This window comes from Manis javanica, chromosome 13 (genome assembly GCF_040802235.1).
Source record: "Manis javanica isolate MJ-LG chromosome 13, MJ_LKY, whole genome shotgun sequence".
NCBI lineage: Eukaryota > Metazoa > Chordata > Mammalia > Pholidota > Manidae > Manis > Manis javanica.
The window spans coordinates 55,434,336-55,684,465 of record NC_133168.1 but is presented as its reverse complement, the minus strand read 5'-3'; the positions used below and the strand labels follow the sequence as shown (position 1 = coordinate 55,684,465).

At 37.8% G+C, this 250,130-nt stretch overlaps 1 protein-coding gene across 4 annotated transcripts; it reads left to right on the top strand.

The window, feature by feature from the left end:
• Positions 1-31,722: 31,722 nt before the first annotated feature.
• MAP3K5 (mitogen-activated protein kinase kinase kinase 5) lies at positions 31,723-240,580 on the top strand. 4 transcript variants are annotated; one of them, XM_036994706.2, is made up of 30 exons: positions 31,723-32,602; positions 108,999-109,138; positions 121,791-121,814; positions 128,471-128,664; positions 129,420-129,588; positions 130,753-130,859; positions 132,991-133,161; positions 153,953-154,065; positions 159,016-159,175; positions 161,378-161,531; positions 167,532-167,639; positions 174,866-174,915; positions 177,150-177,245; positions 180,032-180,113; positions 196,053-196,186; positions 202,113-202,240; positions 203,234-203,370; positions 204,317-204,422; positions 209,124-209,281; positions 211,369-211,546; positions 212,272-212,292; positions 218,222-218,399; positions 218,488-218,656; positions 222,199-222,384; positions 225,334-225,439; positions 232,931-233,174; positions 236,611-236,723; positions 237,447-237,559; positions 239,122-239,198; positions 239,873-240,580. In XM_036994706.2, exons 1-30 carry the CDS (start codon positions 32,155-32,157, stop codon positions 239,931-239,933), a joined length of 4,125 nt encoding a protein of 1,374 aa, XP_036850601.1. In that variant the 5' UTR covers positions 31,723-32,154; the 3' UTR covers positions 239,934-240,580. The 4 variants fall into 4 exon arrangements, with proteins under 4 accessions (XP_036850601.1, XP_036850609.1, XP_036850603.1 ...); XM_036994708.2 differs by lacking the exon at positions 31,723-32,602 and adding an exon at positions 91,565-92,008; XM_036994714.2 differs by lacking the exon at positions 108,999-109,138 and having other exon boundaries at positions 32,450-32,602.
• Positions 240,581-250,130: the final 9,550 nt, after the last annotated feature.

Genomic DNA, 250,130 nt, shown 5'->3' with positions numbered 1-250,130 from the left:
TATATGAAAAATAGGAAGGAGTCAAAATGACTCCCAGATTTTTGACTTCAGCGTCTGGATGGGTGGACTGTTCACTGGAATAAAGATGGGAAAAGGAGAGGTTTGGGAAAGAAAATAAACTCTTGTTTTAGCTTGTTGAATGTGAATATCTTTTTTTCTGATATTTTTGTCCTTTTTTTTATATTAAGGTATTATTTATATACAATCTTATGAAGGTGTCACAGGAGCAACATTGTGTTTTCAACATTCACCCATATTATCAAGTCTCCGCACACACATACACCCTGCTGCAGTCACTATGAGCTTAGTAAGATGCTATAGAGTCATTACTTGTCTTCTTGCTGTACTGCCTTCCCTGTGACCTACATATAGTATGAGTGCTAATTATAATGCCCCTTAATCCCCTTCTCCCTCCCTCCCCACTCACCCTTGCCAACCCCTTCCCTTTGGTAACTGCTAGTCCCTTCTTGGAGTCTGTGAGTATGCTACTGTTTTGTTCCTTCAGTTTTGCTGTGTTGCTATACTCCACAAATGAGTGAAATCATTTGGTACTTGTCTTTCTCCACCTGCTTTATTTCACTGAGCATAATACCCTCTAGCTCCATCCATGTTGCTGCAAATGGTACAATTTGTTTTCTTTTTATGGCTGAATAATATTCCATTTTGTATACCACATCTTCTTTATCTATTCATCTATTGATGGAAACTTAGGTTGCTTCCATATCTTGGCTATTGTAAATAGTGCTGTGATAAACATAGGGGTGCTTGTATCTTTTTAAATCAGGAATCTTGTTTTCCTCAGGTAAATTCCTAGGAGTGGAATGACTGGGTCAAGTGGTATTTCTATTTTTAGTTTTTTGAGGAACCTCCATATTGCTTTTCACAATGGTTGAACTAATTTACACTCCCACAACAATGTAGGAGGGTTCGCCTTTCTCAGCATCTTTGCCAGCATTTGTTGTTTCTTGTCTTTTGGATGTTGACCATACTAACTGGTGTGAGGAAATGTGACTATCTTATGTGCTTTTGGACATACCAGTCAGGAGCTAAGGCAAGAGTTCTAATTTGCATACAGAAAATATGTAATGGGATTGCCCTGACTCAGGAAGCAGGTGGTATGGAAAGAGAAAAGGGCCAAAGGCAGAACCTATCTATATTTAAAAGTTAGCAAAGAAAGAGGAGCTAGAGAATGGTTATGGGGAGATACACAAGCTGGATCCTATTAATTCGTTAATCTGTTCGAAAACACTGGTCAAGTTGGAAGGATTTGCATTAACTACCCTCTTATGCATATTTAGTTGGACAGGTTGGGGAAGGGTACTATATGAGGAAAATAACTTGAAAGAATTCTTAAGAGCATTTAAGAAAATAAGATAAAACATCTATTACAGTGCCTGGCACATCAAAGGCATGAAAAAGAAGATGGCAACCATTACTACTGCAGCAGGCAAGAATTTGCTAGCACAAACTCAACTATGCAAAAAATGAAGCATTTCTTCATTTTCTTCAACCAACTTAAATATGCATCCCCCAGGCTGTTAGAAAATTCAAGGTCCTCATGTTTGGAGCTTCCTGGCACTCCCAAGAGTCACACCATAATCTCTGTGTGCAGATTCTGGGTACAGGCACTAGAATATACAAGTTCACAATGGTAGGAGCACTATTTTGTTAACCCAACTATCTCCACTGTCTAAACAACAATGCCTGGCAAGTGGTGAAGAGCCTCTAATTCTCTGTTAGAGTCACCGTGCAAGTCAGAATGAACATGTGAATGAGCATTTTCATGCCATTCTTGTACCCAGGCAGGGCCCAGGTATCATAATTGATACAGGCTCTCACTTACCTGCGGTTCCCATGAAACCGGTCCCACCAGAGAGAAGGGCCAGATTGCTGTCACTACTCCATGCTGGAGAATCTTCCCCCCTTTTCCCTGTAATCCTTCATTGCCATCATCATGTCATTTCCTGCCTTTCCCTTCTCAAAAACACATCACAACTCTGTTCAATAAGTTTAAAAAGATTGTGTGTAGCTTCTGTGCCAGTCCTTTTAAGTCCCCTGAAGCCAGGGATCACAAAGGGTCTGGCTGGCTAATCAGAATAAGAGAAGGAAAACACAACAAAACACAAATTAATACCCAATCAGTTGTCCTGCTATACTGTTAATGAGCAGAACTGAATGACATCAATCATTAATTTTAAAAATTGATAGTAACAACATGGATGTGTAGAAGTACACAGAATGGCACAGAACCTCCAAGACCACAAGCCCCAAATTCTTACCTCCCTGTATATGTGAGATGGCACATGAGTGCCTCTTCCTCTGGGCACTATTCCTCATGTTTCATATCTCTGCCTCCAAATCTCATTAAGTGATTCTTTTTTTTTTTTGAGAGGGCATCTCTCATATCTATTGATCAAATGGTTGTTAACAACAATAAAATTCTGTATAGGGGACTCAATGCACAGTCATTAATCAACCCCAAGCCTATATCTCAACAGTCTCCAATCTTCTGAAGCATAACAAACAAGTTCTTACATGGTGAACAAGGTCTTACATAGTGAATAAATTTTTATATGGTGAACAGTGCAAGGGCAGTCATATCACAGAAACTTTTGATTTTGATCACACATCATGAACTATAAACAATCAAGTCAGATATGATTATTCATTTGATTTTTATACTTGATTTATATGTGAATCCCACATTTCTCCCTTATTATTATTATTATTATTTCTTTTTAATAAAATGCTGAAGTGGTAGGTAGATGCAAGATAAAGGTAGAAAACATAATTTAGTGCTGTAAGAGGGCAAATGTAGATGATCAGGTCTGTGCCTATCGACTAAGTATTAATCCAAGCTAGACAAGGGCAATAAAACATCTATGGATGCAGAAGATTTCTCTCAAAACAGGGGGGTGAGGTTCTAAGCCTCCCCTCTGTTGGTCCCCAATTTCTCTCCTGATGGCCCCCATTTGACTGTGCCTGTCTTAGGTTGTTCCTCCCTTGATGAATCTTACCCGTCTCTGGCTAACCAGTCATCTTCCGGGGCCATACAGGGAAATGTAAAGTTGGTAAGTGAGAGAGAAGCAATATTTTTTGAAAAGGTTAGTTTTTTAGTACTTTTCAGATTTATGCCCTGTAGCTTCTATGCCCAGCATTTTTCTTGAGGTATCTTTACCACTTGGAAGAATTATGATACTTGGTAATTTTTGATATGAGGCACTAATTCTACTAAAGGGTTATAATTAGGAAGGAAGAAGAAAAGCTATAGAAGTAGCAGATGGAAGAAAACATGGGAAGATTGATTATTTCTTTGACATATCTTCTTGTAGAGTAACATAAGCATGTATAGGTTTTAAACTACTAATTAAATTGAGCACATACATTAACATAATAGAAATACAGCTACATAACAAAAGCAGACCTACAATTACCAGCCATATCCAGTGAAACCAAGAAAACCAGTTAGGTACCCTAGGCATTTGTGAAAACTTATCAGTGATATGATGGATATTGTCTAACTGAATTTGAATAGTTTGAGAAAAATCAGACAGATTAAAATAACACATTCCTGGGAACTGTTCACATCCCAGGTGTTCTTTTAATAGTAGATAGTCTATAGTTGCACGATTTTGGAGCACTGCAACTTGCACTTCTCCTAATTCTCGGTTGAGTTCCGACAGTATAGATCTAGTCAAATTTGTTGTTTTACTGTATGCAAAGGCCAGCTTAGATATCTCCTTCTTAATTCCAATGGCAAGTTCAGGAACTGGTGGGATGACTGCAGCTACAACTGCAGCAGCGCCAGGATCTTTGTTGAAGTTTTTTGATGTTTATCTTCTGGAATGACTCTTCCAGAGGATGTTGATGTTGGAAGTTCTTCTTCATATCATATCTTAATTCGTTTTCTGTGTAGCCAAATTAGGCTTTGATCCTCTGTTAGTCCATTCTTGGGTTCTGTGATTCTGCTGCTGTTCTGTTCCTTCAGTTTTTCCTTTGTTCTTATACTCCACAGATGAGTGAAATCATTTGATATTTCTCTTTCTCCACTTGACTTATTTCACTGAGCATAATACCCTCTAGCTCCATTCATGTTGTTGCAAATGGTAGGATTTGTTTTCTTCTTATGGCTGAATAATATTCCATTGTGTATATGTACCACATCTTCTTTATCCATTCATCTACTGATGGACACTTAGGTTGCTTCCAATTCTTGGCTATTGTAAATAGTATGTGATAAACATAGGGGTGCATCTGTCTTTTTGAAACTGGGCTGCTGCGTTCTTAGGGTAAATTCCTAGGAGTGGAATTCCTGGGTCAAATGGTAAGTCTATTTTGAGCATTTTGAGAAACTTCCATACTGCTTTCCACAATGGTTGAACTAATTTACATTCCCACCAGCAGTGTAGGAGGGTTCCCCTTTCTCCACAACCTCGCCAACATTTGTTGTTGTTTGTCTTTTGGATGGTAGCCATCCTTACTGGTGTGAGGTGATATCTCATTGTGGTTTTAATTTGCATTTCTCTGATGACTAGCAATGTGGAGCATCTTTTCATGTGTCTGTTGGCCATCTGAATTTCTTTTTTGGAGAACTTTCTGTTCAGTTCCTCTGCCCATTTTTTAATTGGATTATTTGTTTTTTGTTTGTTGAGGTGGGGGAGCTCTTTATATATTTTGGATGTCACGCCTTTATCAGATCTGTCATTTACAAATATATTCTCCCATACTGTAGGGTACCTTTTTGTTTTATTAATGGTGTCTTTTGCTGTAGAGAAGCTTTTCAGCTTAATATAGTCCCACTTGCTCATTTTTGCTTTTGTTTTCCTTGCCCGGGGAGATATGTTCAAGAAGAGGTCACTCATGTTTATGTCTAAGAGATTTTTTCCTATGTTTTTTTCTAAGAGTTTTATGGTTTCATGACTTACATTCAGGTCTTTGATCCATTTCGAATTTACTTTTGTGTATGGGGTTAAACAGTGGTCCAGTTTCATTCTCTTACATGTAGCTGTCCAGTTTTGCCAGCACCATCTGTTGAATAGACTGTCATTTCCCCACTGTATGTCCATGGCTCCTTTATCAAATATTAATTAACCATATATGTTTGGGTTAATGTCTGGAGTCTCTAATCTGTTTCACTGGTCTGTGGCTCTGTTCTTGTGCCAGTACCAAATTGTCTTGATTACTATGGCTTTGTCATAGAGCTTGAAGTTGGGGAGTGAGATCCCCCCCCACTTTATTCTTTCTTCTCAGGTTTGCTTTGGCTATTTGGGGTCTTTGGTGTTTCCATATGAATTTTTGAACTATTTGTTCCAGTTCATTGAAGAATGTTGCTGGTAATTTGATAGGGATTGCATCAAATCTGTATATTGCTTTGGGCAGGATGACCATTTTGACAATATTAATTCTTCCTAGCCAAGAGCATGGGATGAGTTTCCATTTGTTAGTGTCCCCTTTAATTTCTCTTAAGAGTGTCTTGTAGTTTTGAGAGTATAGGTCTTTCACTTCTTTGGTTAGGTTTATTCCTAGGTATTTTATTCTTTTTCATGCAATTGTGAATGGAGTTGCTTTCCTGATTTCTCTTTCTATTGGTTCATTGTTAGTGTATAGGAAAGCCACAGATTTCTGTGTGTTAATTTTGTATCCTGTAACTTTGCTGTATTCTGATATCAGTTCTAGTAGTTTTGGAGTGGAGTCTTTAGGGTTTTTTATGTACAATATCATGTCATCTGCAAATAGTGACAGTTTGACTTCTTCTTTACCAATCTGGATTCCTTGTATTTCTTTGTTTTGTCTAATCGCCATGGCTAGGACCTCCAGTACTCTGTTAAACAACAGTGGGGAGAGTGGGCATCCCTGTCTTGTTCCCGGTCTCAGAGGAAAAGCTTTCAGCTTCTCACTGTTCAGTATGATGTTGGCTGTAGGTGATTCTTATAATGTAGATTCTTATGGCACACCATGGACATATTCATTCAAAAGCCCAGGGGTCTGGAAATCTGCATTTTAACAAGCTCTTCTGGATGATTCTCATTTGTTGACTAAAGCACAGACAGGAGAAAAACACATCTGAGAAGTGCTCAGCACTGACAGGGACTTGTGCAATGGAAGCAAACACTGGTGGCTAGAGGGAAAGTTGGGGTTTTTAAGATGTTCAGTTATCATTTGTGCAACAGTGACACCTTATGTGGAGATGTGAGAATTGCACAGCATCCTCACACTTAGAGCACTCCAGGATCTCATTCAAAATCAACAAGTGTGATTCTGAACCCAGCCCAGAGGAGACCACCAGAACTGAGTTACTCACATAGTACAATGGTTACCAGCACAGGCACTGGAACCTGGCTTGTGTTTACTTTATCATGGGCTTTATAGATTATATCTGAGAACTGGATTTTAGTTATATGCTTCATTTTTATTAAAACATAAATATGCAGAATGCAAGACTTCAACCATCTCACGAGTTTTTATTTGAAGGGGACATTGTTTTCATGGTCTTTGCACCTGTGTAAACCTGCGATCCCAATGCAGTTGATGTCTCTGCACTCACACCCCCTATGTGCTGTATTTCCAAAGGCGGCACAAGATGGCTTGTAGGCCCCTGGCTCAGTGTCGACATGAAGGGTGCAGTCACTTAGTTTTTCAGACATAAACAACTTTAATGCCAATTTAAACTACATTATCCTGACAGAATAAACAGAGTGGGAACATTGACATTCTTTAAACTCAGTAACAGAGAAAGAGTGAAGATCCAAACAGCTAGCCCACCATGAGCATCTGCACCTGCAAATGAAAAGGAAACCAATAAACTGGTCCCCAAACTTTCCTTTAGGAGTAGCCACTACACATGGAAAGGCTTGGGGAGAATGCTTCCATTATGACCATTATATTTAGTGTTTTAAGCACAGTGAAATCTCCAACATTAGTTGGAATCAAATACTTATAAGCTTAAAAAGTTTTCACTTAGGAATGGTAACATGGAATAGCAGATCCTGGAATACCTTACTATGTCAGAAAGTAAGGAGTGCACAAAAATTACAAAGACTGTAAAAAGGGCATAGGAACCTGCTCGAGGGGGCTCTTTGACAATCGCCATAGTAGTAACTGTTTTAGGCAAGAATCCTCAATGCATGTTAAAACTAGTGGGAGGAAGTATAAAGTGAAACAGGATTGTCACATAGTCCCAAAGGGTCTCCCCACTAGATTCTTATTCTTTACAAAGGGTAAATCAGTAATTTTACAATGAAGAAACCTGGCAAACACTGCCTTCAAGTGATTCAACATCACCAGTAATGGCACAAATCAACATCATGTGCTTCCTGCTTATGATGCTCTGGGGAGAACACAACTCCACTTCTGAGATGTTACTGCCCAGACTGCATAACCTGAGGAGTGCGGATCATAGGGAAACATCAGACAAGCCCAAATGGAGCGACATTCTACAAAATAACAGCCTGTAACACTTCAAAATATCAAAAGTAATATGGCAAAGGCTGAACTGTTGCCCATTAAAGCACACTTAAAAGACTTTGCAACTGATGCAACATGTGATTCTGAACGAGATCCTGGACCAGCAAGATGTTTTTCTTTTGTGTAAAGGACATTAGAGGACAATTGGCTAAAATTGGAAAAAGTCTGTAAATTGGGTACTAGTTTTGTATCTGTGCTAGTTTTTTTAATTTGATCACTGTATTGTGTTTATAGAAGATGGTGTTCTTGGTATTAGGAAATATATACAATGTTTCAAGCACTTAAAACTTAGGTAGGTGAATAGATAGGTGAATGGATAAATCGATGGATGGATAGATTTTAAAAATGTGATAAAGTGTTCATATCTGGGAACCTGTATGAAGGGTATATTGCACTACCATGAATTATTTTTATAACCTCTCTGTAGGTTCCTACTTATTTAAAATAAAAAGGTGGGTTTTTTTAAATTGGAACTTCTGTTTTCTGGTTCTGCATGTAAAGAAATTAAAAGTCACCATTCTGTCCCAACAAGTGAAAAGCTAAGCAGACTAAAAACCAAGACTTTCTCAGGCAAACAAAAATTGAAGAAATTTGCCAGTAGCTTGCACAAAGTGTTGAAAGAATTTCTTTAGAGAGAAGGAAAATAATACAGGTAAGAAACTTGTATCTACATAAAGTAAGGAAGAGCATTGAAGAAGGTATGAGTGAAGGTAAACTTAAAAAGTTTTACTTCTTAATTGATAAAACAGATGGAAGTTTGCTCAAAATAATAATACCAACAATGAATTCCATTATGTATGGTCATGTATATATCCTGTATATGTGTGTGCTTATGTATGCTATGTATAAGTGAAAGGAATGACAGCAATGATACAAAGGGTGAGGAGGGAGGAAATAGGATTATTTTATTATTTCAAGGTGTCATACTACTCATGAAGTGCTATAGTGTTATTTGAAAGTGGACTTCGATCAGCTGTAAGTTCTAGAGCATTCTGGAGTGACGACTTCAAAAAATAAAACCTGTGTGTAAGAAAGGAGAGAAAATAGAATCATAATAAATGCTCAGTTAAAACCACAGAAGGCAGAAAAGTAGTGGAAGGTAAAAATAAGAACAAAGAACAAGAGCAACAGGTAGAAAACCATAACAAATATGGGAGCTATTAATCTAACTATATTAGTAATCACTTTGATCAGCAATGGTCTAAATGTACCAATTAAAAGACAGAGATTGTGCAAGTATATTAAAAAACAAGACCCAACTATATGTTGTCTACAAGAATTCCCTTTAAATATAAATACACATATAGATTAAAAGTAAATGGACAGAGAAAAATATGCCATGCTAACCCTAATCAAAAGAAAGCAGAGCAGCTATATAAATTTCAGAAAGAGCAGATTTCAAAGAAAAGGAGGTTATTAGAGATTAAGCAAAGGGCATTATACATAAGAAAGGGGTCAATTCTCCAAAAGGGCACAGTAATCCTTAACATGTATGTGCCTAACAATAGTGCATCCAACTGTATGAGACCAAAAGTAATAGAAATGCAAAGAAAAATAGATTAATGCACTCTCAGAGTTGGAGACTTCAATACTCTTCTGTCAGAAATGGACAGATCCAGGAGGCAGAAAATCAGTAAGAACATAGTTGAACTCAATAATGCCATCAAACTGGAAATAATTAACATCTCTAGACTACTTCATCCAACAGCAGTAGCATACACAGTCTTTTCAAGCTCACATGGAGTATTCACCAAGATCGAACCCATGCTGGGCCATAAGACACACCTTAACCAATTTGAAATAATACAAATTACACAATATCTGTTCTCAGACTTCAAAGGAATTAGCAGTCAGTAACAGATAACTGTTTCTCAAAATATGTTGAAATTAAACAACACTTCTAAGTAACATATGGGTCAATGAAGAAATCTCAAGAAATTAAAAGCTATCTTGAACTAAGTGAAAATGAGGATGTAGTAAAAGGGAACACTTGTGCGCTATTTGTAGAAATGTAAGTTGTTGGAGCCACTATGAAAAACAGTATCAAGGTTCCTTAAAAAAAGGATACCATATAATCTAGCTATTCCACTTCTGGGTATTTATCCAGGAAGAAAATTAAATCACTATTCCAAAAGGATATCTGTACCCCCATGTTTGTTGCAGTATTATTCACAATAACCAAGACCTGGAGACAACCTAAGTGTCCATCAACAAATGAATGGATTAAGAAAATGTGGCATATTTATACAATGGAATATTATTCAGCCATAAGAAAGAATGTAATCTTGCCATGTGCAACAACATGAATGGACTTTGAGGGCATTATTCAAAATAGAAAAAGTCAGAGAAAGATAAATTATGTTCTAACTTATATGTGAAATCTGAAACTAACTAACTCATAAAAGCAGAGAATGGATTGGTGGTTTCCAGAGACAGAAGGTGTGGGGTAGGTAAATGGGTGAAGGTGGTTAGTAGGTACAAACTTTCAGTTACAAGAAAAGTACAGCCTGGTGACTACATTTAAAAATACTGTATCCTATATTTGAAAGCGAGAGTAGACCTTAAAAGTTTTTATCACAAGGAAAAAAAATTGTGATGATATGTGGTGATGGGTGTTAACTACACTTATTGTGGTGAACATTTCATGGTATATACATATGTCAAACCATTATGTTTTATACCTTAAATTAATGCAATGTTATATATCAATCACATATCAATAAAAAATGTATAATATGGTACACACTCTGCTCAATAGTTTGTATTTCTCTCTTAAAAGCATAGTATGCACATACCTACAGATTAGTACATTTAGATGATACTTATTCTTTTAAGTAGTTACACTATTTTCTATCATACCTATATCAAAATATGTTTATTCCTCTAGATATGAACATTTAGGATGTTTCCAAGGTTTTGATTGTGTTTTGGTTTACTGTAATAAATACTGTACAACAAACTTCCTTGTGCACATATCCTTATGTTTATGTACTATTTTCCCAATAAGATATAGAAACAGCGATTAACTCAGGGACTATGAACATTTTTTAAATCAACAATATTATTGAGACACAGACCTTAAGTGTACAGTTCAGTCAGTTTTAGTTGAGTGCAAATACCCGTAGAACTGACATCCCTGTCAAGATATAGAATACTTCCATCATCCCAGAAAGTTCCCTTGTGCCCCTTCCTAGTCAAATCTGTCTCTACCCACCATTAACTATGGATCTGATGTTGCCTATTAAGGACTGCCTGAAATTCCAGTACTAGAAATTTATTCCCTGTGAGGATTTGATTGATTACTTGAAGATTCCTCTCTTAAATGCATTTAGGCTTTGGGCAAAGAATACTGAGTTTTCATCTCAATTAGCCATTTAATTCTTGGTTTTGTTTCTTTCTGAGTAAAGTGGAAAAGTTTTGACAAGATCAATCATATGTAGCCAGGAGGCCTTTAAGACTAACAGGACTAGATAAACTATTCTAAATATTTCAAAAGCCAAACAGGAATTGTACCTTTATAATTCAGCAGAGGCCAACTGGAATTCTAATTTTCCTTGTTATGAATGCGGTGTGGTTACTTACACTCATTCTCTGATGTTGATACTAATTACTGGTTGGCCACTAACAAAATCATAACATTTTGGGGGTTCATGGAGGAAAAATCTTTGAAAAGGTTTATAGGTATTAAAGAGTTTGATTTCTAAGATTCTTCAAGAGGACTTCACCAAGTAAAGAGGATTGAACCTAGAGCTGCTGTCAGTCTTGCACACTTTTTTGGGATAATTGAAAAATTATAGACGGTAGAGTATATAAAACTATTGCATCAATTTAAGTGTTCCAAATTTGATGACTGTACTGTGGTTACATTTTTTTAAATGCCCTTATTCTTAGAAAATACTTAGGAAGTAATAAGAGGTAAAGGGAAGTATAAAAGGATAACCCTTCAAATGGTCCAGAAAACTTAAAGAATGTAGACATATACAGATGGAATGATAAAACAAATGTAAAAATGTTAAAAATTTGAGAATCTGGGTAAAATATATATGGCAATTTCATGTATTATTCTTACAATTTTTCTGTACATTTGAAATTATTGTAGTTAAAAGGTGTTCTTAAGTGTACAATTAAAGATTTTACTAATTCAGATTGTTCTTTGCCTGATTAGTTTGAATTAGTAAGAAATGGCTCTAATATGTTAAGTAGACCCTGGGTTCCTGTTGAAAACTCCTATACTAGTGCCCACATAGTCGCTATGGGTAAATCACAGGCCAGAAACATCTGTCATGTGAACATATTGGGACTTCTAACTTGTAGAAATTTGAGGGACTACAATTGGAAAAAAAAGCAGAAGTTTTGTGCTATGTAACTTAGAATGCAACAGAATTTATCCACTTTATATCTCTGAACTAATCAAATGGAAATGTCGATGGGGAATTCCAGGACAACTGTAATTCCCTTGATGACTGTCATAAAGAGTCAATTCAGTGACCTAGAACTGACCTCAAGGAGAAATCAGTCAAATCATGATCTCTTATTTCTAGGATTCTTTGTAAGGTTGATTTAGCAAATCATAAATCTTACCATTTACAATAAACACACACCTAAGTCACTACATACATTTTTCTTGGATCAAATATGCAGTACAGAACCAAGCTATTTCTCAGGCATTTATATATGCTTAAGAAAATAAGTTCAGATAGATGAACACTCTACCAAGTATAAGGGAGTATGTATGATCATCTTAAATGTGAGTATCAGACATTAAAAATCTAGTATTCTCATTACCTACCCTGGATTTCTTAGCTATGGAAAAAAGCATATTTTTTAAAAGCTATCATTTCCATTAACTAAGAAATACAAACAATACTGATTTTCTTCAAACTTGTTCAATCCTTTTGGTAAAAAAGGAAGGCATTTTTTTATATCTTTCATTTGAAAAAATACAGAAATCTGTATTTCTGAATGTCTGGCATTCTCAGCATCCCTGCAATCCTTGATGTTTTCTAGTATGGCATTATTCACAGTAAAATAAACGTTGCTACATTGTGAGTCAATTCATCGCAAATAATGATAAATACAAATTTCAACTCAGATGTTGACTGTATGAGTTTGAGCTAGTAATTTATCTCTTTGAGCCTCAATTTCTTCATAAAATAGATCTCCCCAAGAAGGACAAGCAGAACAGTGAGGGAACTGGAAGCCATATGACATAAAAGAATTGTTAAGAGAACTGGGGTACCACCACACACCCATCAGAATGGCCAAAATCCAGTGCACTGACAATACCAGATGTATATAAAGATGCGGAGCAGTAAGAACTCTCCTAGACTGCTGAATTGTGAAATGTCACTGACACTTTGGAACAGAATTTGGTAGTTTCTTAGAAAACAAAACATACTCTTCCCATGTGATCCAGCAATTGTGCTTCTTGGTATTTTCCCACTGGAGCTTAAAACTTACGTCCATAGAAAAACCTTCACATGGATGTTGATAGTAGTTTTATTCATAACTTACTGGCAAATATTCATAACATATTGCCAAAACTGGAAGCAATCAAGATGTCCTTTTGTAAGTAAGTGATTGTCTAAATAAACCATGGTACATCCAGACAATGGATTATTACTCAGCGCTAAAAAGAAATAAGCTATCAAGCTGTGAAAAGACATGGAGGACCTTAAATGCATGTTACTAAGTGAAAGAATCCAATCTGAAAATGCTGTATGCTGTATGGTTCCAACTATATGACCTTCTAGAAGAAGCAAAATTAAGGAGACAATAAAATGATCAGTGGTTGCCAAGGTGTAGCAGGTATTTGCAAGGGATGAACAGACAGAGCACAGAGGATTTTTTAGGGCAGTGAAAATATTGTACATGATAACTATCATGATGGATACATGTCATCATACATTTGTCCAAAACCAGAGAATATATAACACCAGGAGTGAACCCTAATATGAACTATGGACTTCAGGTGATTATGATGTGTCAGTGTAGTTTCATCAGTCGTAACAAATAAATCACTGTGGTGGGGGTTGTTGATAATGAGGGAGGCTCTGCACATGTGAGGCAGGGGATGTATGGGAAATTGCTATGCTTTCCTCTCAGTTTTGCTGTGAACCTTAAAACTGCTGCAAAAAAATAGCCTTAATTTTTAAAAAGTCTGCTGCATTAAAAATAAGCCTTAGTAGCAATTACTGTTCTTAAGTAAATTGAAAAGTTTTAGAATTTTTATTCTCCACTACCCTTTAGAGAGAAAAATTTCTAGAAGCTAAAAAAAGAAAATGAAATCTCCCCTCCCCCATCTCACTATTATGGATTGCCTACATATTTCTTCTGAAAGATTCTTTGTTCCCTACACCCACTGGCTTTTCTGGGTGTTCCTTAATGCTGCTCCCTATGCAGGAAAAATCTTTGCCTTCTTATCCCACAAGCCAACTCTCTGTCCTCTTTCAAACTCTCCCTCAAAGTTGAATTCTTCCAGAAATTCTAACTCATGTCTAAAACTTAGCTTACAGATTTGAAAAGAGTATACATCTGATATGATTTGTAAGAATTGTAATTGTTTTTCTTATTTTCCCCCTTTTGCGGGATCATATCCTTTTTGTGACAAACTTAATAAATAAAATATTTATAAGGCAACAATTATTAAGGCTTTTTTTAAGAGAAAGAAGGGACTGAATGTCAAGGAGTCTCTACTTTGTGTTTTGGGACATATTGCTTTACCACTTGGGTACTGTTTTCTCAACTGTAAAATACGATAGATTCTGATCCTTTTTATCTCTTACTATCATGACTAAAATACTTGCTATAAAAAAGTTATTGTAATTAAAGGTTATTTTCATTCAAAATAAGACCACCAGGTGGTAGCCATGCTTTATCCCAAAATTTGGAGTCTATGTATTTCATAGAGAGCAAAATAATATTTCCTGTCAGTGGTGAATTGATTTTAGGTAGCATCACAATCCTAAGGCTTAATTCAGAATGTAAATGTTGCTGAAAATCATGATCCTCAAGAAGATGAAAGTTAATGGTGTCACAAAATTCAAAGAGAAGTGAAAGGACTTTGAATTAATTTTCTTTAAAATCTTACTACCTGCTCTTAAGATCTTTAACCAAATATTAATAATATGCACTTCTCTTTGCTGTGTTTTTTATATTGAAAAAATGCATATAGTTTAAATAAATTATTCAAAGAGTATACATTGAGAAATAAGTTTCCTTCTCACTTTGGACCCTTTAATTTTTAAGTCCCCCATCAAGAACAAGTATGCTGTTTCCTGAAAAACAGTGAAGTGCAGAACAGTGCATATAATAGGCCACTATTTGTGTTTCCCAAATGTGTGGATGTGGGTATATGTCCAGCTTATAAATTCATAGAATACTCTGGAAAGACACACAGGGAAGCAGGTAATACTAGTTACCACTGGCAAGAAAAGGAGACCCTAAGAGACACAATGCAGTCAAGACTTACTAGTCACTGTATACTTTTTTTACCTTTTAATTTTATATGCAATTAAAAAACCCCCAAAATATTACTTGGAGACCATGCCATATGCACACATAGTTCTGTCTCATGCTTCTTAATAATACAGATGGTTCTTAATCTACTTGAAATTACATATATTCAGTTTTACCCAAAATAATATTGCTGAGAAAAGGCTTTTGAACTCAGCAGATCTGGGTTGAAATCCAGGCTCCACTACTAACTATGAGTACAGATGTGGGCAAGTTACTTCACTTCAATTTGCTTATCTGCAAATGAAGTCTTACGGGATGTTTAGAGGATTCAATGAGCAGATTATACAAAGGATCTAGTAGTATGCTAGGCACTCAGTGACATTTAGATTTATTTCTGTCCAGGCTTTCTGGTTATTTGAAAATGTTGATTAAATGCCTAACACAAAAACAAAGCTGTTATTATTGTCCATATTAATTATTATTGCCTTATTATTTCTAGTAGACTTCTGCTCTGAATAAATAAATATTGAAAAGTAAGTGTTAAGTTAAATGGTATCTAAGATCATGTATCCTTGGAAAGGAAGCTTATCCTTTATTTTTCAGGCAATTATATGAGGGAAATGAGAGAGCATGGAGCAATGATCCAGGCTCCTTGTCAGCTAAGCTCTCCAATTTGAATAACTTAGGCCAAAAATGAGGATGCTTTTGAGACATTAAGCTAACATATAGCATATGTAGCTTATCATACTATGTTGCTAAAATTATCAAGACATGATTATAAAGTGCTGCTGTCTGTGTTACTATTCGTGATGGTTTGAATTGCGTCCCCCTCTCCAAATGAATATGTTGATGTCCCAACCCAGCATGTCTGTATTTGGAGAGAGAGCCTTTATGGAGGTAATTAAGGTTAAGTGAAGTCATAAGGGTAGCACCTTCATCTAATGGGATTGGAGTCCTTATAAGAAGAGGCACTAGAGCTCTCTCTCTCTCTCTCTCTCTCTCTCTCTGTGCATACACAGAAGAGAGGCCATGTGAGGACATCTGCAAGCCACAGAAAAAGACCTCTCACCAGAAACTGACTTTGTGGACTCCTAGTTCATGGACTTCTTGCCTCCAGAACTGTAAGAAAATAAATATCCATTGTTTAAGCCACCCAGTCTGTGCTATTTTGTTCGGACAACCTGAGTATATTATATGCTTTTGAAGGAATTTCCCATTTGTCAGGGCCACTGGAAAATGTGCCATTGCTTTTGTTGATATATATATGCCTGTCTTCAAATTAAAATTGTTTCCAAGACCAAAACAAAACAAAGATACAGCCAGTACAAATTCAGACACCTTTTAAGAAGTAATGATCACTCTAGCAGCTAAATAAACTGCTGTGACAGTAATCATTGAATTTAGTCTTTCACTTCACAAGTTAGGAAACTGAGGCCAAAAGAAAGGAGGTCCGTTTCTTTACGACTGAGTCAGAACTGGGCTTCATCCAGGTGCCCAAAGCTTTTAACCATTACATCCATTGCTCTAGAGCCACAGGTCCCATCTATTACTGGGGCTTTAGGGCATGGTAAGGAGGAGAGGAAGGGAGAAGGTGACTACACTCTCTCATCTCCCTGTCATATCGCTAAATGGCCAAGGATTGAGGGACATGTCATCTTCCCTGACCCAAAAGCAGGACCTCTCGGGGAAGTCCTTTTTCTATCTTATTTGGGAGATCAGTGGAGATCTTTTCAATTCATATTACAAATACATTTAGGACTTTGCAGATTATTTTAAGAGCCAAGAATAGTGGATTTCACTCAGTGAAATGAGTGACAGCCCATAACCCCCACTCCTTAAATAATAACTGTCTACATGGTATAATCAGCACTCTAAAAATTTAAAGATGGGTAAAAGTCTAATTTTTAAAGTTAGAGTCTATGTATATGAATTTTCTTAAAGAGCTCTTACAACACCCCCAAAAGTACTACCCATATGTGATGATTCCCCCAGGTGATGCTTTACAATTTATCCTTGTACATCTATCTACCTATACATAGATACATACCCCTGTGCGCACACACCTATCTTATTGAAGATTATGGTATCTGTGACAAGGATTGTTGCCCATACATTCTCCCCTTCTTCCCTGGTAACAAAACCCCTAAATTGTTGTTTGCATATATGTGCCTAGGTTTAAAGCTACAGTTGCCAAGCTCCAGACATATATCCCTTCTCTAAGTGGACATAGTTGGGTGAAGCTCCTAGGAAAGCTATTTTCAAAGAGCTGACTAGCATGCAGGCATGCCCTTTTGCCAGTGCTCCCTCCTTCCTGCTGCCTGGAATATGGACATAATGGCTGGTCTACAACAGCCATTTTCGGACCATGAGGTGACCCTAGGGATTAAACAATGAGACATTGATGAGAAAGAAGAAACAGTGAAGGAGTCAATATCTTTGGTGGCAATGGAGCTACTAATGGAGCCCTGGACTTATTAAATCTGGACTTAACATTACAAGACAGAAAAAATCATATCTTTCTGGAGCCTCAATTATTTTGGATTTTTACTGTATGTAGTAACTGGAGTATATGTTCCATGAAGGCAGGACCTTTGCCTTTTATGTTCACTGGTATATCCCAGGGACCTGACATAGGCATTCAGGGAATATTGTTGAGTGAATGTCGCTTAATACAAGCCCTAACTCTCACTATATATATATATATAGTAATTTCTGGAGTTTTTGCAATGCTAAAGAGAGGTTAATAAAATATTGAAGTGTGCAAACACAAGGCAGCTGGAACCTTGGCAAAGAATGGTGTGGGAAGATTTATCCAATCTAAGCTAAAAATAGCATGGTCTCTCTGGGAAGGACAGAGGCTGATTCCAGCTGGGGTAAACTGGTGATCCTGACCACGGGAAAAATTCCAAGGCATTCTGAGATATTAGCTGCTCCTTACTTTGCAAGGTAAGACTATAAATAAGCCACACCCCTCTACTGGATTTAGGGCCCTTTGAAGTAAAGTCCAGGTGTAATTTGCTTGTGTTACCAAACATCTGTAAGTGTTTGACAGCTTGAGTTGATTTGGAAAATTGAAATAGGAGACATTAAATATAAATTGAAATAGGAAACATTGAATATTTCTTCTCTTATCTCTCTCCTTCCCTCTCTCCACTCCAGTACTTTCCAAGTGGGCTCCAGGTTTGCTAGGGGTGTCAATAAAAATTAAGGACTGCCTGAAATTCCAGTACTAGAAATTTATTCCCTGTGAATTTTTTAATTGATTACTTAAGATTCCTCCTTTAAATGAAGCAGGCTATAGGACAAAGAATACTGAGTTTTAATCTTAATTTGCCCTTTACTTCTCAGGTCTTTTCCCTAGATTCTTGTTTCTTCCTAAATGGAAAAGTTTTGACGAGATTAATTATTTGTAGCAAGGAGGCCTTGAAGCCTTTAACAGGACAAGATAAACTATTTTAAATATTTCAAAAGCCAAACAGGAATTGTACCTTTATAAATCAGCCACAGAGGCCAGTCTAAATTTTAATTTTGTTTTTAGACTGAAATTTTATCAATGCACTGTGGTTTGCTCTCATTCTCCGACGTTGATATGAACTTTTGATTGACCACTTAAGAAATATTGACATATCTGAAGTTCACAGATGAAAAATCTTTGAAAAGGTTTATAGGTATCAAATGGGTTGATCTCTAAGATTCTGCACAGCAGAGAGGACTAAGGCATAGAATTGTAGTCTGCCAGTCGCACCTTATTATAACTCCTCCTTTCAGCTTTATTGGGATATAATTGATACATAGAAGTCATGCATATTTATACATGCTTTGATGTATGTACACATGTGAAATGATAACCACACATCAAGTTTGTTAACATCATACCTATTACCTTATATAGTTACTTTCTGTGTGTATGTGAGGTGAAAACACTAGAATCTACTCTCAGTGAATTTCAAGTATATAATATTGTTAACTACATTCACCATGCTTTACTTTAGATTTCCAGAATCTACTCATCTTGCATAACTGAAACTTAGTATCCTTTGACCAACATTTTTATTTCTGTGTCTGGCTAATTCCCCTAGCACAGTGTTGCAAATCATAAGATTTCCTTATTTTTTTAAGGCTCAATAATATTCCTTTACTGTGATTTTTAGCAGATGTCTTGAAGAAGAAGGAAGATGCTAGAGTATAACCAGCAGAGAGACCATTTCCAGCACTTAGAGCATTTAGAACATTAGCAGCACTTAGAAAGGACTCCTTTATTGTTGTAATATGCTTGTCTACTACCTGTCCTCCTCATCATTTGTGGGTATGTGGTTTTTTTTCTCAATAAGAAATCATTTTCAACTAAACATTTCATTAAACCTCAGGGTTGTGTAACTTCTAAACTTGGCCAATTCTGTGGAAGACTTGTTAACTAAAATGAGGTAGGTGGGCATGGCTAGATGTCAAGTCTCTGAAAGGCTTTACAATTATTTTTAAAGTGTTTTGTTTTTGTAATTGCTATGGTGATCTCATAAAGACTCTAATTGCAAGTATTTACCAACCCACATCATTTTTGACCCTAGTTTATCTTTCCCATAGAGATAGACAGGAAATAAAATAATTGAAATATATGGTCTTTCCACCAGGTGAATCATTATTCTAAGTAAATGAATAGGTTGCTATGTTGAAGGCTATGTGTGGTATTTACAGGAAAGAATTCCAGAAAAAGATGGGTAATATCTTTTACTGCTTTTAGTTTTGCCCAGCTTTGTGCTGGGCACATAGTAAGCTTTTAATCAGTGTTTTCTGGAGAAAATACACTCACCATCCAACACTTTAAGCATTATCTTCATATTTGATGGATATTTGAACTGATGTACTTTAAAGACCCTTCAAGCTCTACGAGTCTGTAATTGCAAGCTAATTGTCTACATCATGCATTTTATATCATTCATCGCTTATTATTTTAGTTATTTTGCCCTGTTAAAAGTTATAAAGTCTTGTGGGAACGTAAAATGGTGCAGCCGAATGTGGAAATAGTGTAGCAGTTCCTTAAAAAATGAAACACAGGATTACCATTTGATCCACCAATTCCAATGCTGGGTATGTACATGAAAGAACTGAAAGCAAGGATTCGAGGGGATGTTTGTAGCCCCGTGTTCATAGTTGCCCGATGGAATGTTTCCTTAAAAGTTTAAATAGCTGCAAATGATGTGATTTCAAGCTTATCGAAAAATAATGTAACTTTGGGGTCACATTTTTTTATCCAGAAAGGGTGACTATGAATGTATTTGTATGAAGCTAAAAGTCATGTAAATCAAGCTTTTTAAAATAACATTTTCCCCAAAATCAGTTGTAAACTCAAAAAATAAAAGTAAAAAAAGACATTTAATAGGCCACAGGGAAAGAATAGGAACTTCAAAGATAAGAAACAGGCAAACAACTTCAACAAGTAGTAAAGGAGCAAAAAAAATGGCAGTTTTAAATCTTGTCTAAGAGCAAAGTCTTTTTGGTTTTATAAAGATGTGAATTAAACGACTTTTGAGTTTCAGGGTTTTTAAAAACATTCCAAATTTGGTATTTTATATTTAAACATATTTAAGATACCTAAAGGGATAAAATATTCTACAGTGAGTCTGGGAAGTTAACATTTTTTATGTGAATTTTTAAAGAATATGCTTTTGTTTTTGTTTCTTTTTCCTCAGTAGTGGTAAGTACAGTTCCCAAAGATTACCATATTGGTAATTGGGACCTGGCATGATTGATTGCATGCATAAACTTGGATTTATATTTGAAAATTAAATAGTTAATATAAATATAATGAAAAACATGGGTTTCAGATTTAATGTATTGTGCTTAAACTATGTAAATACCTCTATATTTTGTGAATTAGTTCTAGCATGAGCTAGGAAAATGAAAATTTCCTAAATCTATAGAGAAGTTTCTGCTTTGAAATTCTGGGAAAAGTTTAAATGTTCAGCATTTCACACATTTTTAAATATGAGTGGTTATATCAGTCAGTGTGTGTGTGTGTGTGTGTGTGTGTGTGTGTGTGTGTGTGTGTGTGTGTGTGTGTGTGTGTGTTTGAAAGAGAGAGAGTCACAGAGCGAGAGAGAGAGATTTTAAGACCTGGCTCATGCAGTTTATAGGAGCTGGAAAATCTGAAACACTTGGGCAGGATTTCTATATTATTCTTCTGAGGCAGAATTCCTTTTCCAGAAAACCTCAACATTGCATTTAAAACTTTGAACAGATAGTCTGACCCATATTATGGAGGGTAATTCACTTTGCTTAAAGTCCGCTGTTGTAAAACGTTAGAAATACCTTCAAAGCAACATGTAGACTAGGGTTTGCTAAAATAACTGGGCACTATAGCCTATTCAAGAAAACACATAAAATTAACTACCATGGTGATCGATTTAAGTAAATGTTATCTAGATAAAGTGTGATTTAAAAAAATGTTCTTGGTTGGCTTTTGGAGGTTTTAATTCACAAGCCATTAAAACAAAAAAATATTTGTATTAATTCAAACAAAAGTTTCTTATAAATTGGAATTCTATACTAGAGATTATAATTATCTGTAATTATTATAAAGGTAGTAGAAACATATATGACATTCGGCCCATACATCAAAAGAGGATCTCAGATAATCTAATGGCAACCTATATTTACATGTATCAATTTTTGCTATTCATTTGGAATTCCAAGATATCAAGATAATCTTGGATCATCCTACTGGAAATGAAAGACTATAACATGGTATTGGGTCAAGATATTACTAACTGGGAGAATCATTTGGGTTTATACAAAGCATACTTTTTAATATAATAATGACACAAAACATGACATACAGTTGATAGGGGAATATCTTTTTAAAGAAGAAAAACTTATAGCTGAGAAAAGGAAACAAAGTATATTTAAAAGCTTTCACCTGAAGAATCTCCTTTAATATTTCTGACACACAAATTATGTGTGTTTTAGATCACTTGATAGTATCTCACAGATTGTTACACTTTACCAGTTTTAGTGTTTTCTTCTCTGTGCTTCATTTTGGATAAATTCTGTTTATGTAACTTCAAGTTCACTGATCTTTTCTTCTTTAGTGTCTAATCTGCTATGTAATCTCATCTAATCATTAATTTTAAATACTGTATTTCTTTTGCATCCTTGAGCATTTGTGCATATTTATAATATCTGTTTTAATGTCTTTTCCTGCTGATTGTATCATCTCTGTAATTTTTCTGAGTCTGTTAGTACAACTGATTTTTATCCTTGTTAAAAGTCACTTTTCTTTTCCTTTGGTAAGTTTTGATAGGATGCCTGATGTTTCATGTTTTACTCTATTGAATGTTATGTTTTTGTTATATTTCTTTAAAGTGTGTCAGGTTTTTATTTGGCAAGCAGTTATTACTTATGAGTGAACTTTCTTGTTTCTAAGCTCATTTAAGGTAGGCCTTTACTCTCGGGATGATCTAGCTCATTTCTAATTTGTGGATCCTCTAGGATCTCTTCTACATGCTCCATGTATTCAGTGAGTTCTCTTGCTCTGGCTGGAGGGAACCCAAATTATTCTCAGCTCTGTGTGAGCTCTGGGAATTGCTCATGTTAGAGTTCCCTGATACTTAGTCTTTCTTTAGGAGTTGTTCTTGCATAGCTTTATGAGGTTTTACCCTGTACATGCGCAGAAGGCATTGAGTCAAAGACTCGGAGAGTCTTCTATGTGGATTTCTGGAATTTTTTTTCTGCATAGCACCCTCCTATTGGATATCTATCCTTTACATTCTAACTCTCTCAGCCTTCTCAAATTCCAATCTTTTATCCTCATCCAAAGATATCTGGCCCCTGTTGGAGTTCTCTTCTTTCCTGTACCACTATCCAGAAATTGCTTCCTGACAGAAGGATGATCTCATTCATTTCTCAACTTTCAAGTTTCCCAGTTATGTTCTGTCTGTTGTCTAATATCAGAAAATACAAGGAACAGGAAATTGTACACAGTGTGTTGCCATTTTATTAAGAAAAACAAAATCCAGTGGAAATACAACACATTAAAGAAATAGTTACTTGTATTTCTAATGCCAGCCATGAAAGAGAAAAAAGACTTACAATTATCTTTCCAGTGTAAATAACTACAAAAAGTGGTTATATATATACTTATACTGTCAACATTATGTTTTATAGCTGTATAGTAATCCATTTAATAGATATATAATAGTTTATTAAACCTGTTCCTCACTGATGAAAAGTGATGAAATGTTTTGCTATTATAAATAGTCCCCAAATGAAACTTGTAAAAATATCTTTCATAATTTGGCATTGTATATTTGGGGTACATTTTTAGAAGTGGAATTGTTAAGTAAAAGGGTAAATGTATATATAATTTTGCTAGATATTGCCAAATTTCCTTCTGCAGTTATTTTATCACTTTTAAAAAATAATCTGGAAATGCATGAGTGCCCATTTTCTTATAGCCTCAGCAATAGTGTGTGTGTGTGTGTGTTGTCAAACTTCTGGATTTTGCCAACATATTAAGTGAAAAGTGGAGTACCAGTGCACTTTTAATTTGCATCTGTCTCATTATGGATGAGGTTGATCATCTTTTCATATGGGTAAAAGACACATGTATTCCATGTTTATGAATCGCTTATGGTTTTCTATAGCTCATATTTCTATAGGATTTTTTATCTCCTCTCTATTTTTAGAAGCTCAATTTTTGAGCTGTGATATCAATTGTAGACATTTTTCCCAGTTTGCTATTTGTCTATCTAGTTTCTTATGGGATCTTTTGCCGTGTGAAGATTTTTTATTTTTATGTTATCATGCTTATCTATTTGTTTGTTTTTTCCTTTTTTGGCTTCTGGATTTCAAGTCATAGTCCTGAAAGTTTTCCTTGCTCCAAATGCAAGAATACATTTATGGAGGACTCACATAATTTCGTTTTGTTACAATTAACTATCATATCCATTTGGAGGTTTTACTTGGTGTATGAGGAACAAGGAATCCAATTTTATCTTTCCCATATGGCTCTGCAGTTATTCCAATACCACTTTTTAAAAGTCCTTCTTTTCCAATAATCTAAAAGGCTGTTTTTATCTTATACTAAATTTTCATATGCAAGTGGATCTATTTCTGGATTTTCTGTTCTATCTCATTGGTTTGTCGCTTTATTCATGAACCACAACTATTAATTTTAGAGGGCTTATGTCTTTAACAACCGTAGTGTCAAAAAAAAAAGAGGGGGAGCTGAGACATCTATTTGGACAAAGGCACAGGCACTGTTCCTGTGGGGTGATCTCAGCTGTAGGTCTTAGCCTTTGTGGGCTCTTGGTCTCTGCCTTTTCTGAGCCTGGCCCCAGTCTTGCACTGATACCACAAACCCCAATACCTTTGCAAAAATTTCGTTCTTCAGTTTTGGTAGCTGGAGCTGGTTTTATTTCCTTACACAAAAACTCTTAGTGTAGCTCTGTGTATATATATTTTTCACAATTTATTTATCTAAATTAAAGGGATGCCTTTTATATTAAGAATTTTAGTCAAAGTGAGGAAGAAGAGGGAAATCCTTTGACAGTCTGGGAGATGCTGAATATGTGGGTGCAGCATGGGGCCACCTGGAGCAATAATAAATAGATGAGATTTTGGTCTTCATTTCATAAATCAGGGAGATAACCATTTCCCTGTATGAAAATTGCTTTAATTTACGAGGACAGAAAGAGAATTCAAAATGTTGGCAACCATGTTTTTAGAAGAAGCATATCAAAGATTCGATGAAAAGTCATTCCAGCTAGAAGAGAACATGAGATGCAACAAGATCATTGCTTCTTCTCTAGTACAGACTTGGAATATTCTAGAAGCTTCTTAATTTCCCTTTGGGCTTAGCTATAGGCCCAAATGTCTATGCCAGCCAGAGTTTTCTTTTTAAAAGATTGGATCATATGACTCCTCTGCTTAAAATTCTCAAATGTCTGCTTTTCTTAGAGGATGAAGTTAAATTTATTTTCCATCAAGATGCTTCAAAATCTGGCCTCAGCCTTGGTTTCCAGACTTGTTTGTTAACAACTACCATACCAAACATGCAGTTTAGTAAAGAGGTAGCTTTATAGTAATATGAATAGCAGTGGAGTGGTGGTACTAGAGGTGGTGGTGGTAGTACAACTATAAAACTATTATTACTGTGAAACTATCATGACTACTAATATTTTACATGCATTAGTGCTTGAAATAATTTCAATTTTGTGGAGTTCAACATGCCAACTTGTGTTTGTACATTTCTGCGTACTTTTGTGTTAGGCTAGAATTTCCTCCCATTCTTCTGGAATGACAGAGATCTGACTTCCACTCTTTTTGTATATATTTGATTGTAGCTCAATCTCTTTACATATCTCTCCAGATAGGAGTGAGCACAACTGGAATCATATTTAATACCTAAAAATATACTTATTAAATTAATTCATTTACTATAGTGCTATATGAAAGAACACAAATCCTTTGAACTTGGTGAATAGCTGTCTTTCTATCATGTACTATTCACTAGAATTTTCTGCAGTGATGGAAATGTCTTGTATCTGCATTGTCCAGTAGACCAGGCACTAGCCACACAGAACTATTAGTACTTGAAATGTGGCTACTAGGACTAAGAAACTAAATTTTAATTTTTTTAATGTAGTTAAATTTAAATAGCCACATATTTTCTTTTCTTCTTACTTTTACTTTAACCACTTTTTGAATCCACCTTGTCATTTATACTTGGGCTTAACCATTTGCTGGATCAAGGTGACTCAAAAGAAGAAAATATATGATAGGTTTGCAATGAAAAACCCAAGTGAAAATATTTTTTGTCTAAATATTTTAACAGATAAGATTGCATTATAGCTTTTACAGGGGTCATTCACTATTATACATATCTGATTCCATGAAGTCATTTATTCCTGATATGTTAAGTCTTTTTAAGTAATGCGTTATTTGAAAATGCTTTATAATAGAATTCAAGGTGAGCTTTAATGCTAAAAAATTGAGGGAGATCATTATCCAGTTATATGGCTTCTACAAGAGGAACAATAGGACAGATTTCTGTGCTTTTCTGAGAAGGATCATTTTACTCAACTTAGGGTTTATGACAATCTCTTAAAGAGATGAAAATCTTAGTACTTTTGTTAACTGAACTCCAGTAACTGTCCATTTTTAAGCATTAATTGAATTGCTTAAAGATGAGAGAATCCTAAGAATAAGATCTCTAGATAACAAAATTGCTTTATCAAATCCTAGAAATATATTGAGGAGTTCTGTTATTACACTTCTTTAAATCAAATTTCTGGGGTTGGGAATAGGTGTGGGACTCTCTAGTTTGTAAAATTCCTCATGTGAAGTTGATCTTCATCCATGACAAAGAATCACTGCCCCCAGGATTTTACTTATGTGGGCGAAGGGAGAATTTGAAGCTACTGTATATACAAAGCAACCAGGTTCATCTTCCAAGAACAGATTTTTCTTAGATGACTAAGAAATCCAAGATATGATTTTGTATTAAAACAAATTAACATAAATTATGAAATAAATGGCAAACTTCAAGACAAGACTTAGGCATCAACACGGAAACATTTACCTTTTTTGATTTTAGACTCAGATTGTTCCTTAGGGCTTAACTCTCCCTGGCTTCTATTGAAAGAGTTTAGAAACACAACTACTTTACACAGCTTCCAGAATAAGAAGTAACAGTGGTCTTTTGACATGATATTTTTAATTCCAAATTTGGCAAATAGACTCTATCTCAACTTCTTCTCACCCTTCTGTTAAACTCAATGCAGCTGTTCAGTGAACTGGTTGCATGTCCTCGCTCTAGAACAAAAATGCAGCCTGTTGGATATTTCTGATGCCATGATCTTATTCCTTAATCATGATAAGGAGCAGTGCGTAATAGCAAAAGCTCTGGACTGGAACCCTGGTCTTGTTGCTAACTCCTTGTCTGACGTTGGGTAACCTTTTTCCTCTGGGCTTCTCATTTAAAGAGATGGCAAATTTGAGATACGCCTATAAAGCAGTTAGCATGGTGATGGGCACTAGTTCTTCAACTGAAAAGGGTCCAGAGCACATTCGACCATATTATTTACTAGAAAATCAACATAGCAGCAGTTACAGTGGTAGTGATTTACGTGTGCAAGAAAACAAGCCATTTGTTTTGTAGAATTTCCCACACTCTATATTCTACTGTTGCTTTCTAGAGTATTTTAACCTGTTTTTTGGTCCTCTGTATTTCCTGGAATTAGTTGTTGAATCTCAGCCTTGGATTTTAGGGCTTTGATGAGATTCATGCCCACTTTTTGGTATGACTACCTCACAACTGGTGGTTGTTTTTCCATCAAGAGGGAGATGTCTGATTATCTTTCTTTTAGTGATGTTAGTGACTATTGATGATCCATACCTGGATCCAAATTCATTAAGAGTTGCAAAATGGTGATATTCTAACAACTTCAGACTTTTTATTTGTATTAGCTGAAGTATTTCTCTAAAGAGAGAGTTCGTCAGCTACTATTTTATTACCCAGTAGTATTTTCTTCCTTTACACATTTCAATTCAGGATGAGAACAACTGGTATCTCAACTGAATGCTTAAATAAATAAGAGCAAAAGATTTTCAATTTAATCTCATTCAATACTTTATTTTATGGGTGAAGAAATAGGACCAAAGAGGTTAAATTGGTTTTGTAATTACTAAGAGCTCTTCAGTAGTTATCAGTCCTAACAGGAAATAAGAATTTCAGGTGGCTTTATTTACAAAAATACTAATTCCAAAAGTGTGGAAGGGGTACAGAAGCTCCAAAGGATTGTGCAGCAAGCTGGGTAGCAGCTTCAGAGTGATCATCATTTCTAGATGTCAAAGGACAAGGTGAGGACAGTTATGAGACCATGTAAGAAAGTGAGTCCTGTAGGAAATGCCCCCTTGAAGAAAGCAATGACTTCCTGTTGAGGAACATAGCCAGCCTGAGGTGACTCACAGAGTCCCGGTGTCCTTCCTCCCTCAGATCCCCTGCCGGGACTCACCATTGACCAAACCCAGTTGGTAAACAGAAAGCAATGAAGCCCATTGACTTAATTCATGCAGATCAGCCTCCCAAGGCAGAGACTGTGGGGATATGGAGAGTATATTTGGAGAGGAAAACTCAGGGATACGCAGCAAAGTCAGGCTTTGATTCATATTCTTGCTCCTCCTCTACCATTCTACCATGTATTCAAATGTTTGTCTACATCCACACATTTTACATTTACAGAAATAATTCAGGGTGAGAATTTTGTTGGTCAAATGCCTGTAATTACCTTAAAGCAGTTTCAGGGTTTGAGACCCTCTTTCCGGGTTACTCAGATGTCTGGATATGTAAGGTTCATTTGCCTTCTAGATCATCCCTACTTCTAGACTCTGTCATCCCCACCTTTATCCTTCCAGGTGTTGTCAGAAATACAGTTCAGCCTCTTGGCTGCCTAATTCAGATCCACAAAAATTGCCAGGCCAGAGACAGCACTTTAGATAGCTATTTTCTTTTCCAGAATCTGGCTAGGTAGTTCCTCATTATCTCATTAGTTCTTTGACACCTTTATTTAAAGTATAAAGTTTTGTCCAGCATTCTTGGTCTTTAATGAGAGGGTTGACCAGAATTACCTAACCCACAATTATCAGAAGCAGAAATCTCTCCCTTATATTTCTGTAGCTCTTTATAAGGAAAAGCCTTTGTTCCACTGCAGGTATTCTCAAAGATGTCCCAATGGGCTCTGAGTGAGAATATAATTTTTATCAGTAACCTTTAGTTCTGCCACCATGCCTTTTTAAAGGGTAAAGAAGTCATAGAATCTTTATGATATTATAATTCTATCATTTGTTGACTGAGATTTAATCCTTGTCAGAAGCTTCTAGGGAAGCCTGCTATTTGTGGTAGGATCTAAGCAATATATTACCTGCCTTTTTCCTTGGATTCCTTTTCTCCTCCATGAAGAATGCCAAGCTATGAGCTTACAAGAAACAGAATCCCCTCAATTCCTCACATTTTTAAGGTAATATAATCAGAAAATATTGTATCTTATTTATGCAATTTTAGATTCCTCTGAAATGCCTTCATTGAATTAATATTTTATATTATGTTCTTGGCTTTTAAAAGTATTAAGTTTGAAGAACATATATGTATATATACATATATATATATTTTTACAAATCTATATTCAATTGCACTGTATTGCCCTATGTCTCCTATATCAGATTTTATGTAATAAAGTCTTTATAGAATTCAGTGCCGGGAAAAGACTTGACTCTTCATCTGAATATGTGTATTCTTACATGTTTTCTTTTTCTTTTCACAGCCAACACACACAGAGCTAAATTTAGCGATTGAATTATTACTTTATCCTGGGAGTTTGACAACCTCTTTTACTGGCTTCCTTATATTTACCTTGTTCTATATATACATCCTTAAATACTTTGTTGGATTAAGAGTATGTTGTTTTCCCACTTATTTGAGGATGTAGAAAAAGAGGCAAACTTGTCACCTAAAACAAAAGCTAGCTAGCTAGAAGACCCTTGCCCATTTCAGGCTTAAAATTCACCATTTTGCTTCTTCAAGAACAAGCCTGAAGGCCCAATGTATGTAATGATTTTTCCCTGTCCACCACCACTATATGTGTCCTTTTGGATTTGAAAAAGTTGCTCCTTCTGTACAGATAAACTGCAAAAAGCACAATTTCTGGGTAATCCATTTAGAAAAAGGCCTTTATTCCTCCAAAAGGACACCCTGAAGCCAGAGTTGGCCAGCTGAGGGCAGGTTGGATTTCATATCACACCTGCCCCCTCTGCCCACACATAGGCCCCAAATTTGAGTTGTAAGTTGAACCATCAGAATTTACTCATCTTTGACTTTTTTATCAGCTATAAAAATAGAAATTTCATATGGTTCAACTGAATACATGCCATGCACATTTAATTAACTAAACCATGCCATTTAAGTAATGAGAGAGCCTTACAATACCAACTAGAAGCAGTCTTTAGCATTGAATTGGGGTTTGGGTGCCAGTGATTGTAGCATCTTTGAAGTTATTAATTCAAAGTAAAACAAAAATAAAAATCGTGTAAGAAAAATGGCTCTGAAAAGATCTGGAAGACAAGCAAAGAGAAAGTGGTCTAAAAAGCTATGATTTTTAGAAAATAGCTTTATATATAAAAATCTTAGACCTTATTTGTGTAGTAAATGCTATTTGAGAATTTAGGTCTTTTAGTTTTCCAAACATGGTCCTAATGAATTTCCAGTGTTTATTATTTTTGGTCAGTATGGGGAGGAGGATTATCTACTTCTATAGAAGTCTGGAGGTTTGGCAAATTGTTGGAAATGTTAAAGAGGTATATATCTATTAGTTGACATTCAACATTTTGCTTCCAAATGATCACTGATTAACTAAATACTTACTTACCAAATGATATCAAGTAAAAGAAAATGTGGAAGACACAGATTCCAGTTGACATATAAAGTTCCTTTACTGTAAGTTACTTCTATCATTTTGCAAACCTTTAGATAAAGCTAACATCACTTTGTTTCACTGAGGATACAATTGGGTAGTTGGTGATATTTTTGCTCATTACTGTTTATTTCCTTCCTTCTCTTAACTCTACTACTCAACTGCTGTAACCTTCCTTCCTTTTTTTCCCAAGCTTGAATGTAATTTGCATTATTCTTCTACCTTTTTCAGAGAATTCCTTAATCTAGGTTCCCATATTAGAGATGCAAAGTCCAAGCCTGTTTACTTTATTTCACTGCAGCTTTCATTGGCTTTCCTAACAGCATTTTGGAAAAGTTCTTTGAGAAATTAGACATCTGTTTTGCTCCCCAAGAAAGTAAATACTTTTTGGTTGCTCTTAAGCAATCCAGGCACACACTCCCCGGTCCCCTGTGGTGCAATTAGAGAAAAAAGTCACTTGTCACCTTTCATGTGGTGGGTGGTGATTTGCCTAGTTGGGCATAGACCCCTTATTCTACTCAAGTAATTGTTCAGCGGTTGGAGCTAATGACTCATTAATGAACATAGAGCTATTGGAATTTTTAAAATGAAAAGCACCAGGGGCGGACCTGATAAATTACCCCTGCAACTTCCGCAGCGCGATTGTCACAAGTAAACCATTGTGCAGTTTAGGCCCAAGCGCCTCAGCGCTGCTCCAGATCCTTCCCCCTTGCGCCACGCGGGCCTCCGGGCGCTGCGTCTTTCCAGCGTCGCACGCCGTGCCAGCCCGAGGCCGGAAGGGGGCGCCGCGGCCGCGGGGAACGCCGCGAAGGTCTCGCGGACCAGCTCCATAGACCAGAGTATTCGCAAGAGAGACTTTTTTTTGGTCTGTCCTGTCGTCGCGTTGCGCTCCGAGCGTTTGCTTACTTCAGGTCTTCTTGGTGGGGGGCCTGGTTGGCGGCGGCGGAGCACTTGGCCCCACGCTGAGGTCCGGGAGCTGCCGCGCGGTCGGTACCGTCCCGGCCCGGGCTTCCCAGCAGCGCCCTCCCCCGGGGCGGGCCCTGACTCTCGGTGCCGCGACGAGTGGGCGGCAAGAAACCGGTGGCACGCCGGGCGAGCGGCTGCGAGAAACGGCGACTTTAGCGGCGAGGCTGGCTCTGGACGAGGCGGCCGCGGCGATCGGAAGAGAAACGGGGCCGGGGAGGAGGAGGAAATAGAGCCGATGAAGGGGAGCTGCCGCCGAGGAGGGAGGAGGATCCTTTCGGCTGCAGCGGCCGCCTTTCCGGGACGCAGCCCGGGGAGTCGGCCTGCCTGTGAGGTGCTCGCCAGGTAGCTCCCCGCCCAGAGAGCGCCCTCCCTGACGCCTCCCAGTGCCCAGACGGAAGGAGCCGCAGCCGCGCTCCCGGGGGTCAGGGCGCACCGCACCCCCAGAGCGGCGCCCTTGAGCTGCACCGCGGCGCAGGTCTGCGAGCCGACTAGTGCGCCCGCCAAGAAAAGGAAGCGCTGCCCCTTCCCGCTCAGCCTGGCTTCCCCACCCCTTGTACTCTGCACCCTGCAGCGGGCGAGCGGCGCGGCCACGGAGGCGCCGAGGAGGGGCGAGGTGCCGCCGGGCAGCGGCGTGCCTTCGGGGGAAAGGGCGTCCGAGAGGCGGCGGCGGCGCGGGGCCGAAGCCGCGACGCGCGATGGCAACTGCTTAGCCCGGCGCGCGCGGAGCAGCCCCGAGCTGTGGCTGGCCAAACGGGGCGGCTGGGCGGGGGACGCCGCCGTCGCCGCAGCCCGGCCGGGAGAGATGAGCGCGGAGGCCGGAGAGGGCATCACGTTCTCCGTGCCTCCCCTCGCCCCCTCGGGCCTCTGCGCGCTCGCCGAGGGCGGCAGCTGCCGGAGGGGAGGCGCGGCGGCCGCGGCCGAGCGCGAGGACACCCAGCGAGCCCCGCCGCCGCCGGGCAGCTTGTGGAACCTGGAGAGTGCCGCCGCTCCTGGCGCCGGGTTACCAGCTGCCTCCTCCGGGAGCAGCGCCACCCGGTGCCGGGGCATCTCCGGGGGCGGAGGCGGCCGACGCACCACGGTGGCTTACGTGATTAACGAAGAGAGCCAAGGGCAGCTGGTGATGGCCGAGAGCGAGGCTCTGCAGAGCCTGCGGGAGGCGTGCGAGACGGTGGGCGCCGCCTTGGAGACCCTGCATTTTGGTAAACTGGACTTCGGGGAAACCGCGGTGCTGGACCGTTTTTACAATGCAGGTGCGTGTGTAAGTAATCCCTTCCCCGTACTCCACGGTCAGGAGCCACGTTTTCCCTGGCCGCCACTGTGGGGGAAATGTTTTTCTGGGCAGCATGCGTGCTTCCCTCCTATTTACGTCTTGCCTCACCTTGGGGCAGCGAGAGGCGCTGCGTGACTGCTCCTGGCGCTCGCCGCCCCGGGGAAGAGTGGGTGCTGGTGCAAGAGCCTGTGTGTATTTGTGCCCGACCGACTGACTCAGCCACCGGCCCGCTCTGGAGCCCTGGGATCCGTGTGGTCCTAACTTCTGTTCTTCAGGAGCACGAGATACATGCCCCTATCGGTCCTTCTACATTCAGTGCCTTGGTTTCTCCTGTTGCCTATACCTGTGACTGTGTTAGAGGACGTTCTCACTTTTTCAGTGCAGTTTTGAGAGTACAGAAACCACGACTTAATGCCACGCAGCCACCTTCACACAGTGTATGTATGATTTTGCACGTCATGTCACAACTTTCCCCACTCATTTGACTTGAAAAAGTTTAGTGTGGCTTTCATTTCCCATCTCTTACCAATGGGAACTTTCAAGTAATTACTTCCAAAAATGATAGCATTGTGACTTACACTAAACTTGTGTGGTATCTTTGTTTTAGAGTTTTGCTGGAAGAACCAGGATCTGTTTTTTATTATCCAATCTATTATGATGGGCTGGAAAGTATACAATTTGACATGATTTGAAATGCTGATATGCTATTCTAATAACTAAGATTAGAGTGATGGCTAACATAATCCATAAAATAATAGTATCTTCTGAACCTCTCATATATTTCAGAAAGTAGCTTTGCAGTCATAGTGAGTAAAGCAGTTAGCTGTTAGCAAATGTTAGGAATAATAACACGTTATAGAAATTAACCTTTAGCACCCTGTACAACCACTGTTGAGGACATAGACATATGTTTGGACAGAAAATTTGATTTAATGATGAATTCAAGCAATAAGGTTCTTGCATTTGTGATCACATAAGAGGTTTTATATTTCATCTTGTTTCAGTTCTGAGTCTCTTCTATCCCTTCGGAACACGTGAAGTAGGCTTATGTCAGTTCTGGAATTCAGCCAAAGCTGAATATTTTAAAGAAAAAGAAGAACTTCATGTTAAGGAAGCCAGACCAAATATACTAGGACTTTCTAGTTCTGGCATTTTTTTTACAGTTATGGTCTTCATAACTGAACTTGAGTATACTATTTTATAGCTTAGTTCTTTGTGTGGCTTGCTATAAAAATTACACAAACATACTCTTCTAACAATTACGGCACTCCTACTTTGGGATTATAATTTGGAAGAAGCTTCAAAGACCTGAAAGATATGTGAGGAAAATACCCAACCAAATACTGAGCCTATTTTTGTTGCATTGATGGATTGGGTTCTTTTATAGGGCTCTAAAAATAAAAAATACTGAACTCTAAACTAATTTGAAAGGGTTTCCTAAGGAGGCTCTCTTATGGTTTATTGTCCAAATAGTGTCTGTGGGAAAGAGAGAAAGATTAGAAGGGACCTGACATTTGAACTGTATCTCAAACAAGCCTATGAAGGAAGTATTTACCGTCCTTCTTAGGTGAAAAAACCAAGGGGTGCCTAACTGGCCCTGGGACTCATAGGTGGTAACTGGTTAATGCAGGATTCCACTGGAGGTGGCTGACCCTAGAAGGCCGTGCTTTGCTCTGGCTGCCGCCATTTAGCTGCGGCTGATGTACTCTCATAGTCAAGGGAAGCTCCCTGTCTTGGAATCAGGTGATGGAGAGCAGGTGGGGACCTTATGAGCCATTAAGGTTCAGTTTTGGATAGTGGGAAGAACCTGCTCTAGGAAAGCCAGTGTTTACAGGCCAGCTCTGTTCCATCTCATTGCTTCATTCAACCTGGGCAGCTCCAGTTTAACCCCTGCCTATGTGAGTGCCATGAACTCTGAGCCCTCTCATTGAGCATGAAGATGTGACACAGTGAAGTTGGTATCAGTTTTGTCCAAACCCCCTGTTTTTCTAAACTAAGAGCTGCAGAGTTTGTGAGTACATTTCTGATTTCTAACAGAGTGCTTGCTCCTCCCCTACCAGGGCTGGGAAAATTTTTCCATAAAGGGCCAGATGGTCAATATTTTAGACTTTGTGGTTCTCTCCCACAACTGCTCACCTCCTCTGCAGTTGTTAGAATGGCAGCCATAAACAGTACCTAAACAAATGATGGTGGCTGTATTCCAGTCAAACTTTACTAATGGATCCTGAAATTTGAATTTCATATAATTCACTAAATATTATTATTTTGATTACTGTTCAACCATTTAAAAAAGGTGAAAACTATGCGTAGCTTGCAAGACTTACAGAAACAGGCTCGGCAGGATTTAACCAATGCGACATGTCAACCTTTGCTCTCTATCTTCTACCTCCACTTGAAAGTTGATCATTATGATATGGTGGGAAGAACACTGTCCCTCAAGTTAGATCTGAGGTTTTATCCTGGTTCTGCTCCGAATCATGTAATAGTGAGCAAGGCTCTTCATCTCCTCTAAAGGCTTATATAAAATTGACCAGGGATGGAAGTAGAGGGGGAAAGTGAACTAAATTTCTGAGATTTTTCTCATGTAATCTTATGAGTTTGCAAAGGCAAGGCAGCATTGTGTGCTGGCACAGAACATTAGAACAAGAGTTTCGAGATCTGGATTCTTGTCCTTGGTTTTTTAATTTGGAGCAAGTCATTTAAAACCCCAGAAAAGCAAAGAGTTGGATGAATTGGTCTCTGAGATTCCCTCCAGCTCTCAAATTCTGTACTTTAACAACATTGTTAATACAAAGTGAGTCATTTCAATCCATGGAAGTGAATGAACTGCCCTCAAGGAGTTCAGAGTTGGTGGGGAGGGGAGATGCAAAGCCTGATTGAGCAGGGCCTCTGTGGGGGCCACGCAGTATGCCTTGAGCTACCAGGAGGCAGATTCTAGAATCAGACTAGGGTGAGGCGGGTTCAGAGATAGCTTCTGAACTGAGACCTAAAGATTAGCAAGGACTACTGAAGGAGGACCACAACATTTAGAAGGGAATGTTGGTGATGTGATAGCACAACTTAATGGAATGAATAAGAACTGAAAGCTTAGTTACATTTTTACAAGCTACCCTTATCTATGTGTATTGGTGTCTTTCAAGAATAGAGTGCAGTGAAAAATTTTCAGTCATTCCCCTATTTGATTATTATTTAGCTATAATATAGTTTGTTCATTGAGTATCTACTCTCTTATTCCTGTTCTGAGGGGAAGCTAACATTCTATCAAAGCATTACAAAATGCTTCATATTTACATGTATAAGACTATCACTCAGAGATGGCAGATGCTAACAACACCCTTTCTCAGCCCCCCGAATTGTAGGCAGTAAATTTCTAAAACTGCTAGGAGATAGCAGTGAGCAGATGTTAGTGACATAGAACGCCACCAACTGAGGTAGACAGACCCCAAATGGCAGGGTCTCAAAAAAAAATTTTTTTTTAGTGAACATTAGTTCTGTGAAAAATAGCTAGAATATCCTTTATTCAGGTTAAATAAATGGTTTAACCATCAAGTTAAAAATGATGTAAGGCTGCTGCTTAGAACCAGGAGAACATTTTTGCTTAGAAACAGTAATGGAGAGGGTGGTTAGGTTCTGGAACTAGCCTCTAAGAAGCCTAGTTAAGCCTTGTGAACTCAGTGTACTTAAAGTATGAAACCTATCACCATATTTAAACATCCAGGAAAATTATGTTCTTGAAACTTAAAACTGGGACTTGGAATACACTTTTCTGTGCATTAGAATCAGTAACTTTTGCTGCCATCTAGCTTCTGGTGGCACCTGGCCAGATGTAGGAGCATCACTTTGGATTGGTGTTGATGAGAGGTGGGGGGACAAAGGAAGGATCAGGAGGCTGCAGGGGAAAGGATGGGGGCTGGGCAGAGGAGAGGAAGGTGCCCCTAGAAGGAGAGGGAGATGCCAGCAGGGGTCCGTTAACCTTTTCACTTCTTTCAACCTTCTTCCCCTCCTAACCTATTTACATCCCTCAACTTCCTGTTGGTGTAAGACCTGGGACCTTACTCTACTAAAGGCTACCTCACCCTCTTTCACTGGGCCCAGGTGTTGATCTGCACCCTTCCCCTTCCCTGCCAGCCATTACATCGGCCAGGCCTTTCCCTTAGCCAGGATCACTGCAGATTGCAATCTCTTACGCAGCCTTTCACCCTGTAGCAACAATGGGTAACAGGAAGGAAACATACTAGTTGAAATGTTAAGAACTTAGCTTTTATATTTTCATCAGTATTATGTTCCTGCTTTACTTAAGCTTGTAATGAAAGTCATCTATTTGAGCCATGTCACTGGAAAGACATCTGAACTTTCTGGCCTTTAGCTCCACTTGCTACCAGCATAAACCCTTAGCACTTCCATTCTTATATAACAAACAAACATAACCTTTGTCTCCTGCCTGTCCCAGACTGAAAAGTTTCTGAAAGTCTTTGAGCCCACTTCTGCATTTTCTACATTTAAATCCAGTGAGGCTTTTGTATATATTGTCTCATATACTTTAAGGGAGAGAGCGAAGTCTGTATTTCTTAAGTAGCGGTTCCCATGAACCAGTTTACAAAGTTGGAAGGTGGAGATGTGTTTGTCAACGTTTTGTTTTTCCAAGTAGGGATATTGTAAACAGAGAAAGAGGGGAAACTCAGCAACCAGCCGTCTACTGCCATGATTTCTTAAAAAGAAAAGACATGTTTATCTTAAATTAGGGAAGGTGTAACCTTAGATATAACCCCATTTCTCCGTGGATGAGTGAAAGCTTCATCATGCCCATCAATGGAGCAGTGTTTTGAGAACTTCTAATGTAAACCACCTTGTGGCCCTTTCCCACCTTTTTGTCACCACTTCTTCACATAAGAAACAAGCCTTAGCAAAATTATCAAAAGAGCAAACATAAAAAACTTACAAGGAAAACTCTGGTTAGGATGGGATGTTTAAACAATGCAGTGATGCTCCACACATGGTTTTTCTCTGAACTTTTTACTTTTTGCTGGTACAGCATTGGTGCAGTTGCTGCTTACCCCCTTTGAACCCAGAACAGTGTGCTTCCTTTTGTTTTTTGGATAACTGGTCACTTGAAGCAAAATAACAATTTTCCCAAAAAAGTTCTACTAGAAAATTCAAAAAAAGTGAAACTAAAAAGAAAACTCCAAAGCACTAAAATAAATTTGTTTTCAGAACACTCATGTCAAATGCAGATTGTCATGACTGGCTCTGTTTCTCGGTCTCCTTGGATACTGATTTCTTTCTTCAGCTTGGTCACCTTTGATTGATCTGCTGAGACAGTCATCAGTCAGTAGGAGACTGAGCCGGTTCTCTAGGTGAAGTCTAACTATTATGTGCACAGTGTGGCCTTGCCTAACCAGAGGTGTTGGCTGGTGCCAGCCTTTTGAGAGTTGTCTGCTCCAGTTCAGTTCCCCTCTGGTGCCTATAGGGACTGTCCCTTGCTTCCTGTTTCAGAGACCTGTTCAGGTCCTGTTGCTGCTTTGCAGGATAAAATTAGTTCACACCTTTGTGGAGCAGTGAGAGACTGACAAGCACAAAGCCCAGTGAATATGCAAAAGCCTTCACCAGCAGGTGCTGTTTCTGCTTTCCAAGTAGTTGCTCAAAGTGGTCCTTTCAAACACAGCTGCACTCCGCCTGGGGCAAGATGAGAGTTGAGAATGTGATTAATGAGGTAGGGTGGGCAGAGATGCAGGGACCCACTGCTCTGTGAATATTAGGAAGAAACTGGGAACCCACAGCCTTGGGAAATGTCTATCTTGAAAACAGCCTTCAAGTCCCATGATTTGGATATAGGCAAGTAGGGAAACTAGGTATATTTAAGAAAGATACCCTAATTTTCAGAGAATAAAATTAAGTTAGCAAGATTTATTAGTGGCATAAAAGAAAAAAAAAAGGAAGCAAAGCAAACGTATAAATCCTTTAAAAATCCACTGGGTGTTCTAATACATTGGTTTCAATAGTCACTTTAATATATTGGCTTCTCTCTCTGGCTTGAGATGTTGACTAAAGGAACTGATCAAAATACGTGCCAGGTTATTGGAAAAAGGAAAAGAGCTGATTTTTAAAGTCTCGTCCAATTGTTTCAAAAATTTAAGGAGCGAATACCTAATCTATGTGAGTTTTATTTTGTAGTTTGTTTTCCCAAAAGAAAAAAGCTGAAAGATACATAATATAGGCTTCACTGTGGTAATTTTCTTAGGGGAGACAGAAGGGAGAGAAAATTTAAATGTTAGCAGCATCTCCTTCTGAAAATCATAGCAAAGAAGATCTGTGTAACTTAAATGCCACGGAAATTGCACAAGGTAACAGTCAACATTCTATTACAAGCCAACTTCTTCTGTTACAGTCAGTAATCAACAATGAGGCGAGCAATTGCCTTTGGTATATGATTCATATATGAAGTGAGTTGTATTCCTTTGTAAAACAAGTCTCTAGAAATAGTTGTGACCAATTATACTAAAGTTTTCCAACACTGTTAGTCTCTCCTGAGAATTCTTTAGCATCGGGAACACTGGAAGCGCTTCCCTGGTGTGTATCAGTGAATGCTAAGCCATCTGTCCATTGACTCCAAACCATATAAAATCAAGTGTTTGCCAAAGCCAGAGAATTCATCCTACTCTGAAAATTTTAGTTACCGCTGTTTCGTATTTTAAAAAATCATTCAAGGAGAATAAGTAAACCCAGGCTATTACAAATACCTCTTAATGTCACATTCAGGTTTTCCATTATATGTTTAGTGACAAATATCAGGTCATGATATAGGCCATCAGAGCCAGGACTGATTCTTTTCTCCAGGAGCTATGGCATCTACCTCTAGCTAGCTGGTTCCACATTTTAGTTTGGTTATACTGGGGGCGGGTGACTTTATGTGACTAGATCAAAATGATAGTATAAATGTGTGTTGTTCTGTGAGATGTAGTCCTCTTTTGATCATCTTATTAGTTCCAAAAAATAAATAGATGTGGCCATGTAATTATCTCTACTTTACAGTTGAGGAAACTGCTCCTTGGAGAGAGTATGTGAATTGGCCAGAGTAAATCAAATAGTTGGGTAGGAATCGAGCTCAGATCTTCTGACTTCCAAATTGACTTGTTTTTTCCACTATACCACACTTCCCCTGTGCAGTGAAAAACATTTCAAAGCCTATTTGCTATTTAAGAGCATCAGTTCTAACATCTTGGCCCATGTTGGTAGCATTATGATGAGGAGGATCATAGTAGTGACAGTGATTTTCTGATCTCCTCTTGCTAACGAATTTCAGTGACTTCTTATTAACAATCTGGAAAAATGATCCATCAGAAAACTGACTTTGACATTTCTCTGCCAATACCAAAGAGGAGCCTGCATCCCGAGCTGAGTCCTTGTTGTTAGCTGCTTGGGCTGGCGCTATAAATTGGGCTTTCTTCAAGCAAGTCCTAGGCTATTTTCTGGAGGTGGTAGTTAGCTAGACTGCCAAGTGAGAAACCAAAACAAGGCTTTCATTAGATTGAGCCAGTGAACTGGGGTTATAGCACAGCCCAGGGACAGTTCCTTTCCGTAGTTCCCTGAGAAATTCTGCCTCCAGACTTTGAGTTGCTTTCCCCTAGTTTTATAGCATGTTTCCAGTAATGCAATTCCATAAGCATTCATTAATTGCCTCTGATGTGCCTTTTACTATGTAAATGTACTGAAGACTGATGAAAGAGAAGCAGGTACAAACATAGATCTGTTTCCAGGTAAAAAACTGATGTTGAGGAAGAAGTCAGGAGGAACTACCTGTACTCCCCATTCTCTTCCACCCAACAAATTCTTTTTTTTTAAATTTCAGACATAAATGTTTACTAGTGTCTACACACAGTGCTGATTATCACTCACTCTCAGAGCCAGATGCTGACTGTGCTGTTTTGTCACTGTGCTCACCCCATTTACATTGCATACCAACTAATTCTTTTTTAAGAACATTTAAAAAATTAAGTTACAAAACATTTCAGTCATAAATACATATGTAAAATAGTGTAAGACATTCATGCATTCGCTCCCTTAATATATATAATAGCTGCTGCATATTTTAACATTTCTTCACATCTCTTTTTCTTGTACAGAAATAAATCATTGTGGACAAAACTAAAATCTCCTTTCTACCACATCAGTTTCCTCTCCTGGGAAAGTGCTTCCTTCATTGGCAGGGCTAAACTGCAATTTTCAAAAATCTAAAATCATGGGTCTCTAGAAGTATAAACATATGTCAAGTATTAGCTCAGGTATGATGAGAAAACCAATAAGATTAAAGTCATTTCGAAGGACAATTTAAAGAGCAGATATTACACACACACACACACCCAGAGTCAGGAATGCTGCAGTGAATTTATAGATACAAAATTGGTTAATGTTCTATAAGGCAATTCTGTGAGTATAAATATTGGAGTCATCTTTTCCACAGGGTGGAAATTAATTGTGTCTTTACCAAACAATATTCATTGATATTGCTGTGGACAAGAATTATTTGCATTACTGTCAGTTTTACACAACTTCCGTTTATCCCAGAGTTGTAAAATATCGTCATCACTAGAAGGACAAAGGTACACATCCTTTTAAAATCATATTGTTCCCAGAAGACATGCTACACAAAGTCAGCCCTCCACTGAAAAATACCCAATAGTCTCTTTTGCCCATTTCCAAGTCTTTCACAACTTTTCTTCACAGAAGGTTGGCCATTCTCAGTGGGATCTCTGCTTGTCTTTTCCTTTAGTGCTTACCAAACCTGATTTAAGGGGCCTGTTGTTTTCTTTTCTCTGCCATCTGAAGGTATGATTGCCCTGAGATGGTCCCAGAATCCCTTTTTTAACCAGGGCTCCTAATCATTGTTGTTTTAGGTCAGGAAGCTTATAAAAATTGATATTAGGATATGGTTAGAGGTACAGACTGTGTAGCCAGAACCATGTCAAAAATACACCAGGATGATGCCTGTAATATCTGCAAACCAGCTTCATTCTTATATGAAGAAATAATTAACATTAATAATGGGAACATCAGCAGTCTAAACTGCTCCAGACAGGTTTATTTTTTGGAGAAAAAAATCCTTATAACATTTTAGAGGGTTAGCAAATTGCTGTAAAATTCCATGTGCCAGCTATATTGCTATGGTCTTGTAACTTCAGGCAAGTCATACCCAGATGAACAGCATGCATCGTCGTGGCCCAGGTTCTGTTCCAGTCACTCTACATGCCTGTTCAATCCTTGAAACAGCTTTATGAGGCAGATAGCATTTGTAGGTCAATTTTACATATAAGGAAACTGAGATCCTGCGAGGGTAATCAACTTTCCTAGTGTTACATGGCTACTAAGGGGCAGGGCCAATTTCTGAACCTAAGACTGATTCCAAAGTGATTCACATAAAACTCTGCTCTCCTGTCTCCCAGAATAATTTTCTAGGTGACAACATTTGAATTATTATTAATGCTGTAATTACAGTCTTCTCATCAGTAGACATTTGATGACTACTTAAAAAATCTGCAAGATATCTAAGGTCTGCACAAAATTACATTAAAAGAGTGTAATTTCTGCCTTTTGTGATCTTACAGTCTACCCATTGAAATCAACAGCTTAATAAATTATTGGGAGCCTACCATGTGCATGGTGATACTCTAAGTAGTGCATAAGTAAAAAAAAATCTAAGGGACTATTTTTTTTTTTTGAGAGGGCATCTCTCATATTTATTGATCAAATGGTTGTTAACAACAATAAAATTGTATATAGGGGGGTCAGTGCTCAATGCACAATCATTAATCCATCTCAAGCCTAATTCTCGTCAGTCTCCAATCTTCTGAAGCATAATGAACAAGTTCTTACATGGTGAACGAATTCTTACATAGTGAATAAGTTCTTACATGGTGAACAGTACAAGGGCATTCATCACAGAAACTTTCGGTTTTGATCATGCATTGTGAACTATAAACAATCAGGTCAAATATGAATATTCGTTTGATTTTTATACTTGATTTATATGTGGATACCACATTTCTCCCTTTATTATTATTATTATTATTTTTAATAAACTGCTGAAGTGGTAGGTAGATGCAAGATAAAGGTAGAAAACATAGTTTAGTGTTGTAAGAGAGCAATTGTAGATGATCAGGTGTGTGCCTGTAGACTATGTGTTAATCCAAGCTAGACAAGGGCAATAAAACATCCACGGATGCAGAAGATTTCTCTCAAAACGAGGGGGTGAGGTTCTAAGCTTCACCACTGTTGTCCCCCGATTTCTCACCTGATGGCCCCCCTGCGACTGTGCCTGTCTTAGGTTGTTCCTCCCTTGAGGAATCTTACCCGTCTCTGGCTAACCAGTCATCTTCCGGGGCCATACAGGGAGATATAAAGTTGGTAAGTGAGAGAGAAGCAATATTGTTTGAAAAGGTTAGCTTTTTACTTCTTTGTAGATTTATGCCCTGTGGCTTCTATGCCCAGCACTTGTCTCGATATCTTTACCACCTGGAGGAATTATGATGCTCGGTAAATTCGATATGAGGCACGAATTCTATTTAAGGGTTGTAATTAGGAAGGAAGAAGAAAAGCTATAGAGGTAGCATATGGAAGAAAACATGGGAGGACTGATTATTTCTTTGACATATCTTCTTGTAGAGTACCTTAAGCATGTATAGGTTTTAAACTACTAACTAACTTGCGCACACATATTAACATAATAGAAATATGGTGACATAAACTAAGCAAATCTATAATTACCAGCCATCTCCAGTGAAGCCAAGAAAACCAGTTAGGCACCCTAGGCATTTGTGAAAATTTGTCTATGATATGATGGATATTGTCCAACTGTATTTGAACAGTCTGAGAGAAATCAGACAAAGCAACCCATTTCTGGGGTCTGTTCACATCCCATATGTTCTTTTAACTGTAGATAGTCTATAGTCGTAAGATTTTGGAGCGCTACAACTTGCACCCCTCCCAACTCCTGGTTGAGTTCCAACAGTACAGATCCACTCAAATTCATTGTCTCACTGTATGCACATGCCAGCCTAGACATCTCCCTCCTCATTCCAGTGGCAGGTCCAGGAAACGGTGGGATGGACGCAGCCACAACCGCGGCATCGCCCGGATCCCTGTGGAGGCTTTTTGATGATCATCCCCGGCACGAGTCCTCCAGAGAGTGCTGATGCCGGAAACTCCTCCTCCTATCGTATCATAGTTCATTTTCTGGGTATCCAAGCTAGGCCTTGATCTTCTGCATAAAAACAAACATACCCTTTGCCCACACTTCGACATGCCCTCTATACCACTGTGTAGAACTCATTGGAGGTCAGCACACAGGAACTGCTTTATTTTTATTTTTATTTTTATTTTTATTAAGAGAAAGGAATATTATCAGAAAAGAGTACCTCCATAGCCGATCATCTGACCCCCTTTAAGTGATCAAAATTAAGGATATTTAAAGCATGCGTTAATCTTTGATTTACCAATAGTTTTATCCTATCAAGGAGTAATCCCCCTTTTCTTTCTTTCTTTTTTTTTTTAATCTTTAATCTACACTTACATGAAGAATACTATCTTTACTATGCTCTCCCCTGTACCAAGGCCCCCCTAAAAACCACATTACAGTCACTGTCCATCAGCATAGCAAAATGTAGAATCACTACTTGTCCTCTCTGTGTTGTGCAGCCCACCCTCCCCTTTCTCCCTCCCCCCTATGCATGCTAATCTTAATACCCCCTTTCTTCTCCCCCCCACTTATCCCTCCCTGCCCACCCATCCTCCCCAGTTCCTTTCCCTTTGGTACCTGTTAGTCCATTTTTGGATTCTGTAATTCCGCTGCTGTTTCACTGAGCATAATACTCTCCAGCTCCATTCATGTTGCTGCAAATGGTAGGATTTTCCCTCCTCTTATGGCTGAGTAGTATTCCATTGTGTATATGTACCACATCTTCTTTATCCATTCATCTACCAATGGACATTTAGGTTGCTTCCAATTCTTGGCTATTGTAAATAGTGCTGCGATAAACATAGGGGTGCATCTGTCTTTCTCAAACTTGATTGCTGCGTTCTTAGGGTAAATTCCTAGGAGTGGAATTCCTGGGTCAAATGGTAGGTCTGTTTTGAGCATTTTGATGTACCTCCATACTGCTTTCCACAATGGTTGAACTAATTTACATTCCCACCAGCAGTGTAGGAGGGTTCCCCTTTCTCCACAGCCTCGCCAACATTTGTTGTTGTTTGTCTTTTGGATGGCAGCTATCCTTACTGGTGTGAGGTGATACCTCATTGTAGTTTTAATTTGCATTTCTCTGATAATTAGCGATGTGGAGCATCTTTTCATGTGTCTCTTGGCCATCTGTATTTCTTTTTTAGAGAACTGTCTGTTCAGTTCCTCTGCCCATTTTTTAATTGGGTTATTTGTTTTTTGTTTGTTGAGGCGTGTGAGCTCTTTATATATTCTGGACGTCAAGCCTTTATCGGATCTGTCATTTTCAAATATATTCTCCCATACTGTAGGGTTCCTTTTTGTTCTATTGATGGTGTCTTTCGCTGTACGGAAGCTTTTCAGCTTAATGTAGTCCCTCTTGCTCATTTTTGCTGTTGTTTTCCTTGCCCGGGGAGATATGTTCAAGAAGAGGTCACTCATGTTTATGTCTAAGAGGTTTTTGCCTATGTTTTTTTCCAAGAGTTTAATGGTTTCATGACTTACATTCAGGTCTTTGATCCATTTTGAGTTTACCTTTGTATATGGGGTTAGACAATGGTCCAGTTTCATTCTCCTACATGTAGCTGTCCAGTTTTGCCAGCACCATCTGTTGAAGAGACTGTAATTTTGCCCTTGTATGTCCATGGCTCCTTTATCAAATATTAATTGACCATATATGTTGGGGTTAATTTCTGGAGTCTCTAATCTGTTCCACTGGTCTGTGGCTCTGTTCTTGTGCCAGTACCAAAATTGTCTTGATTACTATGGCTTTGTAGTAGAGCCTGAAGTTGGGGAGTGAGATCCCCCCTACTTTATTCTTCTTATTCAGGAATGCTTTGGCTATTCGGGGTCTTTGGTGTTTCCATATGAATTTTTGAATTATTTGTTCAAGTTCATTGAAGAATGTTGCTGGTAATTTGATAGGGATTGCATCAAATCTGTATATTGCTTTGGGCAGGATGGCCACTTTGACGATATTAATTCTTCCTAGCCATGAGCATGGGATGAGTTTCCATTTATTAGTGTCCCCTTTAATTTCTCTTAAGAGTGACTTGTAGTGTTCAGGGTATAGGTCATTCACTTCTTTGGTTAGGTTTATTCCTAGGTATTTTATTCTTTTTATGCAGTTGTGAATGGAATTGTTTTCCTGATTTCTCTTTCTATTGGTTCATTGTTAGTGTATAGGAAAGCTACAGATTTCTGTGTGTTAATTTTGTATCCTGCAACTTTGCTGTATTCCGATATCAGTTCTAGTAGTTTTGGAGTGGATCTTTAGGGTTTTTTATGTACAGTATCATATCATCTGCAAATAGTGACAGTTTAACTTCTTCTTTACCAATCTGGATTCCTTGTATTTCTTTGTTTTGTCTGATTGCCGTGGCTAGGACCTCCAGTACTATGTTAAATAACAGTGGGGAGAGTGGGCATCCCTGTCTTGTTCCCGATCTCAGAGGAAAAGCTTTCAGCTTCTCGCTGTTCAGTATAATGTTGGCTGTGGGTTTATCATATATGGCCTTTATTATGTTGAGATACTTGCCGTCTATACCCATTTTGCCAACAGTTTTTATCATGAATGGATGTTGAATTTTGTCAAATGCTTTTTCAGCATCTATGGAGATGATCATGTGGTTTTTGTGTTTCTTTTTGTTGATGTGGTGGATGATGTTGATGGATTTTCGAATGTTGTAACATCCTTGCATCCCTGGGATGAATCCCACTTGGTCATGGTGTATGATCCTTTTGATATACTGTTGAACTCTGTTTGCTAATATTTTATGGAGTATTTTTGTATCTACATTCATCAGAGATATTGGTCTGTAATTTTCTTTTTTGGTGGGGTCTTTGCCTGGTTTTGGTATTAGGGTGATGTTGGCTTCATAGACTGAGGTTGGGAGTATTCCCTCCTCTTCTATTTTTTGGAACACTTTAAGGAGAATGGGTATTATGTCTTCTCTGTGTGTCTGATAAAATTCCTAGGTAAATCCGTCTGGCCCCGGGGTTTTGTTCTTGGGTAGTTTTTTGATTACCGTTTCAATTTCTTTGCTTGTAATTGGTTTGTTTAACTTTTGTGTTTCTTCCTTGGTCAGTCTTGGGAGGTTGTATTTTTCTAGGATGTTGTCCATTTCTTCTAGGTTTTCCAGCTTGTTGGCATATAGGTTTTCATAGTAGTCTTTAATAATTCTTTGTATTTCTGTGGAGTCTGTCGTGATTATTCCGTTCTCATTTCTGATGCTGTTGATTTGTGTTGATTCTCTTTTTCTCTTAATAAGTTTGGCTAGAGGCTTATCTATTTTGTTTATTTTCTCAAAGATCCAGCTCTTGGTTTCATTGATTTTTGCTATTGTTTTATTTTCTCAATTTTGTTTATTTCTTCTCTGATCTTTATTATGTCCCTCCTTCTGCTGACTTTAGGCCTCATTTGTTCTTCTTTTTCCAGTTTTGATAATTGTGATGTTAGACTATTCATTTGGGATTGTTCTTCCTTCTTCAAGTGTGCCTGAATTGCTATATACTTTCCTCTTAAGACTGCTTTTGCTGCATCCCACAGAAGTTGGGGCTTAGTGTTGTTGTTGTCATTTGTTTCTATATATTCCTTGATCTCTATTTTGATTTGTTCATTGATCCATTGATTATTTAGAAGCATGTTGTTAAGCCTCCATGTGTTGTGAGCCTTTTTGTTTTCTTTGTAGAATTTATTTCTAGTTTTATACCTTTGTGGTCTGAAAAATTGGTTGGTAGAATTTCAATATTTCGGAATTTACTGAGGCTCTTTTTGTGAGCTAGTATGTGGTCTATTCTGGAGAATGTTCCATGTGTACTTGAGAAGAATGTATATCCTGTTGCTTTTGGATGTAGAGTTCTATAGATGTCTATTAGGTCCATCTGTTCTAGTGTGTTGTTCAGTGCCTGTGTGTCCTTACTTATTTTCTGCCGGGTGGATCTATCCTTTGGGGTGAGTGGTGTGTTGAAGTCTCCTAAAATGAATGCATTGCATTCTATTTCCCTCTTTAGTTCTGTTAGTATTTGTTTCACAAATGCTGGTGCTCCTGTGTTGGGTGCGTATATATTTAGAATGGTTATATCCTCTTGTTGGACTGAGCCCTTTATCATTATGTAGTGTCCTTCTTTATCTCTTGTTACTTTCTTTGTTTTGAAGTCTATTTTGTCCGATATTAGTACTGCAACCCCTGCTTTCTTTTCACTGTTGTTTGCCTGAAATATGTTTTTCCATCCTCTAAGGGACTATTTTTAACGACTATATAATATGGGTGATTTCATTGAACTGAGGACAATGTTAGCTATTGCTATAATAGATGTGAAAATGCAATGAAAATAAAAATCTTACACATCTGTAAACTATGCATTAGGCTTTCTATTTTTTATTTGAAATCAGTATCATATTGTAAACTATTAAATAAATTCCCAGACTTTATTAAAAACTTTTAACATCTTTTGATAAAATATCATTAAATTGATTTCCAAGGGGGGTGTTATAAGTCCTTAATGAGGAATAATTTTTCTTATACTTGCTCTAATGGAAGCAAGTGGAATGCTGCCTGAGATTTAGAATCCTTTTCCTTATATATTGTTTTACTAGAAGTGGAATTTGATCTCTATGTAAATTCTCCTGTATTAATCTCTTCAGTTTATTAAAAGGTCTAGGTATCCTTAGGCCTATATCAGTAATAAATTTTGTTAGTTACTTGTCAATGGTGCCAAGGGTGTATGGTCCTTGGTTGAAAGGTAATAGTCAACCTGAATGCCAAGTTATTGAATGGCTGGTCCAGAATGAGAAGTGTAAGTAAACAAAATTCCATTTAGATACTAAGGCAAACATATATTGGCTATAGTGTTGATGCAGAACTATGTCTGTATTATGGTGTTCGTAAAAGAATGACTAAGGTTGAAATCTGGGCTACCTTTGAAATTCTAAGAAACATTTATGGATTACATTTTATATAACATTTCTAATTATTTTTGAGTTACATACATAACAGTTGATATGTGTTAGCCCTACTAACATGACAATTCCTAGATTTTTAGGAATTGGTCTTGAGAAACTAGCTTTGGTTGGTCCAGTGAAAACTGAGATATTCAGACCTAGACAGCAGGATTTTAGTTTTTTAAGCTAACTACTGGTCATTTTCCCAGATACACTGGCCTTGTTTTTACAGTTTATATGTCTACGAAAAGGTTTGTAGACAATCTGTAGGGACAGGGAGTCTGGCTTTAAAACTTAATGTATGTGTGTGTGTGTATTTTATTAGTTGCAAAATATAGTTGGGGTACAAGCTGCTTGGCTTGACCTCGTGAAATTAGAGAGCAATGTTGTAGCCTGCACGTGAGTTATGACAAGAATAGTTGGCTTGACATTTCTTGTCGAGCAACTTAGTGCTGCCAATATTTTTTATGTGCATAACGTACACTTGGCAGTTGGTAAATCTGAAATAAAATTGGAAAGGAAATACTTAGATACTTAACTGAGTCCTAGACTACTCTTTCCCTTATAAAATCAGTTGGTGTAGAAAATTCGTTTACTCATTAAATATGACACATCAGTGGGTTACCCAAGCACTGATCCTGCTATTTGAATGTCCATCTGCAGATCTGCATTGTTTCCAAAGTCTGAAATGAAGGGTTGTCAGCATTATAAAATCTTTGCGTAGTCATTTAGGCTTTTCACTTAACATTTAATTTTTGAAATATTTGGTAGTGTTTACTAGGCCATTTAGCATATATTCAAATGAGTGGCACCCTTGTGCCATAAGTGTTAATTTTGATTAATTTGTGTCCCACTAAGGTTTAAGTGACAACAATTCATACTTATCATGAACATAGTATGTTTACAAAGTTACTACTTTTTTAAATTATTTTTTATTTTTTATTTTTAAAGTAGCATTTTCTCAATTAAATATATTCAAATTTTTTTATTTTTATTTTTATTTTTTTTGAGAGGGCATCTCTCATATTTATTGATCAAAACAAAGTTACTTTTTAAAAGTCTCTTTGAAGAAATGAGTTAGATGCAAAGATATACTTATTAAGAAGGCAAACTGCAGGAGCATTTAAAAGCTGCTAATGTGTTAATATTCCCCAGGGTTCATTAATGACAGGGTTATGGAATGCCTTCCCTGGATTTATGGGAAGTTTGAAAGTTCAGACAGAATCCTCCTATTCTTAATTCTTGCTTTAAGGCACCAGAAGGCAGAAAGAAAAGCAATTCTCAACAAGAATTTCTAGGTGACAGAGTTTAAATAACCTTTATGAAGTTTTATGGTTACATTTATAACTCTCTTTACCTATGGCTTATGCGGTGCCAATTTCTGAAAGCTTTGAGAAAGTAAAACCTTGATATCATAAGAGTGATTAGTCCTCTACCTCAGCCAAATCTCTTATACATTTGGAACTAAAATCAGATCTTGCTCTATCTCCCTGGTTTTCCTCCAACATTGGTATTTTGCTATTTGGTGAAATGTAGTAAGTAATAAGAAAGTGCTGCCTCACAATTTGCAAGCCTTATGAGCTCAGGACTCTGCATTAAGTCAGGTTTTATTAAGAAGCAGTTTCATCTTACTAAATATATAGTAAACATTCTTCTTGATGGATAATCTCTTGACTACCCAGGTTTGTAGCTCCTTCTCACTGTCTATTTCCACTCATTTTTAATCTGCAGTAGGCAGAGAGCATTAGATGCCATTTCAGCTGGTCCTGAAAGCAAGTTCCCAGTGTGTTGTGACACTGCTTGGGAATTTTGAAGCAAAATTGTGCTATAGAATTTATATGTTGTCATGCCTTAATTTTCCCAGACCACTGCTATGTTGGGCTTTCCTCTGAAAATATCCTTAGATATATTGGAATACGTTTTTAGAAGCAGATGTATGAAGCAATCATGATTTTTGTTTTCAAATTTCACTTCTCTTGGTTTGTTCTCCTTGGTTTGTTTGCCAGGGAAATAGAGTGTTACCTAAACAGAGTTCTGTGCCAGAGGATAAGCCACACTTAATATGAGATTTTCCAAGAGCATGAAATGAGAATGAGACTATGATTGGAGAATCCAACACCCTCATTTGCTTTTAGCTTTCAGTTACCTGTTCTATTTGCTGAAAGCTCAGTCTAAGATTTGGACTGGGTTACAAGCTGCTGACAATTTTATGTTTAGTCACCTTTTCAAGATTCGTAATTGTCCCCTTTAGCCACAGAAGAAAATATTGTCCACCTTGTGAGTCATAATATGTACCTAATGTGTGATCACTGGAGAAATTCCTTCCTGAATCCAGAATATTGCATAGATATTTATGAGCTGAAACGTAGCATTCTTCTTCATTTGAGCAAGGAAGAGTCATGGAACTTTCTTTTTTTATTTTTCCTCTCTCTTTAAGAGCCTAGTATTTTTTATTGCATGTTTATGTTAATAGCCACTATTTATTACTTCTTAATCTCTTAAAAGGTATTAAATAAATATTGATTTGTTTTAAGGTTCAGTATTCAATGCATACTAGATTCTTTGGGGGATATTAATAAAAGCTGTTGCTCCATATATCTTGCATCATATGTGAAATGAATAAGAAGGAACAACTGAAACAGTCCAGTCTAGTGTGTTAGGATAATGAGAAATCCTTTGCTGGAAAGGTCTATGTAGAAGGAGCACTCTCAGATACCTTAAAGGATCACTAAAATATGATTCTGTGTTTTTTTTCCTTGTCTGTCTGGTCTGTCCTGTATCTCTAGTATCTAATGTAGTATTTGCACTGATGGACTGAATTGAATGAATATTGCTCTTTCCCCTCCTGGTGTTTAGTTATGGTGTTAATGCCTGCCTTTCCTACGTAAGTGTGAGTTAAGCTCCTAGATGGCAAAGGTCATATTTTATGGATCTTGACATCCCCCAGCCTTTCTGTCTCCGTGCTTCATCTGTGGATCTAACTCTGCTTGATCATGAAGTGGCCACACTTACAGAATTCAGCTTTTCCTCATGCAGGAAACCAGCCTGTAAACATACAGTAGGTTGTGCTGATTGCTGTGCAGGAGGTTTGCATAAAGTGCTTTGAGAACACAAATGACAGAGGACTCTTCTGGGAAGGAGGGAGTGTGGAGGAGGTTGGCTAAGGCTTTGGACAGGAGGTGGCATTTGAATTGGGTTTTGTAAAATCACAGTGAAAGCATTGATTTTGTGCCAGGCATTTTAAATTATGAGAATAAGTGAATATCCTCATAAAAAAGAGGTAGCCTAAGAAGAGGGCCAATGATGGAACCAAGAAAACACCAGCACTTAAAGATGAACAGAGGAAGGCATCAACTAGTGAGAAAGAGAAGTGGTTAGGAGGTGGGACAATGGATGGGGCAAGTTCAGACAGAAGAGGGAGAGAAAGAACGAGCTACCTGAAAGTGATATGAAGAGGGCTGTCAGGAAAGTTGAATGCTTCAATGACTGGACTTGGAGATTAGAAAGCCCTTATGACTTCTGTGAGAGCAGTTTAGGAAAGTAAGTGGTGGTAGCTGTCCAGGGACAGCTGTTGCATGCTTGCTGGTAAACAATAGGAAGCCTGTAATGAAGAGTATCATTTAAAGAGATGTTTTGGTGAGAGAAGCAGAAAGAGAAGGCCATCACCGGCAGCTGTGCACCCTGCTCCCAGGATAAGGCACCTTGCCTGGTCCTGATAACATTCATGAGACAGATACAGAATGAGGTAAGTAAGCCTTTGGGGGCTCAGGTATTATTTAATATTGTTTCTGTGGGTCTGTGGAAGACAAATTCCTAACCACTTTCTTCCAGAAAGAACTTTTGGAGCATGACCCTTTGTAAATATACTTGTTTTCTTGCTAATTGGAATTAGCTGAAAATTGAATTGCTTTTCCTTAAGAGATTCTGTAATTTAGATAAATTTGAATTCACAGTGACACAGCTTAAGCTGAGGGTTCTTTACTGGTTGAACTCAGTTTACAGAAAAGAGAGTGATCCCTGAGAAAATGGTCTCTCAGGTTAGTAAGATTTTCATTCTTCTCCCAAGCCTGGGTTTCTTAGTCTTTTGAAATCTAAGAAATAAGAACTGGGACCAAAAGTGCTTTTATTACTTTCTCAGCCACTTGAAACACTTCATTGCTTATAACGCTAGCCACTTAGAAGTCAAAACTGTTAGTTTTTTAAGAGATCTTTTTGCTCAGTGTCATCTCACTTTGCAAATTTACAGGGAAAACACTTAAATGTGTTTTGGAAAACTCATTACTTTTCAGGCTTTCTTCACCTTAGGTTCCAAGCGCTCTGAGAGGAGGGTTGCTCTGACTAGATTACCAAAATAAACCCCAGATTAAATTGAAGGGCCTGTCACTACCTACCATACACACTCATTTATTTGTATTCTGGATTCTTCTTGATGGATAATCTCTTGACTACCCAAGTTTGTAGCTCCCTCCCCCTCCAAAAAGTGTTATCTGAATACTTACTATTACTGTTCTACCGGCTTATCTTGGAATGAGCTCCCTTCAGCCTTATCTTTTATACCTCTTGCCTACAAAGAAGAACACAATATTGACTGATGTTTTTGATGACATCCCCTTTCTCTGTAAGGATGTGTGCCACCCTTAGGAGAGGGAAGGAACACATTGGCTAAGAAAATTTTGTGTACCTAAGGATGATTTGATTTTCTTAAGAACCGAGGTCTCTCTCGCTTTTATCTTTTTCCTTTCTTTTTTTTTTTGGTTAATAGACCATTACAGAGCCAAATCTTTTGAAAACCTATCTTGACAATGAGTTCTCAGGGTGAAACTTGAATTTTCTCAAAGAGAATGTATTTTTAAATATTGGGTTGTTGAAATAGTACTGGATCTTCTTTGATAATCATAAAATAATAGTAATTATAATAATAATAAGATTAGGGTAGAAAGATTGGTTGTATAGTTTCCTAGCAGCAGGAGGGGAGATCAGCTAGGTAGGTTTCATTCCTTTTGTTAATGAACAAAATGCCCTTTTCGGTGTCAGATATCTCCCTAGCATGTCTTTCTAGACTCCCCAGAGCACTAGGTTTAGCCCTCTGCTGTACACTCCACACCTGCTTGCTGTCACACAGGCACTGCAAACTCATTTCCCTGCAGAAATTGGTCCCCTTCTCTCACTCCTAACATCTCATTAAATGACACCCAGTTTTTAAAACCAGAAACCTGCTCTAGATTTCTTTAAAATAATCATGAATTATATACATATTAAGAATGTCAATCCTTTATTTTTCCAAACTTATTACATGATTTCCTTAGTTTGAAATTTATTATAACATTTTATGTTAATTCTTAACACAGATTTTTATGTTAGTTAAAACTATTATCTTTTGTGAATTCTACTTTGATGTACAAAATACACAAACCTTTTTCTATATTTGTGAAATCTATTAGATTCTTCTAATCTACTACTTTGGAGATTCTTGCTTCATACATAAACCTGAGAATTAGTCATTTGTATTTTTTTCTAAAAGTCTAATGGATTTTCTTTTTACACTTGACTCCTTCCTGCATCTCAGATTTATTTTACTTTATGATATAAAGGGTTGTATCTATATTCCAATGTATCTATAGTCTATGATTGATAAAAGGAAACAACTTGTGAGCTAAGTGAAATTTATAAACATAGCATCTCATTTAATATTTGTTCATGGCATGATTTGAACTACATGTTATTTTTATAAGTGATTTTCTCCCTTGCTCTTAATAATGATTATACTAAAGATAGTAAGTTAAGCTTTTATACTTTGCTCAGAGTGGCTGTTATAAACATCACATGCAGTACTGTAAAACTGTAATATAATTTTGTGAGAAGGACTGAGCTCCTTTTATCTAATGCCCTGCCCATTTTTTGTCTTGTGTGAGGTGTAGGGTGGGGGTGGGGGGATAGCCCCCAGATGACCTCCCCTTTCCTTGGGGGAGGAGGCAAACTTAATAACGATTATTTATTTAATTCTTTCTTAGTTAGGAGCTACTTGCGTATGTAGAAACTAACTGCTCCAAATCTCCCTTCTTCCCTCATTCTTTCATGCATACGTTCATTCACTCAATAAACATTGGTTGGGTCTGCAACATCTGCTAGACATTGGGGATAGAAAATGGCTGGGCTATGGGCCCTGTCCACAGAATTCTCAGGTGACAGTCTCACCCTTTTACCTCCTTACTATTTGTTTTTCTGTTTACTGTTACCCCATCACACTTCTATATACTATTCTCTTCTATTTTTAAAATTGAGATGCAACTCACATATCATAAAATTCACCTTTTTAAAGTATATGATTCAGTGGTTTTTAGTAGATTCATAAAGTGTGCAGCCATCACCAGTATTTAATTCCAAACATTTTCATCACCTCAAACACTAAGCCCTGTGCTCCTCAGCAATCATTCCCTGTATTCTTCTCCTCCCAGCCTCTGGCAGCTACTGTTCTGCTTCTTTCTATGAATTTGCCTGCTCTAGATATTTCATGTAAGTAGAATAGTACAATATGTGGTGTTTTGACTGGTTTATTTCACTTACATAATGTTTTAAAGCTACATCTGAGTTGTAATAAGTGTCAAACTTTTCATTTCTTTCTCTAACTGAATACTTTTCCATTGTATGGGTGGATAACATGTTAATCCATTCCTCAGTTGATGGGCATTTGGGTTGTTTCCACTTTTTGGCTATCAGGAATAAAGCTACAAAGTACAAGTCATTATGATAAAAGCTGAATATACAAGTTTTGGGGTGGACATATGCTTCCACTTCTCTTGCTTGTATACATAAGAGTAGAATTGCTGGTTCATATGGTAACTCTTTGTTTAACTTTTTGAGGAACCACTAAACCATTTTCTAAAATGGTTCTACCATTTTCTGGTACCACCACCAATGTATGATGGTTCCAATTTATCCACATTTTTACTAATGCTTGTTAGTGTCTGTCTTTTGATTCCAGATAACCTGGTGTGAATGAAGTAGCGCCTCATTGTGGTTTTTATTTGCATTTCTCTAATTACTAATGATATTGAACATCCTTTCATGTGCTTATTTTCTGTATTGTGTATCTTCTTTGGACAACTGTCTATTAAGATCTTTTGCCCAGTAAAAACAATTTTAATTGTTGAGTTTTAATAGCTCTTTGTGTATTCTAGTTATAAGTCCCTCATCAAATACAAGATTTGCAAATATTTTCTTTTATTTTGTGTTTCTTTTTTTCCTTCACTTTCTGGAGTTTACTTGGAAGCACAAAAGGTTTCAATGTTGATAAAGTCCAATTTATCTATTTCTTCTTTTGTTGCTTGTACTTTTGGTGTCTTATATAAGAAACCATTGCCCAATCTGAAGTCATGAGGATTTACACCTTGTTTTCTTCTAAGAATTTTATAGTTTTTGCTCTTGCATATGGGGCATTGATCCATTTTGAGTTAATTTTTGTTTTTCATGTAATGTGGGGGTCTAGTTTCATTCTTTTGCATGTGGATATCCAGTTATATCAGCACCATTTGTTGAATACACTTAATGTTTTCATCATTGAATTTTCTTGGTTACCCATGTCAAAAATTAGTTGACTATAAATATATGAGTTTATTTTTCAGTTCTGTTCCATTGATCTGTATGTTTATCCTTACACCAGTACCATATAGTCTTGAGCTTTAGCTTTGTATTTAAGTTTTGAAAAGGAAGGAACTTTGAAATATGAGACCTCTAACTTTGTTCTTCTTTTTCAAGACCGTTTTGGCTATTTTGGTTCCTCTATATTTCCATATGAATTTTAGGCTTGTTAACTTCTGCAAAAAAGACAGTTGGGTCTTTCTGTTTATCACTGTCCCTAATATCATTTCTTTTCTCATTAAAACTGCTTCCCTGCTGTTTCTCTTGTGTTTTTGGCTTTCATGACAATGGGTCTCTACTTTTGCTTCTTATTTAGTGACTATTGAACTGATCAGTGAACCATGGATTGTAAAGTTTTCAGGTTTCTAACATTTATTGACATTTATCACTTCCTCTCTCTCTCCCTCCCTCCCTCCCACTCTTTTTCCTTCACTTCCTTCTTTCTCTCTCTTCTCCTTTCCTTCTTCCCTCCCTTCCTTCCTTTCTTTTCTCCTTCCTGTGTGTTTGGAACGTATCAGAATTGTGGATGTTAGTAGAGTCTGATGTCAGAACAAATGAGAACCTCTTACCATTGCTCATTACCTAAAACTTAAGTATTTAAATGTGAAAAGTAAAAATATTTCTTCAAAAGGTTATTACTGTGATAAACTTGTTCCTTGTGATTTGGTTTCTTGTACAAAATGTTAGAAATATGACTTCTGTGAGAAAAAATTTATTAAGAAGTTAATTTTCCTATAACATACTTATTAGTTCATGCTCTTTCTAAAAGTAATCCCAGTCTGTAAATATTTCCAGGGTGCATGGTTTAGTGCTGTCTTTTGCAAACTCAATATCTTTGTGTTAAGATGTGTGATAAAGAAATGGAGCTTACTATAGATTTAAATTGTTCGATATGCTTTCATGGTGGGCTAATTTAAACCTTTTCTGAAATGCTCCATTAACTGGGCCACACACTGACATGCTCTTTGCTCTGTAAATCTTTTAATGACCTCTGTCTCCAAAAACAAATTCTGACCTGTCCAGTTTTGCTAAGCCAGATAGCCTACTACCTAGTAACCTAAAACACAGTTGTTGGCTATGTCTGGTAATGTAGGGAATGAGTTAAAGCCCCAGATAATCTACCGGTCTGTCCACTACCATGGGGTTCAACAGACATGGAAGTGTGGAACAGTAAGGGCACAGCCTTGACCTACTCACTCAGGGGATCAGTGGTGCCCAGCTGTTTTTGTTTTTAAATTGTCAAACTATCCCAGAGGTCATCCTTATGGGGAATTTTTGCTGACTTACTGCTTGGCCCTGTTCTGGGAGGGAAACTAGAGCTTCAACTCAGGAATTCACCCTGTAGAACAGTTGGTACGAATTTGCAGGTGAGGTGCTCATGCAGCCAGTCTCTGATGCTCCCCCCAGGGTGCAGAGATGGGGGTGGGGCTTGGCTGCGATCCTGGCTTTCACCTGCAGCTTCTGTGGTTTCGTGCTCTACCAGGTAGATTCTTGCCTACATCATGACTGGTGGTGCAGCCGGGAGGGCTCTGTGGGGGTAGGGACTGTTTCTTGGAATGTGGGTAGTCTAAGCATGTTCACATTTGGGATTTACATCTCCACTGATCAGACGTCCAGAAAATAATTCCATCTTCCCAGTGAAGGAAAGGAAGCTGTATATTGTAATTAATGGTCAGAACACAGACCATGGATCTGACAGACCCCTATGTTTGCATTGTGGCCCTGCCACCTACTTGTTCTGTGCTCTTAACTTCTCTAAGCCTTAGTTTTCTCATCTATAAAATGGAGCTCAAAGCAGTCACTGCCTTATGGGCCAGTTGAGAGGGTTAGATATGTTCATGAATGTAAGGAGCTCTGCATAGTGCCTGGCAGGTCACAGACTGTTGGAATAAAAAGGACTGTAGAGGCCACTTAATCCAGCACTTTATCTGATGCATGAATCTACCAAAAGGCCTTTTATTTGTTTTATTATGTTTCCATATTGTCTCATAAATTTTATATTTTTGAGGGGAAAATCTAACACTAACTTCTGGCTTTTTGTTAAGATACTGTTCAAAATGTTCTCTACTGTCTGGGCATTTAATAGCAGGATGGTAGAGGGATGTGATCCTGGAAGCAGTTATGTGGCAATAGTGATACCCAAAGCGACTGACTCGCAGCGAGCTGAACGGTGACCCCACAGAGTTCACATGTCTCGGCTTCTGAGGTGTGGTGGGAATGCATGCTTTGGGGTCAGGAGGTGTTGTGTTTCAGTTCTGCATCACATATCCTCTCTGTACAGTAAGGAAAGCCTCCATATTTCCATTGTTTTGAAGATTAATCGAGAACATATATATGAAAGGAGCAGGAGCATGGTAGGTGCTTGGCCAACATTTATGTATTCACAGTGTTGATTTATTATTCTGGAAGGTTTGTGTCTCATTTTTCTGTTGCTGCATAACAAGCCATGTAAAATGCAGTAGCTTGAAGCAACAACCTTTTATTATCCCTCAAAAGTTTGTGGGGTGACTAGGTTCAGCAGGGTAGTTTTTCCATTTTCCACATGCAGTTGGTTGGGTCTTCAGTCACCTGCAGCTCGACGGGCTGGAATGGCCGGGAAGGCTCCTTCCCATCACTGGACGGTGGCGGGGGCTGCCTGTCAGTGGTTCCCCTGTGGCCTCTTCACACGGCCACATTGGACTTCTCACATGGTGTTTACATTCTGAGAGGGACCGTCTGTAAGCGAGCAGTCCAAGAAAAAGAAAGTGGAAGCTTCTGTCAGTTCTCTTATGTTGCAGTCTCAAAATACTCAGAACATTACTTTTGCTGCATTCTATTGGTCAAAGCGGTCACAGTGCTGACCCAGGCTCAGAGGAAGGGGACAAGTCAATGGGGAAGTGGGCACGTGCATACAGAGGGCTGCCGAATTGATGGTGGCTGTCTGAAAACATCTGCCACAGTCTAAATGTTCTTGCGTACTTCCGTACATCATATGGGTGTGCACGTGTGGAGGGGGCTGATCGGCAAGTCGGTAGCTCTCTGCCTGCTTCTCTTCCATCTGGGAGCTAACTCATGGAGAGACCCTGAGGCCTGGGCCTTGAGTAGAGGCATTAGATTTTGAGAAAAAAAGCAATTAAGACTTAAAATGGGAGTTAGAATAGATTCAGCAAGAATATGCTTTACATGGAAAACATTTTTGTCCTTTATAAATGTTCAGTTTCTACAGATAGGGCTGGTAGAAAATTTGCTGTCAAGTGGTCCTGAGACTTTTTGCTGTCTATCAGAACATCTGCCTGCAAGCTGGCCTGTTACATATTTGGGCCTACTGGAATGAGATGGTTAAACAGAGACTGAATAGCTTAAGATGAACTCTGGCTGGTGCTTGAAGTGCAGAACAATTTTGTGAAAATTCTGTTTATAGATCAAAGATGTCATCTTAAGACTAGTTATGCAAAAAAGTGACAATTGTTGCATTTTTAAAAAGCTATACAAATAAAATGTATCCAAGACTCGGTATCCCATCTCAGCCTTGAGAAAGGACAGAATTTGTCATTTTCCCCCCTTGAGCTGTGCAGAGGGCAAGGCAGTGAAGGAGTAGGTCCACAGAGCAGACTAGTTGGCAGCAATGGTAGTTCACCAGAAGTCCTCAGAAGTGGGAGGAAAGGAGAGAGACCTTCCCCAAGGGTCATGGGCTTCATAGACTAGTTCAGTCTGCAGGCAAGCTGCCCATCCATAAAGGAGTTTGCAGCCAACTCTGAAGTTTCCAGAGAGAGAAAGACAGAGGACAGGAGGTACTTTCTTTTACGGCATTCCCTGTGGCACTTCCCCCATGCCCCCTGTTTAATTCCACCTGGCTTTAGAAACTTAACTACAAGTTTACTTTACTTTTTAATTTTTCTTAATCTAAGCTCTCCTCCTGCCTTACCCCTGCACACTGTCGGATTTCTGGTGCTGTCTGGGGGTGGCTGAACCAATGAGAAGCATGAGCTGACTTTTCTCCCTAATCTGCTCACAGAACACCTGAGAGTCATGTGCAAACATAGGCAGATAGTTCTTGGCTGGGTATCCTATCCAATGTACTGTTTATATTTGGAAAAAGCATTGGTTCTGCTACTTGGCAAGCACAGTGTTTCCAGCATTGAGTCTACACAGTCAGGAGCTCTGTTCTGCGTGCTCATTCCCACACCCTCTCCCTTGCCCATATACTACTTTGTCTCTTTCTTCCAGCTTTTCTGTGGCAGGGCCATCAGAATAGCTTTTCCTTTCTTATTTTCATCCCTTGCTTCAAACTGCTGGTGCTGTCCTCTGATACAATTAGAAACCAAAAACATTTGCATGGCTTTCTTTAAAGTCACGATGTCAAATTTAAGTGGCTGAAGAGTTCATTTTTAAATTGTTTCCTTTCTCTAACATTTTATTGGTGAACGAGGACATTCTAGTAATGTTTAATTTTGGTAGAATTATTGACTGAGCCAGACTTCTCCAGATGCATTTGTTATCTCTGTCTTTGCTCTGAAGAGGGCCTTTGGGTGGCTCACCCTTCTTTCCTCCATCTCCATCACTTCGCCCTTGTGCTGAGTAGTTGCTAAGAAATGGCTTTCTAATCAGGGCAGTTTCCTGCTTAGGACCACTGACCAGCTACAGGAGGAAACTAAACTTGTTAACACAGTATGCAAAGTTGCCCCAGGGGCAGCCCCTTCTCCTAAGCCCTGTGAGAGACCCAGACTCAGGGCTGCTTCCCTAATAAATCAAGCTCAGGGCTCTCTCCTTTCTTACGTGCAAATGTTGTTCTATGTTTATGTTTCCATTTTCCCCTTTCAAGTTCTTAGTTTTACTGGAATGATAGTTGCTAGATCCAATGATTTGGGAAATGGGACCGATTCTTCTAGGCTTCTTCCTCCTTCCTGCCTGGAATTCACATTCCTCACTTCCTGGGGAACTCCTTTGCATCCCGTCTGTCAGCTCTGTGAACCTTCTCTCCTCAAGTCATCCCCATGCAGGCCATTAGGAACTCCCTCTTCTCACAGGGCCAAGCCACTTGCTTCTACTGCATTTTAATGTGTGGCCTCCCTGCTGAGACTGTTAGTTTTTTAGATTATGGTCTGTTTTCTTCATTTTTGTGTGCCTAGTGCTCACATGCATGCAATAGGTGCTTGATAAGTATTTCTTGAATAAATAACAAATAATGCCACTAATTAAAATCACTGGACATCTGTGAGTTAATGATTTGGCGATTTCAAAAGCAGTACCTCATGAAAGAGCTTTATTTAGAAAACTTTTTGCATTTTGTTCCAGTTCTTGTTTGTGGCAAACAATGAAAGCTACTCAATATGTAAAATGACATGTGCCTTGAAATTTAGTATAGGATTTACTAGTCTTAACAGCCTTTAAGTCTTTTATTACATTTGGGAGAAAAAGAAATCTAGAGTGAAGACAGTTATACTGTTGACCTCTGACTCTTCTTTGCTGCTTAGGTATGAGATGCATGTTTATGCCATCTTAGGGCAATTGAAATGTCCCAAACAGGTAAGTTTTTAAAAGTATTGTGTAACTCTTCCCCAAGATGACAGAGGCCTAATTGTATAGTCCCTTGAGCATTTTCTCCTGCTGTCCCTGGTGTTGGTCAGGACAGGAGTCAAAGGCAATGATCATAGCCCCCTCTCCTGGCTTATTGCATTTGCCTGCCACTTTTAGTTATATAAGATATGAGGAGAGACTTTAAAAACCCATTCCCTGCCTCACTAAAAATATGTGTAAACATGTTATTTTAGCTTATTTCCATTTTTCCCTTAAAGTTCTGTGGGCTTTTACCATGATAATAGTAGATAGAATTGTTCTTTGAAAATAGGGTACAGGATATACTCCATGCATATAATGTATACATAGATTTTTTTTTTACATCCCCCCAAATATCCTTTATGTACAGTTTTAATGTAAAGGCTATTTTAGGAAACTTTATTCTTTAAAGGTCTTCTCAGGACCATGTTATTCTTTGGTTACAATATGGATTTTTGTTACTGATTCCTGCCCATTATCAGCAGTGAGAAATACGGCACATTCATGCACCACCTTCTTACTCATCTTTGTCCCTATTGTTCAGCCTAGTGCTTAGTGTATAATACTTATTCAGTTATATTTATTGAATCAATGAGTAAATAAGGCTATAGAGAGAATAATTTGCCTTCAAAGACTATACTTAATAAAGGTTTGGCACACAGAAACATAGGCAAAAACAGGACTCCTACTGTGAATATAAGATGTGCAACAAGTCACAACATGTTTTATTTTCTCTGAGAGACTATCAGTTTTGGTCATGACAGAAAACATGTAAATGTAATAATTGATATTTATAAATTATTGAAGTATGTACAAAGTCTTAACTTATGAATTTGCTAATTATTTCCTGCTAGTCTCTCTTTATTTTATTGATTTGTCTGAAGCTCAGGTACAAGAGGGTAAAAGTGTTTTGCTTCTAAAATCTAAGGATCTGGACTGACTGACCAGACTACAAAAATTATTTGATATGACAGTTGAAAATGGTTGGGAGGGTGGGCAAAGCCATGGTTTTCTAAGATGGAAAATGAAAAGGTATTATTGTTACTATTATTAGCTTAGAGTCCTGAAAGAATGTCTCAGAGATCTATAAATGCAGGACAAATTTAGGGATTATTTTCATTTTGGTTCAGTTTTCATTGTATATGAAATTGTAAGACTTAAAAACATGAGAACATCATAAAGGATAAAAATTAATCAAAAAAAACAAATGTTTGAAAAATTACAAGGCTTTGTTATGTAATAATTTTTTGTAGTGCTCTAAAATATTATGTAAGAATAAAGTTTGCAGGGGAAAAGATTACTTTTAAAATGCATGAAGATTATTTAATTTTGTTTTAGTATGACATAATGTCACTAATTTACAGTGTATTTAAGTAACTAAGTAACTTTAAATAACTAAATTCCTAAATAACTAAGGAACCTAATATACTAAAATATATAAAGTCATAACTTGGATGCTTGCATTAAAATAGGGTTTAATTATTCACACAAAAACTATTATTTTAGTTTGAATACTTTTCTATAGCATTCATTACTGCTTTACCACTTTAAATGGCTTCATTTTATGTTCTCTATTTTATATCTAAAATATATTAATATATTTCAAGGTTTGAAGTCTCTACAATCTGTAAAATGAGCTTTCTAATATATCTAGTGAACTTATGATTTTTCTAATAGGTAACACGGTAGCAAAAGGGAATCTTTTTAAGAGTTAATATATGAGCATTTCACAAATCTGTTGTTCTAGATGACTGGACAGATGACTCTTGTATACATTCTTACTTTCCAATATTGGAACAGCTCCCTTGATCTTATTTCTTCACACACCTGGCCCTGATTCTCTTTCTTCCTGTAAAAGCTATGTTGAAATTGAGATGCTGTTACAGCTGTATTTGGCTGGGTTCCTAAGCAATAGCACAATTCTGCCCTGAAACTTAATTTCTTGAAAGGTCATAGAGGTAGGTATGGAGTCAGAAAATAATGCAAGGCAAAGAAAGGATCTCTAGAGTTTTAGATGAGGCCCTGGTCCCAGACCCCAGTATAAAACTCTAGTGAGTCAGGCTGGAGTCCTCAAAGATCTTCTCTGGCCTAGGTAGTAGTGGTCTAGAACCAAAGCAGGTCAGAGAGCTTCCCACCAATTTCTACCACAGCACTGACACTTTAGTCTCTTCAGGTCTCAACAAGGATTTGATGGAAAAACCCACAGATGGTGGAGAAACAGAAAGCTTTCCTTCAAGCCTAGAGTGGATCTGAAGACAAAGCCCATGAGAAAGAGTCTTTTGGGGGTCTTGGACCATCAGCTCCCTCAAGGCTGACATGTTCCCTGAGAAAATTCTATACAAAGTAGTCTCCATTCTGTGACTCCTGTTCTTCACCTACGTCTTAGAGTTGTCTTTTTTCCCATAACTTATTAGGAACTGTCTTCTGATGAATCAGCAGGAACTTCAAACATCAAATAATATGGTTTTTGATTTTCATTCTCCTTAACAGAAAAGCATATAGAGCTGATGACTCCCTTTTTCTTGAAGTATGTTCTCTCTTTATGTAGAGTACCTGGGATAAAAAGATGGTGCCTTAATCATTTGGTTGCTATAAACAGAAAACCAGAGACTGGGTGGCTTAAACAATAAACATTTATTACTCACAGTTCTGGAGGCTGGAAAATCCAAGATCAAGGTGTTGGAAGATTTGGTCTCTGGTGAGAGTAGGCTTTGAGGTTCATAGGTGACTGTCTTCTCATTCTGCCCTCACAGAGTGGAAGGGGTAGGGAAGATTTAGAGGTCTCTCTATAAGGGCACCAATCCCATTCATGAGGGCTCCATCCTATGACCTGATCACCTCCCAAAGGCCCACTTCCAAATACTATCACATCAGAGGTTAGTTATCAATATGTGAATTTTGGGGGAACACAAGTATTCAGCCTATAGCAAATGGGTACACCATGGGCAGTACCCTTAAGGAACTTACCGTCTAGTTGGAAAGGCAGACATTCCAAAAGATCATTTCAGTGTGCTCTAATTTAGCCATCTATCCAAGCCCAGCTCCACAAAAATGACTTTCAAGTATAGTATTTTCAGCCCATTCTTTCCTCCTTAGCTTCATTTCCATGTAGCCAACAACCTACCAAATGAACATTTCTTTCAACCTCAAATTTAACGTCATAATCTTTCCTGTGCACATTTGCTTATCAGTGGTTGTATTTGCTCTTCAGTTGCTAGAGTGGAAACCTCAGTGTCATCTTATATTCCTTGCTTCTTATTCATCCATTTGTGTAATGAGTGCCTAATGCTAGTCTCTATGGATACAGGAAGCCATACAGTCCCAGCTTTAAGGTGGGGGTTGGTGATGGGTGGGAGGGTTTATCCAAGGAGATGGTCACTAAAAAATAACTTTTTAACCATTTAATTATAAGTTAAGTGCCCAAAGGAAATTGTAAATGGTTATGAGAGAGGGCTGCCCTAGTCTGAGGATCCAGGTGTTGGGGCAAGCAGGTGTGTCTCACAGGATAGCTTTGAGGCCGAGAAAAGCAGAGCTGGGCATGAGGAAGCCAGGGTTGGAGAGGAGCGAGATGAGGCTGGTAAAGGAGGTAGGAGCAAAGATAGGCAGTGCATGAGACTAACGGGTCTTCAACCTTTCCCTAAGCCATTAAAGATCTTTTCCATGCAGGAGAATGCTGTTATCAGCCCAGCTGGTAATCAACCTGGCAAATGGAGCAGAGAAGGATGCATTAGGAGGCTGGATAGGTAGTATGGGTGGAGAGAAATGGATGGACTCAACAGGAAGTAGAATTGAAAGGACTTATGATGGAGTAGATTGAGGAGAAAAGGGGGATTTCAAGGATAATCCTCAGATCTGGCATGAGCAACTGAGGGAATGGAATAATGGTTTCCCCAGCACCCAGAGAACTCCAGGTCTTATAAATGGACCTCGGGCATATATCTCAAGCTTGTTCTCCCCTTTACATTTTTACTACTGCGTGAATCCATCTCTTTTATGCGGTTGGAGACCCTCTCTGAGGTTTCTCTACTCGTGAATTTATTCCCCTTCAGTCTGGTGCCTGGATATGCTTCCTGAAGCATATTACTCTGTTAGCGAAGTAACTTTGGTGGGTCCCCATTTTCTGCAGATTAAGCCTGGGTTGGTGGAGTGCTAAGATCCACCCTCAAACTGAATCTTCCTCCAAATTGATCCCCTTGCTGCTTCTGAAAAGCAGCTTACACTTCTCTGAATCTCTACCTCTACTTTCTCGGTTACACCTGCCTAAAATGCCCTCTCTACCACTCCTGGACCATGTTTTCCCTTTACTTCAAATCCCACTCTAACAGTCCTGATCTATACAGAAGGCCCATCTGCCCACAAATGCATTTTCTTTGTCATACTGTGGCATCTCGGACTTTTACGCAGGTTTCAACGTGACTGATTGATCCATTGATTGCCATCAGCATTCTGTATGATTATAAGCTACGTTATATATAAAAAAATCATCTTTACATTTCACTCAGACCTCTGCAGATGCCCAAGCAAGGTATGAGAGAGTTTTGTGGGAGAATGAATAAGCCTTCAGTGGGGACTTTTTCACTTTACCTGAGAATAATTAATTTTCAGGTAATTGTACATCATTATATAAAAGTGTGCTTTGCTTTTTATAGTGGTTTAACAAGATTATCAGAATATTTTTTAATACTTATAATTCAGGGGAAAAACAATCTGCGATGATATTTACTTGTCACAGAATTTCTCTTTCTAATAATTTATGACTTGTGGAGGCCAGCAGATATTCACACCCTGTCCTTATTGTCCTGCATAGGGTATCTACGGTGTTTTCACAAACAGGATGGTGACCCACCCTCCAGCGGTATTCTTGCTGCCTTACTCTGGGTTCCTATGATTTCATGGGAAGAGAAAGTTGGGAATTCAGTGTTCACTGGCCAAAAAGCAACAGAGGCCTCTATTATTGTTTTAATGAGCTAATGAATGACTCAGATTTATTTAAATACAGGCTCCCCACAATAAGAACAAATCTTTAAAATGCAGAAATAATTCTTTTGTACAGCATTATGAGACTTGCAGTGTGTTTTAGAAAAATGTCACTCAATAAACAAGAAGACAGATAAATAAATAATGACTCCCTGTTGGGATAAGTGCCATGATGAAAAAAAAAAAAAACATCATGGGGCAGAGGTGGGCTACAGCCAGGGACTGTAGATGGAGTGGCTAGAATTATGAGGTGGTGTTGAAACAGGGCCTGAATGATGGGAAGACACTTTGCAGAGATCTGAGAGGAACATGTTCCAGGCAGAGGGAGCAGGGCCCACCTTCTAAAGCCCTACATAGGAATTTGGATTCCAGATCCTGAAACCCTTGAACTCTAGCTTGACCTCTGCCTTCCCAGCTTCCGCACTGTCACAGCCACACTGAACTACCATCTCGCAGCTGTATGCATTTGCTTTATTTTCTCTAAGTGCCTTTCCTCTTCTTCCTTAGGTGAAATCATGTCTATGCGTGTGGCTGAAATGTCCTATATGAACCATCAACCCCCACTCCATCCCTTAGCCCTTCCTATTCCTTCATTTGGGAGGAGCTGTTCTCTCTCACCTTATTACTTCCTCTGCTCGGTCCCTTTTTTGGTTTTTTTTGTATCATTAATCTACAATTACATGAGGAACATTTGTTTACTAGACACCCCCATCACCAAGTCCCCCCCACATACCCCATTACAGTCACTGTCCATCAGCATAGTAAGACACTGTAGAATCACTACTTGTCTTCTCTGTGTTGCACATCCCTCCCCATGCCCCCTGCCACATTATACCTGATAAACATAATGCCCCCTTTCTCCCCTCCCCCTTATCCCTCCCTTCCCACCCACCCTCCCCAGTCCCTTTCCCTTTGGTGACTGTTAGTCCATTCTTGGGTTCTGTGAGTCCGCTGCTGTTTTGTTCTTCAGTTTTTGCTTTGTTGTTATACTCCACAGATAAGTGAAATCATTTGGTACTTGTCTTTCTCCGCCTGGCTTATTTCACTGAGCATTATACCCTCTAGTTCCATCCATGTTGTTGCAAATGGTAGGATTTTTTTTCTTCTTATGGCTGAATAATATTCCATTGTGTATATGTACCACATCTTCTTTATCCACTCATCTACAGATGGACTCTTAGGTTGCTTCCATTTCTTGGCTATTGTAAATAGTGCTGTGATAAACATAGGGGTGTATATGTCTTTTCCAAACTGGGCTCCTGCATTCTTAGGGTAAATTCCTAGGAATGGAATTCCTGGGTCAATTGGTATTTCTATTTTGAGCTTTTTGAGGAACCTCCATACTGCTTTCCACAATGGTTGAACTAATTTACACTCCCACCAGCAGTGTAGGAGGTTACCCTTTCTCCACAACCTCACCAACATTTGTTGTTGTTTGTTTTTTGGATGGTGGCCATCCTCACTGGTGTGAGGTGATATCTCATTGTGGTTTCAATTTGCATTTCTCTGATGACTAGCAATGTGGAGCATCTTTTTCATGTGTCTGTTGGCCATCTGAATTTCTTCTTGGAGAACTGTCTGTTCAGCTCCTCTGCCCATTTTTTAATTGGATTATTTGCTTTTTGTTTGTTGAGGTGTGTGAGCTCTTTATATATTTTGGATGTCAACCCTTTATTGGATCTGTCATTTATGAATATATTCTCCCATACTGTAGGATGCCTTTTTGTTCTATTGGTGGTGCCCTTTGCTGTACAGAAGCTTTTCAGCTTAATATAGTCTCACTTGTTCATTTTTGCTTTTGTTTCCCTTGCCCAGGGAGATATGTTCATGAAGAAGTTGCTCATGTTTATGTCCAAGAGAATTTTTCTTATGTTTTTTTCTAAGAGTTTTATCGTTTCATGACTTACATTTAGGTCTTTGATCCATTTCAAATTTACTTTTGTGTATGGGGTTAGACAGTGATCCAGTTTCATTCTCTTACATGTAGCTGTCCAGTTTTGCCAATACCAGCTGTTGAAGAGGCTGTCATTTTCCCCATTGTATGTCCATGGCTCCTTTATCATATATTAATTCACCATATATGTTTGGGTTAATATCTGGACTCTCTATCCTGTTCCACTGGTCTGTACATCTGTTCTTGTGCCAGTACCAAATTGTCTTAATTACTGTGGCTTTGTAGTAGAGCTTGAAGTTGGGAAGCAAGATTCCCCCTGCTTTGTTCTTCCTTCTCAGGGTTGCTTTGACAATTCAGGGTCTTTTGTGGTTCCATATGAATTTTAAAACTATTTGTTCCAGTTTGTTGAAGAATGCTGTTGGTATTTTGATAGGGATTGCATTGAATCCACAGATTGCTTTAGGCAGGATGGCCATTTTGACAATATTAATTCTTCCCAGCCAAGAGCATGGGATGAGTTTCCATTTGTTAGTGACCTCTTTAATTTCTCGTAAGGGTGTCTTGCAGTTTTCAGGGTATAGGTCTTTCACTTCCGTGGTTAGGTTTATTCCTAGGTATTTTATTCTTTTTGATGCAATTGTGGATGGAATTGTTTTCCTGATTTCTCTTTCTGCTAGTTCATCATTAGTGTATAGGAATGCAACAGATTTCTGTGTATTAATTTTGTATCCTGCAACTTTGCTGAATTCAGATATTTGTTCTAGTAGTTTTGGAGTGTAGTCTTTAGGGTTTTTTATGTACAATATCATGTCATCTGCAAATAGTGACTGTTTGACTTCTTTACCAATCCGAATGCCTTGTATTTCTTTGTGTTGTCTGATTGCCATGGCTAGGACCTCCAGTACTATGTTGAACAACAGTAGGGAGAGTGAGCATCCCTGTCTTGTTCCTGATATTAGATGAAAAGCTTTCAGTTTCTCACTGTTAAGTATGATGTTGGCTGTGGGTTTGTCATATATGGCCTTTATTATGTTGAGGAACTTGCCCTCTATACCCATTTTGTTGATGAATGGATGTTGAATTTTGTCAAATGCTTTTTCAACATCTGTGGAGATGATCATGTGATTTTTGTCCTTCTTTTTGTTGATGTGGTGGATGATGTTGGTGGATTTTTGAATGTTCTACCATCCTTGCAACCCTGAGATGAATCCCACTTGATCATGGTGTATGATCCTCTTGATGTATTTTTGAATTCGGTTTTCTAATATTTTGTTTAGGATTTTTGCATCTATGTTCATCAGGTTTATTGGTCTGTAATTTTTGTCTTTGGTGGTGTCTTTGCCAGGTTTTGGTGTTAGAGTGATGCTGACTTCATAGAATGAGTTTGGAAGTATTCCCTCCTCTTCTACTTTTTGGAAAACGTTAAGGAGAATGGGTATTATGTATTCTCTATATGTCTGATAAAATGCAGCGGTGAATCCATCTGGTCCAGGGCTTTTGTTCTTGGGAAGTTTTTTGATTAACGATTCAATTTTGTTGCTGGTAATTGGTCTGTTTAGATTTTCTGTTTCTTCCTTGGTCAGTCTTGGAAGGTTATACTTTTCTAGGAAGTAGTCCATTTCTTCTAACTTTTCCAGCTTGTTAGCATATAGATTCTCATAATATTGTCTAATAATTCTTTTTATTTCTGTGAGGTCCATCGTGATTTTTCCTTTCTCATTTCTGATTCTGTTGATTCTCTTTTTCTCTTAATAAGTCTGGCTAGGGGCTTATCTATTTTGTTTATTTTCTCAAAGAACCAGCTCTTGGTTTCATTGATTTTTTTCTATTGTTTTATTCTTCTCAATTTTATTTATTTCTCTGATCTTTATTATGTCTCTCCTTCTTCTGACTTTGGGCCTCATTTGTTCTTCTTTTTCCAATTTCAATAATTGTGACTTTAGACTATTCATTTGGGATTGTTCTTCCTTCTTTAAATGTGCCTGGATTGCTGTATACTTTCCTCTTAGAACGGCCTTTCCTGCATCCCATAGAAGTTGGGGCTTTGTGCTGTTACTGTCATTTATCTCCATATATTGCTTGATCTCTTATTTTAATTTGGTCATTGATCCATTGATTATTTAGGAGCATGTTGTTAAGCCTCCATGTGTTTGTGAGCCTTTTTGTTTTCTTTGTACAATTTATTTCTAGTTTTATACCTTTGTGGTCTGAGAAGTTGGTTGGAAGAATTTCAGCCTTTTTGAATTTACTGAGCCTCTTTTTATGGCCTGGTATGTGTTCTATTCTGAAAAATGTTCCATGTGCACTTGAGAAGAATTTGTATCCTGCTGCTTTTGGGTGTAGAGTTCTATAGATGTCTATTAGGTCCATCTGTTCTAGTGTGTTGTTCAGTGCCTCTTTGTCCTTACTTATTTTCTGTCTGGTGGATTTATCCTTTGGAATGACTGGTGTGTTGAAGTCTCCTAGAACGAATGCATTGCATTCTATTTACTCCTTTAGTTCTGTTAGTATTTTTTCACGTATGTTGGTGCTCCTGTGTTGGGTGCATATATATATTTAGAATGGTTATATCCTCTTGTTGGACTGAGCCCTTTATCATTATGTAGTGTCCTTCTTTATCTCTTGTTACTTTCTTTGTTATGAAGTATATTTTGTCTGATACAAGTACTGCAACACCTGCTTTTTTCTCCCTATTGTTTGCATGAAATGTCTTTTTCCATCCCTTCACTTTTAGTCTGTGTATGTCTTTGGGTTTGAGGTGAGTCTCTTGTAAGCAGCATATAGATGGGTCTTGCTTTTTTATCCATTCTTTTACTCTGTATCTTTTGTTTGGTGCATTCAGTCCATTTACATTTAGGGTGATTATTGTAAGATATGTACTTATTGCAATTGCAGGCTTTAGATTCGTGGTTAACAAAAGTTCAAGGGTAGCTTCTTTACATCTAACCGTCTAACTTAACTCGCTTATTAAGCTATTATAAACAGAGTCTGCTGATTCTTTATTTCTCTCCCTTCTTATTCCTCCTCCTCCATTCTTTATGTTAGGTGTTTTATTCTGTACTCTTGTGTTTCCTTTGACTGCTTTGATTTTATTTTTTGCCTTTATAGTATTTAGTTACTCTGCTTTCTTTGGTGTGATTTTATTTTCTCTGGTGACATCTATTTAGCCTTAGGAGTACTCCCATCTAGAGCAGTCCCTCTAAAATACCCTGTAGAGGTGGTTTGTGGGAGGCAAATTCCCTCAGTTTTTGCTTGTCTGGAAATTGTTTAATCCCTCCTTCATATTTAAATGATAATTGTGCTGGATACAGTATTCTTGGTTTTTAGAAGGTCCTTCTGTTTCATTGCATTAAATATATCATGCCATTCTCTTCTGGCCTGTGAAGTTTCTGTTGAGAAGTCTGATGATAGCCTGATGGGTTTTCCTTTGTAGGTGACATTTTTTCTCCCTCTGGCTGCCTTTAATTCTCTGTCCTTGTCTTTGATCTTTGCCTTTTTAATTATTATATGTCTTGGTATTGTCCTCCTTGGATCCCTTGTGGTGAGAGATCTGTGGTCTTCCATAGTCTGAGAGACTATTTCCTCCCCCAGTTCGGGGAAGTTTTCAGCAATTATTTCTTCAAAGACACTTTCTACCCCTTTTTCTCTCTCTTCTTCTTCTGGCACCCCTATAATGCAAATATTGTTCTATTTGGATTGGTCACACAGTTCTCTTAATGTTCTTTCATTCCTGGAGATCCTTTTATCTCTCTCTCTGCCTCAGCTTCTCTGTATTCCTGTTCTCTGATTTGTATTCCATTAATGGTCTCTTGCACCTCATCCAGTCTGCTCTTAAGTCCTTCCAGAGATTGTTTTATTTCTGTATTCTCCCTCCTAACTTCATCCTTTAGCTCTTGTATATTTCTCTGCAGGTCCATCACCATGGTTATGACCTTTATTTTGAATTCTTTTTCAGGAAGATTGGTTGTATCTGTCTTCCCAGGCCCTCTCGGGGATTGTCTGGGTAATTCTGGACTGGACCAAATTCTTCTGCCTTTTCATAGCGATAGAGGTAGTTGTATGCAGGTGGTACATGCGTCAGCTGGGAGAATAAAGTCCTTTCCTTCTTGCTGGTCACCGTGCCCTTCTCCGCTGCCTGTGTTGGTTACTTGCACACCGGAGCAGCCCTCGGGGTAGCCCAGAGCACTGCAGGGAGTGGCAGGCATGCCAGGTGTGCTCTCCTGCAAGAACAGCACCCCTTTGTGCCCTGCCCCGACTTCCTCTGCCTGTGCCAGTGAGCTGTGCACTGGCGGCAGCCCCTGTGTCTGGCCCCAGCGGCTGCGCGCCAGGTAGCAACTCTGGGTGGCCGCTGTGGGTGTGCCCGCTCTGTGGCTGCTCGGCCACTGTGGCCGGGCTGTGCAAGAGGGGGAATGAGTGTCAGGCTGTTTATCGCCATGAGGGGCTTCAGAGCTGCGCTACCTTCCAGGGAGCAGGGTGCCCGAAGCTCCTCAGATTTCCCAGCCTGCTGGGCTGAGTGTGCAGGGACGATTCCGCCAGCTGTGAAGCCCCTGTCCCTTTAAGACTTTCAAAAAGCACTCGCTTTTCTTTTGTCCCAGGGGAGCCAGCTGCGGGGACCTGCTCAACAGATTTCACTTTTCTGTTTCCCTAATATCCAGCACACCATGCAATGTGTGTCTGCACTCCTGGTGCAGATGACTAGGGCTGGTTATTTAGCAGTCCTGCGCTTCCACCCCCTCCCCACTCCGACTCCTTTCCTCCTGCCAGAGAGCTGGGGTGGGGAGAGCACTTGGGTCCCACCGGGCTGCGACTTGTGTCTTACCCCCTTCATGAGGTGCTGAGTTCTCACAGGTGTATATGTAGCTTGACTGTTGTCCTGTATCCTCTAGTCTCTCTTTTAAGTGTAGTTGTATTTGTTGTATTTTCAAAAATATATATGGTTTAGGAAGGAGATTTGCCCTGCCTTGGCTCCCTCTGTCCCTGTTTTTAACACAGCTGTTGACAATGTGAATGTTAATTGATTTGTTTAAAATCTTCCTTCACTTCTGGATAGTAAGCCTTTGAAAATACAGATGCTGGCTTAATCATCTCAGCATAAGCACCTAGAATAATGCCTGGGTCATGATAGATGCTAAATAATTGTGGAATACTTGAATGAATGTGGGAGAAAGGGAAGGGGAGGAGGGATAAAAGGAGTCAAGTAATGAATGTAAACATCTTTCTTTGAAGGCATGAGCACACTGAAAATGATGAACTAAAGATAAATGAAGATGACTTTAAAATAATGTCAGAACTGTTTTTCATAAATTTAGTAGAACCCAAGTAATTTTTTATTGGTATTGAAATTCCATCCAGGCATAATCAAACCAAAGGTTTACCTGTGTTTCTATGGTGGTAACTTTCCAAAAGTAGGAGTAGCTTAGCTTTTTTTCTTTTAAGTCAGTGTGTTTTTGATATTTGACTTGTTTGATGGGTTAGATTACAAGAATGCAAGCCGAAATCTACTTTCTGTATAACCACATCCCTTCTTTAGCAGCCTAGGATGGGAAATAATACTCTGTGCCAGAAAACAAGAAACTTAACAACTGCCTTCTTCTTGAGCAATGTTTGCAGCCTTTCTAGGCTGAGCTCACATTTTTAAACTCCCTAAAACATTGCTGTCTGATTGTCGAATGGGGTGGGGAAAGAGGGTTTATTTAGCACCTGCAGGCCAAAAATACCAGCAGATTTGTACATCAGAGGCATTTTGTTAGTTTTATGTTCATTGGATAGAAGAAAGAAACAAGCAGGTCTTTATCTACCAGTATGTTCCTTTGTGAGAATCATTACTATATTTGGGCCAAAGTTTTCATAACTATATTTAACATTCTGTTAGTGTTTACTTTTGTGTTTCCATAATGCTTGTAAACCCCACCTCTCATAATTCTTATGGGGTGTAGTAATGCAATCTGGAATTCAGTTCCTTTTACTAATCTGTGGTTTGAACTTCAGAAAGATATTGCTGTAATCCCCAAATATACACTTACCGTGTATGAGAAGACTCAGGATACCTTTTGGCGACTTAATGCAGAGTGAAGGTGGTCAAATCATAAGCCAAAGAGCATTCAGGGGCCAAGGAGAAGCAAAGATGATGAGCAAATTTCTACAGAGTACTTGAACTCGAGCAAAGGAACGCTGTTCTGGAAGGACTAAGCAGTGAAGACAGGGAGGAAAAAAAAATAGAAAAAGAATGAAATGCACTCACTGGGGTTAGAAGTCCTGAGAAAATTTGACCCAACAAGGGTCCCCAGAGTAGGGAGCAGATTCTCTGTTTCATTAGTCTGACAAACAAGAGTTGAAAAGTTACATCAGAAAATTCAGAACTTTTAACATCCCTAAGATATTAACTAAGAGGATTACTGGAAGGTTTTGCATTTAGTTGTTGATCCTTAGAAACAGGAGTCAATAGTGTAAACATTACAGGATAGGACTTAGAACTACTTTTTTTAGAAAGAGGAAAAAAATGAAATGTGTGAAAATGACAGATTTTGATGAGGCTTAGACTTTTCCCCCCATTAATTAAAGCCAAAGATAATTGAGGGAAAAAACTAATTTTTTAGTTTAGTTCAGAAATACCTTTATTAAAGAGTAACATGTTCTAAATCTATCTAAAGATGAAACGAGACTATGTTAAAGAGGTAATTTGATAAATAGTTTTTAGCAGGAAAAATATAGGCAGCATGAACTCTAACATTTCAGCCCCTTCATCCTTGACAACCATTAATCTTTTGCAGTTCTTCACAACACCCAATTGGCACCAATTTATTGTCTTTCAGAGGGTCTATAGAATTGTCTTTCAGAAGTCTCTATGAACCATTTTGTATTGGCTGATGAAAAACCGAAGGAAGGACAGTGGGCTGCAACTTTCCAGAGTCACCAGGGTATAGAGAGAAGGTGACCATACCTTATCCCTAATTTCTGCTTTATTGTGTATGTTGGGGCAGGGGCATTTGTGAAATGGCTGGTTGTTTGCATGCTTATAAATTGGAAAAAGATGAATTTGAAAGGAGCTCCAGGAGGTGGTTTACCAGCAAAGCCACTCATCAGAAACAGCATTAGGCAGGCAGCTGTTGAATAGAGGAGAGCTGCAAAGTGCATCCTGCTGGTGGGTCCTCCATTCCAGATCTCTGTCTTCCAGTATTATTCACTCTGTGATTCAATCACTCAGTAGACATTATGCAGACTTTTAAAGCACCAGTGAATTATACTCATTTTCTGCCCAAAAGCTCTCATCCCATTGGACAAGACTGATAAATAAATGACAGATTCTAAGTTCATGGTAATTGCAAACTAGACTTTGTCTCTGGGTGGCAGAAGATCTAATAGGAGGTAATGTTTAAGCTCAGCCTTTTTGAAGATGAGAATGTTCTGTAGGTGCTAAAGAGAGTCATCTAGCTGTGGGTATGACAATGGTCCTGAGACATTAAAGTCCTGATTCATTTTAAGAGAGTGGCACTTGCTATCCAGGTATCCTGGAGTGATCGTATTGCACTGGTGACCTTAACACATACCCTAAAGAGGCCCCCATAATTTTTGAGTCAATTTTAATGTTTTATAACTTTTTATCCATATTATGTAAGTTTTCTTACTGTTCCATTTTTATGTCTTAATGAAGATCAGTAATTTGCATATAACTGTTACGTGAAAGATATTAAGTAAATATGCAGTCCAAAAGCCTTAGTTGGTGTTGATTGATTTAAAACTGTCTTGAAGGATTCTATATCCTTTCCTTGGAAGTAGTTCTCCCATTTTTGACCAGTTTCTACAAAATACGTACTTCAACTTTTAGCTTCCTCAAATTTGCCTTCAATTTTTAATTCTTAATCTTAAAGGTATTTTTTACTGTACTATGCCAAATGTTAAATTCTGTAATTTCATTTCACCTTTATTCTTAAAAAAGATATAACAAATCTTATTGATACCATATAGTCTTTTATATATTTTCTGAGATTTTGTTTTCCTCATGCCTTTTTTTTGCATGTTTTGTAAAGAACTCCTCCCCATTTTTTTCAAACAAAAATTTCTTTCAATTTTTTTCTAAATACATATTTGTGTAAATGCACATAAATAGACATATTTGGGATTCACAATGAATAGTTACAAGGTCCAGATGTGGCTATAGAGTGGTAAATATTAACATTTTTCCAAATGCCTCCTTCATCTGAATAATTTTAGGAGGCTTGAGCACTAAGATTTTCCTGCCTGATGCAGAAAGATGGGATAAAGACAATTGGGTGAGAATGTGAGATGGACAACATTGCATTCACTGTGCCTACATGAAAGCGTTAACAGCTCTACACAGGACTCAAGGAATTCTGCTTTATTTAGGATTTCTCACTTTGGGATGGAGAATGGAAATGTGCTTCTTTCAGAGACTAGGCATTTTGAAATCTATCTCAGGTCTCGGCAATAGATATTATTGCCCCGAAAGAGCTATCATATATTTGATAGAGGTGGGCTTTTTTTAAATCAGCAATATTTGCCATGCAGGCTAAAGTTTGTCTTGTATGTTTAAACATTCCCTTTACCCTGTTTTTGGATTTATAATATGGCTGTTGCTTCTAAGTGTGGTGCCTGTTCAGCAGCCTGGGGGGACGGTCCCTGGGGTGCTGGTGAGAAAGGCCCTTTCAGTACTTCCTCATTCACACCAAATTAGAAGCTGCTTTGTACAGGACCTCCTGGTGAGTCATGTGCAGACTACATTTGAGAATACCGGTCTGCTCTCACTCAGTTTACATTGTAACTTCCCTCTTTTCCCTCCATTCGTTGTTTTTGATCTGCCAGGTCTACCAAAGACACTGATGGCCTATGAATAGCTCAACACACACTGCTTCACAGCCTTTGGTTATACAATTGCAGCACGTACCATCCTGATAGTTAATCAGTTCTGTAGCTATCTGTATCTGATAGTTAATCAGTTAGGGGTTACACTTTGATAAGTTCTTCTACCTTGTTTCACCCCAGAAAACCCTTTATTGGTCACTGGCTCCATACATAATCCTTGGCTAGAGCATAGCCAAAAAGCAAACGTGGTAATAGGTCTGGAAATCCTGTTGCCATGTGAAGGAACTAGGGCTGTGTAACCTGGAGAGAAACACCAGGGATGCCAAAATTGTTGTTCTAAAATCTCTAAAGCCTTTTAGAGGAAGAGAAATTTTTTTCCCAGCATAGCTTTAGGAAAGCAGATGTTGAAACAGTGAATGGAGTAGAAGTTAAAGGGAGACAGGTTTTGCACCTATATAAAGAAGGACTTTTTTTTTTTTTGAGAGGGCATCTCTCATATTTATTGATCAAATGGTTGTTAACAACAATAAAATTCTGTATAGGGGAGTCAATGCTCAATGCACAATCATTAATCCACCCCAAGCCTAATTCTCGTCACAGTCTCCAATCTTCTGAAGCATAACGAACAAGTTCTTACATGGTGAACAAATTCTTACATAGTGAATAAGTTCTTACACGGTGAACAGTACAAGGGCAGTCATCACAAAAACTTTCGGTTTTGATCATGCATTATGAACTATAAACAATCAGGTCAAATATGAATATTCATTTGATTTTTATACTTGATTTATATGTGAATCCCACATTTCTCCCTTTATTATTATTGTTATTATTATTATTATTATTATTTTTAATAAAATGCTGAAGTGGTAGGTAGATGCAAGATAAAGGTAGAAAACATAGTTTCGTGTTGTAAGAGAGCAAATGTAGATGATCAGGTGTGTGCCTGTAGACTGTGTTAATCCAAGCTAGACAAGGGCAATAAAACATCCACGGATGCAGGAGATTTCTCTCAAAACAGGGGGGTTGAGGTTCTAAGCCTCACCTCTGTTGATCCCCAGTTTCTCACCTGATGGCCCCCCTGCGACTGTGCCTGTCTTAGGTTGTTCCTCCCTTGAGGAATTAAAGAAGGACTTTTTAAAAAAGAATTTGATATCCCAAAAATAGAATGTAGCTCTTCCAACTGTATGTGGCAAGCTGACCATACTTGGAGCATAAATGGTGCTCCAGCCAAGGCCTCCGGGAATATTGAAGGGCACTGGCAAGAGAGAAAAGCAGGTGATTCCTGAAAATTCTTCTAATCTTCATTTTTTGTTGATGTTGCAAAAAAGAAAGATACTATTGTGCATTCTTAAATTATTTCTTTAGCTTTTCTTTTTTTCTGTCTTACACAATAATTATACAAAGATTTTGTGTCCTTTCTTGGGTATTAGAACCCTATATGTTTTTCTCAGTATGGATTGGCCACAGCTTTCTACTAGGATAGCTCTTAGGATGCGTACACTTTCAGTTTTATATCCAGTGTCTTTCTGTAATATTCAGTGCTTGCTAGCCATTTTATTCTAAGGAGACCAAATGGGCCAGTATCTTCAGGGAGCAGTACTTGGAAACCCCTACATCTTTAAGTTGTAACTAACATTGTAGCTAATAGCTTGTAGTCAAATATCTTACTATTGCAGTTTCGATTATCTTCTCCTATATGTAGCATTTTTCACAGACCTATGAATGAACTTATTTGTGTTTTTTCTACCCACTCAAAATTTTATGTTTTTGCATTTGATTCCCTTATGCCTAGTGTTTTATGACAAAGACCTTGTTAAGTTTAATGTTAGGCCATAAACCTGATGTACTTACCATGGCAAATAGTTATTTTAGCAGAGAAGTTAAGAATTTAGATATCAAATCTAAGTTTTATTGTGACACCAGTTGAGCTTTGGTGAAGGTGTTAAAAAATGCTTCCAGATGAGATTTTTCTGAAATTGATAACCTTTCACTATTATCTTCCTCTTTCTTACACAAAATTTTATTTGTATTTTATTGAGTATATATTTACAAGATTTAGAGTTTAAAAGGTACGAGAGTATATATGGTACAGAGTTACCCTCCTACCCTTGTCTCACTGCCACCTATTTATTCTCTCCAGATTCAACCAGTGGTACTTTCTTCTGTATCCTTCAGATAGATTTGTTAATGCATAAGCAAAGAAATGCATACTTTTTACAGTAAATGGTAGTATACGACCCCTTTCTGCATCCTGTTCTGTTTATTTGTTTACACAATGTATTTTGGAAATAGAAAATTAATTTAGATACAAAATTATTTTAAGTTTCTGATGCTCCTCCAAATGTATCAGGAACCTATTTCTGTCTTTCCAACATTGCTGCTACCTCCCTTGTTGAAACATCCTTATCTAACACCTGGACCTCCTGTCTATTTTTCTCCTTGGACCCAAGCCTCCTTCCAGGCTGTGCTCTGCACAGCAGTCAGTATGATCTTCTATAAACTTACGTGTCATACACAGACTTCCAAGAATCAATCCAGGTTTCAGCAAGATCAACCTAATTTTAGTTCTTTAGAATGTAACTACAAAACCACTGCATTATGCTGACTATCCTTGAAATTATCTTCATTAAATTATCTGCCATGGAGAAGGACAGATAATATATGCCTTTATTGAGCATATCATTGCAAAACAGCACACAGAGATTTGACCTCTTTCTCATGTGTGTTCGCCCTTTTTCTCCATGTATCTCTGGAAAGGATTGAGCAAACAGGCAATAAAAACATGCCGAATGCCTGCTGAAAGACAGAAGGAGGCACTGGCAGGAGCCAAGCTCATGAATGAAGAGATTTTATTTTCCAAGACCACCTTGTGATTTTCATAGTTAGGACTGCAGGTGTGCAGGGAGTCATGGCATCTCTGTGCACTCAGCTCAGAGTACAGGGAGAAAGACAGTCAGTGAGAAAGTTCCAGCATCCTCCCTTCCTCCTCACACCATCCAGAGCCAGAGAGCTGGCAGACCTTTCAGTTAAATCTTTGTGTACCTGGATAAAACCTCTGTGCTACGCCACACTGGTGTTATTTCATTACTGAAAAGTGTGTTCATGTGTCGAGGGTGGGAAGCTGAAAATGTTGGGGAACTAATTTTCTTCCCCCAAATTGGTTATTGGTGAAAGACATGATTATAATTGTGTTTATCTATTTTAAATAATTTGATATAGGAAAAGGGAAAAGTAGTCATCTATTCAGCCATTGAAAGTCACTTGAACTTTTCTAAACAGGATATCTAACAGATGCTAAGCCTACAATTACATTGCCCCCAAAATAAAAATATTTAATAACTGCCAAGTGTATGCCAGCTGCTGCCCTGTCAGCATTCTGAACAGGGAAAATTGGGTTCCATCCAGACTCTGCTTACCCTAGTCTTCATTATAATAGCCGCTTATTTTCATTATTATGCAAATGAGTATCTATTGCCAGAATTTCTAAGAAGCACAATAATGGTTCAAAATGCTGAAATAAGCAGTCTGTGCTTTGCTTCTGGACGAGCTGCGTGGTTGATGGATGAGTGAGCATCTTGAGATCAGCTACTAAGTTGGTGGTTCTCAGCCCTGTTGAAAATTAGAATCATCTTATTCTAAAAATCCTGATGCCCACGCCACACCCCAGACCAAGTGAATCAGCAACTCCAAGTGGGTTCTTAGGCTGTGTTCCTCAATGCTCCTAGGTAATCACAACCTACTGTCCAAGGCTGTGAATCATTCTTTAAATGACTAGGCCCTTTATTGAACCAGGACTCACATAGGTTGGTGAGGGCCATGGACATTGGGACAGTGGGTGGAAGGTGCCTGCTTTCTGCCACTGCAGTGAAGCTTCCAGGTTCCAAACTGTAGTGGCATGGACTGGGCACCTGCAGCCGGTACGTCCTCAGGATGTCTGTACAAGCTCCATGGCTTCTGCCAAAGGAGCCCTCTTTATAAACCCTGACATCATGAACACAGTCTTGTTTTATCCAGGATTCTTGGGGGTTTTTTCTTAATAGACTTAATTTTTAGAGCAGTTTTAGGTTCATAGAAAAATAGAGCAAGGAGGTATGTAAACCCCTCATTCCCACACAAGCACAGCCTCTTCTGCCATCAAAATCCCCCACCAGAGCAGTATGTGAATTGGCACACTGACACATCATCAAAGTCCATAGTTCACATTAGGGTTCCCTGTTAGTATTGCACATTCTGTGGGTTTTGAGAAAAGTATAATGACATGTATCTACCAGTATAGTACCATACAGGGTAGTTTTAGTGCTCTAAAAATCCTTTCTGCTCTGTCTATTCATGCGTCTTAACTCCCTCCAACCACTAATACTTTAACTCTCTCCAAAACTCGGCTTTTCCAGAATGTCGTATAGTTGGAATCATACAGTATGTAGCCTTTTCAAATTGGATTCTTTCACTAGAAATATGCATTTAAGGTTCCTCCATGTCTTTTCATTTTTGTTTATTTGTATTTATTTTTATTTTTGTTATTTTATCATTAATATACAATTACATGAGCAACATTGTGATTACTAGATTGCCCCCATTATCAAGTCCCCACCACATACCCCATTTCAGTCACTGTCCATCAACATAGTAAGATGCTGTAGAATCACTACTTGTCTTCTCTGTGCTATACTGCCTTCCCTGTGTCCCCCAACTACATTATGTCTGCTAATCATAATGCCCCTTATTCCTCTTCTCTTCCCTTCCCACCCACCTGCCCCAGTCCCTTTCCCTTTGGCAATGGTTAGTTCATTCTTGGGTTTTGTGAGTGTGCTTCTGTTTTGTTCCTTCAGTTTTTACTTTGTTCTTGTGCTCCACAGATGAGTGAAATCATTTGGTACTTGTCTTTCTCTGCCTGGTTTATTTCACTGAGCATAATACCCTCTGGCTCCATCCATGTTGTTGCAAATGGCAGGATTTGTTTTCTTCTTATGGCTGAGTACTATTCCATTGTGTATATGTACCACATCTTCTTTATCCATTCATCTACTGATTGACACTTAGGTTGCTTCCATTTCTTGGCTATTGTAAATAGTGATGCGATAAACATAGGGGTGCATATATCTTTTTCAAACTGGGCAGCTGCATTCTTAGGGTAAATTCCTAGGAGTGGAATTCCTGGGTCAAATGGTATTTCTATTTTTAGATTTTTTGAGGAATCTCCATACTGCTTTCCACAGTGGTTGAACTAGTTTACATTCCCACCAGCAGTGTAGGAGGGTTCCCCTTTCTCCACATCCTCACCAGCATTTGTTTTTCCTATTCTTTTCTATGTTGGCCATCCTAACTAGCATGTTGTGGTATCTCATTGTGGTTTTAATTTGCATTTCCTGATAATTAGTGATGTGGAGCATCTTTTCATGTGCTTGTTGGCCATTTGAATTTCTTCTTTGGAGAATTGTCTGTTCATATCCTCCACCCATTTTTAATAGGGTTATTTGTTTTTTGGGTGTTGAGGCCTATTAGTTCTTTAATGTTTTGGATGTTAACCCCTAGTCACATATGTCATTTGCAAATATATTCTCCCATACTGTAGGATGCCTTTTGGTCTGCTGATAGTGTCCCTTGTTGTACAGAAGCTTATTAGCATGATGTAGTCCCATTTGTTCATTTTTTATTTTGTTTCCTTTGCCTGAGGAGATATATTCAAGGAAAAGTTGCTCATGTTTATATTCAAGAGATTTTTGCCTATGTTTTTGTCTAAGAGTTTTATTGTTTCATGACTTACATTCAGGTCTTTGATCCATTTTGAGTTTGCTTTTGTGTATGGGGTTAGACAATAATCCAGTTTCATTCTCTTACATGTAGCTGTCCAGTTTTGCCAGCACCAGCTGTTGAAGAGGCTCCCCATTTCCCCATTGTATATCCATGGCTCCTTTATCATATATTAATTGATCATATATACTTGGGTTAATATCTGGACTCTCTATTCTGTTCCACTGGTCTATGGGTGTATTCTTGTGCCATTATCAAATTGTCTTGATTACTGTGGCTTTGTAGTATAGCTTGAAGTCAGGGAGCATAATTCCCCCCACTTTATTCTTCCTTCTCAGGATTGCTTTGACTATTCGGGGTCTTTTGTGGTTCCGTATGAATTTTAAAACTATTTGTTCCAGTTTGCTGAAGAATGCTGTTGGTATTTTGATAGGGATTGCATTGAATCTGTAGATTGCTTTAGGCAGGATGGCCATTCTGACAATATTAATTCTTCCTATCCATGAGCATGGGATGTGTTTCTGTTTATTGGTATTTTCTTTAATTTCTCTCATGAGTGTCTTGTAGTTTTCAGAGTACAACTCTTTCACTACCTTGGTTAGGTTTATTCCTAGGTATTTTATTCTTTTTGATGAAACTGTGAATGGAATTGTTTTCCTGATTTCTCTTTCTGCTAGTTCATCATTAGTGTATAGGAATGCAGCCCATTTCTGTGTGGTAATTTTGTATCCTGCAACTTTGCTGAATTCAGATATTAGATTTAGTAGTTTTGGAGTGGACTCTTTAGGTTTTGTTATGTACAATATCATGTCATCTGCAAACAGGGACAGTTTAACTTCTTCCTTGCCAATCTGGATGCCTTTTGTTTCTTTGTGTTGTCTAATTGCTGTGGCTAGGACCTCCAGTACTACGTTGAATAAAAGTGGGGAGAGTGGGCATCCTTGTTTTGTTCCCGATCTTAAAGGAAAAGATTTCAGTTTCTCACTGTTAAGTATAATGTTGGCTGTGGGTTTGTCATATATGGCCTTTGTTATGTTGAGGTTCTTGCCATCTATACCCATTTTGTTGAGAGTTTTTATCATGAATGGATGTTGAATTTTGTCAAATGCTTTTTCAGCATCTATGGAGATGATCATGTGGTTTTTGTCCTTCTTTTTGTTGATGTGGTGGATAATGTTGACAGATATCCGAATGTTGTTCTATCCTTACATCCCTGGGATGAATCCCACATGATGGATGATCTTTTTGATGTATTTTTGAATTTGGTTTGCTAATATTTTGTTGATTATTTTTGCATCTATGTTCATCAGGGATATTAGTCTGTAATTTTCTTTTTTTGTGGTGTCTTTGCCTGGTTTTGGTATTAGAGTGATGTTGGCCTCATAGAATGAGTATTCCCTCCTCTTCTACTATTTGGAAAACTTTAAGGAGGATGGGTATTAGGTCTTCACTAAGTGTTCTATAAAATTCAGCAGTGAAACCATCTAGTCCATGGGTTTTGTTCTTAGGTAGTTTTTTGATTACCAATTCAATTTCTTTCCTGGTAATTGGTCTATTCTGATTTCTGTTTCTTCCTGGGGCAGCCTTGGAAGAATGTATTTTTCTAGAAAGTTGTCCATTTCTCCTAGGTTATCCAGTTTGGTAGCATATAATTTTTCATAGTATTATCTCATAATTCTTTGTATTTCTGTGGTATCCATAGTGGTTTTTCCTTTCTCATTTCTAATTCTGTATATGTGTGTTGACTCTCTTTTTTTCTTGATATGTTTGGTTAGGGGTTTATCTATTTTGTTTATTTTCTCAAAGAACCAGCTCCTGCTTTCATTGATTCTTTCTATTGTTTTATTCTTCTCAATTTTATTCATTTCTGCTCTAAGGTTTATTATGTCCATCCTTCTACTGACTTTGGCCTCATTTGTTCTTCTTTTTCTATTTTCGTTAATTGTGAGTTTAGACTGTTCATTTGGGATTGTTCTTTCCTGAGGTAGGCCTGTATTGCAATATACTTCCCTCTTACCATGGCCTTTGCTGCATCCCACAGATTTGCAATGTTGAATTATAGTTGTCATTTGTCTCCATATATTGCTTGATCTCTGTTTTTATTTGGTCATTGATCCATTGATTATTTAGGAGCATGTTATTAAGCCTCCATGTGTTTGTGGGAGTTTCCTCCATGTCTTTTCAGAGCTTAATAACTCATTTTTTAATGCTGAATAATATTCCATGATCTGGATGTACCATAGTTTGTTTATCCATTCACCTCCTAATAGGCATCTTAGTTCCTTCCAAGTTTTGGAAGTTATGAATAAAGCTGCTATAAACATTGATGTACAGGTTTTGTGTGCACATAATTTTTTAGCTCCTTTGGGTAACTCCTAAGGAGCACGATTGCTGGATGGTATGGTAAGAGTATCTTTAGTTCTCTATGAAACTGCCAAACTTCTTCCAAAGTAGCTGTACCATTTTGTATTTCCATAAAAAATGAATGAGAGTTCCTGTTGCTCCATATTCTTACCAGCATTTGGTGTTGTCAGTGTTTTGAGTTATAGCCATTCTAGTGGGTATGTAATGGTATCTCCTTGTTTTACCTTGCAATTCCCTAATGACATATGTGTTGAGCATCTTTTCATATACTTACTAGCCATGTATGTATCTTCTTTGGTGAAATATCTATTCAATTTTCTTTGCCTGTTTAATCTGGCTATTCATTTTCTTTGTGCTTTTTGCATATTTGGGGTAACATTCCTTTATCAGATATGTCTTTTACAAATATTTTCTCCCAGTCTGTGTCTTGTCTTCTCATTCTCTTAACAGTGTCTTTCACAGAATAGAACTTTTTAATTTTAATGAAATCCAGCTTATCAATTATTTCTTTTATGGATCATATCATATCTAAGGTCATCTAGATTTTCTCCTATGTTATCTTCTAAGGGTTTATAGTTTTGCATTTTACATTTAGGTCTGTGATCCTTTTTTGAGTTAATTTTTGTTATGGTATAAAGTCTGTGTCTAGATTCATTTTTTGCATGTGAATGTCCAGTTGTTCCAGCACTATTTGTTGAAAAGTCTATTTGTTCCATTGCATTGCCTTTGCAATTTTGTTAAAGATCAGTTGACTATATTTATGTGGATCTATTTCTAGGTCCTATATTCTGATCATAGGTCAGATCAATAGATTCATTGATCTATTTATCTATTCTTTCACTAATATCATGTAGTTTTGTTTGCTATAGCTTTAGAGTAAATCTTAAAGTGAGGTGGTGTCAGTCTTCAACTTTGTTCTTTTTTTTCAGTATGGTGTTGGCTATTCTGGGTCTTTTTCCTTTTCATATAACCCTTAAGAGTCAGTTTATCTCCAGAAAAATAATTTTCCAGGATTTTGATAGGAATTTCATTGAATCTATTGATCAGAAAGAATTGACATCTTGAAAGTATTGAGTCCTCCTGTCCATGAACATTGACTATCTCTCTATTCATTTAATTATTCTTTTATTTTCATCAGTTTTGTAGTTGTCGTCATATAAATCTTATACATATTTTGTTATATTTATACCTGCATATTTCATTTTGGGGGCCTAATGTAGATTATATTGTATGTTAAATTTCAAATTCTAATTGTTACTGCTGGCATATAGGAAATTGATTAACTTTTGTGTATTAACCTTGAACCCTGTAACCTGACTATAATCACTTATAAGTTCCAGGAGGATTTTTTGTCAGTTCTTTCAGGTTTCTATGTAGACAGTCATGTCATCTGCAAACAAAGACAGTGTTATTTCTTCATTCCCAATGAGTATACCATTTATTTCCTTTTCTTATTACATTAGCTAGGACTTCTAGTGTAGTGTTGAAAAGGAGTGATGAGAGGGCATAGCTTTGCCTTGTTTCTGATATTAGCGGGAGTGCTTCCAGTTTCTCACCATTAAGTATGATGTTAGCTGTAGCTGTAGGTTTTTGTATGCTTGTACACTGATTTTTAATATCTTGATTCAACAATAAATTATGAATGCCATATTCAAGCTAACCCCAGATTTAAAGTTAAAAATTAGAAGTGGTTATCACTGGGATATTATATATGGAATAAGTGCAGTTTTGCCTCCATACTCTATAGATGTCTGCATGTATATATGATAATTGTATAGAGAAAAGCTTAGAAGGAAATAAAACAAAATACTAAGTATCCATGTGGTAACTTTTAATAATAGATCATTTAAATATATTAATAATCTACTTCTCTGATACTAAAGACTAGATATACTGTATTTTTGAGAGTCAGTAAAATTTAAATATTTCTTACTCAGCTGGATACAGTTTTATTGCTTCATAAATTTAGTGAAGAGGGTCGCACTACTGGGTTCATGTTAATAGTCCTTTAAGTTTTAACCAAGACAGCCTTATTTATAGAAAAACAAGTGTATATATTATAATTAGATGTGAAGAGATTTAGTTGGAAGTCAACATGAAGAAGTAAATAGTGGCTTCAGGAGTGAAAAACATTCACCATTTTAATTTAACTCTAATTTTTAAGAAAGGTAAAAAACATAGACTGTTTTTTCAGAGTGATAGGTTCCAAGTAAATGGCCAAAAATTGTTCCTTTGTTAATCAGCATTCAAGTCCTTTTCACAGGTCTGGTTTGTTTATGACAATAGGCATTAAAGGAAGACCTGGACAGTTTAAAAAAATGTTTTATATCATATTTTTTCTAGAAGCAAGCTAACATAAAAACCAATTCAAGAATCAGAGTAAAAATAACATTTGGATTCATAGTGGTAAGATTATGATTGGTGGAATTTTAGGTAATTTTTCTGTTCCTTTTTGTTTGTTTGTTTTCATTATTTCCATCTTGGTCTTAAAGAAATCACATGGGAGTAGAAATGGCTGGGGAGAATATAATCTTTCACAGTTGGTTGCCTGGTTTAAACCAGTTCCCAAGAGCAGTTGGACTTTTAGTCTGCGACTCAGGAGACAGACACATGGTCTGCTGTAAAACCAGCTCTGGCTTGTTCATGTCTAAAAGAAACTTGACCCTGGCATGGGTATTTTCAGGCAGAAATGGTAAGTAAACAGCAGAAACATGAGAGGACAAAGATAAGCCCTTGGTAGAGAATGTAGATTCCAAAAAAGGAAAACCAAGATTAAAGGTAAAAGAAGGGCAAGGTAAAAAGAGGGAAACACTCACACACACAGAGAAAATGTCTTAAAGAAAGGTGGAAAATCCCAGCAAAACGAAATACATTTCACTGGGAGGAGCAAGAGGCTAGAGTTCACAGGCTGTCTGATCCTACTCCATGCCATTTATAAAATTTCTCCATTTCCTTGGCTTGGGAGATTTGGAAAAAGCAGCTCATGTCTGAAAGTAATTTGAGGAATATCCAGGGCTGAGGTTTCATCTGGTGAAAGCCCTGAGGCTGAGCTTAATGGGGTGGTAGCAGCCAAGGGGGGTTCTCACTCAGGTATTTGGCAGCTAAGTCCCCCTGCTGCCACTGCCCTTGGAAGGTAACAACTCAGTGGAGCAGGAACGGCCCTGTTGCTCAGGGTGACAGAGTCAAGGGGACCTCTACTAGAAAAGGGATAGTAGGCATGATCTGGGACAATTTGAAGCAAACCAGGATTCAGCTGTTTTGTATACAGCTGACTTCCAGCACCTTCTGAGAGCCTTGCTGTTACCTCTCCTAGTCTGCCTCGCTCAAACCCCAAAACAGTAACTAGGTAGAGATTGTCTCCATATGGTCTAGGGCTTTTCTTGAGGATGTTAACTAGAGGTTTTGTCAAACAGCGAAAGGATCTGTTGAGAAGAGTGAAGCTCATTTTAGGGGTTTCATATCTGCTGTTTGTCAAGCCAAAGTATAGACAATTATCCATAAATTATTCACATGCTCTGTGGTGGGATAAGGTATGAAGGAACCTCCCAATCTGTGGCCCACTCTCTAGTGATGGCTCATACTTAGTAAGGACTCATTGCTGTTCAGTCCTTTCTGTGATAGGGACTACACTTATTCTCATTTGATGAATGAGGAAACAGGGCTGAGGGAAGGGAGGGTTTCTGGCCCAGGGCCCCAGTAATGTTCACTGCACGGCCACGTGCAGATTGCAGCCAGCTACACCTCGCTTGGTGGGAGGGACACCTGGGTTTGTGTGATGCTCAGGTAGTACTGACTCCAGATGGGCCCCACTTATTACAGTCACCCTTTATTTCTGTACCTCCTGCAGGTCTCATCATTTTATAAGGGGAGCCCTGTCAACTGATCAGTTCTCATGGTTGTGTCTTTCCTAAAGCCCTGCATTTTATCATCATTACACTTACCACAGATTGCATTTGTTTTTGTATGATTGTCTTGTTGTCCCCCCATAAGATCATAAGCATCCTGAGGGCAAGGACTCTGTGTGTCTCACCTTTGTGTCCCTGGGCCTGGCATGTAGTAGGGATTTAATTACTGAGTGAACTGATGGCCCCACTGGTCACTTGGTGCATTCAAGCTGATGTGACTACAGGTCACTGTGACTCCGACGGCAGCTTGCTCCAAGTACAGGTATACATGCTGCCTGAACTCTACTCACTGTAATTGTAGTCCTTTAGCTCTGTTGCTGACTGTTAATGTGTGTATAGAAATGAATGTTGAGAATTCAGGAGATATATAGCTCTCCTTGAATTGAGTTAATTTTATTAATGCCCTTGGCAAATGTACACTTTGTGCTCCTCACCACCTATGAATACTCTTTAGTGGCTGTGGTGATGTCTTGTAGACATATCTTTTGGACCCAGCACCACCTAGAAGACGCTCTTCTGTTATTCAGAACCCTTTTCCACCTGTTGGATTTGTGTCTGTCTGCCTGTCCTTCAGCACTGTGAATGAAAAGTTGTCTGTACCATCAAATGCCTCCTCTACAGAGTTTTCTATTCAACTGTTAGGCACCTTCTTATTTTAGTGCACAGACAAGCAGACTATAGCTGTAGGATTGTGAGGGGACATGGGAGGAGGCAGAGTTATAAAAGGATAGGGAGCTGAAACTCCCCTTGGACCAGGAGTGAGGGAGGTAGATAACATGGGTGTCCCAGTGACATGTCACAGAGGAGGATGCATTTAGTAATGCAACTTGGAATGTGTTAAGGCACATGCCAAGTGAAATCTGTCTCTTCCTAGTAAGAAAATAGTTTTTACTGGAAAGAGGTCCAAGAAAACCCCAATTGTTTTATTTATTTTGCTGCTAGTAAACTTCCTGCAGGAAGACCAGATAGACAAGAGTGATAACCTTTCCTCATTCAAAGGGAAATCGTGCACATGTCCATTTGTAGGTGGTGGAGCAATTTTTCTGGCAGAGAGAAACTCCTATGTTATGCAATCACAGAGCAGCCAGAAGTGCCCTTCTTTCTTAGCCTGTGTGTCCTGGAAGGTTACCAGTTCTTAGAGCTTGCTTTGAAGCTGTTGCTCTACAGTGCCCTCTTCGAGACCCTCATCAGAATTAATCACTCCGTGTTCTGTGCTTCCATGGAACATTTACATGTATTTCATTTGACCCTGGACTTCTGCAGCTCACATGCGCTTGAAGATTATAAGCTCATCAAAGGGCTGCTGCTGATTACTTTGACCCCTTCCAGTACCTTTCATAGAATAGATAATAAATGCTTGTTAAAATAAACAAGTGTGAGATCAGAGTACAGGAAGCTGTGATGCCTGGGCCTGAAGCAAGGTTAAGATTCCTGAGTCCCCAGTGTAGTGGTAAGAAGCTATTGAGAGGCTCTAAGGCAGGCATCACTTAGTAGGTAATGTATGGAAGGAGGTCACCATGTCCCTCCATCCTGGTCTATTGTGGGATCTACGGAACAGGCTCCTCCTATTTTCCTCATTGGAGACTGCTAAGGGGGTCTTTTCTCCCCTATCTTCAACCTAATGTGTCTGGCCTTTGAAATGTACTGATAGCCCTTTTTTTCTAAGTGATGTTTCAATAAACCACATTAATCTGTCACATTTAAACAAACCTTAACTTTCCAAGATAATTAAGTGAACTCTTTAAGGCTGACACTTAATTTTAGTTGGAAGAAAAAAAAAGGACCCAGACTATTTCAGTCAGTTAAGGTCAGCCACCTAAGTCTGTCAGCAATAAAAGGATTCTTTGACAATGAATAGTTTAAATTCTCCTCACTTTCTTAAAGGATCATCCTCAAGAAAGAAGTTTTAACCCTCCTCTCCTTTCCCCTGCAAAATGAATTGTTGAACTCAAATGGAATGTTGAACTCAACATCTGCTGTGGAATGAAATCATCACTGGCAGAAGCATATTGACACATCTGTTGTGTTAAACAGAATTACAGATATTCTTAAGGATGTAGAAATTTGAACAAAAAGAGTGCCCATTTTGACTAGATGCGGATTACTCATTAGGTGTTAGAAGTGACTTTGAGAGTGTACAAAGAAAGGAAAGGCAGGGCGTCTTTTAGGGACAAGTGGTAGTTGATGAATTCCGACTCCGAGGCATCCTTGTTGAAGAATCCTGGAGCGCTGTGGAGGTCCTGGGCACTCACCCACGCTTTGCAGATCCAAACGCGTTTATGAGTATAAGAAATGACGGTCATAAATTCGAGAAGGAAAATCCCTTTCAGACTGGCCTGCTCATTAGGGTGAGTAACTCTTTCTGCCAAACAAGTAGTATGCAAGCTGGGTTTCTTTCATTTTACTGCCTATATTCTTTCTAAGGCCAGGACAGTGTGGTCTTTATTGTTTGCAGTTAAATTGCTTATTGCATGAAGAATAACACTCTTTTATAAAGACTGTGTATTGTGTGGTGCCATACACTGGCTAGTTCACTTTTCCTCCTTTTTTTTTTTTGACATAGGATGTAATTACTGTGCTACATTTTTAATCTCTGAAAGATAAAGGTTCCTTCCACAGGCTCTTATCACACTTAAAATAATCTTATCATAAATTATTTTGTCACACAAAATTATCACACATGAAATAACACTTATTCATCAAAACTCCTGTCAGTTTTCAAGTTTTCTCGTGGATGTCATCATTTTTTAGTTTGTCTTTGTTAGAATCCAAATGAAGTCCATACATTGCAATTGACAGCATCCCATAGGTCTCTTTTAATATCTATTTTTTCCCATCATCTCTTCCCCGACCCCTATAATGTTCTGTTAGAAATCTAGGTCATTTTTCCTATTAGAATGTTCCATAGTCTGAATTTTGTTGGCTGTATCCCTGTGTTGCATTGTTATAATAAAACTATTATTGTTTATGTAGATATAACACACATACATTATAGCTGTTTCTCTAGGCAGAGTGAGAAAAACCTCCTCTTCACCAGAACTTCAAACATGAAATTGCCACAGCCATTTCTGCTACATGCCATTTGCCATCAGACCATACTCCAGTGTTAGCCGCTTTCTGCTGTCTCTGTGTGGATAAGCTGTAAAGATATAAAACAATTAGGGAAGAATATGTCACCCAGGATGCACATCTGTAAGAAACAATCAGATTTTCTTCGAAAATTATCACAAATCAATTCTTATAACCTTACACCACTAACTTAACACAAGTGCCAGTTAGGTGAGGCAGATTATCGGTTCCCGTTGGCAAGGAGGACACTTGTGTAAGATTCTTACAGATAAAAAAAGCTGCACTGTGTGCTTGGGAGCATCACTGAAGGAGAAGCACAGATGGCTTTGATGGTTTCATCAAAGTTAAATATGAGAGACCCGAAAAACCAGGCGGCATGCACCTGAACCCCAATAAACACTAGAGTAAAACTTTAAAAAAGCCCATTCAAAGTTTTCATGAGTAGCTCTTTCAGTATCTAATGAAAATTGATTACTTAAGGACAAAAATTTATTACATTAAAATGAGTTTATATAGAGATATAAATTAATGGTTACAGACTCTTAAACTCAGGATACTTTCAGGAAATATAATTCAGGGAGAAAAATAAGTTTGCAGTGGTGATATAGAAATTTTTACCATGAAAGCTGCCTCATATCCCATTTCTGCTTAATAATTAATAATAAATAAATAGATATTTCTGCTTAATAATAAACTTAAGTTAATTTTGACTTATACTTTTCTTATATTACATACTCTTTGTAGATCATTGACCAGGCCTATCATTATTGCCATAACATTACTCAATAAATTCTTAAGGTAAAAACTGGATTCCATTTGACCCAGCAATTCCACTTCTAGGTAATTTACCCTAAGAATGCAGCACTCCAGTTTGAAAAAGACAGATGCATCCCTATGTTTATCGCTGCACTATTTACAATAGCCAAGATATGGAAGCAACCTAAATGTCCATCAGTAGATGAATGGGTAAAGAAGATGTGGTACATATACACTATGGAATATTACTCAGCTATAAGAAAAAAACAGATCCTACCATTTACAACAACATGGATGGAGCTAGAGGGTATTATGCTCAGTGAAATAAGCCAGGTGGAGAAAAACAAGTACCAAATGATTTCACTCATATGTGGAGTATAAGAACAAAAGAAAACCGAAGGAACAAAACAGCAGCAGAATCACAGAACCCAAGAATGGACTAACAGTTACCAAAGGGAAAGGGACTGGGGAGGACGGGTGGGAAGGGAGGGATAAGGGCAGGAAAAAAGAAAGGGGGCATTACGAATAACATGTATAGTGTGGGGGGGCACAGGGAGGGCTGTGCAACACAGAGAAGACAAGTAGTGATTTTATAGCATCATACTATGTTGATGGACAGTGACTGTGAATGGGTATGTGGGGAGGACTTGGTGAAGGGGGGGGCCTAGTAAACATGTCCTTCATATAATTGTAGATTAATGATACCAAAATAAAACTAATAAAAAAAACTGGATTCTATTTTAACTTGGAAAGAGAATAATACTTTTTGATGTAGAACCTGTTTATATTTGTTCAGTAAGCAAAAGTATGTAAAGGGACCAGCGAAATGTGTGTGGCCTGGGAATTGTCACTTTATAAAGCACTTTCTATGCACCAAAGATATAAATTGTAATATATCTATTTCCTTGTGCCTTGATATGATGGACTCACTTGTAGACTGAATCTAGTTGAGAGTATTTACAGGGCTCCCTAATAACACTTAGCAAGCCACCATCAACATGCTGGGTGCTGGGAATTCTTCTCTAATAGGAGGGAAGTGTTGTTAGTTGTCCCGGTCTTCCTTGTGACCAATACTCATTGGTAAGATTGAGATTTTAATGTCTGGTTAAGGCTTTTGCCTATGGCCAGTAAGCTGACTTAAACTGAAATCTATTCTCTATCTTCCTTCTTTTCATCATATACTCCTTTACTTTCATCTTCAGCAGGTAGAAGTAAGGAAAAAGTAGAGTTTGTGGTTCTCCTAAGGCTTGGGTTCACATCTACTGTTGCTGTAAATAGCGTTCTTACAAACGCTAATATAAAATCCTTTTAATGAAAAAGTGTTCTGGGGGTCACACCTTCTGAGAGCAGAGGTAGTGCTGCCCACGGGCATGTTCCCAGGGATGTCCACAGGATGCAGGTTTGTCCCTGCTGCCGCTGGGCCAGGCTTTCCTCTCTGTTGGCCACCAGCGCCTAGCTCTGTCTGAAAAGGGTCTCCAACTAAATTGAAGGATCTCATTATTCTTCCTTCCACTTCATTAATTTCTTGGTCTTTGCTGTGTCTTACTTCCCTTCCTTTCACCATTAAATTATCCCGTCTTTTATCCAAGGTTGACTTTTCTCCTCCACCATCTATCCTTACCCATCTGTCTCATCTGAGAACATAGAGACTGGCTCCATTAATTTAGCCACCCACCCCTTTAAAATCTTAATCTTTCCATTAATACTCAAATACACCACCCTAAAAGTTAAGACCTTCAGATCTTTCTATACTGTTAAAGTATTGTCTGATCTTTCAGCTTCCTTCTTGAATGTAAAAATCCCTACTATGGATCATGGTAAATGTTATTCCTCTTCCTTGCTCTGCCAGTCTTCTAGGGAATCATCCGGGCTCATTACCTCCATTTCCTTACATTTTATTTGGCACCTTTAGCTCTGCGGCACTCACCTTCCTTATCATGTGACTTCTTTACAATCCCTGTGGTTGGCTGAAAAATGACCCTCAACTCCTGCTGCAATATCCATGTCAAAACCCTGGAACCTGTGAATGCTGCCTTATTTGATAAAAGGGTCTTTGCATGATATGATTAAATTAAAGATCTTGAGGTGATCCTGGATTATTTGGATGGCCCCTAAATGCTATCACAAGTGTATTTGTAAGAGAGAGGCAGAGGGCAAACACTACACTACAGGCAAACATATCACAAGCCAAGGAATGTAAAAACCTGCTAGACTGTGGAAAAACAGATTCTTCTCTAGTGCCTCTGGAGGTAGCACAGCCCTGACCCTGTTGACACCTTGATTTTGGACATGTGGCCTCCAAGACAGTGGGAGAATAAATTTCTGTTGCAAGGGACCAAGTAAGTATATGGTGCTTTGTTATAATGGCCACAGGAAAGTAAGCACAGTCCTCTCTTAATATTGTTGGTAAAACTGTTGGCCAGAGATGAGTTAATTGTTACAAAGTGAATGTGTCTGAGTAGCCAGCACTCAGATCAAGAAGTTGAGCCTTACAGCTGTCCAGACAACTCTGAGTTCAGCCATTTCCTCTCTCCACCAGAGTATCCACTATTTTGACTTTTTTTGAGCCTCATGGAAATGGAATCATGAAATACTCTTTTGTATCTGGATATTTTCTTTGAACAATCCATTTGTGAGATTCATCTCCATTGTTATATGTGGTTGTAGATTTTTATTCTCATTGCTGTATAGGATCTATTGTCTCTGTATTGAACACTTCACTTCATTTGCATGATGGTTTACAAATAGTTGTGTTATGAACATTCATTACTGATATTTTAGAGAACATATATCTGTGCTTCTACTGGATATATGAGGAAGGGATTTCCTGAGTCATAGATGCCTTCTCATTTCTTTATATACTAATCTAAGTTGATACTCTCATCTACACCCACTGCTTTAACTATCACAATCACTGGGGCTCTTAAATCTCTCTGGTTCTGATCTCTCTGCTGAGATGCAAAATAACAGCTGTCAGTTGGATACACACACACAAACATAAAATGTTTAGTGTGTCCCAATCCAAACTCAAGTTCCTACCAAAAAAAAAAAATAGTTCTTCCTCTTGTGTCACTTATTGCATTAATGGCAAGTTCTTAATTTTAATCATTTTGTTTTGAAACAGATTCATCTTTAATTCATTTTTTGATTATCCTGCATGCATCAAATCCCGAAAGCCATGTTGTCTCTAGGGACATGTCTTCAGGGGCATCCTCTCCCTTGAATGGCTCCTAACTGGTCTCCTAGCTTCTAGTCTGTTTAGTCTGTTATTCGTGCACAAAGTGTAGGTTTTTCTTCCCCAAACCTTGATCCTGCCACATCCTTTCTCAAAACTCATGGACATGATGGATCACCATTGATTCTAGAGTCAAGTCAAAAATCTTCATGTTGGCTTTCTATGCCTTCATTATTTGAATTCAACATCAGTTCTATGAGTAATTGAGATATATATTAGCATTGTCTTCAGTAACATTTTCATGATAAAGTACTCAATGGGCATCCTATGAACACTTCTTGTAATGGTTCCATATAATAACCATATATTGAGAGTTTGCTGTGCCTAGCACTCATGTAATCCATCCAACAGCTTTGTGTGATAAATCCCTGTGTTTTATCCCCAATTTACAGTTGAGGAAACCAAAGCTCAGAGAATTGAATGAATTGTCCAAGGTCATCCATCCAAAAACATAAGAAGGATTAAAACACTGGAGTCATAAAACAGCTTGTCTGTCGTGTGCATGTTTATCACCCCTCTCAAAGCCTCTGAAGATGAAGAGGTTTCCCTTCAGCTTTTCTCCCCTATGTGCTTTTCTAAGCCATCTCTTGGGAGAGCTGTGGTTCTGGCCATGCTGGATGGGCACCTCCTGTTGATGTGTGCTGTTTCTCCCTCACCTTCTCTAAAGCTGGAGCATAATAAACTGGACTCTTGGAGCTATTGCCTGAGCAAGGCAGCTTTAGTTTTTGTAACATCAATCTTGTTTCATTCTTTAGCTTCTTTCTCTTCCTGTTTCTCCTCCCCATTTTCCCCCTCCTCTCTTACCCATCTCTGGGCTTGTCCCTTTTCTCCTCCCCCTTGCCCCATCCTTTTGTAGGTGCAGTGGCTCTCAGCATTATTAAGGGCCATCTTCTGGAGGCACAAAATGTCCTTCTTTTCACTCATTTTTCAGGTTAAAAAAATTCAGCACCTCAGTGTAATCATCAAACAAGCAAATTAGAGCTGGAGTAGGGACATTATGTACATATTTACTTTAGCAATATAAGAATGATTCATGTTTGAATCACTATGTATACATTTACTGGAGGTCAGTGATGAGGTTATTATGGGCCAAAATGTACTGTTGATGAAAAGATGTATCATTATGCACAGTAGGGTTAACCAAATAACATACAAGAAAATAAAGTGATGCTGATGAACCTAAATGAGTGGTAATTCATAGTAGGAATTTCCAAGCCATGGCCGATTTAAGACAATAATGATGATTATTCTTCTGCCCTTCCTGAAAATATTAACAATTTTAACTCAATAATAGGATTTTTGCAATTTCCCAACATTATATACCTGCCAGACTTTAGAAAACTGACTTAGAGTCTTTGGGAGATTTTTACTAGAAAACTACGATGTCTTGAAACTAGTATTTGAGTACTTTACATATTATAATTACTTGTAAAGAGCCCTTATTCATGCATAATACAGGAAAATCAATGGAAATGCAGGTTATACTTTCCTTAAAAATTGAAGAAGGGATGAGCGTTTGAGGTTTTAGTGTCATTTTTGGGGGGGATCTCTCTTGGTTCACCCGTTGAGAATCCTACTGGGAATTGACTTAGTTTCCTACTGAGGTTTACTTCATTCTCTGACCAAGAGCCAGGCATCCTTTCTTTCCTTGCCTTCTCCAACACTGCCCTTGATGTGATAGGGCTTCTGTTTTTTTGTCTGCTCTTTGAGGAGGTCCACTTTCTTATTCCCCTGCCAGCTGATGCCTCATTCACACAGGCTTCATCATCCAACCCCCCAAAGCACCAGCCTCTCAGGTCTCTGAGTGTCACCAGCTGTACTTCCCTAGCACCAGCCACATTCTACCCTATATTAGTATCTGCCAACTCATGCTTCTGTCCCACAAGAGAAGGCAAAAACCATATCTAGTTATTTTTTTCTTTTAGCTTTAATAACATCAGATAAAACCTTTTATATAGTAAGCACTTGGGATATTAGTTGAATTAAACTGGCACTAATGGGTTGTCTTGGGGATTAATCCATCATGACTAAATGGGTAGTTCTGTGTGATAATACGGAAAGTTTACATTGATGATGAAATTGTGAATTATCTTTGGAGATGACAGTATAAGTGAGATCACTATTGGGCTCTTGCTTTGTCATCAGTGATCTGATACCTAAGGAAAACCATTGCATAGATAAAAAGTAACTGAATATTAGTGTTGGCCCTTCAACTCTGATTTTTATAAATAGCATCAGTTCATTGGAAATATGTAACCAGCAGATATGGTATTATTCAGGAAAAATGAAATAAAAATAAAAACACAGACCATGAACTACTTGCTACTTAAGTGACCAAAATGCAATTAGGCACAACAGTTTTCATATTATTGCCCTAAAAATTGATTATGCCTAAATAAACTACTGGTAAACCTAATTTTATGCTCTATTTAGCATTAACTCAGTTGGAACAGGGAAAGAAACTACAGCCTATGTAAAAATGTAAGAGATTTCCATGTCTATCTATATTCTTCAATGGACTGACTTAGTCTTAAAATTTGAAATGTGGCAGTTTCACTCACAATATTACCACAAAAACTCAGACAATTATTAGATGCATTTAGTTGTGAAATATATGACAGAAACATATGCTTTGGTCCCCAAATCTTTTTTTTGCCTCTTGTTTGTGTTCTGATCTTGGGACCTTCCATATCCTGTAAGCATGGGGTGTGGCACAGTTAAGAATTAAGAACATGGCCTCTCTAGCCAAACTGCCTGTGTTTGAATCCTTCAAAGGATGAAAATGGTGCCACCACTTATAGCTGATTTAGGGCAGATTACTTACATTCTCTGCTTCAGTGTCCTGAAATAACAGCATTACCCACCACCAAGGGGATGTTGTGAGGATTTAAGTGAGTTAATATTTGTAAAGCATATAGTGCATGATACTTCATATTTAATGAATATGAGTTTGTGAAAAGAGTGTAATTAAAGTAGATAAACCATACCTCATATAAGTGGGTTTCAAGAATTGCAGAGTACCAGATGTTTAATTTATTATAATTACATAATCTTTTGCACGTTTTAGGATCATTTCATAAAGAAGATAATTCTCACCTATTTATATTACTACTTTTGAGATTATGTCCATCAGAGTCAGAAGGTAGCCATAAGACAACATTTTCATTAGTTAGATAATGAAATATTACTGTTTAAAAAATGCTGTGTTACTGGAAGTCCTAGCCAGTATAACGTGGCAGAACCAAACAACATAAAAACAAAACTATTAAAGACATACAGATTGGAAAGGAAGAAATAAGACCATTTCTGATTGCACATGACATGACTGCCCATGTAGAAAATCCGAAAGCATGTACAAAAAAAAAAAAGCTCCTGGAACTAGTGGGTTTATCAGTGTCTCTGGATACAAGGTCAGTGTATAAAAATTAACTGTACTACTCCATAGAAATACAAAGAATTATTAAAGACTACTATGAAAACCTATATGCCAACAAGCTGGAAAACCTAGAAGAAATGGACAACTTCCTAGAAAAATACAACCTCCCAAGACTGACCAAGGAAGAAACACAAAAGTTAAACAAACCAATTACAAGCAAAGAAATTGAAACAGTAATCAAAAAACTACCCAAGAACAAAACCCCGGGGCCGGACAGATTTACCTCGGAATTTTATCAGACACACAGAGAAGACATAATACCCATTCTCCTTAAAGTGTTCCACAAAATAGAAGAAGAGGGAATACTCCCAAACTCATTCTATGAAGCCAACATCACCCTAATACCAAAACCAGGAAAAGACCCCACCAAAAAAGAAAATTACAGACCAATATCCCTGATGAATGTAGATGCAAAAATACTCAATAAAATATTAGCAAACAGAATTCAACAGTATATCAAAAGGATCATACACCATGACCAAGTGGGGTTCATCCCAGGGATGCAAGGATGGTACAACATTCGAAAATCCATCAACATCATCCACCACATCAACAAAAAGAAAGACAAAAACCACATTATCATCTCCATAGATGCTGAAAAAGCATTTGACAAAATTCAACATCCATTCATGATAAAAACTCTCAGCAAAATGGGAATAGAGGGCAAGTACCTCAACATAATAAAGGCCATATATGATAAACCCACAGCCAGCATTATACTGAACAGCGAGAAGCTGAAAGCATTTCCACTGAGATCGGGAACCAGACAGGGATGCCCACTCTCCCCACTGTTATTTAACATAGTACTGGAGGTCCTAGCCACGGCAATCAGACAAAACAAAGAAATACAAGGAATCCAGATTGGTAAAGAAGAAGTTAAACTGTCACTATTTGCAGATGATATGATACTGTACATAAAAAACCCTAAAGACTCCACTCCAAAACTACTAGAACTGATATCGGAATACAGCAAAGTTGCAGGATACAAAATCAACACACAGAAATCTGTAGCTTTCCTATACACTAACAACGAATCAATAGAAAGAGAAATCAGGAAAACAATTCCATTCACCATTGCATCAAAAAGAATAAAATACCTAGGAATAAACCTAACCAAGGAAGTGAAAGACTTATACTCTGAAAACTACAAGTCACTCTTAAGAGAAATTAAAGGGGACACTAATAAATGGAAACTCATCCCATGCTCATGGCTAGGAAGAATTAATATCGTCAAAATGGCCATCCTGCCGAAAGCAATATACAAATTTGATGCAATCCCTCTCAAATTACCAGCAACATTCTTCAATGAATTGGAACAAATAATTCAAAAATTCATATGGAAACACCAAAGACCCCGAATAGCCAAAGCAATCCTGAAAAAGAAGAATAAAGTAGGGGGGATCTCACTCCCCAACTTCAAGCTCTACTACAAAGCCATAGTAATCAAGACAATTTGGTACTGGCACAAGAACAGAGCCACAGACCAGTGGAACAGATTAGAGACCCCAGAAATTAACCCAAACATATATGGTCAATTAATATTTGATAAAGGAGCCATGGACATACAATGGCAAAATGACAGTCTCTTCAACAGATGGTGCTGGCAAAACTGGACAGCTACATGTAGGAGAATGAAACTGGACCATTGTCTAACCCCATATACAAAGGTAAACTCAAAATGGATCAAAGACCTGAATGTAAGTCACGAAACCATTAAACTCTTGGAAAAAAACATAGGCAAAAACCTCTTAGACATAAACATGAGTGATCTCTTCTTGAACATATCTCCCCGGGCAAGGAAAACAACAGCAAAAATGAGCAAGTGGGATTACATTAAGCTGAAAAGCTTCTGTACAGCGAAAGACACCATCAATAGAACAAAAAGGAACCCTACAGTATGGGAGAATATATTTGAAAATGACAGATCTGATAAAGGCTTGACGTCCAGAATATATAAAGAGCTCACACGCCTCAACAAACAAAAAACAAATAACCCAATTAAAAAATGGGCAGAGGAACTGAACAGACAGTTCTCCAAAAAAGAAATACAGATGGCCAAGAGACACATGAAAAGATGCTCCACATCGCTAATTATCAGAGAAATGCAAATTAAAACTACAATGAGGTATCACCTCACACCAGTAAGGATAGCTGCCATCCAAAAGACAAACAACAACAAATGTTGGCGAGGCTGTGGAGAAAGGGGAACCCTCCTACACTGCTGGTGGGAATGTAAATTAGTTCAACCATTGTGGAAAGCAGTATGGAGGTGCATCAAAATGCTCAAAACAGACCTACCATTTGACCCAGGAATTCCACTCCTAGAAATTTACCCTAAGAACGCAGCAATCAAGTTTGAGAAAGACAGATGCACTCCTATGTTTATCGCAGCACTATTTACAATAGCCAAGAATTGGAAGCAACCTAAATGTCCATCTGTAGATGAATGGATAAAGAAGATGTGGTACATATACACAATGGAATACTACTCAGCCATAAGAAGTGGAAAAATCCAACCATTTGCAGCAACATGGATGGAGCTGGAGAGTATTATGCTCAGTGAAATAAGCCAAGCGGAGAAAGAGAAATACCAAATGATTTCACTCATCTGAGGAGTATAGGAACAAAGGAAAAACTGAAGGAACAAAACAGCAGCAGAATTACAGAACCCAAAAATGGACTAACAGGTACCAAAGGGAAAGGAACTGGGGAGGATGGGTGGGCAGGGAGGGATAAGGGGGGGGAAGAAGAAGGGGGGTATTAAGATTAGCATGCATGGGGGGGAGGGAGCAAGGGGAGGGTGGGCTGCACAACACAGAGAGGACAAGTAGTGACTCTACAACATTTTGCTAAGCTGATGGACAGTAACCGTAATGTGGTTGTTAGGGGGGACCTGATATAGGGGAGAGCATAGTAAACATAGTATTCTTCAGGTAAGTGTAGATTAAAAATTTAAAAAAAAAAAGAAAGAAAGAAAGGGGGATTACTCCTTAACAGGATAAAACTATTGGTAAATCAAAGATCAACGCATGCTTTAAATATCCTTAATGTTGATCACTTAAAGGGTGTCAGATGATCAGCTATGGAGGTACTCTTTTCTGATAATATTCCTTTCTCTTAATTAAAAAAAAAAAAAAAAAAAAGCAGTTACTGTGTGCTGACCTCCAATGAGTTCTGCACAGTGGTATAGAGGGCATGTCAAAGTGTGGGCAAAGGGTCTGTTTGTTTCTACGCAGAAGATCAAGGCCTAGCTTGGATACCCAGAAAATGAACTAAGATACGATATGAGGAGGAGCTTCCGGCATCAGCACTCTCTGGAGGACTCGTGCCGGGGGATGATCATCAAAAAGCCTCCACAGGGATCCGGACGATGCTGCGGTTGTGGCTGCATCCAGCCCACCGTCTCCTGGACTTGCCATAAGAAGGAGGAGGGAGATGTCTAGGCTGGCATGTGCATACAGTGAGACAACGAATTTGACTGGATCTGTACTGTTGGAACTCAACCAGGAGTTGGGAGGGGTGCAAGTTGTAGCACCCCAAAATCTCATGACTATAGACTATCTATGGTTAAAAGAACATATGGGATGTGAACACATCCCAGAAATGGGCTGCTTTAATTTGTCTGATGGTTCAAGTACAGTTGGAAAATATCCATCATATCATAGATAAATTTTCACAAATGCCTAGGGTGCCTAAATGGTTTTCTTGGCTTCACTGGAGATGGCTGGTAATTATAGATTTGCTTTGTTTATGTCACCGTATTCCTATTATGTTAATATGTGTGTGCAAATTAGTTAGTAGTTTAAAACCTATACATACTTAAGGTACTATACAAGAAGATATGTCAAAGAAATAATCAATCCTCCCAAGTTTCCTTCATATGCTACATCTATAGCTTTTCTTCTTCCTTCCTAATTACAACCCTTAAATAGAATTCGTGCCTCATATCAAATTTACCGAGTATCATAATTCCTCCAGGTGGTAAAGATACCTCGAGACAAGTGCTGGGCATAGAAGCCACAGGGCATAAATCTGCAAAGAAGTAAAAAGCTAACCTTTGCAAACAATATGGCTTCTCTCTCACTTACCAACTTTACATTTCCCTGTATGGCCCCGGAAGATGACTGGTTAGCCAGAGACGGGTAAGATTCCTCAAGGGAGGAACAACCTAAGACAGGCACAGTCGCAGGGGGGCCATCAGGTGAGAATTTGGGGATCAACAGAGGTGAGGCTCAGAACCTCACCCCCCCTGCTTTGAGAGAAATCTTCTGCATCCGTGGATGTCTTGCTGCCCTTGTCTAGCCTGGATTAATACTTAGTCCATAGGCACACACCTGATCATCTGATCATCTACATTTGCCTTCTTACAGCACTAAACTATGTTTTCTACCTTTATCTTGCATCTACCTACCACTTCAGCATTTTATTAAAAATAAAAATAATAATAATAATAGGAGAAATGTGGGATCAACATATAAATCAAGTACAAAAATCAAATGAATATTCATATTTGACCTGATGGTTTATAGGTCATATTGCATGATCAAAACCGAAAGTTTCTGTGATGAATGCCCTTGTACTGTTCACCATGTAAGAATTTATTCACTCTGTAAGAATTCGTTCACCATGTAAGAACTTGTTCGTTATGCTTCAGAAGATTGGAGACTGACGAGAATTAGGCTTGAGATGGATTAATGATTGTACATTGAGCATTGACCCCCCTATACTGAATTTTATTGTTGTTAACAACCATTTGATCAATAAATATGAGAGATGCCCTCTCCAAAAAAAAAAAAAAAATTAACTGTACTTTTATGTGCTAGCAATTAAATTTATATACTAGACTTGGAATTTAAAAGAGTACCCTCTACAACCAAAACAATGAGACAGGTATAAATTTAACATGATATATGTAGTAACTGTATGTTGAAAATGATAAAATATTGATGAAAGAAATAAAAAAAGACCTAAGTAAATGGAGAGATATGCCATATTCATGGATTGAAAGATTCAATATTGGTAAGAGTCAGTTCTCCCCAAAGTGATTTATAGATTTGACACATTTCCAGTAAAAATGCCAAGAGGATTTTTTTGTATTATCAACTGATATCTTCAGGTACCAAGTTATTCTAAAACTTACACAGGAAAGCAAATAGTACAACTAAACTAGCTAAAACAGCTTTGAAAACAAAGGAATAGAGTTGGAGGACTCACAGTGCTTGATTTCATTACCTACCATAAAGTTACAATGGTCAAAACAGAATATATAGTATCGGCAAAAGGTAGACATACAGATCAATGGAGTCGAATAGAAAATCCAAAAATGAACACACAGAAATGTAGCCAGTTCATGTTTTACAAAGAGGCAGAGGGAATTCAGTAGAGAAAGGAGTCTTTACAATGACTATAAACTTTGACCCATAACCCACATCATTTACAAAAATTAACTCAAAATGGATCATAGACCTAAATGTAAATGTAAAGCTATAAAACATCTAGAAGAAAACATAGAAAACTTTTGTGACCTTTGGTTAGGTAAAGACTTTTTTTAGATACCACATCTAGAGCATAAACCATAAAAGAAAAAATTGATAAGTTGCACTTAAAGTTAGAAACTTCTGATCTTCCAAAGACACTGTTAAAAGAATGAAAAAACAAGTCACAAACTGGGAGGAAATGTTTGCAAGTCACATATCTGACAGGAAAAAGTATCCAGATATATAAAGAACACAGAAACCTCAACAATATAAAAACAAACCCAACAATTTTTAAAAATGGGCACAAACTTTGACCACTTCAAGGAAGATAAAAGAGTATATTTTATTTTATGGAAATAAAAAATAAATTTAGGAAAGAAAACAAATAGAACAAATCACTCATCTGAATCTAAAGTAAGAAAAAAGGTCAGTCTTATTCTGAGTTATCATACTGTGTTATAATATTTTTAAATTACAGTATTTTAAAATTTAAATTGTGTTTAGCATCCAAAAAATGGATCTATAATGTTCCTGCTTAGATGTTGATTTCTAATGACTATATGCCTTATTTTGCTTGTACCCTTTATTTTAAAAGTCTAGTTTCTCATTTAATCCGAAAGCCTCCTGCAATGTTTTAATTTTGCTTTAGTATAATATTCCACAAATCAGGTCTCCGGAAATAACCCATTTCCCACCTCTTGTCACTACTTTAACTTAGCTAGTATTTTTCTTTGCATGTCTCTCATTTATTTTTCATCAGCAACTGTTTTATTTTGTTTCTTTCAGCCCCATTTTACTCCATCTCTTGATTTTAAAGCAGTGTGACTGATGAGTGGCTGGCATCTGTGGGAGGAGGAAGCAGTGTGGGTGCAGAGGCAGATGGGGTGTGTGGGATGCAGTGACTCATTTTTCTCATGTGTTGATTTTTAATGTAGAAATGTTAAGGACCCCAAAAGAAAACTCTTTATTTGTACTAAGGAGCCCTTAAGTAATTTTTAGCCTTGAAAAAAATCTTTAGAAACTCTTTTGACCTGTCTTCCTGATTCAGAATTGTACTAAATATTCTGTTTTCAGTCTCCATTTCATCTGATTTATTTCTCCTTCACAGAATGTGAGTTCTAATTTTATATTCATTAGAGAAGCATCAAACAGCTTCCTAAGAGTCTGCATTATTTTTATGCACAATACTTTCATTTTACATTCAGCCACACAGGTCTTTAGCATTGTTCTTTTTATATTTTGGTTGGTTCCTAAATTATAAAAGTAATCAAAATTCATAACAGAAATATTTTTTAAATATAGAAGGCATAAAGAAAAAATAATCCATAATCCTATTACATAACTATTATCATGGTTTACATTTTGGTGTACAACTTTCCAGACATTTTTATTCACATATGTATATTTACATAGAATATGTATATATACATATACATCATATTTTATTTGCTGTAGTTTGTAATGTATTATATTTTAATATTTTTTCCTTATAGTTTTTACTTATTGCCATTGCTATATATTATTCTGTAATATAGTTTTCAATGGTTATATGCCATTATTTAAATTTATCTATCTATTTACCTACTGTATACCGAACCATTTCCCTATTGATTGATATTTAGGCATTTTCCATTTTTATCATAAAATATATTTCAGTCTATATGCCTACAGGTGAATCCATGACATTTATAGGAATTTTCTCAGGGTAAATTCTTAGGAATGACATTATTATGTCAAAAGTATGCCTAATTCTAAGGATTTAAGTCTCCTAGAAAGTTTACACTTCTCAACATGTGTCATTTCTCAGCGTCTTCACTGGGCATTTTAAAATATCATTGGTCACTTGTTAGGAAAAAAAAAATAGCTCATAGTTGACTTAATAAGCATTTATTAGTAGTGAGATATAGAATTTTTTTGTATGTTTTTAAAATATTTTCTTCTATTGTGAATTTGCCTATTTCCATAGGCTAATTTTCTGTTGTGGTGTTTTTATGGTTGCTTGTTTTAAATTGACCAAAAGGGATGAATTATAAAGACATTAACCTTTCATCTGTCACATATTGCACATTATTAACAAATTAACATCATCTGTTAAATTTGTCATAAGTTATATTAACAGTTTCATTTTAATTGTGAAGGGAGTCTGTTTTACCATTATATTTTCCAAATGCTTATTATGATTATAAAAGAAGCTCTTGGTTTTCATAATAATTTTGCATCTTACCACCCTATGAAATTGTATAATTACTTATAATAGTTACTTAGTTGATTCTGTTGGGTTTTTTTTTGTTGACAACCATAGCATTTGTGAGTAATGATAATTTTGTATTTTAATGTATACAATTATACCTCCTTAGGTTGTTAAATCTTAGTGCATTAGCTAGGATTTTCAGAAAGCCCACAAGTAATGGGAATATCTGACAGCCTTGGTTTTTTCCTGATTTTCATGGGAATACCTATAAGCACAAAGTTAAGAGTTGGTATGAAATACATACATTATTCTTCATGTTAAATAAGTGCCCTTATAATTTTAGTTTGTAATTATTTTTAAGAAGAAATTGATTTGAAATTTTAATTAAAGCACTTTGGGGAATCTGTGGAGATGCTGATGGTTTTTTCCATTGAGCTATCCTTGCATTCCCACAATAAATTTTAAGCTCATGATCTGGTCTTCTCATAATATAATGCTTATTGCATTTTGTTCACTATTCTATCATATTTTATCTATGTATGTAAATGAGTTTGAGACTGATCTGAATTTCATTTTTGTCACTTTATTTTCAAATTTTGGTATCAGGTTCATTCTATCTTGGTATTAGTCGTCCCTGAGCATTGGAAGAATGTATATTTGTGGTTACAGTCTCCTTCTTAGCCATACTATTCTATTTCTTCTCTTTTTCTCAATTACACTTGCTAGGGACTTGATAGATATTAATTGATTAATCAGTTAGTTAACACGCAGCTCTGGATTAATAAACAATCTTACCTATTTGCTTTTTTAAATCTCATCTTGCATTTATCACTTATTGCTGCTTTCTATGGATCTGCTTCTGGAATCTTAGGTAACTTGTTTTAATGCTGAAATTTAACAGAGAACATTATCCCTAAGTTCCCACCATTGCAGACTCTCCTTGATTTTGAATAAATATATGATCTCCTTCTTGTTTAAAAAAAAGCCAGTTTGCTGCATTTTATAAAACCACTTCCAGGTAGAACTGCAAATTCAAAATTCAGTGGTAAATAAAGAGGGAAAATCCCTATCATTTCCTCATTTCCTCTTTGAGTGCTAAGTTATTAAAACTGAAATATGCTCACTGGGCGTTATTTAGGTGTCATCTTTCGGGGGCTTTGTTTTCTGTTTGCAGATATTGCTGTGGTGGAGATGAGTGATGCCTTCAGGCAGCCTTCTTTGTTTTACCACCTGGGAGTGAGAGAAAGTTTCAGCATGGCCAATAACATCATCCTCTACTGTGACAATAATTCAGACTCTCTTCAGTCGCTGAAGGTACCTCACTTGCTTACTAAATATTTACTTTAGGCACCAGAGTTTAAGGGATATTTCTCTATCATCCAAAACAATTTGTAGCTTATGTTTGTTAAAGGGTGTTTTTGTCAGTTCAGTAATTATGCAACAATTACTGCTTAAGCTGTAAGGTTTATCTGAAATTCAATGTAGAAATTTGATGGTACACAGATCGGAAAAAAGTTAGTGTTGAGTTCTGGACTCCAGTTAGAGTTGCAGCTGGGGAGACTGTCCATAGGAAGTCACCAGTACCCCACTATGGAGGTAGGAGGAGATGGCATAAGATTTCATGCTGTGTCCACCACTGGGGGCTTCATTGGGCACACTTGCCTCCAACTAGAAACACACTTCCTACTGAAAGTATGCCAAGTAGAGATTTCTCTGAGAATCGCCATAATATTGACATCTTCTTTCACTGGAATAAATTTCAATATGGGAAATCAAGACTTATAGATGGGGAAGGGGGAGAAAAACATACTGTGTCCATCTACAAAATTCAGTATGTCTCATGTCATTCTCTCCATTATAGGAACTTCATGATATTAGGGTATTTCTTCTATCCAAAAGGATTGCCTGAAATGCTTTTGCAAGGCGAAGTGATTATACACTATGTGCTTCTTTGAAAAAGTCTAACAATTCAGTGAAACTCATGCTGAGTCCGATATCAGCTATGTCCTTTGTGAAATTTCCAGCTAGTTTTATGTGACTTTTTCTCATCTGTATCTTCCAATTCCCAAATCAAAGCCAACTGTGGAACATGGAGCCCTAAAATCCAGAGCTTGTATTTCTAGTAGCTTAGTAATTGTTATATGAAGATCTCTACCCCCAAATCCATGTGAAAGAAAAATTATTCGTAGTCTTTTTCTTTTGCTGAGTATGTAAAGCTTGTATGGCTTTCTCTGAAAACTCTGCAGTTTCATTTAGCAAATACATTTCCTGCATGCCAGGCATTGTGCTGGGCATTGATAGGCTATCCCTTCCCAAATATTCTGAAATAGTCCTAAGAGATTTGTCCCTACTCCATCTAAATTTATTTTTTACCTGGAGCAATTTTTAAAAAAATCCATACTTAATTTTTTTTACCCCAGATTTACCCCTTTAATTAACATATCATCAATTTATCTGATGCTGTATTTTTAATTAAACATTTTAATTTGCTACTCTTGACAACATATGTTAGCCATGGATGAAGTAGTGAGATTATTTTATTTATTCTTTTTATACTTTTATCTTCTTTGCATTAAAATTATTTTAAGCAGGCCATTTGGACATTTTTCACTCTATATTTTTCTACTCTGTTTTTATTCTTGCCCTGTTGGTATCCAGAGATTTAATTTTGTGGCCATTCTGTTGTAGGGAAATCTTTTAAAAAATGAATTAAAATTACATTTGTGAGAAAGAGCTTTAGCTAATCTTATCAAAAATTTATATGGGACAAGTAAACTGACTTATTTAATTGCTTTCAGCCAGCCTTTGTATAGATGTGTTATTAGTATTTGAATAAAACACTTCTTTAAAAAGGTTAGTCTTTCTGAAATATCCTCATTTATCTGTACATAATTGCTGATCATTAGTGAGCACTTTCTGTATGCCAGGCATTAAGTGCTTTACTCACATACATTTTCACATTTAAGTATTGAGACATCCCTATTGATTATATATATTCTATCAACATTTTATAGAATTGCAAACTATATATTTTTTATAGGCTCAAACAAATTCAGTCATTTGTCCAACATGACGTTTGGAACAGGTCTGCCTGACTCCAAAGCCCATCCCCCTTGACCACAAAACTTTATTGCAATTACTTCTAGTTAGCAAGGTCTCAGATATTCCTGCTAAGTGAGTTCATTTAGAAAACCCCTCAGCTATGCCCTCAATTGTTTTATGCAATGTCCATCCTTTCTTTTCTCTTCCTCCTTCCATTAACTAAAGCTTTTGCCATTTTCTTATTTAGCTCATTCCTAGCCCAAAAAAGGTGTCTGGTAGCTGGGGACAAAGGTCGCTCAGATACAAGTTTTTTTTTCCTTCAAGTCTAACAATTTCCTCTGAGCCCTAGAAATTCCTCTTGTCCTCTGCTACTGAGAAAAGTGTGTGTGTGTGTGTGTGTGTGTTTAATTTAATTTATTTCTGTTGCGGTTAGTTATATATATATTCTTTCTGCCGTCTACCAAAATAAAGGAAAATTGCTGTGAAGTAAGGCAGGACAAGAGGTGTTTATAAATGATATATTATGTATGGATTAGCTGGATAAAATAAAAATGAAGCGTCTCCCTGTGTTTTCACAGAGCAAAGACAATGAATGCTGTTCTCATCACATGTCTAGCTTCACTTAGGTTGATTCTTTGGACATCTAGAAAGTACAGCTGCTCCAGTTTTATTTTCAACTACTGCATTTTGTTGAAATTTCTTTGGCAGTAAATTCTCAGAAGGAAGTCATAGGAAAACATTTTTTCAAGGTTAAGCTCCTGAAAAATAATTGAAAGGAGCCATATTAGTACTTAAAGTCGCTCTCCGAGTTTTCATATGAAGGGATATTTAGAATATAACTAATCATGTTCTTGCAGTAAGATTTGTATTAGTTTTAAATCACAAGTACTCTTATTGTATTAAGAATAAAATACTAATTTTTTTTTCAAAAAAAGATCATCTTTGCTTCAAGAAAACACGTTGATAGTGTTTTTTTCTTAGTTTGTAACAACATGATTTTCATGGTTTTCTTTAAATAAATCTCATGACACCTTATGTGCCTATTAATGAGACTGCTAAGATTTACATTTGCTTGGAAGTAAGAAATTATTATAACAGTTGTTTCCTGATATTTTTATGCATTATGGAAATTATCAGACTTTCATTTGGGGTTTCTCAGTAAATGGGAGAGTAAGCCTGGACACTATTGGCCAGTGAGCTGTGGGACAGATCCGTATCTGACATCAGAAAAGGCTTGGGGAAATAAACAACTGTATAAAGTAAGGAAGTTGTCTTAATGGACTGTTGTTGGGCAGCTGTGTCTGGGGAGGTCTCTCCCTGCACACTAGGTGAAACCTCAACCTGGACAGGGGAGAGTTCTTGACTCTGAATGAGAAAGAATGCTTGAACAGACCAGGCAAGTGTAGTAAGGAAGGAATTTATTAAAGCAAGAGTAGCAGGGAAAGGCAGCAGCCATGCAGACAGCAGAGAGCAAGGAAGAGCAGAGGGAGGAAGGGGAAGCTTGTTGAACTCCTGGTCAGCACAGGGCAGATCCCTTGCCAACTCCTAAAGCCAGGGTCACCTGGTATCCAGAGTCCGCTTGAATCTGTGTGGCATGGGAACAAAGCCCCGACCACCCCAGGATTAGGGGGGAGCCACAGAGCACTGGATGGAGTGAGATTATGTTCTGAGAACTTCCTAAGGGCAAAGAAAGGAGATTTTGGGGCAGGCTGCTAAAGAACATGATTGTACAGCTGCAATCTTGTCCAGGTCACCCAGCCCAAATCAGAGATCTCAGTAGCTGTTCTGTACTTGTCTGGAGTACAACAGAGACAGTCTAGAGTAAAACTTAAAACTTGTGCTTAAGTCTAGAAAAATAGAATGAACTAGCAGAGTAACAAAGACACCACTGAAAGAGCAGAGACAAAAATGCAGTAAACTGAGCAGTGAGAAGTCTTTATTTAAGGCAAAAAGTACACACTTTTAAGAAAGGGGAATGCAGGCAACCTCACGGAGGAGGTGCACTTAAGGGTTTAGGCTTTGGGGTTTTACAGGACCTTTTGGATAGGGGTCAGCATAAGGCATGATGTATACAGGTGATTCATAATTCCTTTGAAGTTTTGTCTTAAGAATAAGGTTATTTAGGTGACTGTTGATCTGAATCTTGGCATTCTTTATCCACATAGATTCATTTATGCTTCAGAGGTATATCTCTTGCCCTGGTCACAAAGTTACTTAATTGATTTAAGGGGTGGAAGAAGAGGAAGAAAAGCATATAGATTAAGTTAAAGAATAAACTGCGCCTTTTTCTCAGGCTAAGTAGATTTTACAATGGCATGACCCTTGTCCCATTCCCTGCCCTATCTCTGAACCTTTTCTTGTATTATCAGAAATTCCTTTGTAACAATAGCTTCCAGCTCTAATTCTTATGATTCTTCCCCTTTTTCCCTTCTTTAGATCCCTGTCTTTCTTCTAGGCCACTCCCCACTCACTTCAAACAATACCGCTTATAAAAATAAATCAAAATAAAACAAGGAAATACCACTGCACACCATCAGATAGTCCCAGTTAAAAGCCTTCATAATACCAATGGCATTGCTGGGGAGAGTGGGAAGCTGCCTTGCTGGTAGGAGAGGATATTGGCACTGCCTTTTGAAGAGCAATTTGGCAATGTCTAATAATAGTGGTTGAGCATATCACCAAGACTCAGCAATTCTGTGTATAGATATGCACTGTAAAAAAAAGTCTCTGGCATACCTGAGGAGATATAATCAAGAATGTTTATGTTAATGTTGTTTATAATAACCCCTCCCCCAAAGGGATTGGTAAATATATATCAACAGGAGAATAAATACTTTCTGGTGTAGTCATTTAATGGAATATTACAAAGCACTTAAAATGAGTTAGCTGTAGCTTTATGTGTCATTACCAATACACTCAAAAACAGTATTGAGGGGAAAAACAAATTACAGAAGCATGTGTAGAGTATGATACCATGTATACAAAACATAATCACATGCAACACAATAATTTTATACACACTTTGTTATAAAAGAATGGAAGTGCGCATGGGAATGCTAAGGAACAAACTCAGAAGAATGATGTCTGGGGGATGTAGTGGGATGGAATTGAGAGGGGAAGATGAGTTCACAGTTATATCTGTAATATATTAAGTCTGCACGGTTTATACATGGGTGGGTAATAATTCTTATACTTTTTGTATACTTGAAATAGTCCACAGATAACCTTTTTTTCAAGAAAAAATTTTCTATAAGCTGTTATTTTCTGTATCCGTCAGTATAATTTACATATATTTTAGGCATTTCAAGTCCAAAATATTTTTTAGTTCCTTTTCCCTAATGTTCTATCTGTGATTAGAAAGCTTCATATGCATTTGGATCTTTCGGCAGAAAGATAGATCTTATTCCCATATTGCCCATTACAGAATAAATGTTTCTCCGGAGATTGATATGCATGCATCTCAGTCAGTGGTGACACAACTTGTGTTGAAATGTAATGATTACAATGAAATATTTTTCATTGTTCAAGAAATTGAGTTGTATTTTTCTCTTTAATCATTGTTTGAAAGTTATTTGACAGATGGGAATTTCCTTAATAGACTGTTCTCTGCAGCAAGCTGTCTCCAGGGTTCACTATCCCACTGAATATAGTACATGCATATGTGATGGCATCTAGTATTTTCCAGATTGGGATCTGACTAGCATGAAGTCTTAGGTGCACAAACCAGAATTTGTGACGCCATCACTAAATTAGCCCTTTAAAAATCAGCAATTTTTAAAGTATGGTAGTTCGTCAATAAGTTAAAAATAGAATTACCATATAACCCAGCAATTCCACTTCTGTGTGTATATACCCAAAAGACTTGAAAGCACTATCTTAAAGAGATATTTATACACCCATGTTCATAGCAGCATTATTACAATAGCCAAAAGGTAGAAGCAACCTAAATGCCCATTGATGATCAATGGATGCAACAAAATGTTGTGTGTGTATATATATATATACACACACACACACAATGGTATATTATTCAGCCTTAAAAAGGAAGAAAGTTCTGACACATGCTACAACATGGATGAACTTTGAGAACGACCATGGTTGCACAATCAAACAGTTCTGTGGTAATTCAGACCCATGATCTTTTATCTGCAGGTACAGAAGGATGCAATCTACTTTAGAGCTTATTTATGAGAAATTAGACATAATTCTGTTTTTCTGGTATTCATTTATTTCCACTTGAAGCAAATGGTTATAGTTTTGAAAAGAGAGATGTCCATGTTATAAATTTCAATGATTATACCAGTTGCTTCACCAGAAAATTGGTGAAGGCATCAGGGCAAGTTTTATTACAAACACCTCAAGCTTAAACTGAATTTTTACCTGTATTTGGTGAATCTGCACAGATTGCAGAATATTCTTAAATGCATGAAAGCTGTTTTTTTTCTCTTACAGTATGAATTCCTTTAGTTTTCCCTCCTTTACCAAGGTAAATAACTAAGAGGAATTTAGTTTTGGATTAAATTGTGTATGAAGTTAAAATGTTTATCTTTTCTAAGCTTAATCATTCTCTTACAGAACAATGAATTTTTACTGGATTCTTTCCAGCACATACCTGAGTGGTACAAACGAATGTTAGCCACTAAATGTTAGGGGAAAAGACCACTTGAAAATATGACCCTATAAAGTAGTATAACGGTTTGTGAAACAAACATTAGCCTTTTTGACAGAGCTGCTCCTGGATAGTCCCCTAAGTATCTTGCTTCCTTGATAACCAACCCTTGATTTGTAAACCATGCCACTCTGCACAGCCATGCTTCAGCACAGCCATCATACGTACTTATCATTTCATGGACAGATGTTTCTTTCTGTTGAGAGAGGAAACAGTCTTGTTTCTTTATTTTACTTATTTCAGAAGTGATCTTCTATCTGAGCTATAATCACTCCAAGTCAAACTGTGGGGGAAAGAGAGGCATTTTGGAGGAGGAGATAAATAATACACGTGAGCACTGCTTTACTGAGGTTTTCTCAGAAAATTGTGAATAGACAAACTAGACAAATGATACATTTAGCAGCATGATTTATTTATTATTTATTTATTTAGCAGCATGATTTATCTATTACTTATTTAGTTAGTTGATTTCCCAATTGTAGAATCCACCCTGAGATTTTGGAAAGGCCTTGAGTATGGAGAATCCGGTTTTCTTTCATGTCAATGAACAGCAGTACATCTGCTAAGGTATTATCCATATACTGTATAAAGTGTGCCCTTGCTTTCCTCCCTACTTCTTTATCTTCCCATTCCACCCCACTCCACTGTTTCTAGCATCGGATTACCATGTTGTCAAAGGGAGAAGGAAATATATGCTATACTGTGAACGGAAGATGTCATCACATCCCTGGGTTGGCACCAGCTATTTCTTCATTTGTAGGACTTTCATCAGAGGCCCATGAGTTTGGGTACCATAAAGAGCAAGAAGGAATAAATGCCTCTGCACATAAAAGATGTGAGTCTGAAAACCTGCTGACCGCCCCCAAATGGGGCAAGACTTGCCGAGTTCTATTCCCTTTTGTTCATTATAAATAAATGATTCTCTTTAGGGAAGTTGATTTTTGTGACACTCTAGCCCATCATCCTCTTTGGGTCCTTTTAGAATGCATACTTGAAATTTTTACTGCAATTTATGTGTAAAGTATAATTTATTGTACAGCAGTTCATTATACCTGTAACTTTTCAACAATAATTTTTTTTTATCCTAGTAGATTTTTTAAAAATGTATTTCTTTTGAATAATATGGTCCAATTAGGTGGTGTTGAAAGAGACAGTTGGTGTCAAAGAAGAAGTTAATTATAATATAGGAACACATTATAAGGAGGAGTTTGAGTTAAGAAACGGTTTCATATGCTCTATATATAAATGTCACTCATCAGCATCCCAGCCCAATTTGAAGACATGTTTCTACTTACAGAAGAGCTCTCCCTCCAAGATATATTTATTTAAATATAAAACAAAATTAAGAGGGAAGAACAAGAGAGTCTAGAATTTCTTGTACTTGGCAGCTTTTGTATAATTTAACCTGACTTTTGGTACAGGTTGTTTTGTTGACAATTGCAAATATCAAGAGGAGGATTGTTTCTATCCCAGTCACAAAACAACACCAGTGCAAAGTGCCTTTAGATCTGGTAAAATAGGAATTGAGTTATTTTTTTCCTTTGGTAATATTAATACTCATACTGTATATGGCCTTAAAATGCTTAAGGTGCTTTTGTGAACTTACTTGGTCCTTAAAGACAGCCCAGTGAGATAGACAATTATTTATTTTATATATATATATTGAACAGGTAGAAGATGTTGTTTTTACAGATGATGAGAAATAAACCCAGAGAGATACAGTGACTTAGAAGAACACACAATCAATAAATGTCAGAAAAGGACAAGCCCCATATTCTTTGACTTGTCATCAGGTATATATCCTCTAAGTCTGTCCACAGATTTCATATGTCCTGTAGAAGTATGATTTATCAGATTTCTGTCAGATTATTGAGTTGTTGTTTTTTTAACTTGACTTTTATGTAAGCATGACGTGTAAGCACAAATCCTCACTTTAAAGATAGGTCAGTCTGTGACACCTGAATGGACTTGTCCTTCCTGAGCAGCTCAGCTTCATTAGCAGCAAGATGAGTTCTCAGTGAGTCCCAGGGTGTTCACATGAGCCCACCTGATATTTCCTTGTCTAGATTTGAAGCACAGAAAGTAGGTAAGAAGATGAAGCTAGGGCGTATAAGACATCCCTCTTTTTGTCAACTTTAGTGGAAAATTTGCCAAGTTTCCCCAGGGCTGCAAGAGGGTTCAGAAGGGAAGACCCAGAAGGTCACCAGCTGGAGCCATGTTCTTTCTCTGGCCAGAAACTCCCAACTGCTCCTTTCTTTTCTTGCAGGAAACTGAGATCCTGGTTGCTAATTCTGCTTCTCCCACCCTGAGTCTGTTTGACTTGGCAAGCTCACACCAGCTGTTCCCACTTCCTTCCCTTGGCTGTAATTGCCTCAGTTTTAGGCACACTCACTTTTCAGTTTTGGAGATACTCCATAGGTTTTCCTTCAAATGATGTTTTCAAAATTATATTATTCCAAATAACTATCAAGAGTTGTCTTTGTCTTCCCTTTGAATGATACCTAGTCTACATAGTCTCTTTTGTCTTCCTTCCCTGTTTGGTCATTGAAGGGTATTAGGAAGTTGAAAAAAAAAAACGTTCTTTGGATGTTTCTGGTATATCTAAGAAGGGCATTGACCAAAAGCCCCCTAAAGACTTCAGGTAAAATATGAGTTGAAGTCAGGTAATGCACCTTCACAAACATTTCACTGGTAAGGAACTGGAGTTTATGTTGATTTTATCTTTTTATTTCTAGGCAGTTTAGATGATAAGTTTCCATGAAGTCATGTAAAATATTGCAGTCTGTTTTAAATTTATCCTCCTTCCTTTTCATCCCCTTCAATGGGTTTAGTACAAATTAAAAATTTGCTATTCTACTTCACTAAGTAGATACCTTTTGAGATCTTGGTTGCTATTTATTTGTACTGAATTAAAATGCACAGATAATACTTTTTTTCTTTGGAGTTGATGCCTCATTTAAGGTTGCATCATAAGCTGAGAAAACACTGTCTCCTTGAAGAGAACAATATGTGTCTATTTAGGTTCTATAAAACATAAGCAATAGTTAACAAGAATTCACTAGATTTCTATAGGGATGGTTTTAATACAGTTACAGAATTTGTTTTAATGCAGGCATTACCCAAAATGAAAGCAAAGAAGACAAAAAAGGGTTGTTACTCCAATGAGCAATCCTTCAGGAAGATGTAACTGTTGGCTTGAAGCTAGCAGCAGCTGATTTCTATAGTACCTAACAGAGGAGAGCCTTTCACTTACTCAGCCCTCACCACCCTGCCCTTTGCTACCCCTTCCATTTCTGTGTCAGTGACACCAAAACAGAGATGATGGTGGTGTATCTCCTGCACTGGGCATGAGGGTGTCTCTCCTCCCAGTGGCATGAGGACAATGCTGACTTGAGGCTGTTAGCCAAAAGCAAATGATAGAATACATAATTGGATAGATCACTCAATCCAACTCTTAGTGTGTTACATTAGAGAGAGGCAGAATGACAGATGGCTAGTCAGGAACAGAGCCAGAACTTACCCACATCTACCCTAATTCATAGTCTACTATTTTATGCATTCATTGACTTATTTATTCATGCTTTGATTGAATAACTGCTATATGCCATTCAATTTACTAGGCAAGTATTAGAGTACAAAGATGAACGAAATATGGCCCTTGCATCTGAGTTGTTCATGATATAACATGGGAGACTCATATGAGGAAACATTTGCAGTTAGTACATGCACTGCTGTCATAGAGGGCTGTGTGAGGGTTAATGGTGACAAAAATAAGGACACAATCAACTTCTGTTGGGAGGACAGATACGCTGAAAGCAGACAAGGCCAGCCTCAGATGGTGCTTTTTGTGCTATGCACAGATGGTGCTGTGTAGTTGAGGATGAAGAGAAGGGCATTTTCTTGCTACTTAGAGGTTAGAGAGTAGAATATTCCTATCAAAAGAGAACAGTGTCTGAAAGGGTGTGGTTTGCTACTCTGGAGAGATGCTTCATAAGTGAAGTTGAGAAAATTTTGCATACTGTGGCTTTGTGATTATCCAGTTTATCCAGTTTTGTTCCTTTTTTTTTTTTTTCATGAACTGTGTGTATGTGTCTGTGAGAGAGACAGAGAGAGAGAGAGAGAGAGAGAGAGAGGGAGAGAAAGGGAGAAGGAGAGAGAAAGGTACATTAACTACTTGTGAAACACCTGTGGGAGAACACCACTTCCAGCCTTCTCCAGAAGGTCACTCATCTGTCTCTTAATTTCTATTCCCTGACCACCGTCATTGCCCAGGCCCTTATTTTGACATCCCTTTTGCTTTAGCTGCTTATATGCTTTTCCCCTTCAATACTAAATACCACCATCTAATGGGTATTATGAAAACTTTAACAAGGTTTACCTTTTATTTATTTGTTTTTCTTGGGACTACGTTCACTTAATACAAAAATTTTCAAGTGCGAAAGGATATACAGTGAAAAGTCATTCTTTCATGCTTGTCCCTCACCCAGCCAGCTCCCCTTTCCACTGGCAGCCATTCTGTACTTTGCTTTTTTTCCACTTAGCAATATACCTTGGAGATATTTCCATATCACTACATAAGAACTTCTCATTCCTTGTTTGGCTGCATTGTATTCCATTGTGTGGAGATTCGTAGTTTATTCAACCAGTTTGACATTTATGTTGTTCCCAGCCTTTGCTATGACAGTGTCCCAATGTATGCTGATAGCTCTTTATGTATATTGTTCAACTTAAAAAACACTTTGACTACCAATTGCCAATGGAGCAAAGCAGTATATTTTGGCATTCAAGGCCTTCAATAAGGCCCCAAACAATTTTGTAATATTGGTATGTGCCAAAATGAACTTTCTGTTTTAGCTCAGCAAGATATTTTTCAAAAATCATTTCAACTCTCTTTTCTATACATTCCAAAATGAACTGTCTTCTTGTTGCTCCCTCAGTGGGCTTTTTCCTTCCTAGTCCTCAAACCTGGATCCCCACCTCCCTGCTTTGCCTTTTCAAGTGTGTCTGTCCTCTTTGGCTCATCTTGATTTCTACCTTCTATTCAGATCTTTCCAAACTTCCTCAATCCCTAATAATATCTTCTTTCTCTTAGAAGTCCAAACCCTTGCTATATAGTATTGCTCTTTGCCTTAGCATGTGTGTGCGCACATACATGTGTATCCAGGCTTATAATGTTTCTTTTTAAATGTGTACATTTCCTTTTTTCATCAGAATGATTATGATGTATTGTTTGAGGTATCTCTTTTAGTATTTTATGTACATCTTTATGGCTCTCAAAATTACCCAGCATAATTCTTTTTCCTGTATACATTTTTGTTTATTGATCTGGTATCCTTAAACACTCAAAAAATCATACATGCTCTCTAAGTCAAAGCCCTCATCAGTTCCCCTTTGTGACCGTGTCGGTCCCGGAATGAAGAATGATGGCTGGTCAGCTGGCCCTTGCGTGGCTCCCTGCTACTTTCCTACCTCTCCAGATCTGACTCTTCTTAGCCAGATGGACCCACCCTTCAGGCTCCACAAATGCCTTACATTTCCTGTTTCCATGACAACACACATGCCATCTTTTCCAAAACATTGTCCCATTTCTCTTTTCTAGATCATGATTCCCCAGTCTCAATTAAACCTTTATCCACAGACTTTTCCAGATTGTCTCTTCCAGGTCTACTCATTTTAACATCTAGAAATAATAACAGTATAGCAACATTATTTGCACGATCTCATCTACTCCTCACAACCCAGAAGATAGGGACACTGCCTCCAGTGTATTTATTGCATTCCACTTCTCACTGAATAATACATAAATTGTATTTATGACTATTTAGTATCAGGTGTCCTTATCTCTATGTGGATTTGCCCACTCTGATAAGTGACCAATATCTTTCATTTCCAGCTGCTCAGGGGCATATCTGCTTGGTGCCCTCCCAGGGTGTGAGTGAGGTGGTACAGTGGGAAAGCAAAAAGATTATGGTTGAGAAGGTAGTTTTGTGTATGCATATGCTACAGAAGTGTTGTTTAGATTATTCAGTTTTTGGATTTTACATGTTTATACTGTTTTCCTCAATCCATAGACAGTAATCTTATGCTCCTGTCTCCATCAATTATAAATTTCTCAGCAAGAACTTATTCTACACTCCCCGAAATTTCTAATTGTTAATAAAGTTGTTAATACAAATTTTCCCATATAGAATAGTTAACTAATTGATTGATTTTGTATTAACTTCTGCTTTATTTTTTTCTTTTCTCACTTTTCAGGAAATCATTTGCCAGAAGAATACTGTGAGTATTTTACTCAACCCTTCCAGAAAGTGTTTAATCTTTTGTTTTCCATCATCAACTAATCTGTAGTATATTTTTCATCTCCACAAATTAGTAATTCTTATCTCTGTTTTTCCTCTTTAGAATTTCTGAGATACCAATATGAGTATGGTTATTTTATCTACGTATTCCTTTACACTGAATCTTTATTTATACTAGTGAGAGATGGCACTGATACCTGTTTTTTTATATATGATTATGTTTTGGGAAAAAAATTCCATAGTATATCCAGTTTTGTGTAATTATGAGTGGTAGTTAAGCATCATATATATTATGTGTGTATACCTATATATCTATTTCTATAGATATCTTACCTATATACATACAGTGTGTGTGTAGATATATATATATATATATCTACACACACACACATACAAAGTATAGATACATATACACATATGTACACACACATCTGTCTATAGAGACTAAGTTCCTAAGCCTTGCAGTCGGCCTTTGAGACCACACTATGGAATTCCTGCCTTCCACATAGAATTAAACAAAAGGTAGAAAGTGATAAAAGTAAATTAAAAAATTATTAAATGCACAAAGAAAAATTACAATATGCAGAGGAATCGGCCCTGTTATGCCAATGGTTGTATTTTTTTATTTTGGAAAGTAGGCCAGGATCTAAAAACTTTAAAGAATGTAGCTCTGCAACTTGGAGTGGAAATAATATCCTACATAAAGATCTGCATGGGATTTGATTTAAGATGAAAGGCTTAAAAGTACAAATTGGTAGTTTTTTCTTAGATCAGAAATTGTAGAGCTTGTGGTTAAGCTTTCACCAGGTCAGAGACTCACTGCAGCATAAATAATGATGCCATTATAGACTCTTTACTTTTGGTATCTCAACGGGAAGTGAGCAATTATTGCTTCATGTAGCTATTCAGTGTAACAGTTTTATTAAACAAATATTGATTATCATATGCAGGGTATGGAGTAAGCTGTTTGTTTCAGGTGCTGGGTGTACTTATCAAAAGTTGAGTATTTTAAGTATATATTTCAATGTGTTTGGGTGCTGAAAGTATGTTTTCCTAAAAGCTGAATTCATTTTCCACACATACGTACATTCACCTTTATGTAGTTCTAAGAATTGAAAAACTGAATTGGCATTACTTTAAGAAGAAACAAATAGTGCAGATAATTAAATCAATTGGGACTAGATTTTTTTTTAATGTTTGCTTTTTTTTATTGATATACAGTCTTATATTAGTTTCAAGTATACAACACAGTGGTTCAACAGTTACCCATATTATTAAATCCTCACCACCACTAGTACAGCTACTATCTGTTGACATAGGAAGATGTTACAGAATCATAGGCTGTATTCTCCATGCTGTACTTCTAGCTCTGTGACCAACTTATACTATGACTGAGAAGTTTTGTGCCCCTTTATGCCACTCCTCTCTCCACCCACCCAATCTAACCCTTCCACCATGGTCATCATCCAGTCTATGAGTCTACTGCCATTTTGTTCCTTCTGTTTTGCTTTGTATTTGTATTCTGCAAATAAGTGAAATCATATGGTATTTGTATTTCTCCATCTGACTTATTCCACTGATTGTAATTCCCTCTACTCTAGATTCATCCATGTTACTGCAAATGGCAGGATTTCTTTCTTTTTTGTGGCTGAATATTATTCCATTGTGTTTATGTACCACATCTTCTTTATCCATTCATCTATTGATGGACACTTAGGTTGCTTCCATAGCTTGGCTATTCTAAATAATGCGGCAGTAAACCCAGGGGTGCATATATCTTTTCAGATCAAGGATTTTGTTTTTTGGGTATATTCCTAGAAGTGGAGTTACTCATTGAATGGTATTTCTATTTTTAGTTTTTTGAGAAACCTCCATACTGCTTTCACAGTGGCTGCACCAACTGTCATTCCCACCAACAGTGTAGGAGTGTTCTCTTTTCTACACATCATCGCCAACACTTGTTATTTCTTGTCTTTTGGATAGTGGCCATTCTGACTGGTGTGAGGTGATATCTTATTGTGGTTTTGATTCACATTTCTCTGATGATTAGCGATGTGAAGCATCTTTTCATGTGCCTGTTGGACATCTGTATTTCTTCTTTGGAGAAATGTCTGTTCAGGTCCTCCACCCATGTTTTAATTGGATTATTTGATTTTTGGGTGTTGAGGCATATGAGCTCTTTATACATTTTGGGTGTTAACCCATTATTAGATAAATTGTTTATGAATATATGCTCCCATAATGTAGGTTGCCCTTTTTGTTCTGCTTATGGTGTCTTTTGCTGTGCAGAAGCTTTTTAGTTTGATGTAGTCCCACTTGTTCATTTTTTATTTTGTTTCCATTCCCTGAAGAGATGTGTTTAGGAAAAAATTGCTCATATTTATGTTCAACAGATTTTTCCCTATATTTTCCTCTGAGAGTTTTATGGTCTCATGACTTACATTCAGGTCTTTGATTGATTTCAAATCTACTTTTGTGTTTGAAGTTAGGCAGTAATCCAGTTTCATTCTCTTGCATGTAGCTGTCCAGTTTTCTCAACACTAGTTATTGAAGAGGCTGTCTTTTCCCCACTGTATATTCATGGCTCCTTTATCATTTATTAATTGTAGAGCTTGTGGTTTATATCTGGCTTTCTATTCTGTTCTATTGATTTATGGTTCTGTTCTTGTGCCAGTATCATACTATTTTGGTTACTGTGGCTTTGTAGTATAGCTTGAAGTTGGGGAGTATAATCCCCCCAACTTTGTTCTTCTTTCTCAGGAAATTGCCAATTGCATTGGCCATTCAGGCCGGGTCTTTGTGGTTCCATGTGAAGTTTAGAACTATTTGTTCTAGTTCATTGAAAAATGTTTTTGGAATTTTGATAGGTATTGCATTAATCTGTTAATTGCTTTGGGCAGGATGGCCATTTTGACAATATTAATTCTTCCTATCCATGAGCACAGAATAGATTAGGACTAGATTTTAAGCTAAAGGTCTTTATAGCCATGAAAATAAGCATGGGTCAGAGAGATCAATGTTATTATTTTATTTTATGAACATGCCTCAGTGTTTTGAAATTTAAGGAAATGTGGTCTTTGATTTTCAAGAAGCAGGCTTAAATATTTTAAACTAGTACCTTATTGATAAAAGGCAGTCATTTTGCCTAAGGTGTCTGTTCTTGATCACACACTGGTTTGCTTATTTGCTTTGGATTATCAGTTATTTCAAACTATGGGATCAGCTGCAATCTGTAAACAGAAATTGTGGTAATAATATTTAAGTTATATGTAACCCAACTCAGAAAATGAATGTTCCCATATTATTAGTTTTCATCATTTGAAAAGGTGCTTTTCATAGCAATTGGTATCTTTTTAAAAAACATATGGTCCACAACCAATTCCCCCACTTTTTCCCTACTGTATGCTCTAAGGGCTGTTTCTTAGCTCAGGCCTAGTGACATCCACATGCACCCTGCAGCTTACCACCCTCCCTTTTTTTGGACATCAACAATGGGAGATTGAAAAATATGTATTTATTGCCCCAGAGACGTAGGGAAGAGACTCCAAAAATTGCAGTGAGGCCAGGAACTTAGGAAAACCTTTGGCATCCTGGATATTTCCAACAAGGATTCTGAAGCCTTATGCCATGTGGTTTGAAATGACAGTTTCAGGAATCTGATTTTCTGTTTGTGTGGCTCTCATTTTTCTCTCTTTACCCCTCCATTGTTCAACATACACCCAGATACCAGATAGTCATCCTCTCCCAGAATTCATTTTACACAGTTGTATTATTCTCCAACACCCAGTAGTTCAATACTAACACATTATAGTTGTTGTCTTATACACAAATGCACATGGTATTAAGACCTCTGAGGATTCAGACCCTTATCCATCCACAGAAGAGGAGTAATATTCCAAAACTCTAATCATGCTTTTCTGGTTTATTGGTTTTTCATCTATACTCATTTTGTGACTTAGAAGATTCAGAGCATTTTCTTTTGTAATTTTGAGTTATAGTGCCTACCTACAACAGGACTATTTGATTCTACTGCTATTTCATAACCCACTCACAGGTTAAGCTCCAGAAACTTGGGAAGTAACCTCTTGATGCCTTTGCCTTTCTTTTCTGCTTAGGTAATAGCTTGGGTAAAAGGTTTAAATTGGTAGACATGCTGTGGGATCTCAGAAACACTTGAAAAGCAGAATATTCTTAGTTTCCCTCCTCCTGGCTAGTCTTTCCATTACTGTTCCTTGAAGGAGAACTTTAGGAAGGAACAATTTAATGTACTTTATTTAAAACTCAAACCTTAACCTCTGAAAGTTCTTCTCTTACTGTAAATGGAAGTCAGGGTCTAGTTTCTGGTTGACTATCTTTAATACTACAAGTGCCTCAAAGAAGATACAAAGAATAACATTTTCAGAAATAATGAAGTTTGGCCATCAGGGCATTTGGCACATCGGTCTGTTTGCTCTGAGGCAGTGTTCCGTGGAAAGTAACCTGAAGCAAAGGATTGGTGTGTCAGCAGGCAAAGGCTGGCTGGGAGGGTGCCCAGCCCCCTAGCCATAATGGCATACCCTCTAGAGAAGGAGGCCATGGCTGGGACACAAACACTCCACAGACCAGATCCATGGCCTCTTGAATCCTTGCCTGTAAAGTGGAGACAGTAGCACCTTCCTTAGGGGGTTATGAACCCCCACTCATTCCTTGGCAGATGCATATGGTGCATAAGGACCACTCACTCATTCCTTGGCAGATGCATATGGTGCATAAATGTTTGTTTTCATTTGTTTAGTTCTAGAGGTAAGAGAAATGATGTACTGTTCTCCATATGTGATATGAGTAGGAATCCATGGTGTGAATGCCCTTAGCTACCTAGAATAGTGATAAATATGGTTTCCCACATCTCTCTTCCAGTTCTCAGTGCTCTGCTTGTTTCTTTCTCTCTGGTGTTTCTCTAAGAGGTCTCTCCATTTCTTTACATTCAACCATAACTGAATAATTGGTTTGGCTTGAAACTCTTTTACTTTCCAATCACGTATTTCTAACTCTTTCGGACCTTTTCACTTCAACTTTCCTGCTTCCCTTTAATCCCAATCTTTCTAAAAGTGAATATTTCACCTTTCCCACCCCAAATCAAATCTCAGCCTCTTGATGTTCTTCTCAGATTTTAACTGGAAGTCAGGTTCTGTTTGTGATTCATTACCTGATATATAGCAAGTGCTCCCGGGTGTAATGTTTGTCATGATTTAACTCTGGTTCTGCTTTCTGAATTCTTGCTTTTTGTTAATGATGTCATTCTTTTTTATGTAGCCCCATTTCAGACTGTGGAGCCGCCGTTGACTTATTCCTTTCTCTAAGTATCTGTGACCAGTCACTAAGCAGGTCTAGAAGATTCCTTCTTTATGACATCAAGTGAATATATCCCCAGCCACTGCTGCTCATCTGGTCATGCTTGGTAGCTTTCTGCCTTGATTCCTCAACTCTTGTACCTTTTTTCTTTTAGTCCAACTTCTTTTCTGTCCAGACAATCTAAATGCACAGCTTTGGTTATGTTTTCTTTCCTGCTTCGAATCTTTCTCCGATTCCCACTGCCCAGCACATTTGGTTGAAATCCTTAGCTGTGCATTCCCTTACTTCCCTGAGCCTCAGCTCTGGTCAGACTTGCTGACTCAGGGATGGTGTCCCGTCCAATTTTCCCTTCCTCCTTCCCAGCTCTGCTTTTGCCTGTGCTGCTCACTTGGCACCCCTGGGAGCCAACAGAAGGCTTCAGTGAGCGAGCAGAGAGTGGCCCAGGCTGAGGTCAGAGAGAGGCAGAATCTGGATAGTCAGGCCCTTGCAGGCGACAGTGACATGTTTTAGCTGCATCCCAGGAGCAAGGGAGGGGCCGTAAGCAGCTGAGGGAAGTGATATATGATATAAGCTGTTAAAAGGTCACTTTGACAGCTGGGAAGCAAATATATTGAAAGACAAGAGTGGAAGCAGGAAGGCCAGCTAAAAGCCAGTTATGTTGGCCCAGGCCAGGATTGCCGTTGGCGTGCTCTACAGAGCCCACGGGGAAGAGGGAGAGCCCTGGACAAATAGGAATATATTTTGGAGGTAGAACAGACAAGGACTTTGATAAGATATGGGAGAGGAAGACAATGGAAGCATCAAGGATGACTTTTGGGTCCCTAGTTTAGTAACTGGGAGACTCGTGGAGCATCCTGGAGGGGCCCGCTTGGTTCCAGCCTCCCACACAGCACAGCCTGTCGTGTAGACGGCCCTCACGAGTTAGAGCTTATTACTCTCACGTATTTATGTTGTGTCTCTCTGACTAAATCTTAAGATCCCCAAAGGCTGAGGGCCATGTTTTAAACGATTCTTTTCCTACAGCATGTATCATATGACATCTTAGCCTTGAGAGACAGTGACTGAGGATTTAATTGCTAAAAACTGTGTCATACTGTTGTGTGTATCATCCCTAAGTCCTAATTATTTGAAGTAAGCAATTAAAGAAATTGGAGGAAGTTTCCATTTGTATAGGCCATAAATAAGAAATGAAGTTTTTCTATTATGACCCTGCACATTCAGGATTATTATTTAAAATGACTCCCTGAAGCCAGTGTGGAGTCTGCAGGCTAGCTCACCACCTTGTGGTGCCTCCTGTTTCCACAGATGTGCACTGGGAACTACACGTTTGTTCCTTACATGATAACTCCACACAACAAGGTCTACTGCTGTGACAGCAGCTTCATGAAGGGGTTGACAGAGCTCATGCAACCAAACTTCGAGCTGCTGCTCGGACCCATCTGCTTACCACTTGTGGACCGTTTCATTCAGCTTCTGAAGGTGGCACAAGCAAGTTCCAGGTGAGATATAATAATGTCATCTGATGAGAATAATAAAGTGTTATGCTACTTCCTTTATTTGTCTGTCTTATCAGATATTTCTTAAATCTAGTACACAGCCAAAAATCAGGGAAATAAAAGTAAGTGGATAAAATAGATGCCATATAGTCCATGCGTTGCCTTTTATTCATTTTATTCACAGGAGAACAACTTAAAATCATTAAAAAAAAAGACTCCTGTGTTACAGTAATGGTAGAGCTAAAAATATATTCAAAGTAAGCACAGAAACATTATAAAAATAAATGACCAGGGACTTTAAGTGTAAAGGCAAGAACTCTAGCAAGTAAAAATTGCTAAGAGCATTATGATATTTTAGTTAAGAGTAATCACTTAATAAATGATGATAAGGCTGAGTCAGAAAGTAGATGTTATGTTTAAATCTTAGGGACACCTAATTTATTTAGAAAAATTTCTATTCAAAACAGTACAATGAAAAATAAATTTTTGGCATTTTAAGTGATACATTGCAGGTTCTTGAAAAATTCATTAATATGGAGTATGTTTACCTTTAATTCTTTCTGAAACAAGGCAAAATGTTAAAAGAAATAGAGGACACCCGAATTTCTTAATGCCAGAGGTATGAAGTGTTCATTCTATGCATCTTAATGAATTGAAAGCTACTAATGCTGTCAATGTCATTCATTTCCTTACAAAATGATTGCTTTTCATTGAAATCGTTTCTTGTATTAACTCTCTGAAATGTGTTTTCCCACCAGCCAGTATTTCCGGGAATCTATACTCAATGATATCCGGAAAGCTCGTAATTTATACACTGGTAAAGAACTGGCAGCTGAATTGGCAAGAATTCGACAGCGAGTGGACAATACTGAAGTCTTGACAGCAGATATTGTCATAAATCTGTTACTTTCCTACAGAGATATCCAGGTGAGAAGATATTTAAAGTAAAATCTTTCTCATGTAGCATGTTGGAGGAATGAAGGAGTGTTAATATCAGATTTCAGTTTGCTAATAAGTTATTTATGACACTACACATAATTTTTTATTGACTCTCCTAAGCTTTCAATCCTGAGATTTTATGGGGCATGAAAAAGACTCATAAGAGTTAACAGTCAGTGATTGTGAAAGACTTGTATGGTAAAGACCACACATTCTTCCTCCAAAAAAACAAAGAAAAATCTGCGTGCACATCTAACCTGTGGACAATCTGTCATGCACCTCAGGCACACCTGTCAGCCAATAAGTGAAATTTTTGTCTTGGCAATAACAGACATTTTTAGAGCTTTTTGGACATAACTCTTACTCCATGTACTTGTGTTGCTTGAAATTGATAGTGCTAGACAGTGCTAGATCTAACAAGCCAGAAGCAAGAAATATGCAATTGATTAATTATAAAAATAACTTTAAACATGTATAATGTAAAATACACTAACACAACATATTGTTTTTATTGACATGTCTTAAATTTTTTTTAATATGTTAAATAGAACAAAATCCTCTCTGAGTTGGGGATTTGCTGTTAGGTTTTTATAGTAAAATTTAAGTGACTTCTCATGTCTTATTCCCAGCCTTGCAGGCCTGAATGAAGCTTTATGTGGACAGCAGAGGGTCACATATGTGGTGAGGTGTGGCGCCTAGAATCCCTTAACTAGAGTAGCTTACTTATGTTGAAATGAAATCTTTGTGTTACTTACAACAGAAGTTCATTCAATTACTCCATGTCCTTGATATTTTGGAAAGTATTTCCCTAAAAGTAATTGATAGGGCACTGCACACCAGGAATCTGGCTCCACAGAAAAGTAAACCACCCATATTCAGGCAAAATGGTATTATCATGCTAGATGGTTTATTGTGCTTCTTGATCAGATGTGATAACGCTATATGGCTAATGTTTCTATCTATATAGTCCAAAACCCTTATTTAAAAAAAAAAAAGGACTCTTCTTGGTTCTAGATTCTTCAGAATATTTCATGGATTCCAGCCCTCTTTTCTTTGCCATTCTCAGATTCAGATGTCTAGTTGTCAAAATGTATTTCAGTGTCAGAATTTTTTCCTAATGGTTTAATTCTGTGTTATTCTCTTGTTTGAAAGGACTATGATTCTATTGTGAAGCTGGTAGAGACTTTAGAAAAACTGCCAACCTTTGATTTGGCCTCTCATCACCATGTGAAGTTTCATTATGCATTTGCACTGAACAGGTAGGAAGAAAAGAGTTCCTTTCCACAATGTGCTAACATGATATTTTTTTAACCGCCATGTTCTTTCTGGTGTTTTTTTTTGCTGTAGCATTGCAACTACTCCCTGTTAGAATATAATGTTAATATTTCTGTTTCAATCCTATCAAATGTAGGAAGCATGCATTCTGATTTTTTTCAGATTTCTTTGTTAGTAAAAAAAAGGCCCTCCCTGTTTGTATACTCAAATTCTTAAAATTCCTTTCTTCTCTGTCAAAGTTTGTATTTGCTATTTATCTTTTTTTATAGGTTTTGAATTACATGAACATGGTTTCATCTTTAAGTAGATATACTCAGCACCAATGACTATTCATGCAAAAAAGGAAACTACAGTAGAGGAAGGGTAGTTATATCAAGGTTAACCAGAAAAAATATTTTCCCCGAGACTCCTCTGAACACACCTAATTATAATCTGAACTCTGCTGGCCACATTTTAGGTCATGTGTCCATGAATCTGCCATGGCCAGGACCAACACTGTTGCTTCCAGTCCTGCCTCTGTGCCTTCTGTCCCACTCATGGCATACACCTCAGTGCCACTTCCCACCCAGTCACCACGGAGGGCCATTCCATCTCTGGCCATGGAGAGGTCAGAAGCACTGAACTGTCCACAGCTTAGTTGTGCTGCTCTCTTCCATGGCGGACAGTTCAGTTTATATGTAATTACCACAATCAGAGAGAAAGATAACAAAAGGGAGGGGACATCACATCTATTGAGCTCTTGCCATATGTCCCTTAAGACTTGATTGTTTTACAGATGAGGAAATTAAAGCTTGGAAAGGTTAAATAACTTTTCTTCAAGGATCATAGTTAACATGTCCTAAAACTGAGGCCCGTGCCCGTCATCCCTCCAGTGCTGATGTCTGTATTCTTTATCACTGGGCCCTCCTGCCTCTATATGCAAAGAAAACAGAGTGCTGTCCAGCCAGAGAGTGTTTCTGTCCTTCTTCCCTTTATTCACCCAATAACTTGAACTTGCTAACTTATCAATAAACATATAACAAAAGTATATTTTATCTCCCTGCTTATTAAATATCTTTTTCTTTAGATTTCTCAGGAGATGAAACCTCAAGAGATTACCTACTACCACTAGTTTTCAAATAAATCCTTTTTAAAAGGTGGAATGTGGTATGTTCTACCTTGAAAAGAAAAATGAAGTCCATAAAAGCCTCTTATTTTTTTCGTCAATCAGTGTTTCATCTTTACCTTTACTAAAATAGAATATAATGAATTGCTAAGTATATTTGTATGAAGCATTATTCTAAACTCCAGGTATTTAGGATAAAATAAAAAAAGGAATTCCATAGGAAGACTTAAAGTCCAAGTTAAGAATAGAAATAACTTGTTTTATAAAATAGCTTTATTGAAATATAAGTCATAGACCATACAGTTGACCCATTTAAAGTGTACAATTCAGTAGTTTCTAAATACATTAACAAAATTCTGTACCCATCAATACATTTTAGAACATTTTCATAACTTCGGAAAGAAAGCCCCTTCCCATCAGCAGCCACCCTTCCTTTTCTCCCCAAATATAGAACATTTAAGAAGAGACTATATATACTTGCTATTTTAAAATAGGCTATATAACCATCTTCCTTAGATAATCAATTGATCACTTCTAGAAATTAGGTGACTCTTTAGTTTAAGTTGATTTGTAGGTATAGTCTATGGGTGAGTTTGCACAGTGTTTTGAAGCAAAAACGAATCGAAACTTAACGTCAGGGTTTTGTTTTGAGTAGTTTGGATTAGTTGACTCTGCCCCATGGACTGCATTTGGAATCTCACCCCACCAACTTGAACCTGCATCTAGATTGCAGGGATATTGGAAGGACTATGGATGGATAAGTAGAAATCCATCATCATTGTCAGAGAAGCAGTTCAAAAGAGAGACTTGTTAGACCCAGTAAACATGCAAAAGGACAAAAACAAAACAGCTGACGACAAAACGTTGACAGAGAACTCTAAAAAGTCTTAATTGTTGTTTTGTCCTGCCAAACTTCGCTAAGGTAATCAATAGAGTTTTAAAAAAATAATTGGCCTATATTGCTTCTGTAATCTATATTGAAGCAATGTTGTTTTCTTCCCCTACCTTAGGAGAAATCTCCCTGGAGATAGGTCAAAAGCTCTTGATGTTATGATTCCTCTGGTGCAAAGTGAAGAGCAAGTTGCTTCAGATATGTACTGCTTAGTTGGTCGAATCTACAAAGATATGTTTTTGGACTCTAATTTCATGGACACTGAAAGTAGAGACCATGGAGCTTCTTGGTAAGTATACAGGATAAGATACTTGATAAAGCCATGATAAAAAAAACTGTACATGACAGTACAAAATTGTTTTTATCCTATAGATTGTATATTTTGAAACCTAGAATGAATAGTTAAATTATTGCTTTTATTCTATAGATTATATATTTTGAAATCTAGAATGAATAGTTTCAGTAAACAGTTTTGATGAAATTCATTTAATATGAATGAGAGTAAATTGAGCCAAATTGGATAAGAAAATAATTTAAGAAAATATAATATTTAAAAGATATTTTAAATATATAATGTAATAACAAAAATATAATTTTGTGGAAAATTTATAAGAGTAATATAGAAAGACATTAAAGAACTGAATGAAGGGGAAACACATACCAAGTTTGTGAATGAGACTTGATAATTTAAAGATGTTCATTCTCCCCAAGACTTGATAATTTAAAGACCTTCATTACATGTTTTTCATGTACTTTAACAAATTGATTATCAAATTTATTTGAAAAAAAATAAAGGACTAAGAATAGGCAAAGCAATTTTGAAGAACAAGGGGGAGGGATTTGCTCTACCAGATAACAACACTCAATATAAAGATGTAATAATTAAGATATTGCAACATGAGTGTAGACATAGACAAATAAGACAGGGGAACAGAAGAGAGAGCCTGGAATAGACTGAGATATACGAGATTAGATTTATGGCATGGTATGCTTCATGAACCATAATTAAAAGAATGGACTCTTTGGGAATGGTAGTGGGAACATTTGTTGATCTGCTTGTAAAATAAAATAAAATCAGATCCCTAGTCAGTGATTCTTTTACATCTTTCTATGTTGACAGATAGTAACTGTACTAGAGGGGATAAGGATTTAATAATGTGGGTAACTATTGAACCACTGTGCTGTATATTTAAAACCAATAAAAAAAACAAAATAAAAAGTAAAATTGGATGGAGATCCAATTTTACTCTTTTAAGCCATGCAGAAAAAATGAAATCCAATTGAATTAAAGACCAAAAAATTTTTAAAACATACTTTTCAGAAAAAATACTTTCAGAATAAAATATACAAACTGTATTTATGACTTTAGGATAGGAATGAATTTCTTAAGCAATGCTTATAAATACCATAGACCATGAAAAGAAAAGATTGGGAAGCTAGGATACATTAAAATTCGCTTCTGCTCCTTGAAGATTCCGGCTTTTGGAAATGTCAGAGTAGGTCCTAGTGCACTCATCCTTCTGCCAATAACATTGCAAACAATGGGAAAGCACATAAATTTGAAGCACCAAAGAGTGACTAAAAGTAGTCAGAAATGAGAGGTTTTGATCCTTGCATGAAGGGTCCCACACTGTGTACGATCCATGTTTAAATGGCTTTTCCCTTGGGCCCAATATCATAGTCTTACTGGCCGGAGGGGTTAGTTTGAGGTTGCCAAAATGCCTGGAAATTGAGTGGTATACTACCTAAATGAAGGAGCCATGGAGAGAAAAAAAAAACAAATCTGTGTACAAACTTCCCTTCAATTCTTGGCTGACACCTGATGTGTGCACATGTGAGGTAAAACTCAAGGAGCCCAGGAGGGAAGTAGCAGCTAGAAAACAAAAAGAGATGAGCAGAGATTTCAGCAGCTGCCCAGTACAGGAGAAACAGGAGTTTGAACCTCACTGATCAGAAGGGCTTTGTCAACAGTTTGAGCTTTCCACTGAAACTCCAGAAGGGCCAAGACTTAGGGAAGAAAAGCCTACATCTAAGGAAGTGCACTAAAATTAAGAGCAAAACCAGAATATACTTAGTAAAACATAAAACCAAGCCTCACATGATCAAGGTGACCCACCAGTAATTTATTTGCCTGTTATGACAAAACTCAGTACTCTTAAGGGAAGGATAATGGAATCTAAACTCTCTATAACATATCATCCAGAATGTCTAGTTCATCATCAGAGATTATTAGATCTATGAAGATACAGGAAACTGTGATCCTTTAAAAAAAATCAGTCAATAGGAATAGACTAACAGACAACACAGATTTTGGAACTATTAGAAAAGGACATTAAAATAACAACAATAAATATGTTAAAGAGAGTACTGGAAAAGATGGACATTATGGGTGAAAATATGAAGAATTATGGCAATATATGTAAACTGGAAGAAAGCCAGTAGGAAATTCTAGAACTAAAAAATAGAATATGTGAAGTTAAAATTTCATCAGATGGGATTAACAACAGCTAGCACACAATACATGAAGGGATGAGAAAATTTGAAAACAAGTTAGTAAGAATCATTCAGATGGAAGCAGATGAAAGAAAAAGATTGAGAAAGAAAATAATAATCTTAGTGACCTGTGGAATAGCATTGAGCAGTCTGACATGCTGTTAATTGGAATCTAAGAAGGAGAGAAGAGCGATGACATAATGGGTAAAGTACCCAGAGAATTACTGGCCAAATATTATCCAAGTCTGATGAAAACAAGCAAATAAGCAAGCAAATGAAATAGCCCACAAATCTTGGAAGCTGGGCAAAATCCAACCAGGACAAATACAAGGAAAACCATCTGTGGCACAGCATAGAAAAATTGGTGGAAAATTTAAAGAAAATGTCATAATTGCAGCCTAGGAAAAAAAGATACATTACATATAAGGTTAAGGATGTGAGCTTATTTCTCATCCGAAGGAAGCCAACAGACAGTGGAATAGCATCTTTAAAGTGCTTTAAGAAAAAAACAGTAAACCAAAAATTCTATATCCAGGGATAGTATCTTTCAAAAATGAGGTAAAATAAAGACATTTTAAAAAAAAACCAGACTGAGATAATTTTGCCAGCAGAACTTTACTACAAGAAATGTTAAAAGAAGATTTTTAGGTTGAATGAAAGTGATGCCTAATGGGAACTTGGGTCTGCAGGAGGGAATTCAGAGCACTAGAAATGTCAAATATATCAATAAAAGCAAATGATATCATCAACAAAGTGAAAAAATAAACTACAAATGAAACAATCCATATGACCAATATAGGATTTGTATTCAGTATATATAAGTAACTATTAAAAATATTTAAGAAAAAAAGATTTAAAATGAGCATAGGATATAACAGTCCCTTCACAAAAGAGGAATCACAAATGGTCAGTAAGTATACTTTAAAAACATATAAAAAGGCTCTTATGCCATTTTATACTATTTAGATAAACAAAAATTTCTAAATTTGAGAATATCAATTGTTGGCAGGAATGTTAGAGAAATGGGAGTCCTAATCCTTTCCTGGTTGTGGTGGACAATTTTGAAAAGATTTTGGCATTATCAGGGAAAGTTGACAGCTAACATACCCTAGAAATAGCAGATCTACTCCTAGTTATGTACCATAAAGAAACTCTAGAGGCTTCTCTACATAAATTTCAACATAAAAAAAAATCCTTAAAAAAAAAGTTGAGCAAAATGAGCCAATGTCAGGATACAGAGAGTACAAAATTGTTTATAGAAACTTTAAAAACAATCATACACATCTAATGAAGGCATAGATGCATGAATGTGCATCCTAATTCCCAATTCACTATAATGGTACCAGTGGGGAAGAAGGAGTAGAACGGGATCATGGAGTGATTCACATGCAGCTACAAGAATATTTAAAACATTTTATTTCTTTAGCTAAGTGGTGGGTATGTGGAAGCCTTGCTTATATTATTCTTCGTACTTCTTAATATTCCTAAAAACATTCCTAGCTTCCGGACTTAAACAAATAATAATAAAGGAAGTTGACTTAGTTCGGGAGTTCCTCAATGACAGCCATGAAATTTTTTAAGTTGCAAAACAGAAATGTTGGGATTCAAGATGGCAGCATGAGAGGTGAGATGGAGAATTCCTCCCAAAACCACAAATAGTATGAAAATATAGTTAATTGCTACAACTAACCCTAAAACAGCAACAAGAAAGAAGGCTGAACCAGACTGCATGCAGACCTCATGAACAGAGCAGACCTCACGAACACAGGGTAATGTACAAAAGCCTTTGTACCCAAGCCCTTCCCCTACCCCAGCTCACTGGTGGGAGGAAGAGAAATGGAGTGGGGGAGGGAGTAGAAGCCTAGAACTACTGAACACCAAGCCTTGAGGTCTGCTTTGGGAGCAGAAACTTATACTGTGTGGTGAGAGGAGAGCTGGACAAGGTTGTCTGGCCGCTCTCTGCCCAGCTGGTTGGGAACTTTGAGGAGCTTCAGACACCCCATTCCCCTGTCTGCCTACTCAGCTCTGAGGCCCCCTACTCTGACACGCAGCCTGCTGTGCCTTCCTCCTGGCCTGCCAGCACTGGTTCGCAAACCGGCAATCACTGTGCTAGCATCAGACAAGCCAGAAGGAGGCTCAGCCTACAACAGCTATAGACGCAAAGCAGAGAGGCTTACACCTGTGCGCTTGGCCCACTGGCTCTGACACTTGAGACAGGCACTGCAGACAGGAATCAGGAAACAGATCTTTCCTCCCCCCAGGCACCAGCACCACTCTCCTGTGATCCCCAGCCTCACTCTAGGGGCTGAGCAGCTCCAGAGACTGGAGCTTCTGGGCACTAGTAGCCAGAAATATGAAACGTCAAAAGAACATGGTTCAGACCAAAATCTCACAAACCCCAGAAAAAGGGCCAATGAAACTGAACTCACCAATCTGCCTGAAAGAGAGTTCAAAATAAAAATCATAAACATGCTTATGGAGGTACAGAAAAATATTCAAGAACTCAGGAACGAATTTAAGTCGGAGATTCAATCATTAAGAAATTCCATGTCTGAAATGAAACATACAATGGAGGGATTTAAAAGCAGATTCGATGTAGTAGAAGAGACGGTACATGGAATAGAAATTAGAGAAGAGGAATACAAAGAAGCTGAGGCACAAAGAGAAAAAGAATCTCTAAGAATGAAAGAATATTGAGAGAACCATGTGACCGATCCAAAAGGAACGATATTCATATTATAGGGGTACCAGAAGAAGAAGAGAGAAAAAGGGATAGAAAGTGTCACTGAGGAGGTTATTACTGAAAACTTCCCCAATCTGGGGAAGGAGATAGTCTCTCAGGCCGTGGAGGTGCACAGATCTCCCAACACAAGGGACCTAAGGAAGACAACATCAAGACATATAATAATTAAAATGACAAAGATCAAGGATAAATACAGACTTTTAAAAGCAGCTAGAGAGAGAAAAAAGATCACATAAAATCCATCAGGCTATCATCAGACTTCTCAATAGAAACCTTGATATATTTGGCACGATATATTTAATGCAATGGAACAGAAGGGCCTTGAACCAAAAATACTATACCTGGCAAGGTTATCATTTAAATTTGATGGAGGGATTAAACAATTTTCAGATAAGAAAAAGTTGAGAGAATTTACCTTCCACAAACCACCTCTACAGTGCATTTTGGAAGGACTCCAATAGATGGAAGTATTCCTAAAGCAAAATAGATATCACCCAAGGGATAGACAAAGAGCACAGAATATGATTCATAACATACAAAGAATGGAGGAGGAAGAAAAAGAAGGAAAGAAAAAAAAAGAGGATCCTTTAGGTTGTGTTTGTAACAGCACACGAAGTGAGTTAAATTAGACTGTTAGATAGTAAGGGAATTACCCTTGAACCTTTGGTAACCATGAATCTAAAGCCTGCAATGGCAGTAAGTACATACATGTTGATAACCACCCTAAATGTAAATGGTCTGAATGCACCAATCAAAAGACATAGAATTACTGAATGGATTAAGAAACAAGATATATACTGCCTACAAGAGACTCACTTCAAACTCAAAGACATACACAGACTGAAAGTAAAGGGATGGAAAAGATATTTCATGCAACTAACAGGAAGAAAAAAGCAGGAGTTGCAGTACTTGTATCAGACAAAATAGACTTCAAAATAAAGAAAGTCACAAGAGACAAAGAAGAACATTACATAATGATAAAGAGGTCCGTCCAAAAAGAGGACATAACTATTATAAATATCTATGCGATCCCAACACAGGATCACCTACATATGTGAAATATCCCAACACAGGATCACCTACATATGTGAAACAACTACGAACAGAATTAAAGGGGGAAATAGAATGCAATGCATTCATTTTAGGAGACTTCAACACACCAGTCACTCCAAAGGACAGATCAACCAGACAGAAAAAAAGTAAAGAGACAGAGGCACTGAACAACATATTAGAACAGATGGATATAACAGACATCTACAGAACACTCCATCCAAAAGCAACAGGATACACATTCTTCTCAAGTGCACATGGAACATTTACAAGAATAGACCACATACTAGGTGACAAAAAGAGCCTCAGTAAATTCAAAAAGATTGAAATTATACCAATCAGCTTGTCAGATCACAAAGGTATGAAACTAGAAATAAATTACATAAAGAAAACAAAAAAGCCCACAAACACATGGAAGCTTAAAAATATGCTCCTAAATAATCAATGGATCAATGACCAAATAAAAACAGAGATCAAGCAATATATGGAGACAAATGACAATAATAATTCAACAACACAAAATCTGTGGGACACAGTGAAGGCCATGCTAAGAGGGAAATCTATTGCAATACAGGTGTACTTTAGGAAAGAATAACAATCCCAAATGAACAGTCTAAACTCACAATTAATGAAACTAGAATAGGAAGAACAAATGAGGCCCAAAGTCAGTAGAAGGAGGGACATAATAAAGATTAAAGCAGAAATAAATAAAATAGAGAAGAATAAAAGAATAGAAAGAATCAATGAAAGCAGGAGCTGGTTCTTCGAGAAAATAAACAAAATAGATAAAGCACAAGCGAGAGTAATCAAGAAAAAAAGAGAGTCTACACACATAAACAGAATCAAATGAGAAAGGAAAAAAGGAATAATCACTACACATACCACAGAAATACAAAGAATTATGAGATAATACTATGTAAAATTATATGGTAACAAACTGGATAACCTAGAAGAAATGGACAACTTTCTAGAAAAATACAACCTTCCAAAGCTGAACCAGGAAGAAACAGAAAATCTGAATAGACCAATCACCAGCAAAGAAATTGAATTGGTAATCAAAAACCTACCTAAGAACAAAACACATAGACTAGATGGTTTCACTGCTGAGTTTTATCAAACATTTAGTGAAGACCTAATACCCATCCTCCTTAAAGTTTTCCAAAAAGTAGAAGAGGAGGGAATACTCCCAAACTCATTCTATGAGGCCAACATCAGTCTAATACTAAAACCAGGCAAAGACACCACAAAAGAAGAAAATTACAGACCAATATCCCTGATGAACATAGATGCAAAATTAATCAACAAAATATTAGTAAACTGAATTAAAAAATATGTCAAAAAGATTATCCATCATGATCAAGTGGAATTCATCCCAGGGATGCAAGGATGATACAACATTCAAAAATCCATCAGCATCATCCACCACATCAACAAAAAGAAGGACAAAAACCACATGATCATCTCCATAGATGCTGAAAAAGCATTTGACAAAATTCAACATCCATTCATGATAAAAAATGTCAACAAAATGGGTAGAGAGGGCAAGTACCTCAACATAATAAAGGCCATATATGACAAACCCACAGCCAACATTATACTTAACAGCAAAAAGCTGAAAGCTTTTCCTCTAAAATCAGGAACAAGACAAGGATGCCCACTCTTCCCACTTTTATTCAACATAGTTCTGGAGGTCCTAGCCATGGCAATCAGAACACAAAGAAATAAAAGGCATTCAGATTGGCAAGGAAGAAGTCAAACTGTCCCTGTTTGCAGATGACATGATATTGTACATAAAAACCCTAAGGAATCCACTCCAAAACTACTAGATCTAATATCTGAATTCAGCAAAGTTGCGGGATACAAAATTAATACACAGGAATCTGTTAAATTCCTATACACCAGAGATGAACTAGCAGAAAGAGAAATCAGGAAAACAATTCCATTCACAATTGCATCAAAAAGAATAAAATACCTAGGAATAAACCTAACCTAGGAAGTGAAATACCTATACCCTGAAAACTACAGGACAGTCTTAAAAGAAATTAAAGAGGACACTAATAAATGGAAATTCACCCCATGCTGTTGGCTAGGAAGAATTAATATTGTCAATATGGCCATCCTGCCTAAAGCAATCTACAGATTCAACGCAATCCCTATCAAATTACCAGCAACATTCTTCAACAAACTGGAACAAATAGTTCAAAAATTCATATGGAAACACCAAAGACCCCGAATAGTCAAAGCAATACTGAGAAGGAAGAATAAAGCAGGGAGAATTATGCTCCCTGACTTCAAGTTCAACTACAAAGCCACAGTAATCAAGACAATTTGGTACTGGCACAAGAACAGACCCATAGACCAGTGGTACAGAGTAGAGAGTCCAGATACAAACCCAAGCATATATGGTCAACTAATATATGATAACGGAGCCATGGATATACAGTGGGGAAATGACAGCTTCTTCAACAGCTGGTGTTGGCAAAACTGGAGAGCTACATGTAAGAGAAAGAAACTGGATTATTGTCAAACCCTATACTCAAAAGTAAACTCAAAGTGGATCAAAAACCTGAATGTAAGTCATGAAACCATAAAACCCTTAGAAAAAAAATACACACAAAAATCTCTTGAACATAAACATGAGCAACTTCTTCATGAACATGTCTCCCGGGCAAGGGAAACAAAAGCAAAAATGAACAAGTGAGACTATATTAAGCTGAAAAGATTCTGTACAGCAAAGGGCACCACTAATAGAACAAAAAGGCATCCTACAGTATGACAGATCCAATAAAAGGTTGACATCCAGATAGAAGAGCTCACACACCTCAACAAACAAAAAGCAAATAATCCAATAAAAAAATAGGCACAGGATTTGAACAGACACTTCTCCAAAGAAGAAATTCAGATGGCCAAGAGACACATGAAAAGATGCTCCATATCACTAATCATCAGGGAAATGAAAATTAAAATCACAATATCACCTTACACCAGTTAGGATGGCCACCATCCAAAACACAAACAACAGCAAATGTTGGCAAGGATGTGGAGAAAGTAGAACCCTCCTACACTGCTGATGGGAATGTAAATTAGTTCAACCATTGTGGAAAGCAGTATGGAGGTTCCTCAAAAAGCTCAAAATAGAAATACCATTTGACCCAGGAATTCACTCCTAGGAATTTACCCTAAGAATACAGCTGCCCAGTTTGAAAAAGATAGATGCACTCCTATGTTTATCGCAGCATTGTTTACAATAGCCAAGAAATGGAAGCAACCTAAGTGTCCATCAGTAGATGAGTGGATAAAGAAGATGTGGTACATATACACAGTGGAATATTATTCAGCCATAAGAAGAGAACAAATACTATTTGCAGCAACATGGATGGAGCTAAAGGGTATTATGCTCAGTGAAATAAGCCAGGTGGAGAAAGACAAGTATCAAATGATTTCACTCATCTGTGGAGTATAACAACATAGAAAAACTGAAGGAACAAAACAGCAGCAGACTCACAGAACCCAGGAATGGACTAACAGTTACCAAAGGGAAAGGAACTGGGGAGGATAGGTGGGGCGGGAGGGATGTGGTGGAAAACGGGGCATTATGATTAGTACACGTAATGAAGGGGTTGGGGACATGGGGAAGTCAGTATTTACAGAGAAGACAAGTAATGATTCTATGGCATCTTACTATGCTGATGTACAGTGACTGTAATGGGGTATGTGTGGGGGACTTGATAATAGGGGAGTCTGGTAATCATAATGTTGTTCAAGTAATTGTACATTAACGATATAAAAAAAGAACAGAAATCTTAACTTTTCAAAATCTTGTATCACTTTAGCAGTTTAATTTAGCAGGACTGAAACTGGAATAATGGGTTATAACCAGTGAAGAGATTTGGGGACAGTGATTTCCTAGATCCTCATGGAAAGCTTTGGTTTTAAATTTGTATTATAAATTTTTACTACAATCCAAAGAGTTTTACAGTTGTCTTAACTGTAAACTTATTTTTTTTTCTGCTCTTATAATAGAGGAACGTTGCTATGTAGCCTTGCTATTACCAGAAGATTTACACTTTAAGAAAATTTTTAGTTGTAGGAAAATTAGAATGTGATATTCGGAAACATCGTGTGAGTATAAATGCTTTGATATTGTAGTGATAAAGACATGCATAGGTAATATTTAAAAGCTTGATTTTCATGGTCAGTGAATTCTAAAGGAAAACATCTCCTATGAAGATAAGATAGTGTGCATCAAGCACAGGAGTAAAATAGAAGTGTTTCCCCATTTGAAAACCAAGCAGTTTAGACTACTGAGAGCTTTCAGGGTCACATAAAGTTCAGTAAAGGAGCAGAGGCTTTTCCTGTTGTGTTTTTGGTTTAACTTTCTATACTTCCAGATTCTGGTTCCTTTTTTTATGGTTCCTATTTAGTTGAGGATCATTAACTGTCTCTTGAAAGAGCTTTGTGTTCAAGGTCTTCAGGTCAGATTGAAGATGTCAGAATTTTTATGATTTCATTTTAAGCCAGCAATTGATTTTCTAGTAAGAACTAGAAGGGAAGGTCATTGGAGCTCAAAGCCTTTTAATGGGAGAATCTTTAGGAGTTGATCTTGTGTGTGTCATTCGCTGATATTTAGTAAAATAAGAATGTCACTTTTGCTGTTAATTACCTATACATACCTGCCGTTATTGTCATTATATCCATTTGTCCAAAGGATCACCAAGAAGTGCCCCCTCACCATTTAAAAATGGGTGTTTTTCCTTGTCTTCAGCACTGTAAAGCCAATTTGGTATTTCTTCGCGTTTTGATCCAACTCCTGTATGCTGCAAACACACTCATTCGTGTTGGTGTATTGGCATGGTCTCTAAACCCCTCTCTGTTAGAGCTGAGAAGTAAAAGCACCTCAAGGTGCTAACACAAGAGGATGTCACTGAGGTTATTAGGTATCTGGCCAGATTTACCCAGGATTATGCATTCTTGAGTCATGAGTCCCACAAGGATGTTTCAACTAATCTTTTCCAAGCCATAATCCTCTGAGTTTTTACTCGTCATTTGCCGGTGTTAGAATAAGGAGAGGGATGTTGTGGCAGGTAGTCAGTCCCTCAGGCTTCATCTATGGACACTTTCCATTGTCTGAATCATTTTCTGTTGACTTGAATAGACAGTAATCAACTAACCATGGAAATGATTAAGGTTGAGAGTTTGAACTCAATAGAAAAAGAGCCCCAAGCAGTTATTACAATGGCTCAAAGAACTCTTTCTTGCAGTTCCTCTTTTTAACATCTTTAATGAGTTCATTTTTCCCACCCCATAATAAGAGAATGTTTTACACATCTCTCTGGGCATTGTATCTAAGTACTGTGCCAAGGCACCCTTGTACTTCTAGGGAGACTCTCTAATGTAGGTCTTTTTTCTGAGAAGTTTACTTGGGGGTTCAGAATGTGAAAATAGAAAATAAAAAAGCTCATGGTTTAGAATTTTTATGTTTGCATTATTGTGATATGTTGTTAGAACAAACTTTGGTTGTTGACTCTTATCTGGGACAGAGGTTGAGTAGTTTGAATGAACATACCCTGCTGAGTAAGTATAAAAAAAGATTAGTTCTCTAATATTTGATGTTCTTCATTACTAATTTCCTTAGTTATTTTTCTTCACTGAAGCTCTTTCAGATGGCTGAAATAATGCTGTTTTTTTATGTTTAAATTTTTATAATCCAAGTTAAGGTATGAAAAATGCCTTTTTGATCTTTAGGTAATTAAACTAAGTTTAGTTTTTAGTTATTAAAAGGTTATAGCATATTATCAGAGCTGTTCAATATAAAATTAAATATAAGTTAAATAAAGCAGCACTAGTACCTGTCACAAGGGCTGGTTAGAGGATTTTGGGGGCTGCTGTAGAATAAAGAGCAAGATGAGCAAACAGGGCTGGTAGGATATCCAGCTTTCCAAGTGTGAAATGTTGTGACCCAAGAGTCTAGACTTACATCCTAAAGAAAGGTCATTGAGTTTCTGAAATGACAGACTTAATTGGAATGACCCAAGGAAATATCATGGGCCATGGCTTGGATGGAGGGCTATGGAAAGTTCATTACCAATTCATCTCCACAGCTTCTCTTTTAATCTAATCTTAAAGAGAAATAGCCATGAAATAGTTATGCTGAATTCATAGGCAGCACCACTTACTTAGAACACCTTGTTATATGGAATATTTGTTCAGTAGATAGAAATAATAATCCCTTAAGCTTCAGAGTTCATACAAAGTTTCTCATTATGTTATTTATGAACTGTTGGAGTCTTACAAACACCTTGTAAAGTAAGCTAGGCTGACATTTTTCTTCCCATTTTACAACTGAGGTAATCGAAAGTCAAAGAACTTAAGTGAATTTCTTGTTGCCCTGTGATTAATAAAACTGCACATCTGTGTTCTTCAGATCCAGTGTTGTTTTTTCCTAGACTCTCTTTCCTGGAATTTCCAGGAACAGACACTTCCAGGAATGTCTATACTGTGTTGTTGAAAAAACATGGACTTCTGGGAGACTGTCATGTGATAAATGTTGACTCAGTGCTAGGAAAAAGTGTAATCCTAGGCAAATTACTTATCCTTTAGAAAATTCAGTTTTCTTATTTAAAAAATAAGGAAAACACTTACCTACATGAGTTAAAATACACATAGCACCCAACAGGTACTTACTTCAGTGGGCTTAAACAAGAAGAAAATGTATCTTCTTAAACATGAAGTCCAGAAATAGGGCTGGGTCTGCTGTAGGTTGGGTCAGCAGCTTAAAAATGTCAACCAGGTCTGTTCCCTCATTGCTGTGTATGGCTCTGTCCTCAGGCTCGCTTGGTGCAAAGTGGCTGCAGCCATTCCAGGAATCAGTCCAATTTAGCTACACCAAATTCTGGAGAGGAGAGGAGGCCATTTTTTTGATAGGGCTGAGAAAACACACTCATAAAAACCTATCTCTGACTTTACTTGCATTTCACTCTCCTTCTAGTATTTCATCATCTGCCAGGTACTATACAAATCACTGACCAGGAGGATGGGCTTATTACGGCTGATTTAAATTTACCACTTTACAAGGAATGAGTGCTTTGTTTCAAGAATTCAATGAAGCAATCTATGTTAAAGTCCTGGAATTTTATAGGCAGTTAGTGTTATACCCTTAATATATATTATGTGCAAATATTTTATATTTATTTATATATTGTTATATTTATCCATGTTCAAAATGGATATGGACTGAATTTCCATTCTCCTAAAATATTCCCAAGAGTCTTCTTTCTCTTCATTCTGAATCTAACTGAACATTTTAGCTAATGAGGGGAAAGTTGTGGAGCCTGTGTACTTTGTGCACAGACCTTGTTTGAATTCCATATACCACACCTGCTGTGGGATCATGTAAGATAGGCAGTGACTGCATAAAGTCATACTCGGTTTTAGAGAGATAGTATTCTCCTTAAGGGGAGATGTGATGCCATTTTCAGAACTTTTAAAGGAAATTAGGTGCTTGCCCTGTATTAGCATAGTCATGTCTCTCTTGTTCTAATGCTAAAAAAGATCCGTAGCCAGGAAATTAAAAGCATTAATTCTGTTTTAAGCATTAATATGGTCATTTTTTCATAGTAACTTGGAAACAACCAAACAGCCTGGCCTTATCAATTAATTTTCTTTTACGTCAGTGACAGTGCTATTCAAACAGTAGTGTGTGCCTAATAGCAATTTGGTTTTTACATTATTAATGGGGTTGGCTTTACTTTGGAAGAGTTATGTAACAAGCCAATTGACATACAAATAAAGACCAATGTCTATTTTCCATTTGCCAGATTATCCCTTCTTCGTTTTTCTTATCTTTGACATAGCTTTCTTTGTATTATCTGTTTCCACTACCCTCCTCATGACCCCTCACCCAGAATTTTATCTCACAGTCATTTTTGTGTAGTTCTTTATTGTGTCTATTAGATGCATTGCCAAATTTTGGATGATTGTTATTTTTAGAACACAAAGCCAGAACAGTTTTTGGTAACTCAGTGTGACACCAGCTCATTGGTGTCCACCTGCAGGTGGCTCCTAAGGGACTAGCAGTTCCACAGTTGAGAACTTAGGTAAACCCCACAGTGTGCCCACAGCTGCTTTGTAAACAGCATCCTGGTACATTGGTCTTGTGCCTTGACCTTGATTTAATACAGCCTTCAGTAAATGATCGATTGGATGAAGCTCTGTTATAACCTGACTGAATCAAAATCCAAGAATGATAATATTCAGCATGTCACTGTGGAGGCTTCCTAATTTTGGCTAACAAATATTGGGCACCTAAGGAGAGCAACTAAGGCTTATTTCATGTAACCCCCTTGCTAAAGGAATGAGTGAGAGAGCTAGATGTTTTCCAGGCATTATGCTGAAAAGGAAGGAGAATATGGAAGAATAGGGAACAAAGCCATCATTTCCAAGCCTGGGTGAACATTAGAACTGGCGTGGGGAAGTTTTTTGACAATGCAGAGTTCTTTGTTCCTGTGGATCCATGTTATTGAACAGATTAACCATGATTGATAATATAACTATTCCATGTTTATGAAATGTTTAGATTTCCCCCATATTTTGCTATCACTTCCTCCCCCCCCTAAATCTTCACTGTTCTTCATATCCATGAAGGTTAAGTTTAAACACTGACACTCCTCAAATTCCCCTTAAGAGCTTTCCCAAATGTGTCTCTTCCCATCTTCCCAACCTTCTTGGCATATGGGTTTTGCATTTTAATTTGAAGAGAATTGGCAGTTATTGGAAGGGTAACTTTAGATTGGTCATAACCATGAAAACCATTCACTCTCAGGGGTAATCCAGTGAGTACATATTAAAATCATGAGCTATTCTTTCTTGTTAGTCATGTGGCAAAAATGAAGAGAGATGAGAATACTTCATTTTGGCATGGATGCAGTGTAAAAGTCTCCCTCATACACTGCTCATCGACATGTGGATTCGACCTTTCTGGAAAGCAGTTGGGCATTATGCATCAGGAACCTTGAAATAATTCGTGTTCTTCAATCCAGTTATGTCCTTTGGAAGCTGTTCTAAAGAAATAGGAGAGACAGAAAAAGACATGTATTTATAGCAACGTTCACTACACTGAATTTTATGGAAACAAAAAATTGGAAGAAACCTGTATGTCCAACAGTAGGGAAAATGTTAGGTGAAGGATAACATCCCTATGTGATGGAATATCATTCATTCAAAATTGTGGGGTGGGGGATTTGGTGGTGAAAGTGTACATAAAACTGTCTCGACCATTTTCAAGTGTACAAATCAGTGACATTAAGTACATTCACATTGCCATGCTACCATCACCACTGTCCATCCACAACTCTTCTCTTACAAAACTCAAACTCTATACCCATTAACAACTTCCCATGCTCCTCTCCTCCTAGCCCTCAGCAACCATCATTCTGCTCTGTCTCTAGCAAGTCGACTACTCATATAAATGAAGTCATATGGTATTTGCTGTTTTGTGATGGATTACTAAATTTAGCATGTTTTTCTCAAGGTTCATTCATATGGTATATGTCAGAATTTCCTTTTTAGGGATGAATAGTATTCCATTTTATGTATACACTGTATTTGGTTTGTTTCCACATTTTGGGTCTTATGAATAATACTGCTGTGAACACTGGTATAATGTACACAAATGGCATACATATTGGTGCATACTCTTTGAGTTCCCTAATTTCAATTCTTTTGAGTATATTCCCACAATACAACTGTGGTTTTATAAAAAAAAATATTAATAGTAACATGTACCATGATGTATCAAAACTAAAAAACAGATTATAAAAAATAGCATGATTCTCTTTTTTTGGAAAAGAAGTATGTGAAAGGTAAAAGGACTGGAGGAAGACAAAATCTGGGGTTCTTTTATTTTCTTCCTGACTTTTCTATTATTTTGAAGATTACTTACAAATCAGTAGTTTGATTTGAAGAGAAGGTTTTCCTCTCATCTGCAGCTCATATCAGCACACTGATTTGGCACTAGTATTCTTCTGTGCTGTCCTGCTTTGCCTCAGAGTTATTTTATGAGTGATAATTTCAGAAATATCCCTAGAGATGTAAAGTACCATGAAATTCTAATTTAATTACTTCTATGTCTCACAGAAAGAATCACAGCTGTTATATCGCAAAAAAGGGGAAATGACAGCTAAATAGAACTCGACTTGAGCTCTATTTCTTCTTTGTTAGAAAGTAGATGGCTCTTTAGCTAGAAATAATCAGTTCAAGAATACTTCCTTTATTCTTGACTGTGTTGAACATCTCAGTACAGATGCAAAAAGTGAGCAAAGTCTTTAAAGACTTAATCACTTACTTCATAATCAAGTACTTACCTCTTTGAGAGCTAGCTTGCAATTAGGTGAGAAATGCCGTGCTAATAACACAGCCCTTGAACAAAACTCTATTGCTTCTGAAAGCTTGAACGAGAAACTTGCATCTTTTCAATGTAATCATGAACTGAAGAAGACAAATTATTTACCCTCTTTCAACAAATACTTAGTACTTAAAATAGAATAAAAACAGCAATGGTATAAATAACTTCATACAGCTACTCAAATATAGTCACTAGAATTCTCTTAATATGGGAATGTCTGGTTCGGTCCTTAATATTTGTTTCCCTTTTGAAGTCATCTTTAATTTAGTTTCCCTCACCTCTAATCATTTTATTTCTCCATCTTTATAGATAGTTGTACGCTCTTAATCATTGTTTATAGATTTCTTTATGTAAGGACTACAGAGTGTTCATGTTCATTGATCATCTTGCTGATTCAACTGTGAAGTTTTCACTGCCATAAAACTTCTCTTTTGGTGCCTATTTATGGGCACATTCAGCAGTATTGCCATATTGGTCTCTTAAAAATATTAGTTTCTAGTCTAAGAAGATGGGTCAAATATGTTTACTGACAAACACCATTCTTTCCAAGAATATATCAATACCTGTTGCTGTTGCATATAGGATCCAAGTTTTACCCCTAATGTGAAAGCAGTTCTATCTACTTTTATTTTCATGATTGTTTCTCTGGTTTCATCCTTTTACTAAAAAAGAAAAACAAAAAAACAAAGTAATGAAAAAGAACTAAAAAAAAAAAAGAAACATTTTAAACCTACACCAAAAGGTGGGCAGAGTGATACAGAGAAGAGAAATCAGGTTTGGAATCCAGCAGAACAGGGTGCATGACTTAATATTTCCATGTCGCGTTATCCTGATCAGTAAACTCTAGACAATACTCCCTATTTTGAAGAGTTGTCAGAATTAGAAATATTACGCCTGAAGTGTCACGTGCAAGGCCTTGTACCTAGTAGGTGCTTATAATGAGAGGCAGCTGTTATTGTTCCTTTTACTATTCGGTGTTAATCACAGCTTTCTTTGGGAGAAAATAGTATCTGTCCTGTGTTGAATTATTATTCAAAATACATCGTCCTTGTTCATAGGAAGATTATATATACCCACCCCATGACTCCAGGTTTGGGTGTGTGTCTTAGTCAATGCTCGTTATCTGCAGAAGCTTTAAAATCTGTGTTTTGGTTGTGCCAAGTGTACTTTTCCTTGGCTATTTTCTGGAGAAAACTGCTCCTTCAGGCTGGGACCTGAGAGAAAACAACATTGAGCACAACTGAGCCAACCGATGTAGGAATGTGCCATGAACAGATGTTGCAAGACACTGGAATTGGCAGGTGTTCGATACAGAAACACCCCCTAAAATGACTGATAGATCATCTTCAGCTAAAATGGATAGTTTTATTATTTTAGCATCTATATGTATTTTTATCAAGTTTGAATCTTAAAAAAAATGAAGTGAACTAGTTTACATTCCCACCAGCAGTGTAGGAGGGTTCCCCATTCTCCACATCCTTGCCAACATTTGTTGTTTGTCTTTTGGATGGTGGTGATCCTTACTGGTGTGAGGTGATATCTCATTGCAGTTTTAATTTGCATTTCTCTGATTATTAGTGATATGGAGCATATTTTCATGTGCCTGTTGGCCATCTGAATTTCTTCTTTGGAAAAGTGTCTGTTTAGCTCCTCTGCCCATTTTTTAATTGACTTATTTGCTTTTTGTTTGTTGAGGTGCGTGAGCTCTTTATGTAATTTGGATGTCAACCCCTTATCAGATATGTCATTTATGAATCTCCAATGTAAACTAGTTCAACCACTGTGGAAAGCAGTATGGAGGTTACTCAAAAAACTCAAAATAGAAATACCATTTGACCCAGGAATTCCACCCCTAGGAATTTAACCAAGAATTCAGCAGCCCAATTTGAAAAAGACATATGCCCCCCTATGTTTATTGCAGCACTATTTACAATAGCCAAGAAATGGAAGCAACCTAAGTGTCCATCAGTGGATGAATGGATAAAGAAGATGTGGTACATATACACAATGGAATATTATTCATCCATAAGAAGAAAACAAATCCTACCATTGGCAACAACATGGATGGAACTAGAGGGTATTATGCTCTGTGAAATAAGCCAGGCGGAGAAAGACAAGTACCAAATGATTTCACTTATCTGTGGAGTATAACAACAAAGCAAAAACTGAAGAACAAAACAGCAGCAGGTTCACAGAACCCAAGAATGGACTAACAGTCACCAAAGGGAAAGGGGCTGGGGAGGGTGGGTGGGAAGGGAGGGATAAGAGGGAAAATGGGGCATTACTATTAGCACACATAATGTAGGGGTGGGGACACGGGAAAGGCAGTACATACAGAGAAGACAAGTAGTGATTCTATAGCATCTTACTATGCTGATGGACAGTGACTGTAATGGGATATGTGGGGGGCACTTGATAATGGGGGGAGTCTACTAACCATAATGTTGTTCAAGTAATTGTACATTAATGATATCAAAATAAAATTTAAAAAAAAGTACTTCTAGTAAAATTTGGAAAAAAAAATGAAGTGATAACATGTATATGGAAAATTAGACCCAAGGAACTAGAGAATACAAACATGTCAATAATATGGTTCAACATACTTGATATAAATGAGCTTCAAGCCAATAAGCTTCATAGTAGTAGCATGAAAAGGAATCATATACCACTTCTTCGAGGAAACTATTCTCCTAGCAGTAAGTTAAAGGAATTTCTCATGTAAGATCCTAAGTAGGCAACAGTGAAAGCTATGTAAACAATATTCTGGATATTTTTATTAAGTAGTGAATGCCAATAATATTAAAATGAAATATGGTGAAGGTGATAGGCAGTTCACTAATTTCATGTGGTCTAAGGATGTAGCCTTTTCTCATATGTTCTTACCAAGGTCAGGGTTTAGACCATTGACAGATGTGAAAACATTATTTAAATCTGGTATGAATTGCTGTATTTATCACTTGTCTCAGGCTGGTTCTTGGTCAAGAGCGGATGCAGCCTTTGTTCACTCAGCAAGTATTTTGTGATCACCTGCAAGGCTGATGATTCAGGCCCTTGAGATTCAGGGTCAACAGGACCGTCAAGGTCCCTGCTCTTACGGAGCCTGCATTCTATAGGGGAAGATGGACCATAAAGAGAATAATTTCAGATTGTTATAATTCTGTGATAGTTAAAGAACTCTTCAGGGCTTCTATATTTTACATACAGATTTTAAAGAAAATGTTCCATTTCACATATTTATTGGCACAAAGTTGTTCTGAGTATCCTTGTACTTTTTTTTTAATGCTAATAGGACCTGTGCTAATGTCCCCTTTTTTGTTCCTGATAGTAAAGCATAAGGGTAATTTGTTTTCTCTATTTCATTTTCTCTGTCTGATGAACAGTCTGCCTAGGAGTTTATCAATTTTATTAATCTTCTTATAGAACCAACTTCTGGCACTGCTGATTTTCTTTACTGTACATCTGCTTTCTATTTCATTGATTTCTTTTTCCTTTATTATATCCTTCCTTCTATTTTGGGGATAATGCGCTGTTACTTTTTAAGGTGGAAGTTTAGAGCATTGATTTTTCAACCTTGGTCCTTTTCCAACAGTGTTTTAAAGGTATAAATTTTTCTGTATCCCAGAAATTTTGATGTATTGGACTTAGTCACTAGGGCATTTATTTCAATTTTCTTCTTCGTAGTACTCCCAAATGAAATAATAGTGAATGTCATTCCCTGTTGAACGGTGTATATGAGGAAGCCCTTGAACAGACCCTAGGAAGTGTTACCTTTGAAAATACAGTCATGTACAAACACTGAGGTCTTTTCAAATGTGGAAGTGTTCTCACAGGTTGATATTTAGTTTCATGCATATTCAGAAAAGGGTTCTTATTCTTTTTGAGGCAAAATTAGTATGCACAAGCACAATCCTGTTTTGCTTAATTTCTTAGTGCACTTGATATTCTTCATTTCATTTCTTTGTCACTCATATGGAACTGATTACTTTAGTATGTTACCTCTATGAACCTCCTCATTGTGTATTCTTTAAGGCTTTTAAAAAGCCACTTTAAAAAATATGTGCAGGGTTCTCATGTTTTAATTTCCACTGTTTATACATGTAGTGAATACACACCTTCTGTCTCACATTCTGGTAGACTGTTGAGAGGATTCTTTATAAGATTGAGGCTGCTTGATGAGGGAGAGGTAAGTGGGGGAATGCAGCGGAGCTGAGGGTAAGCATACGTAGTTACTTAAGCATTAAATACTAATAGCACAACCAGATTCTGGGGTAAAGGCCAGTGGAATATTTTTACTTGTCCAGGCATTGGAGTTATGTAAACAGAGGCTTTTGCACACTCAGAGTTTCATGATAGAGAAAGTAATCTTGTACATTCGGGTTTTTTTTTTCATAGGTTCAAAAAGGCATTTGAATCTGAGCCATCACTACAGTCAGGAATTAATTATGCCGTCCTCCTTCTGGCAGCTGGGCACCAGTTTGAGTCTTCCTTTGAGCTCCGGAAAGTTGGTAATTACAACTTGATATTTTGCATGGAAATCAAGAAACAGCCCAACTTGGTATAAAGAAAAAAAATCTTTGAAAGATAGACCCTTTGCTTTCTATCTCATCTGACTTACTGAAAAAAAATTTTTTTTTATATTAAAGCTCCTTGTTTAGTGTTTCTTATGCAGAATCCTGACATTGGGATGCAATTCAGTTTTCAGGTTACCTGTTTCTAAACCCCCCTGGTTAATATTTATTGTTCCTACTCAAACTAATGTTGAAAATGTGGGCTCTGCATTCAGCCCTCAACTCCCAAATAAGGTAGTGTTTTGTGGAACATCAAAACGTTTCCTATTTTAGGTTGATTTTGCTTTCCTGCTGCTTTAAAGAAGAAGAAAAAAACTTCTGGTGTTTCTTGTTTCTTTTTTCATTCACACCTGCCCCCATGATCTCAGTGGGGTTGCAGGTAGGGCCTCCAAAGTCCCCAGAGCATCAGGTCAAGTAGGTTGATGGTCTTGGCAGCAACTGGTCTCCTCAGAGACCATCTCTGAATTGTAACCATTGATAGAATGTGCTTTTGTCCCTTTTCTCTGTGAGCATTGTCTCATCTGTTGACCCTTCTTTGGAATTTAAAGAAATAGGGGCTAAGATGTGAATAAATTTTATGGGATTTTCTTGGTTCCGGGTTTGATAACATTACTTTTTAAAGATCCTAGATACGGAGCTGTCTATGGTAATCACATTTTCCTCTCTTGAGTGTCTAACCACTCTCAGAGACTTTTCCAACTCCTGTCGGGCTCATTACCACAGACCTAGAAATATTTGGCCATATTTTTGATAGAAAAAAAGAAAATTGATCTTAGTAGAGCTATGAATTGTAGAAGAATCTTTTCCTTTAAGAGTTTCCTTTAATCGTTTAAGAGAATGTTTTTGCTTAATTTTCCTTCCAGAAAAATGAGTCCCAGACCTTTTTACATTACTTGGAAAGGATTATAACATATGAAGTGTCCTGAAAAAACCTTCGAAGGCAAATAAAATTTGAATGTTAAGTACATCTTAAAATGTCCAGACTAAAAGAAAGATAAAATACATGTCACTGCTGGATTGTACTGGAATTCAGTGCACTAAGCTCTGTTAGAAATATTTTACTCAGCCAGTGAATGAGCTCAGAGAAAATACATCATAACTTGTGCATTTCAGAAAGTATGATTATAATAAAATTTTGAATCTAACATTAACTTTAAAACTATACACTAGCCAAAACTCCTTGTAGATCAGTGGTCTAAAAATAATTTGTATTGCTCCACTATTGAATATAAGATTTTTTATTGAAGCCTCCAGATCATTATGTTAACTGACACTAATTTGAATGTGTAGGTAGAGCAATAACATAGTGGTTTGAATATGTACCTATTCTACACTCTCATTTTCAAGTTAAATATAGATTAAGATGATTAGTACTCTGCCTAGAAACTAGATCTCATCACCAAAAAAAAAAAAAGAGATAATTACGTGGCATGATGAAAGTGTTAGCTATGTTGGTAATCATTTTGCAATATGTGAGTATATTGAATCAACAAGTTGGACACCGTAAATGTATAAACGTGAATTTAAAATTTTGGAAATTGCATAACATACACAAACTTAAAATATGACTTGCCAATGAACTTTTTAGCTATTGCAAGAGCTAAGTTTTAGGCTTCTAAAATACTGTTGTTACAGGTTGAGTTTGTTCTCCTGGGTTCTTGTCCCTGCTGCAATGAAGAATTGACAGGCAGAGACACAGTAGCAAAGCAGAGTGGAAGTTTTATTTGAATACAGTCCAAGGGAGGAGTAGGCCAGAGCCGAGGTAGACAAAGGCCCTGAACTTTTAGGGAAGGGTGTATTTATCATGACTTAGTCAGGAGGCACTTCTTTGACTGACAGGGTAAGGTCATTTGATTGACCGCTCTAATTATATACCCATTCCTCTTGGTGCACATGTCTTTTCCTAAAATGCACACAGAAAAGCCTGTGGTGGGGAAGCAAAACCACAATTTTATTTTAATGAGATTATAATGAGGTGTGGTTTGTTCCTTTGCACCCATTTTGGGATCAGGTTGGGACCAGTTTAGCCTGCTCCCAATGGGCAAAGTAGTTATCTCCCTGCAAAGTCTTTGTTGTCTTCATGTGGCACCCCCTAACCTGGGAAGAGTTTGGGCAGTTTTTTCCTTGAACCTTATCTTTCCATACTTGGGAAGGATGTGGGCAAGAGATTATTGTCAGGTGCCACTAGTAGGATTGTAACTGGTGCAGCATGTCCTAAGCGCAGTTTGACAAAATGTATCAACAGTTAAAATGAGCCCCTAACAAGTCCAGGCTTAAGACTTGATTATAAGGAAATAATTGAACAAGTGCACAAAGCTATGTGTGCGAGAATGTTTACAGTAATAAAAAGCTGCCATTGGAATCCTCCTATACTACTGGTAGGAATGTCAATTGGTGCAGCCACTGTGGAAAGCAGTATGGAAGTTCCTCAAAAAACTAAAAATAGAAATACCATTTGACTCAGTAATTCTACTTCTGGGAATTTACCAGAAGAAAACAAAATCCCTGATTCGAAAAGATATATCCACCCCTATGTTTATTGCTGCATTACTTACAATAGCCGAGATACAGATGCAACCTGAGTGTCCATCAATAGATGAATGGATAAGAAGTGGTACATACACACTATGGAATATTATTCATCCATAAAAAAAAAAAAGAAATCCTGCCATTTGCAACAACATGCATGGATCTAGAGGGAATTATGCTCTGAAATAAGCCAGGGGGAGAAAGAGAAATACCATATGATTTCACTTATTTGTGGAATATAAATACAAAGTAAAACAGAATAAAACAGCAGTAGATGCATAGACACTAAGAAGTGACTGGTGGTGACATGGGTGAGGGGTTAGGGTGAGTGAGTGGAGAGGTTCAGGGGGATTAAGGGGCACATAAATTCTCAACATTAATATAAATTGGTCACAGGGATGGTAGTACAGCATGGAAAATATAGCCAATGATTCTGTAACATCTTCCTATGTTGACAAACAGTAACTGTACTAATGGGGATGAGGATTTAATAAAATGGGTAACTTTTGAACCACTTTGTTGTATGCTTGAAACCAATATAAGGTTGTATATCAGATACTTCAATTAAAAAAAAGTCTGCCATCATGACACATCCATATGCTAAAGCAATATTTTACATTTAAAAACAAAAACACATTTTGTCCAAATGCTGAATGGCTTTAATGTCACAATAATGTGACAAATTCATGCAAAGGTCAAAGCTAAATATCACCCTTATAGAATGAATGTCTCGAATGCAAGGAAATTTTAGTTTAAAAGTGTTATCATAATTTTACTGTTAAACATTTTCATAGTCCTTTTTTAGCCATTTGACATGATTTGCTGCTAGATGAATCCTGTGTTTATTGTTCTGCAAACATGATGCAATAAGGAGATGTCATTTGCAACTGAGGTTAGCAGAGGCATGCATTTTTAGCATTCCATATTCCCCACAGTTTCTTCTTTCCTTCATGTTTATTAGATTTTTTACTGTGTGCAAATAGTAGGTATGAATGTTGCTACATACATGGATATTTTTTTCATCTCACGAAATTTTGAGGGGGCAAAGCTATTCTCTTTTTAACTTACCACCACAAAAATGTGAAGAATTCACAAATAGACTTTTTCCTGAAATACGCATGGCTTAAGTGGATATATGATAAAAAGAAGCATAAATTTTTTAAAGGTTATTTTGTTTTGTTAACGTATGATTTTCAAAAAAGGTAAATTGAGAACTCTCAGGAAATGCAAAATAGACATGTGTAAAAGACTGTGTTTAACTCAATTATTATGGAAAAGAGTAAGAGGACATGTCCAGTTCAAAGTGTGTTTAAGAAGCTTGGGTATTCATAGATAAATTTAACAAAGAAATGTTAAGATAAGGTTTCTGAGTTTACTGAAAAAAATAGTCAATGTCCAATAGGTCTTAAATCTTAGGGATTATCTGTTCACTAGGCAGCGATTATTTCTGTACTGAACCAAAACACTTTAACAAGTAAACTTCTCTAGGTCTGAGATCTTTTATAAATAGTAAATAGTGAGATGAAACAGCTATACTTTCCCTAGACAGTCCTTGAGTGGCCTTGTACCCCCATATGATGTTGAAATGATGTGCCCCACCTTTTTGTCTTACTCCCAAATTTCAGATAATTTTCCTGATTTAACATTTTTTCCTAATTTGAAATTATGGATGTTAGTGGCACTAAACAGTTCTACAGGGATATATTCTTTTTAAGCAAATACTTACAAGTGCAAAAATGATTCAAAGCAGAATAGAGATGAAAATTTATAATGAAATGCTGAGAACCTGGAAGAACCAAGACAATGTTGAAAAAGATCAAAGTTAAGGGATTTACATGACCTGATTTCAAGTCTTGTTACAAAGCAAACAGCAATCAAAACAGTATTGTCAGTGTCTTTATATCTTTACTTTTATAAGTGCATAATAACTATTTTGCATATATAGTTGTTATTAATTATTGTAGCACTTTACTCTTGTAAAAAGTATGTACTATACACATTCATACTTCAACTGGCTGAGAATTTTATCATATTTCCCTTTCAAGTAACTAAAGAATCCATGATTTAATTAGGGAGCAAAAGAGGTTACACAACAAAGTATTTAGTGTTATCACTTTTAATTTATGCATATAAAAACATAAAAATTCTGAAATGATGTACATCAAAGTGACAGTGGCAATTATCTTTTTTTAACAACTTTTTTTAACAACGGACTTAAATCCCTTTTATAATCAGAAACTAAACAAAGCTATTTTATTCTGAAAGCAGGAATGAAACCTTAATTTTGCTTTTTAACAAAAGTTGGCTCTGTGGCCTGCTGTTGTGTTTTAAACCTCGCACTTTCTATTCATCTTCTAGGGGTGAAGCTAAGTAGCCTTCTTGGTAAAAAGGGAAACTTAGAAAAACTCCAGAGCTACTGGGAAGTTGGATTTTTTCTGGGAGCCAGTGTGTTGGCCAATGACCACATGAGAGTTATTCAAGCATCTGAAAAGCTTTTTAAACTGAAGACACCAGCATGGTAATACTAAACTGTTATATATTTATGCAGTTACTTTTTTAATGAACAGCTGTTACCACTTATTACCAGATAGTTATATTTAAAATGCAGACTCTAAAGGACATAGTAATGTTTGTAAATAAAATGTGTTGGATATAGGTTCTGATGACTTTGGACATTGGTGATGTCCACCCAACACTGGCCTAGCTTTTTTAATCACATTGACCAACTCACTAGCCCAAGCTGGCCGGTGTTACCCACATGAATCATGCAGAGGCCTCAAATTTCACACCTGCAAATCTAATGAGCAGATTTACAGGTTTCCATCTGAGCCTCCCTGGCCTGTGCTCCAAACATGCCCTTTGTTTCCTTTATGATCTAATCTCAGTTTTAGAATTCTCATTCTTGATTTTTGCCAGTTTTTCTTAGGGTTCACTGACACATTTGGGTATTTCCTATATATGTGTGTTTTTCTAATTTCAAATTGCTCTTGGAAGACATCTAAGCTTCATCATTGCATACATGGTAATTGGAGAGAGGAAAACAAAATTCCATCTGCATGTAGGACTGCTTTAGAAAACAATGCTAATTTTGTTGTGCATCACATGTAGTGACTGGCCATTAGTTGTAAAGACTTTACAGGATTAACCATGATATGATACCAAGAAAGGCTCAGAGCAGTTCAGAGTCCAGACCACTGACTTGTTTTCATTAGAAGAACCATTTGAGGAGAAGCCCACCACAGTAGGCCCTCGTGGCTTCCTAAAGGATTTCCTCACAGGGGGGTCTCCATTAGCAAATCCTCCCCAGTATCATGCCCACAGTGATCTTTCTAAAATGCATGTCTGATCTTTCCCGTCCATTGAAATCCTTAAATAAATATGGTATAATGGCTCCTGACAGCCTAAGGGGTAAAGTTCACCTCCTTGGCTTGGCAAGCAAGGTTGGTCCATAGTCATTCCAGCCTCAGCTCTTGTCACTCCTCTAGGAATACATTCCTCTTTCTCCACAGAACATGCCAGACTGTGGCTTCATGCATTTGTTTCTCAGTGCATGTCGAGAATGCCTCATTCACTGCTCTTCCCCTCCTGGGGGACACTCATGAAGCACATTTGCTCATAAATCAGACTCTGACCTAAAACCCTTCCCCACATCCAGATAGATTTTATGGATGCTGTTGCATACATACATGTGATTATTTCATCTCATCAAATTTTCTTCTTTTGTGTTTCTCTCATTCTTTAGTCACATTTCTGTTGAAATTGACTGTATGACTTGTGTCAGTTGTATCTCTGTTTAGTTGTAGTTCCATTGATATTTATTTCATGGAGCTAAAACCTTTTATATCTCTGTCATCAGCACTGTATACCACTTGAGAACAGAACAGTACTGTCAGCAGCATGTGTACAGTTAGACATTCAGCAAATGACATGAAATACATGAACCAACAAATGCATGCATTACATGTGGCCAAGCTTGTTATAATTGATGAGTATTCTGATGATAGCAGAGGAGAGTGAAGCACAGGTACAAAGAGCCTTGTTTTTAAGTGTCCTGGCTTCTGTTGAGAAGAAAACAGACATTATTCTATACAGTACTGATGACAACCCAAAATAATACCAGTGCCTTAAGTTCCCAGTAACTTAACGTTAAGTTTCATGTTTCCAGCTTACAAAATGCTTGCATACCCATTATCTCATATAATTATCTCTCCTCATTTTTTCCTAGCTTTTTCCTTCAAGGCACCATCTATCCATCTTACTAGGTTTGAGGATATTGGTATACTACGAAAGCTGATTTGCTTCAGAGCAAAATAATGATCTCTTATGCAGAGTAGTTCGGAAAAGTTTTCTCAAGGAAGCATATTTAAGAACAAATGCATTAACCACTTCTTGAACAGAATATCAGTGTTATTTTAAGAGTCGTATTTTAAGTAGATTGTATCACCCAGGACAGGTTATTTAAGCCCTCTGAAGCCTTAGTTAACTCATCTTTAAAATGGGGATAAACCAGCATACTTTTTAAAATTTTTGTGAGATGGAAGAGAGATAAAGTGTGTGAAAGTACATGACATGCAAGAAATAATAAATAATGTTTGGTGATTCTGAGTGCATAATTATTAATGCCATATTAAAATTACATTTTCTGAAGAACACTGGGATACATGGGAACAGATGGTTCTGAATTTGCCTGTTATGTGTTTTTGTATCTTTTAATTTTTAGGTACCTCAAGTCAATTGTAGAGACAATTTTGATATATAAGCATTTTGTGAAACTGACTACAGAACAGCCTGTGGCCAAGCAGGAACTTGTGGACTTCTGGATGGATTTCCTGGTGGAGGCCACAAAGACAGATGTTACTGTAGTTAGGTTTCCTGTGAGTAGTGTTCATTTAGCTTAACTCTAGTACAGTTCTATTTGTTTCTTTTATTTAAAGAACATGTTACCCTCTGACTGTAACTGATTACAAGGGCTGATTTTCATGCCCTTATGCGACCACCATTTGGTTAATATATTTATTTTCTGCAAATTGGTTTACTTTAGCTTACTTACTTTTTAAAATAACTTCTCAAAATTCCAGAAATGAGGTACAATTTTATGTTTTTGCCATGGAACCTGGGGTTTCTTTTGATAAGTTGTATTGTGTGCTTCCTAATTGAGGAAGATGATCTCAGCTCAGTAAGTGATGACATTTCTTCAGACCAGAAAGATAGGTGCTTTTAATTCATACCTCAGTTTTGTTGACATTGTCATCAGTATCATGACCATTATTGTGGTGAGAAGTGCCAGGCTCACCCCTGTTGGCATTTTATCTCTACCACTCAGTAACCACGTGGTTCAGAGTTAGGTGTAGTAACCCCAATCATGTTTTAAATGCTTTAGATCATGGGAAGTAATTACTCATTAGTTTCGATGTGTAACTCATTTTGGTTGGTTTCTATCAAATTTTAGATGTATATTTAAATATATAATACACAGACACACATATGCACTCTCAAAAATATACTGCACATCTTACCTAGTACCATCTTGTCCTGCTTGTTTTCATAATACCATCCAAAGCAGTGAGGCTGTAGCATCCAATCTTAAAATTACAGTTGACCCTTAAGCAATGCAGCATGTAGGGGTCTGACCCCCTATGCAGTCAAAAATCCAAGTGTAACTTTCAGTTCCCTGAAACCTTAATTACTGATAGCCTACTGTTGCCTGGAAGTCTTACCACTAACATAAATAGTTGATTGACACATCTTTTGTATGTTATGTGTATTATATATTGTATCCTTACAGTAAAGCTAGAGAAAATAAAATGTTTTTTCAAATAAAATTCTCCAATATATTTATTGAAAACATCCACTTAAAAGTGGACCTGCACAGTCAAACCTATTACTGTTCAAGGGTCAACTGTACCAGCAACTCACTGTGTACACAGATCTCTTCCCAAATCAAAGTGATGCTATAAATCCCTCTGCTTGAGCTCTCTAGTCTCAATCTGCCTTACTCAGAGGGGGTGACAACTCTCAATTCTTTTTTATAAAATCTTGTTTTCTCGCTCTTGATAGGATCATCTGTTTCATGTAATTAAATCCATAGCTGGATTAACATGCTTTCTTTACTCTTGCATCCAGATGAAGCCTTAAACTCAGCAGGATCTTTAGTTGAAAAGCTTTTGAAACTGAAACACTTTATTTTCTAGCCTACATAATGTGTAGCTTAAGCAAATACATATCTCAGAATGAGCTGGCTGCTTGCCTTTCACTGGTGCTCTGATAGTAGTAAATGTGGTGAAAGAAGTCAACACAGAACTCAAGTACTTAATTAACTGTTGACTTTATCAACTAGAAAATTGGCTATGAAAGGAAACCATTCACATTAGCTATTCTGAGCTAATTTGAATTAATTTAATGTGAGTTAGTCTGTCAAAATGTAATGTAAACAAAAAGCCAGAAAATATTAAGAAAAGCTAAGAGAATGTAGATATATATTCCAGGTGAGAGAAGCTTTCTTAAGCACAAAAGGGACCTATAAGCCCCAAAAGCAAATATTGACCAACTTCATTTCATTAAAAATTCAAGTTTTTGTCCCACAAAAAGCACAGTAAACATGGCGAATGCTCTACAGGGGGAAAATATTTATTGCTAATGGCACAAAATGATCAATTTGCTTAATTAATATGCAAAAATTAAAAACCTCCTAGAAATGGATTAGCAAAAGGAAAAGAAGAATGTGCAAATCATATGAAAAGAGAAGTAACCTCCCTGGGTAGTCAAAAAAATGAAAATTAAAATAAAACACCATTGTACCCATGCCATTTTGAATGTGTACAAATATATTTGTAGGATAAGTTTCCCAGGAAGGAAATTGATTCATATTGCCATGTTGCCCTCCATGGAGACTGTATCAATTTACATTCCCACTGGTAACATATGAGACTGACTGCTTTTCTAGCCTCTCCAAAAATTTGTATTTATTAGATTTGTACTTTTGCTGAACTTACAGATAAAAAATGGTATATAGGGGTAGTTTTAATTAGAATCTCTCTTATTATGTGTGAGATTGTACCTATGATTAAGTTTTTATGCTTAAAAGACCACTCAGTGACTTAAAAAAAAATTATTGCCAACATTTAAAAATAAGGACATTGGACATTACTCCAACTATGATGGAGTAAATGGTATTGCTCTAAGTAACTGTAAAATCTGGATAAAATACATAAAATAACTCTTTGCAGGCATTAAACAGCAGTCGTCACAGGGCTGTGGTCTTTGAGAGGGGAGGTAATTGAGTGGAGTCCCGCCTTCACGCATAAGCTTTTTCCTAAGGTCATTTCTCTGGTTGCAGCCCCAGGAGGTGGAAACCTAGTAGGGAATGGCATTCCCCCTTTGCTGAGCAGGCAGGGATCAACGTTTTGGGACTAAAAGACAGCTAGAATAGGAGAGGCAGAGTGTCGGGGGAGCCTTAAAGAGTGAATCCCAGCATTCTCCGTCAGTATTTCCTTGAGTCCTAAGGCAACACCTAGTATGACCAGGGATAAGCAAGTCATGAATAAACAAAATTACCGGTCCCAGTATTTGACTAGAATTGGGTTTTGGATGAACCTACATGACCTAATAAAACCTATCAAGGTAAGTTCCCTTGCTGTTTGTGAGATCAGGACCAGAAGTTGCAGAGAGTGTCTTTTGGAAGGCTGAGAGCTGAGCATTTAGTTGCGACATAGAAACCCCATGCTCTAGAAGTAAGGACAGAACTAAAACAGGTTCACACTAACAAAGGTAGAGTACAGCAGAGCCATGATAGGATCAAGATGATGCACTGATGATCTAACTGCTAGCCGGGGGGAAAATAACTCCAGATTTCCAGAGCCTCTGCAGTGTGTCATTCAGATATAATCAAGATTAGTGAACATTCTAAGTGAGAAAAAGGGACTGATAATGAAGAGTGAAAATAGCCAGTATGGAAGACCCAGAGGTGATTCATATATTGGCGTTACCAGATAAAGACTTCAAATAATGATAATTGCTATGTTAAAGAAAACAGAGGAAAAGATCAACAAAATGGATGAAAAGGTGGAGTGCTTGAACTGAAGAATAAAGTTTATAAAAAAGTCAAGTGAAAAGGAGAGTTCACATAAAAATCCAAATTTTCAACTACTCTTGAAAAATTAGAGACTGGCAAATTGTGACTGCATTCTCCAAAAGCAACAATCTGCTTAGCCTACTAGCTGCTACCATTTTAGATGTTGATTACAGTCCCATCCATCCTGCTGCTCCCCTTTATATTTTCTACAGACCCTTTCCCTGCAATTATTGGAATTTGCTAGTCATGTTCCAGTGTAAACAGAAAGGCAGGCTTCTAGCACCTGGGGTGCTATGCCAGTCACTAACCTGTCATGTCCTTAGAGTAACATCTTAAGCTCACACTTACGAAGGTGGCAGTAGCTCTTGATTTGGGTCATAACATTTTGCTTCTTTTGAGGTGCATCTGACTAAGACCAGGAGAGCCTGTCAGAAGGTATTGAATTTGATTGTTTCCATTTATCTCACTACCATATCCATTCTCATTCTTTCAAGAAATAACCGTAACCTGGGCAAAGAAAGCAGAGGAAAGTTTCTTTGGGAAATTATTTGAATGATCCTGCCATTTATTTTGACTTCAGTTTGATTTTTCTTTTTCTTCACTTCTCTTCTGTGTGTATTTTCTTTCCTTCCCATTTGAAGTCAGGAGAATGTTGTCAACCTATCCCGTAATTCCAGGTGAGAGGAAGAGAAGGGATGTGGTGCTTTTACAGATTCTTTAAGAGCTGAGACATGAAACTTTAGTTAATATCTACTCTTTATAGGCTATAGGCCTTGCTGTTTTCTTTCCAGCCTCAGATCCATGAAGTTAGTTAGCAGTTAATTGTAATGTTACAAATGTAAAAGAATAGAAACTAAAAGCAAGAATGTGTATATGGTAAGTGAATTTTCGCTAGCTGGTTTTGCCAAATTGGCTCCTTTTCCTTGGGTTTTCTCAGCCTCTCTGTGACCTCTAATGCATGCTACAAATTCCTCACATTTTGTCATTTCAAGGGCAGATCAAAGGACTTGACAAACATTAGACCATGATACTTACAACCAATTTTTATTACCTATCTCAAGAAGGGAACACTTAGTTCAGATTTTATCTGTTAGAAAAATTTGAGATAATAAAAAAGACGTATTTTAAGAGAGGAGATAACCCTGTGCTCAGTATTTCTAATGTTAAATAGTGTGCCCATGTAATTAGGGGAAAAGTATATTCTAATTTGTGAGTGTAGTAGCTTAGATGCTCTTTTGAGAAACCCACTTTTTGTCCTTTATTATCTGTTTTCATTTCACAAAGACTGGGCCACTCAGATTTGAGAGCATCATTTCTGCAGTTAGACTGAAAATTTATTTTCCTTATTAATCTGTACCATTTAACTCCCTGTTGATTGGAATTTGGACCTTGACTCACTCAATGTGTTCCTGAATCTGAGGATGTTCCCCAGTAGTCTTCTTATTGTGTGTTTATTTGTGGTACAATCTGTCTTACTTTCATAGCTATAGCCTGACTAAGAATTCTTTAAGCCCTTAAGAGTAAAGTAAAAGAAAATTTTGTTTTTCTAATCCCCCTTCTCTAGTTCTCTGTACCTTAAATAAATTTATGGTTCTGATAAATGTTTTGCATAAAATAAGTTCATCAGGTTTACAGTGGATAGCCTGGAGTCAGTTTTCTAAGACACATGCCTTCTTACTTTGATTGCACACACTTTAGATTATAATATATTGTGAGTCTGTAGTTCCTTGTTGATGGAGTCTTCTGAAGAGTTTATCTAACACTTATATTTGGTAAATTTGCTTAATACAAGATTACTTCTAAAATCTAATTTTCTTGAGTTTTAAGCAGTGAAGTAGAAAGAACTGTTCCAGTAGAAAGAACTATTTGGTTTTCTCTGATAGTTAAGTATTGGCTTTTCTGTTTAAATATTCCTATTTAAGACTGCATAGGAAATTTGAACTACGTGAGTGCTTTTAAACATCTGTATAGATAGATAATAGTTGCAGCTCCTTTGAAATCAGGGCACGTGTGGTATTTTAATGCTATTTGCTCCTAATATGAGATGTTAGTAATAATAAATTGTGTAATCCTTTGATGGAGATTCTCAACTCACTTATCATTTACCCCTCCTACATCTCCAATAAAGAAGCAACTTTTTTTTCTCTTTCTCTCCCAAGGCTAAATAAGTCATTTTTGAAGATATCAGTTTTATCTTGAAGGCAGTGTCAACACATTTTTGTTATTTAGCTGTGTCCATTTCTTTGGTTTACATATAAAACTCTTTCAGTGGTAACCCAAATCATTTCTCAGTTTATTTGCATGGGTATGAAAACCATACTAGTACATCTTATAATAAGGTAGGGCAGCCAAAAACTTAAGTATGTGTCATTCTATATATGGAATCTTTTCTGTATATATAGAATTATTTGTTTTGCCACATTTCTGCCTTTCTCTGACATTTCTATTTATAGAAATAGATTTATGTATTGATTTCAAAATAAAATAAAGCTTTTAAAAATGTGTAAATGGTAGATTCCTTGAGGATAGTAGAACCAATATATGAACTTCAAACATGTATTTCCAATTTCTTCATCAATAAAAGGTGATGTATTGTTGTAATTTATGATAATTGTATAATATCATAGAATGCTCAAAGGACTGATGGGATGGCAAGAAATAGAAGTTAAATGGTTTTATTCCATTTACTCTATTACCCAGGGCCTCATCTGATAATCTCCCTTGTCAGTACACTGTTATACCAGCTCTAAATTGCTTAAATCTTAAGTCACTAATATTAGTTTCCTTGCCTTATGTTTTCAAGGTATTAATATTAGAACCAACCAAAATCTATCAACCTTCTTATTTATCTATCAACAATGAAGTTGAGGAGAAGACAATATCTATTTGGCACGTGCTTCCTGATGACAAGGTAAATTGTGCAATTAAGACACGGGCATTCATAGTGAAGGACTGTACATCCTCCCAGCATTTATATATTCCAGCAAACGTCTGCATTAGTTAAGAAGAAATACCATACTGTGTATTTGTCTTAGCATAAATATATTCTCTAATATAAAATTAGTTAAATTGGGTTATAGATTTCATTCACTCAATAAAATAAAATTGAGCTAGTTGGATTTGTATATATAGATAGCATTAGGGCCCAAAGTGCAAAGTTGGACTTTATCTCTGTTTTGTAAATTTGTGCTGTAAATTGAATTATGTACCAAAGAATTGATCCTTAAAATATACCACTTAAAAGGTAGCAAATCTTACTTCTAGGAAACCTGTCAGAATAATGCTACTTCTAGTCTTTTGCTGGTAAGATTATAGTTATTGGTACATCTCCATGTTTGGTTATCTCAGTAGCTACTACAACTCAGATTAGCCACTGACTCTGTGTGCCACGCACATCCAGTGAACTGTGCTACCACCAGGTTTCAGAAGCATCTTAAACACTCTCATTTCCATTCATAACAATCACTTGGGTAAATCCTGTCTACTTCTGTATTTCATCAGTTTTAATGCATATGCAAATCATTCTGCTGTTTTTAAAAAGTAGAAACTTCTTAAGACCTGCTTTCAGTTCACAGCATAAACCACAGAAATGAGAGAGAAGTCATGTGGCAAATTTTGTGGATTGTTTGTTTTCCAAAATATCCTTATGGTTCTCCTTCAGCATCATCCATGTTCCCAATAAGTACTGACTGGGGAGTGCTTTACTCTGTGACAAGCACTACCAGGCACTGTGTTAGGTCCTGCGGAAACACATGTACAAAATAAGCAAAAGTCCTGCCCTCATGGTGCTTACCTTCTACTCAGGGAGACAGACAAAAGACAATTCAAATATATAGGTATACTAAAACATATATATATGTATATTAAATGAAAAGGGGAAAATAAAGCAGGAAAGGGATTTAGAGAATACATTTGCCAGGAATGGGGCTACAGTTTTCTAAAGTGTCAATGTCATGTTTTTTTAATGTCTGAGTTAACAGACCTGAGTTCAAATACCATCATTACCCTTGGGCAACATGGCTTCTCCAAGCTTCAGTGGCCTCATCTGTAGAATGGGACAATACCAATATCTACCTTAAAAGATTTTTAGAATATTAAATGGAATAATGTTAAGTGGAGTGTATTGCACAGAGTCTGACATATGATAAGTGCTCAGTATATTTTAACAGTAACAATAACACCAACAATAAAAGCATGGCAGTATACATACAGACTAAACCCTAACATTGAAACCCCAGAATTAAACCCTGCTTAGCTCTTTAGATGACATGCAGCAATCATTTAGGGAGGTTGCTGGTGTTATATTAGGGCTATTGATACTGTGATTGTAACTCCAGGGAGAAAATCTTTCTCCCATTCCAGGGCAAATTACCTTTGAAACTGAAACCAGTCAAAGGCAGAAATAAAGTGAAAGAAGCCCATTTATTGCTTACAAGCAGTCGTCCCCTTCTGCTCACCCAAGTCTCTGGCAATGTGGCTGCAAAAAGGGACCCAACCCAACCTCTCTGGTCCACATATACCCTCACTCCCCTCACCCTTGTAATCACCTGTTGATATGGAGATGGACTACTTCTCTCCATCCCTTGGAAACAAACACCTATTGATGTGGAGATGCACTAGGGCCAGGCAAGAGATTCTGGAAATACTAGAATTTTACCAACAGTGATTTGTAGTAAAGTATATATTTGGTCTCTTCCTGGTTCTGGCACTGAATTCCTAAGACCCTTGGAGTTTCCTGAGCACTATAAGCCATAAAGGTTTCTTTTGTTATGTTGATGAGGTGACTTTTGGATGGCAGCTGAGGGTGGGGCTGGTTGCCAGGGGAACAGACCCGGTCATTAGAAGGTTGGGAATTTCAGTCCCAATCCTCTGATCTCTCCAGAGAAGGGAAGAGAGGCTAGAGGTTTAATCAGTCACAAGTGACCAGTGATTTATTCAATCATGCCTGTTTAATGAAGCCTCTATATACCCCAAAAGGACAGAGGGTGGAGAACTTCTGGGTGTGTGAACACATGGAGATATGGGGAAAGCAGAGCCCCTGGAGAGGTCATTGAAGCTCTGTGCCCTTTACCCATACCTTGCCCTATGCATCTTTCCCATCTGGCTGTTCCTGAGTTATACTGTTTTCTAATAAGCCAATAATCTAGTAAGTAAAACGTTTCCCTCAACCTGTTGGCCGCTTTAGCAAATTAATTGAGCACATACTGGGGGTGGTAAGGAACCTCCAATCAATAGCTGGCATGATGGCATGACTCCAGGTGGAACTGTCCAGGAGACAAGTTTGACAATAACTAATAAAACTATTTATATACATGTTGTTAACATTGTTTTAAAATACAGTGTTTTACATCGCTAATCATCAGAGAAATGCAAATTTAAACCACAATGAGATATCACCTCACACTAGTTAGGGTGGCCAATATCCAAAAGACAAACAACAACAAATGTTAGTGAGGATGTGGAGAAAGGGGAACCCTCCTACACTGCTGGTGGGAATGTAAACTAGTTCAGTCATTGTGGAAAGCAGTATGGAGGTTCCTCAAAAAACTCGAAATAAAAATACCATTTGACCCAGAAATTCCACCCCTAGGAATTTACCCTAAGAATGCAGGAGCCCAGTTTGAAAAAGACATATGCACCCCTATGTTTATCGCAGCACTATTTACAATAGCCAAGAAATGGAAGCAACCTAAGGGTCCGTCAGGAGATGAATGGATAAAGATGTGGTACATATACACAATGGAATATTATTCAGCCATAAGAAGAAAACAAATCCTACCATTGGCAATAACATGGATGGAACTAGAGGGTATTATGCTCAGTGAAATAAGCCAGGCAGAGAAAGACAAGTACCAAATGATTTCACTTATCTGTGGAGTATAAGAACAAAGCAAAAACTGAAGGAACAAAACAGCAGCAGACTCACAGAACCCAAGAATGGACTAACAGTTACCAAAGGGAAAGGGACTGGGAAGGATGGGTGGAAGGGAGGGATAAGGGGGAAAATGGGGCATTACGATTTGCACACATAATGTAGTGGAGGGGGGGGACACAGGAAAGGCAGTATATACAGAGAAGACAAGTAATGATTCTATAGCATCTTACTGTGCTGATGGACAGTGACTGTACTGGGGTATGTGGGGGGAACTTGATAATAGGGGGAGTCTAGTAACCATAATGTTCAAGTAATTGTACATTAATGATATAAAAAAAATAGAGTGTTTTATATATTTTAAAGTATAGGCATATGTGTTCTCACAAGCAGTAGAGTAGTCATCCAGTTGAAACTAGAAAATCTAAGAGAGGTTCGGAGACATGAACATTATCTGGGAGAGATTTACAAAGGCTTGATTGGAAAGAACAAAGTTATCCAGGGACAGTTGGAAACAGAATGGGGCTAAAGGAATTAACAATCAGCAAGGTCCAGAGAGTGAATGGATAGCCAGAAGTATTTGGAAGACAGAAAAAGAAAAGAAAGTAAGCCAGAGATTTTTGAAAAATGAGTACTATTTATAGCTAGTTGTCATTATTTTCCCCTTTCTGAAGGGTCCTCATTCAATAAAGTTAGCCTTGTATTGATACTTGTATGTTTTGTGACACTTGTAGAGACAATTTTTGTATTATGCTAAGAAATAAGTGTTAGGACATAAGTGAGTGCTTTCAGGATTACAAATACAGTCTGTGTATTGTGGAGCTTCCATTTTTAACCTCTTTTAATCAGAAAGGATTACATTTGCATTGTCCCCAGTCCCTTTTACCTTTAGTGCTAAAAATTCTCCCTGTTCAAAAATGCAAGCTTTCTGAAATCAGTTTCCATTTTGAATTTATGTCAATTTCTTTACAAACCCTAGTTCTACCCCTAGTGTATTCATTACAACTGCCATTTGCTCTATTTTTTTAAAATAGAAGTGGTACAGTTCGAATGAGGATAAGCAATAAAGTAACTTGGTTTTTATTATGTTAGTTTAAAGCAACTTTAATAACTGTAGTTAAATAACACACAAGCAGCAGATTTAAAGGGTCTGATATTAAATATGAAATTGTTTTTGTCATACAATGTTTTAATTTTTTTTCCTAAAAGTAGAACAGCAGAGATTGTTGCTTGTCTTTTACCACATTTATTTCTTTACTCATTCCCTCTCTTAGTATTTTCATTCTAAGATGAGAAATGAATAGGTATGTGAACTAGTATATACTGTATACTGCAACATTCAAAACTTTAAGTATTATCAATTCACAAGTGTTCAGGGACTCAGACAGTTACTCTACATTCAAGCAGAAAGTTAATTGAAAGTTAATTCTCCCTTTGTTCGACAGATGGTTGCTGCTTAAAGTAAGTTAGTTCTCAAAAAAACTGCTGTGCACATAAAAGAGAAACCTAGAGTGGGAAGAAAGCAGTTATTTGTAAGATGTTTTAAGTGGTTGCTACTCACAATTCCCTTCCTTTTTTTAAAGTGTAAGCATTCCAGGCCTACCTGGTGGTGTCTCTGCCAAAGGTTAGCTGGCAGCAGGGTGCCTGTGGAATATTGAGTGAGCCTCACTCCAGTTCCAGCCAGTGGCCATTCAGAGAAGACCCAGGAAATTTATGAGGGGAATATGTTTACCCCAGTTTCTATATTTTGATGAGGTGATGCTCTCATCCATCAAGTATGTTTTTAGCTACAAAGTAGCTCTTAAATAATAAGGAAATGTTATCTCACATTATAAAACCTTGGGTAGCGAGTTGTCCATTATTCTGGGGGTGATTTCAGAGTCTTAACAGTGTCAGAATTCTGAGTTGGCTTCTCGGTATGTTCTTGGTTTTTCTCTCATGGTCTTAGGTAGCAGCTCCAAGCATCACTTCACACAGACAACATCTGAAGAAAGAGGGTTAGGCCTTCTCCTTTGTACCAAAACTAGTGTTATGTGTCCATCCTGAACCAATCACCATCAAGGGATATGGATTTACCATGGTCATTTTAGACTAATCAATTTCACCATCCCAAATACTGCCACCTGAACCTGGACGAAATTCATTATTTGTTAGCAAAAAAGGAAGGGAATGTCTGTTGTCTAGGAAACCAACAGTATCTGCCACAGTGTAATAACTCCTGCCACCTTAGCTCAGTATGAACACCTAGTTCCTACTCTTGTCGTTCCTGGGCACAGGATCTGAGGCTAACCAGTTCCTAGAAGACGGTGCCTGTGCTGATTAAATTAGGTTTGGGTTGGGGCTTGTTGGAGCTGATGAGCACTCCAGCTCTGCCACTGGCCTTCCTTTTTCCCCTGGGTCCCAAGGAGGTCTCTTTGGAGACTCTCACCAGTTGGCTTTGTAGCTCACCAGCATCTCCGTGTGGTGAGTCCCGGTAGCAAGGGAGCTAGGGAGAGAGACTGTAGTCTACATCTCTCTATGTCAGGCCCTGGCCTTTACACCACTAAAATGGACTGTTTACTGGCAGCACTTGCAACCTTTTAGAATCGTAACATTCTGGAAAATGCATTACTCCTTTTTTACAAAGCCATCCCAGTGAACCTGGGAAATCCCTCCTTGGCTGCTTCTAGAACAATGCTGATGAAAACAGATTGGACCAGTGCTCTTGCTGGTGTTGGCCAGGTGCTGTGTTCAGTCCCAGGTTTGCACACTGCCCTACCGGCTCTGCACTCAACCCCCACCTCCTGATCGCAGACATGGCCTTAGAAAGCAGCTCACTTGCAGGTTCTGGGAATAAGGCTGCATTGTATGCACGGAGTGTGCAGGTAACAGCTGCAGCTCCTGAGTCATATATATTTAGAAGGTCACCTGAGGCCAACAGGATTTGGAAACAATTTTCCAAATTACCTGCTGAAGCTGCAGGCTGCTATTTTAACTCCCTGGGTACTCTGGTTAAGAGAGCTACATTCCAGAGCACCTTTCTATGGCCTCTTCCTTCCCTGGACTTAAGGCACACGACACTTGCTCTGGATTAACTCAGGTCATATACTGTGACCTGACTGATGTGCATTGACACTAGTTTTTTAGTCAGTCTGCTTTGGGCTTGAGAGGATCTATTTCTATTTTAAGTTGCATGGTCCTAGCAAACATCTAGGTGCTGTGGATATAAACTGTAGCTTTTTGATTGGCTTCAGCCAAAAGGAGAGTTCTGGCCCACCTTGGAGCCACAGGCTTCATTACCCATTTCACTAGCTCAGCCAAGACCTTAGGCTTCTGGCAGTATTATAAGTGGGTGGGTAAGAGCTTGTTTTCCTGGTTATTTTACAGGTACGAAACTGAGTTGCAGACTGAATTGACTATCATCCAATGCTTGCTAAACTTTGACACATGCATCAATGACTTTATTTCTATAAAAATATTTATGTTCTTTATTCTGTATTGTTGTCAGACATGTTTTTATAGGGAGTTTGATCCATCTTGTAAATTTACTTAATTTAAAGACATATGAATTTAATACTAATTTAAACTTAGCTTTAGTAATAAATTCAAATAAATTCCCACATTTGTTTTCATTTTGGCCCTGCAAATCACCAGTGTTTTTCATATGATGATCAAATATTTTATGTTCAAACTTTATTAGTGTGTTGAATTTTGCATAAATTGGTTAACAACACACTGTAGCTCTATACACATGTATGAGACTATATACATGTGTGTACACACATACATAGTTGGTATACTGTTTTCTGAAGAAATAGAACCACCATTTTAGTTAGAAAGCTTAACTGAAGATAATTCAGAAATAATTACCTTTAAAGCCTTGCAGAGGTTTTTTCAAATTATTGTTTTGCTTTCTCAGAAATGAGATATTGTTCAACTATAATCATTCAATTATCTTGATCACTGGGTTTTTTTACTTAAATAACAAAGGCACAGAAGTTATTAAATTATTCTGCTAAAAATCAAGGTTTAGAATTTAATGAGACTAATTCTCCTGGGTTCTTTTGGAAGCTGTTTTATTGAAGTATAGGAATTATTAAAAAGAGTAAACATCACCCTTGTGGCTTGAGAATGAATTACTGTTTCCATCCAGATAATTTGTTCATGAAGAATTATACAATAGGAAAAATTGCTCTGTGTATGTTATTAAAACATAATAAAACAAAATTAATGTTATTTTCATTTGGATGACTCAACATTTTTGTTCTTCCCCCTGTGAATTCTAGAAAGGTATACATGAATGGAATTTTAGTGCTTCTTCCATCAGGGGAGTGAGGTAAGTCTCCTCGGTACCTTTTTTTTCTTAGAAGACTTTTATTTATAGAATATGAATGTCTTGGAAAGGACTTTTAGTCATGATTTTAAAATGTAAAGAATTTCATGGATCCTTCTATTGATGAAAATGCTCAACCTTCTTCAGTCTTATTCTCTGGATCATGAAAAGATTTGCAACAAAATTATTATTGTTAACTGAACTAACTCTGCGTTTGCCTACTTGTTTAAATTACTGGATGGTTTTCTGGTCTTTCGGTATACCAGGAACTAAGCTCTCTTTGGATAGATCGAAAACATACATGCCATCTACCAGGTTGTGTCCTATATCTAGTATTAATGTGGCGAGAAGAACCACTGGTTAAGTGTTTAAATACTTGTCTTGAGAAGCTGATGCTAAACCATCTCTAGCAAATTTCAAACCAAATTAGTTGTGTTTACTACTATTTATCCCCACATAATATCCTCACATCGTAAGTGAGAGGAAACAGATTTCCACAGGTCAGTTTTGCAACAACCTGTTGCTTTTGGCTTTAGTGGTAATTGGTTCTGTTGGAGCATGAGCTGGTAGTGCTGTCTGAGTCACTGGTAATTGGAGTTTGCCTGGTACAACCACCTGGTACCTCATAAATGATGTGAACAGAAACAAGCAAGATTATAGACTGACTCATTATATCTTTCCAATCCATGCCTTCTCAAATAAGTTTCACTTTCTTAATATTTAACTTTTAAAACTAGTCATTAGCAAGGTACTCATTATTTATCACTGCATTTTGAAGTAATTTAGGAAAGCATGGTAAATATTAATTTCACTCTCATACTTATTTTCTGATGAATTAATTTTCTTTACTTAGGTATGGCAGCACTACCTAACCTTTGTTGTGATTTATGACATAAACACAAAATGTTCACATGTGGCTACTCTTAGTTTACATATTGGGAAACTTGATTCCAGTGTGTGACTTCAAAGAGAACTGACTTTTCTTGGCTTCCTCCTCTGTAAAGCGAGGGCAACTATAGAAGCACGTCCGACTAAGTCAGCAGTTTGTCCAGCATTACCTCAGACCTTGCTCCCTCAGAACCTGCTCAGCCCAGTCAGTGGGCTTTTACTGACCACCAGCTGTGTAGCAAATGTTGAGTCCTATTCTCCTAAGGATACAAAAATGACTAAGACATTAACTCTGTTCTTGAAGAGCTCACAGTTCAGAAAAAGCACAGACATTTAATAATTAATGAATTGGTAGATATGTTGGTAGTATGACATCAACAATGATTGAAGTTTGTTCAAAGAACAGAGGTATAAGAGGGAGAATTTCTGTTTAAGGTAGAAATAGGGAAGGGAGAGAGGGTAAGGTGTAAACTGGGCCTTAAATGGTGAAAAAATTTATTTGAAAAGTAAAAAGTGATGTGCCTTCCAAATTGAAGGAGTAGCAGATACAAAGGCCTAAAATAGGGTTTGGCAACTACAGCCCACAGGCCAAATATGGCCCATTGCCTATTTCTGTAAATAAAGTTTTAGTGGAAATCAACTGTGTTCACTTGTATAATGTCTAAAGCCGCTCCAACAGCAAAATCGAGTAGTTTGGTGTGCAACACCTGAAATATTTACTCTCTGGCCTGTAACAGAAAATATTTGTCAATGCTCAGCATAAAACAATGTGGCTTGGCTGTTAAACTCAAAATTGTTTCTATTGCTAGTAAACTCAAAATTGTTTCAAATGATATAAAGTAAACCACTTGCTGAGTCCAAACCAAAGGCTGCTCTGCATTTCTCACTCCTCTAAATCTCTGCTACTGAGATGTTTTTACTGCCTCCACACAGTTGCCTTCCTAGCTTTGGAAACATTTCATTGTTCTACAGATTACATAGACCCAGAATCAGCTAGATCAGCCAGTTGGTATTTCTGCTTTTCCTTCGCGCACACAGTTTAACGCTCTAGTAGGCAGGAAACCTTTCCCATGAAAGCTTTGGTATGCTTACAACACCCCAGAGCAGCCTTGTGAGTAGGAGGGCCGTTATGAGATGAGTGGGAGGACAATTCTCAGAATATTAAATAATTTTAGTATCATGGTATAGGCAGTATCACTTTTTTAAGTGCTGTGTATAACTTTTTGTTGTAAACAACATTGAAAACATAGTTGGGGTTGGATATAATTTTGATTAAATTCATTGGATATATACTTCATTACAGATCCGTAGGATATTGGTCCCTGAATAATTCTTTTTGTTTGTTTCAGTATTTCTAAATTTGAAGAACGATGCTGTTTTCTTTATGTGCTTCATAATTCTGACGATTTCCAGATCTATTTCTGTACAGAACTTCATTGCAAAAAGTACGTATTAGTCATTGTTTGTGTTTGGAAAAGACTGTTCTTACCTGATCATTATTTTTAATTAATGAGTGAATATGGAGCTCCCATAAAGAATTTATGGCTATATGGTTATATAAACATTTCATTTGGGCTAATACTTTATAATTATGTGGTATGTTTAACAGAATTTTAAGGGCTTTCTTTAATAAATCAAGCTTTTTCTTAGTCATAATTTATTTTTCAACAGATGAAACATTATCCAAGACATACCAGTTAATTGCCAAACATTGTGCCTTATTTTCTAAATGTTAACACTTAATATAACAGATGATCATCAACATTTTATTTTTCTAATTCTTTTGAATAATCTCACCATTTTCAACAACAGTGGCTATTAACTGGTTCATCTTAGAACCAACTGATGAACTTTAAAAAGGGCCTGGTCCCTACCCCAGACTAGTTATAGTTTATTTTCTGATGGGGATGCAGCCTGAGTTAAGAGGAAGGTAGCTAATCTACACCAATAAAAACAAAAGTTTGTGGACTGCATGTATATTTGTGTTAACCTCTCTGGGTATATTTCTCTTAGGCTAATAGTTAAGAACTTCATGTTGCTTTAGAACACAGTGACTGACTATGAGGCTAGAAAAGTAAGGGACTATTTAGAGACCAAAGTGTAGGTATAAGCCAGCTTGGATTTAAAAGTTTGCTGGGGGGGTTTCTTTTTCAAATAATCATCATTTGACCCCATTATAAATGATTGATGTGCTAGCTACAGTATAGAGTCAGTCATTTTTTATCTTGGTATAAAAAATAAGTATTTATTTAACATGCAAATCTTGGCTAGAGTTTTTTTTATTAATATTGTAAAATGTATGGTAAAAAGACTTGGAAATAAGAAAGAATTCCTAGCATATGTATGGTCTACTTTTCTAAATAGTAGAAAAATTCTCAAGGCTATTGATTTGTTTTATGGTAATTATGGCTAAGACTTATAGAGTGCTTACCCCAGACCCAATATATATTTTAATCTTCAAATAAAATGTGTTAGGTATGTAATACTATTAGGTAGGTAATACTGACATCATCATTGAAAAGAGTAAAAAATTCCTGAGTTTAACGTAAAATCATACAGCCAATAAGCATAAAATCCAAGGTTTGAACCAAACACACACATGACTTCAGAATCCAAGCTCCTAAAGTTTATACTGTGTTCCCTTCCCATTGTATGTGTTATACTCTGCTGAGAGATGTTTTATGTTGAAAAATTTTGTGTGGGTAGCTGCTGGAAGTCCTTACTTATCCCAGACCCTAAAGTCTGTCTTTATAAAAAGCCAAAATTCTTACAGGTCTTTCACTTTCTCTTCCTCTTGGTTGAATTTGCTTTTGTCTCTAACTCATCATGATACTTAGTCTTCATCAGAGTATACTGTTATTCTGATCAGGCCTGGGAATTTTTCTTCTTGTCATTGGCCTCCACAAAATACGTAGAGAGAAAGGAAGAGTGAGGAAGTGTCCCCACATGCAAACTCCATACCCAGGCTCCAGACTCTAAAGGGGGCTTCATCTGTTTTATTTGTTGTCATATTCCCAAAGGCCAGAAGAGTCTTTTTTTATCCTGGTAGACACTCGATGAGTATTTGTTGGATGGATAAGGGGTGGACGGATGGATGGATGGATGGATGGATGGATGGATGGATGGATGGATGGATGGAAGGAAGGAAGGATGGAAGAAAGGGTGGATGGGTGGATGGGTGGATGGATAAAAAGAAGTACAAGATAGGAAGAAGGGTTCTGAGTTGTGATAGGTAAACTTTCCTTGTCACTCTGTAACCTCTTTCTTACTGTGAGCTGGCAATGAATAGCATGACTTGCCTGTGAGAGCATCAGCCCCTGTTAATAATGCCTCCCCTTCCTTTAGGTCTGTGACTAATTAACATCTCCCCCGAATGGACTAGACATAGCTAGTGTTACAGGGGGCAAATCTGTTTCTTGTTGTAACCATTTTCTTGGCTCTAAAATAGTCTCCAGAAGAAAAAAAAATCAACAAGAAGAGCTCAAGAGCTCCTGAAGAAAATGTCATCAAAAGAGGGGTGGCTTCTGTCACAAACATGTCAGCCAGCCATTCCTAGTTGATACCAGCATTTCAGTCTGTGTTTATAGGACCCCAACATGTATGCTTTGAAGTGCTCAAGCAAAAGATTTAGTAACTGAGATCAAATGTATTGTCCAAGGCTGTATCAGTCATCTCAGAATTTAGAGATGTATTCCGGAATGTAGTATTTTTATTATTCTCCATTTTAAAAAATAACATTAACAGGAGCAAAACAATAATAGCTAATGTTTAGTAAGTGCACCATGCTAAGTACTTTACAGATATTACCTCAAGTCTTCTTCACAACAACCTGTAAGATAGGTATTGGTATAGTCCCCATTTTACAAGGGGCAATGCTCAGAGAGAGGGAGGGGCTTGTCCAAAATCACACAAATTCTAACAATCTTGGTCTGATATCGAAGTCCACATTGTTAACATTTCTGTGGCTTTATCTAGGCTCACTGTTCAGATTCTATAATATATTACATTGCTCTTACTTGAACTAAGGCAGGAGGTTGGAAATTTCTAGGAAATCCTACCAACCTGTGTTTTCTTTTTGAGAAATGTTATTTTTCACAGATACTGATTATTTATTGCCTGATTTTTGGAGACTCTTAGCTCCCATTTTTATGCTCTAAAGTCACATTGGAACATACTTGCTTATATTTAATATCCTATGTATCTTGAGTGACTATACCAACTCTCATTGTAGGTTTTTTGAAATGGTGAACACCATTACTGAAGAGAAGGGGAGAAGTACAGAGGAAGGAGATTGTGAAGGTGACTCCCTGGAGGTAATGACTTAGATTTCATGATCATTTTGCAGAGTTTCTCTGTGGCTTTTTGAAAAATGAACTATGTAAAGCCTTGTGGAGGGAGAGGTGTGTGTGTGTGGCGGAGGGGGGCGGGTAGTTGCATCTGAGTGGTGGTGAGGGGTCGGGGGCTCAGTCCATAAGGTTTCCTCTAATGTTAAAAACAATATCTGGAATTCCTTTGGTTAAAAAAGAGTAAAAAGCAAACACCAGAGAACACTTATTCAGGAATGCTGAGTTGATATAATTTCCTTATCTGATAGTAACTATGCTTCATCCATGAGGATGTTGATGATCCTCAGTGCCTGGGCCACACATTTTTTATTCTCCTTTGAGATATGTGCAGTTCAGACAAGCAAAATTCAGTGAAAATTCTGAAGGATACCACTGTTTGTGGCTCTCATTCCTGTGAGACAATGTCCCAGTGAGGCCTGGGACCATGGAGGCTTAGTGGATTAGAGAGAGGAGGTATTAATCGTCCCTTGAAATGCTGCTTCTCTCAAATGTAATCCTTGTACTTAACGCCTCACAGATATAGTATGCTGCCAATGCCTACTCGTAGTGTGTGTCCACTTTCTCTGTGCTGTCTACTGGGTGAAGAGGGGCCTTCCACCACTGCCAAACCCGATGCTGGAGCATCTCAAGAGTGCTGGTGCTAACTCTTGGGCATCTTCAATGTCTGAATGATGACTCTTCTCCAGGCATGACAGTAGGCCACTGTCTCCCAGCCCTTCCCAGTGTTTGTCTTGGGACAGAATTCTGAATCCAAGCAATGCAGAAACATACATTTCTAATATTCATGTGAAATTGAAGAAACTAGAGCACCAGCCTGACTGGTATATATATTTATTAGATCACTTTGTTGATACCATCTCATACACTAAAATTTTTGTAAAAACACTGAAATAGTAGGCTAACAGTGGAGGGAAAATTTAAATATAATAACCAATTGTGTTCACTCTGCCTATAGTTAAGTTCTACAGTTATCTAGCAATTGTATAGCTTTGATATTCCTTGGTAAACCTAAGGCTCTTTGACTGAAGTTATAAAAAGATGAAAGACCTAATTTGGAAAAAAAATTCTTGCATGCATTAATTTACTGTCTGTAGGAGTAATAGATAATAATTGTTCATATATGTTTTATATTTTATAATTTTATATTTTTTTATCCAAGTAATTTCATTAGGAGCTAGATCTCTTGACTTCTACATTAATCCTTTTTTGACTATATCTCAATATCTCTATTTTTTTTTTTACATGGTGAACAAATTCTTACATAGTGAATAAGTTCTTACATGGTGAACAGTACAAGGGCAGTCATCACAAAATCTTTCGGTTTTGATAACTCATTATGAACTATAACAATCAGGTCAAATATGAATATTTGTTTGATTTTTATACTTCATTTATATGTGAATCCCACATTTCTCCCTTTATTATTATTATTATTTTTTTAATAAATTGCTGAAGTGGTAGGTAGATGCAAGATAAAGGTAGAAAACATAGTTTAGTGTTGTAAGAGAGCAAATGTAGATGATCAGGTGTGTGCCTGTAGACTATGTGTTAATCCAAGCTAGACAAGGGCAATAAAACATCCATGGATGCAGAAGCTTTCTCTCAACACCAGGGGGGTGAGGTTCTACGCCTCACCTCTGTTGATCCCCAATTTCTCACCTGATGGCCCCCCTGTGACTGTGCCTGTCTTAGGTTGTTCCTCCCTTGAGGAATCTTACCCGTCTCTGGCTAACCAGCCATCTTCCGGGGCCATACAGGGAAATGTAAAGTTGGTAAGTGAGAGAGAAGCCATATTGTTTGAAGAGGTTAGCTTTTTACTTCTTTGCAGATTTATGCCCTGTGCCTTCTATGCCCAGCATTTGTCTTGAGGCATCTTTACCACTTGGAGGAATTATGATACTCGGTGAATTTGATATGAGGCACAAATTCTATTTAAGGGTTGTAATTAGGAAGGAAGAGAAAAGCTATAGAGGTAGCAGATGGAAGAAAACATGGGAAGATTGATTATTTCTTTGACATATCTTCTTGTAGAGTAACTTAAGCATGTATAGGTTTTAAACTATTAATTAAATTGCACACACACATTAACATAATAGGAATACAGTTACATAACCAAAGCAGATCTATAATTATCAGCCATCTCCAGTGAAGCCAAGAAAACCAGTTAGGCACCCTAGGCATTTGTGAAAATTTGTCTATGATATAATGGATATTGTCCAACTGAACTTGAACAGTCTGAGAGAAATCAGACAAATTAAAACAACCCATTCCTGGGAACTGTTCACATCCCATATGTTATTTTAACAGTAGATAGTCTGTAGTTGTAAGATTTTGGAGTGCTACAACTTGTACTTCTCCTAATTCTTCGTTGAGTTCCAAGAGTATAGATCCAGTCAAATTTGTTGTTTTACTGTATGCACAGGCCAGTTTAGATATCTCCTTCTTCATTCCAATGGCAAGTCCAGAAACCGGTGGGATGAATTCAGCTACAACTGCAGCATCGCCTGGATCTTTGTTGAGGTTTTTTGATGATCATCTTCTGGTATGACTCTTCCAGAGAGTGCTGATGTTGAAAGTTCTTCTTCATATCGTATCTTAGTTCATTTTCTGTTTAGCCAAATTAGGCTTTGATCCTCTGTATAAACACAAACAGACCCTTTGCCCACACTTTAATATGCCCTTTATACCATTGTGTAGAACTCATTGGAGGTCACCACACAGGAACTGCTTTTTTTTTTTTTAAGAGAAAGGAATATTATCAGAAAAGTGTACCTCCATAGCCGACCATCTGACACCCGTTAAGTGATAAAAATTAAGGATATTTAAAGCATGCATTAATCTTTGATTTACAGTTAGTTTTATTCTATCAGGAAGTAATCCCCCATTTCTTTCATTCTTTTTTTTTTGTTATATTTAATCTACACTTACATGAAGAATATTATGTTTACCAGGCTCTCCCCTATACCAGGTCCCCCCTAAAACCTCTTCACAGTCACTGTCCATCAGCATAGCAAAATGTTGTAGAATCACTACTTGTCTTCTCTGTCTTGTACAGCCCTCCCCTTTCTCCCCCCACATGCATGCTAATCTTAATACCCCTTTTCTTCTCCCCACCCCCTTATCCCTCCCTAGGCACGCATCCTCCCCAGTCCCTTTCCCTTTGGTACCTGTTAGTCCATTCTTGGGTTCTGTGATTCCACTGCTGTTTTGTTTCTTCAGTTTTTCCTTTGTTCTTATACTCCACAGATGAGTGAAATCATTTGGTATTTCTCTTTCTCTGCTTGGCTTATTTCACTGAGCATAATACCCTCCAGGTCCATCCATGTTGCTGCAAATGGTAGGATTTTCCCTCTTCTTATGGCTGAGTACTATTCCATTGTGTATATGTACCACATCTTCTTTATCCATTCATCTACCGATGGACATTTAGGTTGCTTCTAATTCTTGGCTATTGTAAATAGTGCTGCAATAAACATAGGGGTGCATCTGTCTTTCTCAAACTTGATTGCTGCATTCTTAGGGTAAATTCCTAGGAGTGGAATTCCTGGGTCAAATGGTAAGTCTGTTTTGAGCATTTTGGTGAGCCACCATACTGCTTTCCACAATGGGTGAACTAATTTACATTCCCACCAGCAGTGTAGGAGGGTTCCCCTTTCTCCACAGCCTCGCCAACATTTTTGTTGTTTGTCTTTTGGATGGCAGCCATCCTTACTGGTGTGAGGTGATACCTCGTTGTAGTTTTTATTTGCATTTCTCTGATAATTAGTGATGTGGAGCATCTTTTCATGTGTCTGTTGGCCATCTGTATTTCTTTTTTGGAGAACTGTCTGTTCAGTTCCTCTGCCCATTTTTTAATTGGATTATTTGAGTTTTGTTTGTTGAGGCGTGTGAGCTTTTTATATATTTTGGACGTCAAGCCTTTATCGGATCTGTCATTTACAAATATATTCTCCCATACTGTAGGGTTCCTTTTTGTTCTATTGATGGTGTCTTTTGCTGTACAGAAGGTTTTCAGCTTAATATAGTCCCACTTGTTCATTTTTGCTGTTGTCCTCCTTGCCGGGGAGATATGTTCAAGAAGAGGTCACTCATGTTTATGTCTAAGAGGTTTTTGCCTATGTTTTTTTCCAAGAGTTTAATGGTTTCATGACTTACATTCAGGTCTTTGATCCATTTTGAATTTACTTTTGTATATGGGGTTAGACAGTGGTCCAGTTTCATTCTCCTACATGTAGCTGTCCAGTTTTGCCAGCACCATCTGTTGAAGAGACTGTCATTTCCCCATTGTATGTCCATGGCGCCTTTATCAAATATTAATTGACCATGTATGTTTGGGTTAATGTCTGGAGTCTCTAATCTGTTCCACTGGTCTGTGGCTCTGTTCTTGTGCCAGTACCAAATTGTCTTGATTACTGTGGCTTTGTCGTAGAGCTTGAAGTTGGGGAGTGAGATTCCCCTCCCCCCCCCCACTTTATTCTTTCTTCTCAGGATTGCTTTGGCTATTCAGGGTCTTTGGTGTTTCCATATGAATTTTTGAATTATTTGTTCCAGTTCATTGAAGAATGTTGCTGGTAATTTGATAGGGATTGCATCAAATCTGTATATTGCTTTGGGCAGGATGGCCATTTTGACGATATTGATTCTTCCTAGCCACGAGCATGGGATGAGTTTCCATTTGTTAGGGTCCCCTTTAATTTCTCTTAAGAGTGACTTGTAGTTTTGAGAGTATAGGTCATTCACTTCTTTGGTTAGATTTATTCCTAGGTATTTTATTCTTTTTGATGCAATTGTGAATGGAATTGTTTTCCTGATTTCTCTTTCTATTGATTCATTGTTAGTGTATAGGAAAGCTACAGATTTCTGTGTGTTAATTTTGTATCCTGTAACTTTGCTATATTCCGATATCAGTTCTAGTAGTTTTGGGGTGGAGTCTTTAGGGTTTTTTATGTACAATATCATGTCATCTGCAAATAGAGACAGTTTAACTTCTTCTTTACCAATCTGGATTCCTGTATTTCTTTGTTTTGTCTGATTGCCGTGGCTAGGACCTCCAGTACTATGTTAAATAGTAGTGGGGAGAGTGGGCATCCCTGTCTAGTTCCCAATGTCAGAGGAAAAGCTTTCAGCTTCTCGCTGTTCAGTATAATGTTGGCTGTGGATTTATGATATATGGCCTTTATTATGTTGAGGTACTTGCCCTCTATTCCCATTTTGCTGAGAGTTTTTATCATGAATGGATGTTGAATTTTGTCAAATGCTTTTTCAGCATCTATGGAGATGATCATGTGGTTTTTGTCTTTCTTTTTGTTGATGTGGTGGATGATGTTGATGGATTTTCGAATGTTGTACCATCCTTGCATCCCTGGGATGAATCCCACTTGGTCATGGTGTATGATCCTTTCGATATACTTTTGAATTTGGTTTGCTAATATTTTATTAAGTTTTTTTGCATCTACATTCATCAGGGATATTGGTCTGTAATTTTCTTTTTTGGTGGGGTCTTTGCCTGGTTTTGGTATTAGGGTGATGTTGGCTTCATAGAATGAGTTTGGGAGTATTCCCTCCTCTTCTATTTTCTGGAACACTTTAAGGAGAATGGGTATTATGTCTTCTCTGTGTGTCTGATAAAATTCCGAGGTGTATCCATCCGGCCCGGGTGCTTTGTTCTTGGGTAGTTTTTTGATTACCGTTTCAATTTCTTCGCTCGTAAGTGGATTGTTTAACTTTTGTGTTTCTTCCTTGGTCAGTCTTGGGAGGTTGTATTTTTCTAGGAAGTTGTCCATTTCTTCTAGGTTTTCCAGTTTGTTGGCGTATAGGTTTTCATAGTAGTCTTTAATAATTCTTTGTATTTCTATGGAGTCTGTCGTGATTATTCCATTCTCATTTCTGATTCTGTTGATTTGTGTTGATTCTTTTTTTCTCTTAATAAGTTTGGCTAGAGGCTTATCTATTTTGTTTATTTTGTCAAAGAACCAGCTCTTGGTTTCATTGATTTTTGCTATTGTTTTAGTCGTCTCAATTCTGTTTATTTCTTCTCTGATCTTTATTATGTCCCTCCTTCTGCTGACTTTAGGCCTCATTTGTTCTTCTTTTTCCAATTTCGATAATTGTGATGTTAGACTATTCATTTGGGATTGTTCTTCCTTCTTCAAGTGTGCCTGGATCGCTATATACTTTCCTCTTAGGACTGCTTTCGCTGCGTCCAACAGAAGTTGGGTGTTTGTGTTGTTGTTGTCATTTGTTTCTATATATTCCTTGATATCTATTTTAATTTGTTTGTTGATCGATTGATTATTTAGGAGCATTGATTGATTGATTATTTAGGCTTATTTGTTAAGCCTCCCTGTGTTTGTGAGCCTTTTTGTTTTCTTTGTAGAATTTATTTCTACTTTTATACCTTTGTGGTCTGAAAAATTGGTTGGTAGAATTTCAGTATTTTGGATTTTGCTGAGGCTCTTTTTGTGGGCTAGTATGTGGTCTATTCTGGAGAGTGTTCCATGTGCACTTGAGAAGAATGTATATCCTGTTGCTTGAGGATGTAGAGTTACATAGATGTCTATTAGGTCCATCTGCTCTGCTCTGTTGTTCAGTGCTTCCATGTCCTTACTTATTTTCTGCCCGTTAGATCTATCCTTTGGGGTGAGTGGTGTGTTGAAGTCTCCTAATATGAATGCATTGCAGTCTGTTTCCCCCTTTAGTTCTGTTAGTATTTGTTTCACATATGCTGGTGCTCCTGTGTTGGGTGCATATATATTTAGAATGGTTATATCCTCTTGTTGGACTGAGCCCTTTATCATTATGTAGTGTCCTTCTTTATCTCTTGTTACTTTCTTTGTTTGGAAGTCTATTTGTCTGACATTAGTACTGCAACCCCTGCTTTCTTCTCGCTGTTGTTTGCCTGAAATATGTTTTTCCATCCCTTGACTTTTAGTCTGTACATGTCTTTGGGTTTGAGGTGAGTTTCTTGTAAGCAGCATATAGATGGGTCTTGCTTTTTTTCCATTCTGTTACTCTGTGTCTTTTGATTGGTGCATTCAGTCCATTTACATTTAGGGTGACTATTGAAAGGTATGTACTTATTACCATTGCAGGCTTTAAATTCGTGGTTACCAAAGGTTCAAGGTTAGCCTCTTTAGTATCTTACCACCTAACTTAGCTTGCTTATTGAGCTGTTATATACACTGTCTGGAGATTCTTTTCTTCTCTCCCATCTTATTCCTCCTCCTCCATTCTTCATATTTTGTGTGTTTTGTTCTGTGCTCTTTTTAGGAGTGCTCCCATCTAGAGCAGTCCCTGTAAGATGCCCTGTAGAGGTGGTTTGTGGGAAGGAAATTCCCTCAGCTTTTGCTTGTCTGGGAATTGTTTAATTCCGCCGTCATATTTAAATGATAGTCGTGCTGGATACAGTATCCTTGGTTCAAGGCCCTTCTGTTTCATTGCGTTAAATATATCATGCCATTCTCTTCTGGCCTGTAGGGTTTCTGTCGAGAAGTCTGATGTTAGCCTGATGGGTTTTCCTTTATAGGTGACCTTTTTCTCTCTAGCTGCCTTTAAAACTCTTTCCTTGTCCTTGATCTTTGCCATTTTAATTATTATGTGTCTTGGTGTTGTCCGCCTTGGATCCTTTCTGTTGGGGGTTCTGTGTATTTCTGTGGTCTGTTCGATTATTTCCTCCCCCAGTTTGGGGAAGTTTTCAGCAATTATTTCTTCAAAGACATTTTCTATCCCTTTTTCTCCCTCTTCTTCTTCTGGTACCCCTATAATACGGATATTGTTCCTTTTTGATTGGTCACACAGTTCTCTTAATATTGTTTCATTCCTGGAGATCCTTTTATCTCTCTCTATGTCAGCTTCTATGTGTTCCTGTTCTCTGATTTCAATTCCATCAATGGCCTCTTGCATCTTATCCATTCTGCTTATAAATCCTTCCAGAGTTTGTTTCATTTCTGTAATCTCCTTTCTGGCATCTGTGATCTCCCTCCGGACTTCATCCCATTTCTCTTGCTTATTTCTGTGCATCTCTGTCAGCATGTTTATGATTAGTGTTTTGAATTCTTTGTCAGGAAGACTTGTTAGGTCTGTCTCCTTCTCTGGTGTCTCTGTGATCTTGGTTTGCCTGTAATTTTGTCTTTTCATGGTGATAGGAATAGTTTGCAGAGCTGGGACTAGTGACGGCTGGAAGAACTTCCCTTCTTGTTGGTTTTTGGCCTTCTTGTCATGGGAGAATAGCGACCTTTAGTGGCTTGTGGTGGGTAGTTGCGCGCAGACAGGGCTTCTGCTTCCTGCCCTGCTGCTATGGAGTTTATCTCCGCTGTTGCTGTGGGTATGACCTGGCTCGGGCTGCCCCTTTGCGAGGCGCTGGGTTCTCACAGGTGTTGATGTGGTCTGGATGTTGTCCTGTGTCCTCTGGTCTCTATTTTAGGAAGAGTTGTCTTTGTTATATTTTCATAGATATATGTGCTTTTGGGAGGAGATTTCTGCTCCTCTACTCACGCCGCAATCTTGGCTCTGCCTCTCTATTTTTTTTTGGTTTAAATTTGGTATCAATTAATACACAGCAACTACCAGGATAAAAGTTAACAGAGACAATGAAATTCAAACAGTTCCATTTACTATATTAGTAAATATAGAATTATGAATTGGATAGCCTGAAAAATCTACAAAGTTCTTCTGCAAGGTCATAAAATGCTGACTTTTTTTTTCTTAACCAGTGATATCTATCCCTTATTTCATATTCTTCTTTGAGGAATGAAAACCATCTTACCCAAAATACACATATCAGGCAAAAAATATACACATAGCATAGCCGGGCTGTGGTAGCCGTATTAGACAGTTTGGTCCTCATAATTGATTGAATCAATAGCTTAGAGACTCTAGATACTACTTTAAGCATATGTATAGTGTAACACAGCTTTAATTGCCTTAGAATTGTTTATATATTTTGCCAGCTAGTTTTTCTAAGATTCAGTTTCCTATAATGTAAAAGGAGTAGGTAGATCACTTTTCAAAGAGGTGCCAAGATGATCCAGGATCAAGATCCCCTTTCTCTACAGGGTGGGCTTTGTGAGACACCCTTCCTGATCAGATAATTCTACTGCAAGGACTGAGCACACTTTCCAGCCAATAAGGAGAGAGACACTCAGGTTTCTTCCTAATAATACATAGAGGGTTTGCGTAGATCTGCTGACATAAGAAGCGGCTTACCCAGTATTGGTGATTCATCAGCATGCTCCTAGCTCACCCTCTCAGGGAAGTGCAGGGATACTAGTCTTTTAATATTAGAAAACACTCTTACACTGCTGTCTTTGCATTCCATCAGGATCATTTAAAATCTGTGACATAGAATGGCTTCTACAGTATTCCCAATGGACTCTATAGTTCAATGTATATTAAGCATATTTGTGTTAAGTGTTTTGGCTTAGTTTTCTGTCATGCCACAAGATATGATATTGCTGAGGGTCCGGGGGTGTGGGTGTTCTGACATAGTATTAATGAACAGACACAGTGATGTTCTGGGCTGTGAAGGTGATGGCATCCATTCTGGACTCTTCCTCTCACTGCATATTCCTTTGTAGCCAGAACACTTTTACAGTTATTTATTAAGTAGTCCTAACTTATAGTTTTGCATAATTTATGGTAACTCCATTATATTATTGATTACACTTCTTAGATATTTTCATAAATATTTAATCAACATATTCTTGATTAAAATTATTTTGTCAGTGTTTTAAATATTTGATTACTATGAGTTCTTTCATTTCCACAAACTAAACTCAAACTTCAGCCCATGAATGACATACCAAAAATAATTCCTCCACTTCCCATTCTTTACAGTGTAAACAAGAGTTACTTTAGAGATCATCTGTATACAGTAATTAAGATTTGTATGCAGAATAGTTATGTTTACGTTTTCACCTCAGTTGAAGATAAAATTGAAATTGCTTCAATACGCATGTCAACTGTTCCTGAAGTCTTTGGATACCTTGGCTCACAAAAAGATTAAAATGTTGGAAAGGTTAGATGTTCTTTAATGTTTATAGTTTCACTTAGGGTGAAGTGGTCAAACATTATTAACTATTAATGTGGTTCTATAAACTATGAAATTGAAGGTCATCCCTAAACTTTCCAACATTTGAAAAGCTTCTCTGACACCCAAGTTAGGATTTCCTTTTCTTTCTGATTTGAATAGTAGAGTTTCTTTGAAGCATTACAGTTCTGGGAGGGAACTCAGCCTCCTCTGGGTCATAGTGGTCAGACCCCTCCACTGATCAAGCCTGACTCAAGTGAGCTCCCCCTGGTCACTGGCATTGGTTCTGACTTTGCCAACAGCCAGTTTTGTAACTTTGGACAAAATTCATTGTCCTGCTGGGCTAAGATGATATCATTCCTTAAATGAGACTTGAACAAGATCATCTTAAATGACTTTTTCCTAGCTCAAATTTTTCTTATTTTGTAAGATAAGTACAAACTGTACAGGGTAATTTCAAATACAACTCCAAACCACTTTCAGAGAACTTTTCTGCTTTTAAACAGAGTTCTTTTTTTTATTTAAGGCCGTATTTTGATATGGAAGCGTTATGAATCCATATCTTAAATAATTTAAGATTAATTAAATAAATTTTTATTGAAATCCCTGAACAATTGGTTAGAGTTAACCATAGGAGTTCTAATACTTATCAGCTGTGATCTCTATTTTTGTTTTCCCAGCCTTCACTAAGAGCCAAGCATCTTCCCAGTGACCTGAGCCAGAAACCTATGCACCAACCTTTCCCTCTCCTCACACAGTCTTCTCCCCGGCCCCTTCATTTCACCCACTCTGTGACTCCCCAGTCTCAGGTCTTCATCATCTCTCATGTGGCCTCATCTCTCTGCTCCCATCATACATCATCTCTGTCACTGTCACAGAGGTCTCTCACACAGATTGAATCCTGTGACCCTTCTAATTAAAGCCTTTGATGTTACTTTTTGGAGAAGGTTTCCACACCATGCAGTGTTCCAAACCCTCTGACAGTACCTCACCCCTTCCTTTCCACCCTGTGATCCAGCATTGCCAAACTCTTCTCTGCTTTGCATGATGGCCAAGCTTTTCCTGCTCTGGGCTTGACATGCAGATGTCCAGTTCCACATGCACTTCCTGCTTTGTCCCACTTGGTGACTCCATCCTAATTTTTTGAAATCCAACTCAAGTGTCATTCTTTTCTTTGAACCTTTCTCAAAACCCCCCTCTCACTTCCCCCAGCTCTAGCAGCATTTTGCCCACCTCTCTGCCCCAGCTCTTCAAATCGCTGTGTCATTCAGTAGGCCGTACCACAGCTAACCTGCCAGGGTTGGACAGTGGCTCTGTGTCCCTTTTAATGACAAAGTTTCACATGGTGCCAGGAGACCAGGCAGAAGTGGAGTTCGATCAGAAGGCTTGGAAAGGTTTGAAGCGTGGGGGTGAGAAAACCAGAATTGTTTCAACAATCTCTCAAACTGAGGAGGGAGGGATAGGGACTGGAGAGTAGATGCTGGGACATGGCTTAAAGTTGTTTAATCACTGTTAAGTCAGTGAAACAATGAATTCCATAATTAAGCTGAATATGATAAACAAGCCACTATCACCTCATTCTCTTTTCACCTCTTTTTTTATTTCCTTGAAAAGAAAACAAAAAACAGAGACAAATTACTAAGGTCTTTTGGTGCTCCATACAAAACACGTTGTGTCTCCTTCACTCCTCTCCCAAACACATACATGCGTGTTCTCCCCCTGTCCGTCCCTACTGCTCTCTCTCCGTCCTCCTCTCTTTCCCTCTCTCCATTCCTTTTTTATCTTCCATATCTCTTTTTCTTACATGCACTTGTGCTCATCTCTTTATCAACATGGGCATATGACTGACACAAGCCCGAGGCAATCATAGCAGGTGGCCCTGTGAACCTGTTTATACCTATGTTCCAACTGGCATCAAGAGAGCGTTGAGTCTCTGTGGGTGGAGTGAGGACACGCAAGATAAAAGGAACACTTTACTTTGACTGAAGCATCTGCAGAATGGTGAACTACCTTACCCTTTGGTTTTCTGATGATTTGACTCACAACCCTAACAAACGGGATTACGGTTCAGAATTCATGTAAATCAATTTGGAACCATCAAATAGCACATGGGTTGTTTTTCTTTGACATCCTATTTCTATTTTTGTACCGATTTGAACACCCACAGTTAACATACTGTCAGAGAAAATTTATCACTTACAGTGTTGTATGATTTGAGTATCAGTTTGTTACTCATTCATTCATCCTGTCGGGTGGAAAAAAACTTTTTTCTCTACCAATTTAGGTTCAATGACTAGGAGCCCGTGAATTAACTGACAAGAGACAGATTAACAGGAGAAAAGCAAGTTTATTCATGTATGTGGAAGCATGCAAAATGGTTCCTGAATGGCTAGTTAAGTTTGTTTATCTTAATAATAAAAGTCCTTAATTGGACTTCAAGGGAAAGCACATGGTGGGAAACAAATGGGCAACAAGGGGAAGGTACAGAAAGTGTTGATGAGGTTTTGTTTAGGTAACTTCTCTTGTTGGTAGAGGGTTCCTAAGCCTCCTAGAGAGGGGATGATGGCAGCTGTATTTTCAGGAGTCCTTGCTTAAATCAGCAAAAGAAGTTTTAGTGTGGTTTTTAATGTGGCTGCTGTTTATTCAGATTTTTTCAGCTTAGAATAATCTTCATACCACATTGGTGGGTGTATATAGATCCCATGCGTTCAAATTCACTCAACAATTATTTATTGGGCACCTACTATGTGGTAGGCAGTATTCTAGGTGCTGGGGATAAAGCAGAGAACACAATCTCTGCCCTTTTAAGCTATGTTCTAGTGAGAATAAACATAAGTAAAATATATATTTGATAATGATCAGTATTAAGAAGAAAAGCAGGGAAGGGTTTAGGAAATTACAGTGTAATGAGGTGTGCAGTTTTAGACAAGGAAACAGGGAAGGCTTATTGAGAAGGTGGTGTTTGAGTAAAAATCTGAGGGTGGAGAGATCAATCAAACTAGGTATTTGTACCTACAGCGTTTTTAGCATTCTGTTAATGTTAGTTATTAATGTTTTAACACTTACATGTTAGGAAGGCAGTACAGACTGACAATTAACAAAGCCACCGTTTGGGGCTTTGAGGTGACCGCTCACCTAATGAAGCACCACAGGGAAGTGCGTGGTCCTTTAGAAGGTGGTGGTTTTCCTGTAGGTCCTTGACAGTGCAAGGACTAAGTGAATCACCACTTTGTTCTTTGGCTTTTTCAGTGTTGTCTTCCTACGCTATTCCCTTTCCAGCACTAGTTTAGATTGTTCTGGGTAGGCAACAATAGAGAGATGCTTCTAGAAGTATTCCCATCATTGCTTCAAAATACAATTGTTTCCCTTAGCAACAACCTGATTTGCTAACTTATTGCCATAGAAATAGAATGCAAAATGTATAAACAGTGTAATCTTGCCTTTATTTTTTAAAACACTCCTTCCTCTGCCCCTCTTTTCCTCCAAATTTTGGATTTAAGGCACCTTACCTTGACCCCCAGCTCCATTCTACTTTTTCTGGCCATCACATAGATATTTTCTCTGTCCTTACAGACCAGTCAAGTCTTCTTAAACCGGCCTTTTCAATTTATGCCTCTATATTGTACGAATAGAAAGAAAAGATAAAAAAAGAAACTAAGCAGCATTTACCCACTGGAGTGGTTTTCAATCAACCTTGGTCTTATTAAGAGTCATTTTGATTTTTATTACAACCACGTTGTTCAAGAGAAATCAACTTCTACATCTCACAGATAGTCTTTTAAAAAAGAATAGTCCTTTGGTGTTAGAATGGTTAGATTCCGGGGTAACTAAAATTTGAGCAGCCCTGTCTAAACTTATCTCTTTTTCACCCACTATATGAATATCCCTGTGACAAAACTCCCTTCAAACAAAAATAAACTGATACTGACTCTGTATCAATTTTTTTGGTACCTGATTTAAAAAAAAGATTCTCTCAAGTTGTGTATAGCCTGATTAATTAAGCAAATAATTAGTGAACACCCACTACAAGCCAGATATTGCTAAGACTAGATACAGAGCAACTGAGGATAAGGTTCTAGTTCTCAAAAAGCTCAGAATCCAGACCGGGACGCTGGATGCAAGAGAAGGAAAAGAGAAATGCACGAGAGAGTGAGGGCATAAGGCCTTTGAGGCACATCACACCAGAATCCAGGCCAGCTTTTGAGGGTCAGGTGGACAGCTGAGGAAAGCTTCCTAGAGCTTGGTTTTAAAAGATGAGGCAGAATTACCTAGGTAGGAAATGTAGCATGGCACAAAGAAAATGTAAAGGTACAAAGATGTTGTCAAACCAAAATCCCACTTCTTCTGCCTTTGGATAGGTCTTTTTACATTTCCTTGACTTGACCATTTAACTTGATCATTAAAACTTTTTCTTTGTTTTCTAATGCAGTCCTTTACAGCCATGATGTTTTCATCTTCATTTCTCTGTATCTGTGGTATTTGATATGCAATGCTCTGTCATTCTTGTAACTATTTTGTAGTTCCCATGACCATTTCCTTTTTAATCCATTGATTATTTCAAAGTACAATAGTCAGTTTTCAAATTTACTTTTTGCCTGTCTTTTTAATACTCTGTGATCAAAGATCATAGTCTCTGTGATACCAGTTCTTTGGAATTTGTTGACATTTTCTTTGTGGTGAAATAATGACCGTGTATTACACATTTTTCATGTATGCATGAAAGGAATTCATAACTGGGTGCAAGGCTCTCTTTGTAGGTTATTTCAGACTTGTTAATTGTGCCATTAGGGTCTCTATTTAAAATTTTCCTGCTAGGTTTATCTGTTTCCAAAGAATTCCATTAAAACCAATTGTGGTTTGTGTGTGTCTATCTTTTCTTTGTAATTTTATCAGCTCTACTTTATATGTTGTTAGTGAGCGTTATTTATCAGCATTGCTACATTTGTTGGCTTATGAATGTTACAGAACAATTTTTTTAATGGTTAATGCAAACCCTTTTGTGACTTGAATCTAGCTGTGGACTGCCAGTTTTATATTCTGGCAAAATGTAGACAACAGAATGTGCCTGTCCTCTCCTGCTGGTTTGTGGTTCTCTACTGGGCTTCTGTAGAGATGTGGTTTGATCATTTGGTAGCCCTGAGTCCCGTAGCTCCAATGTAAGATGAAGACTCTGCCTTTCTGGATGATGCCTCCAGGTCTGAGGAGGTTTCTACCAAACATTCTCTGAACCCCTTTCATTTTGATCCAGTTTTCTGTATTTCACTGACATGCTTGACAGTTTGGGGTTTAAGGCTGTAGATATTTCCTTTTAACATCTAAGATGAAATTTTCCCTCTATTTCTTCTTTTTAAAATATTTTTTGGCCTTGGGGGCTTAGGGAGGAAGTAAAAATAAGCCTTACTTTATCATTGTCAATTATTAAGACCTCAAGGTTTTCTTTCCACCCAAACCCTTCAGTGGTTTTATTCTCCTGGCAGAGTATGAAATTTCTGCAAAAGGTGACAAACAAAAGAAACACTAATTAGATGTAATAGATACTGATAGACATCGATGCTGATCATACTCACCTCCCGAATCAATGAAAACAGGATTTACTGGGTAGAAGAATCCATGTGGGCTTTTGGAGAAGCACGTCTGTGAATTTAATGCCTAATCCCCACGTATTCACAACAGTTGTGAAAACATGAACACATTATTTGCTTTATGTTGCGAGTGTCTACTTTTTAGTTCTTGATGCTTTCATTTAACTTCAGCTTATTGTTTTGCTTGCTAAAGCCATCTGATAAAATAAAGAGTAATGCTCTTGGGAAAAAGTTGATATTTAAAATGTAGAGTGCAACTAATGTTTTAATATTCTGTGTCCATTTTTTCTTTTACAGTATGACTATGAATATGATGAAAATGGTGACAGAGTCGTTTTAGGAAAAGGCACTTATGGGATAGTCTATGCAGGTCGGGACCTGAGCAACCAGGTCAGAATTGCTATCAAAGAAATCCCAGAGAGAGACAGCAGGTATGGATGGTACTTGTGGCTAACAAAAGCTGTTTCCTAAAGTGTTTTGGGTTATGTGTAGCATTTTAGAAAATATTTTGGTGATACTCCAATTAATGCAACTCTGTCTGAAAACTCCATTGTTTTAACTCGCTCCCTCTGAAGTTCAGCTGTGCATCATTCAGTGACTCAGTACAACACTGGTGGGAAGGATGGCGCCACTGAGGTAACAAGGACAGGACTTTTAAGGAGAAGAAGAGAGAATGGCCTTGTGTGTTGGGTTCCGGTTATGTCAGATAATGGTTGATTTATTACCTGGGTGGATGGTGAATAGGCACTATCAGAACAGTTAGAGCCAGAGGTTCTGGCTTCCAGCCCAGCACGGGAGGAGCTTGGAAGTCGCCAGCCCATCCTGACCACAAGTGCCAAGCTGCGCAGACTGAGAAATCAGCAGCTCCTCTTGTGCCCACTGCAGAAGTGAGGTCACAGGACCAGCCACTACTGGAAAGACAGTCAGAGAAGAGGGCCCCTGCACTTTTGTGAGTTTTGCCTCTGAGGAGCCCTGCTAGGTGAATATTAGGGAAAAATCCCCTCATGCTTCTGGCCAGAAGCCAGAGGGGAAGTAATCATTTTGAAATACACCAGAGCTCTATTCTTCCTAACAAGGCCTGCCTGCCAGAGAAACTGTTTTACCAGGGTCTAACCTATTGGGGTGTTATCAGAGCCTAACCAACCTGAGGGAAGGGAAATGCCCAGCTCCAGCCCCCTCTAGCTGCCCTGTCCCACCTGGGGGAGGGCGGGACTGTGAAATATTTGGGAAGTGCCACAGGCTCACGAAAGGCTGAGACCTAATAACAGAACACAGAACACTGTCCGTCCCCCACACCTCACGCCACATTACTGGACACCTATTTAGAGCAGTCCCTTTTACCTAATACAGTAGTACATTTGGCTTTCAGCAAAAATTACAAAGTCCACTAAAAAACAACAAGTGCAGTTTGAAGAAAGAGCAATAAGTATCAGAACCAGAAGTAGATATGGCAGGGATGTTGGGGTTACCAGACCAGGAATTTAAAACAAGTGTGATTAATATACTAAAGGCTCTACTGAATAAAGTAGACAGCATGCAAGAACAGATAGGCAGGATCAGCAGAGATGGAAATCCAAAGAAAGTATCAAAAAGACGTGCTAGAGATCAAAAACATGTAACAAATGAAGAATGCCCTTGGTAGGCTGGACACGGCTCAGTCTCTGAGCTTGAGGATATGACCAGTAGAAACTTCCAAAACTGAAAAGAAGAACAGAATATTCAAGAACGGGTGGGACAACTACAAGAGGTGTAACATATGCTTAAGGGAGTACCAGGAGGAGAACAGAGGGAAAAGAGCAGAAGAAATATTTGAAGAAATAGTATTAAGCAGACATAGTGGGGCTTTGTGAAAAACGGCAGGGTTTTTGGGAACAAGAGAGTTGTGCGGGGAGTGGAGCCCCTCTGGCGGCAGGGTTACCCGTTGCTCCCCGCTCTAGTGCTCTGCCCAGCGCTTGGTTCTCTGACCGGTAATTCTCTCTTCTCCCAGTCTCATGCCTCTGCTGCCTCATGGCTTCTCTTTCATCTTCTCCCTGTTAAGACAGTGTTCCTTCAACTAACTATTTACATTTTCTATGTGTTGTTATTCACACACTGAAATAGAGAGGGTTGGACTGAGTCCGTTGTTACTATAGCCCTTACTTGGCCAGACTTTAATGCCGTGGATTGATTTTGGCTGTCCTGGAGTCGCCTATTCATTGGCTGTGGTAGTAGGGTCACATGAGCAGCTTTCTACAGAAAGGACACTTGCCGGAGCATCCCAGGTCATCATCCATCTACCCAACCTCTCCCCTTGCAAGGCTGAAAGGTACCTCAAGGTTAACATGGCCTAAACCAAACTATGGGTTTTTACCCCCAAATGTACTTGCTTGAAGTTTTCCCTGTCTCAGTTAAGTTTACCCTTCCATCAGCTGTTCAGGCAGAATCCGAGGATTCTCTGTCTCTCCCTCCACATCTGCTCCATCAGTGAGTCATGCTGTTGTCGCAACCTCTGTAATATGTTCTGAATCTTTCTTGTCTGTCTCATCACCAGGGCTAAACTCTAGTCTAAGCCTCAGGTCTCTTAGATTCTCTCATAACTAGTCTCTGCTTTCACTCTTTCCTCCAACCCTACTCCATCCTTCCTCAGAGAAGCCACAGAGCTCTTTCTGAAGTTGAAATCACATCATGTCACTACTGTTTAAAACCCTTTAGTGGATTCCTATTGCAACCAGCATAAAACCCAGAAAACGCCTACACGGACATCCACCTCCCTCTGGGGCCTCACCTCCTCCACCATAGCCCCACACTCTGTCCATCAGGCATACCAAGGCTCATTCCCTAGAACTCAGCGTGATGGTCTCATTTTCATCATTTGGTTCTTAATTCAAATTTCAAGCCATCGGAGAGGCTTCTCTGACTACTCCAAACTGAAAAAGACACCCCCTCCCACACAGCCAGTGTCCCAGGCCCCAGCTCCATCTGCCCTTCCATCCTTCGTGTGTGACTTAAATGGATGACCTCTCTGCCTCCCTCCTCCGTGTCTACATTCCGGGCAGGAAGAGGGAAAAAGAAACAAACTTTCTAGAAATACCCAGCATGTTTTTCATTGCATGAAAGGGATCACCTGGAATTACAAGGGCGGCTAGGAGCTCAGTAGCTTTTCAGCTGGCCATTTGTTTTTCCAAACAAAATCATAGAAAGAGAGAAGAACAGATATTAGGTAGGCAAACATCTGCTGCTGTCTGACATGTATGGTTTCAGTTTTAGGTTTTCTGTGATATTGTTGTACAGTTTCTTGGTTAATTCATGACACTTATTTATGAATTCTTATGAAATAGTGAGGAAGTTACTCATTAAATGCCTAGCAGAGTATATATAAATTATCATGTTAAAGTTTTTGTTAAATAGTCATATAGGTTTTTAAGTAATATATGCATAAAGTATATTTTGAAACTATAAAATTTAAATGATTGTTACTATCATATTGGAACAGAAAACTCGATAATGTTTAGCAACATCCCTTCCCTTCCACCATCAGATGAATCTAAGTAGATACTTGGAAGAAAACCATTTAAAATCACCTTTGTAGCTTAAGTTTATTCAGTTTCCACTGTGCATGGGCAAAGTACACCAACGCCAACAAAGGTCCTATTGTGAAACAATGCATTTGACGTAATGTGCATTGTTTGAAAACACTTGATTGACAAGCCTTCTTGTTACCTGTGAAAGAAGATTACATTGAAGCCTATCATGTTATTGTGATATAAAACACACAAAGGTATTCCTAACTGTGTGCCCTAGGGAGTTTCAGTGTTGTTTTTAAAAATAGCATTAGAAAGGATAATCACTAAGGTAAAAGAATGAGTCTGAATAATGCATGATCCCCCATACATTGAACATTGTCATCTAATGAAGGCATCTAACTTTTTGTAACAACAAAGTTTCCTGTGTTTCCTTCACACTCTAAAAACCCTTTGTTAAGAGAGAAGCACAGTAGTTGTAAGAGAGGTGGTGAATTTTAAATACACTCTCATAATCTATCCCAAGTAGTTGTTAATCTCAGGTTGGCTTCCTCCTCTAACATTCTCCAACCAGTTGTATATTAGAGTCAACTGGGGAACTTTTAAATATACTGATGTTTAGCCTCCACCTCCAAGAATTCTAGGGTGAGTCGTGGGCACTGATATTTTTAAAAATTCCTACAGGAGCTGCAAATGTCCAACTGAGGTTGGGAACCACTGGTTTATGTGGAATTTGACTCAGAGGAAGTACTCTGGACACCTATTAGTAGTTTTTCAAAGCTAAATATTTAAAAGTATCTCTGATTTTCTATACGATTTCTTCTTTCCATTGTCATAACTAATTGAGAAGAAATACAATTTTCTTTTTATTCCCATAGACAAGATTAGATTATTAACCTGAACAAACAATCTCATGCTTATTCAGTGCTTGGCATTTAGACTTAGATCTAGTGAGACTTGCTGGGTGTTAGGCATTTCCATATTGAAGAAGAGCTCTTTTTCTTAGCCAAAATGAATCCTATTATTGTAACTTTTGAGCTATTCTTTGGTTACATAAGGGAGGGGGTGTGGCATTTTGCTTCTCCAATATCTTATATTTAAATATTCATAGTTGATTTTCAGAAGTTGTTCAGGAGGCAGGAGACTTTTGGTTCATCATAAACTGAATTAATAGCTTGCTTCAGATTATTCATCTTGATTTCCTAAATCTGTAGAATACACCCAGTATTTGCCACTAATTTATTTCATGCATATCAAGGGCAATCTTATTAACTAGTGCTAATAAACTGTTCTAAACCCCATTGAAAGAAATAACCTTCAAATGTCTTGAGAATCATTCCTTAAGTATCTTATTATGATGCTATATACTGGTATTTCTTATGTTATCTCATTAAAGCAATTATCAAAATAGTGTTATGGTCCTAACTGATACCCTGTTAATGGGGTTCAGTTTGCCATCTGTCTTTATAGTTCCTAGAACAATTCTAAAGAGAAATAAAATGAGTAATAGATCTAAAATAAGAGTCAATTTTTTGTTGTTGGCAGCTTTTTGAGTAATATTTCACAGATTATTGTTTGTTGAAATAAAATGAATTTAGATTTTTACAACCTGCTAGTTGCTTTAGCTTTATAACTTATTCTGAAAAGCTTCATGAAAACAATATTATTCACTACTAACCAATTCTCATATTTGCTGTTGGCATTCAGAAAAAGCCATTCTGCTTATATGGATTTGCCATTGTAAGATTTGAGCATTTCTTGCATGTGGGACTAGAGTAAATTACTAGGCATCAGCTTTGTATTTTATGTTTTAGTGGCTAGTGCCTTTCACACCTGCAACCTCCATTGTACAACTGAAAAAATTAGGGAATAGTTTTTTGAGTCTCTCTTTATCCTTGCTGACACCCTACCATAGTTAATTATACAATAATTATATTAATGTAATACATAATATAAATATACAATATAATATTATATTTTGTTATATATTACATATATTATAATTTAACTACTGTGTATTAAATATACAGTATTAATATTAATATTCAGGACTGTCAAGAGGCCACAAGTTTCACAGTACTTCAGATAATCAAAAGTGTTGTTCCTTGGTTCCAGAAATATAAAACACTTCATTTTGTACTATGATAAAGCGATGTGCATCGAGTGTATGATTTTGAAGTCTGTTTTAAAGCTGGTCTTCCAGTATGAAGGCTGGCTAGGATTAGGTAAAAAAATCGTGATGTAATAGAATTAATGGGCACACTAAGGCGAGGGTTTGTAAAGGAGCTCAAGGACACTTGGGATATAAATGGTTTTGTTTTCTACTGAAGAGTCACTGGGCCTCTCAGTAAGTTCTGGAATGAAAAATTAAAGTTATTTGCAATTTTTATCTTGCAGAATCTCCTGAGATAAAGTTTTGTTATAAGGCCAGTGGAGTAAAAAGTCATGTTAGTATGGACAGGGAGTTGTGTGGATGATTTCGGTTTCCCTGGGCTCAGACCTTAGCTCTGCTACTTAACTAGTTTTAAGATCTTGGGTAGGTTAGTCATCCTCCCTGTGAATCAGTTTCCTCATCTGAAAAACCGACATCTTCATAATACCTTCTTACAGGGTTGTTGTGAGAAATGAGTAGATTCAGACACCAAAAGTCTTACAACAGTGCCTGATACCTTTGCCTTAGGACCCTATCACAGTTTCAGCTTCACAGAATTTATATTATGAGCAATAAATGCCTTAGATGGTCATATTTTATTTTCTATACAGGGATGAATTTAGCCAATGTTTTCATTTTGTATTGCTTAAGCTTTTACACCAAAATCTGGCTACATAATTAGCTCAACATATACATGTCTTTTAGGTACTCCCAGCCCCTACATGAAGAAATAGCACTGCATAAGCATCTGAAGCACAGAAATATTGTCCAGTATCTGGGCTCTTTTAGTGAGAATGGTTTCATTAAAATCTTCATGGAGCAGGTCCCAGGAGGTAAGAAATGTTTTTCTTTCTTTAAAAAGTGTAAATTTCTAGGGCCTTAAAGAGGAGTAAGTATTTGAATGGGATTTATCAGTTTATAAGTTTTAATCTGTCTACATTCAAAGAAAAATTGGACCATGTTCATTGCAGCATTATTTACAATAGCCAAGATATGGAAACAACATAAATGTCCGTTGTTAGATTAATGGATAAAGAAAAAGTGATACACACACACACAATGGGATATATTCAGCCATGACAAAAGAATGAAACCTTGCCATTTGCAACAATGTGGATGGACCTTGAGGGTGTTCAGCTAAATGAAATCAGTCAGAGACAAATGCTGTATATTCTCAAATCCAAGCTCATAGGTATGGACAATAAGAATGGTGGTTGTCAGGGTGCAGGTTGGGAGTGGGTGAAATGGGAAAAGAGGTACAAAAGGTACAAACTTCCAGTTATAAAATAAGTCGTGTGGATGTAATGTACAGCATGGTGACTATAGTTAAAACTGTATTGCTTATTTGAAAGTTGCTTGCAGAGTACATCTTAAAGTTCTCATCCATAGTCAAAGAAAAAAATTTTTTAGGTACCTGCGCTGTGACAGATGTTAACTAGACTTACTGTGGTGATCATTTCACAATATATATAATTATCAAATCTGAAACTGAAACGTCAATCATACCTCAGTAAATTTTTTTTAATTGGACATATGACATTACCTGGCAGGTTATTAGGAGACAATAAATACATATTTGAACCATTTTAGTATCAATCATTGAATTATGGTTAATGACTGAGTAGCCTCTTATTTTGACTGTATTTGATAATGAACATATTCAGAGCAGGGACACTTTGCTGTTCATTTTGAACCCAGATTTCTAGTACAGTTCCTGGGCCACCATCAATAACCAATAAATGTTAGCTTAACTTTGTTACATTATTAATGTGCTTTGAAGAACTCATTGGGATAAGATTTTATCCACTGTCTCTCCTACCTTACAGGAAGTCTTTCTGCTCTCCTTCGTTCCAAATGGGGCCCACTGAAAGACAATGAGCAAACCATTGGCTTTTATACAAAGCAAATACTTGAAGGATTAAAATACCTCCATGACAATCAGATAGTTCACCGAGATATAAAGGTAGGATGCACTAGTTCCCATTTCTGTAAGTTCTTTGCTGGGTATTGTTTTATTTGCAACAGTCATATCGCTTTGTAGGTTTTAATTTAGAATTGTAAATAAATGAATCTTAGAAATAGCAGAAGTATAACACTCCATTCTGAATCAGTTATTGATATTCATGTCTTATCTCTTCTACTCAAGGAATAAAGTCCTTAAATATGTTCAGCCAATAAAGACTGAGCATCCACTCCATGCCTGGCACTGTTTTAAGTGCTCTGTTGGGGGGGTGGCACAGCAGGACAAGTTGAACAGGATTTGGTCCCTGCTTCTGAGGAGTTCAGAGGCTAATCTTTGTATCCTCGCCGCCCAATGTAGCTACTCGGTAAATATTTATTGAATCCATGGGTGAATGGTGGTAAAGAAAAAAAAAGAATCTTGTCTTCTCACAAGAATCATATACTCACTAATTGAACTAAAATTAGATAACTTATTACATTATCTTTAAGAAGAGAAAATTCAGAACTAATACATTTCTGACAAAGGCTGGACTATGGAAAGTAAGTTAACATTATTACTCTAAAACCAACCTAAATGCTCATTGATCTGTGATATTCCTAAATATTCTAAGAGTAAAACTAGATAGAAAGGAAAGGGAAGTGTGAAAATCATTATTGAATTTAGCCATACACATATCCTACACAGATGGCAGCTACTATCAGCAAACCAAAGCAGGCTACAAGTAGGAACCATGTTTGACCTTGTGACCCTAGTAGCAATTGTGAACCTGTAATATGTAAACAAAAATGGTGTTAAGAGTTCACTACAGAGGTTAACTAATAATGAAGAGTACAGATTTGATGTCCTTGTTTGCTCTAAAGACACCTTTTTTTACTGGACCTTCCACCCAACAACAGACAGTGCTGGAAGAAGGATAACATTTGATTAAAGTTCTCTTTTTCTCCAGGGTGACAATGTGTTGATAAATACCTATAGTGGTGTTCTCAAGATCTCTGACTTCGGAACATCAAAGAGATTGGCTGGCATAAATCCATGTACCGAAACATTTACTGGTATGTTTTTGCAGTGATGATACAGATCTTACATAATTAAAGAAATAATTGCTGTGTTTGAACATAATGTGAGAGATAAATTTAGTCTGTGCTCTCACAGACATTAATGTTGGTGTCATTTGATGCTCACTTGAAAACGTTATACAGAATTTGATCTGGCCCTTTCCTCGTCTTTTATTTATATGACTTACTCATCTCCTGATTAATGCTTCTGAAGGTTTTTTTGAAAGTCTCAATTTATGTTTTTCTTTTCATGTCAGTACTTCTCTCCTGGTTGGTCAACAGCCACTATGACTTTGATAAGATTTTTTTTTTAACATTTCTTTTGTCCAACCTCACTGTGATTCTTACTCATACCTTAATCACTTCCCATGTGGACTGTGAGCTCCCTCTTTCCTAATCTGTTTACTCCCTGTGGTCTATTACCTACTCACAACATAAATAACTGTAGAATTTCAATTCAGAAAGAGGAAGTGACTCACCAACTCAGAAGTGGGGTGGGGAGAGAGCTTGCCTAAGAAATTAGGCAATCCAGCCACAGGGCTGCCCCTAGAGCAAAGGCTTAACAGGGTGGAGACAAAGTGATTTCCAAAAAGGAAACAGTAGCCAAGAGGAAACTGAGGCTCAGAGAGATGAAAGACTGCCCAGGAGCCCATCTGCAACTCCCACCTTGGTCTCTCCAAGCTCCTACTGCTCCATTCTGCTGATCTCATGAAGGGATCAGTTCTTGTTACCATTATCAGAGAGAGAGTAGTTTAGCGAAAAATAGAATGAACAATCTTTGGTCTGCTATAAAGCAAAATTGCCAGACATCCCCATTTCTGAATTCTATAAGGTAGGTGGCAATACCTCAATTTTGCAGAAAAAAAAAAGTTGAGAGAGAGAAGACATTCCAGATGAAATCACAGCAGTTTGTACAAGAGCAACTCAGATTTTTTACCTACCTTCTTTCTCCAGTCCATCTCTCCCTGCACTATGCTGAAGCATCTGCTCTGGCAGCCTGGGCGGGTCAAAGGAGAGAGAGAAATTCCCTAAACTCTCCTCTCTGAACAGTCAGCAGCACCTCTGGCCCTCACGACAATGGGTATTTCAGGGCTCAGCATGAACACATTTAAAATGTATGTTGTTGAACAACATAAATTCCACCTTTATTAGTAACTTTAAATGTCTTTACATTTCTTTCCTCATACTCTGTCAGTTTGACAAGAGACATTTAATTTAAGATGCTGCCATGACTCGTAACTTCTGAGAGGAAAATCCCTACTTTCAGATACTTTACTTGGTCAAGATGTTAATTTAATGTCTTCTGTGACTCTTGAAAACATTTTTTTAATCCCCAAAAGAGTTGTAGTAAAGCCATCATACTGTCTCTGTCGCTGAGGGCCTGGAGTGTGCGCCTTGATCTGCTTCCCCCACAGGCCTGGCCGCACCAGCTCCACGCCGACAGGGGCTTAGCCAGCCTCTGATGGACTGAGCTGAAGCACTGCTTCACTTCTGGTGATGCAGCGAGGAGGAAGGCGGCAGAAACCACCACTTACTGTGGAGTGCTTACTGTATCTGACTGTGTTAAGTCCTTTACATGTGTTATTTCAGTAAAATTCATTCAACAACCCTAATCCTAAGGTATCATTATCTCAGTTTATAGTGAGAAAATTAAGGTTCAAAGAAGTTAAATAACTTTCCCAAGATCACGAAGTTGGGCAGGAATTGGGCTACCATTCAAACTAGACTTAACATGCCAAATGCAGTAATTACCTCCTCCCCAAACCTGTTCCAGCTGCACTCGTCGCCATCTCAATTGATGGCGGCTCCAGACTTAGAGTTATCTGTGCTGCCTCTCTTTTCTCACAAGAACCCAATCTGCAAGGAAACCTATTGGCTCTACCTTCAAAGTGTGTCACTTATTGGACCAGTTCCTCTCTGCCTCCACCTCCACCACCCTCATCTCTCGCCTGTTACCTCGGCAACCTGTTCTCCCTGCTTCCTCTCCTGCCTCCTGGTGTCTGTTCTCAGCACCACAGCCAACGATCCTTTTAAAATATAAATCAGCCCCTATTACTCAGAGACTTCAGTGGCTTCCTATTTCATTCACAGAAAACAAATGCCCAAATCCTTACAGTGGTGGACAAGGCTCTGACCTGATCTGAAGTCCATTTCTATTTGGACCTCATTTCTTATTCTGTCGCTCATTTTGCACCAGAAACAAAGGCCTTCCTGTATTTCCTTCATTACACCAGGCAGGGTCCTGCTCCTGGGCCTTTGCACATGCTTTTTCTTCTGGTAGCAACACTCTTCTCCCAGCTGTCTGCATGGCTGAGTCCTTCTTTCCCTTCAATTCTTAACTCAGGTATCATTCACTGAGACCTGTCATGACTGCCCTATTTGCATGGCAACCCTGCCTGGACACTCCTTACCCACTCCCCCCACCTTCTTTTGGGTCAAAACGTATCACTTTCTAACATACTACTTATGATTTACTTATTTATTATGCTATAGTTCATTGCCTGCAGTAACAACCACTGCAAAAAAAAAAAAAAATCCATGAGCCCAGGGATTTCTGTCTGTTTACTCCACTCTGTATTCTAATTGCCTGGCCCATAGTAGACCCTTAATATAGATCTGCTGAATGAATGAGTAGATGAAGTGTGATGTTAAAGTTTAAGCTGTTAGCCACTAAGCTGTAGTGGCAACCTGGGTGGTTGCAGAGGTAAGGAAATTCAAAAAGAGACCATTTTAAAGTATTTTTTTTTAACTTCAGAATAAAGATGTATGAGGTATGGGTTTTAGAGTTAAAACTCTCATTTGTTTTCTTTAGGCCAATGTTCAGATTGGCTTGCATTTTCATTTTCCAACTCTGTAACAATCTCTTTATATAAAATATTATGTGTCATGTATTTATGGAGTAAAGAGAGCAGATATGAACACATGACTAAACCTGTATTTTTTGGCAGTTGCTCTGCAAGGGATAATTAAACACCATTGGCAAGTAGAGCTTTTTTGCAATAATATCTGATGGATGAAAACGTTGCATTATTTATTGTTAAGATATTCCTTGAATTGCCCAATTTTTAAAATTCACTACATTTTAGATCATTTGTAATCCCCACTCATTTAGTACAACTTAAATTTGCTCATCAATTCTATTTTAGACCCAGAGCACAAAAAGGAATGGTAGGCTTCAACACATATTTTCTAAAAGACCATTTGATTATATTTACATCATAAAAATGATCACTTTGAGGGACAGTATAAATGAAGAGGAATCATAGCAGTTTTCTACTAAAGGGTAGGTGACTTGAGGAGTATGTTTACCTTATCCTTCACCAGGTGAAATACTTCCTTCAATAATGTTGCTGATGTAAGCTGAGAGCAGATATGTACAGTTGTATGTGAACATGAACATGAGCTATTACCATGCAATGAGGAGGTCTGGAGGATAAACTAGGCAAGACAATAATACTTGACAAAAATAATATTTTTATGAATAACAGCCCATTTCCAGCCCATGACAGTGAGTTTCATAGGAAAAATTTAGGAAAATTTTACGTAGCTGTTTTAGCCTATAAATCATGCATGAGGCATTTATAAAAGGTGTTTTCTGTATTTATTTAAATGTCTGTCACTTTGGTAATGAGTCAGAAAATACTGAAGTAGCTCTTTTGGCAAATTCCTCAGGATTGGAAATAGTTCAGTATGGTATCATGGATGATTCCCTGTTTGTTGATTATATCATTTGCATATCAGAAGCAGGGGATGTGGCAATAAGTTGTTTCTGGGTGCACTCCTGACTCATCCTGGACTTTGGAGAATCAGTCCAGGGAACAGGAGAAGTGCCTCTTATTTGGGCCAATGAGGCAACTGCATTGAGGGTTTATCTGGGCTATACCAGACCAGAACTAGACATAAGGATTCTTGGCTACCCATGAAATGATCTTTCTATCATACAATGCTCTTCAAATCTGATTCCACAGTCTTTTAAGTCCCCTATCTTTTTCATTTTATTCTTTACTCTGCGTCCAGTGATTTGTCTGTAATGATGGTTCATGACCTATCTTTGACCTGCTAAACCTGTTATTCCATGGATCACAGGTACAGAGTAGAAGCCATATATATTTGATTTATAGGATACAGTACACCAAAAAAGCCTTACATTATTTACCATGACTTTCAGGATCTTCATTCTTTCATAATTTAAAAATAGGAATGAAGACAGAAGAATTAAACGTTCATTTCAGGAATTGAGAAATAGAGACCTAAAGAAATGAATGAATGCCCTAGACATTTCCTGGAAAAGATCAGACGTACACATAATAGGAGTCTTTATGCATTTGAAAAAACTGTTTGCAGAAAATATGTGGTGATATGCTCCTTATTGTTCTCAAATGACTAATTGTTAGAAGTTTCTAAGAAATCCCAATGAAATGATACTTCAGTTATACTCTACTACCTAGGAAATGAGAAAGTATCTATTCATAACCAGATAATATTGGTAAACTACTTCTATTTCACTGACAAAATCTATTGTAAAAACTGCGATTTTCACTTATTAATAGCAGAGAAAACTGGAACTCAAAAAAGATGAGATATTATGACCTGAATCATGGAGTTAAAGTTGTCGTATTTATGTAGACAATTGAAACTGTCACTGAGTATTCATCTGCTTTTTTTTTTTAAGTGGAAATATGTTTGAATCATTCCCAGGTACCCTTCAATATATGGCACCAGAAATAATCGATAAAGGACCAAGAGGCTACGGAAAAGCAGCGGACATTTGGTCTTTGGGCTGCACAATCATTGAAATGGCCACAGGGAAACCACCCTTTTATGAACTGGGAGAACCACAAGCAGCTATGTTCAAGGTCACATTTCATATGTCTCAACTATCTTTAAAAACCAGGGGATAAAGCTACCAAATGTTCCACATGGATATGTCAGATTTTTTTAGGCAAAACCAAAGTAAGCATGATCTGAGAAGACATTCAGGTTCAAGGAGATTCCTTCCCGTCCAAACCCGTGCATACGCCTCACACTGAGGATTTCTCTCTCTGCCTTAGTTTTCTATAGTGAAATTCAATGTAACTCCTTTGACCTTCATTTCACAATGCAGTGTAAATAACACCATTCCATGGAAGATTCTTTAAGCCCTTTGGGAAACACAATCTGAAAATCTTCCATGGAGGAAATAGAAGAGTTTTCATCCATTTAAGTATTAATCAAAGCAATAGTTTGCTTAACTTCCCTATCATAAGAGTTTGAAGGCTCCTTTAAATAAAAGGACATAACTGCTATTTTATGTACATCAATCTTATTCTCATATGTCTACTCTTCTGCCCTGTTGATTTGCCAATTAGTAACTCATCTGGGACTGGGAAGCAGCCCCACCTCCCAAAGTAGGAAACACCTGATAGGGAAATAGGGCTGAGAGACCTGGGCGCCACAACTTTGGAATCTGGGGACGAAGAAGCAGTGACCTACCTCTGAGTCCCTGCAGTCCTCACCTGCCAAACCTCCAAGACAGAAGGAAGTTTAAATTGAGGACCGTTTCCCAAGATGTGAAGTTCACGTATCTGCTGTTGTCTAAGGCAGAAAATCTTTTGATGATGATTTCTTTCTTTCCCTGCTGCTGACCAGCTGGAGAGCCCTTACTCCACTGTGAGTGGCCTCTCAGGAGGGACCATGTGTTACATACCTTCTGCGTTGGTACAGAAGTTGATTTTCCTTAAGCTTGGAGATGATCGGGTGGGATATTGCTGCTTACAGAACTGAGTAGTATATCAGCTAACCTGAGCGGGCAGTGAGGCTGCACTTTGAGACACTGATGGATGTCATTCTCTTCTTGGTCACCCTTTCAAGTTTTTTCACTGGTCTCTAGGACTTCACTTTGAAATGTTGTTCTGCTGCCCATCGGTGTAGGGATTATTCTGCAATATGCTTTAGATGAAATAGCACAGACTCTGGTACTGATTTACAGTGTTTGAATCCAGGCTCCAATACAGTCAAGCTATATGATGACTTGGGACAATTATTTAGCCTTCTTATACATCAGTTTCCTTATCTATAAAGTGAGGATTAAAATAGTGCCTACCTCATAAAGGTTTTTTGAGAAGTATATGAGAAAATAATTGCAAAGCCCTTAGAAGAGTGTCCGACACAGAGTGAAGGCTATATAGTTATTACACATACTTACAAATTATTTATATGATAATACTTTTATATATGCTATATAATAGAAAGAGATTTCCTTAGGAAGTTTTCTCTGTACTAAATATGTGAAAATATAATTGAAACAAAAAAATGAGAATGGCAGCGATGAGAAGAAAATTCTAATTGTTATGTAAGTTCTGCCTTTTAAATTTCAAAGATTTTAAAAATATCACTTTTAATATAAATGATTTCAGACAGGGAAAATATTCATAAATCATGGCAAAGGGGAAAGAACACAGGCTTTAAGGCAAACAAGTTAAGGTTCAAATACAGATCTGCCTTTTCATAACCATGTTACCTCCCCTCTCAGAGCCTCATTTTCCTCATTGGTGTAACCATGCACTGGGTTGTTGGGAGGATTCGATGAGATTCATGAATGGAAAAAGCCAAGCACAATTTCTGGCACATAACTATTATGACCAACACAGTGTCTCAATTAAAAATATATATTTTACATGCCAATGTACTAATGTATTCTAAAGCTTTGAGATTTGAATGGTTATTTATAGTGTTCTCTGCTGTCTTAAGATAATGGACTCTACACCTAGGTCATTGATAAAGTTACAAAAGCACTTTGGAAACTTTCCATAATCTAGAGCAAAATACTCTATCTCCCTTTGAGAAAAGCCATGAGTTTGTAGTATATGATAAAGGATTTTGTTATGCTAGGGCACCACATCATGGAAGCTGGAGCTCATGTGATGAGATGGTGACTCAGAAGTCATATTGTGCTATGTCTTAGGTGGGAATGTTTAAAGTCCACCCAGAGATCCCAGAGTCCATGTCGGAAGAGGCCAAGGCATTCATACTGAAATGTTTTGAACCAGATCCTGACAAGAGAGCCTGTGCTAATGACTTGCTTATTGATGAGTTCCTAAAGGTTTCAAGCAAAAAGAAAAAGACACAACCTAAGCTTTCAGGTATGTGGTTGCATTGAAGAGGATTCAGGTCCGGAAATCCTAAGCTTTTAAGATGGAAGATTGTTCCAGAAGTAAGCTGATCTGTTTAGAGGTATCACTGGAAATTGGCATCAACGTTAGCCCAGTGTTCTCAGGCATTCAGTTTCAGTACCAGCAAGCTGTGTCAACATCAGTTTCACTAATGCTAGGACCCAGTTAGTAGGTATGTAGTATGTCAGCGTCTGTATAGCATTTTAGCATTGCTGATACAAAGGTATAAGTGTAAAGGGGTGAAATGTAGCCTTTTAGAGTTGAAACTCGCATTACTGCTAAGGTGCTACAGGGTTATTACTGAACTGTTAAACTTCCAAGCCATCTAAATAATATGTTCTTTTAATTTTAGACAATAGAAAATACCTATTGCCTCTTAGAGACTATCTTTCTAAATAATAAGCCCCCTTGAGAAAAAGGAAGAGACAATTACCAGGTATAAATAAATTACCAGAACTGTGGAAAGTATATATTGTCTTTTTGCAGTAATCTCCGTAACTCATTTCAGAAAGAAAAGGCAAGGAAATGATTCATTTGCTGTTGGCATTTTTGGTGTTTATTTGGGATGAAGATGTGCAGATTGAATATTTGGAAAGGACATTGATCCCATTTCAAGCATTTGCTGTTTATTGATTTCTCAGTTTAACAACAGACTCAATGTGTGCTTATGTTGCTGTTTGCTTTTCTTCCCACAGCTCTCTCAGCTGGATCAAATGGTGAGTTTATTTGTATGCTGCCCGCTGAGCTGCAGCTTGGTGCACCATGTGATAAGGTCTAGATTTCCCATCAAATAGCCTCATCCTCCTTATCTGGGAGGCTCCTGGGTACCAAGGATGTGTGCAGCTTCAAGTCTGGCTGGGCTTGTTCCTTCGGAAACCCCTCCCCTCCCTAGGAAAGCAAAACAGATGTGCTAACCTAATTAGCCATGAAAAATCTCATTTATGATGGTTGCTGAGTGTTAGAGAGAAAGTCATGCCTCCTGTTAATTAAAACCAGGAACCATAACCTGGTTTTAACTCTCCTAAATGAATACAGGTACAGGTCCCTTCCTTCCCCAGGTATTTTTTAATAGGCTATATACCTATTTCTGTCCAGAAGATAGGCCAGTCCTACATCACTGAGAAGCCTCCACCTTCGATAACTGTGCTTGGCTCCCCTCAAGATGGCAGTGGGAGGGTGGATGTGATGAGGTCCTCTTTCCCCTTTAGAGAGACATGACTTGTCCAGTCCTAGAGGGCTCTCCCATCACCACACACACACACACCCAGAAAATTAAGTAATTCGCTTTATTTTAATAAATACTTACTGTGTACGCACTGGGTGCACAGACCATGTGCTGGGCCCTAAATATATAAGGATGATAAAGGCATAGTTCCTGATTTTAAGGAATTGTTGTTTATGTAGGAGAGACACACAAGGAAAAAAATTAACTATACCATAGTATAATTTAGTCAGTACAGTGGGAGTTGCAAAGGGGGAGAGAGTGGTTGAAGTCAGTCTGTGGTTCCAGGAAAGACTTTCCAAAGAGGAGTCACCTGATAAATGAGGATGAATGTGAGTTAACAGGTGGATGGGGAGTAGGGAGCCAGGTAAGGTCAGCCCCAGCATGGGTTAATGCAGAATGTGTGAAACCCCACTCTGTGTTAAGGGTGCTAGAGGTGGCTCTGCACTGCTGGTTCTTAAAATACATGGGGAAGGGATGAAGCTGGAGGAGTAAACAGGGTCAGACCCTTAGGGCCTCCATATGAGATGCAAAAGGAATTATCAAAAAGGAGTGGAAAGCCAAGGATTTCAATCTGGAGAGATGTAATAGACCAGCACTGAGTCTATAATTCTGATAATAGAAATGTATATCTGCACTGTCCAATTCATTAGCCACTAGACATATGTGGCTATTAAACACTTGAAGTGTGGCTACCATTGACGGAGGCACTGAATTTTTATTTTATTTAAATGTTAATGTAAATAAGCATATGTGCCTAGTAGTTACCATGTTGGATAGTGAAGCTACTGGTGGATTATTCTGAGAATGGTTTATTTAATAATATCCATTCCATAATATTTTTAAACCATGAAGGTCGCTAGTGCTCATGAATAGCTTTTAGGATCTGAGGCTGCTCTCATAGTGATGGAAGGAATTTAGAAAATAGCCACTTTCCCAATGCAGGGACACACCCAATTCCCTGAAGTTAAATTAAAGCCATCTCCCTCCCCTAGACAGGAGCTCCCAGCAATCTGGAGCCCACAGACTGGCCGCTTGCCCTCTTCCCACCCTAACCTACCCCTGGTCTCTTGATAAAGTCATCTCTTGGGGAATTTTGGACTCATACCCCTTCCCATTGGCCCCTAAAATAGAGCAATGAAAATCACTTCTCCAGAGGCACACCTTTGACATTCCTACCATCAGAGAGGCTCTTCCAGCCACTTTAAGATTTTTCACAGCCAGCCCCACAGCAGAAGGCTTCTTAATAGTTGATAAGATGTTAGCATGCAGGCCAATGAGTAGAGTTGCAGGTTTCCCTTTTATATCCAAGGCCTCGACCCCTCTTGTACATGAGCTTATATCAAGGGATTTGTGACCTCTGTGCTGTCCAGAAACTGTCAGCATGCTCCTTTAATAAGAATTACACTTGAGCTTTTCCCCAGGCAGGCAGTACACTTTGTCATTTGCCTAAAAATCTTTAATAATTGAGACGCTAGATACATCGAGTCATTTTGAACATTCCACTGAGAATATATGAATCTACCTGCCTTAGGACCCCTTTGTCCCTCTTCCCAGCCTTACGAAGAAGAGAGCATCCATTTTCCCATAGAAGAGCAAACACCACTTGGGTTCTGGGTCCCACCCTCCTCCGACTTCACTTCTCCAGCTGACTCCTGTAAGCACGTGCTCTAGTGTCTTCTGCCTGAACTAATCAGTCACCTGCCACCACTTGCTGCCTCATTGGCTAGAACCCCATTGTTATTCTCCCATCATGGCTGTGTCTTCAGATAACCTTTTCATTCCCACCAAACTAAGGCCTTCCCTCAATTGTGTCTAGTATCATTGATGCCTGAACCAGTCTTGGTCAAGGTCACTAATGGGATCTGTTTAGGCAAACTTAACAAATGCTTTTCTCAATATCCTCATCTTCTCATTGGCCTTCAGCCCCAATGCCCATTCTCTTTACTTTAGCCCTATCCTCTGTGGGCTTCCATGACACCCCATCTCCTTTCTTCCAGCTTCATGTCTTCTCCTTGTTGTTCTCCTTTCCCCCTCCTCTTTTCCTCTAAATATTGGTGTTATTAAGATCTGGGGGTCTTATGCTCTCTTTTCATCTCTACATCTTTTCCTAAATCATGCCATCCTTTGCTTTAAAAGCTATCTCTAAGCAGTGGACTACCAAGGTCATTATCTCCAGCCCTGTCTTCTCTTCTGAGCTCCAGGCTCATCCTACTGCCTTCTACATTTCTCAACTGACTGCTGAATAACACCCCTTCCCCACTAGGAAGAACTTCCCTTCAGCCTGTGTTCTTCCTCATCTTAGGATATAAGCAGTATATTCATCCATTTATTGTCCTGAGCTAAAAACCTCAGGGTCGTTTTTTATTCTTCCCTTTAATATCGTTCACTTCAGTCCAGCAGCAAATCCTGTTGCCTCCCTCCACAGAGAGTAGACATCCAGTATAAATGAATGTATGGACCTAACAGAGAAGGGGAATCAGTCTAATTTAAAATCAGGTAGTGGAGGGAATCAGAGCTGTGCACCCAGGGCATGCAAAGTATCTCTAAGCCCCTTCATTTCTCAAGTGAGCCATAATTAGGTTTCATTCTTAACCATACCTAGTTTTACCTCATGAGACCTCTTTTTAGGCAACTAGTATCCATAGCAACCCTAAAATTCACGGTATGACACAGGCCTTCTCATTACTGAGTAATCAAATCACATGTGACCAAAAAACTGAAAAGCAGGGTAAGTTAAGTCCTAACTCTCTCTATTCTTTAGAAACACATACACACACACTTGCATAGACATACAGAAACACGATAGGAACTCCTCACCTGGTAGCATTCTAGTAGAATTTAATCTAATCCCAAGGAACATCACTTTTGTCTTTGATGTATAAATGATGCATGCCTCCATTTTTTAGTGCAACTTACATTTGAAAGAGGATCACCAAACTAAAAGCTGGTGAAGATACCCCCAACTGAGTACCAGAGATCAGCAGTGAGCCCCACTGCAGAGCTTTTATGCCGTCCTTACGAAGGTGATGGCTATTCCTTCAAGCCAAAAGAACAGGGAGAGCCTTCTTCAGCTATCTGTTTTTCTGCCAGTAATGTTTAACTTTTGGGGGCTAGACATCTGAAAGCAATGAAAACTGTGATCCCAGGCCTTGAATGCTTAGTTGGCCATGCTCGCAGCTATTTTTTCCATTCTGAAATCTTTCCTCTAAATACAAAGTGAAACAAAGCACATCAGGGACCTTGACCGCTCCCAGCAATGTTCTCTCTAAAGCAGTCCTGTGTTTGGCCCTCCTCCCCCCAATAAACCTCTCTCCTCTCAGTCTACCTTACTATTATCAGCAAGACAGAGGTCCCTCATTTGCTTTCTGCTATAGCAACACTGCCAGAAATATAGTCCATGAACTGCTAGGTCCATGAGCCACTCCAGAGACAAGGGGTTCCCACGGTCAGGCAGACTTGGGAGATGCTGTGTGCAGGTACTTTCCCCTGCCATGGATCTTCAGTGTAGCCATCTGAGTGTTTCTGTGCACTCAAGTGACACATTTGGTGTTAAATTGGTAAACTCAGAACAAGTCTTCCTGGCTTTGTATCACTTCCTACCTTCTAGTGATTCAGCTACATAACCATCTCAATGACAGCAGATGGATCAACCAGTTCATCCATTGGAGATTTCCTAGTTACTGACCAATAAGGTGGTTTCCCCAGAGATCAACTGTCCCCGGAAGCTGTGTACATTTCCATTTCCTCCCTACAGGTGAAATCAAAACTAGGTGCCTCTGAAACATCTGCTTTCTTCACTTGGCCTACAAGTGGGAGAGAACAATAGAATGGTCATGTGTGGCATCTTTGATTATAACCAGTGGGTGGTGTGTGTCCTATCTGCAAGATGCTACAATTAAGGAAACTCCTAGATATGGCTAGAAAACTCTTGCGGTGACTCAGTAGGATGGAAGGGCTTCCTCGTGACCAGAGCTGTCAGGGTGACACATTTTCAGAGAAATGTCATTTCCTGCTACGTAATGGAATATTTTTTTAATCTTCCAGATCATCGTTAAGTGTGTTATTAGGTAAATCAAGTTCTCGGTCATGTGGTGTTACTACCTGTTGAATATTTGCTTGTGCAAAATATTTTTAATAGCATATATTTTTCTGATTATAAAAGTAATACTTGTTTATTGTAGAAGGTTTGGAAATTTTGGAAAAATAAAAGAAAATGGCAGTCACCCCAAATCACATCATCTAGGAATGACTGTCATTACTATTATGGCATATTTTGGTATATTTTCTTCCAATTTTATATATAAATATAATACAACATACATACATATATATATATATTTGGAATCTTAAGATACAGAGCCTGAAAATAGTTGGAGGAAGAGAAGAAAAGAAAGAGAAGGCCTATGTGGCTTTCATATATTTATAAGTGAGAGACATGAGATGAGTGTTTCCCAGACTTGTCCATATGTGGTCAGTCTTGATGGCCCAAGGCCACCACCCTCTCACTATCAATGATACGGATTAGCAGTCACAGTGAACAGTCAGGAGTCCACTGCTGAGCATCCCAGGTCTTTGAGACTTGGGGCAGCTATTGATTCAGAAGTACTAGGTACAAAAAGAAGATTCCAGGCAACATGGGTTTCCTTTTCTGTAATTTTACATCTACCTTCTTTAATAATGAACATTTGTAGTATTGGGATACATGTTTGGTAAAGATATTTCTGGCAAAATTACTTTAAAACCCGTGTTTGATGAAGTAGGCAACTCAGTCTCTGTCAAAATAAAAGCCCACTTTTGCTGTAGAATCACAGTATCTGAGGCCAGAGAAAGCCTAAGAGATCATCTAGTCCACTGGCTTCCAAAATTTGTGTTTAGCAAATAACCCTTTTTTATATGAATCCTTAAGCAGAGCCTTGATGCGTGAGACTGACAGAACCCATTTGTTTTAAGTAAAAAGGGTTAGAACCTGTGTTCTAGATTCATAGTCTCTCACTCCTCACCCCATCCAAAGCAGTCCTAAGCTGCTAAGTTGGACCCAAAAGCTTCTGAGGAGCAGGGCTTAAAAATTATAAATCTCGTCATAACTTATATGTAAAATGTGAAAACTGAGACCCTTAAGTGACCTTCCTAAAATCTGACAGGTGGTCAATAAAAATAAAGGAATCACAACCCAGGGACCTGCTGGGTCTATGCCTTCTCCACTGTTCCTTGCCCCTGAGAGGTTCCTTCCAGGGCCCAGGAGACCCTTCTCACGACCGCCCTGCGAGGGCTGTATACTGAGCATGACCAGCTCCTTACGTATCGTAATTTTGCTACTCACTGTAACTAGACACTTGACAACTAGTATTGTGCCCTTTCGGTAGGTTTTTCAGTGTGTCATTTCTAAAGGCAGTATCTCTTCCCCCTCTCGTGCCGAGCAGAGTATCTGAGGAGCATATCCTTGCCCGTGCCGGTCCTGGTGGAGGATGCCAGCAGCAGCAGCGAGTATGGCTCAGTCTCCCCCGACACGGAGCTAAAAGTGGACCCATTCAATTTCAAAACAAGAGCCAAATCCTGCGGAGAAAAAGACGTAAAAGGAATACGGACGCTCTTTTTGGGGTAAAGATGTCTTATTTTGGGTGAAAGTAGTAGGTTGTATGTCATTTTGTAAAGGGAATTTTGATTCATGTAGAATAAATTATTATAGCATTCCAGATGAAAATTTTGAAGATCATAGTGCTCCACCTTCCCCGGAAGAGAAAGACTCTGGATTCTTTATGCTAAGGAAGGACAGTGAAAGACGGGCCACCCTTCACAGGATCCTGACGGAAGACCAAGACAAGGTCGTGAGAAACCTAATGGAAACTTTGGCTCAGGTAAAAACCTCTTATGGATCCTTCATTTCCCAGAGTTTACATATTTTAATAGTGTCATATCCTCTTGGAACTGTCACAAGTGACGTGGAGACACGGGTGCCCATCATGGTAAAACAAACCTTCCCCGGAAGGGAAGAAAGGCAGGTCCCTAATGAAGAATCAACATTTTTGGACATAAGCTTTTTTTTCAATCAGTAGCAAAATTTTCATGTTGGTGAAGCTCTAGCTAGTCCCTACAAGTCTCTTTTACCCTTTGTTTATTCATTCAGTCAATAAATGTGCATTGAGCCGTGTGAATTGCTAATTCTAATTCACAAGGCTACCTGCTAGTCCCCTGTGAGCATTTAGGAAACACTGCAAGTTCATCAGACAATCCCTGGGATGGGGCCTGCGTTCAGATGGAGAGAGCTAGGCCCTAGTAAGTAAATTCTATAGTATGTTAGAAAGCCACACACAGTAAGAAAATGGAAGGCTGGTCAAACTCCTGTTCCCTGGTGTATTTGTTTGCTTGGGCTGCCATCACACAACACCACAGACTGAGTAGCTTAAACTGCAGAAATCTATTTCTCACAGTTCTAGAGGTTGTGGTTTCAAGAGAAAGGTGTTGGCAGGTTTGGTTTCTTCTGCGGTCTCTCTCAGCTTGCGGACGGCGCTGTCTGGCTTGGCCCTCACCCAGCCTTTTATCTCTGTTTGCCCCTCCTGTCTCTTCCTCTTCTTATAAAAACACTTGTCCTGTTGGATTAGGGCCCCACCCTTGTGATCTCTTGTAACCTTAATTAGCCACTGTGGAGTGAAGTCCTCAGAACTACAGACACTAGTGTAGAAGATGCCTTTTCTAGGTGGTCGGAACGCAGGACTGCCTACATCTCATAATCATCCCAAAGTGTGTGTTTTTACAGTGCAAAAAATGTCTCCTTGCTTGGGGTTTTTCTTTGTCTCCTTGACGTATTGTAGGTCCACAGGGGCAGGACTGCCTTGATCAGTCGTTGTCCCAGCTGAGAGCACAGCGCCTTGCGAGAGCCCATTTCCATGACTGTGCTGAAAGCCTTGCATTTTGGGCTGGTTAATCCTATTCAAGTGTTTATGACTTTCTAGTTTTTAAGCAGACTTGAATGCTCTCTATAACAGGAGAAAGGAAAGAAAAGTTTAAAGGTAACCATCAGAGGGCATGCTGTGGTACACCTTCATGAAGGACCTATGAGGACAGAAACTGCTGGTCAGATCCCACACTAAGTCCAGAATCATCCAGTGATAGCATGGGTCCTTCTGATTGCACTGCAAAGGATGCTGTGAATCCTTTCCTGTGACATCACATGAGGAGCTAGCGGTTGAGCAGGTCTGGCCTGACCCGGGTATGCTGCTGGCTCTCCCAGCTGATCAGGGCAGTAGGATGTAATGATTAGGCGCATGGGGTCAGACTCATCTTACCTCTACTCGAGGCCTGGTTTCACCACTTAAAGGCTGTGTGATTTGGACATGTTATTTAACTTCTCTGAGGCTAAATTTCCTTATCTATAAAATAGAGGAAATGCTAGTTTACATCTCATATAATTGGTATCAGGAATAACAAGTTTATGAGCAATTGAGATAATAATAGAAAGCATTTCACAGATGGTAATTATAATTATTGTTGTTATAAATAGCAAGCAGGCTAATAGTTATCTAATAGCTTTAACATTTCCTACAACCAAAAAGCAATAATTATTTTTATTGAACTAAGTATTTCTAGATACATCTTTACATTTCAGCCCACCCTTTATAACAAGCCCAAAATGTATCTGTTGGTCAGGTTTCAGCCCTTTCGATCTGTGACATCCTTCTGAAATCCACTCATCATTTTAAAAGAAGTTTAAACGATAAAGAATAGAGAGTACCTTTGCAGAAGTACCAGTGATGGTGCTATAGAAAGACTGTCAGAAGGCTCACAGTACCTTCTGATACCGAATCAGGTCCCCAGCTACCTCAGATGCTCGCTTATGAAGGTACAGTAACATGTGCACACGGAGGCAGAGTTAGCATAGAAATAATGATTGCGTAAGTGGATGAAATACCCTAGACAGAAAACATTCCCTGGACTTGACAGCATCCTTTGTAGGACAGTGGCACACATATTGGAAAACCAGAAGCAACACGCTTTTTCTGTTGCGAAAACAAAGCTAATGTGGAAAATATGTTTGCTATTTAAACTACTGGCAAACGTGTAACTGATTTTTCACTATGATAAGCTTCCAGCTTCTGAATAACTCACATTTTTCTTCTTGAACATATTTTCATGTTATGATAGTGTCTGTGAATCTTTACTTTGGGGGTGTAATTTAATTCATGGTAAGAAAAGAAACAAAGTTTATAATTGTTCCCAGTCTAATTTTAAAATAGCCCCTTAATGACAGCTCTCAAGCTTTTCAATATCATCTTTTCTCATGAAAACAAACACGAGGAGCACCCAAATGAAAATATATATAGAAAGAGAACTTGATGATGCATTTCTTTCATTTTAATAGAATCCTAGAAATTATAATTTTCACAGCCCAACTGAGGAACTTCATTTTAATGATGCAGTAACAAAATGTGCCTTCTAAGATAGAGATGAGCATAATAAAAGTCTTGTTTCTTAAAGTTAAACGAAGCAGCAATGTTTTAAGGCAGCAATGTTCCTTGCACAAGGTAAAAAAATTCAACTTGAGAGAGGGAGTTTGCTTAACTATTGTATTACATTTTAATATGTAAAATAGTCCATTGGTCCATTCTTATAAGTAACTGCCCATTGGTGGGTAAGGAAAGATTTCAAGGGCGGAGTTTGAAGTGAGCCCTTTTTAATTGCAAGGAACTGACATGCTTTAAGGGCAACTGATGTACTGGAGGTACATATGTAGACATACACAGCCACGAGGGAGGTGAACTTGTAAGGGATTCCGACTACAGTGCCTGGCCGAGCCTCCCAGAGACTGAACCACCACGATTCCATGGGACTTCGGGTTCCAGGAGTTTGCACATCTTTTCTGTGGTCCAGTAGCTATTGGTCATCTTGGCCATTTCTCTTCCTGTCCACTTTGCTTCTCCTCTGTGGATTTTCATTCTCAACTCTTTTGTTTCTCTTCCTTCCTTAGAACTGGAGTACTCTTGCCCATATTTTATGACTTCTCTTTGGAGCAGACTTTGAGCTGAGATCCTATGGCTTATTGCCTGTTAGTTATTAGCTCTTATTAGTCTTATTAGTTCTATTAGTTGTTAGTCTTATTAGTGCCCAATTAAAATTTCTGAGAGCAAAACTCTTACTACCTTAGCCTGTCCTTCTTTGGGCAAAGCTTGATATATCTGACTTATGGCTATTGACCAATATATGGGGTAGGTGTTCTTCCTCCCACAGTCTGATAAATATATTTCTTGATGGAGAGAGGGAAGCCATAGAATTCAAATAAGGTCTTTTCCCTTAGCAGGGGACATTTTGAAGCCCAGTTCTGCACACGAGCTGTGGGAGTGGCAGGCCCAGGCTGATGTACCCAGTGCAGGTCACCTGACAGGTTGTTGGCTTTTATTCACAGGGGGCTGAAGAACCTAAACTAAAATGGGAGCACATCACAACCCTCATCGCAAGCCTCAGAGAATTTGTGAGATCCACTGATCGAAAAATCATTGCCACAACACTGTCAAAGCTGAAGTTAGAGCTTGACTTTGACAGCCATGGCATTAGTCAAGTCCAAATGGTGCTCTTTAGTTTTCAAGATGCTGTAAGTATGGTATTTTGCCATTGTTTTTCCACAAGCCCAGCTAAAATTAATTAGAAAAATAGGATAAAACAAGTTCTGTTATATTTTCTTTCTTTATGAATTTTGATGAACTCTCTTTGGATGATAAGTAAGTGTGAGATGATTGCTTATATGTGATTGCAAGTATTAGCTTTGCTGTTTTATGCATTTTGTATCCCCCAAAGTCAGATACACATAAAGCTGAATACCATGGAAAATATAAAAACTCACAGGCATCTCCCACAGTTGCACTTTGGTCTTAGGAGTTTCTGTAGTGGGTCACTATTTAGTTTGGTGATTTTGGCAGGTAAACCCACTTTCTAATTCTTGCACTTTCTAATTCTGCATGAGAACTGCCATCTAGTGGTCATTGAGAGAAATGTCACCTTACAGATGGGACGGGTCATTGGCTGAGACCAATTTTTCTTTTTTTTGATTTTTATCTGGTTTCCAGACAGAACATTTTAAACGTGCTTGCCTAATAAATATTAACCATTTTCTAGCCAGAAATATACTTCAGAGCACAGGGCATCGGTTCCACATTCTCTAATGAGAGATTGTTGAGGATTCCTCTCTCAAATTGAGTTGCTATGCAACACAAATGAGAAAGCCAGTCTTCCAAAAGGCTGATTCAAAGCCATATGTGTTCTTCTGAAGAAAAACAATTTTATTTTCTTCTTTGGGATTTTATATTAAAAAAGCCTGAAGCCATTCCCAGAAGACCCTTACAAGATGTGGAACACTGAAATGAGAGTTCTTGACGGTGCCTGTGGTGCGACTATGGGAGCACTTTGCATAATTTTATTTAAATTCCCCCAATTAAATCAATTCTAATGTGCTATTGCTCTTGTATAGACAACTGTATTTGATGCATCAAATGATCTCTGATTTAAAACCAAACTATACACCTTCAATGGCCACTAGTGTTTTCTGAAACTCCGTAAGCCACTTGGTCTTTGTCCTCTATCACAGGCCGGCCAACACTCCTGACTTGATCGCAAGTCATGTGAAATGGAAGCAACTGGCAAAGTCTATCACTGATATTAATGCGAAAGACACACTTATTATACTGCAACTAGGGAAACCCAATCACCTGCAAATTGAATGAAATAACTTAGTAAATTTGCACTTGCCCACACATTGGGCTTCCAGCCTAGAGGGGGGAAAACAGATTGGCCACTAGAATTTAGATTGAGAGTAGTTTAATTGTGATCCTGGGCCTTGGGCCCTGGTCTCCCTCTCACTCACACACACACACACACACACACACACACACACACACACACCCCTACACCTACCCTTGCTCATTCAGTCCAATATGGGAATGAACCCGAAGAATGGGCCCTACATAATATGCTGTTTGGAAGAGCCATGAGGAACAGGCCATGGATATAGAGAATCCCTCTTCCATCTTCTGTGTGTGAGTCTTGAGAGAAATATTCTGGTTTACTAATAAATGTTAGACCCCACATTAGTCAAATAAGCAGGCAAATCCTTTAAGAAATGAAGGTACCCAGGACAAACTAATTCTGAAAGGATTTCCTAGAATAAGTGGGTACTTTGCAGTGGTTCACTTGGGAGCAGCTGCTATCAGGAATTCCTCAGACCGACTCCCTTCTAAACAGGCGGGTTTTGATGAAGATGAGCCGAGGGCAGTAATGAGTAAGTCGAAGTCCAGCTTTCGGCCTGGGCTTGCAGCTCGGTCGCCTTCTCCCTGGCTTCTTCTAGGATGTCTGGTTAGAGCCCTACTGGGAATATAGCCTTGTTTCTTTGACACCTGGGTCAACCAGCAATTAGTAAAGTTGGCCCAAATTTTAAATAACCCTCTCTTAGCTTTATGATAAAGGTTATTTTTTAAAAGGTAATGCATATGGCTTATACATACAATGGAATATTATTTACACTTTAAAAAGAAGGTTCTGGCATATTACACTAAGTGAAAGAAGCCAGTCCCAAAAATACCATATGATTCTGCTTACGTGAGGTACCGAAAGTCGTCGGATTCACAGAGACAGGAAGCAGAGTGGTGGTCGCCAAGGGCTGGGAGGAGAGGGCAAAGGGGAGTTATCATTTCTTGAGTCTCAGTTTTTCAAGATGAAAGGAGTTCTGGAGATGGACGGTGGTGATGGTCACAGAACACTGTGAGTGTACTTAATGCTGTGAACACTTGTACACATAAACACGTACACTTAAAAATGACCAAGATAGTAAATTTTATATGTGCTTTACCACAATTCTAAAAAAGAAAAATGAAAGAAAGGTAATGTGTGTATCTATTTCAATATCTGCTTAAATGTGTGAAGTATTACTAGCCACAAGAAAAAAAGATACCCTTACAACAAGGACTTTTAATGTGAACAGCCTTTCTGGAATATTTTGGCAGATTATTTCCCTGATTACAGACATATAAACAACTGTGGGAAGGAAAACAAAGGTGTGCACTGCAACAAATCTATAGAGAACACATCCATGCTGATTTCCCCCCACTTAACCTGTTTTCCAAGTCACAAGAATATGCTGAAGCACTTGGTTGTGTTAAACAGCAGGCTCATAACATTTAAAAACAGAGTTTATTTTTATTTAAAGCACCTTGGGCTCTTTTTTTCCTCCTTTACCACTTTCACCATCCAATCTCCAGATGTCATGACAGATAGAAGCCTCATGTTCTGAGTCCCAAAGAAGCAACTTTTTTCCACTTAACCAGACTGTCTTTGATTTAACTAATATATCTCATTTGCTTACATGGGGGTCACCCAACTTTAATTTGAAATGGCAGTTTTTCATTTATCTTCCAGTCACAAAAAAAATTACTCACAATGCAAGGTAAAGTTCTCTGGTATTTTTGTTGATAGTGTCATTCAGATGCTTGCACCAGCGACGTTACTTGGGATTAAAAATTAAAGTAGACTGAATGTCATCCTCTTCCTCCAGGTCAATAAAGTTCTTCGGAATCATAACATCAAGCCACACTGGATGTTTGCCTTAGACAGTATCATCCGAAAGGCAGTGCAGACAGCCATTACCATTCTGGTTCCAGGTCAGAAATATTTAATTACTTTGCAGATATTTAGCTTTTGATATTTTCGAATAATGTTCATTTATTATTTATGGTGTCTCCTTACTGTTTTTAAGACTAGACTAGCCTTTTTAAAAATCTTTTCAAAGTCACCAAATAATATTTATTGAGTTCATAAAGTCTGAGCAATGGTACATCAAGCCAAATGTTTCCAGGGAGTGAGAAACCCTTGCTTCTTTAAGACATTTAAAGAGCATATTTGGATATGAAGAGAAAGAGAAAATTGTACAGGTACCCAAATGCATATGGATTCCAATATACAGATATTTGCTCACATCCCTGTATTATCCTTTCCCAGTGCCCTCACCAAGCCTGCCAGTGCACTGAGGGATGTAAGGAGCTCTTCAAAATTACAGTTTTGAAAGCCCCAATTCAGGCTGAGTGAGAACCTGCTAGGGATAAAATCCAGGAATCTTATTTTCATCCAGTTCCCAGGTCATTCTGATACACAGCCAGGTCTGGAAATCGTTGGTCCAGACAGATCCCAGCTACGTTTGCAGTAAGATACAAAAGAAGTAGTGTTAACGAAACAAGGTTTTATGGAGTAAGCGAGAGATGTATTCATGCTGTAAGGCACACTTCCAAAATATTTTGATAGTCTACCTATTAATAAAAAATTTTAAGCAGAGCTCTTCCACCCTGTGTGTGGTCATGTTTGTATGGAGGGAGAGATAGATAAACAGGTGACAGATTTGCATACATAAATTTGAAACATGTTCTATTGTACTAATTTATATGTGTGTTATAAAGCATTCTAAAGTAGAAATTTTAAATAAGATTAAAATGAAATATTTTAAAACTTAGGTTCTTTATAAATGGTACCACAATCTCTTAGGTGGCCATCAACTCTTCTGCATTGTGAAATTTCCTCTCTTCTCTCATATACCTTGTCTCTGAGACTGGAGGCAGCAGTGTCAAACTTTATCTTAAACATTAATTAAGATCATTTGTTCCTTATGTAAGAAAGAAATGAGAAATTCAGATATCCCTGAACATGCTGTTCCTCTGTGTGGAGCACACCTCCACCCTTCTTTCCTCCTGCCATGCGCTTCCCCATTCTTCAGGTCTCAGTGTAAAAGATGCCTCCTCAGAGGGTCCTGAGCCACCATGAAGCCTAAAGTCAGCTCCCCTTGATTCTCTGTCCTTGGAAATGGTTCTTGACATTTGCCACATCTGGAACTATGTTTATTTTCTTGTCTAATGACTGTTTCCCTCACTGGAGGGTAACTGTATCTGTTTTATTTTATTCTGTGCTGAGCATATTGTCCAGCACAGTACCTGGAAAACAATAGACACCTGATAAATATTGGTTGAAACAATAAGTAAATGAGTTTTACCTTATTATAACAAATAGGGTAGAAAATTGGCATAATTCAGAAAAAAAATTCTGAAGAGGCTTTGAGATACAACTACCAGCTGGATATGAACATAAGGAATGTAATGCTAATGTAAACCTAATATAATATGCTAAAGAAGTTAACCAATACTTACATTTAGATGAATTATCATTGGGATAGACTTGAAGGTGGGGAATGTACTATAGAAGGGTGAGGCAGAGTAGTGACCTAAATTACAAATGACAGAATGAGGAAAGGAGAGAGGGATTATGCTTTGAAGTAACTTAAATATCACATAAATGGTTTGTTAATCTAATATTTTATAAACTGCCTTTTAAAAATTGATTACCTAAATGCCATCAATGGCTTATATCCTGGAATAGAAAAAGTATATCAGTGAAAACCTTTTGTGATCTGAATGAAGTGTGTAGTTTTATTAATGTATAGTACCAGTGTTAATATCTTAGTTTCAACAAATATACTATAGTTATATAGGATGTATTGGGGCAGCCTGGTGGAAGGTATATGGAAATTCTCTGCATTTTTGCTGCAGCATTTCTAGAAATCTAAAATTCTTCTAGAATAGAAAGTTAAAAAAGCACACTGATTATCCCACTGTAGGAAAAACACTGGCAAGTTTAAGGAGACTTACAGGGAGAGTGCAGAGAGGCATGCCATCTCCCATGGGGCTCCCACGGATGGGCACTGCTTGAACCCAGCCCATGCACGGAACAAGACACATTCTTTATGAAAAGGGTTTGCTAGCTCAGGAAAGTTATTTGTCCTTCCACTGTGAAATTCATTTCTTTGAGGCCACTAGGAGTCTCAGATGACAACTGAAATTACTATTTGATAGCATTTTTTAAAAAGTGGAAATTTTGGAGAGTTACACAGAGAAAAATTTTTTTGTATTCTTCTCAGAGTAGGGGAAGACATTATGCACTGTACACCAATAATATTAATGATTAAATACATGAACAAGATGAATGGATTTCAAGCAATCGAGAATTCCATCAAATTTCCAAATATCCACAAAGATTTTGTTATACAGTTAAGCTTCAAAGAAGCCATATTAAAAATGCCTGTGTTCATATTTCTCTGATAAAAAAATCCTTTTAGATGACAAAATACTATTAATTTACTAAATTTTGAATGACATGCAAAAGAAAATGACAAATTTACAAGTATACCATCATTAGTACATGTATTTCCTAGATATGTCTACTGAGAGGACCCAGATCTTGGTTTCTAAACAATGTTCTCTAATAAGAGGAATTCAAACCCCTTGGAGGAAAGGTCGGTTCCAGGCCTGGGGCATGGGAAATACAGGATGAGCCTGGAGCATTGTGGTGCCCAAGAGTAAGGAAGCACCCCGGAAGGATGGAGGCTTAATGAAAGGATGCTGGAGACCACCTGAAGGGGTTCCCCAAGGTCTGAGCCAGCACAATTTGAACCATAAAATAAGATAATAAAATAAAAGATTATAGTTCATAGATTAAATATCTGTGAATTCATACTGATATAAGTAATTGAATAAGTAAAGATATAGAGAAGCGCCAGCTTTTTGTTATAGTATAATTCAAATTAATAAATGTAGAAGTAATAAGGGAAATAGAAAATCACCACTAGGCAAATACTAGTGAATATTGTAATAATGATTGCAGGCAAGACCCATCAGTGGCTGCTAAAATTAAGAGGCTGAAGAGTGATGAGAACAGGATATTTGAATGGTCTCAAAGTATCTCCCCACAAGATATTTACTAATTACCAAGGGAAAGCAGTGCCTTTACAGTGGAGGAACCTGGCAGACACCCCTTTGCCAAGTGGTCCAGGTAGGAATCTCTAGTAATAAGATATATCATCTGATTCCTGATAAGATGCTCTGAGAAGGCCGTGGCCTTTGTGATAGTCTCACCAGAAATGTGTAGCCTCTGCCTAATCATGATGAGACACTGGTGAACCCAAAACGAGGGACATTGTACAGAATGACTGACCAGTGCTCCTCAAAAGCGTGGAGGTCACAGGAGATAAAGAAATGCCAAAGTGTCCTCACAGATGGGAAGAGACTAAGGAGACATGACAACTGCAGTGTGGAATGTGGGATCCCAGTTCAGCAAGCAAAAAAGGACATCAGTGGGAAAACTGGTGAAATTCAAATAAGGTCTGTAGTTTAGTTCATGGTATTGTAACAGTGTTAATTTCCTGGTTTTGATAATAGTGCTAAAGTTGTGTCAGATGTTAAGTTTGGGGCAAGCGGCCGAAGGGTATACAAGAACTCTCTACTATTTTTGCAACTTTTCTGCTATTCTAAAATCATTTCAAAACCGAAAAGGTTCAAACTTCTTTCTTCCAAAAAGTGCGCAGAGAACAGAGAGTACAGTGCAAGCCCCTTAAGAGTTTTTTTCTCAGGCTATTTTCTTGCTCATCAACAAGAATCAGCCTTTAGATGATTGGCAACGTTGAATATTTGTTGTTACTACCCAAGCACAGCCTGGCTGTGGGTTACAAGACTGGGGGAGAAATGCTGAGCATGGAGACCATGGTGGCAGTGCTGACAGAGAGAATTGATAATGTAGGCATACTTCCTATATAAACAACCATTTTTAAATTGTTACAACACTTGGTATTACTGCCAACTGTTAGGCTGAATCGGTCATGCTACTCGTGCTTACATTAATGTAAAATAACCAGCATTCTGCACCGTATGAGGAGCTTAATGCAAGTATCGTGCACTGTGCTGACGGGGACTGTGATCTTCTTTGGCATCAGATATACCTGTGTTAAAGAAGCTTGGTCTAGTTATTTTCCTCTGGGGCAAGAACCAGTTGAGGTGGAGGATGGGAGTAGGGACGTGGGAATAATACTGTTGTTTACTCTTGCTGTTTTGGAAACATGCCCCAGCTCTAGTTGCCCACTCATGGGCTTAAATGCCTTTCACCCGTTACAGGTCCCCTGAGTCCTTACCTTTCTCCTAACACTTGGCTCTCTCCTGACAGCCCGCTCTGCTTTCTGTTCTCCTCAGAGGGCCCTGGGCCACCACTCAAACTTCCTTCTCTCCAATGCCTTTCCCCCTTTCTCCACCAAGCCAAGGCTTTCTCATCTTCCAGAACCCTGCTTAGGCCCTCCTGACTTCATGAATCCATCAATGAGTAAAGCACCACTAGATTTACTTATTGCAAATGTGCTTGAATTTACCCCTTAGCATTCTTAATACACATACCTGTGAATTGTATATGTAACTAGGTCTATACCTGAGGCCATCTAAGATATTTTTAGCAGTAAGAATGTGTGCTTATAATTTCATGGTATCTTTGTACTTGCTCTTATGGCTCTTGTGCCTATTTGCCCTAGTTCTCCTTTAGGTCATCTCTTTGAGGACAAAGACCAGATGCTCTATCTCATTTGCATATTTTACAATGTGTAATTGGCTGGTGTGGACTCAGGGAACCACCATGAAAGACCAAATTAATGATGTATTGTATTTGCTTATCATTTTCTACTTTCTTCAAATTATTTTAGGGCATTTTTCAGTGATTTACACACATATAAAGTCATAATTTATGATAATTTAAGTGAAAATAGGGTTATATAAGGGGATATTTCCATATAATAATATCAGAAAATTTTCCCTCCCCAAAAGTGAGATAATCCACAGGACAACAAAAGGTTTTAATTGTTTTTAATATTTTAGTTCAGAGAATGTAAAAAATATTTAAGAAAAATTTTAGAAAATATTAAAAGGCCTAATCTCATGTTCTAATTTAACCTAGAATTATACTTTATTAAATTATTTTTAAAATAAGATAATTTTGAATTATTTTCTTCTAAATCCAAAAATCCCAGTAGGACAACTCTTCCATTCTACCAACATTTTTTGAAAGGTTAATATGTCTTAGCCCCTATTTTAGGTGCTGGGTTCACAAAAATAAAATACCTGATTGTGAGTCACTCCTACTGTAGAAGAATTAGGAAATGGAACTTTGTAAAGAGAAAAGAGTAATGCAGAAAGTAGCGGTGGAGTTTGGTTAACCTTGAGAGAAAAAGAGCAAAGTTGTGGAGAAATTGAAACCCTACTCTACTATTGGTAGGACTGTAAAATGGTACAGCCACTATGGAAACCAGTATAGTGGCTCCTCAAAAAATTATAACTTGAATCACCATATGATCCAGTAATACCTCTTCTGGGTATATATCCAAAAGAATTGAAGGCAGGATCTCAAAAAAGAGATATTTGCACAATCAAATTCATAGCAGCATTATTCACAATAGTCAAGAGGTGGAATCAGCCCAAGTGTCCATTGATGGATGAATGGATAAACAAAATGTGCTGTGTATACTTACAAAAGAATATTTTTCAGCCTTAAAATATTATAGTAAGTGCAATAAGCCAGTCTCAAAAAGACAGATGCTGCATGATTCCATTTATAATTAGGTCTCTATAGTCGAATTCATAGAAACACAAAGTAGAATGGTGGCTGCTAAGACAGGGGGAGGAGAAAATGGGGAGTTATATGGAGTTTCCATTTTGCAAGATGAAAAAGTTCTGAAGGTGGGTTTAATGCAACATGAATATACTAAACACTATTGAACTGCACACTTAGAAATGGTGGAAATGTTAAGTTAAATCTTGTCATGTGTTTTTACCATAATATAAAGTAAAAAAGTGAACAAGGAGAGAGAAAGGAAACCAGGGCTATGTAAGAAGGGCACGAAGAAGGGCACTCTGGTTTTTGCTATGAGTTCTTTTTTAGATTGTTGTATTTGAAGTGCCTTGCCAACAGGAATATCTAGCAGGTATTCAGTGTGACAAGAGCAAGACTAGTAATGAAGTTTGTCATCCACACATTATACGGACTTAACCTTCACAGGCTTGAATGAGCTCAGCCATGGATTGTAAGTAGAGATATACAAAAGTGTGGGATAGAATTCCAGGTTCCAGCTTTTAAAGGACAGATAGTAGACAAAAAAATCTTGGAAGAAAAGGAGCAGCAGCTAGAGATTTAGAGGCCAGTCCTATACATAGGTCTAGTACAGTAAGGGAAGAAAGGTCACTGAGGAGATCTGGCCATGAGCTGGCCTTGGTGGCCTTGCGGTGGGGGCTGCACTGGAATGGCAGGACGGGGTCCTCCCTCACTTCTCCTGCAGCCCTCTCCCGACACAGGGCTTCCCCTGTTGCTCAGGAGTTCTCAGGCCAGGCATCGGGGAGTGGGTGAGCCCTCAGGAAATCCAGATGAAATGTTGTAGGAATGTGCTTTACTTCTAGGAAGAATCTCCATGGCTTTCATCAGGTTTTTGGGGGTTCTGGGATCGAAAGTTCCATGTGCCATAGCATGGAAGATCCAGTATTTCTGCTGCCCTGATTTCACTTAAATTATGAATGTAATTCCCTTTTTTTCTGGGCCATTTTGAGAACATAATCACAATTTAGAATATTTTTCTATGGGAAGACATCATCCAAGTTCTGAAGCGACATGCATATGAATTCATGTTACACAGTGTATGTACGTTGAGAGTCTTGCAACTTTTGTACTCTAAATTTCAGTGGTTCCTCAGTAGGTTAGAGTAGGACCACTAAAAGTCAATCCCAAAGTCAAAAAGCAGTCTTACTAGAGTGAATGTAAGCATGTGTGGTACTTACTTCCCCTTGATCCCCTTACAGTTGGAATGTGTTCAGCAAAAAGCACTCTGTGTACTTACTTTTGTGTAGGTAATTTCTCTATACTTTAATTTCCCCATTTCTAAGCAAGTTGGTAGTTGCCAGATATTATATAATCTAAAAAATGAATTTTACTTGTATACACAAAGTTTTCTATCTTAACAGATTTTTACATAATTGCCTTTCCAATTTTAGCGTTCGTCCCACAGATCTTATGTGCAGTATGACCGTCTTTCTTTCTGTTTGAATTAGATACTTCTGAGTTTATACATGCTGTGAATCTTGCAAATGCACTGGAAGAACAAATCCAAATTCATGTACAGAAATCCATCCACACTCTTGGAAAAACAGTTTGGAGTACATGTCTTATTGATAGCAGGGGAGATGACATTCGTGTCTTAAGAAATTAAAGCAGTCATATTTTATTAATGACACTGTGGTTGATATTATGCCTAATAGAACTGAGGCCGCACTTCAGCCTTGCATCTGAGAGTGATACTGCTGATCAAGAAGACTTGGATGCAGAAGACGACCATGAGGAACACCCTTCAAACCAAACTGTCCGAAGACCTCCTGCTGTCATTGAAGATGCTGTGGCTACCTCAGGGGTGAGCACGCTCAGTTCCACGGTATCCCACGATTCCCAGAGTGCTCACCGATCCCTGAATGTACAGCTTGGAAGGATGAAAATAGAAACTAATAGGTAAGTCTTACTCTGAAATGGATGGTTTCCTTTTTGCTTACTTTTACGTAAGTGCATGTGTTTGGGGTCTGCTTTAAAGTTTGGTCCACAGAAAATACAAAATATGGTTCCTTTCTTCTGTTAAAGGATAAATTTGATTTAATAAAACTAGAGAGACTTATTTTAGTGTCTTCAGTCAAATACATTTTCTGCTTCTACCAATTCCAGCCACCTTCAGAACCATTTCTTTGATCACTGCCTTACTACCAAGTGCACTGAGATTTTTGTGGTAACTTAGTTGTAATTTCCTAGACCATGTTGGACACAGACTCAGAGCAGCGTGTTCCTTCTGACAGATAGGGAAAAAGAACAGAAAGCCCATGTTCTTGAAAGCTCATGATTTGGAATATCAAGTTCTTTCAGGAGATCTCTTTTCGAGAGAAGATAAAACTAATGGTGCAAAAGCTTTGCATTTTGAACCTTGAAAGAATGATGTTTTGACCACATTTATGATTGTATTTTATTTTGAGTATGCTGTGTCATAGCTGGAGCCTAATTGTTCTTTGAGAATTTGGTAACACAGAACCTACATGATCAGGTTATTAAACGAATAGTGAATATTTCCTGTTCTTCACAGATGTTAGCATGATAGTCTTTCTGTTTGAATTAGATCCTTCTGAGCTTGACTTCAAGGTCTGACTCCATGATTTATAGCTTCCTGTGCTGGCTGTAGTTGACATGTGGGCAACTGACTTTATGACTCTGGGTTTATTTACAGTGAAAACATTTTTTTTTTGGAGTGAATCAATAAAAGTTGTTCAAATATTTAGAAACCTAGTAGAAAATTCTAGTTGTTCACCAGGGAGATAAAACATATTTTATTTCTGGTCATCAGCTTAAGTTTTTAAAGTGAAGCTTGAATAACAAGCTTACTACAAGTCACACAAAGCTCATCCTATATTCAGAAACATGAGTTTTGGTTACATAATAAAGTAAACCCACATATATCTTTGGATTTGCATCAACAGATCTTTCTGAGTAAAAGGAAAGTGGCTTTCTGACTTTATATCCCGGTCTTGTCCTCTGAGACCCAGCTCCCTCCTTACCATCTTTACTACTTAGTAGAAAAGAGTTTGAGTCTTTTCTCTTCCGGGACATCCGTCTAGATCTGTGTGTCCCTTGTTTCCTCCTCTTCTCAAGAAGTGTCCAATTTTGACACTCTATCCATTACAGCAGGTGCTAACTTTATTTCCTTGTCTTCAGTTTACTTTATGTCACCCAATCTCGGGTGGAGTTATTTTTATACCCCTCTCTGACCTCTCGAGGAGGAAGTTCACTCATTACTGTTTTGGTCCAGCACCACCACTCCTCCTTCTCCCATGACTTCCAGTCAGAACGATATAGACAGTAAAGCTACTTTATTTACCAGCGAGCTGCTGTGTTTGCTTCTCCGGCCCTTCTGTCTACATACCCTGGCTTATGTCAACAGGACCTGCCTCTCCTGGTCGCAGGCTTTTCCTTCTCCCCTTGGCCCATCTGAGTTACCCTGCCTTCTCTCCACGCCACCTGCGGTCCCCAAGTGCTGCCCTTCTCCAGCCACTTTCTTCAAATCATAGCTTCTCTTTTCTGAGGGTTTCAGCTAGCAGAAGGCCTGCCCACATCTGCACATCTCTGTTGAAAACTAGGATTTGCCACATTTCTGTATTATATTAGGACATAGTTGCATTTGCCAGGAGCCCATACATTTATGCTTTTTCTCTACATATTTACACTTACATCTGTGAAATGTGCAAGATTGTTGGCCTCCTTTTTCTTTTTCTAGCAATATCTCCCACAGCTCCTCTATCACCCCCAGAAAAAAGAGATTAGGCATAACATTCACTTCACCTATGGTTCAAAGAAAGTTGCTTTAGTACAAGTACTAAGCAATGGAAATAAGAGGTTGGTCATGTCTATATTAGTCCATGTAATTTCCAGTTGGGTATTACTTGATACAAAGAAGGACATATATTGCAAATGAAGTTGGGTGGAGAAAGTAACACAATGGCTTTAAAAGTATGTTTTACTTACATTTAAGTATACGCTTCCATAAAACATTCTGAAAATAATACTCTTCACACAAGGAATTGGAACAATAATACAGGACAATAATGCAGACTTAGTTAAAGTCTAACCCAGGAGTTGCTGACTGATTACCTCATTTCCCTATCTTGAAATTCTGAAATTACCCACTCCCACCCATCCAAGTTAAAAAATTGACCTCAGGGCAGAGCCTTGCCAGAGAGTCTTGGTATCCAAGGATTTCCCTACTAAGAGAAGACAAAGTAAAAGTAAAACTGAAAAACTGGATATGTCCCTAAATTATTCTGAGAGCTGGATTTGGGACAGATGAGGCCGCCTGTCAATACTGTGCTTCCAGGTAAATTCTGGCTTTTAAAGATAAACAAGAAAAAATATAATCTAGATAAACAGAGATTAAATTCTAGAAAATTTCTCCGTGTTCTTTAAGAATACTTCTGGAACAGAATCTGGTCCTGAGTTAAATCTATCCATACTCAGAAAATGAAACAAATAAGGTTGTTAAGAGTGAACTGTTGGCAGGAATTCATCTTGATGACCTTATGAATAAGTACGTACCTGAAGTTGTTGTAATTCTGAATATAAGTCACTCAAAGATAGTCTTAAAAAAATCAAGCACCTCTCTTCATAACATGGAATGTTTTTTCAGAGAACAGTGTTAGAAACAGTGAGTAGGTTACCAGTTGGCTCTCAGTTGCATAGTGAACCTTTCGTGGGTAAGAACTATGTATAAATGATATCTTAGTTTCTTCTTGTTTCTTTGAAGAATGTATCAGATGCCAACTAGGAACTGAATGTACCAGAAACACAGCTGTCCTTTTACTCACTTCTCCACCCCCTTAGAAAGGAGAGGAATAATAGTAACAACCCAGCAATAACCATTAACGTTTACTGAGTACTTGTTATGCACCATTTACTATAGGCAACCTCACTTATAGTTCTCTAACAATATTCACAGTTTAAAAAAAGTGCTACCTTTCTGCTTTGATTATTCTATTACCTATATTGACCAACTTTTTTTGACAAGGGGCCATACATGGAATATGTCAGTCTGTTAATACCATATATATGTCAGAACAACATCTCTGAAGATTTTGGCAGACAAATGGGGATGGAAGTTTTGAATTCTTGTCTGGAAGCACACAGTGTCCTCTAGAGCTTGTTACTCACATGGGGACTGTGGTCCAGCCACAGAAATATCACTTGAGAGCTCAGTAGAAATGCAGAATCTCCCTGTGCAGCTACCAGACCAGAATCTGCATTTCAATGAAATCCAAAGGGCATCTGTGCCCATTATAGCTTGAGAAGTCCTGTCTAGAAGGTCACTCTAACTGCTCCACCTTTATTATTCTGTAACCAAGATAATTTTATTCTGCAGATTGTTGGAAGAATTGATTCAGAAAGAGAAAGAATTACAAGCTTTTCTCCATCAAGCTATTGAAGAAAAAGAACAAGAAATTAAAAACCTGAAGCTTAAGTCCCAACCAATAGGTGAACAGCACAACATTTTAAAGTAATACTACAACAAAAAAGCTGAGAAAGCCAACAGGCAGTTTTATTTCATGGCTTAGTCAGTGTCTGTCATTTGTACCGTAACTACAAGTAGGAATTACTTTTTTAAAATATCCAATCTTAAATGTAGGAAACTATCATGTCTTATAAGTGCAGTAAAAATAAGATGATTTATAGTCATCTTTTCCTGAGATTATGTATTATTGAGATAAAAAGGGCTCTCCACTTTTTTTGGATCATTATTCCTTTTTAAAGATTTTGCATTAAGATTACTAGAATAAAACAGTACTCTTTTTGTCATTTTTGTATTTGTATTCTGTGTATTCTAGTTTTTCTATATGATTAAAAATACTGGGAAAAGAGGATATTATAATTATGTAATTTTCTGCTAATTATGCTCATTTTTGTTGCATAAAAAAACAGTGTACCTTTATGCACCAAGTTTATTCTAGGAAACTGTAAAACTGATATGAAAGTGTAAGGTGGGAATATCATTATATTATTGCTTCTGACTCTTCATTTACTACTAGATCCAGCAGTCTTTCAGAGTTTTATTTATATTATCACTTATACTCCCAGTCTCAATTGTTTCTATTAATTATTTTCTGACAGCGAAATCTTTTAAATACCGATAAATGTCTCTGATGACGTCTGTTAGGTGCAGCTAACAGTGTCCCTCTTTATGCTCCGATTCTGTTGCAGATATCCCCGGACTGCCTGTGTGTCACCTCAGTTCTCCTGACACAAACACGGAAGGTTCCGAACTTACTGACTGGCTGAGAGAAAATGGAGCTGATGAAGACACTATAAGTCAGGTAAATACAACTACCTGTGGGACACTCTTTCACTTCATCTCGTAAGGTTGAGGGCCTATTATGTGCTAGGTGCAGGGGAAACACTAATGAGGAGCAACTCAGACCGAGCCCTGTCCCCCTGGGGCTTAGCCTAGGGTAGGCGGATGATGCTAATAATCCCACAGGAAGAAGTGTGATTATACCTTGATATGTTCTATGAAGAAAAGGTTATCAGGCATTAGAGAAAGAGGGAGAGAGAGGTTGGGGAGGGTTCTCTGAGAAGGTGTTGAATGAACTGAAGTTTAAAGAAATTTGTGGGAATAAACTGGACCATCTGTATGCATGTGTAGGTCAGGGAAGGCAGATGAGAAGGGGGAAAATCGTTCAGGGATTGGGATGCAGTATGTGCAAAAGCAATAAGGAGGTTAAAGCTAAAGCTTTATGGTTCAGGACCTCTAAGAGTCTTTATATTTTTTATTTGAAAATAAGGAAAAGTAGAAAAATCAAGACAGAACTAAAGCAAAAAAGGGTCTTCTGGTTCTAATTCTCTCTTTTGTTAACTTTTTATCTCTCTTGGGACATCATTAGACTCCATTGGACATCCACTGTTTATTGATACTTAATAAAATCTAGTTAATGAACTTATATCAGAAACACTTTCTGTATAAACCATATTATATCTAAAATAACCTAATTCCTCTCTGCTCCTTATAGACTTTGTAATCATCACGAATAGCATTTATGTTTTAAGATTACATATATATACAATAAAATGTTATATTTTTTATTTTATAGGAAGGGCCTCTTAATATGATATTACATTGATTTCAATTTTATATTTAAATTTTTTAAATAGCTAAGAATAAAGATGTCTTTCTTCTTGACTCAATAATTTATAAGACCACTAAATATAATTTAGGGTCTCCTTAGAAATCTGCATTTTACAAGTTACTACTATGTAAATTTAAACAATTCTCTGGCCTATGGAAAATAATGCATCCACTCAACTTTTCCAAATATTTATCCCTCAAACTGAGACTCACATTACAATTAAGAAGTAATAACTGATAACTAAGTCATTACTCTTTTTTATTTAGATTTAAAATTAAAAGCTTCAGTTTAAGTTGAGGGCTCTAATTTTGTAGTAATTAGTAGGAAGTTCCTTTTATAGCTGCTAAAATAAGTTCAGACATTAAGTGTAAGCAGTAAATTGCCAACAATACCTTTTATCCACTTGAGAAAAATAAAGCTACACAGTACCAGACCTCTTAAAAGCAAACATTATCTATGAACAGCACAGGTAATTACAAGTGAGTTGTTATTTATTCATTAGAAGACCATTCAGAAATTCTGTGTTGCTTGTAATCTTGATGCATTTGTAAATCATATGGATCCATTTCTTGGTATTTTATAATATTTTGTAATATGGGTGACTTTCTGCTAATAATTCCAGGAGATTTTAGTGGATTTCCTTTTAGATTCATTTTTAATTATTGCCAATGTTTGCATGATGGGTAGAATTTGCTATTTATCAAAGGTGTCTGAAACTTCTTACTGTTGTGTGTATTATACTTTCTCCACAGTTTCTGGCTGAGGATTATTCACTAGTGGATGTTCTCTACTATGTTACACGTGATGATTTAAAATGCCTGAGACTAAGGTACCTCTTTTCCTTCTGTTTAGTTGTCATGATGGAAAGAGCACTGGGCTGAGATCAAGAAGTCTGGGTCCCTAACTAGCTCTGCAATCCTGGGCTGAGCTCTCTGGTTTTCAGTTGCTCAGGGTAAACTGAGTTGGTTGGACCAGGCTGTTATTGGACATTCTAATAACTGTTATTTCTATACTAGTAAATGCAAATCAACTGGAAGAATTTTCTTGGTATCAGGCTAAGGCCATGCAGCTATTTTAAAACTGCTTTAAACATGCCCTAGTTTAGTTCATGATGGTGTCATACTTAGAAATATTAGGAAGAGGTGCTGATTTCCCTTCCAAATACCTGGTATAATCTGATACAGTTTCTTAATAATAGTTTTTGCTCTCAGGCCACACATACTCATGTGAGACCTACTCACAGAGACCTCTATAAAGACATTCTGAAAAGTGCTAAAAATATAAAATGATGCTTTGAGACCTGGTAGTTTGTGGGAGTGGAAAGGAAAGACACAGAGAGATGATGAGAAAATATATACAAAAAGAATTCATAGTGACTGATAAGATTTTGGGATCTTCATGTTCTGATCAGAGTAGCTAAAAGCTAAGAAGTCAATTTTTTATTTCAAGGGCAGTGTTTGAAATGAAGTGTTCTCTTCACTGTGTTCTTGTGTCTTTAAACAGGGGAGGGATGCTATGCACACTGTGGAAGGCCATCACTGACTTTCGAGACAAACAAACTTGACTATCGCTCCATTTGCTTCAAACCTTCCTTGGAGACTCTAAAAATTAATACAGAACTGATCTTCTTAGGGGAGGGAGAATCAAGAGAGAAGAGAAGGAAGCTGCACTTTAAATCCAGTATTTGTTTACTCGTGTTAAAAAAAAGACAAAATACACTGAAAATTCCTAACTGCTTCTATTTCTATAATTGATAAGGACTCTTCATAAGGACTCTCAAAATAATCTTAAACCTTAAGATATTTAGGATTATTTTGGTCTAAACATTTTTATGGAAATATTTTTAACTCAGCAGCTATTGCACTTCAACCAAATGTTTATTTCACACAAAATGAAAGTAACATTTCATGTGATTGTGCATCACTGGAACAAAACCAAAATGTGACCATATCTTTTAGGCTTATGTGTGTTTGTAATATGCTCTAATAATCTGAGTAGAAATGCATAATTTCAACTACTGTATAAAGTTCCTGTTTTTTTTTTAAGTGTGCAGACTCTGAGAGCAATGGTTTTTACTTAACTATCTGTATTAATTGTAAGATTGACTATATTTTGTAACTTAAGTTTCTGGCCGCTAGTACATTCGAGTTGTTTATGTACCACTGAACTGTACCAGTTGCATATGCCTGAATTATAGTAATGTTAGCTTGTTCTAAAGCTATCCATTGTGTCTCTCAAAAGTAAAAAAAGACTCTCAACACATTGTTTTGATACATCCTAAAGAATCTTATTTTGTTTTGACAACTTACATAAACTACTATGTTAAATTTCCAGTAATTTCTATAATAAATAGGATCTGTCTCCTAGTCAAATAATCAAAGAACAATTGATATCCAAGTTGTTCCTCAGGGCAGCAAAATGGTAAGAGAGAGGGCAAAGAAGAAGAGTAGAAAAAGAATATGAATGTCCATGTATTTTTCTCAAGGCCCCAAGTTGCTGGAATGATTATTGTGTATCTCACAGGGTCTGTTTTGCAAATAGCATCCCAATGAAGAACTACATTTTCTACCTCCTTAATTTTAGTTCTCACATTTGAAGTAAATATATTTATTTTGAGCTTAATATTATATTTTATAAACTTGCCCATAGTAATAGGATGACGTCTGGAGCTCCTAGATGAATGAATGAGATAAACAAATTTCTTAAACACAGAGGAAACTGTTTTTTATACAACATAGAAATAACAGAGTTGTTCGTGTAATCATGGCTGACCCATATATTACAGTCTTTGATAAAACAGGAGTCATCTTTATTTCTATGTGAGGTACAGCATATTTTAGATTGTGTTAGATTATACAGAATGTTATCACCCGTATCTCCTCACTTAGAACTTGCAACCAGAGCTGCCTCTTTTTCCACATCCCGATCCTGAGGACAGATAGTTGCACCTTGCATCCTGTTGGCAAGTTCGAAGGAGGTGAGGTTTAAGTTAAATACGTCATTTCACTCATACTGAAACACAGGGCAACTTCTCCTAAGCCACAGTTCATCTCCCCATTTCTGATGGTCAGATGCTTCTTTTACACCCTATACAAGATTAAGCTACCCATCTTCCACAACTCTTGAAGAATATTCAGGGTCTTCCTCCTGCCCTATCTTTGTAGGAAAATGTTTTTATATCCCTGTATAGTTCATAATACATTCCCAAACCAGCATCATTAGGTTTTTGTCAGAGTTTTGGGTCTTAGTCACAAAGAAAAGCAGTTCCATTTTGTCCCAAGTTTCATGAAAGGTTTCACTTGAAAAGCCTTTGGCATCCATCTAGAACAGCGATTCTCAACCCAGCTTCACACTTAACCTGGGCCTTGCAGGGAAGAGAATGTTAAGTAAGTCAGGACAAGGGGAGTCAATCATGGAAGAGAGCTCCACGAACAAAGGCAGAAAGCTTTCATTTGCAGGGTGTTTAGAAAGTGAACAACTTTAATACACATTAGAGCATACAAAAATTTTAACTAAATTTAACTTGCATTTGGTTGGAAATATGAGTTCTAGAGATGAAAAGTGGAAAATGAGAGAGGAAAGATCTCAGGGTGTGACTGGCAGGTGGTCAGGGAGGGTTCTAGAGCTGGTATTTGATTATGTAGAAATGGGGACTCTTAAAGGTTTTCAAGCAAGGAAAGAGTTGGTATAAAGTAGTATATGAGAAGATGCATCTGGTGAAGTTGTGTTGGGTAAATTGGAACAGAAATTGGACAGAGCAGTTCAGAGACTTTCATATGTGAATGAGGGTCTAATAGGAATTAGAGCAGTAGGAATTGGGGTGGAATTAAAACAATAAATTGACTTGATTTGGGAAGTGATGGTGAGAGAGGAAAGGAAAGAATACATGTTGAACCTTTGTGAGTAAGACATGAATTCAAAAATAGGCAAGTTTGGCAATAGCAGGACAGTTTGCCATGAGAAGCAATTCCTGACCAGGCATGGTGTAGTATAGAGGATGAACACCAAGCTCACTTGATTAAATGAATGCAATCAAGGAAGTTCCTGATGGGAGAAAAAGATGGTGGTATAGAAAGGCAAGGCAGAATCCTCCTCCGAAAAACACATAAAAGAATAAAATACATCAAATACAACTAAACCTGAAGACTGTAGAACAGACCACCTACACCTGGGGAACAAGAAAAGACCACACAGAAAATGGTAAAGTGGAAGAGCCATGATCAAGTGGGATCCAATCCCTCCCCCTACCCCAGCCCACACATGGGAGAAAGAGGAACAGAGAAAGGAGAGAATAGGAGCCCAGGATCACTGCACACATTGGCCCTGGAGATCTGCTCCAGGAGTATGAGCCCACATTACACAAAAGTTGAAGGAATTCACTACCACTAAGCCAGCCTTACAGTGTGGAACACTCTGGGAGGCTAAGACTCCAGCTGCTTGTGGAGGACAGGCGCACTCCACCACTCCAGAGACCCAAAGCAGAAGTGGTGGTTTGAAAGACTTGCCAGCAGTGGGAGGGATGCCAGAGGGGCGAGAGTTGGATGAAGCTCATTCCTCAGAAGAAAGGGCAAGTGGATGATACCTCCCCTCAGCCCAACAGGTCGGGAACTCTCAGGAGTCCCAGGTGCTCCATCCCCCTTGCTGGCAGTGCAGCCCTGAAGCTCCTCACTGTTCTTACTGCTGCCAAGCCAACCTACTCAGCCCAGCAGCAGTGTCAGACTTTGCTACCTGTCAGGCAAGTGGAGATTTTCCCAGCTTCCTTGCCCCATTTCAGCCCACCGTGGAAAGTGTCTGCAGGAACCAGCCCTGAGAGCTCCTTCCTCCCAATGGGTGTCCAAGCCTGGTGTTGTGTAACCCATCCTGTCCCAGAGCTGCACATTGGCTTGCCCACCCCATTAACCCTGAAGCTCCACCATCGCTGGAAGGCAGGCAGAGGATGGCCCTGTTCACAGAAATCCCAACAGGCTTCTGCTCAGATCACAAGGGCAGCTGAGACAAACTGCCAGCACTGAAGACAGGTGGTTCTGCACACCAACAGCTGGGGCTCCTGCAAAGTAGAACTAGGCACTGGAGAGTAGAGTCTTGAGCTTCTGGGCACCAAAGGACATCTCCTTCATAAAGCTATTACTCTATAGACCATGAAGCATAGCAGATCCAATACAAAGGATCTGTATTCCTGAAAAAATGAGAAGGCAGAGGAATATGTTCCAAAGAAAACTACAGGACAAGACACCAGAAAGAGGGCTAAATGAAACAGAGATCACCAATCTTCTTGATAAATATTTCCAAATAAAAGTAATAAACATGCTCACTGATTTACACAAAAGTATTCAAGATCTCACGGAGGACTTCAACAAAGAGAAGAGCTGAAAAAGAGCCACTCAGACCTGAAGAATACAGTATCTGAAATGAAACATACAATGGAGGGATTTAAGAGTAGATTACTACAAGTAGAGGAGACAGTTAATGAAATAGAAGTTAGAGAACAGGAACACAACAAAGCTGAAAGAGAGAAAAAAAAAGGATCTCTAGGAATGAAAGAAGACAGAGCTATGCAGCCAATCCAAATGAAACAATATTCACATTATAGGGGTACCAGAAAAAGGAGAGAGAGACAAGGAATAGAAAGTCTCTTTAAGGAAATAATTGTTGAAAACTTTCCCAATCTGGAGAAGGAAATAGACACTCAGGTCATAGAAGTACAGAGAGCCCCTAACAAAAGGAACCCCAGGAAGACAACACCAAGACATGTAATAATTAAAGATCAAGGATAAGGAGAGAGTATTGAAAACAGCCAGAGAGAGAAAAAAGATTACTTAGAAAGGAAACCCCATCAGGTTGTCAGCAGACTTCTCAGCAGAAGCTTTACAGGCTGAAAGGAGTGGCATGAAATGTTAATGTACTGAAACAGAAGGGCCTTCAACCCAGAATCCTCTATCAGGCAAGTTTATCATTTAAATTTGAAGCAAGGATTAAACAACTTCTAGATAAACAAAAGTTGAAGGAATTCACTACCACTAAGCCAGCCTTACAAGATATGTTAAAGGCAATGCTGTAGATGGAAATGTTCCTAAGGCTAAATAGATTTCACCAGTGAAAATAACCCACAGTAAAAATAGTAGAGCAATTAATTTCCAAGCAAGTATGAAATTAAAACAAAACAGAAGCAAAATCAGTCTAGGCATACACAAAAAGTACAGATTATGACATCTAATACATGAAGTATGGAGGAGAAAGAAGGAAAATAAAGTAATTTTAAATTGTATTTGAAATAGAGTAATCAGCAACTTAATAAAGACTGTTATATAGAAAGGAAGCTCTCCTTGAACCTTTGGTAACCACAAAACTAAAGGCTACAATAGATACATGAAAAAAATTAAAAGAGAAACTTCATCATGACACTAAAAAAAAACCATCAAATGCAAAGAGTAGAGTGTAAGAGAGGAAAAAAGGAACAGAGAGGAGCTATAAAAACAACCAGAAAAAATTAATAAAATGGCATTAAGTACATACCTATGAATAATTTCCTTAAGTGAAAATGGGCTAAATGCACCAATTAAAAAGACATAGAGTGATGACATCCAAAGTATATAAAGAGCTCATGCACCTCAACAAACAAAAAGCAAATAATCCAATTAAAAAATGGGCAGAGGAGCTGAAGAGACAGTTCTCCAAAGAAGAAATTCAGATGGCCAACAGACACATGAAAAGATGCTCCATATCGCTAGTCATCAGAGAAATACAAATTAAAACCACAATGAGATATCACCTCACACCAGTAAGGATTGCCACCATCCAAAAGACAAACAACAACAAATGTTGGTGAGGTTGTGGAAAAAGGGGAACCCTCCTACACTGCTGGTGGGAATGTAAATTAGTTCAACCATGTGGAAAGCAATATGGAGGTTCCTCAAAAAGCTCAAAATAGAAATACCATTTGATCCAGGAATTCCACTTCTAGGAATTTACCCTAAGAATACAGTAGCCCAGTTTGAAAAAAGACATATGCACCCATATGTTTATTGCAGCACTATTTACAATAGCCAAGAAATGGAAGCAACCTAAGTGTCCATCAGTAGATGAATGGATAAAGAAGATGTGGTACATATACACAATGGAATATTATTCAGCCATAAGAAGAAAACAAATCCTACCCTTTGCAACAACATGGATGGAGCTAGAGGGTATTATGCTCAGTGATAGGAGAAAGACAGGTGGAGAAAGACAAAGTACCAAATGATTTCACTCATATGTGGAGTATATGAACAAAGAAAAACTGAAGGAACAAAACAGCAGAGGAATCACAGAACCCAAGAATAGACTAACAGATACCAAAGGGAAAGGGACTGGGGAGGATGGGTGGGAAGGAAGGGATAAGGGGTGCGAAAAAGAAAGGGGGCATTACGATTAGCATGTGTAATGTGGGGGTGGCACGGGGAGGGCTGTGCAACACAGAGAAGACAAGTAGTGATTCTATAGCATCTTACTATGCTGATGGACAGTGACTGTAATGGGGTTTGTTGGGGGACTTGGTGAAGGGAGAGCCTAGTAAATATAATGTTCTTCATGTAATTGTAGATTAATGATACCAAAAAAAAAAATGAAAAAAAAAAACAGACATAGAGTGGAAGAATGAATAAAGGAACAAGACCCATCTGTATGCTGCCTACAAGATCATTTCAGACCCAAAGACATATACAGACTAAAAGAGAATGGATAGAAAAAGACATTCCAGGCAAACAGGGAGAAAAAAGCAGGAGTAGCAGAACTTATATCAGACAAAATTAATTTAAAAACAAAGTAACAGGAGACAAAGAAGAACATTACACAATGATAAAGGAGTCAGTCCAACAAGAGGATATAACCATTGTAAATATCTATGAATCCAACATTGGAGCAGCTAAATACATAAAACAAACACTAAGAGAATAAAGGGGAAAATAGATTGCAACACATTGGTTTTAGGAGACCTTAACACACCACTCACATCAATAGACAACCAGACAGAAAATAAATAAGGAAACAGGGGCACTGAACAATACATTAGATCAGTTGGACTTAGCAGATGTCTATAAACATTCCACTCAAAAGCAACAGGACACACATTTTTCTTAAGTGCACATGGAATGTTCTGCAGAATGGATCACATACTAAGCCACAAAAAGAGCCTCAATAGGTTAAAAAAGATGAAATTGTATCAAGCAGTTTCTCAGACCACTATGGAATGAAACTAGATACATAGAAAACCCTAAAGACTCAACCAAAAAACTATTAGGACTAATAACTTAATTCAGCAGTGTTGCGTGATACAAAATTAATACACAGAAATCTGTCACATTCCTATATGCTAACAACAAACTAACAAAGAGAAACCAGGAAAACTACTCCAATTAAAATTGCATCAAAAAGATTAAAGTACCTAGGAATAAACCTAGCCAAGGAGATAAAAGACCTATACTCTGAAAACTACAACATACTCATGAGAGAAATTAAAAAAGACACCAACAAATGGAAATACATCCTGTACTCATGGATAGGAAGAATTAATGTCAAAATGGCCATCCTGCCCAAAGCACTTTACAGATTCAGTGCAATCCCTATCAAAATACCAACAGTATTTTTTAATGAACTAGAACAAATAGTTCTAAAACTCATATGGAACCACTAAAGACCCTGAATAGCCAAAGCAATTCTGAGAAAGAACAAGGTTGGGGGGATTAAGCTCCCAGACTTCAAGCTCTACTACAAAGCTACAGTAATCAAGACAATTTGGTACTGGCAAAAGAGCAGACCCATACATCAATGGAACAGAACAGACAGCCCAGATATAAACCCACACCTATATGGTCCATTAATATACAATAAAGGAGCCATGAACATACAATAGGGAAAAGACAGTCTCTTCAACAACTGGCATTGGGAAAACTGGACAGCTGCATGGAAGAGAATGCAACTGGATTATTGTCTAACTCCATATATAAAAGTAAATTCAAAATGCATCAAAGACCTGAATGTAAATCATGAAACCATAAAACTCTTAGGAGAAAAGATAGTCAAAAATCTCTTGAACATAACAATGAGCAACTTTTCCTGGACACATCTCCTTGGGAAAGGGAAACAAAATAAAAAATGAACAAGTGGACTACATCAAACTAAAAAGCTTCTGTACAGCAAAGGACACCATCAGCAGAACAAAATGGCCACCTACAGTATGGGAGAATATATTCATAGATGACTCATCTGATAAGGGGCTAACCATCCAAAATACATAAAAACTCAAAAGCTTCAACACCCAAAATACAAATAACCAAATTGGGTGGAGGTCTTAACTAGACATTTCTCCAAAGAAGAAATACAAATAGCCAACAGGTACACGAAGAAAAGATGCTCCACATTGCTAATCATCAGGGAAATGCAAATCCAAACCACAGTGAGTTACCAACTCCTATCAGTTTGAATGGCCACTACCCAAAAGACAAAATAACAAATGCTGGCAAGGATATGGAGAAATGGGAACCCTCCTACACTGTTGGTGGGAATGTAAATTGGTGCAACAGTTGTGAAAAGCAGAATGGAGGTCCCTCAAAAATCTAAAAATCGAAATACCATTCAATCCAGTAATTCCACTTCTAGAAATTTACCCAAATAGAACAAAATCCCTGATTTGGAAAGATATTTTCACCCCTACGTTTATCACTGCATACTTTGCAATAGCCAAAATATGGAAGCAACCTAAGTGTCCACCAATACATGAATGGATAAAGAAGATCTAGTACATATATGCAATGGAGTATTATTCAGTCATAAGAATAAAAGAAATCCTGCCATTTACAACATGGATGGATCTAAAGGGTATTATGCTTTAGATACCATATGATGCCACTTATTTGTGGAGAATAAAAACAAAGCAAAACAGAAAGAACAAGACAGCAGTAGACTCACAGACACTGAGAAGTAACTAGTGGTTACCAAGGGAGAGGGGTTGGAGTGGGTTGGGGGAGAGAGTGAAGGGGATAAAAGGGCACAATATTTCACAATCACAATATATGTTGATCAAGGGATCAGTAGTACAGCATGGAGAATATAGTTGATTGTGTAACATCTTTCTACATTGATAGATAATAACTGTACTGGAGGGGGTGAGGAGTTATTAATATGGGTAACTATTGAACCACTGTGTTGTACATTTGAAACCAATATAAAATTGTGTATCAATGATACTTCAATTAAAAAAATAGGCAAGTTTGGAGAGGCAGCTTGTTTGATATGATAAATTATGATAAAAATGTTGAGAGAGCACTGAGAATGTATTGGTGGAAGTCAGAACTGAGGTTAAGGGTGTATATTTTGATCTATGAGTCACCGGGATGGAGGTAACAGGGAGGTCTGCAAATACAATATGATGGTGTGTGACATTGAACAGATGTCATCCATTCCCACACGTTTGTGTAAAAGCCCACCCTGTCATAGATACTGCATTAAGTTTGGAACACATAGTTTGTACAGGGCCTAAGTGCAGGATTTCAGTGTGTTTCTTATTGCACTAATAACTTTTGTGTAACTTGTGACACACTAAAACATAAGTTAGCAAAAGGACGGAGGAAGAGATAAGCACACACCGAAAACAGACACACATGAACATCAATAAATCTTGGCTTTTTTAGGGGAAAGTGATCAAAGAAAGGACTCATTGGTTTACTTAAGTAGGTAGTAAATCAGAAGGTTGAAAACAACTTACTTTTCCTTTGGTCTTCTGGAGTTTAACTCTAAATTCAGCTAAGACATTCTTTCTGATGTCTAAGGGAAGGAAGTGTTTTCAACTTTTTTTTTAAAACTTATATTTTATTTATTTGCATTTGATAGGTAATATGTTTACATGGTCCAAAATTCAAAAGGTACAAAAACATACAGAATAAAAAGTCTCTTGTCTCCTATCTATCCCCTAGTCACTCCATGGCCATCCCCTGAAACAACCATTAGCATTAGTTTCTTGTGTATCCTTCCAGAAATATTTTATGCTTGTGTATTTCCCAATTGTACACAAAGGATTGAATTTTATAGTTTTTTATTTTGCACCTTGCTTTTCACTTAATGATAGATCTTAGATTCTACAAGTTTTTAAAAACATTTATTTTTTATGGATGCATCATATTCCAGTGTATGAATGACCACAACTTAATCCTCTATTGATGAACATTTCATTTGTTTCCAGTCTTTTTTATTACAAATAGTGCTACTGTGAAGCTTTTCATACTTAAGTAATTTTCTACTTGTGCTAGTGTATCTGTCAGGATAAATTCCTAGAGTAGACTTTCTGGTTGACCACAGAGTTAAGATTTTTAAATGTAATATATTTCCTTACAAATCCAAGACAGGGTCTATGAAATGTGAAATACTTGATTTGCCCCCAAATAACAAATTTTATTCCTCTTTCCACTCTCACTGTACAGGGGCAACCAAAACAGATTTTGACAGAAAAGGAATTAAGTTCTTAACATAGTAAAAAATATCTTTGTTGAGGTCGCTGAGGTCTAAAACTACCTCCACCCACCTGGTGCTTTATTTTTTATCTATTAGAAGTCTGGTAAGAATGATCTGAATTTCATTTAGGAAGATGACTTTACTAAGTGATCAGTTTGCCTAATCCACTGTGGAAACGGCACTGAGGGAAAACCCGCAATTACAAACTAAAGGGTCCCTTAATCAAAAGCTCTACCTAGTCAGCCAGTGAAGGAGTAAACCAAATAAAAACAGCCCACTC

What these genes read in the sequence shown, in the direction of transcription:
- MAP3K5 (XM_036994706.2), top strand. Translation starts at nt 32,155, where the DNA reads ATGAGCGCGGAGGCCGGAGAGGGCATCACGTTCTCCGTGCCTCCCCTC. An exon ending in ACTCTCTTCAGTCGCTGAAG is followed by an intron (nt 109,139 to 121,790) that starts GTACCTCACTTG and finishes CTCACTTTTCAG; the next exon opens with GAAATCATTTGCCAGAAGAA. An exon ending in TCTCTCAGCTGGATCAAATG is followed by an intron (nt 212,293 to 218,221) that starts GTGAGTTTATTT and finishes CGTGCCGAGCAG; the next exon opens with AGTATCTGAGGAGCATATCC.